This window comes from Scleropages formosus, chromosome 1 (assembly GCF_900964775.1).
Source record: "Scleropages formosus chromosome 1, fSclFor1.1, whole genome shotgun sequence".
Lineage (NCBI taxonomy): Eukaryota > Metazoa > Chordata > Actinopteri > Osteoglossiformes > Osteoglossidae > Scleropages > Scleropages formosus.
This window is the reverse complement of record NC_041806.1, coordinates 51,697,999-51,967,280: the sequence shown is the minus strand read 5'-3', so window position 1 is coordinate 51,967,280 and position 269,282 is coordinate 51,697,999. Positions and strand designations below refer to the sequence as shown.

At 44.7% G+C, this 269,282-nt stretch overlaps 10 protein-coding genes and 1 non-coding gene across 22 annotated transcripts; 7 read left to right on the top strand and 4 right to left on the bottom strand.

Annotated features, from left to right (window-relative positions):
- Nucleotides 1–39,375: 39,375 nt before the first annotated feature.
- On the top strand, nt 39,376–39,448 carry trnar-ucg (transfer RNA arginine (anticodon UCG)). The gene has a single exon. It is a non-coding gene; the product is annotated as a tRNA-Arg (tRNA).
- A 629-nt stretch (nt 39,449–40,077) lies between these two features.
- Nucleotides 40,078–124,082, bottom strand: fgfrl1a (fibroblast growth factor receptor like 1a). Of its 2 annotated transcripts, XM_029258695.1 has the most exons (7): nt 123,633–124,082; nt 122,417–122,511; nt 83,742–84,014; nt 47,210–47,296; nt 45,357–45,641; nt 43,215–43,568; nt 40,078–42,009 (listed from the first exon to the last, which is right to left on the bottom strand). In XM_029258695.1, exons 2-7 carry the CDS (start codon nt 122,478–122,480, stop codon nt 41,588–41,590), a joined length of 1,485 nt encoding a protein of 494 aa, XP_029114528.1. In that variant the 5' UTR covers nt 122,481–122,511; nt 123,633–124,082; the 3' UTR covers nt 40,078–41,587. The 2 variants fall into 2 exon arrangements, with proteins under 2 accessions (XP_029114528.1, XP_029114529.1); XM_029258696.1 differs by lacking the exon at nt 83,742–84,014.
- Nucleotides 124,083–128,387: 4,305 nt separating this feature from the next.
- Nucleotides 128,388–135,960, bottom strand: rnf4 (ring finger protein 4). 4 transcript variants are annotated; one of them, XM_018728842.2, is made up of 9 exons: nt 135,934–135,960; nt 135,235–135,437; nt 134,362–134,449; nt 131,617–131,755; nt 131,298–131,374; nt 130,865–130,877; nt 130,612–130,723; nt 130,399–130,450; nt 128,388–129,266 (listed from the first exon to the last, which is right to left on the bottom strand). In XM_018728842.2, the coding sequence occupies exons 3-9, from the start codon at nt 134,368–134,370 to the stop codon at nt 129,117–129,119; spliced, it is 552 nt and encodes a 183-aa protein (XP_018584358.1). In that variant the 5' UTR covers nt 134,371–134,449; nt 135,235–135,437; nt 135,934–135,960; the 3' UTR covers nt 128,388–129,116. The 4 variants fall into 4 exon arrangements, with proteins under 4 accessions (XP_018584358.1, XP_018584367.1, XP_018584375.1 ...); XM_018728851.2 differs by having other exon boundaries at nt 135,235–135,359; nt 135,934–135,951; XM_018728859.2 differs by lacking the exon at nt 135,934–135,960 and having other exon boundaries at nt 131,623–131,755; nt 135,235–135,581.
- Nucleotides 135,961–140,118: 4,158 nt separating this feature from the next.
- LOC108920847 (PACRG-like protein) lies at nt 140,119–144,853 on the top strand. 2 transcript variants are annotated; one of them, XM_018729901.2, is made up of 7 exons: nt 140,119–140,281; nt 140,420–140,487; nt 141,166–141,256; nt 141,973–142,107; nt 142,552–142,659; nt 143,746–143,826; nt 144,151–144,853. In XM_018729901.2, the coding sequence occupies exons 1-7, from the start codon at nt 140,156–140,158 to the stop codon at nt 144,205–144,207; spliced, it is 666 nt and encodes a 221-aa protein (XP_018585417.1). In that variant the 5' UTR covers nt 140,119–140,155; the 3' UTR covers nt 144,208–144,853. The 2 variants fall into 2 exon arrangements, with proteins under 2 accessions (XP_018585417.1, XP_018585426.1); XM_018729910.2 differs by lacking the exon at nt 142,552–142,659.
- Nucleotides 144,854–146,544: 1,691 nt separating this feature from the next.
- On the top strand, nt 146,545–149,091 carry LOC108920973 (uncharacterized). Its single transcript, XM_018730140.2, has 3 exons — nt 146,545–146,612; nt 147,359–147,508; nt 148,110–149,091. Exons 1-3 carry the CDS (start codon nt 146,568–146,570, stop codon nt 148,881–148,883), a joined length of 969 nt encoding a protein of 322 aa, XP_018585656.2. The 5' UTR covers nt 146,545–146,567; the 3' UTR covers nt 148,884–149,091.
- A 4,258-nt stretch (nt 149,092–153,349) lies between these two features.
- Nucleotides 153,350–187,950, top strand: LOC108921083 (uncharacterized). Of its 4 annotated transcripts, none has more exons than XM_029251405.1 (6): nt 153,350–153,837; nt 165,757–165,896; nt 168,925–169,534; nt 174,646–177,729; nt 182,013–182,163; nt 185,385–187,950. In XM_029251405.1, the coding sequence occupies exons 1-6, from the start codon at nt 153,443–153,445 to the stop codon at nt 185,634–185,636; spliced, it is 4,632 nt and encodes a 1,543-aa protein (XP_029107238.1). In that variant the 5' UTR covers nt 153,350–153,442; the 3' UTR covers nt 185,637–187,950. The 4 variants fall into 4 exon arrangements, with proteins under 4 accessions (XP_029107238.1, XP_029107234.1, XP_018585880.2 ...); XM_029251401.1 differs by having other exon boundaries at nt 165,757–166,262; XM_018730364.2 differs by lacking the exon at nt 153,350–153,837 and adding an exon at nt 160,574–160,620 and having other exon boundaries at nt 165,757–166,262.
- A 3,435-nt stretch (nt 187,951–191,385) lies between these two features.
- On the top strand, nt 191,386–204,051 carry sfxn5a (sideroflexin 5a). 3 transcript variants are annotated; one of them, XM_018728460.2, is made up of 14 exons: nt 191,386–191,534; nt 192,326–192,394; nt 194,168–194,245; nt 194,482–194,508; nt 195,558–195,612; nt 196,234–196,259; nt 196,566–196,619; nt 196,928–196,984; nt 197,186–197,251; nt 198,338–198,428; nt 199,341–199,456; nt 200,323–200,408; nt 202,716–202,833; nt 203,417–204,051. In XM_018728460.2, exons 1-14 carry the CDS (start codon nt 191,478–191,480, stop codon nt 203,492–203,494), a joined length of 978 nt encoding a protein of 325 aa, XP_018583976.1. In that variant the 5' UTR covers nt 191,386–191,477; the 3' UTR covers nt 203,495–204,051. The 3 variants fall into 3 exon arrangements, with proteins under 3 accessions (XP_018583976.1, XP_029113526.1, XP_029113528.1); XM_029257693.1 differs by having other exon boundaries at nt 196,928–197,251; XM_029257695.1 differs by lacking the exons at nt 191,386–191,534; nt 192,326–192,394 and adding an exon at nt 193,790–193,814 and having other exon boundaries at nt 196,928–197,251.
- Nucleotides 204,052–213,148: 9,097 nt separating this feature from the next.
- noto (notochord homeobox) lies at nt 213,149–214,809 on the bottom strand. The gene is made up of 3 exons (XM_029258462.1): nt 214,400–214,809; nt 213,849–214,030; nt 213,149–213,359 (listed from the first exon to the last, which is right to left on the bottom strand). Exons 1-3 carry the CDS (start codon nt 214,740–214,742, stop codon nt 213,165–213,167), a joined length of 720 nt encoding a protein of 239 aa, XP_029114295.1. The 5' UTR covers nt 214,743–214,809; the 3' UTR covers nt 213,149–213,164.
- A 7,906-nt stretch (nt 214,810–222,715) lies between these two features.
- smyd5 (SMYD family member 5) lies at nt 222,716–235,196 on the top strand. Of its 2 annotated transcripts, none has more exons than XM_018728812.1 (13): nt 222,716–222,813; nt 223,708–223,816; nt 224,681–224,820; nt 225,249–225,370; nt 226,017–226,086; nt 226,403–226,507; nt 228,088–228,150; nt 229,933–230,003; nt 230,090–230,196; nt 231,526–231,582; nt 231,767–231,861; nt 232,536–232,606; nt 233,367–235,196. In XM_018728812.1, the coding sequence occupies exons 1-13, from the start codon at nt 222,721–222,723 to the stop codon at nt 233,506–233,508; spliced, it is 1,245 nt and encodes a 414-aa protein (XP_018584328.1). In that variant the 5' UTR covers nt 222,716–222,720; the 3' UTR covers nt 233,509–235,196. The 2 variants fall into 2 exon arrangements, with proteins under 2 accessions (XP_018584328.1, XP_018584336.1); XM_018728820.2 differs by lacking the exon at nt 222,716–222,813 and adding an exon at nt 223,905–223,981 and having other exon boundaries at nt 223,747–223,816.
- Nucleotides 235,197–240,467: 5,271 nt separating this feature from the next.
- Nucleotides 240,468–251,700, bottom strand: LOC108920577 (5-hydroxytryptamine receptor 7-like). Its single transcript, XM_018729441.2, has 2 exons — nt 251,222–251,700; nt 240,468–241,675 (listed from the first exon to the last, which is right to left on the bottom strand). Exons 1-2 carry the CDS (start codon nt 251,698–251,700, stop codon nt 240,898–240,900), a joined length of 1,257 nt encoding a protein of 418 aa, XP_018584957.2. The 3' UTR covers nt 240,468–240,897.
- A 4,619-nt stretch (nt 251,701–256,319) lies between these two features.
- On the top strand, nt 256,320–265,073 carry LOC108920196 (M-phase inducer phosphatase 2-like). Its single transcript, XM_018728787.2, has 15 exons — nt 256,320–256,795; nt 257,660–257,760; nt 258,091–258,142; nt 259,311–259,349; nt 259,801–259,837; nt 259,997–260,092; nt 260,212–260,328; nt 260,500–260,631; nt 260,759–260,836; nt 261,375–261,545; nt 261,694–261,792; nt 262,388–262,450; nt 262,843–262,938; nt 263,413–263,658; nt 264,191–265,073. Exons 1-15 carry the CDS (start codon nt 256,614–256,616, stop codon nt 264,326–264,328), a joined length of 1,647 nt encoding a protein of 548 aa, XP_018584303.2. The 5' UTR covers nt 256,320–256,613; the 3' UTR covers nt 264,329–265,073.
- The last annotated feature ends 4,209 nt before the right edge of the window (nt 265,074–269,282 follow it).

Below are 269,282 nucleotides of genomic sequence, written 5' to 3'. Positions count from 1 at the left end.
CAAAAAAAAGTACAGTATAGTAAATACATAAACCAGTAACATAAGTGTTTATCATTATCAAGTATTCTGTACTGTACATAATTGTATGTGCTATACTCTTACCATACTACTCAGCGCAATAGGTCTGTTTACAGCAACACCACCACGAACACGTGAGTAACATGTTGCACTACGATGTTACGACGGCTACGACGTCGCTAAGAATTTTTCAGCTCCATTATAATGTTATGGGTCCACCATTGTATTTGTCAGTCGTTAAGCATCACTTGACTCTATACATTTAGCTGATGCTTTTCTCCATACCAGCTTACAGTGGTCATCTATGTACAGTTATTTACCCATTTGAACAGCTGGGTAATTTTTACTGCAGCATTTCTAGGGTGGTGGGATATGAATCCATGACCTTTGGGTCCGAACACAGCAGCTGTAAGCACTACACTACCAGGTGCCCCTTTTAGTGAAATTTTTATGTATGCTGTTCAAAATGTCAATCTGTTGTTCTTTCTTATTGTTTTTGTATTTTTGCCACATATGAGGTGTTTTTGGAGTTTTTGGCAGCAGCTTTATAAAACACTTCTCAGGTGAAGAAAAAGCTCAAGGTGTTTACTTAATGGAAAATGGAAGTTGCTGAAACATGACAGAAGTGACTGGCGCTTCCACAGAGACACGTCTGCGGTCTCCGAGATGTATGCGTGCAAACAGCCGTTCATATTCAGGGAAAGCACCACGCTGGAGCCTGTGAACACAGCGATGATAACGTGTTGACAGCGACAAGTGAAACAATTTGCCCCCATAATAATCCAAGAAAATGAGCAACTGGGGCGGAAGCAGCTGATGAACCGATGACAGAACGAAGTGGGTAAACGGCGGCCCTCCTGCACATGGACCGGGTCTGTTCCAGCTTCCTGACCGTGGTCACAAAGAGCCTTTCATGAAGCCAGGAGGTCTAAAGGAGCTGGGAACAGTGACACTGATGCTGGACGGAGGCCGTTTAAACTCTGAAGATGTAAATGCAGTTTGGGAATTTTTTCATTTGTATCACTTCACTCTAAGAAGTTAAGTCATAGCATAGTATATTTTGCACATTTTGTAAAATGTGGCGTTTGTTGCATGTAAACGTAAGGCTCATGGTATCGTTGAGCTATACAGCTTTACAGAGACTGATAGACAGCTTATATTACGTTTTTTAAGTTGATCCTCAAAGAGAAGGTATGTCACTGTCCCCGGTCAGCCCCCCATCTGCTTAATCCATGGACACTTGGAGACGTGTTTGTTTCATCAGTTACAGCCACTGTGTTGATTGCTGAAGAAATCAGTTTAGTCTGGAGCTCTTGGACAAACCTTCTGATCTCAGCTGGTAGGAGAACAACCTGCTGCTGGCATTTACTCTACATTTACGCGTTTTTTACTTCTTGACAGCAGCATTTACATTTCTGTACTTATCTAAACCTTTTCCTCCAAAGTGACATGCAGTGTTAAGCTACTTACTGTGAATTGCTGTCTTATAAAGCAGGGTGATTTTTTTACTACACCGTTTCAGTGTAAATACCATACTCAAAGGTACTACAATCAGATGGGACTCAAACCTATGTCGTTTAAGCAGATGGTGGCACCTCTAACCGCTCTGCCACCTGGTGGCTCGATGAGACAGTTAAAATTATCTGTGCTTTTTTTGAGACAGCACCCTGAAGGGTGGGTAGTGCACTAATGACCATTTCAGAAGCAGACGCATCATAAGCAATCATAAAAAAGGTTGTTTGTTGAGGTATTTTTACATTTATCGTTCCCCTTTTCCATCCATCCATCCATCCATCCATTTTCTTTCCTGCTTGTCCTACTAGGGTTGCGGTGGCAACAGGGAGAGCAGAGAGGGCCAGCTGCCCCTGTCCCCGGCAACTTCCTCCAGCTCAGCCCGGGGATCCTCAGCCATTCCCAGGCCAACCGGGTGATATAATCCCTCCAGCGGGTCCTGGCTCAACCTCAGGGTCTCGTCCCAATTGGCCGTGCCCGGTATACCTCCAAAGGGAGGCGCCCAAGGGGCATCCTTACCAGATGCTCAGACCACCTCAACTGACTCCTCTCAATGTGGAGGAGTAGCAGCTTTACTCCGAGTTCTTCCCTGATGTCTGAACTCCTCACCCTATCATGGAGAGTGAGTCCCAACACCCTGCGGAGAAAACTCATTTCAGCCACTTGTATCCGCGAGCTTATTCTTTCGGTCATCACCCAGAGTTGATGACCATAGGTGAGGGTAGGGACGTAGATCGACCGGTAAATGGAGAGCTTTGCCTTATGGCTCAACTCCCTCTTCACCACTACTGTTTGGTACAGCGACCACATTGCTGCTGCTGCTGCTGCTGCTCTCAGTCTACGGCCGATCTCACGCTCCCTTCTCCCGTCACTCGTGAACAAGACCCCAAGATACTTAAACTCCTCCACCTGGGGAAAATTCTTTCCCTTTACCTGGAGGGGGCATGCCATCCTTTTCTGTGAGAGAACCATGGACTCAGACTTTGAGGTGCTGATCCTCATCCCAACCGCTTCCCACTCGGCTGCAAACCGTTCCAGTGCGTGCTGGAGGCAACCATGCGACGGTGCCAAAAGGACATCATCGTCTGCAAAAAAGCAGACATCACCTTCCGGCCCCCGCACGGAATGCCTTCCTGACCTTGGCTGCGCCTTGATATCCTGTCCATGAAAACCACAAACAGAAGTGGGGACGAGGCACAACCTTGGCAGAGTCCAACACCCACATTGAACGGGCTCGACTTAATGCCGAGTATGCGGACGCAGCTCTTGCACCATATGTACGGAGACCGAATGGCCCGCGGTAGTGGTCCCGGTACCCCATACTCCCGAAGCACCTCCCACAGAATTTCTTGGGGAACACGGTTTTCTCCAAGTCCACAAAACACATGTAGACCGGATTAGCAAATTCCCGTGCCCCCTCAATTTTCTGCGAGAGGGTAAAAAGCTTGTCCACTGTTCCACGGCCAGGGCGGAATCCGCATTGTTCCTCCTCAATCTGAGGTTCAACTATCAGCCGGAGCCTGCTCTCCAGCACCCCGGCATAGACTTTCCCAGGGAGGCTGAGAAGTGCGATACCCCGATAGTTGGCACACACTCTCCGATCTCCTTTCTTAAAGATAGGGACCACCACCCCAGTTTGCCAATCCAAAGGCACTATCCCCGAGGTCCATGCAACATTGCAGAGGTGTGTCAGCCATGACAGCTCTACAACATCCAGGGCCTTAAGCAGTTCCGAGTGAATCTCATCCACCCCTGGTGCTTTGCCAACGTGGAGCTTACCAACTACCTCAGTGACTTCCAGCAGGGAAATGGACTCTGACATCCCGGAAGCCTCTGGCCCTGATTCCTGTAAGGGGGGCATATCTCTCGGGTTTAAGAATTCCTCAAAGTGCTCCTTCCACCTCCCGACAATGTCCTCATTAGAGGTCAGAGTTTCTCCACTCTTGCTGAGCACAACTTGAGCGAAGCTCTTCCCCTTTTCCATTCACAGAGTAAATGGCAGATATAGTTTTTTAAGCAGGGACAGCTGCTGCCTTTGGCTCCAAAGGTTGCAGGTTTGAATCCCACCTCCAGCTGTAGTACCCTTGAGCAAGGTACTTACAATAAATTGCTCCAGTAAAATTACCCAGCTGTATAAATGTGTAAATAATTGCAAGCGTGTGATAATTGGAACCTTAGTGTTGTAAGTTGCTTTGGAGAAACATATTGATTAAATGGGTGTGGTGGTGCAGTGGGTTGGACCGGGTCCTACTCTCCGGTGGGTCTGGGGTTCGAGTCCCGCTTGGGGTGCCTTGCGACGGACTGGAATCCTGTCCTGGGTGTGTCCCCTCCCCCTCCAGCCTTATTCCCTGAGTTGCCGGGTTAGGCTCCGGTTCCCTGTGACCCCGTATGGGACAAGCGCTTCAGAAAGTGTGTGTGTGTGTGTGTGTAAATCAACCTGGTTGATATGTGTTTGAGGATGATGAATAGACCGAAATGCTGGCTGAAAGACAGAGGCCTGTGTGGCCATTAGTATCAGTATGGTTGTCACCCCATTAACATCAGGGTTAGGGACCAAACCACTACTACCAATTGCACAATTGGGGAATGTGCCCTGTCCTACTACAGTTGATTGAGAAAGGGTTAAAGTTTACTGAAATAACACAATTCACATTAAAAATAAGCCCCAGAGTTGCAAAACAATTTAAAAAAACAAATTTTTAAAGATAATGTGCAAGATCATTCCTAGATATGAGCATTAATGCTTCCCCCTCTCACTCAAAACTGCTGAATCTCTGTCCACATTTAAAAAGAGTCTGGAAACCATCTCTTCCAGACTCACTTCGCCCATCATCTCTTAAGCTCATGTAAGGTGTAAATGTTCATGCACTATAACCTTAAGATGATGCCGGATAAACCTTTACACAGCTACTCCTGTAACGTAACCTAAATGTTTATATGTGTCTCCAAAAAAAAAATTACTAGGAAGGTGATCAGGAATCGTCTATATTCAGATAAATTTTTCTGCAGCTACTCGTGTGATGAACATTGGTTCATATGGTGGAAAGAAACAAACTAACTGCACTTCATCGCACGTCTGTAACTAAGTGTCTCTTTCCGCTCATGTAATGAACACATTGTATTTTCTATGAGACGTTCGTCGCTTTGGTGAATTTTGGAGACTTTGGAGTTGTTTTGCTAAATTAATACATGTAAATGTAAATGTAATACAGGACCTGCAGTGCTTCTGAGTGCGGTCACCGCAGTGAACATTAGCAAACACGGTCTGGTCGTTAAAGTGCATCAGCATTGATGGCGCATGATGTCAACCAGCCGGTGGCTGTATTCCCCGCTCTTTTTGCACATGAGCGTCACTTTCTTCCAGCCCAGAGTCCAACAAGAGCCTCATCTCCAGCACATGTTGAGCGCGTTTGCGGTCGGAAAGGCAGGCTGCTTTGATTCGGATGATGGCAGGAGGATGGATGGAGAGTAATTTTCAGGTGAAAGCTTGCAGATAACGAAGCGGCTCCGAGGCCCAGAGGTGTCTCTTTGAAGAGCACAACGAAATCTGCTTTCCATTTCGTCGCCTTCTGCCACAATCGCTGTCTCATCTGCATTTCATTCCTTACAGGAGACAGAGGTTAAGAGGATGGGATTAACCATGTGTTTACTTTTTTTTTTACACCATATTTCCCTCAACTTGCTGCTACAGGTGAACTGGCCAGAAGCGACCGCAATTTCGCTCGTGAAGCTGCTGGAGGTCCGAGTCAGGCTGGACGTGGATTTGCGTTGTGCTCCCTTCACCATGTATCGTTGTTGGAGGAAAAGTGTTTGAACGTTCGACAAATTGCCACTATTTTCTTGCAGAAATCTTGATTTATAGGGCAGAAATGAAAACATGAGCAATATACCCTACATTCTGCACTCCACCAAGGTAAAATAGTGTTGAAGTGAAGGATATCCTCACATCCATAAATAACATTGTTACTCAGTCATACTTACGTAGCTGTTAGAAACGGTACAGAAGACTGATGGTGTTCGTAGCTCAGGTTGTTGATCCAGATGATCAGGTGTTCGCCGCATTCAGACTGCAAACGTTTCATCACCAGTCGAGGTGACATCATCAGTGTGTGTAATGTACTTCGTATATTGCATGTTGTGAGGAGGGGGGCGGTACAACCCGGGGCAGGAGGCGGGAGCTGCTTGACTGACAGTTCTCAAAGACCCGCCCCCGCCCTCGTGGAATAATGATGACCAGCTGCCACCACTTAGGGACAGTAAAGGCAGCTGGCCTGAAGATTGCAGGGATGGTGTTTTAGAGGGCATGGACACAGTTTTTTTTTTTTTTTTTTTTTTACTTTTTTTGGGCTTTTGTTTGGTTTCTTGGGAGTGCGGTGGCGCAGCGGGTTGGCCCGAATCCTGCTTTACGGTGGGTCTAGGGTTCGAGTCCTGCTTGGGTGCCTTGCAATAGACTGGTGTCCCATCCTGGGTGTGTCCCCTCCCCCTCCAGTCTTGCGCCCTGTGTTGCCAGGTTTGGCTCTGGCTCCCTGCAACCCCGTATGGGAGGAGCAGTTTCAGATGAGGTGTGTGTGCGTGTGTGTGCGTGTGCGTGCGTGCGTGTGTGTGTATATCCATATTTACTGATGTATGATGAACTTAGTTGTCGGTGCTTCTAAAGATCTTACACTTAACATGCAGAGAAACAATACAGTTTGTACATTTCCTTATTACTACAGTATCATTAAACTGCAGCTCCAAAGCACTAGAGCCTCAAAACCTTTCCTTTCAAGCCATTACATTTTTATCAATATTAAAGTTAATATTATCAGTCAGATACATGCAGTCCCCAGATTACGAACAAGTTCCGTTCCTAAGTCTGTCTTTAAGTTGGATTTGTATTTAAGTTGGAAAAGTTCGGTAGGGTTTGTGTCCAACTCCAGTTAGTCAAATGTTTGTCTTAGTGTATAGTATATCGTGTACCTTTCTATGCAGAAAAAACATTAAAAAAACACTTCCAGATACACTAAAACATCTTTAACATAATAAAAATAATAATAATAATAATAAAAAATGTTACTACAGTATTTATAATAGAGAGAGAGAGAGAGGAGGAGGAGAGAGAAAATGTGTGTGTGTTTAAGTATGAAAAAAATTAAAGAAACTTTAATGTTTGCTTTTCCAGTGTTTGTTGGTATTTCACCTTTTTTCGATTGCTTTATTATTTCCAGTTTAGTTTCGATCACGATCATTTTCCTTTTCTTTGATGCTTCACCATCACTTGCATCACATTTGCACTTTGGTGCCATGGTTACGAGGGTAAAAACAAAAAAATTCAAGCCAAATACAGTAACACGCGAACAGCGCGGTCCGACTGAAAACACCGAAGTCTGTCCTACCTTGGGCCAAACCCCCATGAGCCAACGAACCACTGTAGATGCGCAATGTTCTGATGCGCGTCACAAAGTAGCACCGTTTCTTATTACGAACCATTGTATGTAACTTGATTTTTTAAAATATAACAGGCTTTACAGGGGATTGTTTGTAACTATGGGTTGTATGTAAGTCGAGCGTTCGTAACCCGGGTACTGCCTGTAATATTATTATCATTAATATTATACGTAATATTATTTTTTCATTGACTGCAAGAAGCTATATGTTTATTTGTAAAAAATGAACTTTTTTGTTTTATCGCGCACCGCTGGATTCGGTCGATTCGGCCGTCCTGCGTACCGCGGTAGACTCTGTCAGTGCTGTGGCTTCTGGGAACAGATATAGCCTGGCTTGCAGCTGCACACCTGGCATTGGCCAGGTGTTTCCATTACAGCCGTGTGCAAATACAACGCAGATGCTTCGTTAAGGATGTGTTCACTTTTATTGTGCCATAAAAGCGATATTTGGCAGGTAAAGTCATTGTTTTTATGATCTGTAAGAGCAGCAGTGCAGCTGTGTGTAATACCTGAAGTTCCAGCTCATAAAAGCTCGCAGGGAACACTGGGTGAATAATATGTGTGATGTTTTAATGGGCAGATGTGAACATTTTGCATGTTTAACGGGGCAGTACGCATTGCCTGACAGCTATATGCATGTCACGTTAGGATAATTACATAATCATTTCTGACTGCATTTTGATCCATTTTTCAGGGAATTGGTGACAATCAGTGTGAAGGTTGATGAATGAAAGCTGGGGTGGAAATAAATCTCCAGATGAAGAAGGGAACACATGAATAAGATTTGCCTTAGCGAGTCACATGTCGTGGTTAAGAGGTTTATGTTTGTTTTGCTACGGGACAATGAATTTTATAAATCAATGTAAGCAAATAAGCAGGGATTGATTTTTTTAAGTTACACTTTTATGGCCATTTCGTTTCGCAGAGTTACTTTCTGTGGTATTAGGAAGGTGCAGCTGGACCCTGGTGGTCAACGGTCACTTGGTTCCCAAAGCTTCGCTCTGCTCTTTGTGATCGACAGGAAAATTCCTGCCCAAAAATTTCTGAAAATATTAACTTGGGTAGACCGAACATTTTTGAGATTAGTTGTCCAGAGAAAGGCTTCTCCGTCCAGGACGTCACCTGGAGTCACAGAGAAGGAGACCGGTGACTTATTGATCACTAAATTTTATTTATTTATTGATTTTCTTATTTATCGAGAAGCAGCTGAATGTGTTAACCCTCAGTGTCCGTCGCATAGAATTCATACCAATAAAATGAGGGTCTTTGGCTTTTTTAGGGTTCGCACCAGGTACCATCACAGATGCCTCCACACCATGTTTCTGTGCTCCCGACTGTGTCTCGTCAAGTCGAACCCACAACACGAGCCGTCCGAGGTCTTCTGAACAGAGGTGCTTTCTTTCTAGAAATTTCCACGGCAGGCCGTCTCAGGTACCAAAGGAAACAAAAGGCAAACAAGGTATATTGGATTAAAAGACATAATAAAGACCGTATGGTAAATACAAAGAGTGATGAAAAAATAATGAAATGGGTCATAATAATACAGTAAGGAGTAAATAATAATGAAACTGTAAAGAACAAGTTCGCTCCAGCAACACGTGAGATGAACACAGCCCCAGGTTTGGAGGAGCCCTTTCCATCTTGCTGCTGACAAGATGAACTTGTAACACTCCCTGCAGGAGACTCAAAGTTCTCGAGGTCTTTCTTACAGCCCAGAGGGCCGTCGGTGCGGAAATCGGTCAACGACGAAGGTATGTACCGCATGGGGCCGGCTATGCCCCCCGGCCATTGTGTCGACCGAATGCGACCAGCATCACTCATGTGGCGACGGGGTTAAGGGTGCGGCCCAGGAGTCATCGCTGCGCTGCGACTGATCCGTCCACTGCGAGTTTAACATTTTACAGCTGCGTTAGTCAAAGTCGCCGCTAATAGGCCCCCCGGGTGCACCGCCGCGGTCCTTCCGCTAACCTCCGCATCACACAGCCGCTAAAATATTGCACTGCTGATGACCCGCTTGGTCAAATGTTGGGCTCTGGGGTTTTGGAACATCTGACTGGATGAAGATGTAGCCGAGGAGCGCCTGCTCCAGCGTTTATGGTGCATCCAATGCCGCGTTTTGTTTTAAAAAGCCTCCCTTTTTCCTCTCTCACGACTCCTATTAAATGATTCATCAGACGGGTGCTGAGGACCCGAAGGACCGAAAGTTAATGAAGCAAAAAACATGATCGCTCCAGAAAAGATTTACAATTTATTCCCCCCCAAAAATATTTCCCTTGAAACACTCGATATAAATTCTGGACATCTTTTCAACATTTGCTACAAACCCTCCAAATAAACCGAAATCGGTGTTATGTAGCAGGACAAATATCACAAATCAAATATCACATACGCTGATGAGCCAAAACATTAAAAGCACCTGCCTAACATTGTGTGGGCCCCCCTTGTGGCGCCAAAGCAGATCTGACCCGTCTAGGCCTGGACTCCACAAGACCTCTAAAGGTGTCCTGTGGTATCTGGCCTTCGCTCCCTGTGGTCATCAATGAGCCTTGGACGCCCATGGCCCTGTCGCCGGTTCACCGGTTGTCCTTCCTTGGACCCCTACGGGCAGGTACCGACCACTGCATACCTGGAAGACCCCACAAGACCTGTTGTTTTGGAGATGCTCTGACCCAGTCATCCAGACATCACAATTTGGTCCTTGTCAAAGTCACTCAGATCCTTACGCTTCCCAGTTTTTCCTGCTTCCAACACATCAGATTCAAGAAGTGATTGTTCACTTGCTGCCTAATATATCCCACCCGTTGACAGGTGCCTTCGTAACGAGAAAATCAACGTTATTCACTTCACCTGTCAGCGGTTTTAATGCTGTGGCTCATTGGTGTATATCCAGTGTTCATTATAATATCTGAAACGTGCTTGTAGGGTTATTGTTTAAAAGCTTCATTTTTATTTAATATTCACAGTCAGCATGTGGAATGACAACAAGTCACTTTTAACCTTCTTAAAACTTGACTTTTCTGAGCATCCGCAACATTAGTTGTGAGTCACCATGCAGCGCCGCTCTTGTAAAACGAGAAGTCGGGAAGCAAATAGCGCACGGGTAATGCTGGATGCGGTCAACGACGGCGCAGCTTAAGGACTCCAGCATGACCCACGGGCCATGTTCACTAATGCTCACTTTAGGGACATTTCCATTCATTTTACATTTGTTTAGCTGATGCTTTGCTCTAAAGCGACTTGCAATTATTTACCCATTTATACAGCTGGGTACATTTTTACTGGAGTATTGTAGGGTAAGTACCCTGTTCAAGGGTTCTACAGCTGGAGGAAGAATGAACCTACGACCCCAAAAGCAGCCGCTCAACCCGCTACTCTACCAGCTGTTTGTACCGTACCTTCATGGTAAAGTTGCAACACGTTTCAGCAGCGAAGGCAAGGCATCCGTAGGCATCCGGCGAGGGCCGTCGCTCGCTTTGCACACGTTCTCTTCCATGAAAGGCCGTTCTCCTGTAGCTCTGGTGCCGTTTCTCCACAGCTGGCCCTGGAGCCACTTTGGGTGATTTATCAGCACCTGAGGAGGGAGCTGTTATACGTTTCCTTCTCGGAAACCAGTGCCCTTGTAGGGCGTCCAAAGAGCTCGGTGTTTAGCTTGGACAGCATCTCCATCTTGCTTTGCGCAAACTCTTCTGAGTTCAGCCTCAGCTCAGCTCACACAGGGATTGTCTACCTGTCAGCGCGACTCTCTCTTCTGTATCGGCTTGCTTTTGTTTCCAGTCCTTGTGTTTCGCACAACGTTACATTCGTGCCGAGAAGTGACATGGATACAGGGCAACGTTTAAATAGAAACACACACACACACGGGTTTATTGGGAATGTGTGTGCACTGTATGTGTAAGAAAGGTGTGCGGCACACCTGAAAAGAGGAGCATGCAAATGGTGTGTAGTGGTGTGTATCGGTGTGTGTCGCTCCAAACCCACTGACACACAGGTGTGACGCGAATGAGAAGCACAAACTTACTGATTTACTTGCTTGCTATAAATTAAAATCCAGATTATTATTATAAAATAAATGATAATCTGGATTTTAATTTATAGTAAAATAAAATTAAATAGGAAAAATAATGTTTGTAGTTTGTAGTTGCAGAAATAATAATAATAATAATAATAATAAAAGTTGTAGTAGGGGGCAGAAGGGGGTGTAATGGTTAGGACTATTCCCTGCAGAGCTCAAGATCACGGGTTTGAACCCCACCTCCTGCTGTGATACTATTGCTCAAGGTACATACCCTGTGTGGATACTGTCGGGAATTTTCTGCTGGGTAAATCAGAGTAAACTGCTTTGAAGGTGAGTGTCTGAATAGATATGAATCCCTGGAAAAGCTCCTTTACTTTGTCCTCACCCTTCCTCAGGTCCCATCCCTCGGAGTCAGCGGTAACTTTACACTCTGCAAGTCGTTGTTCAAACTGTTCCTCATTTAATGGAGTCAGTTTGATGCTTTTCTTTTTTGCTGGATTTGTTTTAGAAGTTTCTGTGACTCATACCTGGTAAATGTAGTATTTCACTGCAGTGATTTAGTAATCAGGTGTAAGTGGAACAATTAGGCGAGGGAGTGTTGGGATGAAACCCAACATACACACTGTCCTCCATGCTGGAATACAGGAGCTGTGATCTTACTGTCGAACCAGCAATATCTGCACTTATAAAACCATCAGCCGTACATTAAAGCAAGAATTTTCTTCTTTGTGTTTTTTATTTGGCATTAAGTTAAAACCCACGTCTGTGGAGCTCTGCTGCTCTCCTCAGTACAGACATCTGTCTGACAGCACTTGTGGCGTTAAGCTACTTACACTGATTTACCATTTACACAGCAGGGTAATTTTTACTGTGTCAGTTCAGGGCGAAAACCTTGATCAAGGGCACTGCAACAGAGAAAATGTTCAAACCTGTGTTGATCAGCTGGAAGGGATTCAACCTGTGTTGGTCAGATTGAAAGGATTCAAGCCTCTGTTGAGTAGTTTGAAAGGATTCAAACCTGTGTTGGTCAGTTTGAAGGCATTCAAACCTCTGTTGATCAGCTGAAAGGGATTCAAGCCTGTGTTGAATAGTTGGAAGGGATTCAAGCCTGTGTTGGTCACCTGGAAAGGGTTCAAACCTGTGTTGAATAGTTGGAAGGGATTCAAGCCTGTGTTGGTCACCTGGAAAGGGTTCAAACCTGTGTTGAATAGTTGGAAAGGATTCAACCTGTGTTGATCAGTTGGAAGGGATTTAAACCTCTGTTGATCAGCTGGAAGGATTCAAACCTGTGTTGATCAGTTGGAAGGGATTTAAACCTTGTTGATCAGATGGAAGGGATTCAAACCTGTGTTGGTCAGACAAGGGATTCAAGCTTGTGTTGTTAAGTTTAGTTTTGCGCTTGGAGCCCCAGGGGTTTTTTCCCTTCCCTTGACTATCAGCTGGGACTTTTTTGCTCCTTTTCTCCGTGGCCAGTAGGGTTAGTTACACCTTTAATGGATAATGTTTTACTCTAGTATGTAACCATTTGTCTTATTTGTGTCCCTTTGTTCAGCGCTCTGTGTCACTGTGGGGGATGAGTGCGCTGTACAATAAATTGAAGGAAGCTTCTCTAACCACTGCGCCCCCTGCTGTCTGACTGATGAAGGATGTTAGACTCATTTGTGCTCATCGAGAGTTTACGTTATTTCCTACACAAAAGGCGCATTTCTTGATCATGAATATCGTTTCTATAGCTTTCAGAATAGAGCATTTTTATATATATTGTTCATACTTACACACACACACACACACACATTATCAGAACCGCTTGGCCCATACGGGGTTGCGGGGAACCGGAGCCTAACCCAGTAACACAGGGCGTAAAGCCGGAAGGGGAGGGGACACACCCAGGACGGGACACCAGTCCGCCACAAGGCACCCCAAGCGGGACTCGAACCCCAGACCCACCAGAGAGCAGGACTGCAGTCCAACCCACTGCGCCACCGATAATAGATTTTTTTAAAAGGAATTTCCAAACACCGCAAGTATGAGAGTTTGAAGGAACTTGATTTTAGCACGAACACCTTCCTAAGCACTTTTCCTCTATTTCTCGCCGCTTCTGCACGTGACCTGGGCAGCACGTAACTGGACCTGGGACCAGGGGTCCAAAGGCAGCAGCTCTAACCACTGCACCCCCTGCTGCTCCCCTACACATAACACCCACATTGAGCCCACTGTACTGCTCATAATGGCCTAAACTCTGCCTGACCTCCGAGTCATTCTATATGGGTCAATTTCTTCTCAAACTATTTTAATTGTGCATTTTAAAAAAGAGAGAGAAAGAAAAGGAGGAGAACCGCACAGGAGCGCGGCCCGCGATGTCCACCGCAGCGGACCGCAGCGGCACGACAGCTTCGTTCTCTTTTCCGTCCTTTCAGAGACAAGGTCAAAGATCCAGAGCGGCTCCATTAAAACAAAGGGGGCGACACAAAGTGCCTCTTCATGGCCACAATCGCCCGCTCTGTTGCATCACTCCAGGGGGGACAATGGCGCTTCCTGGGAGGTGAAAGGAAATCCGGGCGAGACGGAGCCGGAATGTGGACGGATTCACTTTCCTAATGGAGGAGATGCTGTTCTTCTGCTGGGAGCAGCGGAGCATCGCTTACAGGCCGGGCGCCTGCCTGCTGACAGCCGCTGCTTTATTCATGAGCTCTTCTGCTGATAGCATCGGAACCGGGCCCCACCTCCATCAGAGACACACACACACACGTGAACGCATACATGCACATCTTTTATTACCGATTTTCTACTTTTTTCCCCAGATGAACCAAATGGTCACCAACCGCTCGCGTGCTGATCATGTAGCGGCCAAATGGGACTGACACGCTGGCTCAGGAGTGCGAAGGGTAATAGCCACTGGCTTCCCCTTTCTGCCTGTATCAGGTTCAACACTCTGGTTTTGACCTACAAGACGTTCAAAGAATCTGCTCCCTGATACCTACAGGACCTGATTGCTCCCTACAGCCCAGCAAGAGCGCTAAGCTCCTCCACCTGTGGCAGCTTGGTGGTCCCACTCACAAGGGTCCAAAATCAAAAGGTGGTGGTGCAATGAGCTCTTCTGTCCCTCAGAGCTGCTGAATCCCTTTCAAAACTCCTTCGTTCCAGAGCCACTTCTTTCCCAACTGCCCCATAAGCTCACCTCACACCATATGTCACCATCACCTCTGTGTTTCCTATCACTTCTATCTGCAGCTACTCTGTATCATGGTATTGGACATATACTGCGGTACAACAATCACCTGTCTGTGTCTATAGCTCTTCATCTGTTGGCAAAACACGCTTTTTTCATTGAGCTGTATGTTGTGTCGGAGAAAAGCGACGTGATTCAATGCGAATGTAATTTAGTGTCGCCTCTTCCCCGAGGGGCTCGAAGAGGAAAACCTCTCGATGTTTCACGTTTCACTCATGTCTGATCCCAGAAAAAATAAGAGTCGCTCTGTAGCTGAAGAGCACTCAGCCTTTCCCACCAGGGAACATTTGCTTTGGCTTTTTGCTCCATCATGGTTACTGTTGCCGCAGTTTGTGCCGGAAAACAAGGTCCATTTAATGGCATTTTTACCCAGGGAGCAGTAAATGTGTATCGAACCTCGACCGTAAAAAATACAACTCTTCCCACTGGCAAAGTCTTGTGGGACCTTGAAAACAAGAAGAAAAAGCAAAGCTGGAGCTGGATTTACTGCCATGTCATGCAAAAGCAATTTGTTTACCTTTGCAGACACTTTTTGCCTCGAAAAAGAGAGTTATTTACCGCTATTTTGACTTATTTTAAGATCAGCACAACGTCATTATAGTGCCTCGCAGCGCCGGGGCTGTGGGTTCGATTCTCGCTTAATCTGTGAGAAGTTTGCTTGTTCTCCTTGAGTTCATGTGGGTTTATGAAGTTAATAAAACTCCAGATCGACTCCAGAACTGCCTCCAGACATCGAGGTTTAATAGGTTCTAGGTTCAATGAACCTAGAAGGGTAAGTGTGCGTTATTTTCCACAAACTATTTTAAGAATACTATTTTAGTTTAATGTTTAATTAGCATTTTTATTTATTTATATACAGTATATATATAAATTAACCTGTCAATGGATTAATTGATCTATTGATCAATCAGTGAATTTATTTATTATTTGAGTAAATATATAAATAACTAAAACTAATAAATAAAAAAAAAATGTTTTTTGTTACAGTAAAATATCAACTTTTTTTGCATATTAGAAATTTGTTTACTGCCCCACTATGTAACACTGTTGAGATGTTCACTCATCTATCTGTCTTATTTCTTTCTATAAAAATATGTATTACTATAATATTATTTTATTATTGTATTTACTATGTTTTCAGAACTTTTCGAAACATTAAGCAGTTGAAGAACGGAAACTTCATCAGTGTTCATACATTTCTTCGTGACTTTGTAAATCAGTTCTTCAGTAACTGGACATAAGTGACAAATTACTGTTAATCTGTACTTTTTTTTAAGAAAAGCAGAGTCTCGCAGCGCGACAGCGGAAGGGCCTCCGAGGGCACATGTCACAGTCACGCTGAGCTCTTTCCTTTCAAGGGTAAAAAAAAACACTGTTTTGTACGACACGGGTTTCATCTGCGATCCACTTATTGTGGAAAGGCACTCAAAGGGGCCCTTTCTGCGCAACGACAAAAAGCGTTTAGGTTTGATTTCGGTTCGGCACTTAGCAGCACTTCCTGTCCGCGAAGAGCCGCCGCTTTTGTCTCTTCATGTTGCACTTGGCGGGTAAAAGCACTCGGGGCCTGACGGGAAAAAAGAGCCTATAGAAAAACACGGTGCCCCTGTTGCGGTGATTAAAATCTCAGCTCCTTTCCTGCAGAAAGAAGGTAAAAAGGAGAGGAAAACAGAGGCGTCGCGTCGCGTCGCAGGCTCCCACACGGCCCGTTCTGCCTCCACAAAGTGTGACGCGCAATTTTCCTTTGAGCTCCCGTAGAGATGGGGCACGTCCGTTCGTTTCGCTTTATGTACGTCCAACTCTTGGGACAAACGCATTAATAAAGGAGCGACTTGTTTCACGCACACTTCCGCACCTGGAACGAGGAACGTGTCGAGGCGGCGAGAAAGAATGTGTGTTTGTACTGGCCGTCACCGGCAGCGTTTCGTTTCTGCTGACGTGACATCCTCAAGTAAACAGTCATTTTTCACCGACTAAACCCTTTAGTGAGATAATAAAAAAAAAAAACTGTACAAAATATACAAAGGTGATGTTTGTTGCCAATACAGCTGAGCAATTAGAATAAACCGGGAAGATTGAGAAGCAGAAACCTCTAGAACCAAAACGACCCCGTTGTTGAGGACCTGGGGCATTAAGAAACACCGAGTTGCACCCCTGCATTGACATCGAAACGTTAAAGCAATCATTTTCAATACAGTATAAGAGCATCAGCAAATAGTAAAGATTCCAAATTATGTATTTAATACATTGTGAGGGCATCTATTCTTTACAGATGTGCATTTCTAGACTTTTCTAAATTTCTGTTGTTATTGTGATGACAACTATGATGATGATGATTACAATTATGATTATGATTGATCGTGACTATTATTATTATTATTATTATTATTAATGATGATAATGATAATAATACAATGAATTGATTATGTTGTTCTGCTAATTAATATTAACAACAACAATAATAATAATAATAATAAGAAGAATAATAAATTGTTCTCCTGTTTCTTCATTTTGCCATTTCTATATCCTTGATTTCAATTTTTTAAAAGAAAACTCATTTACCAATGCAGTCAATCATAAACAGTTTGCGTGCCTTATTTCAATCTCTGTACGTACTGGAAATTTGTATTGAAATATTACATTAGTAAAACAAAAGCACAGAATTCCGTTTGTCACCGAATATTATAACGTAGCAATGCTGTAATTGTGATCGCGCAATGAACACTGGCTTTAGGCAGCTGTACGCCATATGACCCGTGCAAGCATCCAACTTTCCACATCCACTATAGTTTTAGTGCGCGCCATAAAAAGTAAAGAGATCCTTTATTTTCATAGGGACTATTTGCTGAGCCCTCAGAGCAGCAAGTGTTCCTCAAGAAAATATAGGGGAGGAAAAAGTTGGATCCGAAGTGCACTGAATGGAGAACCGTATTCATTTTTTGGAAAACAACTTTCAAACTGCTTAATTGAGCCACAGAGGGGAAATGTCCTCCCACCAAAATGTTACCCCTGGTATGATAATGAAATGAGGTATGGGGGCAAACTGGGAGGCACAATGGCGCAGCGAGAAAAAACTGCAGACGGGAAGCCAACCTCACTGCAGTTGTACAATACTTTTATTTATTTATCAGACGCTTTTCTCCAAAGCGACTTCCAATGAACTCTATGAAGTGTTATCAGTCCACACGCGTTATTCACTGCGGTGACTTACACTGCTAGATACACTACTTACGCTGGGTCACTCATCCATACATCAGTGGAACACATACACTATGGCTGAACCTGAACAGCATGTCTTTGGAGTGTGGGAGGAAACCAGAGCACCCGGAGGAAACCCACACAGGGAACATGCAAACTCCACACAGACTGAGCGGGGATCGAACCCATGTCCCCTCGCACCACCCAGGCGCTGTGAGACAGCAGCACTACTCAGCACTACTGACTACATGACAGTCATAAAGCCAAATAAATAAATAAATATGTGTACAATGTTGTTCAACACGAGAGGGGTACGGTGGCGCGGTGGCGCAGTGGGTTGGATCGGGTCCTGCTCTCCAGTGGGTCTGGGGTTCGAGTCCCGCTTGGGGTGCCTTGCGACGGACTGGCGTCCCGTCCTGGGTGTGTCCCCTTATGCCCTGAGTTGCCGGGTTAGGCTCCGAGACCCCGTATGGGACGAGCGGTTCAGAAAACGTGCGTGTGCGTGTGCGTGCGCGTGTTCTTCGACATGTCCTTTAAGGAGAACCCGGTCCTGCTCCTGGATACCCGGTGACTGTAAAAGTCCTCCAGTCAGAGCAGAGACAAGATCATGACACAAGAGCTGAATAATGTGAAACTGACAGTATTTACTGAGTGAAAAGCGACAGGAAACAACTTGCCCAAACACTGTAAATGAAGATAAATGCGACCGAACGCAAGAGGAGAACTTGTCAGCACCGGGGGCTGCTGGTCGGTTTACTCTACGAACGCAGCAATCCTTCTTCCTCTGATGTCAACTGTCTGCTTACTGTAATTTGCCAAAACATAAAGATTTACACTCAGTGTGAGCATTTTCCACATCTCAATGTGCTGGATGTTCAAAACAGTCGTTGCGCTCACTGTTCCCGAACGCTCATTCATTTTGCGGTTTTAGGGTCTGATACGAATTACAGCCACTGACTCAATAACAGGCTTTGCTAAAGGAATAAATCTGGAACGTTATGGTCTCTGGATTCATTCAGCACCGAGCTGCGTTTTTCAGTTCTCATGGGGAAAAAGTGTAATTGGTTCCTGGACAAAAAAGATTTCGCCTAAATTTAAAGATTAACCAAAATGACAACGACAATGATAACAACGTATGCTATAATATGTGCCACAAAAAAATATTGAATTCTGTCATTTGCTATCAGTTATTAAAGCCGGTACCATGGATTTTGCGGGACGCTTTTCGGACTATTTGTGCCACCTTCACTCCAACTCGTAAACAGAAGCACTTTTATTTATGGCAGTATATTGTATGATAGTGTATTTTATGATTGAGTATTCGTGAAAGCTCTTTATCTGAGAATAATTATATGAAATAAATGAGTAAATACATATTATAATAATGTGCAATGATAACATTTATAGTTCAGTTGTATCTAGGTGAACCTTAGTATTGTACCTGCATTTTTAGGTGAGTTATGTTTATCATAATCTGTGTTGTGATTGGTTCAGACTGTCCATGTGACAGGAAGTAGGCGGCAGCAAACAGGAAGTGAACGTTAGTTGGTTTTGTTATGGAAGAATCAGTGTCCGCTTGCTTTGCCGAGCGAAACACATGGTAGGCTGTGAATAAAATACCTGTTGTGGGCGTAAAATTACTGTCACTAGGAAAAAATGCAGTTTTTACTGAATTATACTGAATTGATTATATGAAAATTGTATCTATTTATCCTAAATCTACACTTTGACTTTTAACTCACTCTTCATGTTCAGTCCATGTTATTTTTATATCCTTTAGTAGCACCACCTTTCAAAAGAAGAAATTTTTCTTTCATTGACTTCTCTTAATCACCATGATTCATAACCATACAAGAATTACCATAACCGTACAGTACTAGTAGCTCACAGATGTTTCCACGATTCAACTTTCTCCTATCTTCGTTCCATCGACTGTTAACAATTGTATTTCTCATTACTACTTTTACAAATTATGTACAGTGCAGGTTCCTTTGTATTAATTTTTCTTCCAAATTTTTATTGCTATTATTGTTCAAAATTCCTACTATCCAAAGTAGGTATTCATACAAGCTGCTGTAATTATTAATGAAAGCACCCAATATGTCTGCAAAATTAAACTTGTTTATTAAAGCCAAAATTTAGGAATACTGAGCGGAGATTTTTATTGTTTCTCAATTTTAAATAAATATTTGTCACAAATACAGTATGAATATACATATATATATATAATTGGTATCGCAAGTTGAAGACGACATTCATGAAGCATTTAGTGGTCAAAGCACTTGTCTATTCTCACACGCAAGAGCATTTCACTTGGGGAGCATGTTCCCAGCATAGTGACAGATCTCACCTTCCACATGGGGTTAGTCAATGCAGTGTGTCTCGCTTCGCCGAACGCAGCTGTACAGTATAATCGTTGGGCTCGTCTCTCCTTTCAATCTATCATCCGGCCTTTTTTCTGCTTCTCCTACATGTCAATTGATACGAAAAGCAGCGTGACTCAGAAACAACTCGGGAGGAAGCAACACGCACCGCACACCCTTTCATCTCCTCCTTAAAGGTAAACCTTTCTCGTACGATCACTCTGCTTTCCGTCTGCCTCTCAAGAATGTGCCACGGACTCGCGAGAGGTCACCGCCAGACGGCCCGGCTTTGTTCGAACCCGCGCCGTTTGGGAGCAGACGCGGAGCCCTCTTAGCGTGCTGTCACTGCGACGGGCTCCTCAAAGCCCGCAGCCTCGCACCCTGCTCTCTGGTGTCCAGGGAGCTTTCAGCGCCCCATCAAGCTGCTCAAGGTGTCTCTCAACCATTCCCAAGGAACATGCACTCATGGGCCTGCCAACATGGAAAAGGTTACCGAGGTAGCTTCAAGCCTCAGGGGGCGTTCCGGTCAAATTTGGCCCATTTTCAGCTTTCATGTATGATAAATAAGGTTTCTTTCGTCTGACTGCCATAAGGCTTCATGACATCCTTGACATCCTTCACAGCAGAACTGCTGGGTGTATGTGTGTGTGTGTGTGTGTGTGTGTGTGTGTGTGTGTGTGTGTACGTGTGTGTGTGTATATGTGTCTCTGTGTATATATAAGGCAAAAATAGACCATTTCATATTGACTGTGAGACAAACTTGTAAATGTAATAATTTCATATAGAATTAGCATGACTCCATACACTCAGACTGTCTGCTGCCTCCAGTTTACAGCCCACATCCACGTCCTGTCCTGTGCATTTATTTACTGTCTTGTACTCTGTTCTGTGTCGCACCACCACGGTCTCCGGAGAAACGACATTTCGTTCCACTGTATACAAGCTATATAGAGGAATGACAATAAAAACAAAATGAACTTGAACTTGAATTATTCTCGCATAACTGATGTATAATTTTGCAGTGCATTCAGGCACTTTGTGACGGTGTCACATGTGGACTTAGCGTTAGAAAAATGACTCACGGGGGGACGGAGGCTCACAGATGTTAGTGAGTCAGACCTCCGGCACACGGCCTTACCTGCTTTTTTACATGTCTTTGATCGTCAGTAATTTAGTGATGAGCGTTTGGCTTAAGTGGAGTCAGCGCATTTATACTGTGGGAAACAGTTGTTTATGCCTTATAAGCTCATGAATTCAGCTGTAAGTGAACAAGATGAATCGCTGAAGTGTTCCAGACCCGGGCTGTGTTCAGCCAGCGTTTATTCGGGGCTTCCAGAGAGCATCGGAGACGTTTACACAGTATTTAACGGGTGTTTCCGCGGTTATACATGCGAGCTCCGTGTGAAAACGTACACAGTATAAACTGAACGCAGATTTTACACGTGCTATAAAGCGAGGTATTGCTACGCGTTAATAAAAGTCACAGGGCACGAAAGGTATATTCCTGTAGGTGCTATCATCCCACAGCCGGTGGACACCATATGAGGCCTTAAATGAAAGTTTCATCTGCGACTTTATTCTAGCGATCTGGTAATTTTCACCGTATCAGAGCAGGGTAAGTACCTTGATGAAGGCTACTACAGCAGGAGACGGGCTTGGCTTTGATTGTACAACCTCCCCTTACAGACGCTCCAAAGACCGGACGACCTGCTGCCCCCGTATCGACAACCACCTAAACAGGCAAAGCAAAAGTTCACAGTGAGGTAAAGGATCACACAGGTAACGGCCGACACCTTTTCCATTACGCTCCCTCCATTTGTTAGTCTTCGTGAATGGGCTGCTCATCGCAAAGTAAAACGGCAGCTTACGCTGTGCAGGCATGACATCATTATGTCACTCGAGTCTCCCGGTTACGATAATAATGCTCCTATAATAATGGCTTCACAGTGTGGTAATAATAGGAGGGTTTGAAAGGACAGCTGGTTCTGTGTGGCACGGAGGTGAGAGAGCCAGGTGAGGAAGGGCTGCATCAAAACGTGTCCGTCCCACAAATTCCTTCGGCGACCCCGCGTCCCCGCGCACGCTCCGCTGACGGCCCGTCTCGAAGCGGGAACCGTTTTTCTCGGCAGCTCACGGAATGAAAGGCTCAGAAACAACACCCAGTCTGAGCCGCTTTTGTCGCGGCTCCACGGCCGACTTGAAAGGTTTGGCTTCCGTCCCGCCGCCCAGATGTTTTCCCCTCCGCGGCTCCGTCGTCAGGGAGGTAAATACCCCCGGACAAACGGGACGAGCGCTTCGGCGTGTCGGGTCCCTGCCCGGTGCCCGCTTTTGAGCGCAGGCCCATTGTGACGGCCTCTATAGAGAGACGCAGAAGTGCAAACAGAGCGAACGGCGTCACGGTGGAACCGCCGAGCCCTCACAGGTGTACGGCTCAGGTGATGTTCTTTTAAGAGCGCGAGGCATTGAGCGTCGCCACCGGTGTAAACACATCCATCATTCGAGGAATAGACAATACATCACGGAATACGGTAAAGTCACCTTGAAAGGCCCGTTTCTTTGTCTCAAAACCCTTTTGAACTTCTGCTTCCACAGAAGTGCAGATTTGCACAGATATGTACACATACAGTCGCGATGAAGACATAATAATTTCCATATATGGGATAAGAGGATAAGAACATTTTTCCGCCTTGTATATTACGCAGCCATCATGCGATGCATCGCTGCACCGCTACTTTGAAATGCTACAGTTTTGCAGGTAATATTTTCCGTCAAAGCAGCTGTTGCTCTGCGCAGTAAATACTTCATGTCCATATGTTCCTTTAAGAAAGTTCAGCCTTGAAAATAAGTTTAGCTGTCAGTCAGTTTTCGGTTGTTAAAGTATAAATGTATCTTAAGTGTGTGTAAAATGTTCACACGTGTGTCATCATAATTACACTAAAAATGATATTTTAATTACAAATTCAAATGTAATTTTCCCTCGTTTGTGTTGTGTATGTACCTTTCTCTATAATAAAAATAATTTGTTATTATTTGTGGTCTTTAGGCTATACATTCAAAAGCAGAATCGAGGACTTGTGACGATGACAAGGCAGAAAGGTGGTTAAAAGCTGTCAGGCAACACTGAGTGATGAGTGATCTGTCTTTTATAATTGCTTTATGAACAATAATAACGTGCTGCCCAGTTCTGGATGGGGACGCCGAGAGCAGAAAGGTGTCTCACACACACACAGTGACTTTTTTGACAGAACCATCGTCTTCCGTTCCTTGCTTTCACTTCGACTTGCTCTGCCGGATTACTTGGAGCAGGAAAACAGGCCGTCATTAAGCGGGGTCCCAGGCGGCCCAAAATCCCTTCCAGATGAATCAAGTGTTCCAGCACCGTCCCCGAATATCTTTACCTGCCTTTCTGCATCAGATGGCTCTGTCATTAGCAGGGCAGCATCAACATGAAAACCCCAGAATTCGCGCATGTGACTGGGGACTCGGCCTTTTAACGCAACATATTCATCTCCTCCTTTCACATCCACTGTCTGCTTTTATGCTGACTGTAGTGTTTTGATTGTGTCTTTAGGCAAACCAAAAAGCACACACACACACACACACACACACACACACACACACACACGCGCCTCATTATGGTTTCTTGCAAAACAGTATAAGCTTACTGCACCTATGAATTCTGAGAACATTCTGGAAAGGACAGGTATCCTGTGCTCCAGACCACTACAATCCTGTACATGTATTCGTTTATGTGACACTTCTCTGACTTACAATTGTTTACCTGCTTATACACCTGGGTAATTTTAGAAAAGTATCACATTCAGGGGTCCTACAGCTGGAACTTGAACATGCAACCTTTGGGTCCAAAGGCAGCACTTTGAAGGAGCGCACTACCAGCTTCCCCTGGTGACGGACGGACGCCAGTCAAAGTCAGCACAATTTTGCTACATCGGATTTGGCAATCAGAAGGTAGTATCTTCCTTACTCCTGAAGCTCCTTCCTACCTTACAGCCCATCTGTCCACTTTCTTCCATTTTAGCCGCCTCTTACCCTTCCATCTCCTCAACCCGCTCTTTATTACCACCTCCTCTTGCACCTCTCTCTGCCGTGTCTGATCCTCTTCTATCTTCTCCACCCATTCCACCTCTACCTCCATGTTTCCATATCTCCTACCCACCATCACCACTTCATGTCATGCCCACTAAAACTGGAACATCTCCTGTCGCTCCTGTTGGCTCCTGAATGACAAGTGGTAGTATTTCTCATTCTGTGCTGTGTGTCTTTTCAATCAAATAAGATTTAGAAGATGTTAAGTCTTAAATAAATGACTAAGACAAGTATAGAATACAGGCCTGATGGGTTTTTAATGAGCAGACCTGCTGGTGCTGAGACTCGAATCCCTGTTTAGGATGCGAGCCAGAAACCAGAGTCCCACCAGGGTCGAGGCTTATGCATATTGCAGACGGCCACTTTGGCCTTAATATTTATTTCAGCTTTAATAGCAGAACCGCTTTGGAATTTAACTGTTAAAGTCATTGATGACCAGCGAGTGGTTTTCATGCTTTTGACCAGTTAATCCATTTTAAATCCCCAGTATAATTTGACGAAAATGCGCGAGTCTCAATACGCAGCAAGTGGGGTTTCCGCCTGCAATACACCTTGATATCCTTGCGCACTTAAAAATTAAAGTACGCTTATTAAATCGTGCTGCTCAGCTGGAATAGAAGGGGCCCTGTTTTCATACCATCCAGGACAGGTCTTGTGGTAAATCAGAAACTTGAGGTAAAAGTGCGTGCTCATTTATGATGTGACAAACACCATCCTTTTGATAACTGACTTTCTATCATATTGGTGATTCCACTCATTTTAGCATGTTAAACTTTATGTTATTTGTACATTATTGCATTACATTAATGCAACTTACAAACAAATCTGGCGACCCTTTACCGTCAATCTCTAAATTAATAAAGGTAAACAAACATACGTATGCAAAAAAAACATACGTGCACTGTACATATATACATATGTACAGTGTATATATACATACATAGTTATATATATCAAAAATACACACACACATTTTCCGAACCGCTTGTCCCATACAGGGAGCCAGAGCCTACCCAGCAACACAGGGCGTAAGGCCAGAGGGGGAGGGGACACACCCCAGACGGGACGCCAGTCCGCCGCAAGGCACCCCAAGCGGGACTCGAACCCCAGACCCACCGGAGAGCAGGACCCGGTCCAACCCCCTGCACCACCGCACCCCCTGCCATGGCAGCACCTTATATATATATTATATATACATTTACTATATATATGCTCATAAAAAATGTATACTTTAATGGTTGAAACTGACTGAAAACTATCGGAGTGGTGACGCGTTATTTGGTATCCACATAATGAATAAGTATGCAGGATCTACTTTCTAATAAAACAGTTTAATATCAACCAAGACTTTTTTTTTTAATAGAAAAATTTAATCCAGATTTCAGTTTATTTTTCAGTTTGAGTAACAAAATCTCAGTTTTTCATAATATGACATTGTATTACTCTGGATACACTATTCTTTTGTGGCAAATTATATGAATTTCCCTTTTCCAAATTATTACCTGGGATGTCAATACAATTACATGCAGGAGGATTTCAATGTATTTAAATATTCTTAAACTAAGATGAAAATCAGCTCAAAGCATTGGAAAGTTAAAAAGGCCTATTTTAACTTTACATCTTTCAGCTCTAATAATTCATTTGTAGCCTTACGCCCTGAGTTGCCGGGTTAGGCTCCGGTTCCCCGCGACCCCGTATGGGACAAGCGGTTCAGAAAGTGTGTGTGTGTGTGTGTGTGTGTGTGTGTGTGTGTGTGTGTGTGTGTGTGTGTGTGTGTGTGTGATTCATTCGTAGTATTTTATTGCCACGGTCTCTACCTGAGGTTCACTGGAAAAACTGTATAAATATCAGCCACGTAAAGAATTTTGCTTTTGCTTATAAAAGTTTGACCTTTATGGTTATTCATACTAACTGTGGACACCGTTTAGGTTAGTGGAGTTCATGGACAAGGACACCTGGTTACACTTTTGAAATGCCACAGTTTTTGTCCCTACTTTACACACGATGTTCTCATCATCTCTCATCTGTGATGCTCTTCTTCTTTCCACACTGATGTGACCCAGTTACCTTTGCCTATTAATAAAATGTAAAAAAAAAAAAAAAAAAAAAAGATCAGAAAACGCTGTTCTAGACAGTGGTGTAAGGTGCGGGGAAACGGCGTGCTCCTGGGATCCTGTATACGCACCTCAGTGCAGCTCCCTGCTTCCGTAACAGGAAAAAATCTCGGAACTTTTTGACTGGACATACTGCCATTCATTCACTAAGGCTGTCATGGAAAAATATGATATTTCCATAATGAACCTTTTATGCTGGAACACTTGTCATGAAGGATGAACCTGTGTGAGGCTGGTGGCGGGGGGGGTAGCCCCTCTTTTCGATGTGGCTGTGAAACCAATGGGCTCCAGTGCTCAGCGGTGCCCTTTGAAGTCGTACCGGGATCTGTTTGCAATTGACTCTGTTCATACGGAACACGGAACACACTCCCGCAGCCCTTGCTCTGTGTGTGTCTGTGTGTGCCTGGTCCTTGACTCACTCACTAACTAACTGTGAGCAAAAGAGGGATGTAAAGAACTGCGGTTCAAAGCCCACCTCTTGTTGCAGTACCCTTGATCACAGTACATACCCTGAAATGACATGGTAAAAATTACCCAGCTCTATCAATGGGTAAATCAGTGTAATATAAATGAACAGTCTCATAAATACATTAAAAATGTAACTGGACAGAGAGAGAGCTGACACCCCAGGGGGTCTTGCGTCTCTGACACCCTGAACGCTCACACAACACCCGGGGGGGGGGCCTGCTCTGCTCTGCTCCGCTCCGCTCCAGGCACACAACTGCTTTCATATGGCTGAGAAAAAAGGTTGTGTGTGTTTTCTGCTAGAAATGGCAGCTGAGTTCATTGTCGACGTTACTGATTTAGCCAAAGGGATTTTCTTTCTGTTAAATTATAGAATTTAAAGGACTATGTTAGAGAGTTATGTAAAAGAGTTATATTTATAGATGGAATTTTTGATTTAAAAAATAATAATAATAATAATAATAATAATAATAATAATAATAATAATAAATGTTTTGCATGGAAAGTGGATGTATGATAGGTCTTTGTCTGAAGTCATGGTTTAAAAAACCATATTTATTGCTGCCACAAAGATTAGTAGTCTCTTGTACTGTTACCATGTTACCCTGCTTGTGTTTACTGTGCGTGTACTGCGTGTTTGTAATGTGTGTCTGTATTTATGGAAGAGGTCGAAAAGAAAGACCTTTCTGGTATTATTGTTCATCATATGTCTTTTCATGTATAATAACTATAACAGCATCATATTAATAGGCCCGGATTCCTTGTTCGTCATTTTAACTATGTGACACCTGTTATAAATGGTCATAACTCATGAAACGATGTTGTTTACATATTTCGGTTGCCAAAACTAAAGTATAACACTTACATATTATAGAAATAAATTAAATAAAGGGAAATGAAGGGATGTAATTCAGCCGGGACTGATGGACCACAAGCACAGCACTGTGACTAATAATAATAATAATAATAATAATAATAATAATCTACTAACTAACTAAAATAAACAAATAAATGAATGAAGTGTTTCACTATTTCCCATAAATTAAAGTGTTTGTCGGCAGAGGAGACCAGTAATAAATCATATTAACAGGCCTTGATTGCAAACATGATAATTATCATCTTTGCATTGGATGAGTTAAGTTTCAGTGCTGTGTGAGTAAAAAGGATAAAGTAACAACAAAAAGAGTGTGTTTCCTAGGAAACACTCCGGTGCAGTGTTCTGTCGGGCTAAGCTTTACGGTCCATTTAAGGAGTCCGAAAAATGGCCAGTTGGCCTCCTGTTTCCCGCAGCTTTACCCGCATTCCTCCACTGTTTGCAGTCACAGATCACCGGCAGTTCAAAACCCCTGAGCTGCAAATCAGAGCAGTTTGGATAATTTTTTATGTTGCAAAAAAGGATGAAACATCTTCACACGGAATATCTGAACGGCAAACGCGCCGCTTGTGACTTTACCGCTCGGCAAGAAAGGGTTGAGAAAACACTGGCGGACGAGCGGCCAGAGGTTGAATAAATGACTCACTGAACACAACTTGTCGCGAGCCAATATATGCGAAAGGGAAAGAAAGGACCGTCACAACACAGCAACATACGGGATGTGCATCTTATAATATTATCTTATAATAACAATCATAGTAATGTGAAATTAGGAGTTTAAAATGCAGTTATTAAAGGAATGCTATGTTTGGCGCTGAATCACTGCAGTTATTTACAAAGTGCTGCAACATTTCTAACAGGTCTATTGAAACTGCATTTTGTTCATCTTAAAATGTGTTTTGTTTATTCTATTTAGGGGTTGGTGAAGTATAAAGGGTGGCACAAGCTGCTCACCAAAATGTCAGAATGGATGGATGGATGGATGAATGGATGGATGGATGGATGGATGGATGGATGATCTGCAGACTGACTGGATGTTCTAGAAACCTCTTGCTTCCACCACGCATACCTAGTGGAGAGACTCTTAAAACAGATGCACTTTTAACCTTTAACCTTAAGTACGCACTGCTGTGTGCTGAGACGTTTTCGCTCTCAGAAAAAGCTGGTGTCCAGGTACACACTAATATAACGAGGAGGAATTAAAGCCTCTATTAGATCATTTGTAAACCTTAATGAATCTCATATGTCCAGAGTGAGCACAGAGCTTTGGCTCGGCTCTCTGCTGGAATGTGTTCCCTAATAACACCAGTTCAGTAAAGCTGGATGGGAAATGAGAAGCTGTGTGTGTGTGTGTGTGTGTGTGTGTGTTTGGGGTTGCAGCACAAGGCCTGACACCATGAATGTCCCCATCATGCAGCTCTTTATCCAGCTTAAAGCACGCTAATGGCTCGCTCTGCAGGACATCTGGAAGGTATTTACTGTAAAATGCGCATCATGTGGGGCAGCAGCGAGGGGCCGCGCACAAGCCGAATCAGGGGAACGAACGGTAAAAGTACCAGTGTAAACCATATGAATTCTTCAAGAGAAAATGGCTCGTAATCAAGCTCTGCACATTTCTGATTGCCCATCTCTTCTGATGATCACATCACCCAAAAAGGATCACAAGAGCTTCATGGAGCCCTGGCAGAGTGTACAGTTTGTATGGAACCACGTGAAATGTTCTCAAAGTTCGATGCGATACTGACGCTGCTTAGACTTTCAATGTTAGCTGATGGTTGTCATGGTTGTCAAAGTGATGCATGTATCTGGCACTTCCCTCCAAAATGACTAACGGCATTAAGCCACACAAACACATTGACCGAAACTGCTTGTCCCAAGCAGGGTCAAAGCAAGCCAGAGCCTAACCCGGCAACACAGGGTATAAGGCTGGAGGGGACACACCCAGGACAGGGCGTCAGTCCGTCACAAGGCACCCCGAGCGGGACTTGAACCCCAGACCCAGCGGAGAGAAGGACCTGGCCAAGCCCACTGTACCACCATGCCGCCATACCCCTGCGCCACCCTTAAGCTACACATGCCTATTTACACAGCCAGGTAATTTTACTGTTTCAGTTCAGGGTAAGTACCTCGCTCAGGTGTACTACTGCAGGAGGGGAGACTTGAACCAGCAACCTTTAGATCCAAAGGAAGCAGTTCTGGCTGCATGAAGAAATAATAATAAAGATGAGTCCAGCGTATTAATTAATTTGTAGTAATTAAATAGGTAAAACAAGTTTCACCATGAAGTACTCAGCTTGATTCGTTCCAGCAAATCTCCGCCGAACACGAACCACACGTTCTGACCACTTATTTGTTTTCTCTTGGTTAATTTCCATTTTCAGCCCTTGCAGCCCATTGCACCCCATTCACGTACATGAGACCCCAGTGAGAAGCGTGCACTTGGTGACGCCCCTCGGAGCCCATGTACAACCATGTCGCGTGGGTCCGGTTTCACAATTCATCGCTGGAATAATATGACGTCGTTATGCTCAGGGATGTGTAACTGTACTTATTGTGCCTTTGCAGAATGAAGTAATCGTTTCTGTACGAAGTTTCAAGCCGAAATGAAAACATACGGAACGTGTTATATGCAGGTAAAGTAAACATACCTCAAGAATTTCGCAGCTGTCTGCTGGCAGTACCGGAGAATGTACGCCACATCCAAGCAGCACAGATGTGCTGTGTATTGGGTGTCACTATCGTTCTAGATTACGTTACATGCGATTCCCCCCGGCAACACCTCCTATTCCGCTGAGCTCGTTTTTACCATGGCACGCTGTAAAAGTAAGGGATATATTCAACATGACTGAAACGTCCTCAGGGTCATATTTTATCTGTTGGATGACATTCAAGTTTACGCTTTCTGTGGGCAGCTGGTAGCACAGTGGCTAGAGCTGCAGTCTTCGGGTTGGAATCCCACCGCCAGCTGTAGTTCCCTTGAGCAACGTACTTGTCCTAAATTACACCAGTAAGAATTACGCAGCTGTATAAATGGGGGAATAATTGTAAGTGCCCTCACGCTATAAGTTGCTATGGAAAAAAGTGTCCAATAAATGAGTGAATAAATAAAAAAAAAAAAAAAAAGTCATGGTCTTCAAAAACAAACCAAGAACCCTTTAAGTGACATGGTTGAGGAATGAAGAGTTGAAAAATTTGGGAAATGTGGCCACATTGCTGATGAGACACTGAATAACAGAACAGACACCACTTCATATATTTATAAATACATTTTTGTACACATAAATACCTCTATATGTAGCTGAATACACATACACTTTTTGTTGATATAAAACCACGGAAGTAAATGGATGATCCAGACCTAAATTGTTGAAGAAGGCGCGTTGAGGATGGAACAAAATTGAGACCCGATTCAGCCAATATATTTTATTTACAAATGCTCCTCGACTTAACGATGGTTCGACTTTCCAATGGTGAGCTGGCCATACACATTCAGTACAAACCGTACTTTGAATTTTGAATTTAGATTTTGTCCCGCCCAAGTGATATCTGGAGCGATACTCTCTCGCGACGCTGGGCAGCGGCGGCGATCCCGTATTGGCCATTGTACGTATTCTGGGCTATGATGTTCAGTAGGTTAGGTGTATTAAGTGCGTTTTTGACGTACGGTATTTTCAACTTACGATGGGTTTTGCGGAACGTAACCCCATCGTAAGTCGGGGTCCACCTGTATTTACTTTATGTAGTACATCGTTATTTTCCGTTATTTGTCATGCATTTAGAATCATGTCAATGCAAACGCCACCCCCCCCATGAACCACTGACTCACTCAGTCATTAATTTCTTTATTTAAGGGCGGTTCCGAGTCTCCAACTTGCAGAGTGGAGATGGATTCAAGTGTCCAACCAGGACTGGGACTGTCTCTTCACCATCTGGTGTGTGCGAGCCCTTCCAGAGGCCCCTTCGCCACTCGCTGCTCCACCATCGCCAGCTGTCAGATTTTATTACCTCCTTTCCTCACTCATGACAATTTATGCTCTTTGAGGATAAAACATGTAATCAGTCGTGAGCCTTGAGTTAATTCATTTCCGGATGTCCCAGGCAGCGCAATAAAGCAGAGACCGTTACTGTCAGAGGTTCTAGAAGGTTTCAAGGTTTCAAGTGCTTGAGCTGCGAAACCAGGGCAGCACAGTGAAGACTGACAAAAACGCATCTGACGCTTCCATCCAAAACGCTCATTGCATTTCCTTTCCTGCAAATGTGTATCGTTTATAATTTAATTCAGAGTGAGACTGCTTTCATTGTGTGACGTCAGCCAGGCGATGGACCTTCTCAACAGGATGCATAAGATCAACACCCTTGATGACGGCTGCGTTGCGTCAGCAGTTTGGATGTCCAGGGAGTGTTGGTATCACACTGCAGTGGCTTCCACTGGAGCGACACAAAGAGAACACTGATTAAACACTTCCCTAGCCTGACAATCCACGTGCTGTTTCATGGAGAAACATCTCTTCTGACCTCCAAAGAAAGCAGGCGAAGATCCTTATCAAGCGAGCGGTGCTCGAGCAGGACCTGCCAGTCAAGGTTCTGGATTCAAGCCTACAGGAGCCTACAGGAACGCGGCCAGAAGCCGCAGTCTCGTGTGAAGCCGAGTGGGAGCCCCGCGAGCTCCAGGATTAGTGGAACACATCACCTGCGTGTGTGAATACTCAACACGGGCATGGACACGTCCCAGGAGCAGAGAAAAAAGAAAAATCACTTTCAGTTTTTGTTTCCCCTCAAATTCAATCTGAATCCTGCCTTGAAAGTGAGCTGTGTTGTTTTGAGCCATGTTCCTTACTGTGGTCCTTCTCCACATGCTTGACTCTGAGGCTATTTATTTATTCTTTAGTTTGTGCGCATGTGTATATATGTATGTTATGTTATGTTATGTATGTACGGTGGCGCGGTGGGTTGGACCAGGTCCTGCTCTCCGGTGGGTCTGGGGTTCGAGTCCCGCTTGGGGTGCCTTGCGAGGGACTGGCGTCCCGTCCTGGATGTGTCCCCTCCCCTTCCGGCCTTACGCCCTCTGTTGCCGGGTAGGCTCCGCGACCCCGTATGGGACAAGCGGTTCCGAAAGTGTGTGTGTATTTCCTTTTATTACAAAAAGCTACAACAGTATAATATTTTTATTACCGTTAACTAAGAACCTTGTTAACAATTATTAATGGGGAGCCTGATAGTGCGTGAACCTGCCACTTGCACACTACCAGACTAATCAGATTAAATATTATTGGTGATATTGATAGTGATGATTATGGTAATAAAAACCCACAAAATATGATATTAATAAATCTAACAAGACTTGCATATTTCACCGCATGTGGCACAGTCCACAGCAGCTCCTTTCTGTTTGCAAATACAGATTCATAATAGCATGTTATGGCAATATTTATATAGTAATATGAATAATGAAATATAACAAACAAATCAAAGCAATTCCAGGCACAACAGGTTCTCGTGACAGCGCTGAATGAGTCCGCTAAGCGGCTCAGGTCATATCGCTTTGTTTCATTGTGTGGTGGTTTATGTATACATAATCCCCAGGCCCCTCCCTATCCTTAGATGTATCTAACATACCTGGAAAAAGACAAGTACGGGCACAACCTCTTGAAAGAGCTTATCACTGCTGCGGGTTCTGCCTCAGTCAAGGAGTTGGGGTTTTAACTTCTTCAGAATCAGTGCCATGGCATGTGGAGATGCAAAACAAGACCCCTCAACACTTGTGTAACATCTGCAGGCGTACCTCAAGGCTCCCTTCAGAGGCCTCAATTTTTACTCTTTACTCAGTTCTGTGGGTGGGACAGAGACCAAGGAGAGCAAGTTTTCACACAATATGGGGCTTTTATTATCAATACAAAGCTAAATGGGGACATGGCCCCTTTAAGGCATAACAGAAATGACAAAGACCAAAATCAGGCACAAAACCAAGAACAGAAGATAACCATCTCAGAGTGAAACCCAGGCCAACTACTGGGAGCTTTCCTACTGTCTCCTCAAGAGTCTCCCTCTCATTTTTGAAGACCGCTTGCATGAATGTCCCTGTTGACGGGTCCTCAATAGCCAGTACCTGGCTCTTATTACTACGGTAGGAAAGGGGCGGGCAGGAGAGAGCCGTCCATCAAGTTCACGCAATAGCGTCACCAATACTGACACATTTTATATGAAATGAGTGGATAAATAATAGAATGAGTGGATCAACCGTATTTAAGGTCTTAATATAAAACCGCTAGAAGAACGAACTGGTAAATACAAAAATGAATTCCGTCAGCCATTGCCGAATACCAATTAACCCATTGAGCAGGAAACATTTCCAAACAGAAATTTGAAAAATAATAAAAAAAATTGTCACTCATAAAAATTCATATGGCACTATGTTATTTTTTATCAATTCCAAATGAGAAAAGAGCTTACTTATTTAAAGGACCGGTTCTGTAAAAGTCTCAGATACAGCTATAATTAATAAAAAATACCTTAGACTTCTAATATTCTTATCAGATTTAAGCTCCATTAAAACTAAATAGGAAAACTTTAAAATGACTGGAAATGAATATAGGTTGTCTCCACAAACTCTTATTTAACACTTGATCGTAGACCAACGTGACTCATGAGCATCCCATCAACAACCGTCACCTCGTTCAACCAAAAACTTGTTTTACTCACTTCTACAGGCCGGTAATGCCACTGCAGGCCACATTTGCTCCACAATCCGTAACTTTATAAATTGAATGAGTTCAAAATGCCATTTGAAAAACTGGAAAATGTAAAAATGTAATGTAACTGAACCATTCATAACACCAGGAGCCAGTATAACAAATTGCAAAGGCAGGGTGAGGGGAACCTTCCCATTATCCCTTCCCATGGTGTTTTTTTTTTTTTTGTTATAATTATTAAAGCAGTTTTTTGTGTTTTTTGTGTTGATAGCTGTTCAGTTGCACGTCATCGTATGTGATTGTTGTAATTTAATATTTGAGCAGCCACTGCCAGACTGCTTCACGTCCCCCAGGGGTTCACGTCACATTTCATTTGCTCTTGCGTGATACATCCAGTTCGCGACGGACACTCTGTGTGAGCGTGTAACAAGAGCTCAGAGCTGGATTTTGTGTGGGATGGAAGGGTCCACAATGTGTTGAAGTTGCCTGCTTTATAACTCTGTCACTCTCCTAACAGTCACACTTGTTGCTCACATAGCAACCAATTTCCTCTGTGTGTGAGACGGGTCCAAGGAGTGGGCAGCTGGGATTTCAGCTCCATTTTTATTGCTTGCTTCTTCGTGCCGTTGATAGAAAAAGGAGCAGCGTTAAGGGGAATGATGAAATTCCGAAATGATATACAGGAGAGGCCATTCGGGCCAAACGGGGATGAAGTGCTGCTTCAAGCGACAAAACCATCTACAAATTGCTGGCTGGGGTTGAGGGGATGGGGGTTCTGCTTGGGGTTGGGGTGGGGGGGCAACGGTGCATTTCCTGGCCCCTGCGGAAAGAGGGAACTGAGACTGTCCAGGACTCTACGCTAGTGGGGTTGCATTCGCTTGGCTTCAGTCCAAACAAAACAGCACTCTTATTACCTGGAAGCGCGGTACCCCGCTGTCTATCACCACGGCCCCTGGAGGACGGAACTGGACCGAACCCGGGGGCCCATTTCATAGAGTTCTCCTTCGATAACTGAACCCAGCTGTGCCCTCACTTCGGTTCACTTGCAGCCCAGCAGGACACTTAGTGGTTCTGTGCACTTCTCCAGGACAAAGCAGAAGCAATAAAACAACAGCAGGGAAGTCAAGTGCAACCCTAACCCTAACCCTAACTGTAACCTTACCCCCTAACCCCTAACCCTTAATCACTAACCCTAACCCCTATCCCTATCCCTATCCCTAACCGTAACCGTAACCATACCCACTAACCTCTAATCACTAATCACTAATCCTAACCCCTAACCCTAATCGTAATCCAGGTCATATCAGAATAGTGAAAATCAGGGTCTACTGAAGATTTCTTCTTGCTCAAGATGTTTCTGCAATTTTCTCAGATTTTAATTTACTCCCAGTGCAATTTCATTGTTTCCAGCTTGGCAATTAATTGGACATTTATTGGCATTGACTTCATAAGACGCCAAAGGACTTAAACAATTTAGTCTCCTACGCCGCTGTAGCCCTAACTAGTTTCCCCTGGGATCAATAAAGTATCTGCATGCAAATATGAACCGCTGACTACAGCTTTTTAAAAGTACATTTTCTTATTTAACTGACATTTTTCTGCAACGTGGCTCACGCTGAATTTACGATATTCAGCTGGGTTGTTTTTACTGTATCAGTTCAGGGTAAGAACTTTACTTCTGAGGAAGATACTTACCTAAAGTTACCTCAGTATGAATACTCTGCTGTAAGAGTTGTAAAAAATACAAGATTATTATTAAACAAACCTGTATACAAAGGTATCATATATTATTAGTAATAATAATAATAATAATAATAACAGGCAATTTAATGGGAGTTTGTGCTAGGTTATATATTATATTTTCAGGGTTTTATAAACTACTGAGAAAGATAATTGAATAAGTTTACACAACATGGAAATATAGATGAAAATCTCGAGACGTTCATTCAGCAAACAGACATGAAAAACGTAAGTTCGTGCCATAGTCAAACAGCCGTAAAATTCTTTCTCTGAATGTAACGTCTACGACCACGGTATAATTACTCGTTTTGTTTGCTGGAAAGCGTGTGAAAGTAGCCTGTGAAACACACTGTCCGCCACGCAGTTTGTCTGGGAGAAACGGGAGGCGCCGGCGCAATTTCATCTCACCGGGTATCTCCGCACCGGCATGGGGGCTCTGCTCAGATAACGTGGCTGTGCTTTTCCCCTTGTGCTCCTTTATAGAGAAAGTACTGGAAAACAAGTTTTTTTTTTAACTTTGTTTTCAGAAACACAATATTTTGACTGTTTGTCCGATACGGAGTACAGTACAGTATGTGGGAAAGCCCACCAGGGACTCGGGGTACCAGACCATCCTGAGTTTGTTCCATTCATTGATTTGTCGGAGCTGTTTTTCAAACTTATCGGCCCTGCGGAACCGGCAGTGTTACACGAGGATACGTGTGCGTGCGTGCGTGTGTGTGTGTATCGCAGAGCGTCTGCTGTTGTGCAACAGGCCATCCCTTTCCAAACATTTACAGGAAACATCAAAACATCAGAACTGTTTAAAAAGCTTCAGGCATTTTGGATTTTTTAGAAAAAGCTCCTTCCTGAGTTCTTGCTCTTGGAGACGCTCAACGCTAAATGGTCCTTTAATTTAGTGCTGCTCTGCGCTCCCTCGGAGCCCTTGAGCGAGATACCACGGACGCCGTGTTTGCCTTCGCTCTGAGCTTCCGCAGCCATCCGCAGGCCGTGAGTGAAAAGCACATCGTGGATGAGGGATCATGCTGGGAAAGAGGTGCTCCGAAGTGCTGAAGGTGTTTCGTTTCAACTCCGAACTCCATTAAATCTCTTAAAGGAATTAAAAAAAATCACAATAAAAGCAATAAAATTTAAAAAAATCACAAGAAGAGAGAGGAAACCAGAGCTGATTTCTGCCTTTCGTCACACGATGATGACTCCTAAGGTGACAACATGATGAGATCCTAAGGTTGACCGCCATCCTTTGAAGAGGACAAAAAAGCGGTTGTCGGAGACCCTTGAGGACAAAGCGGTCGCCCCGCGTGCAGGTCAGCGCAGATTCATCAAGAGCGAGGGATGAAACGCATCTCCTGAGGATGTGTATGGAAATGCTATCGGGTCGTTTCAAAGCCCAAATGGGAGCGATTGTGGAAACAGGTCCGGCGAAAGGCCATCTGGCAGAAAGATCACGGCTGTGGAAGCAATTAAGGGCGAAAAGAGAAGGAGCTGCGGAACGCGTGGGCATTCGGAGCGGTAAACAGTCGGCCAAATAACTAACAGACGTCATTTGTCAAAGACGCCTTTGCTCCCCGATTTAAGGCGGCCGGAGGAACAGCCAGTCGGCAACACCGCGCTCAAACTGAAAAACGCGGTAAGACGGGCCTGCTGAGAATTCTCAGTGAGTGTCGACAAGAAGGTGCGTGTTTTTTTTGGAGAACCGAGGTAGAAAAGCGACGGCTCCTCTGCTGCTTTGAGGGCTCAGCTAAGAAAAAAGGGAACGGAAATTGAAGGAGAAGGTGTCGCTCTGGGCTCTTTGTGACAGTGAGGAGTCTGCCGACGTTCAGCGGCATTGGTGTCGCTGAGGGCTCATCCAACAACGGAGGAGGAAAGAAATTTCAGGATTCAAGAGTTTATTGTCATGTGTACAGTAAACAGTTCGTTACACCGTACAATGAGATTCTTACTCCGTGAATCCTCTCAGCAGCCTATGACATAAATTATAAGGCCGTAAGGAAAAAAAAACAAGAAAAACACAAGGCGTAAATCACAAATTTACAAAAAATACTATTAGTGCAAAGTCACAAGCTACAAAAATGACTAAATTTACTATTAGTGCAAAAATCCAAGAAACGAGGTTATATATGTATATAAAGTGCGCAATGTAAACATGGAAGTCGTACATGTGCAACGTCCAACGGAGGTAGATTTGGTCTATTCGCAGTTGGGGGGGGATTGTGTATTTGCGTACGCAACGTATGCGGAGGTAGTCTCCGGTCTCTGATGATATTGGCGTTGTGGATGTGCATGTGTGTCTAGGAGGGATGGGGGTAGTTGACACCTCTCAGGCTCAGAGGGTGAACTGTGTCTGGCAGCGGATGGGTGTCGTTCACAAGCCCGATGGCCTGTGGGTAAAAACTGTTTTTCAACCATGAGGTTCTGGCTCTAACACTCCTGGAGCATCTGCCTGATGGTAAGGGTGCGAAAAGACTGTGCTGGGGATGACTGTTGTCCTTCATGATGTTAGTGGCTCTCCTCACGGTTCTGGCCTGGTACAGGCTCTCCGGTGACGGTAAGGACGTTCCGGTGATGGTTCGAGCAGCTTTCGCCACTCGCCGTAGCGCCTTACGATCCTGTACCGTGCAGCTTCCAAACCACACCGTGACAGAGCCGGTGAGGACGCTCTCGATCGCGCGCCTATAGAAGCTTCTGAGGATTCGGCTCGGCGTGCCAAATTTCCTCAGCCTCCTCAAGAAATGCAGACGCTGATGTGATTTCTTCACCAGATGTGATGTGTTGTGAGACCAGGTGAGATCTTCCGAAATTCTGGTGTTTTCAGGTGTCGCCTTCAGCAATGTTGTGAAAACGTCAAGAGCTCAAGGAGGAACACTGGACACTCTTATCCTGACACTTCCAGCCTGTTGCGAAGGGTTCGAGCACATGAGACCATTCAGCAGACCGCTGGAAACTACTGGTCCTTCCTGCGGCGAAATCCCTTGTTTCCATAGCGACACTGGCGACTGTCAGCAGAGGCTCTTCACTTTGGTATTTTCGCTCAAATACATCAAAATGCAGATCTAGAAGAACAGGAGTCTTTCTTCATGGGTGAACCCTAAGATTTCTACTCCAGACTGGGAGAAGAGAACTGTGCTGAATGTCACATAAAACAGTAAATCACATAAGCTGTAGTGCCCTTGACCGACGTACTTATCCTGACCTGATAGAGTAACAATTACCATGCTGTATAAATGAGTAAGTCATTATTAATAACTCAACAGTATAAGTAACTTTGTAGTAAAGCCCCAGAAAAATGGATACAGTAAATAATGAATATGATAAACACACACACCCTCTGAACCGCTTGTCCCATACAGGGTTGCGGGGAACTGGAGCCTACCCGGTAACACAGGGCGTAAGGCCGGAGGGGGAGGGGACACACCCAGGACAGGATGCCAGTCCATTGCAAGGCACCCCAAGCAGGACTCGAACCCCAGACCCACCGGAAAGCATGACCGCAGTCCAACCCACTGCACCACCGCACCCCCTTTATATGGTAAATAAATAGCTGTTTTTCTCTTCCGTGAATCAACAGCATCCCTGGGAGCAAATAGTCCTTGGCAGTGGACACAGAGGACCCCCAACTCTGAGCAGCAACCACATGGCCTAATGGATAAGGCGTCTGACTTCGGATCAGAAGATTGAGGGTTCGAGTCCCTCTGTGGTTGTTACTCTTTGTCTACCATATTAATTAAGTCTGATTCATTGGGGTGGCACACTCCTGTCTCACAGCACCTGGGTGGTGCGTGAGGACATGGGCCCCTCAGTTTGTGTAGAGTTTGCCTGTTCTCCCTGGGTCTGTGTGGGTTTTCTCCAGGTGCTCTGGTTTCCTCCCACAGTCCAAAGACATGCTGTTCAGGTTCCCCGTAGTGTGTGAGTGACAAAGAGAGTGTGCGTTTGTGTGTTCCACTGATGTACGGATGAGTGACCCGGTGTAAGTAGTGTATCTAGCAGTGTAAGACACTGTGGTGCATAAGGTGTGTGGGCTGATAACACTACGTAGAGTTTGTTGGAAGTTGCTGTAGATGAAAGTATCCGATAAATATGTAAAATTAACGCTTGCTTAAGAAATGAGGCGTGAGACAGTGAAGACACCCAAAAGTGACCTTGGAGTGAGGGGGGGTTACTCAGTATCTTCAGAAGTGGAAATCCTGAAATACCCACCCACCCCCATTTCTTATCTAGCACCTTCCTTCTCATCCAACGCAACCCCACGTTCTGAAAAGGAAAGGAGTTACAGAGCAGCAGCATGATGAGACACACAATCCCATGACAAAAAGGACTCAGTTTTCTCCTTTTAATGACACTGATAGAAAGATTAAAATGTTTCTGAATGAATAACTTTACAATAACATTTCCATCATAGAAAGAGGGCAGACTGTACAAGATTGTCCATACAAAGATTGCTAATATTTTATGTACTTTGAAAACACTGAATAAAGATATATCTCAATGACAACGTACTTAATATGTGCTACATAGCTTACCTGGAAACTATACGAACAAAACGGCATCGACTGTTTATATTTCGGATCAAAGTATGTATAGAAATGCCTGATTTGATGAAAAAATATTACATTATTTCTTGCTTAACAAAATAAATTAAATATACATGACTTCTGTGTAAAATCTATATAGAATTATGAAAATTTAATATTTTGTGGTTAAATTTGACTAGTCCATACAGGCATTACCAAAGTCCATTATTGCCCCAACGATAAATTTTGCAGTTATTTAATAAGATTTTTCCCGCCATTTCAGCAAGACCCCCGATGTGTTTTTAAAGCACTGGGGGGGGTCAAACATTTCAGTCCATTTAGCTTAGACACGTATCTTCACATGTAAACACAGGAGAACCGATGCTGGATCTGTGAGGATTTTCCATGTCTGCAGACCAACGCGGCGGAGCGTTAACCGCCCCGCACCCGTCCATCGGTCCCCAAAGCCAGCAGTGGCTCGGCAGTGGCTCGGCAGTGGCTCGGCAGCGCCGCAGCAGTCGAAGGCGACATGTGCAGTTTCCAACCGGCATCAATAGTGGTCAGGGTTATTTACGTATCCAAAAAACGACACACCCACGCTCACGCACACGACACACACGCACACACGCGTACGCGCGCGGAAAGGCCGGGCCACCTGAGTACACGAGAGCAAAAACGTGCCCTTTTCGCGGTTTTTCGACGCCAGCAAGCCCTCGCGGAAGAACAAGGGGACAAACGTGAAAGAGGAAGAGGGAGCGCGGAGAAAAAGTCCAGCTGGGAATTGGCGAGCGCCGCTGAGCTGCAGACACGCACCGTGACCTCCTTCCCCGCCCGCGTGCTGTGCGCAGCCGTTGAAAGCGCGTACGCCGGCACAGTGAAGTTTACCGCCGCCCGCCCAAGCGAGACGTAATTCCGACTCGCAATTCCCGTTATTATTCACTTGACTTGTATGTTCGAGTCGATCTTCGTCACAAGAAGCGAGGAGGCTACAGAGAGCTGTCCTTAAATGACCCCGGTGGCAGCGCCTCGTCGATGGCGCGTCCGCGGTAAACTACGCTAAGTGCTGATTAATTAAATGTTATTTAGCGGCCGAGACTTTTCAAATTCTGCTGCGACTATTAACACTCGCAGAGAGTCAGGCCGCCGACCCTTGAACATTTGACTCGGGGAACTCGAGGATGGGCCCGGCGCAGACGTCAGGGAGCCGTCGAAGGACCGTCCTCCCGTCCGTCGCGTGCGGTCGCGCGCGGTCGTCCGCCGTGATCGCGACCGTCCGGATCTCTGCCCTTGGCTGCGTGGAGACGGCGGGAGGCCTGCTGGACCTGCTCGCTAACACTGGTAGTGGATGTGCTGGTGTTGGTGCACCTTGCCGTCCACGTGCGAGTGGGTGTGCGTGTGGATGTCCGTGTAGATCTTGGGGTACGCTTTGGGTGCCAGGGAGGAGCCGCCCTGGGCGAGAAGCAGCTGCTGTTGCTGGGCCAGGTACTCGTCGTAGTTGACGGAACCCGCGCAGTCTTTGTCGGCGGGGGCCGGGCAAGGCCTGTCGCGGCCTGGCTGGCGGTGCGAGGACGGCGCCGACCCCGACTGCACGGTCACCGCGCTGCCCGCCGAGCAGTGCTTCTTGGACTGGCAGAGCCACAGCAGAATAGTGCCAAAGATGAAGACCACCCCTGCGGGGATGCCGATGATGACCGGCCACGGAAGGTGGTGGCCTGGCGGGACGGGGAGGGGCAACGTGGGCGGCTTAGGGTCTGCAAAACAGCGGAGGGAAACGCAACGGGTGTCAGAGTCCAAATACGGCGCATGGTCTTTAAGGATGCGCTGCAGTCTGTGGATATCTATCGATGCGATGCAATATCAATATGACAGGATATGACTGAATTGTATTATTTATATTACTCCATGAGTACGGATTTATGTGGCAGAGGCAGCTCCTCAACAGTGTCACCCCTCCCTGGACCTCACAAAGGAAAATGTCCCATCTAACAGGATGCACTCGATCCTTTTCCCCCTTCTACTTCTGGATTTAATAATTATGAATTACTAAATCGTATAATTGAGCAATTATATGTGTTGCCGGGTAGGCTCCGGTTCCCCGTGACCCCGTAAGGGACAAGCGGTTCTGAAAGTGTGTGTGTGTGTGTGTATATATATATATATAATTACAAAATTACTATATACAATATTTATAATGATATATATATTAATAGTATATATTTATATAGATAGTATAAGTTAGTAATATATATATAAATTTTTATATTATATATATATACAAATTTCAGATATACATTTCTGTGAAATATAAGAGCCATGTGCACATGACCAAACCTTGGGTGAATACATACTGGAATGATCGCGCAATTCAGCGCATCACAATATTTTTATTTCAAATCATTTTCATGAATTAAAAAAAAGAATCATCAAAACTAAGCAGAAAAAATTCACTTGAAGTTGAGATTTGAAGCAATTTTCAAGCAACTGTCAACTCCTAATGTAAAAATATTTGTTTGGAAATGCAGAATCGGAAAGAGCTGTCAGTCTTTGTAGCCCCTTCCTCATTAAGACGGTAATTTTCCTCCCTACCGGTAGGACATTTGGCAAAACGTAACAATTTGTAAAAAAAAAAAAAATTAATCAACATTTCAGGTGAGTTAGAAAGAAGCAACTCAAAATACACTGAACATTCTTTTCACAAAGAACTGGTAAGGGACCGTCATACACCCTACGGGCGATACATTGACGGGTCGGTCGAGTGACCGGACACCCTCACCCGAGAGCCGAACCACGCGAGGGTAAATGATAATTACTGGTTGTGCGCAGGTTTCACTGAGATGGAGCCCAGATGAAGGTGATTTGGAACCTTAACGCTACCGTACGAAGGAAACTATCAATTATCGATTAATTACGGCGTATTCATCAGCAGTGCGACAGCAGGGTCGAGAGCGTGGCCCACCTGGCAGCACGGTGAGGAAGGCGCTTCGGAAGCTGTAGCCCATGGTGTTGGCGCCCAGGCAGATGTACATGCCTGCGTCTTCCTCCTTGGCGCGCGTGATGAGCAGCTTGTTGAGGTAGGAGCCGTCGGGCCGCGACCACACCTCCCCGGTAGGCAGCACCACGAAGCGATGGTCGCCCACCTCGATGGTGGAGTTATACTTGTTTTCATCCCCCGGCTCCACGCGCTTCAGCCACTGGATGACGGGCTTCACGTCGCTGCGCACTTTGCACTGGAAGGAGGTGGTCCCTCCGTAGTCCACCGTAGTGTTGAGCGGGTGGGTGCCCGTCAGGATGGGTTTGGAGTTCGTCCGTTCTGCAGCGCCACCCAAACATGAAGACGAGCGGTCAACGACACGACAGGTCTCTCTCCTATTTCAACATCAAACCGAGCTTTCTGAGGAGACACCAGTGCGGGGATTAGTAATGGTGAAAATCGTTTTCTGCTCATGGGTGTAATGGAATTTACGCGTCTACGTGGATGTGAACGGACGGTACCTAACAACTACCTATAGACTGGTTTATAAGGGGATATAAATACACTCATTGCCCCGTTAATGTCAAAGTTAGGGAGCAAACTGCTGCTGGTAACCACACCTGTCTGCTGACCTCCTGACCAGGGACATGTCGATTCCCATGACTTATGCGGTTGGAAAATGGGAGCATACTGCTATTTTAGCATAAACATATCCTGTAGAAGTGTGGCGGCACAGCGGGTTTGGCTGGTTCCCGCTGTGTGGGGGGTCTGGGGTTTGAGTCCTGCTTGGGGTGCCTTGCGATGGACTGGCGTGCTGTCCGGGGTGTTTTCCCTCAGCCTTGTGCCCTGTGTTTCTGTGGGACAAGCGGTTAGTATTTTCTGTATTTTATTGTAAATAAAATCCAGAGGTTCCCATGTCCTGCTGTAGTGGCCTTGATTGAAGTACCCTGAACTGTCCCAGTAAAAATTACCCTGCTGCAATAATTTTGTAAATCCCTTCGGAGGAAAGCGTCAGCTAAATAAATAAATGTTGACAACATATTGCATATTAAAAATGAATCAAAAAATCGTGAATGCATTCGGTCGTACGTGTAAGCATTAGCAAAAAGACTCTCGTGGTCCCTAAAGCGAGTTAGAGAACATAGTCCGAAAACGGCACATCCAGTGATGATGCATTTCACAGCCTGCTGTATAAATTAGGAAATTGCTACAAGTCGCCTTGGACAAAGGCACCAGCTAAGTACAGATGTTCCTCGACTAACGACGGGGTTACGTTCCCATAAACCCATCGTAAGCGGAAAAATCGTAAGTCGAAAAAGTACACAGTACCGCACCTACCGAACATCATAGCTTAGCCTACCTTAAAAATGCTCAGAACACTTACCATAGCCTACAGCTGGGCAAATTTAAGCAGAAGACACACATGGACGTTTAGTAGACATGATGGGATGCGAAAACACAAAATAAAAAACGCTTTCAACACAGTGTCGGTTGTTTACGCTCGTTGGTGCGGTCGCTATGGAAACTGCGAACGTGGTTGAGCGGACGCTGCGGCTCGCTGCCATCGCCCAGCATTGGGAGAGAATATCGTACTGCATATCGCAAGCGCGGGAACAGATCGAAATTCAAATCTGAAGTACAGATTCTACCGAATGCGTATCGCTATCATATCATGGTAACTTCGAAAAATGGTAAGTCGAACCATCGTAAGCAGAGGAGCATCCGTACTGGATTACGCAAAGACTTTCTTTGTGTTCGTATGTGGTCTTTGTGGACGTTCCGTAGTCTACGGATGAAAATGGATTTATGCGGCAGAAGCAGCTCTTCAGCAGTGGCATCGCTCCCTGAGGGGTCTGGACTCGATAGAGGAAAATGTCACATCTCACAGGATGTATTTGATCCATTTCCCCGTTTCTGCTTCTGGATTTAGTATCAACATGTGTTTTCAAACTCTATGCAGCTGCACAATAACCAGGAGCAGATGGTCGACGGGAGGGATGAAGACTTCTCGAAGGAAGGAACGGCGGCCGGCTCCAGCACACGGCCCACGCGATCCCCCTCGCAAGACCGGCCGAACCACCCGACGTGAGGCACCGGCGCTGCACCCCGAGCGGAGAGCGTACTTACGGATAACCTCCACTTTGTAGGTGGCGTTGATCTCTCCGGCGCGGTTCGACACTCGGCACGTGTACTTGCCGCTGTGCTCGGGCGTCAGGTTCTTCAGACTTAGGGTCCACTTCTTCTTGCGGCCCTCGCCCACCTCCTGAGAGCTCAGCGGCCTGCTGTCCTTCAGCCAGGTGATGTCCGGCCGGGGGTACCCGCTGGCGGCGCACTTGAGCCGCACGGAACTGCCCACGGGCCGCGCGATGACCCGCTTGCGCATTTTCGCTGGCTGGGTGAAGCGGGGCCGCACTGCGGAACCACAGGAGCAGCCGAGGGAGGGCGATTTACTATAGTAATACCGCCGCGTTGGCACTTCACACACATCGATGACACATTTTCTTGAGAGGCTACCGGAGCCATTCTGACCTTTAATATAAAGATTTATTTGTTCCTCTTTGGTCCACCCTACTACCTACATATTTGTGTAGCTGCTCTGACATATGGATTTGACTCAAGAGGTGAAAGAAAAGTGAAGACTATATCTGGGGCGTAATGGTCGGACTTTTTTGGGGGTTTTTCCCATATTCTCAGACCGGGCTGTATGACCACCTTACAGTAACTTTCCATTATGCCCTTGTATGTACTGGCATTTCCCAGTATATAGGTCATAATGTAATGACCTGCATTACTGTGTTTAGGTGGGAAAATTTGCTTAATGTAAATAGTTGCATTGTGGGTAACTTGTAAATAACGTGTGCAACCAGCGGGGGCACTTCTGGGGGAAATGATGGGGTGACTCTGTCTGTGAGGGGGGGGGGGCTAAGCAGGTTGGGTTGAGGTGTAGGTCCTGGAGAAAATGGGGGTGGGACCATTATTTCCCTATGTGCTGGTATTCAATAAAATGTTTGATATGATTGCTGTCTCTATATCCTTCTTTGTTCCATCCAAGCCCATGGTGCTGCATGCCACAACAATAATGCTCACCTCTTTTACCTCTATTGATAAAGTTCAACAGAAGGTTTAAAGTTTTTTAAGAAAATGTCTATTTATTTTACATGTCATGACTATTATTATTATTATTTATCTACTTTTCATGTTGCATTTTTTAATCGTTATTGTTTTCTTGAATTTTGAGTAATTTCTTGTTTATGAAAGATTCAGGCATCACTGTAAGGAAATAAACTTTTTTTTTTATCGGCAGTAGGGTTCTGATAAACATATGAAAGCATGTGTAGATCCACCGGAGTACTACACTTAGTAAACAAACGCCCGTCACGCCACCGTTGTGTCAGTAAACAGCACGTCGTCACGGTGACGTACGATTATGAGAAATGTATCTATATATAAATGTATATATTTGGATAAAGTATCTACTACTTGGAGATCGGAGCTTAAAAAAGGCACAAGAGACTACAACAAGGTGAATATCACTTGATGACATTTTTAGAGCCCTGCTGATCGGCCAGCGCTCTAAAACAAGGCCCCCATTTCTAGGTGTGAAAAATGTACCGAAATAGCGCTGCGTTTGGCACGAGAGACCTCACGCCCCCCAGCTAAAGGCCACGAGGCAAACTGGGACGACCGTTTCCACAAAACGCCGCATTCTACCGACTCATAAGCTATCTGCAGTCTTCTAACAGTTTCTTTACATGTATTTATTTTATTAAAATGTATTATTATTACTTATTTAAATTTAACGTGGTCCTGGAAGAGCCGCTGTTGCTCTGTGAACACCGTGCTGGAGTTTCTCATTTTTAGCGCGCTCCTCTATGTAAATTTACACCCTTACGGCTTTGCCTGGTTTTATTATTATCAGTTGTTACTATTGTTACTATTAGTAATAACAGACAACATGCAAGGAATCTGGACTCACTTACCTAGTTTCCCTGAAAGGTCACCAGTGGTGTATATTGCGTCGCCACCATCCAGGACCCCCGCTCCTTCCCTGCCTGAGCTCGAGTCGTCTGTTGAGAAAGAGTTAGTTAGGTGGTCAGTTTCGTCTACAGCTAGTAAGGGTCAGTAGAAGAACCCTGTGCCGCATTTTCAATTTAGTTATTTACCTTTATTCATTTAGCACTGATTAGAAACACAGATATGATGGAGACAGACGGTGTGATTCGAGTTCATGGGGCAGTTAGGAGATCAGGAGAGAAGGAGATGAGTTTGAGATCCAACCTGAGTGTTAAGAGGGATTCAGCAGCTCTGAGGGACAGAGGGAGCTCATTCCACCACACTGGAGCTTAAACCTTTGGAATTTCAATTCTGGACCTCTGCTGCATTGTTAAATCACTGGCCTAAAGTGATATAGATTTACATACGTAAAATAATTTATTATCACAACGTAAGCAAAAATGTCAGCAGACTGTCAGCAGGTACCACTAGCTGACCAGTGGTGTCGGGCTCACGGAATAAGTAGGACCGTGCAGTGACCGTGCAGACGAGGAGGCGATGACCACACATGACCATCACTCCACTGCGATAACCTTCGTGCATGAAGGGGTCGAAAGACCAAAGAGACGGATCTTGCATTTAGTTGTATTCCTTCGCACAGCTACATTGTGGGGTGGAAGAGCAGCAGTAGAACAGCTCCTTGGGTTCCTCTGCTGGCTCCTGCATACTGACCCTGTTTGTATAACTCCTGCTGCACTTTCCAGTTTAAACTGGGATTCGGGACCGTCGTGCTCCCCATAAGGTTTTGGAGACGCCACGTTAATAACCGACAGAAACACATGCAATGGTGTCCGATGAAGGATGACGGCTTGCTCTGTCCTCTGTATGGCCTTTATAAGTAACAGCCACGACCGTAATGCTGCACTCATACGTCATAATGTGGACCAGTCCTGCACTCAAGGGCCTGGATACCTATCTTACCTTCCACGGATTGTATCTCGGCCTTACAGACAGATGGGTCTTTGGTACCGGTTTATTCTTCTCCCCTTCCATGCACTGGGAGTTTTTTGTTTTCCTCTCCTCAATTGCCAGCTGCCTCAACCTAAAAGTGAACTGTAACCGGTTCTATTCTACTGTATACTGCATCTCTGTATTATGTCCTGAACTTTGCTCTGTGTCACTCTGGTGACAAGAGCACTTTGTAAAAACAAACTCAATTGAGTTGAATTTTAATAGTCTGATTGATCATTAATTAGTTATTAATTTATTCATTTACATACTATTTGCAAATATTTATTCCAAAACAATTGTTGTTATTTGTTTGCTGAGTTATTTTGTTAAAGAATGTGCATGTCGATTTCTAGATTTGTTTGGAATAATAACTGGCACAGAATTGAAGTTGTCCAGCGGAGGGTCACGGTGGTCCAGAGCCTATCCTGGAAGCACGAGGCTTGGATACCATTTGGCGGTGGATACAATTTAGCCGACCACACTCCCACCTTGGTCCTTTATACATGTGGAGGCACTTAGACCGAAATCCAAGCTGAAGCACAACGCGAAGAAAACACGTCCGACATAAATAAGCGTCTCTGGCGCTGTTACGCCGCACGGCACAATGGGTTTCGGCCATCGTCCCAGTTTGATTTACCGAACGCCATCGGAGCTCTCATGTAGGACCACCCTCCGCTCCCGCTGCTCCGCTCCGCTGCATTCATCGTCCGCTGTCTACAGACTTATGGGCTGCGTTCAGGGAGCAGATGCTCCGCCGTGGAGCACGAACCACACCGAAAATATGACGAGTTCATTACCTGTGCAACGTATTTATAGTGAGCGGCATAAAAAGCGGTGCCATTAATAAAGTATCTATCTATCTATCTATCGTACAAATGAAAGATATGTGTGAATAGTCGTGTTCTACAGTCACTCAAAGTTAAATACTCACCAATCCCACCAAACGATGAAATGAGGGAAAGAGTGTTCAAGGGACTTTTTTGGAGTAAAAACAATGACAGCAGCAGGTGGGAAAGTGGACACCCCCACCCCCACCCCCACCCCCAAAGGACCCAAACTGCACTCCTACTGTGGAACCCTTAGCCTGAACTGATAGAGTAAAAATTACACTGCTCTATAAAAGGGTAACTCACTGCATGATACTTTGAAGAAAAAAAGGAGCTAAATAACTGCTCAAGAAAGTGAAAGGTGAGATAAAGCTGTGCCTCCGTGAGAGGAAAGAGTGACGGCTCACGGCGTCCTAGTGAGATGCGTCCTAAACACGGCCACCTGCGAGGACGTCCTGCTTAGCTTCAGCCTCCCGGTCCCGAGGAGCAGAAACCCCCGGGGGGAACTGGGTTTCGGCAGCAGCGGCCGGGGGGTAGAAACGGGTTTGTTTGCTCAAGCTGCGGCCATCTGCTTTGTGCTCCGCGTCCTCGATCGTAATTGGGGGGAAGGCCTTGCGCCGCGGGTCTGCCGGACTCGCTGGGGGGTTGGGGGGGGACTGCTCCGAATGTTTCCGAGTACCTGCACTTCGTCTCCCACCTCGCGAAGGTAACGTGTCCCTGAAAAACCCTTCGGGAGGTGACTTCTCATAAGTCAAGGACATAATTACCATTAATTTGCACAGAAAAAGAGCCCAAACTGCGACACCCATTTATGTTCAAATTTGCTATCACCAAATCCCGTTAAGATGAACACAATTGCTTTAGTTGCCATAAAACAAAAATAAAAAGGCATTTCCCTTCATTAATTGCTCTGTAATTCTGTATGACTGCCTCCCTGCACCCATTCAGCTGTTTCGTACCGTACACTTAACGAAAGTTCACAAACAAAAATCATATCTATATATCATACTGTATACATTAATTTAGCCCCAAAGGAAAAAAAAAAAAACAGTAACGAGAACAATACTGATAGGAAAAATCAATGAACCAATGAAAACAATGCAAATGCAATTTTCTGGATGGTCCAAACAGGGGCCATGATCTACTGCTACAGCTACTACCACTAATAATAATGATGATAATAATAATAATATCACTAAAAATATATCAATACAAAAGTAAATACTGTATTGAATAGTATTTACTTTTGTATTAATATTTTTTATTTTATTAAAATGTATATTATTATTATTATTATTATTATTATTATTACACACTAATGTATCTGAATTTTCCATGCCAGTCCCAAATTCAAGCTGACTCTACTGATACAACCGGAGATCTGCACTAGCATATCCATATATGAACTACATACAGTATCTACACCATATAATGTACTGTTATTCTACTTTAATTACTGCTTCATTAATCATTCATACTCGACCAGAGAAATGAGCTGCAATATTGTTCTGTTTTAAGAACCTGACCCACCACCCTCATTTGGGAACAGGCAGGACCATGTGGCCAGTAGGGGGCACTCTAACCTGTTGTGGCCCACGTGCAGGTCTGGAGGCACACACCAGAAGACACGGTGGGATTTTTGCACTCAGCTGTCACTTCTGCAGCCCTCAGTGAACGTCCAGTGAAACGAGGAGCAGTGGACATTCTTCTTACACAGAAGGCAAAGGGCTGAGTGCTGAGTTTTGCCAGAATCTGAGGGCTGAATGATCTTCTCCTGATAAGATGAGACTTTTTATCATAGCTTCATAGCAACTACTTGCTTCCATGGTGTCATGTGAGTTTATGGAGCAGTTAGGAGATCAGGAGAGAAGTGGCTCTGAAAGAGATGGATTAGATTCCCTTCCTGAATGTTGAGAGGGATTCAGCAGCTCTGAGGGGCTAGGGGAGCCACAACTAAGAACCTAGGGACTTTCAGCTTTGGACCCATGATGAGTGGCGCCACGAAGCGGCCAGAGGCGTAAGACCACAGCAGACTGAGGATACAAGTTACCAACAAGAATGACACCCACGAATTACTAATTACAGAAAAGCAACCCTCTGAGCCATACCCAGCACCTTCCATTTCCAAAGACCCCTTTTATTCCGAACTGAAAAGGAACGTGCTGAATGAGACTCCACGAAAAACAGGCGAAAAGCCAATTATGGAAAAATTAAGCGAAAATAATCAGTAAACACGTTACAAAAGGTAAAACCTGCCCTGCTGCGGTGTAAATGTACCGCGCCTCTTGTTTCCCGAACGTGAGCAGATGTCCAGGTCTTGTTGCGTGGGAGAGCGGGGGGGCACAATGAAATGCCCCCTATCTCACAAACAGATTCATTTCCCTAAAAGCCTCCGAATGGTGCAGCAACAAGGCGCACTGCAGAAAGAGAGTATGCCGGGCCCCACGAGACCCCCACCGGGACCCAACCCCCCCCCCCCGTTTAACGCCACAGCTGTTTTAATGTAACTCTAGCAAACATCAAGGGGAGGACAGAGCTTCACCAAATTAACATATCTCACATAGTGACCGCTCGGCGGCGCCTTTGAAACGGACACCCCCCGCCCTGCACTTTGAACTCGCTCGGGTTCTGCCCCCTCGTACTTTAAAATATAAAAGCTCCATAAAAGGAGCAAGGTTTGGGGTTTCTGTTGTGGGCAACGGAAAACGGTTTCTAGCTGCCCCGCCGGCCCCGCCGGCCCCGCCTGGCACCGGCCACATGCGGAGGTATCCACGCACGCAGGGTGCACGAATATAATATCGCGGCAGCGCTACCAGGAATCTCTCCCACCCCCACTGGCATGCTGGACAGGTGCACGGCGGCCGCCTGCTGGGGGTCCTCTGGCTCGGAGCGCAACAATGGCTCCCATAGATGGGGAAGCGCGCTCCGAGGAGGCCGCCGCTCGGCCTCTCCTCTTAATAGATGTCCCCTGACGCAGATGCGGCGTGGGAGTTGCGTCAGAACGGCGGCGCTCCACGCCTCCCCTCACTATTACGAGAAACATCTTTTAGCAAGGCAGGTCTCTCGGGTCGCTGCGGGCCGCCAGTCCCGGCTCTTGGCACGGCTCGCTGTTGGATGAATCTCCAAATTTGTTCACCTGCTTTGGCATTTATTCATTTAGCAGATGTTTTTCTGCACAACGATGTACAACTCAGAGTAAACAACAGCGCAACAGCAACAGGTGAAGAGCTACGGACACAGACAGGTGATGGTTGTATCAAAACCACAGTGCAGAGTAGCTGTATACGGTATAAATTGATAGGAAACACAGAGCTGATGGTGACAGACAACATGTGACAGTTTATGGAGCAGTAAGGAGACCAGGAGAGAAGCGGGTCTGAAAGAGATGGGTTCTCCTGCACCCTTCTTGAGTGTTGACAAGGATTCAGCAGCTCTGAGGGACAGAGGGAGTTTGTTGTACCACCACCTGACTTTGGATTTTGGACCCTTGCGAGTGGGACCACCAAGCAGGCAGAGGTGGAGGAGCTCAGTGCTCTTGCTGGGCTGTAGGGAAGGGTTAGGTCAGGTTTTTGGGGTGTAGATCCTTTGACCGTCTTGTAGGCCGTGAGCAGAGTGTTAAACTCAATGCAGGTAGATATAGGGAGCTAATGTAGATAGAGGAGGAGCGGAGATACGTGGGAACGCTGTGGAAGGTCAAACGCAACTCATACTGAGGTCTTCTGGATCAAGTGAAGAGGTTTGGTGGTGGAGGGTGGAAGACCAGGAGGGAAGGAGCGGCAATAGTCCACGCTTGGATCAGACACTGCTGTCAGCGTGTTTCACCACAACACACTGATTAGCCATTCTTGGGGAGAAACTGTTCGTCTCAAGACGAGGAAATCCATCCAAACATGTGTGGGGTCAGCAAAAAAAAGGAGTGAACTTTGTGTCAGGTGGTGTTCCATACCAAAGGACGATTCCCTCGCGTTCTCAGAAAAATGACCGAGATGCCCAGTGTTGGGCTATTTGAACGAAAACCAGATCCACAACCCTAACATCAAATACGTATGCATCTTGTTTTGCATTTTCCATTTAAGGAGCGGCATACAGTATAAGCCTTAATTTTCTTCATGTTCTTCAACCATCACCTTCTCTTTCTTCCTTGTATTGATGATCCATTAACTGCTCAGTAGAAGACCACTTATGCAAAGTCACACCACAGCATTAAAGCAAACAGCGAGGGCAGGCAACCCTCTGGCTTGAGAACCGTTTCGACCCTTCTTGGAATGCCGTCATACAGGTCCTGAACTGTGAGTGCTGAGTATTAAACAAAAAACAAAAAATGCTGGGTCTTTGAGAGGTGTAGATATCTGCTCCACAAAGTGTTTAGATGTTCTGCCTGTTCTGCCAGCTTCATCCTGCTGTTCATGAATCACACACAAACACACACGCTGTCTGAAGCCGCTTGTCCCAAGCAGGATCGTGGCAAGCCAGAGTCTAACCTGGCAACACAGGACACAGGTCACGGGGCCAAGGGGAGAGGGGACACACCCAGGATGGGATGCCAGTCCATCCCAAGGCACCCCAAGCAGGGCTCGAACCCCAGACCCACCACAGAGCAGGCCCTGGTCAAAACTCGTTGCGTTCCCCCCCGCTGTTCGTGAATCCATTCAGGAAACCATTCAACAGTACACTATGTTTTCATGTATAAACATCTGAGTTTACAAACGTTACATTTTTCAGAGGTTCAAACGTTTTCCCTGAATTTATTATTTTTTGTGGTATTTTATTCACTTTTGCACATTCAAAAATTTACTTCCCAACAAAAGTCACCTGAATTTCCACATCCAACCGTTAGATGGGAGTAAAACGAACCCAAACACAGCAGGAATATGAACAACCCTCGATTCAGGTTCCGTCCACAATATGACGAACGCTACAAATAAATCAGACAATTGGTAATAAACAGGAAGATGCAAACGTAATGTACAGGGTCTTATTTTTCAATGATCGTACTTTAATTTCAAAGTTGGTAAAAAGTAAAAATGACAGAAATAAAGGTCTCACAGCCCATGTTTTTACTTATTACAGCTACATCCGGGACTTTTACAGAAGCAACCTAATGAATAAATCAAGGTGCGTGTATAAATAAGAAAGCAAACCGAAAGCGACGAGATGCTGACAAACGTTTCAAGTTGTTTCAAGTTAATGCAGGATAACAGACTAAAAGTCCTTCGACTTGCGCTGGACCGTCTGGTCGTTTCAATATACGGTCAGTCGGGGTCCCTTCAAGTACAACAATGAATTATGTAACTTGATAATCCAGTCACATCCACTACAATGGGGATATGAGCCACCATGTGTAGCAGTCTGACCAAGGGAGAGCATGTCTTTAATCTGCTGGCAGACTTGAAATCCCTGGGGTTCGAGGCTACAAAAACATTCCGATTGGTGAGGACTCCAGTTTGCTTTAAATGTATTTCACATATGATCCGGTGGGCCGGATCAGCGCGCTGGAAAAGCTGCCTTCCTCACTAAAACCCGGAGAGAAAAACGGGAAAAGAAACCCTTCCGCCCCGCTGATACCAACTATCATTTTCACATGTAGCACGGGACGACCAACCTTTGCCTGATACCACAGGCGCCACGAGGCATTTCAGTGTTTGTTCAGCCAATGACAGAGTTCAAACAAAGCCACACACGCGGTCGGAGGTAGGACACGACGGCAGCTTCATGACAAATTAGATCTGTTTAAAGAAAAATTAGTTAAAACACCATAAAAGGCTGTACAGTATGTGCACAATTCGAGTAAGAGAGTCTAATATACTGTAGGACGGTGACTTTTCCTCTTTCACCGCGGTGACTTACACTGCTAGATACACTACTTACAACGGGTCACTCATCCATACATCAGTGGAACACACACACTATGGGTGAACCAGAACAGCATGTCTTTGGACTGTGGGAGGAAACCAGAGCACCCGGAGGAAAGCCACGCAGACAACATGCAAACTCCACAAAGGCTGAACGGGGATCGAACCCGTGTCCTCTCGCACCACCCAGGCGCTGTGAGACAGCAGCGCTAAAATACACACCAGTGCACGTTGGGTAATGTAAAAAGCCGGCTTTGCGGTTCGGACGAACACATGTAACCCCACCCCGACAACAAACCCTAATCTCAAGTCGCATTCTTCACGCGATTACACAATTTACACAACAGTGTGTACGAACAGGGAAATAACAGAGTAATGGCTAACTTACAATGTTTGTACAAAGACCACTTAAAACACACAACTTCCTGCTCTACATGCCGCTCTAAAGAAAAATCACTGCAAGCGGTTTCCCCGGTTTCTTGTATAACAGTTTCCCCACTTCGTTAATGTAACCATTACTACCTTTATTCTGCTTGGCCAACAAGACACGTCTCAGTTGTCTTTGTGCTTCATCCATCAACATGTTCTAACCCAATATGAAGGCACGTTTATGATGAAGTAAGAATAATTTAGCGGCGGGAAAACAAAAGTCTCACGATTGATAGTTTTGTCTTTATATTGATCAAAGCTCCTGGGCTGCGGCACGACGTCTTGGTCCAGCGTCGGATGAAAAAACGCAACATTACCTAACAGTTTCCCGGGAACGAAGAATCGAACCAACGGGCAAGTTCTGCACAACTTCAAACGGGGCCATTTCAAGAAGGTTGCATTGTCTCCTCAGATATGTCCACGCTAATTGGTTTGCCCGTTCTCCTGACCCACCCCATCTCTCTCCCCCAGCCTGTTCTCTTTCCCTCCTTTGGAGCTTTCGCCATAAGAGGTCCACATAATGAACCAGCAGCCCCACAAAAGGCGACACGTAGAAGAGAGAGGGGGGGAAACCCTGTAATGAGAAAAGATTCGTCCACTTCGCAACCCGGTGGCCAAAGAGAAGCAGCCGAGGAGATCTTTACGGGGGGAAGGGAATGGAAAGAAGCCGGGTAGGCGCTGGTGTCCGCTACCTTCTCGGCCGACAATGGCGAACAAGCTTAATCCACCGCAGCACTTAATGAGCTACAAGATTTCTTTTCATGCAAACAAAAGTCCCCTCCCCTCTTACCCCTCTAATCCCAGTCAAATGCCCCTGCACCATTCAGGCTGCTAAAACCTCCATCGTGGGCCTCTGGCCGCTCCCGTCGCCACAGATCTCAAGAGTTCAGGGGTTCAGTTTGCTTAGGGGCCTTACGAAGCCTCTGCTCCCCTGCTGCTGCCAAACAGAATGTTGAACATTTACATTTTTACACTTATTCATTTTGCACATGTATACTGTTCAATGTACGCTGGTTCATATGGTGGAATGTGACAAACTGGCCGTAGTCAAGAATCACGTGTCTGAATCCAAATGTCCCTCTCTGCTGATGCGACACTCTTCGTATTGTTCTTGGAGATGTACGTCGCTTCGGAGAGAAGCGGCTGCTAAATGAATAAATACAAACGTAAATGCGGATGCAGATGCTTTTTTCAAACGTGGCATCATAAACGCATGAAGAGTTGTAGCTGACAGAGAGTTGACGGAGACACGTGATCGTTGAAGCACAGCCAGCGTGTCTGATACCGGTTTCTGCCGGCACGCATTACACAAGAAGCTGTACATACAACTGATAGGAAGAAAAGAGGTGACGCTGTGTGATGTGAGTTTATGGAGCAGTTAGGAAATCAGGAGAGAAGTTGAAGAGGAGATGTGTTCCGAGACTCTTCTCGAATATTGGAAGGGACTCAGCAGCTGTGAGGGACAGAGGGAGCTCATTGCACCACATTGGAAGCAAAACTGAGAACTGACAGACTTTTGATTTTGGACCCTTGTGAGTGAGACCACCAGGTGCCTGGAGGAGGAACTCGGTGCTCTTGCTGAGCCGGAGGAAGCGATCAGGTCCTATCGGTACCAGGGTACAGATCCTTTGACCGTTGTGTAGACCGTAACCAGAGTGTTGAAGCTGAACAGCTGTGCAGCTATTAAAGGGTCACCTGAGGAATTTTCACCTGTTCTCTCCGTACAAATTCTCCGCAAGGTCTCTCGGCAACGCACACTACCAATAATCTGCCAACTTGGGTTTCAAACCTCTGACACGATGGTACGTCAAAGCAAGAAGACACGATACGAGCGATTTCGTAAAACAGGCGTAGAAGGAGACAGGAGAAGACGAGACCACATCTGCTTGGCTGCCATCCAGATACAGACTAAGAGCTAAAAGCCACAAGCCATCCGTGAGGCAACATGCGGCCCATGGAAATCGGTGAGAGCGAAAACAGGTTCACACTGGCCACAAAACCTCGAGGAAGCGGCGGTAAGCCCTCGGCTTTACGGCTCTCAGTTCAGCGCCGTTTGCCGTCTGCTCGTTTCTTTCTGCACCCGCACAACAAATCTGCACTCACAGAAGCAGTTAGAGATTTTTTTCTAATGATCTCAGCTGCTTTGTCAAGTCCTCGCTGTCCCCGGATGCTAAGGCTCAACGGAGAATTGACGTCAACGGTAAATTGTCTTAAAGAGGACGTTTGTCGGTTGACCCAAGCAGGGGACCGAGACCATGGTAAACCACCTGGTGATGCACTTAAGAGTACAAATAGGTGCGACAAAGGTACTGAAGGCAGAGACACCAGGACCAAAGACAAAGCAATGAAACTCTATGGAAAAGACGGAACCCAACGTCCTGAAGGTGGAGGCGCGAATATAGGAAAAATGACCCGTAAATCTACAGCAATGAAACAGAACGGTTGAAACAGAAATTTACTGGAGTATAATACAAAATGTGCTTTAGCGCTGTCTTACATCTATTTATTTAGTCTCCAAAGTCACGTTTCTCCAAAGCGACTTACAACGTTACGGTCCCTGCAATTATTTACCCATTTATAGAGCTGGGTAATTTTCCTGGAGCAATTTAGGGTAAGCACCTTGCTCAAGGGGGTGTAGTGGTGCAGCGGGTTTGACCAGTGCCTTGCCGTTTGAGTCCTGCTTGGGGTCTGGGGGGGGGTCCGTGTGCCTCCCTGACATGCGGAAAAGGACCTGGCAACCCATTTCCGTTCCTCCCTTGCCTTGAGAACCACGCGGGGGGTCGCTATGGGTCAGGTGTCACTCGGTGGAAGTGATGACGAGCTTGCTTAGGAGTAAAAGAGCTGAAGGTGGGATTCAAACCAGCAACGCTTGGGTCAATTTTTCAACCAGCTCCCATACAGATGTGCAATAGCATGTTCGACATTGACTGTTATGTCAAACTGAAGATCTTGCTGTATAAAAGACACAGTAAGAGATCTATGAGGTTGGACTCACGGTGCTGCTCATGTTCCAGGCTCATAGCACTGATTTAACTGACTTGTTCAGGTGGTCCTCAAGATTTACAATATACCAGAGTGCTGTTGTCCAAAATGAAACGTCCTTGCTGGACACTGTAGAGTCTCTCATTCTGTCATCCAACGAGTTTGAAGGAATCCCTTCGAAGGTCGAATAAAACATTGAAAAAGTCAAATTCTGGGTTTTAACGTTAAGCACATATGTGGGCTCATCGACAGATAATTCGATATAGTTAATAATGACACAGGTAAAACGATACCGTCTTATTTCCGCACAGCCGTGTTTCTGAGGCTAAATATGACACCAGCCAACAGATTAAGTGCCTAAATTGACCTGGTCTTGTGGTTTTTACCCAGGAAACTTTAGAGCGGCTGAATCGGCGAAAGAATTACCTGCGTTTTCAGGAAGGAACAGCCTTTAAATATGATTAGAAGTGACACGATAAAACCGTGAATTAAAGGAGGGAAAAAGCCATTGGAAATGTCACTCCACTCAGAGTAACTCTGAGTCAATATTTCAACATCAGGAGGAATTTTACAGGGCGGCTCGGAAGCGTGTGAACTCTGCCGGGATGGTCATTATTCTTGTATAAAACATTAAAATAAACGTTTAAAACGTAAATCTTAGACCCTAAAATAAACTTATCAGTTGAATAAATGACAATGATTTACACATTTACATTTACATTTTCATTTATCAGACACTTTATCCAAAGCGACGAACATCTCGTAGAAAATACAAGGTGTTCGTTACATGAGCAGGAAGAGACACTTAGATGTGTGATTCTTAAGTGCAGTTAGTTTGTTTCTTTCCACCGTATGAACCAACGTTCATAACACGAGTCGCTGCATTAAAATTTATCCGAATATCAACGATTCCTGATCACCTTCCCAGTAATCTTTTTTTTTTTTTTTTTTGTGATACATATAAACATTTACGTTACATTATAGGAGCAGCTGTAAAGGTTTATCCGGCATCATCTTAAAGTTAAAGTGCATGAACATTTACACCTTACATGAACTTAAGAGATGATGGGTGAAGTGAGTCTGGAAGAGGTGGTTTCCAGACCCTTTTTAAATGTGGACAGAGATTCAGCAGTTCTGAGTGAGAGGGGGAGGTCGTTCCACCACAACGGAGCCAGAACAGAGAACCTTTGTGCTTTACTTTTTGTTACACCACTGATTCTACTTACCTGCTTGGTTTAACCAGTGTAACTTGGGTTCACCTGCACTACTTGTGTGTTTCTACTACGCGCACGATTTCCTCCATAGTAACATACGGAATTGGTCATTACACACCTATTCCGTCACATGATCGTGACTGCATCGCATCAAATAACCGTTTTGCGGTAAAACTAAGGGACACAAGGGTTCACATGCTTTCAAGCAGCACCATGAGTTCAACCTCACAGGTCTCTGATTGTGTCTTTTCTACAGCGAAATGTTCAGTTTGATATAATAGTCGATACTGAACACTGTATGCAAACGTTTTAATGAGTGGACAATATTGAAAATATCTGCAGGTCTATATGAAAGGGTCATACTTGTATGTAATGCTGCTCATTGCACTGTAAGTTCAAGAGTTTTCATAATTCATAACATTTTACTATTAGACTATTTTGAGGTCTATATGATGCCGTGAGGGCACGGTGGTGCAGTGGGTTGGACTGGGTCCCGCTCTCTGGTGGGTCTGGAGTTTGAGTCCCGCTTGGGGTGCCTTGCGACGGACTGGCATCCCGCCGTCCGGGGTGTCCCCCCCTCCCCCTCCAGCCTTTCGCCCTGTGTTGCCAGGTTAGGCTCCGGCTCCCCGCGACCCCCAATGGGACAAGCGGTTTTAGATGATATGTGATGTGATGATGACATGGTACTTTCATATGTCAAACATTCCCGCTCCTGCTTGGGTCGAGTCCTTGTTCTTCCTCCTGAAGGACACACCAGACAAACTCTGACAGAGTTGCTGGAAATATTGAACAGAAATAGAGCGAATGAATAATTCCCCGTGAATAAACCAATGTAAATGTGCGTCAAGATGGAGACACAACTGTTTTTGAGGGACTCGGTGGAATGTGGACTAGTCCAACCCAGCAGGCTGTTCGTCCCTTGTGTCTCCTGTCTGTCCTCCATTTGTCCTGATGCCCGCACCCGTCCGACGTCCAGCGTCCGGTCCGGCGTCCCACCCGTCCCACATCCCATCCCGTCCCGTCCCGTCCCGTCCCGCGGCACTTTCTCACAGGGCTCTTGACAGGCGCATCAACGGCCCGGCACAATGGACCTCAGCCGCCTTTGTCTCCCCTTTCTGCCCTCATTCCTCCTCCGGCCCGTTCAGAGTGTGAAGCGGAGCGGAACCGCCGCACAGCGTCCGAGACGCAACCCAGCCGCGCTCCTCGTCGCCGCTCTTTCGAGGACAGCCAAGCGTGTGATGTAATCCCAGGCCGGACCCGAACCTCGCAGCGCCGCCCGTTTCTTCTTTTTGTTTTAGTAACTGGTGGCGAAAGCCGTCGTCCCGACGGGTTTATTTAGATAGCGGCTCATTTATGGGTCCTCACTTCCCGACATTCGCATTTATTCACTCAGCAACCCTTGTCTCCACAGTGCCAAATGGGGACTGTTAACTATGGAAACCCCTCGACTTACGCAAATTGACAGTTCTTCAATCCCTTACGTAGGTCGAAAGTTACGTATGTCGGATTCCCCCTCCTCCACCACCATTCAGCATAATAACATTAATAATTGTTCCATCTCAGTTATTGCACCTTGACGTTTCTTCGTTATTATCGTTGTTTTCATGCTTGCTGTTCCTTTCACTGCTCCTTTATACGTTCAGCATCCTTCACCATCGTATTTATAGTCGATACGGCTAAACCTGATTCCCGCGCTATAGACCATAATCTTTGTCCACCTTCATACTTCCTTATTATTTTCAATTTCATCTCCAAATCGATTGCTGGACGCTCGCGAGACGCTTCTCGCTTTCCTTCAAGTGCACGTTTACCACCAGGCATCGTGAATCACGAAAAGGGTAAAAAATATAGGAAAAAAAGGAGTACGCTAACGCGAGGAGATGTGTTCGCAGCTCGAAACACGTGAGAACTGGCAAGATGGAGCTTCCAGCCTCGTCTGGTTACGCCGAGTTGCGTTTAACGTATTTCAGATGTTTTGCGTAAAAAAAAAAGCGCTGTCCGTAAATAATGTGTCTGCCGGGAATTTTTTATGTAAATCTGGATTTTACATAAGTTACCTAAGTAGAGGAGTGTCTCTACTATTTATGCGGCACCTTTATTCGGGGTGGACTACAGTGCTGGATACACAACAGTAAAGTAACTACAGCCATTGGCACATCTATCCAGCAGAGAGGTGCAACACACACACACACACAATATGATCAAGTTGGAGTCACCAGCTCGCCTGAAATCTCTTTGGACTGTGAGAGGGAACCAGAGCACAGGGACAAAACCCACATTAACACGGGGAGGACGTGCGAACTCCTCGCCGACCGAGCCGGATTCAAACCCGAGTCCAAATGCGCAGCCCAAGCGCGGTGAGGCGCCGGCACCATCGATCCCGCAGAGCAACCCCAGGCCTCACCTGGCAAAAGCGGCACCGTAAACTGCCTCAAAAGCGACTTACGGTGTTGGGCTACACTGATTTACCCATTTATACAACACGGTCATTTTTACTGCACCAATTCAGGGTAAGTACCATGATCGGAGGTACTACAGCAAGAAGCGGGCGTGCAAACCTGGGTACGTGACCACAGCTGTAACCGCTACGCCCCCTGCTGCTCCTGGGAATACTGACATTATTTACGTGACAGAGCGTGGTGTGTCAGTGCGACGTGCATGTTACACTGTCCGCGGTACGCAGCGAGGCAGGGGCTTATCGGAGGGGAAAACGGGACCGGATCGGACACGTCCCGCCCGGAAACGGCATCAAAGCGCCGCGCGGCCTGCCCTGCGTGTCGAGAGCCCGAGAGTTTACATAACGCAGCGACAGCGTATCCGGTTACAGAGCGCCGTCGCAGAAATTTGAGGCATTTTCTGCAGATACGCTTCCGTCACGCTCGGTGAGACGCCAATTCGAATGTTAAGATTTTCCGATAGCGAAACGTTTTCATCTAAGGCCGAACGTGAAATCGGGGTCGAAACCCACAGCAACGCGCCGACGGAAAAGTGACCGTCGAGCACAAACGCGAACGAGAATGTGTCACCGACTGTGGGAAAGACATTTGATTTCGTTGTGAAATTCTCCAACATTATAGTGTACGATGGAAATATCAGTGTTTCCCACTCTATCAAAACAAGGCTCTTAGTGTTCGTACATATTGCAAGATCCTGCGAGATGAGCAACACTGCATTTTACATGAACTAACAGCATTTTACCCTGTTTGGTCCCAACCTCACTCCTGGAAAAGGATTTAAGTGGGAAGTAGGGGAAAGCTGGGGGTGTAGTGATTAGAGCAGCTTTTTCCACATCCAAAGGTTGCAGGTTTGATCCCCACCTCTGGCTGTAGTAGCCTTGAGCAAGGTACTTACCCTGAATCGCTCCAGTAAAATTACCCAGCTGTATAAATGGGTAAATAACTGTAACCTTAACATTGTAAGTAGCTTTGGAGAAAAGCGTCAACTGAATATTAATTATGATTACAATTAAATAGTGATGTAAGTCAGGGGGTGCGGTGGTGCAGTGGGTTGGACCGCAGTCCTGCTTTCCGGTGGGTCTGGGGTTCGAGTCCCGCTTGGGGTGCCTTGTGACGGACTGGCATCCCGTCCTGGGTGCGTCCCCTTCCCCCTCTGGCCTTACGCCCTGTGTTGCCGGGTAGGCTCCGGTTCCCCGTAAGGGACGAGCGGTTCTGAAAATGTGTGTGTGTGTGTGTGTGTGTGTGTGTGTAAGTCCTAAATGAACTGGTTTAGACTATTCATGAACATTAATAGTTGTGAACCAAGAAAGCAACGAATTTGCATTAGTTTTACCAAATATTTTCAAGTTTATCAGTATTTTCCTCGATTCGCTCGCTCATTTCGCCGTCAGTTCTGTGAATGGAACTGAGTGATGGCGGCACTGATGTATCTGCATACTTTCTTATTTTCTTTCTATTATTCTCATTTCCTCGTATTTTGTGTCGATTGCTCCATTTGGGGTTATTAGTGGAACGCAGAATTACACATTTTCTGACAAATGAATGAAACGGAATTGAACTGAACCGAATCAATCTGAACTGAATTTGAAGTGAAACGAGGTGAATTGCACTGATTTACAATTTACAATCCACACTGATATGTGAAAATTGGAGTTGAGAAAAAAACCTTTGTAACAATTTTGGGAACTCGAACCTTTGAACATTCACAGACAAGGTGACGACCACCGTCACTCAGAATAACACTATCGGGGAGGAATCCTTAACCACTTTTACAGCTCGAGAGCGGGTGGGCTCACGTTTAGCCACACGGGCGCTCTCGAAGCCACTGTGGACTTTCCTCCTTGCTCTGGCTCCCATCCCGACGCGTGTAAACTCACTGAGATCTTCGAAGAAGTTCCACAGGAAGCCCGCGGTCGGGGCGCGCGAAGCACGGCGAGAAACGACTCGCGGCGGAGTTAACGAACGTGCACGTTTGGCGACACACGAGCCGTGTGGGTCGGGGGGCACGCGCTAAACCGGGGTATAAATAGACAGAGCGCTGGCAAACCTGTCGCAGGAGATTCGCTGGATGCCGAAGTGGCACATTTCCCGATAGCGCCTGTAACACATAGCTGGGACAGGAGCGTTTCGGGCCCTTAAAGAGCCCTTTCCAGGAGACAACACACCGCTTAGAGCTGCCAAGTTGGAATCCCCCTCCTGTAGTACCCTTGATCAAGGTACATACCCTGGAATAAGACAGTAAAAATGACACGGTGTGAAAATGGGTAAAACACCGAAAGTAGTTCGGTACCGTAAGCTACGTGCTGTGGAGAAAAGCCTCAGCGTGGTAAATAAATGCATGTAGGCTTTATTACCGTGCTACGAAATATTCCTAGGGAGAACTCACCACAATCTCATGTTGACACTTTACAATAATGATACAGACACACACATTTCCTGAACCGCTTGTCCCATTAAGGGCTGCAGGGAGCCAGAGCCTAACCTGCAACACAGGGTGTAAGGCTGGAGGGGGAGGGGACACACCCAGGACGGGACGCCAGTCCGTCGCAAGGCACCCCAAGCGGGACTCGAACCCCAGACCCACCGGAGAGCAGGACCCGGTCCAACCCACTGCGCCACCACACCCCCCTATACAATAATTATATTGAATGCAAATGTCCCCCTTGTTCTGTCTCTGCTCCCATGAAGCACCAGCGTTTTATTCTCCATCAGCTGTAGAGAACCCTTAAAGTTCTCATAACACAGGAAAGAGGCCAAAGCCTGCATGAACTAAAAATACAAAATATACCGGGCATAAATATAATACGCTGTCTGTCCACTTTATTAGGCACAGTTAGCTTGGACTTGGCTGGACTTTCCTTGACTTTCCTTCACCTCCAGAATAGCACGAATTCAGCAGCAAGGTGCTGCACCATGACGTGCATTTTGCTTACTCTGGATCGTGCAGAAAAGTGTGTGCTAAATAAATGCAAACTACATTTATTTAGCAGATGCTTTTCTCCAAAGCGACTTCCAATGAACTCTAAGTAGTGTTACCAGCCCACACACCTCATTCACCGCGGTGACTTACACTGCTAGATACACTACTTACAATGGGTCATTCATCCATACATCAGCGGAACACACACATTCTCTCTCTGTCACTCACACGCTACGGGGAACCTCAACGCCTGTCTTTCGACTGTGGGAAGAAACCAGAGCATCCGGAGGAAACCCGCAGAAACTGAGCGGGAATCGAGCCCACATCCTCTTGCACTACTCACTGCGCCACCATGTCTGTAAATGCCTGCCCAAAAGGGAATTAAAAACCAGCGCGGAAGGTAGCATCTTCAAAATGTTGGGCAGGTTGTAATAAAAGTGCTTTCGTGTTACAAAGCGGCACCATATCTGCTGAACTTCATCACTCATTGAACTACTTGGGCTTAACGGGAGCGGGGGGACAGTAATTTGAAGGTCTCCTCTCGCAGCATTTTAAATAGCGATACACAGAAAAACAAAAAGGTCCCGTGAACATCTGCACGCCGGAACGGTGAACGACGTTCAATGCAGGCTTTTTGAAAGCTTCTTCGAGGCGCGACTCAATGAGACCGAAGCGACCCTTTTCTTTCGCACCCGTTAAGATGGCCTTCGAAACAAAAAGAAAGATCGGCCGATTCGCGAGTCTCTGTCCTTCTCCTGGGTAACACCTCCTGCCCCCATTCGAAAAGCGCCGACCTCGGCGGTCCTCTTCGAGCTCCGCGCCGTCAGAACCCCGCCACCCCCGGCCGGCGCTGCGGGCCTGTGGACACGCTGCTATTGAGGGTCAGTGAAGTACAAGTAAAAACAAATTTACCAAGCTGCGCACCACAATGCCCTTGTTAGCACATGAAAGGCTCCCGCAGGGGGCGGCGCAGGGGGCTCACATCAAAGGAGGGCCTTTGACGCATTCCATCTCTCTCTATGCGCAACAGCCCTCGTGCGCGGCATCCTCCGCCCGCTTCAACGGAAGACCCTCAGAGGCTCCTCAAGGGGAGGGACTGCTGGACAGCACGAGAGACACCCCGCTGGGGGGCTTCCACCTCCACCTGCCACATCGCTAAAACCTGAGTCCAGTTCGAATCACTATCGCTGCTTCAATTGATCCGAATAACACAGTCGTGTTGTAATTATCATTTTCAGGCAGTGTCCCATGTCCACCTGTGAAATACACAGGATCGGAATTTGAATGGACATTATGGTACTGCTAACAATACTAGATCCTGCTGTTTCCATGGAAATACTCATACTACAGAGGGAGTGCGATGGTGCGGTGGCGCGGTGGCGTGGACCGGGTCCTGCTCTCCAGTAGGTCTGGGGTTCAAGTCCCACTTGGGGTGCCTTGCGATGGACTGGCGTCCCGTCCTGGGTGTGTCCCCTTCCCCCTCCAGCCTTACGTCCTGTGTTGCCGGGTAGGCTCCGGTTCCCTGTGACCCCGTATAGGACAAGCGGTTCAGATGATGTGTGTGTGTGTGTGTGTGTGTGTGTGTGTGTGTGTGTGTGTGTGTACTCATACTATACACTTACACTTGTGTGCAGCATTTCAATATTATTTATTTACATATCAGACACTTTTCATCAAGGCAGCTTCCAATGAACTCTATGCAGTGTTATCAGCCCATACACCTTATTCACCACGGTGACTTACACTGCTAGATACACTACTTACACTAGGCCACTCATCCATACATCAGTGGAACACACACACTATCTCTCTCACTTACACACTATGGGTAAACCTGAGTAGCATGTCTTTGGACTGTGGGAGGAAACCAGAGCACCCCAAGGAAACCCCAACAGACAACATGCAAACTCCACACAGATCAAACCCATGTCCTCTTACACCACCAGGGTGCTGCAATACAGCAGCGCTACTCGCTACCCCACCCTGCCACTCACTCATGGCACCTCCTTCGAAATTGTTTAACATATGGAGCCATCCCACTTCTGGCATCGCGCTGTATGTCGAATGTGTCCGAAGGATCATTCGCTATGTGAGACCCCGTGTGTGTAGATTTACTTAGCCATTGCAGTTATTTTGTCTTCTAAGCCATCCCAGCAGATGGTTGCCAGTCACGTGAGCTCCATCTTTTCTCTCCAACTGTTTCAAAACGTTCAACCATCGCTGCCGACGACACCTGCTGTTCACCGGCTTTTCATCCCTGCAGCTCCACGACGCCACCGGGCTATTTAACACCGAACTCTAAGGAGTTGGGCCTCAGAGCAAAGGTGCGTAGCCCCAATGCATTAATGTGCCCTACTTAAAAGCTTATGGTAGGCTCTTAGTTTCACTCGGCTGGACATCATCCATCACTATAGCAACCATCTCTCTGCGCCCTTCCAAGTTCTTCCAAGGGCTTCAGGTTAGTCGCCGTGATGGAAGCCTCATGGCTAAATATGAGCGAGGGAGCGGGAAGGGACAATGAGGTTGCCATCGAAAGGTGACCTGGGACTGACTGGCAGCAAAATAAAAACTCTTGGGGCTGCAGTAGGTGAATATTTATAGAAAATCTCTTAACGTATGTATAGTTGTAGTGCAGTCAAGCAGAGACTCTCTTTGAGATCCCTTTTTACCCCCACGGGCACGTGAGGTGACCGATTTTTCTCGAGTATTTTCTTTATTTCATGTATCTTCTATTTTCCAAAGCGACGTAAAAAATCGAACTCCGTCAGACGAGGACCGAACGCACAGCCCGAACCACTTGGGTTCCGTTGGATCCGCGGTAAACGCGGCTTGCGGCGCTTCCTCTCCCTAAAGGCTCGTACTCAGCGGTCCGCGGGACTTCGACTCCCATTAGAGCAACGTCGGGCTCAACCCACAGGAGGCCCAGGTAGAGGACCAGATGTGGCCAGTTGTGCTGGAGCAAAGCCATGATAACATTTGGCCCCTCTCCTCTCCAGTCACAAAAAGATCTTTGTAAATCCCTGCAGCACCGAGCCAAGCCATGATGTCAACGTTATTTCGGGGGGTCGCGGGCCAACAATAATAACCATTCCTTACAAAAAAGCCACCAGTGGAAGGAACGGTCTTCTGGAGTGTGCAGGGGTACACATTCCTCGCTGCTTCGATGCCTCCCAACCCAAACAGCTCCGCGATTCCTGGCATTTCTTCCCAAATCCCTTTGCACTTCGAGCTTCAGAAATACAGACGTACGGATGTCGAGACTTCTCTCTTGAGCGACTGCAGCTCAATTTAAATAAACGAAGTGTGACTCTGGAGAAGTTAGGCACGCACGCACGCACGCACGCACGCTCAGGCACCGGGCGGAGAAGAAGGCCGAGCAGCGCCGAAGAGTTACGCAACAGTGAACCACAACGCAACGTTTTTATAGCTGAGCCTTTTCGGGAACCTTGGCCACCTCAGTGGAACAAATAAAAGCCCCGGTGAAACCATTATTCTGTGCACCGAGGTCTGTCTGCCTCCAGTTTTTTTTTTAACTCCTCGTGAGTTTATAGGACCTGGGATGACTGGTTCACTCTAATGGCTTTCTAATCTATTAAAAATAACGACGAGCAGCAAATGAGTATGGAATACAGTTTTTACTGAGGAGCGATCCTGCTCAGAAATCCCCGTACCAATAAATCCCGTAGTGTCCTGTCGAGACCGGAGACGCCCCCTCCTCAAACTTACTGTAGCAGTTTCACGACCCGACATTTGGCTGTAACGTCTAACAACAAACTCTATGTACGACGTAATAACGTCGGCTGGCTGTGCTGCCGCGACGCACCATATTTCCGATTGGCTCGGTCCCGTGCGTCCGTCGGCGTTTGGGTTTTTTTGAAAACATTTCATATACATAATGTTTCGTTTGTGATTCCTTTCAAGTTACTTTCTTTATTCTAAAGCATGTAGCAAACAAAAACGCGACAATTCGTCCGGTGCAGAAAATAAAAAGTGAAAGAAAGTAAAAATGATAAAGCAGCATGAATATGTAACACTGTGTTTCTATTAGTATTCTATATTAGTATCATTGTAACAAGAATGAAGGGGGGTGCGGTGGCGCGGTGGGTTGCACCGGGTCCTGCTCTCCGGTGGGTCTGAGGTTCGAGTCCCGCTTGGGGTGCCTTGCGAGGGACTGGCATCCCGTCCTGGGTGTGTCCCCTCCGGCCTTACGCCCTGTGTTGCCGGTTAGGCTCCGTGACCCCGTATGGGAGAAGCAGTTCAGAAAATGTGTGTGTAACATGAATGATATGCAAAATTAGTTATGCAAGCATTTGTGCATGTTAATTGTTTAGTGTATCCTTTGGGTCAATTATAATACAAAATAAGGGAATTTGGGAGTTACGGCAAGGCCATTGGAATGGGACCCCACCGTAAGTCGAGGATCCCCAATTCTTCCACAAGTCAAACTCATTGAGTTTTAGGTCCAATCACTCACACACACACACAGTCTGAAACCGCTTGTGCTGAGCACGGTCGCAGCGAGCCGGAGCCTAACCCCCTAGGCCCAATCAGTGTCTCAAAATGCCACACGCACAATTTTTTCCCCGTTCTTCACTTCTCCACTGCTCTCGAATACTTCCAGTTTAGGAAAAAACTCAAGTGTTGAGAGGAGACAAAGTATTTTGTACAGCAGACACCTTTATTAACAAAAAGTAACGAGGAGGCGAGAAGCAATCATGAGATGGGAAAGTCCACGGGGAGGTGTAGATGGGATGGATGGGAAGTCTGGGTTCCCCAAGCACCTCATATAAGCGCCTCACATGCCTAGTGGTCCAACAGGTCTCAATTTTACACTAGTGGGTTAATATATTGAAAAACAATCACTAATCATTCAAGTGACTGCAGAAGAAAAAAGGCATAAAGAATGAAGGCAACGCAGAGGTCTGGAGTTCTGCTCTGCAACAACTTATTTTTAATGTTACTTTATGTGGACCATATACCCCAAATGCTCCTTTAACCAGACCCGTTTCCCGTGTTTTTCTCTTTGATCGCTGGAAACAGACCACTCTGTTTCTACATGATCACAGGCAACAGGCTCCTCCCCCTGTGTGCTTAGGCGTGTCTTGACATTACCGGTTCCACATGTGGGACGCAAGGTAACAGCCATGTAAATCACCACCTCTGCCTCCCGACGCCATTTTCATTCGTAAACTCCGGACCGATTCAAACCAGGTCAATAAAATAAAGGCTCACGTTCCTCCGTAGTAAATCGCTTTCGGTGTTGTTATAAGACTCAAGGATCATGCGTCTGCATCCAAATCTCTCGTAGTGTCGATGTAATTTTAAAATCGTTTTCCAAGATGCATGTCGCTTCGAATAAAAGCATCTGCTAAATGAAACAACATTAATGTAAAACAACAGGTTTCCTAGTGCCTGACTTTCTCCGAAGAGTTCAGAGATCAGAAATACTTGATGGCCCATTCGAACCATCATCGAGGGGGAGCTCGTTCCACCACAATGGAGCCAGAACCGAGAACAAAGTTCATACATATATCTCACTTCGACTGCTGCATTTTCAACTGCCAAAATGTTCCCGTGTTACACTCTGGTTATGGCCTACAACATGGCCAAAGGATCTGTACCCCAATACCTACAAAACCCACCACTGACTGCTTGCTGGTCTCACTCACAAGGGTCCAAAATCAAAAGTTCTTCAGTTCTCAGTTTTGACTTCAATGTGGTGCAATGAGCTCCCTCTGTCCCTCAGAGCTGCTGAATCCCTTCCAGCATTTAACCACCTTAAAACCTATCACTTCTCCCACTTCTCACCTGATCTCCTAACTGTTCCATGAAGTCACATAACACCATCTGTCACCATCCCCCTTGTGTTTCCAATCAGTTCTATATACAGCTAGTTTGTACTGTGGTATTGGACATACTGACTGCGGTATGACAATCCGTGTCTATAGCTCTTCATCTGTTGTTGATGCACTTTTGTTTACCCCGAGTTGTACGTTGCTTTGGAGGAAAGCGCCTGCTAAACGAGTAAATATAAGTGTGGTGCTATGAATAACTGCTGCAACTGCTGCTACTCTTGAGAGAGTGTGACACATGCATTTCTATGCGAGTTTTCCCTGCTGAACGCTGAGTTTCAGGGCTGCATGACAGCAGAACAGCACAGAGAAGGAGTGGACTGGGCAGTTGTCAGGACGTTGTCCCAGACGGAGTCCAAACAGCTGGCCGGGAAGGATTGACTAGGCGCCACGGCACAAGTGCATCGCATTCCGGGGATAACACGAGCGCGGATCCGCTGGCCGGCCGCTCGGGGCTCACCGAGAGGGCTCGCTGGCATCACCGGCTCTCATACAGAAGAGGCTCAGTAAACACCAGCACGGTGTACAGCGAACACAACCGGTGGGTGTCAGCAAGCTAAGAGGAAGCGACAGCCTCCATCCACCCTGCCGTTACCCAGCAGCCACCTCTCCCCGCTTCCGTTCCTTTCGAAGCTCTAAGCCGTCCTCACGATAATCTCATGAGGACATGAGAGAAATAGCACGGTCCGGGGCAACGAAAAACCTCCGCGACGGCTTATGAAAGCATGTACATTTGACCCTTGGACAACACGGCTTTGAACTGCGCGGGTCCACTTATACGCAGATTTTTTTCAATAAATCTATTGGAAAATTTTTCGGAGATTTGCGACAATTTGAAAAAACTTGTAGACGAACCACGTAGCCTAGAAATATCGAAAAAAATAAGAAGTTAGGTATGTCATGAATGCATAAAATATATGTAGATACTAGTCTATTTTATCATTTACTACCATAAAATATACATGTAATACGTACAACTTGTACAGTGTTTTGTGTCATATAAGACAATACTCATGTACTGTAGGTACTGACAGACAGACAACGTAAACTTATCGATAAATACAGTACAGTATATACTGTAAATGTATTTTCTCTTCCTTATGATTCTCTTAACATTTTCTTTTCTCTACTTACTTTATTGTATGAATACCGTATATAATACAAATACAAAACCTGTGTTAATTGACTGTTTATGTAATCGGTAAGGCTTCCGCTCAAAAGTAGGCTATTAGTAGTTAAGTTTCTGGGGACTCGAGTTATACGTGAATTTTCGACTGCGTAGGGGGTCGGTGCCGCTAATCCCCGCCTTGTTCAAGGGTCAACTGTACTCCTTTTTCATTCAATGGGCTCATTATCTGGTAAGACAGCATTTTTGCCCATTATGTGGTCACTTTAGATCCGCAACAGGTATTTTATCTTTTACAGTCGTTCTGGGGCAGAAATACACACTTGATGTTTCAATCCCAAAAGGTTTTTGTCTCTCGTTGGCGTCAGTCTGACCACTTCCTGTCTAAATCTAGTGTTCGAACCCCTACGTAACGCTGGAAACAAGGAGGGTTCGAGTGCTGCTGGTTGCCCTCCTCTTTTCAATGAAGGCACTGGATGGAGACCTATTTATTCAAGCTGTTTTATTACCACAGTCACACTTCTTCCTTAATAAAACAAAACTACCGTTTATACTTCCTGTCACATGACATTTTCAGCCAATCACAACTACCGATTAACATAGACATCAATTACTGAAATCAGTAGACACTTTTCTCCAAAGCCACTCATAATGTTGCTATTTATACTGATTTACCTTTTTATAAAGCAAGGTAATTCTTACTATATCAAGGGTAATACAGCAAGGGTGTAATGTGATTGAACCGTAACCCAAACCTGGCTGCTGGAAGCTCTATCCATCACAAATGGATGATTGAAAGTAGGATGTTAAGAGATTTTCTATGCGATGTACGTTGCTTTGGAGAAAAGCATCTGCCAAATGAATAAATGTAAAAGTAAAAGACAGAGGAGAGCTAATAATTTTCCTTAATAATGTCACTCACGTATAATAACGTACACTAAACGTGTCGGTGTTATCATGCATAAAAAAACGCCCTTTATTTTGTCATTTTAACCAGTTTTTAGGTGACATTTTCATCCGGATACATTTTTAATAATTTTTTTCAAGAAGAAATAATTGTAATTGGACCCTTCACAGTGGGAATTCTACAAACAAGTGATTTGATAGAAGAAATTAACCCTGTTACGGGAGGAATAGGTGCTCGCTGTATAACAGTTGCACTCCTGAGCCGTGAACGACGCTCGGTTAGTGCTCCGAGTGGAAACCCGAAGGTTTCTGTCAGGTAACGGCACCGGCGGTGAGAAACAGAAGAAAATCGGACCGCTCCAGGGCCTGTCATTGAAGCTTTTCATGCGGTTGCTTTCCACCGGCAGCGATGCCTTTGAAATCCCGGCACCCTCCTCCACTCACCTTGCAAACCCCAGCCGGCTGTTGAAACAGAAATACTCCATAAAACACTGGAAGAAAAAAAAAAAAAAAAAACAAACTTTGTGTTGCTGTTGCAGCAATCTGGTACAAATTCGACTGCTGACACGGCACGTCTCTTGGCATGTATCTCCTGCACCACCGTTTTTCCTCTGCGACTTCGCACCGAATCCGAGCTTTAAGTAAAACGGGACGATTTGGGAGTTCAAACCCTGTTCAACACATGTTCTCTTATCAAGGTCTCGGAAATGAAGACGTAACGAATCTCAAACAAAAGTCCACGTTTTAAGTCGAACGCGAACGAGCAAAAACTGGACGCTTTCTCATTTCTCGGAGCCATACAGTCTGGAAAAGTGATTTTCGGCACAGGGACCTTCAGCGCGTTCAGCCAGAGTCCCATATAAGAAATACCTGCCTGTGCATAAATCTGCCTGTACTGCAGAGCCTCTACAGATTCGCATCTTTTTCTATGAAATCATGATTTTTCCACAAAAAAATTCTCACTGCTTGATCATCTTTTCCTGTTCTTCAAAATCTCAATGCACGTGATTTATTACCGGGCATGACTTGAAAAATACGAAAAACCCAAATTAAAGCTCCTCGGGATTGAAGTCCTTGAGGCCCCCTGCCCCCCCCCCCAAAAAAAAAAATGACCACCCCTCCCACTGAGACAATTACACATGGAAACAAATGGCGGTTTTTATAGGCAATAAATATGGTTCAGTGGAGTAAGGAAACTCAGGAAACTGTCACCATGTCTCATCATGGGTTTGGATGGTAGCTGGAAAGGCAGAGAAGGTCACTGAAGGAGAAGGAAACTGGGACCACAGGGGGTCCAGCTCTTGTGACGCCCGGGCTAACGCTCTGAACCTAATGTTTTTACCAGCTGGGCAGCTCCTGGAATTTCATTTTTGGACTGCCTTCATTAGCATACACCCCCTCTTGCCCGGAGGATCCCTTGCTGCTCTCCACGCTTTGTTGCTCCCAGGCGTGGACACCAGAGACAAAGTGGTCCAAGCCATCCATCTGTCTGTCTATCTTGTCTGTCCACCCATCCATCAGTTGTGAGCGTTCTGGTGTGCTTCATGTCATATGTTCAACGAAACTATTGCACTGGCACAACAAACTGTACATTAAAATATCGTTTTAGAGTATAAGAAAGGGAAAATACAAGAAATGTTATTTGCTTCATTGATTAAAGGTACAGCACAATATATGGAGGGCTGGTATCACTGCTGTCCTTTGAACAAAACCTCCCGGGACGGTGCTTTGCCAGCTGGCAGTGTTATTTCTCCTAAAGGGTGCCGTGTGAGCGGCTGCAGTGTGTGAAGGAAGAAGCAAGCTTGGCAGCGAGTGTATTACATGAGAGCACACCCAGCTTTTCAGACAAGCACGCACAAGGAGGGTGCAGAAATCCTGGACATTTCGCCGGTGGAAAAAGAAGAACAAATTCTATTAAAATACAGACTGCAGTCAAAGTTTAATAGGACCTTCAATTAAGTGCAAGGCTTGCTGTGAATAAAAAATAAAAAAAAAAACATATTAGTCATAATACCAATCATGTCCAATAATAACTTTGAGAGGGTCCTTACAGACTGCTCTTCTTGTTGAAAAACAAAACTGAGTCCAAAGCCCCCATGCCTCGCCTGTTGTAGGGAAGACCATTTCGAAGAGCCCTGATGTTGCTGGAAGGGCTGAAACCGAGCGTGCCAAGAACACAAGCCTTGGAGAACAAGACTTGCTAAAGTAGAGTAGGTGATCTGTCACTAATTCTCATGCAACTGCCTCCTTCAGAGCACTGAAAGAGCCTTTATTCTCTCAAAATTTTCTTAGCAGGCTTCCAACCGATGCAGATTTCAGAATGGCGTGATGAATCGGACGAGTTACGAGAAACTCTTAACGTGTGTTTGTCCACAGTGCAGTTCATTTACAATGTAAAATAAACTCACCGGCCACTTTATTAGTTAGACCAAGCTAACACTGGGTGAGACCTTTTTATTTTGCATCCAAAGTATAAAGTATATGAAGTATAATTTCAGTAACAGGGTACTGGACACATTACACGCGGGTTTGGTCCATGCTAGCTTGAGAGCTTCATACCATTTCAGGAGATGTTTTTGGCAGCACATTCATTCTGCTGACTTTGCTTATCCCGTAGACGCTCTTCTGGTTAAGGTGATGGGGACTGTGCAGGCCACTGAAGTAAAGGGAGTGTAATGTCTGTGGAAGCATCCTGAGATGATATGTGCTATTTGACATGAGACGTTATCCTTCTTGAAGTATCAGTTTGAGGAAGGCTAGACCGGCCTTGAAGGAATGCACCTGGTCAGCAGCAGTGTTTTGGTACTTTGTGACATTCAAAGGAAGCTCAGCTGATAGAAAAAACCTAATGTGTGAAAATAAAATATTTCCCTCACCATTATATTATCACCACCAGGCTGCACCAATGGCACCTGACGGACCTGGTATAAAGTCACCCCTTTTACGTAAATTTTGACCTTGCCATTAATATGTTGAAATTGGGATTATATGGACCAGGCAACATGTTTCCACTCTTCAGTCATCTAGTTTTTGTGGCTCCACATCCACTGGAATCTCACCTTCTTGTTCCAAGCTCACATGAGACAGACCCCCCACCTGGCCCTCTGCTGCTGTAGCCCATCCACTTCAAGGTTCAAAATGCTGCGTGTTCTGAGATTCTCCATATCACTGGTGTACTGAGTGGTTACTTGCTTTCTTGAGTCATGCTGCCTTGCCATGGATTTTTCTTGGTCCATCTCACACACACACACACACACACACACACACACACACACACACAATGTCTACAACTGCTTGCCCCAAGGAGGGTCGCAGTGAGCCGGAGTCTAACCCGGCAACACAGGGCGCAGGGGGCACACCCTGGACAGGACACCAGTCCATCACAATGCACCCCAAGCAGGACTCAAACCCCAAACCCATCAGAGAACAGGACCCAGCCAAACCTGCTGCGCCAGCACGCCGCTGGTCCATCACACTCTCCTCTGTAATTCTTGACATAGTGGTGCGCAATAACCCTAAGAGGGCGGCCTTTTCCTGACACCCTGGAACCAGTACGTTTGGCACCTCCACAACGCATGCCACATTTACAGTCACTTAGATCACACTTTGCCCATTCTAATTTTCTTTCTAACAGCAACTGGACCTCCTAACCACGTCTGCATGCTTTATATACTGAGTCACAACCATGTGACTCACTAACTGTGGGGGACAAGCTGTGTGTAGAAATGGCCAGGTGTACCTAATAAAGTGGCTAGTAAATGTATGTGGCCTTAAGTGGGCCTGCTGATGCAGACTATTACACAAAAGTACAAAAGTGGTGCTAAAGCAGCGAAAAATCCGAATACATGATGGAACACCGTATAAGACATCAGACGCAGGGCTGACGAACACGTGAGCTACACTTCAATATTCACACGGCACACACACATACCATAACCTGCTACAGACGGAGTGTTTAGTGCCACCGTCGGCTCAATGCACAATTGTTCTCGGGGCGTCCGTACAGCTCCGCTGTTTGAACACTGCGCTAAGTGTGTTCCTGGTAAGAATGTACATGCTGGGATGGAGAAAGGCCAAAGAAATCTTTTCATTTCCCCCAAATTGCGAACAGGTGTTGTCGCTGCAGCCCGGCTTCTGTGCCGACTCTCACGTCACAGTAGGCCTTTTGTTTGATCACACATAATAGAGTGGAAAAGTGAAACTGCAAAAATATTTACCCAAATGAACTGTGGACTGAGATGGAGCCGTGGTGGTGTGTGTGCGTGTGTGTGTGTGTGTGTGTGTGTGTGTGTGTTTGGGGGGGGCTGTAATATGAAAACGGTGTCAACTTCTCGCTCTTTACAGAAGCAGCGCCGCTGACCCGACTGAGTGCTCGCTCGCTCCGGAGGCCAATTCCCACGCGAACGTATCAAAACATTTCTGGGCTGAGCAAAAGTCACCAAAAAGCCCCGATTAATTCTGCTCAGGGTTCGTTAGACGGAACTGTCAGAACTCCTTCTCGGCGCAGGATTGCGTGCTGGAGAAACGATTTTACCGTATCGTATGACCCGCACGGTCTGCAGACCATATTTCCACATGCAGTTCGCACAATAGCCATTCAGCCATGGCCGATACAACTCTAGTTAAAGTTAAGTATTTGCCTTTTAATCCCTTTCCCACATGGTTTCAGACAGTGAAAGCATTATATTTGCGTTTATTTATTTAGCAGACGCTTTTCTCCAATGTAGTGTTATGAGCCCACACATCTTATTCACCGCAGTGACTTACACTGCTAGATACACTACTTACACGGGGTCACTCATCCATACATCAGTGGAACACACACTCTCTCTCTGTCACTCACACATTGAACTTGAGAGTGTGTGTGTTCCACTGAACTTGAACAGCATGCCTTTGAAGTGTGGGAGGAAACCAGAGCAAACCCACAGGGAGAACATGCAAACTCTACACAGACTGAGCAGGGATCAAACCCACATTCTCGCACACCACCCGCAGGTTGTGAAACAGCAGCATTACCCACTGTGCCACCGTGCCGAAAGCACGCATCACGCACGGAATTGCACACTGTCTACATACTGTGTGTGGACATGTAACGTATGTACGGCAGAGAAATGCTATACGAAGCAGGTGGCATAGTGGTGACAACTGTCACTTTGCAGTCAAAGGACCCAGGTTTGAATATCCCCCTTGCTGTAGTACCTTTGGACACAGTGCTTACCCTGAATGGATACGGTAAAAATGACCCTGCTATACAAATGGGTAAATGAGTGTAAGTAGCTTAATCTTGTAAGTTGCTTTAGAGAAAAGCCTCAAAATAATAAAAACAACAATAAAGGCTCTAGCATACAGTGGTGTGATGAACACCTTCATTGTCAGCAGCAGAGGCAGAACTTCTGCACACTGACCCCTTCTAGATAAACGATCTCTATTCTAGTCAGGATGGGGTTACACACGAAGAGCTGAGCCAAAACCTAATTCAAAGCCTAGTGATGAAGAACCATCAGAGGTCTGTATGGGGTGGCATGGTGGGACAGCTGTCTCACAGTACGTGGGTGGTGTGAGAGGACATGGGTTCCATCCCTTCTCAGTCTGTATAGAAATTCTCATGTTCTCTGAGTGCTCTGGTTTCCTCCCACACTCCAAAGACATGCTGTTCTCGTTCACCCATAGTGTGTGTTCCACTGATGTATGGATGAGTGACCCAGTGTAAGTAGTGTATCTAGTAGTGTAAGTCACTGCAGCGAATAAGGTGTGTGGGCTCATAACACTACATAGAGTTTGTTGGAGGTTGCTTTGGAGAAAAGTGTCTGGTAAGTAAATGTATTTCTATATGGGAAGACTGGGGTGGCCTCTGCATTTATTACAAATTCCTGGGAGGACCACACAATCCGCCTTGACAATTTCATAATAGTTGCAGCACATGGGTAGGTATTGTGCTGGAGTTACTAATCACTGTATTGGATTTATCTGAATTTCCAGTGTGGTGCCGTCTACTGTATCAGCAACCCTGTTAAACCATACAAGGTAATACATCATCACATGCATTTCAGAGAAGATCTGCCATGTCAGCTGAAAGCAGTACATTTTCAAAAGACAGGTTTTAAAATTTAATTCTAGGCACTAAATCAATTCAGAGCTAATATTTCACAACTTTTGTACAATTTATAAAGGAATTCCTACAATAGGGTACAAAATAATGATGCTTTTTGTCTTGCATTTAAGTAGAACTTTACATCAGGCTCTGACTGACAGTCTTTTATGCTTTATAAAAAAAAAAAAAAAAAAAAAACATCTGCTGTAATTGAGAGAAAATGAGCCATGTTTCTTTGACAGCAGACAGGGGAAACTGGAAATAATAGCCAATCGAGGGGAGCACGTTCAGAAGAGGCTTTCAGAGCCTGCATGGCGATGTCTGTCCAGCGCCGAGGAGGACCGGTGCCGCTGCACAAAGTGCCCATTCACTAGCAGAGCTGCTTTCCGTCGCCTCAATTACATGGGTTGTCTGTGCCTTCGGAGTCAGACAGGGCCATCTGAGAGTGGAGTCAAAGACATCACCATAGTCGAGCTAATCTGAGTTTGGCACAGACACACACTTGTACGAGGGCTCCCGGAAGCTCTTTCTGGCCCTAGACGGAACCGGGGCTTGACCTGAGCGCTATGGAACTATGGAGCTCCCATAATGTATTTCCTCTTTGCTCGTCTTCTGTCATATGGACGCCAGGCTGCCCTTTGGAACGGGACGAAAACTCTTCCTTGTTGACAAAAGATGAATCGCTGCCTAATAGGTAGTCTGGAGCAGTGCCAGGTGAAGGAGAGCCCCGAGCGCGATTGTTGGTTTTACCCATTGTTGTTACTAACTGCCTTTGATTACCTCTTTTCATGAAACTTTTTTCATACGAACAAGCTTGGCACTATGTTGCTCCCTGACTCTTTGGGTTAGGCCCTTCCGTTGAAGAATCGAACACCATGACAATGTATCTGAGCAAGAGAGATGCTCTGTTCTGCCAAACACCGCCATCCTCTTTCCACTGGAACTATAAGCTCCTGGGCCATATTGTGACGACCGACCGCCCTCGCACCTCAACCAGCAGCTACAGTCAGAGCACTCGGCTATAAGAGACACTTCTCAACCTCTTCCCAGTTGCGGAATCTCACTTGAGACAACCGATCCCTCTGCGTTCTCAAACCTCCCTCGCTCTGCTCTTCCAAGTCCTGTCCCTCATCGTTCCCCAGCCCCGTTCCACGTCTCTTTGATATCGACCGCCCGCCTTGTCCCTTGACCACAGTTTTGGATCCTTGTCTCTGCTCAGTTCGCCAATCGACCGACCGACCAACCATTCGCCCGCCCCCGACTACGAGAACATGTCTAGTCCTTTGTTTCTGAATAAACGATCCTGCACTTGGGTCCAGCCTCCTCTGTGTCCTCTGTTCATCATGACACATATTTACTAAAAGGATAGTAGTGTTTCCCCATGATGAGACCCGAGGAGGCTGGTCGTGATACCAGCACACCATGTTGACGGAAGCTGATGACTGTACGCCATGCTGGACGTGACATGACTATGTGAACCAGGACGTCAGCTTATTAGTATTTAGTGACAATGTTATGAATAGCTGTAAATTGACTTAAAAGTCTTTTTTAGGACTAGCAGTTGGAGCCCTGAGGTTGCTGGACCCTACACACAATAAACATTATTTATTTGGTATTTGTCCTCGTAATTCTTTTTGAATTAATTAAAAACAGAAGAGAATTGGGTGACAGCAGCATAAAGACAGAAACAGTATACTGAGAAACTGCACATGCATACAGACATGTAATACAATACGGGAGCAAGGACTTGGACATTACAGTCATTTCTTAATGTTCATGTAGGTCCTTGCTGCGAAAGGGAGTCAGTATAGAGCCAGAGCAAAGGAGATCAGTGTGTTCAGCAAGAAATGTCACACACTAGATGTGCTGTGTACTTTGAAAAAGTTTAAGCGGGAGGAAGGAAGATGCAAGAAAGACCCATCAGAAGAGAATTACAGTAGTCGAGAAAGGAGACAATAAAGAACAAGGACCTGGTCCAAGAGTTGGGGAGCATAAACAGTGAGGCAGGGGCTTGAAAATGAGTTTCAAGTGATGGTCAGACATCCAAGAAGACATGCCTGAGAGCAGATCTGAAATCTTGTTTGAGACCCGAGAATTAAAGAAATAAAATGTGATGCGGATTTGGAAATCTTTGGTAGAAAGCTGAGACGAGAAGCTGTGTGAGATGATGACGTTTCCCACAGAGGGAATGCATAGGGAAAACACAATCGGTCCCAATACCAATCCCTGAAGTACACCTGTAGAGGTGACACAAGGAAAGGAGAATGATTTCTGCCAAGATACAGAAAAGGACCGGTTAGAAAGGTGTGATTTCAACCTTTCCAGCGCCATCCCAGAAGAATGAAGATGGGCAGTTCAACAATTTAACAAGTACAGTCATGTGCCACTTAACGTTTCGCTTAAAGACTGACCACATATACGACGGTGGTCCAATAACATTATAATGTTACAACGGCTACAACATTGCTAGTCGATTAGAATTTTTTTTTTCACATGCTCGTGGTGGTGCTGCTGTAAACAAACCTACTGCTGCGCCAGTCGTATACAAGTATAGCACATACAATTATGTACAGTACATAATACTTGATAACGATAAAAAACACCTGTTAAGATTCAAGATTCAAGAGTTTATCATCTCCTTCCGCTTGTTTATTATCATATGTACAGTAAACAGTTTGTTACACCATACAGCGAAATTCTTACTCTGTGAATCCTCCCAGCAGCCTAAGACATAAATTATAAGGACATAAAGAAAGAAAACACAAGACGTAAGTTACAAATTTACAAAATTACAATTAGTTACTGGTTTAGGTATTTACTATACTGTAGTTTTTCTCATTATTTTACAGGGTACTCTTTCTACTTATAAAAAAGTTTACTGTAAAACAATATGCTGCGTTACGCTGGCAGCAGTGTCATAAATTTTGTGTTTACCGTGTCTCTTCACTGCATCGAGGCTATACCATCTGGGTTTGTATAACTATACTCTATGATGGAGGCTACACCATCTAGGTTTATATAAATACACTCTATGATCGAGGCTATACCATCTAGATGTGTATAAGTACACTCTGTGATCGAGGCTATACCATCTAGGTTTGTATAAGTACACTCTATGATGTTCACACAACGAAACTGCCTAAAAACGCATTTCTCAGAACGTATCCCCGTCATTAAGCGACGTACGTCTGTATGACTAAGTCCATGACCGTGAGCAGCCTATAAATTTTTAAAATTCAATCACGTTCCTCAAAATTATATGCAGCTGGATGGTAGTAGAGCTCATTTAGTTCAAGATACTGGAATCACAGCTATGCCTAGTCCTAAATTTGAAGCCAACTTGTGCATGCTGGGTTCTTTGAAGAGCACCAAACATATGCCAAAAAGGAGAGCAATGCCTTACTAAAGTGCCACTGCATTTGTGTCCTTGGTGGAGCCCTGCAGTCTTGACACGGGCTGCCACTGGCTAAAGAAGAATGTAACTAAATCCTTTGCAGTTGTTGACTTAGGATACAGAGACAGAAGCTTAAGGGATGAAGAGATCACCTACAAGCCTTGTTCCATATTCTGGTCTTATATCTTTGGCATGGCTGTTCTCCTCTGACGTCATCCCAAGCTGAGAAAGTTGGCTCGTCTCGACGGAGAAAACTCTCTCCCTTCAAGAGATCACAGGAAGGCTTTGCCTCCTTTGCTTACAGTGTCACAATTCAAACTGAAATGAAAAGATAAAGCAGCTGAAATGGGAACTTTCAGCTATGCGTCTGACTGGACGACAAACCACTTTAAATATTGGTTCCGGAATATCAAGTGACCGGCCACAAAGATGCACGTAATAAGCATGTGGGAGGTGACAGCACACATCCATTAGCAGCAAACGACATGGGTGGAGTCTGAGTGACCTTTCCAGAACACGGTCTCCCACGGGCACCACTGCACAGATGCTTTGCTAGCAGATGGCTTTGGGTCATATGTAGGAGGCCATGGTGGATTGCTCAGAATATAACACTGTCTCAGAGGCAAAACCTTTGGTCCATTTAACCAGAATGCAACATCATCTCAGGGACAAAGGCAGAGGTCTGTCTGATCGCATGTCCACTTCAAGATCAAAGGCAAAGGGCGCTTATTATTCGGACAGAAAGTCAACTAGAGAGTCAGCTGGACAGATGAAAGTAAACTAGTCCGCTAGATAGATGTATAGCGCAGTGCAGTGTCAGAATGTATGATTTACCCAGAAAACACAACCGTTCAATGAAGTACGGAGCTTTTTTGGGTTCTCCTTTACTGCCAGCAGTTTTGGGATCCCTACCCAGCATGCAACACCGTGTCGCCAAAAACCTGGACTTTGGATCATTGAAATTCACTTATGACCGTTTACAGATCACCTAGACCCACAGGACAGGAGGAAAACACCTGTGGTTCACTACGTGCTGAAAAGAAGGCAGGCAATACTGTGGACACAGGTACCGTTTCCTTGTGAACGTCTGCGGTTCAGTTTTGTCCGCTTTCGACAGTGAAGCTGATTTGGGCAACGTGAAAAACTTTAATAGTTCCTTCTACAGTGGAACATGGGACATGAGAACTATAAATCAGAGCCACAATAAAAGCTATAAATTCTTCACATTTGCAGTAAAATAAACAAAGACAGCCCTTCTCAGGCCCGTTCTGAACGTTGTTCTCACACACACACACACACACACACACACACACACACACACACACACACACACACACACACACACACACAGCTCCTCCCATTCCTCAGAGCAGCCTGAGTGCACGAAGCAGATCATCACAGGCCGGAACCTACAGCCACACCCCCGCCGGTCTCAGCCACAGCGCTAGTCGGGACTCACTGATGACGATGAGCGTGTAGTTGATGTTGACGCTGCCAAAGCCGTTCGTGGCCTTGCAGATAAAGGTTCCTGCGTCGTCGGCCTCCACGTCCTTGATCTTTAAGCCCTGGCGTAGAACGCGGAAGCGTGTCCAACCGCTGTGGATGTTGCGACCGTCCTTGGTCCACATGATGAGCGGGGGAGGGTCGCTCTCCACCGGGCACGGCAGCTTCATGGTTCGGCCGATTCGCACCATCTGCCGGTGGAGGATCTTCTCGGACACTCGGGGAGGGCCTGGAAAGCAGACGACGAGCACGTCTTTCATTGCAATGACTTGCCAAACCTGCAAGTACGATTCTCCACGACCGAGATGTCAGAGCCAGGAAGGACTGGAGCAGGGGTGTCGAACTTGTTTCATACACCTTCAGCAGGGTACTTACCCTGAATTGATACTCAAAATGACCCTGCAGAGCGATTGGGTAAATCGCCGTGCTGCACCGCAAACGGAAGGGTCCGGAGACATGAGCCGAGCTACCGGATTCGGCGATCGCGGCGACGACTCGCGTTGAGGCGGATGCTCATGAACGAAATAGCCGAATACCAACTCGGTCTTTCGCTACATGTTCAGAGCAGGCGGCAGTAAGTAGGTCAGCACCGGATTCAGAAATACGCAGAACAATGAGGAATATAATTACCCTCCTTTCATTTCCTGTGCGGGGAGATCAAAGGAGCCCCCCCAGCCACCGCAGACGTGGCTCTTTGCTTTTAATTGGAAACTTTCGCATCCGTTTATCGTCTGGGCCCGGGCTTCCTGCCTCGCACCGAATCACGGACCCGAAAGGAGCCGCGTGACCGCAGACTTTCCACCCCCCCCCCAGGTATTCGCAACTTCACCTGCCCTCATTCGGCACGCGTACGTGGGCCCTCGTCCCGAAGTACGCAACGTCGCTCGGCGCTACGGTAAAACGCGGTACCAGAACGACGCTGAAGGACACTGGTCCTCGCGGCCTAAACCATAAAGCTTTAATCGGCAGTTGGTCCTCACGACTCATGGGGGAGGGGGTTCGATCATACGATTGACCGGTCACTCTACCGTGTCTAATTTGTGTTTCTTTGACATGAGAGCAGCCTGGTTGTATGGAAACAAAATACCCTCTTCTAACATAGCCGCTAGCATAGTGGTTAAGGTTACTGCCTTCGGATCCAGCGGTTGCAGGTTTGATCTGCACCTCTGGCTGTAATACCTTTGAGAACGGTACTTACCCTAAATTGCTCCAGTAAAAAAAAAAAAAAACGCAGCTGTATAAATGGGTAAATAATTCTAAGTTGCTTTGGAGAAAAGTGTCAGAAAAATGAGCAAATGTAACACATTTTAATAGAGCGCTTTAAATAAAGTTGCATTTTAACAGACTGTGATTTACTTCGTCCGATTTCTTACCACTGGAGAGGAAACGACCGATGATCTTAAAGAGAGGGAGGAGGCTGCTGCAGAGAACACGACAAAATCGTCCAATTGCGCATTTGCATTTACATTTATTCATTTAGCAGATGCTTTTTTCCAAAGCGAGCTACATCTCAACAAAAATACACTTTGTGCATTACATTAGGCGAAAGAGACATGGCTGCAGACATGTGACTCTTAAGTAAACCTAGTTTGTTTCTTTCCACTTGATGCACCGATGTTCATCGCTCGAGTAGGTGCATAAAATGCAGCATAGATGAATCCTGATGACCTCCTACAAAACTTTTTTTTTTGTCTCTTTAAATAATAAAGTACACAAACAAACAATCACATGCAATGCCGGAGTAGCGGCTGTATGAAGGCTTATCTGGTGTTGCTCGTGAAGTTACGGTGCATGAACATTTACACTGTACATGAGCTGGAAAGATCTTGGGCGAAGTGGGTTCAGGAAAGGTGAGTTTTCAGACCCTTCTTGAATGTAGACAGAGTTTCCGTAGTTCTGAGCGAGAGGGGGAGGTCGTTCCACCGCAACGGAGCCGGAACTGAGAACCTCTGAGCTTTACCGTTCATGCGCGGGACCACCAAGAGCACAGAAGTACAATTCTATCGTGTTTCTACAACTAACATCTAATTTCTAGTTACACTTGTGGTGCCTTGCGATGGACTGGCGTCCCGTCCTGGGTGTGTCCCCTCTCCCTCCAGCCTTGCGCCCTCTGTTGCCAGGTTAGGCTCCGGTTCGCTGCGACCCTGAGTGGGACAAGCGGTTTCACACTGTGTGTGTGTGTGTGTGTGTGTGTGTGTGTGTGTACACACACACTGTCTGGTCTTTCTAATAAATAATCACCCTAGGTGCGTTCATGCACAGGTGAACTATACTAGAATTTTACTTAAGCTCTAAGCGGGGCCTTGGCATTGATCTTGAACACAAAATAATGATTTTGACGCAAAATAAATGGAATGTTTTTTTTGATGGGTGGTTCGAAGGAAGAAAAAGGTTCAGCAGACAGCAAACGGGCCCAAAAGGGTACAAATACAAAATACAGCAAATAAAAGACAGCAGAAGGACTGGAACAACAGCTTAGTGGGCAACACTAGTGCCTCCTCGAAGGTGGGCTCCCCATTTGGACATGGGGTCAAATCCTGTTCACCCTGGTGAACACCCATGCCTGCACCTACTCAACTGGACACCATTCCACTCACTTTGCATTTATTATTATTTTGTAATATACTGCTTTTTTATTTTATATATTAAAATGTATCATTGTAACATAATATATTGTAATAAATTGTTGTTTTATGTAGCAACATGGTGCCGGAGGAACAATGTTTCATTTCACTGTATACTGTACCAGCTGTATATGGTTGAAACGACAGAAAAGCCACTTCGACTTTGGTGTGCTCTGGTTTCCTCCCACAGTGGAACAACATGTATTCCAGATGAACTGAGGAAACTAAGTACTAGCTAATAATCATTCTAAGCTGCTTCAAGAAGAAACGCATCTGCTAAATGATTAAGTGGAAATGTAAGGTGTCAGGAGACATGAACAAGAGGTTAAAGGAAGGAGAGGAGGGAATTCAGCAGGAACGGGAGATCTGGAAGAGTCCTAGGGGTACGGGAGGAAACAGGAGAGTTTCTGCCCCTGAAACCAATCTAGCGTCTAATCGTATACTTCCTTCGAGCTGATGAATAGCATCAGTGTGTCACTAACAGCAGGAGAACAGCAAGCCTTTATTTGCTGTTATATATGATTGTTCCTGGTTGCGCGTCGCACATATGGCCAACACACCGCTCACTGTACCAGAACCTTGAAGCCCTCTCCCCACATACACTTCAAAGAGAATTTTATTAACATGTTCAAAACAATCAGAAGGAGGAAATTCCAAAGAAAGGTCAAAAACGGCCCAGGCCATCTATTTGGAAACTTCCGGTATCTTTATACACCGTAAACTTTTCACAGATGTAAAACGCAGAAATACAAAGACCAGGATCCTACATCCTCACGACAGGAAACTCATCTTCTCTATTAAAACATGAATCCTGTAATACACTTCATTGCAGCCACTAGCTATTCATGCCCTGGCAGACATCAACCGGTCAGTGAAACCTAAATGGCTTCAAAATTCTTCTTCAAAATACACAGGGGGCCAGCAGGTGGCGCAGCGGTCAGAGCCGCCACCTCGTAAAGGACTCAGGTTTAAACCTCACCTCCTGCTGTAGTGCCACTGAGCTAATGCTGAATGGATACAGCAAAAATATATATACCCAGCTATAAAGGGGTAAAATTGGGTATAACTGGGTAAATCATTGTAAGTTGCCTTGAAGAAAAGCCTCACCCAAATAAAAAATAATAATTTTACATTTTTTATCAGACTCTTTTCTCCAAAGCGACTTCCAATGAACTCTATGTAGTGTTATGAGCCCACACACCTTATTCACCACGGTGACTTACACTGCTAGATACACTACTTACACTGGGTCACTCATCCATACATCAGTGGAACACACACACTCTCTCTGTCACTCACACATTGTGGGTGAACCTGAACGGCATGTCTTCGGAGTGTGGGAGGAAACCTGAGCACCCAGAGGAACCCCACCAGACACGGGGAGAACATGCAAACCCCAAACAAACTGAACGGGGATCAAACCCACGTCCTTTCGCACCACCCAGGCGCTGAGAGACAGCAGCGCTCCTTACTGTGGCGCCGTGCCGCCCTAATAATAATAGTAATAATAAGAATATAGAATTAAAAATGTCTGGCATGGCTTACCCCAAAAAAATAATGTATTCCAGATGATCCTGATCTTCTACATCTCGCGCTCAGCATAGTAAGGACACTTTATGATTTGTACCCTGGGCGAATTATTTAGTACTGTGTGTCAGGAGCAACCGTGTACAATATTGCTTTCGTTTTATCAACGTGAGCGACGATGTCCGATCTGTAGAGGAGAGGACGGCTGGGTGCAGAACATTGAACCTTTGCTGATAGCAGGGACAAGGCTGCTCGGTGCCGTCGGACGGCTGACCGCGTCCCCTTCCCCTCCCTCCCGCCCGCCCGCCCGCCCGCCGTGTCTCCAACGCCGCCTCCGCAGACAAAGGCTGGCAGGAAATTGTAAGTGTCATTGTTTATGTCTGTGGGGGAAAGTGCAACCGCAGCCCCTTGTCAGTCGGCCACGTCTCTCGGCTCGGCTGCCACTCAAACTTTTTACCGCCTCCGTCTTCTTCTACTTGGTTGGTGACTCTTCCAGCGCTAAAGAGGCAAGAGCCCGTAAACGTTCCCCCCCCTCGACGGCAAGGTACCCCAAGCGCGATTTTGAGTATTTAAAGGCTAACTGCACACTTGATCCCTTGAACCGTCTTCCAAGCCCTCCGATTTCATGCACATTAGGAGGGTTTACAGAGGTTCATGGGAGAAAAACAGATTCTCACCGCGAAAGACGCCGCGATGCGCAAAAACGTGAGCCGTGTTCATCAAACTGAAATTATGAATATAAGCGGCGGAACAAAAAGGACAGCATTAAGTCCTGGGGTGTAACGCTACCAGCAGTGACGTAAGACAGCTGGACCGTAGGGAAAACGTCTTTCGAAAAGCGCTTGCGACAGACAAGTCAAGAGTCTTAACCTGCTTTACGAGTAATTTATTCCTGGAAAACCAAGTGAATTGTCATCGATCTCATATGTAGTTACCCCTAGTTTCAATGGTAAAAAAAAAAAAAAAAAAACTGCACCTGAGCCCCAAAATGAACTCGTATTTCTACTGAGATACCACCGAATACCATAAAAACGGACACTTACTTCAACAGTTACGGTTAGTCACCATAAGAAAAGGTAACAATAATACCGTATAATACTGTAAAATACTGTATGGTGGGGTACATGTGCTTGTTCACTGCAAATTAATTCAATGAATGGAATTAGAAAACACGGGCTCACGGAGGCTGAGAAGTTAAAGCGGCACGAGCCAAACTATAACTGAGAAGGAAACCTCATGGTGGCTCTGGTTTCGCACCTATTACACCGAACAGCCATAACGCTCAGCTTAATGGGACCAGTAACAGAAGGAGGAACGGCTTCAATGGTCTGTGGTGTAAGGAGTGTTTGGTCTTGGCGAACAACTGGGAACAAGATGAATGAAAACGCGGCTTCGAGCCGAACAAAGGAAACACCCCGCCTGTCCGCAGCAGGGTTGTATCCCAAGGTTTGCTGGCGTCTTCAGAAATGTAAACTCCTCGATGTCATGCTGCTACTGGTGTACAGTTACTGGCCAACGTTCTGCCTACTGCAGACTGAAGGTGTGAAAAACAAATTAGTCACAAGCAGGAATGTGCTGGAGCTCTTCTGTGTGTATGCCTGGCCTTCACGCCAGGAAGGGAGTCAGATCTTCTTGCCAGACCTCCGCTCAGATTGAAATCTCAGGCTCCCGGTAAGAGCGGACAGATCTTTGCCAGTGATTTATGGGCTCTTCTCTCAAGCTTCAGTGGGCCCGTTTTTCGAAAGGCTACCGCTGCATCGTGCTGCCATCCACAAGATGATTTCTACCCCAGACCAAAATTGAAAGTCCATAAGTCCTCAGTCTGGAGGCCAACGTGGTGCAATGAGCTCCCCGTGTCACTCGGCGCTACTGAATCCCTCATGAAAGAAGTGTCTCAAACCCATCTTTTTCGGAGTCACTTCTCTCCTTATCTCCTAATTGCCCCATAAACTAACTCACATCACACCATCTGTCACCATGACCACTGTGTTTCTTGTCGATTCCATTTGCAGCTACTTATGTAACGTGTGCTGCCAAAAAGAGTCGTATTGGCCGCACGGGCTGACAAACCGACTGCAGATTACACATTATCCAATATACTCATGTTAAACAAACTTAAAAAGACTTCAGACAGCTTAAGAAGACTCAGAATATTGAGATGTCATGTTTGATCGGTCTTCTTCTATGAGTGTAATCATGGTCAACGGGAAAAGGTGATGAAAGAATATCCTCTTCTGAAAAGTGGCGATACTGAAAGATATTAACGATACCATGGACTGAAAAGTTAGGAAAGAGAAGGCAGTTAAAAGAACAAGTTTGCAAATCACCAACCTCATCAATGCAGAAAGACAGGAAAAGCAGGTACTGCAGAAACATTATGAGGATGTTAGAAAGTAAGTCCATTTTGACTGCGGTCTTTGCAAGGTGAGACAGAAGGGAAAGGAAGAAGGGATGAAAGGAAAAACCAAAACATGGACATCTCACTGCTCACAGATGAAATGCGGTCTATAACTTCGACTGCAGTCTAGAACTCGAATGTCGAAACCTGGCAGCTCGTGGGGATCTTCAAACCATGTGGTAAAAAAAAAAAAAAAAAAAAAAAAAAAGAGACGGACAGAAGTGTGATGGACTCATTCAGATGTTCATGGGACCTACAGGAGGTGAGTCTGCCCATAAATCACAGGAACAATGTTATGCTCGATACCTTTGTTGTACCCATGTGGTCTGTGCATGGTAGATGAAAGGCACTGTTAATGTACAGGTATCTGTGCCTCCCTGCTGGCCTGGCTCACTTGTATTATTACAATCAATCAATCAATCAATCAATCATTCAAATCATAAATCACAACAACTTTAAACTGACATAATCCATTTGCGGCTCATTCGCTCGTGATCGGACCTCTGATGTCCGGAAACTGGAACGAGCACACAGTCCAAGGCATCACAATATTAAATTTTTATATATTTTAAAGAATTTATGAGGGGAAAAAAATGTGAAAAAAGTGGTTGGTTTATCAGCAAAACGAAAACTGAACTGAAAATCGGAAATTTAAAAATATATCAGTGAACACATTGATTTTTTAAAAAAAAAAAAAAAAAAAAAAAAAAAAAAAACTTATTTCAGTGTTTAACGTGATTTACTCATGAAACCTGTAACAATAACATTAAAAATATTTTATTATAAATCTACATTCGGTGAGGACGCATCACAAATGCTGTATAGTCTTCCTACATTGCATTACAATAATAGTTTATTTTCCGAAGTGTTGGTTAATGGGCAACATGAAAGCCAAAGGTTTATTTATTTATTTATTTATTTATTTTAAAAAAAGAAAAAACAGTACTATATGAGTTTTAAAAAAAAAGAAAAAAAAACAGGTATATGATATGAATAAGCAATTGTTAACTCCATTAGTCTGGTCATGCTAGGATGAACGATGTACAGGCATTTTCCGGGTTACGAATGTCTGACTTACATACAACCTGTAGTTACGACCCCCCCCCCCCCCCAAAGCCTGTTATATTAAAAATTTGAGTTACATACAATGATTCATAATAACAAACAGGCGCTACTTTGCGATGCGCATCAAAACACTGCGGGTCTCCAGCAGCCAGCAGTTCATCAGCTTGTGGGGGGCTGCGTGAGCCCGAGGTAGGACAGACTTCCTTCTTTTCATTCGGACCACATTGCTGTCAACAGTGTCTCGTGTGTTACTGTATTTGGCTTTTTTTTTTTTTGTTTGTTTGTTTTGTTTTTACCCTCGTAACCATGTCATCAAAGTGTAAATGTGAGTACATTTCTATGAGATGTATGTTGATTTGGAGAAAAGCATCAGTTAAATTAATAAATGTAATGTAAATGTAAATGTGATGCAATGATAGTGATCCACCAAAGAAAATGATCTCGAATGAAACTAAAGTGGAAATAATAAAGCGATCGGTAAAAGGTGAAACACCAACGAACATCGGAAAAGCGTGAGGCTACAGCGGCTCAACGATCGGAACAATTTTAAAGGTCAAAGTGAAAATAGTGGAGCATGTAAAAGGCTCTGTCCCGATGTGCGTGTCTCTCTCTCTCTCTCTATTAAATACTGTAATAACATTTATTATTATCTCTTTCTATGTCTCTCTATATTATAAATACTGTAGTTACATTTATTACTATTATTATTATTACTGTATTACTATCCTAAAGGTGTTTTAGCGTATCTGGAAGTGGTAAATGTTTTTTATGCATAGAGAGGTACACGATATACGATATACTAAGACAAACATCTGACTGACATTAGATACCCAACGTACCGAACCGTTCCGACTTACGTACAAATCCGACTTGAAGACGGACTTGGGAACGGAACTCGCTCGTGATCCGGGGACCGCCTGCCTGTACTGCACACTTACTCAGTTGTCAGTTGTTCTGCATGCGGCCTGCCTGTCGCAGTCAGCGCGTTACCAAGTTGCGTTAAATGTACATTATATACGTTATGGAGCAACACGGGCACCCAGAAGACGACGCAAACCCGACCTTTCCAAAACAAGTCATCTGCGTCGCCCAAACCCAACGTGAGCCCGCTTCCTTTAAGGGAGGCTGGCCCAAGGTTGGAATGTCGGCCAGCAACGGGAGAGCTTCACAAAAACATTCCTAAATTCCAGTCTGGGCCAACTCAGCTAACATTCCTCACAACGCTGCTCTCCCTTCCCTTTGACCGCTAGCCGGGACGTCTAATGCTGCTCGCGAGGTCAAGCTGCTTCTACTCCCCGAGTGTTTCTTGGCTCCGAGTGTAAACTGGAAGAGCGGCTCCTCTCGCGGAGAACATCTTCGACGAGACCCAAATCAGATAGTGACCTTTGGCATTAAAATAGCTCAATGCACAACATTTGTATTGGCACATTTCGGGCCACAAAGGGCAGTTAAGAGCACTGGAATGCTTTTGATTATGAGCTCTTAAGTAGGGCTTAGCTACAGTGTGTGTTTGGTGCCAGCTTCTGGAGACCTGAAGGAGGAGGCCACAGCAGGGACTACGGGCCATTAAGTGCAGGTTTGGGCAGCGGGGGGAAATCGCAGAACACACGGTGTTCCGTGAGGTTGGAACGAGCGGCTCAACCGTACTTCTTTCACGTGCCGCTAATTATACTAATGGCAACAAAGCAGTATCAATGCATAGGCTTTAGGGTCAAGCGGGATCCAGAGGATTATAAAGCTAGAAGCCTGTGGTGCACAGAGGAGCATGGCCATGGCATTCGACCGTCCTGCAGCTGCAGACCTCGACTCTCAACCGGGACCCCAAGAAATAAGACAACTACGACAGCAAGGGCCTAAATCATTGCACTTGCTCCACCGATGGTGTCAAACACACATTCCTGCATCTACAACGAAAACAACCGAGACGGTGCCTCGGATTTAGTCTTATCAAAGGTGAAGGAAGGCGGTTGGTAAATACGCCACGCTAGAAGAATGTCGATGGAGTAGGAGATTTGCTCCTTCCGTCCGATAAGAGTTGAAGAGGCACCGAAATCAGACCCAAGGTCACGTGACCAAAAAGTGCTTTTGAGGCCCCCCCTCTTCACCGCACAGCATCCAGGCCTCTTTTCAAAGATTAGTTTTCCGACCTTGAATCGGCTCTGCTGCAAAGCGGCTGCAGCTCTCCAGCAGGAGGAGAGGGTGAGTTGAACTTCGCCGGTGAGCCGCCTGTTAGATGTATAGCAGCTTCTGGGATTCATCTTCGGCTCCTTAAAGACTCACTAGTTGACCAAAGCGAAAAAAGAAAACAGAGAACTGAAAGAAACTCAAAGGACTTGTTTTCGCTGCTTGTAGAAGTGATCCAGTAGGATACACAGCGACCTTCTTTCATCTCAGCCCATGAACTGAATAATTAGCAAAGAGTCTGAATAATTTCTCTCTCAGTCAGTCAGTTCCCTTCCTGCTTGACCTAAAGAGGCTCACGATGACAGCAGGTTTGAGCAACAAGCCCAACATTTTCTTTCTCCAGCCACCGTCTCCAGCTCCTCCTGGGGGGTCCCCAGGTGATCCCAGGTCAGCCAAGACATATAAAGTCTCTGACATGTCCTGAGTCTATCCTGGGGTCTCCTCCCAATGGGACATGTCCAGTATAACTCGAGGAAAAGCCAACCAAGGGCCATCCTTACAACATGCCTGAACCACCTCAACTGACTCCTCTCGATCTGGAGGGGCTATGACTCCACTCCGAGGTTCTCCTGGATTGCCAAACTCCTTGCCCTGCCATAAAGACAGAACCCTGCAAACCTGTGAGAAAACTCATTTTGACCGCTTGTATCCACCACTTCTTTCTTTCAGCCATTACCCAAAATTCATGACCACATCTGATGATGAGGATGTGGACTGAACTGTAAACCAAGAGCTTAGCCAAAAGCTCAGCTCCTTCTTCATCACCACAGATCAGGACAGTGCCCACAGAACTGCTAATGTTGCACCAATCCGCCTTTCAATCTCCCGTTCCATCACTTGTAAAGAAGACCCAAGGTGCTTGAAATCCTCCACTGGGACAGTTACCCCCCGAAGAGGACAATGATCAGAGTTAGAGGTGCTGATTCTCATAGCAGCAACCATTAGTTTCCCCAACAGGACACCCTCCGATCCTCAGCTGCGCTGATATCCTGTCCACGAAGACCACCAACAGGAGCGAAGTCAGAACAGAACCTTGGTAGAACCCAACAGCCCAACTAAAAGGGCTCCAGCGAATGCTAATAATGTTGGACACAGCTCACCTTGCACTCATACGGCGATCGGACAGAGATCGGCACCGGTACTCCACGGTGCTGCGATGCCTCCCGTAGCACGTGCCAAGGGACGTGATCCTACACCTTCTCCAAGCCCACAAAACTCAAAGTAACCTGGAATAACATATTCCCGTAAACGCCTCAAGCAACTGTGCCAAGCAGAATAGCTGGTCCACTGCTCCACATCCAGGACAAAATCCACACTGAATAAGTACTAATAAGTCACTATCAAATACACAGTAGTTTTGCCATAATAGAGTCTCCAGGCGTTTAGACAAGCATGGAAAACCCTTGGTTGAATGTGTGGGCTAGGAAGCTGGAAAAGCCAGGCTGCTCCAGTGACTATGTCCCCCACCGCTTTCCCCGAGCAATGTCAAGCGCACTGTGATTTGCCAAAAATACACTCGCACTCTAAACACTGGCAGGAGCACGACATTCTATGGAAAGTGGGCACTGTTTAAATAAGCCGGTCGGACTCAGAAAGCAGTTAAAACAATGTTTGTGTAATTTATAGATTCCTTGGCTCAAGGCTGCAGGCCCCAAATAGTTTAAACAGTTTATTCTAATGTCCAAAAAGAACAGCGAATCCCAGCATTAGTGGGAAACAGCAGAGCCACCTACAAATTTTCAGGCTTGTGAAGGGACTCCCTCGGGGCAAGGGGTCAAAGAAGTGGCTGATGGGGGTTCCCACTGTAACGCCACAGAAACCAAGAGCCAACATCAACAATCATGGTCCATGACAGACCTTCAGGGTCCCTCTTTTGACAGACCACCGCAGTATCTAGTCTTTTTCGAGAACTTTTCCCTCCGACTGCTGCAATTTCAGGGTCTCTCTATAAAAGATTGCTAATACATTACACCTAGATTTACGCACACACAGAGGACTCGGTAGAAGGACAGGTCCTTTCCGCTTTCTCGGACACACTCCAGCAGGTAGGTAGCCCTCATTGCCACTGTCAATAGGTCAATTGCCTGCCATTAGTAGAGCATGACAGCTGTAGCTGTCCTCCCCGAGCCCAGCCCAGCCCAGCCCAGCCCCCGGGGCACGGCTGCCGACACCGGAAATCACCGGAGAAAATCTCTCACACACACCACATCCACCAAGGATCTCCAGCTCACTACAGCAGCTCCATCTCCTGCTCAAAGAACTACACCAGTCCTTCAGTTCATATCATGACCCTTTATTGGGTGACACTTACATTTATTTATTAAGCAGACTCTTTTCTCCAGAGCAACTTCCAACAAACTATGTAGTGTTATCAGCCCACACACCTTATTCACCAGGGTAACTTACACTGCCAGATACACTACTTACACTGGGTCACTCATCCATACATCAGTGGAACACACACACTCTCTCTCTGTCACTCACACACTATGGGAGAACCTAAGTAGCATGTCTTTGGACTGTGGGCGGAAACAAGAGCACCCAGAGGAAACAATAGGTGTGAGGGTTAGAACATGCAAACTCCACACAGACCGAGCAGGGATCAAACCCATGTCCTCTCGCACCACCTAGACGCTGTGAGACAGCGGTGCCACTCGCTGTGCCACCGTGCCGCACGGACTTCCTTCTAGCTCTCCTGACCTGAGGGCACAGGAGTCCTCCGGAGAGGCCCCTCACACTGAGATGTTTCTGGGCCACCGGTGAGGCCCGTATGGCCCCGCGGGTCTGCCGACAAACTCCCAGGAGTCCCTGAAAGCCCTCCCTTGTTGCTCTTGAGGGGCCAGGTATTCGAGGTGCATGTGCATGACTGCGGAGCTCAACGAAACAAAGCCTGCCCAGCGTTCCTGCCCTCTTTTTGAAGAAACACCTGTGAAGAATCTCAATGCAATGATGAATAGGAGAACTTTCACACAGGACCGACTTGGCCCTGCGATTCAGCGCAAATACATGAATAAAGACGCGCTTCACCACTGACAGACGCCCGAACAGCGAACACCTGGAGCTCGCCAGGTTTTGCGGCAGACAGAAGGCAGGATATGCTGAGACAACAAACCACAGCACTTTCCTGTCTTTTTTGTCTTCGTGCTTTTCAACGAACGCTGGTCCACCAGGCCGTGGAGACGGTCTACCCCGTCTCCCTTTTGTTGCTTGGAACTCTTGGACAGTGACTCATCTTGCCATTATTCTGCTTCATTCATTCATCTGACTGAGCCCAAGAGGAATGCACCTCCAAGACACGCCTGCCAGGTTGGGGGAAATGAGTGAGGGGCGACCGCATGCAGCGTTACAGCCTACAGGACATTCAACCAAGAAGTCTCTCCCTAAACCCTAGCAAGAGTCCTGTGCCCCTCCACCACTGGATGCACGGTGGTCCCGCTCACAAGATGTCCAAAATCAAAAGCCTGAAAGTTCTTGGCTTTGGCTCCAATGTGGTGAAATGAGCTCCCACTGTCCCTCAGAGCTGCTGAATCCCTCTCAACATTGAAAAAGAGTATCAAAACATCTCTTTCTGACCCGGTTCTCTTGATTTCCTGTCTGCTCCATTATTTCCCCTACATTACCTTTACATACTTGGATCTGTACTCTGTCCTTACTACCTGCCAATAGGTAGGTGTCAGAGGGTAAACACTATTGTCATTGCTTCTCTGGAAAGAATGGCTGTTTTATCGATGCAAAAGGGGGCTGTGTCTGGGAGGGTCAAAAGAACCTTTTTATGAGAGCACAGGAACCCAAGGAAAGCGCAAGATCTTGGGCTCAAAAAGACTATCAGGTAACACGGGTCCAATGATGAGGACTTGATTGCATACTGGACCCTGTGAAGCATGAACTCAAAGCTAGTGTGCTCTAGTGTGTGAGGTAACATGAGGGAGTTTACGGCAGGTGCTGAGAAGGACTATAGGTCATTCAATACAAACAATCTCGTGCATTTATCCCAACCAGTGGTGTGCGTGCACTCTGAAGTCTTTCTGCTGCGGTTAACCGGGAACAATTAAGGACATTGTTGGCAGTGTTCAAGCCTCTACAGCACCGTTCTGGTTTCATTTAGGCTTTTGTAAAGCACAGGAAGGAGCCAGCGAAGGTAACAAAGCTGGTCAAGCTGGGAACGGTGCTTGAGAGTCACCACAATTCCCACACATTCAAGCATTTCAAAGATTTAGACAACAGCCTGGAGAGCTTTGTTACCTTCGCCGGTCTTCCGGCCGCCGCTACGAAGCCTCTACTGCTCATCCAGAATGAAGCGGCACGAATTCTGTTTGACCTGACACAGTTTTCCCGTGTATCTCCCCTCTTCAACTCGCGCCAAATTGAACACTCCTGGTACGACCTCTAGGATCTGCACCTGAATACCTACAGGACCAGCTCAGTCCCTACAGCCCATCGAGAGCGCTGTGTTCCTCCACGTTTGGCCGCTACCAGTCCCACTTGCAAGGTTTCAAAATCCAAAGTCTGCAGGCTCTCCGTTTTGTCCCCAGTGTGGTGCAATGAGCTCCCTCTGTCCTTCGGAGCTGCTGAATCCCCTCTCGACACTCAAGAAAGCTGAACTTTGCCAGTGACACGGATTGAAATCTCAGGCTCCCAGAAAGAGCGGACAGATCTCTGCCAGTGATTTATGGACTCTTCTCTCGGTCTTCAGTGGGCCCGTTTTTCAAAAGGCTACCGCTGCAGCGTACTGCCATCCATAAGATGATTTCTGCCCCAAACCAAAACTGGAAGTTCATAAGTTCTCAGTCTGGACCCCAGTGTGCTGCAATGAGCTCCCTCTTTCCCTCAGCGCTACTGAATCCCTCGTAACACTCAAGAAGAGTCTTAAACCATCTCTTTCAGAGCCACTTCTCTCCTGCTCTCCTAAGTGCTCCATAAACTCACATCACACCGTCTGTCACCATCACCTCTGTGTTTCCTATCAGTTGTACATACAGCTACTCTGTATCATGGTATTGGATACACTGACTGCCCCAACAATTACATGTCTGCTTCTTTAGCTCTTCATCTACATTTACATTGACACATTCAGCAGACGCCTTCCTCCAGTTGGGAGCGGCACAGCCGTTTACTCCGAGCTGCGTGTCACTTTGGAGAAAAGCGTCTGCTAAACAAATAGATGGAGGTGCAAACGCAGTAGGCCACATTCGCTCTCCGCACCGGAGGTCAGTGCAGGGTTTACACCTCCCTGCAGGGTGAGCGGAGCCGCGCTGTCGGGACCGGTCCGGCCCAACGCAGACCCTAATAAACACAGCTGGCGCAAGTTCAAAGAGCTGGTGGAAGGAGATTTCTGCGCTTGTTATGAGGAACCCGGGTCGATCCGCACGCTTTGTTCCTCCTAATTGCCCCTCGGTACAGGGCCCCCGCCGGCTCCTTTAAAACAAAACCGAGATACAAAAAAAACAGAAGAGACGAGAGAAGCGCGTGCAGCTGGCAGTAAACACGGGTCCAAGAAAAGCCCTGCTATCTGTGCGTAAGGGACGACTTCCGGGATTACAGATGGTAGAACGCTTGGCCCGAAGGCCTCGGTTCTGCTCGAGTCCGTTCGCCGAGACCGTCAAAATGATCGTTTACAGATATTTCGTATAGTTCTGAAACAGCGGGTCACAGTTTCTTCACTATAATTCGGTCCTATAGTAAACAACCTGTGTGATACGTGCGATGAGATATTCGTATTACAGTTCGTCCACGTACGACCGGGCCTCGCATGACCAAGCGAACAATGCAGTGCATTAGGATGTTTTTAAAATATATTCTCAAGAATTTCGCCAAAAATAAGAGATCTGAAAAAGTGGTTTGTTGATCAGCAAAACAAAACAAAAATTGTAACAAAAAAAAAAAAAAAAAAAAAAATCCACCAGTCTATCAGGTTACAAAATGAAACACACAGGTGGGTTATAAAATTAAACACTTGTTAAAAAACAACTCTTTTTTTTTCCAGTACTTAAAGTGATTTGCAAGCAGACAACTTGAATAACACAAAACAAAAATATTAAAAGTGTTCAGGTAAAATTTTGCATATGGCAAGATTAGTATGACGTAAAGATGACTTCCGTAAAAATATCACACACGATACGGTGAGATGACCAGACCCCCCCACCGGTCAGTCCGGTCATGTGAGGATGAACTGTAGTTACAATTAAGAACAGACACAGTAACCGTACTTGTAACTAGTAACAGTACTAACTGTACACACGCTGTATATATGTATTTATGTGTGAATACCCACACGCAACGGGGGGTGCGGTGGCGCAGTGGGTTGGACCACAGTCCTGCTCTCCGGTGGGTCTGGGGTTCGAGTCCCGCTTGGGGTGCCTTGCGACGGTCTGGCGTCCCGTCCCGGGTGCGTCCCCTCCCCCTCCGGCCTTACGCCCTGTGTTGCCGGGTTAGGCTCCGGTTCCCCGTGACCCCGTATGGGACAGGCGGTTCAGAAAGACGGGGAAAGACTGAAACCACCTTCAACAGTGTCGTGACTCACTGCACAGCTCTGCAACACAAAACAATGTTTTGAAAGGCACCCCCCCCACACACAGAGTCACTTTTACATGGACACGTACGCCCGTGACCAGAGACGACGTCGGCACGTCTGTGTATGACGCAGCAGCACAGATGCAGGGTGATGGAGCATGAGTCCCAGTGGGGAAATTATCCCAGCAGCGCTGAAGCATGAAAGTGAGAGGCGCTCAGCTAAGGTAGCAGGGACCCTCGACGCACCGAACGGAGCAGGAGGGACGGAGGGGGGGGGAGGACGCAGTAAAACAAAATAAACAGCAGGAAATACTTCAATACCCCAAGGATCAGTTGTGGGGTTTCCTGGTGCGTTGTGCAGCACCGCAAAGGATCGACCCTGAGTGGAAGCGTCACGAGTGGCTCCAAAAGGCCAAGAACACAAGGCACCGGGCTCCGTTCGAAGAGCGGCCGAGCTCTGCTGGACGATCGCGCTGGAAAAGCACTTCCACCCTGCTCTCTTCTCATCCCGTTACTCACAAACGCCCCGAAACATACCGCATCCACCCCGAAACAGGAACACACACCAAAGCGCTTTGCGATTTTCCCGGCCGATTCTCGATTCCGAAATCTGGATTCCTGCCCCAAAGGGGGGGCAACATAACACAAGGGATGTGAGCTGAAAGGTGCTCATTCGGGTTCATTTGACCAATAATAACAGACTTTACAGATATCAGATAATGTTCTAGCAATACAGTAAATATAAAGTGACAAAGTCGGAAGCTCGTATAATACGTACCACAGTATATACCATAGTATAGAATAGCAGAATTGCTTGAGCTGGAGCAACCAACACAATCTTAATTCTCTGGTTCCGTTCTGGTCAATTTTACAACTTTGATCCTATCGTCACGAATATGGATTCTTTCATCCAGTTGCCAAAGAGCTTCGTGACATCCTTCGCACTCAGCATCTCGACACACAAAATTAATAATCGCCAGTTTCATCGAATTCTCAGTGTTCTGTTCCCATTTCGTTCATCTGCGGTGTCGGCGATCACATCCGGACGCCCATGAGAAATGAACGGGTGGGAATATAATAAACAGCAAAGAGCATCAAATACAGAATTTCGGAGCTCGTGCTTTCTCTCTCACTCACTCACTCACTCAAGCTGACATCAATTCAGGTAAATGTGGCTTATTAACCATAAATCCCAAGAAGAAGTGTAGAACTTGCAAGATTGACTAGAAATGAGGTTGGTTACAAGGTATAACACAAGACGAGGGGATCATCCATGTTTCATAACTGCTTTACGAACACCAACAATATGAAGTTGCCTCACACAACAAAAGGGTTCATTTACACCGAGAAGCGACATGTATTATAACGTGCACTTGAGAGGTTCATGAAGGACAAACCTATATTTGTGATTTGATGCCTTTTTCCAAAGTGACTGACATATATATATACTCTATATATAGCTCTATAAATGGGTAAATAATTATGATATACAGTTTACACATTATATACATAGCTGTATAGGCTGAGTGATTTTCACTGTATCAATAAGCATCTTGATCAAAGGCACTGCAGAAGGACGTGGGATTCGAACCCACATCCTACCCCACAACCCTTTTCACAGAGCGCATACCGTCAGCCTCCTTTTTCGTGGCGCGACATCGTACGTACCGCCAAACACGGACCCAAATGCACATCGTTCCCTCCAGCTCCTGTTCCGTGTCCCTACAGCACGCAGAGCCTGGAACACGGACTCCGTTGCAACACGCTCTCCTCATTCAGCAGCGGGCCTCGATTCAGAGATCAAGTGTTTTCACACTTGCCCCACCTCGGGGCATCAACAGGCACCCATCGCTCGCCTGTTTGCTTTTGCGGATTTACTCTGAACTGGCACAGCTGGGTTGGATTCAAAGCATCAAGCGGCTCCCCGGTACAAGTTCTTGTCAAAAACCGACCGTTTCATCTTTTGAGGAATAAATCACACAATGCGTGACTTAATAAACTAAGGCGGTTAGTAATTTCACAAACGCAGTTCAAAGTATTTATTTTCTCCCTTTATAATGTGGCAGTAAATGAGGACCTGGATCATTTCACATCACTAGTGGGAAAATCAATCTGTAAGAAAGGCAAGAGAAAAAAAAAAAAGACGCTCAACATTTCCAGGATCTTTAGGATTTGAAACAACTTTTAAAACCTTTTAAAACAGCAGGGAAAAAAATGTGCTGCATTTTCATCAGCTTTGATACTCCAACATCACTGCTGATGACATACTATATGTTCAGATAAAATACATTATTATTATTTTTTTCAACTATAATTATGAAAGGATGTCTGGGGGGGGTGGGATTTTACGGTCAGAGTATTTTCATTAGCGTTTATCAAAAGTATTGAATTTAGGACGTTTTTCTGACACATAACAGTGGAGGGAAGGATAACCCTGCACTGGAGAACATCAATATAGGATGAGGAGCACGTCAAAGATGAAGTGCGATCAAATCCAAATCAGCCAACAGTGCTCTTATTGGTTCGAGTAGGACCAGATGAACTTCTGTCTCAGCAGCTCCCTCCCTCTTGTCTGGTCTTCTGCTGTCTTCTATCAAGCGTCTCCAAGTGATCCAGGATACCACAGTATGAGCTGCGTCTGAGTGTTTCCATGAATCTCCCATCCTCTTCTCTTTCCATTGTCTTCTTGTAGCAGCCTGTAAATCCAACCCTCAGGATATGGTCTACAAGAGGGTCAAAGGACCTAAATTCCAATAACTGCAAGACCCGAACATTCCCTGCACCTGCTGTGCTCCACCACCTCCGGCCGATTGGTGGTCCTACTTACAACAGGTCCAAAATCGATAGCCTGCAGATTCTGTTTTGACTTCAGTGTGCTGGAATGCGCTCCCTCTGTCCCTCAGAGCTGCTGAATCCCTTTCAGCATTCAAGAAGGGTGTCAAAGCATATCCCTTTTAGACCCACTTCTGTTCAGATCCTGATCTTCTCACAGCTCCATAAACTCACTTCCCGCTGTCACCTCACACGTCTGTAACCGACCAATTCTATATGCAGCAACTCTAACGCGTAGCAGCAAAAACTGCGGTATGAAACAAACCAAATCCACTGTGTTTCAACAGTTGTGTTTGTGTCTGGAACACTTTCATTGAAAAAGCCACTTTTATTTAGTTTTCATTTAAACTTTTAAAACTTCTATTCATTGAGCTGCATGTTGCTTTAGAGAAAAGCATCTACCAAATGAATAAATGTACGTAAATGAATGTGAAAGATGGAAGGACGAGGGTCGTAAAACTTCTCTCGCTACAATTTTTTTCATGCTACTCTAGATGGGCTGGATGGATAAGGTGGGGAGAAAACGCACAGGACTACGGCACCACCTTCTAGCCACGTCGATGTGTAAAGTTAATGTGTAACTGCAGCTGCCAAAAGCACCCTGATAAAGCTGCTCCGGCCTTCCTCTTATCAGACCCTACTTGAGGTAGCACCCCCTACCCTCACGATTCTCCGAACCCATGGCCCTAATCGCCGGTAAATATTTGACGACGAGAATTTGCGCAGTTGTCCGGACTGCTGGAGATCAAACACAAAGGACTGTTAAAGGGAAATGTTGTACCCGTGGCAACTCCAACCACAGCCGAAAGCACAAGCGAGTAATATAACAAGGGCAGCGCTCGGGTTTCGATGTGTGCATAAACCTGCCCAGGCCACAATAAATAAAACCTTAATAATATATACATCCCTCAGTTTATTCATGACTCGGGTTCTGTAAAAACCTCAGTTAAAGCTATAGCACATTAATTTTAATTTATTTCATTAACGTGAAACAACGCGTGCTACATTCGCTGGAATGTAACCATTTTCAAAGTGAACAGCGGATACGTACCTTGATTTATTTGCAGGGTAGGTTTTGTAAAAGTTTTGTCTATGGCCATAACAAATAAAATGTGGACATTTAAAATATCTGGGATACATAAAAATTATAGCTGCTTTAGAATGATGGAAAAAAATACATTATGTGCACAAATTCCTGTTTAATACCAATGATTAATTGTGTTCTCATAAAAATCTGCAGCATTTGCCACCTTGTTTTTGCTGAACAACGCTCAAAAAGACCAGGAACGGAATGTACACACATTTGAATTCGTCCACATACCTACACTTTGAGTGCATTTTACTGCCAACTAATGGCTGGATACAGAAATGCAGGTGACATTTGTTCCGGAACACACACACACACACACACACACTTTCAGAACCGCTTGTCCCATATGGGGTCACGGGGAACCGGAGCCTAACCCGGCAACACAGGGCGTAAGGCCGGAGGGGGAGGGGACACACCCAGGACAGGACGCCAGTCCGCCGCAAGGCACCCCAAGCGGGATTTGAACCCCAGACCCACTGGAGAGTAGGACTGTGGTCCAACCCACTGCGCCACCGCACCCCCCCTCTGTTCCGGAACAATTTTCCGAAAATAGACAAATGAAGAAAATACACTTAAAAATAAAGAAAAAAATGCATATTTGAAATGAAAGCTTCAAAAAAAGCGTCATTTTGAAACGAAATATTTCCAAATTTGGAGCTTAACCAGTTGTAACACTATGACCCCACGTACACAGTCGTAGTGCAGAGAAGGGGCTTGGATTCACTTGCCGTTTCTGCCCTATGTGAACCGCAGCGCCCCTTCTTTCCCGAGCGCTCCCCAGCGCTCCCCTGGCCCCCAGTGTCCAGAATTCCAGGCTGCCGCATGGGTCTCCGCGTTCCCCTCCCTCCCTCCCTCCCTCCCCCCACATTCCCGACTTCATTTCAGCCGTGACTAACGCAATTTGTTCTGTGCACGTCCCCGTCACAACAGTTTTCATCTGAAAGCTCTGTAGTCAATTGATTAGGCCTAGTAAGCCCTGAAACTGCGCAGTGAATTCCCACCGCAGAACAAACACACCGAAAGTAAACACCTGCCATAAAGCAGCGTATGGAGGCTGCGGCAGTCAGCGCCATTAGGGCCCGTCCATCACCGTGCTTCCGGCCCGGGAGGGGTGCGCGAGCGCAGGCGGAGGCCCGCCGGAGGTCCGCCGGAGGTCCGCGTCTCGACCGAACTCCCGAGCTTGAGAACGGCAGCAGCTGCGGCTACAGAGCCGTGCCCCCGACGCCAGGGGTTCGAAGCCCGCGCACAGAGCTGATGGAGATCCGGTTGAAACCTTCACCGAGAGCTAATGGAGCGCTGGCTGAGCGCTGAGGAGAACCAGATGGAGATGCGATGAAGAGAGAGCAGAGCACCGACGGACCGCTGCAGCTCAAAGCATCTGCTGCAGCCCTCAGTTTGCTGCTGTTGCACTCGACAGATATGAGTGGAATATGGGAAATTATAATACATATCAGCAGTAATGTATAACAATTTACAGTAGAAAAAACTAACATTATCCAACATCTTTATTGTCAAAATGACACGTGTGTGTGTGTGAGAGAATCAAATTAGCAGTCAGCGGCATGACTGGACCCCCCCCATGCAAGAATGAGCTGTATCTTCTTATTCACCTTAAATTATTAATTACAGTATGTGTATCGTGTAAAACTGATCTGAACTAAAAGGTTTTCACAAAACCCAGCACAATATGATGTAATAATATAATAAATAAGATTTTAATAATACACACACACACACACACACTATTTAATTAGAGAATATTAGAAGATGGTGCAACGTTCACAACCAAAACTGCATTTTTCATAAGATGTTATTGTTACACTTACTACAGTTAACTACTTTTACAAATTAAATGTTAATGTTATTATGTTATTAAAAGATTCAGGCAATAGTGAAACAGTGATTTTATTTTTTGAAACAATCCGTGTCCCACTTTACCCCCCCCCCCCAAATTCTGGAAAGTACGCAACACTGTGATGCTCTGGACTGTCTTGTCATTCCAATATCCTGTCACCCGAGGTCCGGTCAGGCACAGATTAATTGCAGGAACAAATGTTTTGCTAAACATCACGGTTCATTCATGACTCAATGCGCCGAGCTCGAGTCGAGCGCTGTTGCCCTGTTACCCTTAGAATGGCCTCGCTATTCTGGCTCCATCAACCATAATAACAACAAGGAGTGTTTGTATAGTGTCTGAGCACTGCGCTCACTCATAATGGCTTTTTGGACAGTGCTGGCAGGTTGGGATGTGGGGCATCAACTGAGGTGCAGGACCGGGAGCAGCACCGCGTCCCCAAATGGCCGGGAGCTGCTTCCGCAGAGGGTTCCGGAGCGGCCAAGGAACAATTTGTCCACAGCTTTACATTCACTTTTATTTATTTATCAGACGCTTTTCTCCAAAGCGACTTCCAATGAACTCTGTGTAGTGTTATCAGCCCACACACCTTATTCACCGCGGTGATTTACACTGCTAGATACACTACTTACACTGGGTCACTCATCCATACATTAGTAGAACACACACACACACACACACACACACACACACACACACACTTTCTGAACCTCTTGTCCCATACAGGGTCGCAGGGAACCGGAGCCTACCCGGCAACACAGGGCGTAAGGCCAGAGGGGGAGGGGACACACCCAGGACAGGACGCCAGTCCGCCGCAGGGTCACAGTATTATTTTTTAAAATAAATTTTCTATAATTTTCCTAACAATAGTGGTTGGTTAATCTGCGTAAAGAAACCCAATTTTTTTCAAAATCGTATTTTTAAAAAAATTGGAAGTGATTTTCAGACCTAAAATTTGAAACACGGGGGTAATCTTTGGCAACGCAGAATTGGCCGGAATTGTGTTCTTTGCACAAGACTCCTCCCTCATCAAGATCACTGATTATTTTCCTCCTTAGCGGTGGGATATTGGATGATATGAAAGACGGCTGGATTAAAAAAAAAAGTTTTAATATCTTGTGATTAACAAGAACGCAGCTCTAAAGAAACAAGGCAGTAAATGTTTGAACAAAATTAGCAACATGTTAAAATGTTTTATTTACATATAAGAGGATTAGTGTCGCATCAAAATGATTTTTTGAAAATCACATGGATGATACATTGGTGTGAGCGCTCAGCTGCATGACCCCCCCCCATATTAATTCAGTCATGTGATGATGAACTGCAATACATGTAAAGATTATATTTACAGATGCATCTGTAAAAGTTGACTAATAAATCTCCCTGATTTCTTGCACAGCAGAGCCCTCCCCCCCCACACACACACACACACACACACACACACTCCCCCTGCATCCAAGCATAAGGAAATGCAATCAGTTTCAGTGCATGTGGGCCTGTGACCGGCGGTCCTCCTAAGTCTTTCCTTCCCCTGCTTCTCCGTTTGCACCAAAACCAGACCGTCTCCGATTCGCTCCAAGAAACTTTTTCCAAGACCGATCGCTTCACCAAATCGGAAGCGTCCACCTATTTCACACGCGGTCGGGATTTCTAATTGCACAAAAGAAAGACCTTTTCTTCTCCTTAAAGGACTTTTGCACCGTCCTCCACCCCGGTTTTTAGTTAGACGCACGCAAAATACACGCGGCTCACTTGCACGACTCGTTCCTTGTAGAGACTGATGTGAAATGCAGAGGAATATGTCTTGCTTTGGAAAAGGGAACAAAGAAAAGCACAGCAGGCGAACTGCACTTGGCTACATCACGTCCAAGTGCTGCTGCTCACTTTTTGCTCTCTTGTTTTAGTTTAACAGCAAAAAAAAAAAAAAATGCCTCCATAGATTAAAAAATACAACATTCAGAATATCAGTTATGTTATATATAACGTTATATATTATTGTCTATATGAAGACAAGAAATAGTCAAAAATATTCCAGTGCAGGTTCTAAGCCTTTCGTCCTGTTTAAATTAAGAAATTTTAAGAAAATGGAGCTTTTTTCTGTTCACGCTCATTGATGTAAAAGTTAACGGCGAGAACCGAACGCAAAGCAGCGTTTAGCACACAGCCCAAAAGTTTACACCCGTTGACACTGGGAGCTGCAGAAACGTGGTTTTATACTTTGTATGTTGTGACTCCTTGCATGACTGGACCGGTGGCATCAAAAACCTGATTTCTGTAAAATCATTTGAAAAGATTTTACTGTTATTATACCGTAACAAAACATTTCAAGGTAGCAAAACACATCATAATGTGACAAAAAAAGTAAAATAGGCCAAAATAGATAACGCTGTGTTGAAGATGGCGCAGCACTTATGGAACTTCCTTACCAATTTGACATTTATAATAAGATTTTTTTTTTTTTTTTATCTTAAAAGTCTTATGCAAAGTACAGCACTTTAAATATTGAGATTAAACAAGTCTCCTTTTTTGTCTTGTACATTAAAAAAGATTTAAAAAAAAAAAAAAAAATTCCAGCATCTGGTCACCTGAGGTGTGGTCATGCGAAGATGAACTGTTGTTCCCCCCCCACCCACCCACCCAAATCTGAAGATTTAAGTTTGGTCTGAAATGATAATATTACTCATCACAGTACTTGCATAAGGTGATGTAATTCAGCATATTAATACATCGGCGTAACAAAGTGTGTTGCAGCCCATTTGTCTTTAAGGCTCGGGAGTTTGGAATGCGCCTGTTTTACGCTTCTCGGGTTTCGCCTGCGCTGCTCCTGCAAGCCTGAGTGGGTGCGATTCAAACACAAAAGGTGGACAAAAACACTCAACGGCCCACTTGGCTCACGCGCTGCGGCGACTCGGCGTAGCCATCGGTTTCAGCGAAGGAAACGGAATAATCGGTCGATCCTCCCAATAAGGGAGGCACTCGGACACGTGGGGACTTTGGATGGACAAGCCGAGTCGCTGAAGAAAATCAATCTTAAAATGAGCCACAGGTTGCTGTTCCATAATAGAGTTGAACTGATCTGTGAGATTCAATCGTTCAAATTCGTTCATATTAATACAACAACTGCGTCCCATAGCTGCCCAGATCAAACATAAGACCCAGGCCAGAGGGGGAAGGGACGCACCCAGGATGGGACGCCAAACTGTCACAAAGCACCCCAAGCAGGACTCGAACCCCAGACCCACCAGAGGGTAGGGTCTGGCCAAACCCACTGCAGTCCCAACGAAACAGTGTTTTCAAATAATTATGGAACAGCCAGTTTGCCAACAAATATTTCGCAAAATCAGAAGTCTGTGCTGCTTCGCTTTATTTTGTCGATCCTAATTTTTATTTTTAGACCTATATTAGGCTTACAGCGAATTATCGCCACCTGCTGTAGCGTATTGTTGAATCGGTGATGCAAAACGTTTATGAAATAAAATAGTGAAAGTTTTACTGTCACTCAGCACCATGCAATGCTGTTTCCGCAGGTCAGGATGGCAAAGTAACAGAGAACTTCCACTAATCTGGCGCTGGTGGAGAACAGGAGTTATAAGAGTCGTTTAGTGTTTTCAGATCAAACACTCACTGTGTGACACCGATTTCTGCTGCCAAAAGACACTGAAAGCTCCACTATAAACTTCAAAAAAGAAATCCTCACTTTCTTGCAAAGAACCACAGAAAATCAGAATTTCTCTCCAGAACTTCCACGGAGCCCCACTGATCAGCAGTCATAACTAACTGGACTAACCAAGGTTCTGTAAGACAATGTAATTCGGTGATTCACTGCGGTAAACGGAGTGATTCTAAGGGGTTGTAAGTAATCACCTCAAAGTGATCAAGAAGACATATCATGTGGAGCTTCCAGCTTAAATTAAATGAAAGTATGATGGTTTAGTGAAGACATCTTGTAGAAAGAACTTATACCACCAAGCTGTGATCACATGTGGGTTTCAGCATTCATACACAATCTAAAACCTTTCAGAACGGTAGAACTGACAATTCTGTTTCTGTCACGAGGACACTAAAGCACTTCATCTGCAGAGAATAATTTTAAAAGGTGCGACTGTATGCTGTGCTTCAACAGCTGTGTAGCACAGCAAGCAGAGAATGAAAGGGAGTCGGCAACCACGCCGTACAGAGGCCGCTCTGCTGGCAGCAAGCCCACTGTCCTCCACACTGGAAACACTGGAAATACCATCTCACTGGAAATACTATTTGTGACTCACCTCCTACAAATTCCTCTGTCACATCCTTGCCCAGAACACCAGCCAGTTTGGTGCTTTTGCAGTTCCTCCCAGCTCCCTCCTTTCCTGTGGACTGGGCTTTTATGAATGACTAACCCCTGAAATCTCTTAATTCCACTTGATTAAACAACTGACTGAAATGTCACTGTATTATAAAAGCCAACATCGCACTAACATAAGAAGCTGGTACGTATAGCACTGCATACCGACACCATATCCTTGTCCCCAGCTGTGGAGCATGGTGGTGGAAGTATAATGTTGTGGGGCTGCTTTACTGCTTCAGGACCTGGACAGCTTGCAGTCAGTGAAAGACAAATTAATTCTAGGAAATTCCACAGCAGTTTATCAAGGGGCCGGGCTGTGATCTAGAACTCAGTTGGATCCTGCAACACGACAACGATCCAGAACACAGGAGTAAATCAACAACCGAGTAGCTCCAACAGAAGAAACTGTTTTAGAACAGCCAAATCAGAGTCCTGACCTCAGTAACAATGAAACGCTGTGGTGTGATCTGAAGAAGCCCATTCAAGCAGGACGTCCCAAAAACGCATGAACAAAAACAGCTTCGGACAGAGGAACGAACCAAAATACCTCCTAACCATGGTTCAGGTCTGATCAGCAGCTACAGAAAGTGTTTGGTTGATGTTATTTGCCAAAAAGGGGGGTTGTTCTTTCACCAACACCAAGAACTTTGAGTATGGAGCTCAAGACCACAGTCTTTCCAACATTAACATTTACATAAGAAAATTACAGAATACATTAGTACCTTGACCAAGGGAAGTACAGCAGGAAGTTTAATTTGAACCTGGGTCCTTTGAGCAGAAGGCTACATCTGTAATCACTACGCCACCTACTGCCAAAAGTGCTACACAGTGGTACCTCATACACATGTGAGCCTTAAACACTAACTCTGCTGTCCCATGATAAGGGCCATCAAGATGACAGATGGGGACTTCTGCAGCCTCACTGAAGAGTTCATCTATCACCCACCAGCATGCCCCCATCCCCCAGCTCTCACACACCTCGACATTCCCACTGCAGCGAGCACTGCACTGCGACAGCTGGCCTAATAAAGACAGCGTGTCTCTTCCCACTTGGCTTTCCATGAGGCTGCTGTCAGCACTGCTTGGGCCAGTAGCTCCCAGTGGAACCAGTCCACGTCAGAGAGGCCTTGCTCCGACACCACGTCTTGGAATGACAGCATGAAACACATAAAAAGATTCTCAAACCCTGGCACCTTAGCCAATATTAAAACACTACACCAGATGTGCTGTGCTAAACCCAATACTCAACATCTTCATTATACTCGCAATAATAAACCCCACTCAACAAGTACACCATATTCACAGTAATAAACTCAACAACAAACCACTAAACCAGATCCACTATTTATAAATAAATAAAAAAAAAAAAAAAAAGCTTCTTCAATCAGTAGGAGCAGCAGGTGTCGTAGTGGATACAGTTGCTGCCATCGGACTTGAAGGACCTGGGTTCAAACCCTCCCTTTTGCTGTAGAACTCTTGATCGGGGTACTTTGAACATACAGAGTAAAAATTACCCAGCCACATAAATGGGTAAATCACAGTAAGTTGGGAGGGAGAAAAGCAGCAGCTAAATTAGGACATGTCAATATACATAAAACAACCAAAGTGAGGATATACCCCAGAAATGGAAGTTGTTCAGTTGGAAAGGGGCACCGGACAAAGACAAAGGCAAGGGTACCCCAGACACAATCATTCTGCCCAGTAAACCATGAAATAGAGCAATTTGCCTTCTGGCGGCGACACGACGACCAACGGTTGGTGCTAGAAGAGTCTTCCATGGGGTGACTAATGTAGTGTATCATTATTTCCAGCGACGTACATGTTGACTGTACATGTTGACGATACCCTTCAGCTATTCAACCTATAAACACATGGTATCCATTGAAATGCCACTAGACCAACTGACAAACTTCACAATGATATGAGTGCAGATGTTACTTGATGCTCCATATCCAAGTCTTATACGAAGATCCTGCTGCTTTATGCTTCAACAATTACAAAAAAAATGTAGCTGCAGAGAATAAAATTGGTTTCCAAGCAACTTACCACTTACAATAAGTACTCCCGTCATTTTAGCTCTATTATCTCACTAATCTTATTTTACTACTAGTGCAACTGGAGGCAACTTGAAACTATCAAGCACAGTAATGGTTATGCATTGCTGCCAACTTCTGCAGCAAAAAGCACAAAGCTGACTTACAGGAAATAGTTGCCATGGAAATAAAGAAGTGAATTACAATAGATGGGAAGTTTTGAATACTTACGCTGAATACTCAGACCCATGGCAGACCCAAATAACCACAAATATGAGATTATTCTCAAATTCTCTATGTGTATCCCGACAATCACAGCTGTTGAATGAAACAGAACCTTGCAAAAATGCATCACATGAACTTCAGCTAGATACAACATACAATGCAAATATTCTTCAGGCAGCAAATGCTTTCATTAATTTGTATTTAATACCCGGCTTCAAATTTTCACCATTCATAGATATAATTAGTGTAAAAGATGCAAAATGGCTAACAGTTTTACTCAAGTACCAGGAACAAGCCTCATTCAGTGCTGTGAATGCCCCCTCTTGGCTTCCTTTCCGCAATCCCACTGTCGCCACCATCACTTTCAATTGATCTTTCACTGGGGAACAAAACTGGCGACAAAGTCAAAACCGCTGATGATCCATCACAAATGCCCCCAAGCGGAGGCAACGGCTGCAAGAACCGCGCAGGACTGCTGGCCCTCAGCGGAGCCAGGCCCTCTGATGTAATTGCCGTTGCAGCACCAATCGGCATGTCTACGGAAGCCCGGGAACTCCTCCAGGACAACAGCGAACCGGGAGCAAGGGAGGTCGCCCACGAACAGCAATATCGAGCAAACTGATCTCACCAAAGGGAATGAAGAGCCACCTGCAGCACCCCCCAAGACGGAAAACAGCAGTGAATAGACGTATTTTCAGGGACATCATTAGCATATGCTGCACAGCCATTGCATAAGACTTGAGAAAAAGGCCAGTGTCAAAAGTGCCCCGGGGAAAGGAAGAGATCTATAAAAAGAAGGCCTATGCATTTTCTGTCTTCACTGTCCAGGCTCTGCTGGACGTCAGCAGCTGGCACACTGGGGCCAGCTTCTACCCAACCGCTAGGTCATTTGTTCGGTACATTTATTTATTTAGCTGACACTTCTCCGCAGCAACTTACAAGTTGTTAAGCTACTTAAATTTTTTACCCGTTTATGCAGCAGGGTCATTTTTACTGCATCAAATCACGATAAGCACCTTGATCGGAGTACTACGGCAGACGGTGGGATTCAAACGCGGGTTCTTTGAGCGCAAGGCTGCAGCTCAAACCACTACGCCACCTGCTGTCCCTACACCCGATGACAGCTCTGCCTAAAAAGTTTATGGCCTCCACCCACACATCCACCATCTATCACTTCCCATTCCTGCTACTCGTTTGCATATTGTTCGAGCATAACTAGCCGCACATCCAATGTCACGCCTTTTCGCGTGGTTAACGTTTTTGTTGTCCTTTCCTTGCCGAAAGGCACGTGGGTTGGTCTTTCCCCGGTCCCGCTTAAGCACTTCTGGACCCTGATGCTTTGCCTCACTCAGAAACAGCACAGCTGGCCGGTCTCCAGGGGCAACATTCGACAGGAAGCGCCTAGAGGACCGGAGGCCTTCGCGAGGCGCGCAGGACAGAGATGCCACACAGATGCTGTGACCAGTTCCATCATTGTTTTCTCTGAAAACAAGTCAGCCCAGCCCACCCTGGGAGGTGATCCATCCAGGCTGCGTGGGAAACACAAGCCACACCCACAGACGCAGTGAGACGCAGTGCTTCAGGGTATAACGGCACACAACTGTAAGCCCGAGACCATATATGACAGGATACACAGACGAGGAATTTGACTTGGCGGCACTCATTCAGTCGTAGTCATACATTTATCTGACGCTTTTCTTCAAAGTAGCTCGCAATTATTTACCCATTCATACAATTTCACTGCAGTAATTGAGGCTAAGTACCTTGCTCGAGGCTACTGCAAGTGGAGGGGGGAAGCAAATCCGTGAGCTTTGGATCCAAAGAGAAAAGCTCTAACCGCTGCACGACCAGCTGTCCCCGGATATTACAGATTACCATCCGAGTAAGAAAGTGTAGAGAGGCAGCTGGTAGCGTAGCGGGTAGAGCTGCTGTGTTCGGACCCAAAGGATGCATGTTTGAATCCCACCCCAAGTTGCAGTACCCTTGAGCAAGGTTGTTACCGTAAAACTACTCCAGTAAAATCACCCAGCTGCGTAAATGAGTAAATAACTGTAAGTTGCTTTGGAGGAATGTGCCAGAAAAATGTGACGTGGCAGCTGTTTTAGAGAATACTACAAAAATGTGTACAATGCAATTTTGTAAAATATGTAAACTATGACAGTACAGCTGCTGGAGCCGATCCAAACGGTACAACCCGTCGACCCTTCGACAGCGGATACGAATTATAACGGGCACCTCAAGGGTTCACGAGAGACAACAGGGTCTGCGACGACCTTGTCTACACGCTTCCTGGTCCTGGAAGCGTAGATGGCTTGGGAGTTCAGCAGCTATCTGCCGAGGGTCCGCTCCGCTGATGGGACCGGCGCTACAAGCCAGGGTAGCGCAGCTGGACTGGAAGTCATTCACACAAAAGCGCAGAATTCGGAGCTTGGACGTGAGCCTGGAGGCCGCCAGCAGTGGGACGATTTTGACTTAAACCCTCTTCCAACAGTTTACATGAGGTATGAGATTCCATGCAAGCCAAGAGCCTCCTCCTACAAGCCATGTGTGAAGCATTGTTTACCAAACAGGGCTCCGGGGACCACAGCTGGGACCTTCGCATCCAGCACGGATATTCCACCGACCTAAAATTCAGTCCCTTGTGCCGATTTCACATTTGGTTCAGTTATGGTTTCAAATTCGCTCTTCCTTAAAAAACACACGAGAAGCACCATCCACAATGACCGCCGTCTTTCGGAGACCTGCGGGAAAAAGGGGGGTCTCCTCAAGAAGGCCACTCGGAGCCATTCTAGCGCAGCATGGCAAATTATACGAGATCGAAACGTGTCCTCGCGCGCAGGGCACAAAGAACGCTGCTCCGCTAGGGCTGCACGTGACACACGTCATCGTTCGTTACTGAAATATCACCCATCAGTTGCACCACATCGACCAACAGAGCCAATAGCAACCAGTCTACTGTCTCATCATGTCTGTGTTGATTCAGTACTTCCCTCCAAAGTGACTTAAAACTAGAAAACAATTACACCGATTTACCCACTTACACAGGGGGGCCATATTTACTGTACCAGTTCATGGTAAATACCTTGATCAAGGGTACAACAGCAGGAGGTGGGATTCGAACCCGAGTCTTTCGGGTTCAGCAGGGGCAGCTCTTACCACCTACTCCTAATAAACCTTTATTTAGCTCATGCTCACATGATACATGTTTTATACGATTATGAAGTTATGTCAAAAAGTACCTGCAATAAGTTAAAATGTCACATTTATCTGACACTTTTCTCTAAAGTAACTTACATTTATTTGCTCATTTATATAGCGGGGTAATTTTCCTGGAGTGATTTAAAGTACCTTGCTGAAGGGCACCACGGGAGGTGGGATTCAAACCTGCATCCAAAAGCAGCAGCTCTAACAACTACATTACCAGCTGTCCCACTGTACACACACACACACACACACACACACACACACACACACACACACAGCTGCAGTGGACTTTGCTTTCCGTGTGTGCAGTTTTAAAAAAGGCACAGCAGCTCATTGTTCTCGGGTCGAGCGCCGCGCCGGCCCAGGGGTCGGAGGGGGGTCCGGCGAGGGGGCCGAAGGTCGCGTCAGCGGCGCTGCCCGGCCGAACCCGCACCGAGGGCTACGATAACATAGGAGCTGCGTCCGACAGGGGGGTGTTGTTCCTGGCCCGTGTGTCCACCCTCCTCCCGCTGCGCTCACCACAGCTGCTCTCCTGGTCACGTTACAGACGAGATGTTGAAAACTCCCCCGACCGAAGACGGCCGCTCTTGTTTTCCTTGAGATTTGTTTCGTCGGTTTGTTTTGGGGCGGCGCCGCCTGCCAGCCGTGTGCTCGTCACGTGTCCGAGGAGCCCGGTCCGTGTCCCCGTCCCCCTGCCTGGCTTCCCCAAGGGGCGGAGGGACGGCGGAGGGACGCAGCACCCAATGACCGTAGAGCGAACGCTAATAACAGCTGCCTCCCTGTAATCTGTAGCACAGCACCTCGTACCTCTCGCTGCGGGCGGACGGACGGACAGACAAAGTGTGGCGATGAGGGCATCGTACGAGAGGAAGTGTGCTGGGATTTGGCCTTTTTCACTTTTTCTCAATTTAGGCTCTTTGTTACTGTAAAAAGAATTTTCAAACAAAACTACCGTCAACACTACAAAGACAATGTAATTTATTGTCCCGGTCAGTTGGACAATCACCGGTGTCGAACCTTGGACACGGAGCAGAGATCGGTGTTTTCAAAACTCCTCCTACAGGCTGTTGACAAGGCGGGGCCTTTAAATGCGTTAACCGCCACGTGAAACGCGGGAAGGGCTGAGCGCTATCATGAGTTTATTCTTCGCTCTAAATGGACCCAGACTGTGTGAAGAGCCCATTACTGGGCACCTGAAGGTGACGTGGGGGCTGGGGGCGGTGGAGTTGGCGGGGGGGGTTCGGTAATCACGGCCCATTTTGACGACGGTGAATTAGCTTAATACACTTCCTCTGGCGGAATGCCGGCAATAAACCCAGGGAACGGGGGGAAAGGGGGGAAGGGGGCAATTACAGAAACCATGTGCAGCAGAGACCAAATTCGTCTCTCGCCCTCGATGGAAAGCGTGGAGCACAGGGGTCCCGGGGGCCACCTCCTGCTGCTAAGCATGCTGGGCCCAGCAGGGGCCCACAGGGCCTGGTGCCCGACCTCAGTCTCCGCTGGGTCTCGCGAAACGATGCGAAATCGACCAAAACGGCTTAATATTGGGGTGATTTTCCTTAACTTTCGACAAATTTGTGCGATTTGTAGAGAGAAAATGGTCCTGAAATGATACAGAAGACACTCGGGGGTGGGGGGTGTCCCGGAAACAGCACAACAGGTGGTCTCCGCTCACACACGCCAAAATAAACACCCACTGTGTACTCGGCACCGTGCTCTACCACTGTAACACCAGATATGTCTTACACCGTATATATTAACCAATTCTTGATTATAGATTATTGATTATATTAATATCATTAATAACTCATTACTGATATATCAATTATATTCACACAGTTGACTGTTTTGTCCAGACTGGCTGAGAATGTTACAGTGATTTACTCATTTATACATTACTCTTACATTACCATTTGTACTATCGTACCTTTTTTTGTGACTTTGAAAAAATGGGCTCATAAGTTGGGAACAGTGAGGTGATGCAGACGACCACCACCCCAGTATAAATTGCGGGGGGGGGGGGGGGGGGGCAACTCCATCTCCACTCCAGCCAAAAACTGCCTGCAGACCCTTCAGTCGGGAGGAATACGGGCGAGAGGATTTTCTCGTTGCTGAGCACTGACTGCACAACACCTGGTTGTGGAACATGAGCCTTCAGCAGATAAAGGTCATTTAGGTCCAGTTCGATCCTGCAGATGTTCACAAAGCAAACAGGCCTTCAGAACTATTAATATTAATGTTAAATGTACGGCTCTCTTTCGATCCAGGCCGAAAGAGCTGCACAAAGTCAGTGTCGGGCGTGAAACGGTTAAGGGCCGGCGATCGGGTTGTCGGGGCCCCCGGACAGGAACCGGTCCGGTACCCCTTAGTCTTCTGTCTCTCAGCTAATAAAGATGAACATATGTTTACACAACAAGAAATTATTTTCATTTTAGATACAGACACATACAGATGAAGAAGAAGGGAAAAGAACATTTTCATTTGTAAGCTGTTGTCTATATAATTATTTTCATTTGTATGAAGCGCAAATTTATACTTAAAACGGATTGAAAACTGAACTTACTTTCGAGACAGAAGTTGGTTAAGAGAACAAATGGATGTAAACAGATTGTTTGTTTTGTTTGCTTGTTGCACAGAAAATGTTACCTGCAAAGTTGCGACATTTCAGACGCGGGGCGTCGATGCCTCTTACCATGTTTACACCATACACTGTCTAAGGGTGTCGAACATTCTTAAGTGTTCTAAAATACGTTTCCTTATTGTTAAGCAAGATGTTTGGTTTTTAAATCCCCCCCCCGCCCCCAAAGTTACAATTTATTTTTTGATTTTACGAGAAAAATGTTGCTCCCGAAGTTTCGACGCCCCGGGTTCCGCCTCATTATAAAAGAAGCCCTCGGCGGCTATACGTATTTAAAACACCCAACACAATAAGGCACTGACCCCGGGGCTGTCTGTACTGCGGTAGAAGGTGTAAATCACCCTGTTTGCCCCCCCACAGCTCTGTTCACCCAACCGAACCACAATAAGCAGCACTTCGAGAAGATCAGAACCACAAGTCCTGGTTGGGAATGCAGCCCAGCCTGATACACGCTGCGGTTCCTCTGGATCGCAACCCCAGTGCAGGACGCAACGTCAGCAGTGCATATGGCCTACGTTCACATTGCATGTGCTCCACTTTATTTTTCACTGTGTTTTTACCCCTCCCACAGTCCGTCATGTTTTACATTTTGAAGCCAGTGCCTTTCAGAGTAGCAGCGTAAAGCACCTAGTATTGAGCTTCTGTCTTTGGGGCCTAAATGTTGCAGGTTTGAATCCCACCTCCAGCTGTAGTACCCTTGAGCAAGGTACTTACCCTCACCTGCTCCAGTAAAATTACCCAGCTGTATAAATGGGTAAATCATTGTAAGTTGGGTGGGAAAAAAAGCATCAGATAAAAGAACTGATGTAAATATATGAGAAATAAATTCACGTTTCCAGTAGATTTTAGAGCTTGAGCAGCTCCTGTCTCCAGCTGGGAAAGAGGCTTTAACTGAAGGAAACGTGAAACGCTTATGAGCTCAGGGTTCTGGAAGTAGAACTCCCAGAATTCCACAGGTGGACTTAACAAGGGTGGGGAGAAAGGAGGCAGGCGATGTAGTCGTGGGAGCTGCTGTCTTCGGACCCAGTGGTCACAGGTTCAAATCCCCCCTTAAGTAAGGTACTTACCCTGAATTGCTCCAGTAAAATTAGGCAGCTGTATAAATGGGTAAATGAACAGTAAGCAGCTTAACGCTGTAAGTCGCTTTCTGCGGAAAAGTGTCAGATAAACGTGAACGACAGCAGAGTGCAGCTCATCTTATGTCTCCAGCTGCTTCTGCTCTTGCCTGGAGCTCCAATTCACTGCAAAAGCTGCTGCTGCTTCTTTCTGCTTATGAGCAGCTGAGTGAAATTCTGTTGCAACAAGTGTTGGAAAATATTTGCCATATGACATCACCTTGAGCGCATGCCAAGATCACGCAGACTGATCCCCCCCAGCGGATCGGGCCCTGGGTCAAGGATCTGGACTTTGACTGGACTGACCGGGCCGGGCAGCCGTCTGCCCGGGTGCAACGCGGGCGTCTTCCCTCGGTTATTTGCTCATCTGTCTGACGCTTTCCTACAAAGCAGCTTGCAGACTTGAGCTACTCAAGTGATTTACCCATTTATACAGCAGGGTAATTTTTACTGTTTCAAGTCAGGGTAGGGACCTTGATCAAGGGTACTACAGCAGGAGATGGGATTCAAACCTGTGGTCTCAAGAGGAAGGTGGCAGCTTTAACCACTACGTCACCTGCTGTCAATTCATCATCCTTCACATCACAAAGCCATTAACCCTAACCCTCGTGGTAAATTCAGTGTGAAACGTTTGTAAATCATGCAATTATAATGATCTTTTTAAGCACAGAACACACATTTTTATTTTTTTTTAAATGCCAAGTGCTTCAAAATAGCATCAGCAGTTGAGCTGTGAGGTTCGGCGCTACGGAAAGAGTGTAAACGAGGTATTTGGGGTGAGAAAAGGAGCACAAAACGCAGTACGCTGGCTTCTCGTATTACGAACGGCAGAGTTAGGAATTTTCGAAGATACGAATGCTCGCCTCCTTACTTATTTCTAATTTACATTTTACCCGTTTTCTAACACTAGTGTTGGAAGCGGAGCGAAGACGACGAGCTGACGGATGCTGGTACAAAGCGCCCACAACAGAGTGTGGGGAGGGGAGGGGGGGTCACTGTAATTCAACTCACTTCCACAGTGTTTACACCTTGTGCCCCGTGCTCATGAGCCTCCGTGGTCGAGGCTGCACACGTTAACGGGATGAATCTGGTAACAAACACGACTGAACACGAGTTTGGCGAGTGAGACGACACTTTTAGTCCCAGTGACCTGAGCTTCGGATTCAACGTAGCTCCAAGTTCATAAAAACTAAATCACAAAGTATTTTTCAAATTATTTTAACTGTACCTGAGATTTTTACACACCCCAACCAGCGAGTAAGTCATGGGGTATTATACAATATGAGTAGCTGATAGCGTAGTGCTTAGAGTGGCTGCCTTTAGACCCAAAGGTCGTAGGTTCAAATCCCACCTCCAGCTATAGTACCCTTGATAAACATACATACTCTGAACTGCTCCAGTATAATTACCCAAACTCAGCTGTATAAACAGGTAAATAGTTGTAAGTAACTCGATATTGTAAATTGCTTTGGAGAAGAGCATCTGCTAAATGAATAAATGTAACTATATATTGTCAGCATTATAAAACTTTTATCGATTGTGACTTTGGAGTTACAAACTTCCAGTCTGCCTTCCGAATTTAAGCCGGGCACCCTGCCATACGTGTGCCCAACAATATGACCTTCCTTCTTCCCTCGCTCGCTTCGAGTTCTCGGCAGCACATCTGTGGCACCGAACAAAAAAGAAAAAAACAAACATAACGGAGAATTTAATCAAATTAAGGTTTTCCATTCCGTGTACTTTTGCTTAAGCTGCTCCGCGGAGGGCTCTCAATGCGCCATTGTTAAAGCCTTGCAGATGCAATGTGCTCGCGCCCCTCCGCCACCCCCCCAGCTCAACCTCACACGCAGTCCAGCCCCAATGTCCAGCCCCACCCCCACACGCCGTGGAGACAGATGCACACCATAAAGCAAGAGGGCAGCAAGAACCACTAACACCTACTAACTGCCTTCGCACTGCAGGGCCCTCTCTTTTCAACACACTGTTACATTTTCCACTCTTTTTCTGCAATATTTCATTTTAATAGAAAGAAATAAGTAAAACGTCAACTCCAGTTTTCCCCACTGTTAAAGATGAAATTTCCACGCGGACAATATTTAATTTCCGGTATTTAAATTTAGCATTCGGAAGCGCCATCCAGTTTCCTGCAGTTTTCTCCATTATTTTCTAGTGGTACACAGCAGCAGGGAGGTTGCGGGTCCGAGTCTCTGAAGTTCCCCCCTCGTGTAAAGTACTCAACCCAGTTTATTCCAAAGGCAGACAAAAGGATAAACTCGTAAAGCTGCATTTGGATGATGATAACGGAGGCAAACGCACAGGGCCGTGCGCTTCGGCGCCACATTATTGCACAGATTACGCTGAACGCCACCAGCGAAAAGCCGCAGCTGAAGTCGAAAACCATCATTTCAAGTGGGCCTCTGTGGTTATCGCTTATAGAGAGCGGGACAAAACTGACACTCAAATATAGTAGAGAAACACGGGAATAGAGGATAGCCTTTTGGCCAGGAAGTAGAGCGGAACATCCACACAGGGGGGCATGGAAGCTACCGGGGGGCTGTTTGTGTGTTTATGCTGCTCGGCAGGGAACCTGATGGGCTTGTTTGTTTAGCCTTGCTGTGGGGAATGTGTGATGCCGGCACTCAGAGCACAACAACGCGCAGTTAAGGGCCGGGGGGGTAATGGAGTAATCCAGGAACGGCACTCTTTGGCTCACCAGGTTCGGCGGTTTGTTTTGCTTTTAAGGTCGATTTTCCAAACCCCACCCCCCCCACTTGTCAGCACCAAGAGCTGGAAGCTACCTGAGAATCTTGACAGATCAACACAAAGCCCCCTGGACTCAAAGAAGAGCTCTGACCCCAAAAAAGGTCTTACTTTTGTCCGAAACGCAAGCAGCGTCAAGGGAAAAACGGCTGACAACATGTGGAAAACACCAGTAGGGCGTTTGGTCATGACATACGGTATAAAATCAGGTCTGGTAGTGGAGAAGGTGCAGCACATTACTCACCTCTGGCACAGTCCACCAACAGAATAATCTCGAAAAAGAAGAGAACAATCTGGAAAAGTCTCATGTTAACAGCTGAAGGCCTGCAGTTTTCAACTCTGGAGCAAAAGAAAAAAAAGATAAAAAAAAGTTTCAGTGATCACAGCAAAACGGGGAAAATCTCCTAAAAGCTGCAGAAATTTCAGCACAGAAAAATACCTTTAGCACTAAAATTAAAACTCAGCACAACATATATTCTGATTTATTAACACACATTTGAAGCAGGAAAAAAACTGGGAGGAAAGTACACTTCATAGAAAAAAAAAAAAGTAAAACATATTAAGTGAGCATCAGATATGCAACCAGAACAAAGTTACAATGATAAAGGTAAAGAAAGGTTTTACTCCCCCGACAGTGTTGTAAATAAATAAGTTTTATATGGAGCCACGTGAAGAAAGGAAGATGCTGTTATGTGTTCATTACTCAAGTACAGGTAACACCACACGCTCAGGTGTAACTGCACACACAACCAGACACAGACAGTGGCCTCACTTTGACACTTTAAATCCAGCTGCAAATTTCCCAGAATTTAACTTTATAACAAACTTTAAAGATATAACAGCAAACCTATATCATTTTTAAATATAATGGAAAAAGGTACTAACTGTAGAAATTTCACTAGGTACACCATCGCACCAGTACTTCTGGGTCCACGAGTGTCAGTGAAAGAGCAGAAGTTTTCTCCTCTAAGTTTTTGGGCTCATCGCTGTTCACTGGTACAATACAGTACGATACTATAGTGCAGTACTACACTGCGATAGAGTACAGTACACTACTATTTGCACTTTGTTTTACCGCGTACAAATTATATGAAACGCCCTGAAATTCCCTTCAAATAAATCCCGTTACAAGGTAAAACACCAGGGTAAACCTACTAAGGCACATTGACATGATTCGCGCTGAGAACGGAACGTTATCATCAGCCGCCGTTATTCACACGGATACAAAGTAACCGCTTTTCCCTCTGATCAGTGATTGCGCGCAGGTCGACGAGCGCTGATACGGAGAGAGGCGCGCGCGCGGACGGCTCGTGGCACAGCGCCGCGGTCGTTCATACCGCCGTGAAGCACCGCTGGACCGCAGCTGCTCGCGCGCCGCCCCGCGTTTCCCCGTTTCCCACTTTAACGCGCCGCGCTTTCCGTCGCACCGCACGTCGTGAGGCGGTTTCCTCCTTGTTCACCTGTAATTTACTGGCGCTTCTCCGAAAGGGACGCATCGTCGGCGGGGTTCGTTCACGCGGTGAGAGGCGCTCCGGTGTCCGGTCCCCGGTGTCCGCTGCGCCGCTCCATGCGTCTCCGGCAGCCGCAGCGGCTCCTGCACTCGGACCCCAGGCAGCACCGAGCACCGAGCGACACTTGACAGACAGAGACCGCCGTCGCCGCCGCCGTCGCCCTCCTCGCGGACTCCGTTAGAAGCGCGGATCCGCCGTGAAGCAGTAATCCGACCGGACGAAGCTCTTCCCCGAGGCGGGATTTTACACTCCGAACCGCTGGCAGGGAAAAACAAACAAAAACAAAAACAAAAAAAGAAAACACCGGATGCGGCCAAACTCCTTCCAAAAGTGATTTCTGTAAACAAATCGATGTTAAAGCTCGCGCGGACCGGAACGGCGCGGGTTTCGGACCCAGCAGTACTGAGGCAAGACGGAGATGAGTGTGGCTCCGCCCCCCTCGGAACTTCTGACCAATGGGAAGGGAGGGTTGAGCGAATCACGGGATTTAACTCGTTCGGATTATTCGGCAGAGTCGGGAGGTTTGGAGCCTCGAACGCTTAGCTTTTACGTGCGCGCGCGCCACTCGGGCTTCACAAGCGCGTTGAACAGGTTTCCTTTCATAACTTTTCCTCAACCATTCAAGTTATTTCAGTTTATTCCCATTCATATTTCCAGTATATTGCAGACGCTCTTGTGAAATAGAAGCGCAAACCCGACGGAATGACCAACAATGTGCACTTATGAGTAATAATTTAATGGGCTTCCAGGAGAGCAAATGATTAGGGCAGCTGCAGGTGGGGCCCCTGCCACACGGGTGTGTTTCATATACAGTATTTATCCGTATTTCCCACATAAAAAAAAAAGGAGGATAAGAATCGGAGGCCGAGCCGGTAACATCATGAACTCTGCTCAAATAAAGCTGGGCGATGAACTCCAGTAAACTAGTGTGTGTCTCTGTCTTTTCACTACAAACGGCTGAAAAGTCAAAAGTCCTCAGTAGGATCTTCGCGGACATGAGTTCGGAAAAATCATCCGAACTTCCCGCACTGAGGGAGAAACTCGCGCTTTTTCTGCTCCTCTTACTTGTCATTAATATTGAATTCGGCCAAATTAAGTCCCAGATTGATTGACGGACAGCGGTATGGAAACTGGTTTCAAAGCTTTCAGACGATATTCAAACGCACAAGCGCAAAACCGAGACGGGAGCGCGTGCGCTGTGCCACGTGCGTCGTGCCACGTGCGTCACTCTATCGAAGCCCTTACCCTTTACACATCCATGGTGCCACATGGTCAGGTGTGGTGGGACTGCGTGAGAGAGGGAAGCCAAAGGGGGTCGAAGCCCACTTTTCGTACAGCCAGGGAGCTGTTACGGTACAGCGCGGTACAGCACGGTAAAATGTATTCATATATAGCGCTCTGCTCTATTTTCTCCACTCGCTTTTTAGAAGCTTACAGACAAAAGCAGATGACAAATAATAAAACGTGTGTTTAGAAGAGTTGTTATATCTTAACGTAAAAATCAAACAGTTAAGTAAATACTTTAAATACATTAAAAACAGAGAAATCAAACGACACTTTTACGTCATTCTTCCTCAAGATATAAGTAAGAAAACGTTTTGATATTAAACGTCTAATCAGAGTTCAGACGAAGGGGACCCACTCACTGCAGGTATTTTACTCTGCTTTACCCCAAAGCTGCGCTCAGACTGTCAGTGATAAAGTACAATAAACTATATCCTGCGGGGTATATATTCAAATAAAATATCAGATATAACGTTCATATCCGACAGAAATGGGCATTGACCAGAGCAAAGTGGACAAAAAGTCAGTTTGTTGCTATTGAAGTTCGTTTAAAAAAAAGTAACATTTAAAATCTTAGCGATTCTTTATTGCCTTTTGCTGTTTTGAATACATTATATTATAAATGAAATAAAATGTTTCTTTTTTTATAATTCACATTGCGCAGGTTTTCTGTTGCGGCATCCGAAATATCTTTATATTTTAAAGTGTTTTTTTATGGATTCTTGACGTCGCTTAGATTGATTTAACTGAAAATGTAAAAATAAAAAAATCTCACGAAATTTAACTGCATACTGTGCCACCCAGCTTCATTTACTCACCGATAAAATTTATTTCATTAATCGGTTTGGGATCCAATTTTGCTAATCAGTCAATGAAAACCATTACGTAAAATTGCGAAAGTTAATTTTCACACAGTTCGCGCTGGATTTGTAATTATTATTATATAAGAGAGCATTTCAGCTGATTTTTCTCACGAAAGGTGCTGAACATGTGTATGGAACAGTTAAGTCTATAATTTTTTTTTCATAGAAAACAGTAAGTCTACAGCGGACAGTATTTCACCGTCTGTGAAGTTACTGGAAACGATCCTCACTGCTTATTTGCTGCTTCTAAGAATTGATGCCCTCAATTATTATCTAAATATTTCACTATGATCCTCAGTATAGGGGGTACACTTATTTTATATAACAAAATATGAGTTATTAAATGTGTAGGAGTATATCTAAATGGGATAAAACAGACAATTAATAAATGGCCATCTTTTGTTCGTACGATGACATTATCACTTCAAAGCAGTTTGCAATGGACACTATTTAAATTGAGGCGCAATATTAGGCAATATTAGCCGTAACATGTTGGCCTGCAGTGCCATCTGGTGGCCAAAGCGATTTAGTGCCATTTTTGCAGCTTTCAAATAGACTTTAAGACAAGTAAATGATCTCGTTTCCATATGAGATTTAACACGGGTGCAGTCACGTCTTACGCATATTTGACTAACGCGGCCTCAGCTTCAGAAGGATGACCTCCGATTATAAAAATACATTTTCAAAAATGTTAATTTCCAGCTTTTCACTTGAATGTAACGAGGTACCAGTTTTTTTTTAAATAATCTAAAAAATAGCAGGACGCGCATTTCTATGCATGGGCAACATTTCTTACAACACCTCTCCTCAGCTGACACCTAGTGAGCTGTATTAAATGCCCCCCCCCCACGTCGCGTGACTCAACATCCCTACACTTTAAGTGTTTATTCAAAATCTAAAATAACAGCCTCTAGATTACAGCAGTTTCCCCAACTCTATCACCTATTCCAATTCATCCCATAATAAACAGGTACATCGTTCACCGGTGTTCACCCATCGAAATCTTATTGATCTCTGCCTTCAAAGCGCCATTGATACTGTAACTTTAAACTGTAAAAGTGAGTTTTGCTGCCATCTAACGTCAGCAAGTGGAAACGCACGGAAAGTGATACAATGTAACTGGAAAAGGGCAATAATTTATTGCAACTTTTATCTACATGCGCAACACTAAACTGGTGTCACTGCAAAGGAAAACTGACTGAAAGCACGTTATGGTAACAGCAATATTTTCATAGTAATGGTGACTTGATCAGCTACACAGCAAGTTAAATCTGAAAAATTTAATAGTGATGACGGAACTGTACGTTTCTCATGTTCAAAGTAATGATGCTAAAAGCAACTGTAAAATGTATAATTTGTCCAAAAATTTACTAAAGTACAAGTCATGGAGTAAATGTACCTTGTTGTGACAACCTTCTGCAGAATACGCCATTTTTTTAAATCTCATTTCTTTCAAATCGTTTGCTCCAATTCGCAAATCATTAAACATCGTATGAGCAACGAAGCTCCCAGTTTATACTTACCAACAAACCCCTTATTCAGCAAATGGGCAGTGAGCAGCAGCACATCTCTGTGCATCGTAACGTTTCAGAGACACTGGAAATTATCGGAAGCCTGGCTGACAGGAAGTGCTGAAGATGCTCGAAGGGTGGCAGAAGCTAGTTGGCCATGTGGAATTCTGAAGGTAGTCAAAGAGTTTAAAATGTGACCAAAACCAACATGCGAGGATTGTCACCAGTTATACCTTGCTACGCAAAAGATGAAACACAAATGTAGCACAACACACACGTGGCTCTGGTGACCACAAGGCCACCAAGGAGGGCGAAGGACTAATTTTCTCTCACCAAGGTTGTCACACTTACATAGCAGAAACATATATGGCAGTGATACAATAGAGTACAAATTAGAACATAAAACATTCCATTAATGTTAGCATACATTTTTTATCAAAATGAAACATTACACTGTAATTTTGAATCATGGTACAGAACATTTTTCCCAGCCTTGATAACGTAAGCATATGCTAAGGCAGTTCACCCCATTGCATAAACTTACCTTCAGTGGGTAATTTTACCTTATGCTTTGTGTGTGAATAAAACATTCAGTGGAATTTTATACCGACAGTTTTTGTTAATGGTCAAGTTAAAAATGGCAGGTTACAGGGTTTCGACCTGCTTAAAACGAGAATGACCTTTCAACTTCAATTACATCGAGTACCACCAAATACTGTAGTAATTTTTCCATCTTTATACGATTCAGTGATAATTCAGCAAATCATTATATTGTGTCAACTAGAATTAAATGCTGTCAACTAACTTCCTCTCACTAACTACTGATAACCACTTTTCCCAAGTCAAGATCACAGCAGTCAAGTGCTCATAGCACAAGTAACCAGTGCACCTACATTGAGAACCTGAGGTTGAAACTTTCAAGAGTCGTATCTCCTGCAGTTTTACACCACAGCAAAAGAAGGAATGCAACTTCATCATGTACTCCCATCTTCAGCACGTCCTCAAACCTATTTACTCCGGTAACAAAAGGACCAGCACGCAGCCACTGTAGCCAAAGGCAGGATTTATGATCAGACATCCAACAAACCGACAGATGAGTCCAAGGGGATCAGAAGTAGTGTGTCATTAAATGAAGACTGAATGTCCATTGCATATTGTGTTCCTCTGAGGCACGAAAGATGCTCAGACATATTATGAATTCACTCACAACAAACCCCTTGGACTGAAAACAAAAAAAAAAAAAAAAAAAAAAAATTTTTTTTACACAATTCTTGGTACTTAAATTAGTCTTAACCATTATGTACAAAATGAACACACTTATTTACAATGCTAAGTCTATCATGCCAGCAGCGCAGCGCAGCCCACCCACCAGAGGATGCCGTGCCACACGCCACCGGGACTCAGCTTCAGTACAATCCTCAATCGGCAGCCTCCAGCGTGTCTTCCTGAGCAGTGGGGACAAACTGACAGGTTCTGGTGACAAACCTAAACAACCTGTGTACAATGTGTTGAGAGAAATATTCAGCGTGACTAGACGCGGCACGTAGTTAACGCACTGCAGAGGCCAAATCGTAGTGGGAAAATTGGAGGGAGGTTATGGCTCCTGGGGGGGGGCAGATGACCCTTTGGGACACGGTCCGAGAGGCGCTGGCCACTCAGAGAGATCACGTCTCCAGGGAGAAGATGAGAGCAGAGACTACGGAGACCATGGCTGTGGTATTCCTTTGTGCACTGCGAGGCAGCATCCTTCCCTGGGCTGCCGGTGAAGCTGCAGTTCAGATGTATATGGGGTGGTACTGCTTATGCGTCAGCCTCTTCCGGCAGGTGGGGCAGGTGTGACTCTCAGACAAGGAGTCCCGCAGGCACTGGCTGCAGAAAAGGTGGCCGCACTTGGTGGAGACCACCAGCCTCCCACTGTCGACGATCTACAACAAAGAGGACAGCGCTCAGCACTCCGTGCTCGTCGCCAAACACATCGTTCAATTAAAAACATGGTGTGAGATATGTTTGGTCTGCACAGCTACAGGTGGTCCTCAGCTTACGGAGTCCCATTCCAAAGAGCGCATCCTATGTAAGTTGCTAATCCCCTTATTAGCATATTATATGAATGATAAGGACACACAGTGCTGCTTTAAAGTATGTGAAACCTTGTGTTCCTTAGTTTTATCACAAAACAGTTATTTAAAGCGATGCAGTCATGATCATGTGTTGTAATGGGTGTGCAATGACCATTTCATATGTTACTATGGAGGAAATCGTGCATGTAGTAGAAACACACAATTAGTGCAGGTGAACCCAAGTTACACTGGTTAAACCAAGTAGGTAAGTAGAATGAGTGGTGTAAATCACAGTTATTCATAAGTTTAAAATTTACTTAGTTTCTGGAAGTTCACTTTAATATTTTATACAATGGCCATCCCTGCAAGGTTCACATACTTTCAAACAGCACTGTATAAATAATTAACATGCATAACTGCTATGTTGTACTATACAGTTTTGTTATATTTTTCACTTGTTTAACAAATTATCCATGTTAAAATATTAATACTCTACCATATTTATATTATGCTGTATTACAATTATATTTTCATTCAGTATGATTCCCATCACTTTCAATTCTATATTGGTTTTCTTTCATTTTCCATTTCTGCACCACCAGAACACTTACATTTTTCCTCGTTAGTCATTGTTTTTAAAAAATAAAAAAACGAATTACAAATAAAATGTTCTGTAAATAAAGGGTTTCTGAAAACAGTACACAGTCGCTAACACTGACTGAGTCAAGCAGAACTATGGCTGTGTTGGGGCAGCGCACACGGAGGGGTCGGAGTTTACACAACGTGACCAAACGTCAGGACTTGACGATAACACTGATGAGACGACTATCACAAGTCCCGGTCATCCTTATTCACGTCTTAAGTCGAGGACCACCTGTACACCGGCTGATGCATGACAAATCTGTGCAATGCTGTCACAGAGAAGTAAAAAGGAATGGGGGCACATCTCCCTGTGTGTGCAAAAGCGCTTGGAGACCCTACTGCTGTGAACGGCTCTCACCTCCCCATAGCTGTCCAGGCAAATGGGGCAACTGATGGTTCCTGGGGTGGACCTAGAGATTTCAAACCATATTTAATAATTCAGCTGAATGAATGCTCTGCATGAACAGCTAGGTGAGGAATAGTCTTTACAGAAATTCAGCAGCCATTAGATGATGAAGGGGTATGTTACATTTAGGCACATTTACCTCCTCACCTTTGTTGGGATACACACCTGGCTGTGCTGTTCGCTTCCAGGGCAGAGAGGAACACTGCTCTGCTGCGGAGAGTCGCTTCTTCCTCTTCATCGCTGCTCAGCACGTAGCTCTCACTGCCTGCTCCACGGACTGATGGACAAGCACACAGGGTACACTGGCCGAGTCAGCTGGGGGGGCTTTGTGCGCACAATATACATCAGTATGTCTGCTGTGTGTTGTGGGTGTGTCGCACGATCATGATGTGTGACTGGGGATTAGAAAGGAACTTACTTTCATCAACAACCTGAGTCGCAGGCCGCAATCACAGACAAAAAAAAAAATGGTCGAAATGCATAGGACAAAAAAAAAAAAAAGCACATCACCAGAGTGAGAATTCAATTCAGCAATTTGCATTTCATTTCAGCATTACTGAATAAATTCACTCATCTAATTCTGCAAGAGATAACCATATTCCTGCATTAATGTCACATCACATTTTACCATTTTAAGTCCTCAGACAAATGAATATACGATTACATCACATCAGCCACACATAATTAGGTTTAACAGAATCAGATAACCAAACACTTGAAAATTTTTTTCTGAAAACACACGACTCTTACAAGGTCCAATAACACTTAAGATTGGGTTGTTACAGTTTAAGGAGACCTCTTGAACTTTACGGCAAGATGCAACCGGCGAGTACAGAACGCAATACACTCACCACTACAGAGTCATTGTTGGTCAGGTCTACCACAGGAGGTTCTGCAGCCTCACAGGTCAGATCCACAACATCCTCACCTGTCCAAAAAGTAAGCCATGGGGACCCAAATCTTCAAGAAAGCTAATCCCAAAATCCTTCAAGACAGAAGGCTCAAACCAACTGCAGCTTCATTTTAATGGCTGAAAGACTAGTTTAACTGAAAGTCCAAAAGTGACTCCACGTGCAGAACATCCAACAACATTCAAAACCATACCCACTCTGTTGAGTTCACGTCATTCTGAACTGAATGGTGGTGGTCCAAGAGTTATCATCTACTCACACTCACGTCTGTTGTTCTCTTGAAGCCCACTGGGCTCAGCAGCAGCAGCAGCAGCCTGGGACGGTGTGGTGGTGCCTCTTCTCCTTTTGGTGAGGCGCCTTAAGGTGGAAGTGTTTCCAGTACGCCTCTTTCTTGGGACCTAGCACAAATTGGGGTGGGGGGTCCCTACTCATCACCAGCAAGAAACCATATTTTCCAGCAGCAGAACATATGAGCTTCATAAGAAATGACACTAAACAAAAAAGACTGAGCTGAGCACTGATAAAAGAAGTACATTGGGATTATACATTTTTGTATAGCCTACAGTAATATGCACTCAAACCGGAGTGAAAGATTTAATTAATTCAACTCAGTTCCGCAGTGGTTACACCTTGTGTCAAGTGCCCATATCAGTGATCAACAAGATGACAGACCATGTTGCACATGTCCATAGGATGAATCGGTCAAGTTAACATTGCATAGGAGTTTGTGGAGATGAGGTACACCAATTCCTAACACATTTAACCTGTGACGTCAAGGAGAGGGGTCACTTCATGACAGAACACAGCATCAACCTGAGCATTCACACCTCAGCACTCAATCTTCTCCTGTTGTCAGTACACTGAGAGAACAGTCAAAAGTAGAACAAGTTTAATCATTTCAACTATCTATAGACCGGGTGTACCAATGCTGTTTCATTACACTTCCATGTGTGCAAACACCACATCTCTTTCATTCGTCAACAAGGTGTATGGTGCGAGGAAGAAAAACAATATTGTAGCATCCACAAATGATTCATTACTCCACAGAGATATTTTCACTCATTTGGCTTTCCTTAACATATCAAAGCACATAAAACATTTTATAGTTCTGCACATGAATATCAAGTTATAATTTTGATGCAAGTGTTTTATTACCTCTTCAAAGACTGGGCATCTTCAAAAAAAAAACAAACAAAAAAAAAAAAATTAGTTGCAGCGGTTTAAGACCAAATGAAATCACACAACCAACTCAACACTGTCTCAGTAGCTCAGCTGACATTTCATTCCCACCAAGTGGTACATAGCAGGGTCAAGGGCTCCAGGTTTGGGGTTCTAGTCTGCTCTTTGACTGGGGACATAGGAATCTGAACATTACATTTACATGTATTTATTTATTTAGCATGATACCCAGCTCTTCTTCTCCTTTCCACCTGGAGCATCAGACAATTTCCACATGACACACACTGCTGCCTGCCTGTTGGACATTTCTGCATAGATGTCTGATCACCACCTCCAACTCGACCTCTCCAAAACAGAGATTCTTCACCTCCCAGCTGGCCTGTCCTCCTCTCACAATCTATCGATCAAACTGGACAACTCACTCATTTTGTCTACCTCCTCGGCTAAGAGTCTGAGAGTGACGATTGACTCAAGCGTGTCCTTCTCTCAGCACATTCAAGCCACAACCCAGTCCTGCAGATACATCCCGCATAATATCTGTAGGATCCATCCTTACCTCACAACTGACTCTGCCCAACTACTTGTCCAGGCCATGGTGACATCTCATCTGGACTACTGCAACTCTCTCCTGTGTGGCCTTTCTGCTACTGCAGTCAATCCTCTGCAGCTGATACAGAATGCTGCTACTGCTGCACGAGTTGTGTTTGATTTGTCAAAGCGTTCCCATGTATCTCCTGTACTCATTTCTCTGCACTGGCTTCCTATAACTGCCCAAATCAAATTCAAGACCCTTGTTACTGTCTACAAATGCATCAAGAGAACTGCTCCCAGCTATTTACAAGACTTGATCAACCGCTACACCCCAACCAGATCCCTTCGCTCCTCTACTTCCGCTTGCTTGGTGGTCCTGCGCACGAAAAGTAAAGTGCGGACGTTCTCGGTTCTGGCTCCGTTGTGGTGGAATGACGACCCCCCCCACTCAGAACTGCAGAAACTCTGTCTACATTCAAGACGGGTCTAAAAATTCACCTTTCCCAGACTTACTTTGCCCAAGATCTCTCAAGCTCATGTATGGTGTAAATGTTCATGCACCATAAGTTTACGATCGTACCCAGACAAGCCTTTACACAGCCGCTACTCCTACATTGTATGTAAATGTTTTTGTATCTCATATATACGTATCTAAAAAAAAATTGAAGGAAGGTTATCAGAATTCATCTATCCTGCGTTTCGTGCACCTACTCGAGCAATGAACATCGGTGCATCAAGTGGAAAGTAACAAACTAGGTTAACTTGAGAATCACATGTCTGCAGCCATGTCTCTTTCTCTTAATGTAATGCACAAATTGATTTTTGCTGTGATGTGCGTCGCTTCGAAGAAAAGTGTGTTCTGAACAAAATGTACGTGAATGTAAATATAGTAGACACTTTTCTCCAAAGCAGCTTCCAATGAACTCTTATGTAGTGTTATTAGCCCACACACCTTTTTCACCGCGGTGACTTACGCTGCTAGATACACTACTTACAACGGGTCACTCATTCATACATCAGTGGAACACACACACACACACACACACACTCTGTCACTCACACACTATGGGTGAACCTGAACAGCATCTCTTTGGACTGTGGGAGGAAACCAGAGCACTCGGAGGAAACCTACAGACATGGACAGAAGATGCAAACTCCACATAGACCGAATGGGGAATCGAGCCCATGTCCTCCCGCACCACCCACGCGCTGTGAGACAGCAGCGCTACTCGCTGCGCCACCGTGACGCCCACATAAAATATAAAACCCACACCAAGATGCAGAAGCAACTTACTGTGCTCATGTTGTCCGGAGGCCGAGAACTGAGTCACGCACACAGATGTGGAGCGTGACAAAAAGTCTACAACCCCGATTCCTGTGGACTGAGACAGAAGCAGGAAATAAAAAGCACATGAACAGAAGAGATGTCAGGGACTGCATTACTCTGTGGGGGTCAGCTGTCAGCTGTCCTCCTCCAGCAGATCTTGACTTAAATGGGAAAACAAATTTCCTAAATGTCACAGCTTGCAAAAATATACAAGAAATTTGGTGTCATCATGTCTGACTGGCAGCCGCGGGATTCACCGGAACACCATTTTTCGTTTACTCCGAGCAAGCAAATCAATCATATTTTTACGTCGGCGGGGCCGAAAGAAATGGAGTCACAAATCTTACTCTAGTTTTACCGCACTCGCATTTCCGCCTGCTTTCGTGGGCCCCCCTGCAGCGCACGTGACGCGGCCGAGTCACTTGAACGAGGATCGGAATGAAATTTCTGTACGGGATTGAGCCCACAATACGCCGCGTACGTGAGGCGCGAGCGAAATTAATATTAAAGTTCCGCTGCTGCTGCTTCCGTGTCGTAGTCTAGTGAAGCACAACCAGCTTCCCGTGAGAGACGGAAGGCGGCGCCGAGGACTCCGCTTGCTAAGACACCGATATTCTCAAGTACGGAAAAAAAAGGTGTCGGTGCCTCACTCGCTGTGACACTGACTGACTCTGACTGTGTCTGTCTGTCTGTCTGTGCTAACTGAAACTGCCGCGCGCGCGCGCTGCCTGGCAGCCGGCCGACGCAACGGATATACGAAGACAACAACGCGGCAATTACGTGTGGTTTCAAACAAAATAACAAGAACAACATAAACACACCGCTCACGTATGAACATACCTCATGTGAGAGATTTTCCTACGACAACCTCACTCGGGAGTTAGAAGATACTCGCCGCTTCCCGTCCGTCGCGCGGAGCACAGGAAACCGGGCCGCGTTCCTGACTGTACTTCCGCCACAGCCGGCTTTTCAAAATAAGAGCGGCGACACTGTGTCACTACATTAATGCAGCACTAAATATCTACGTTTTTCCTTCTCCGGCACTGGAAGACACACACACACACACAGCTAAGTCGATAAACAGATATTCAAATCATGGAACGCTGTAATCCAAGCAAAGTACGTTTACAAATGTGATTAATACGTTTACGTCATATTTCTAGGTTTTACTTTCACTGCCTACGAAATTCGACGGGAAAAGAATGAAGGTAGCATATATATTTAAAAATGCACCACTTCTTCCCTAGAAACACTAATTCTACAATACGTCCTCATTAAAAGATATATACTACATGTTGTTTATACAAAACGAAACTTATGTTAATACTAATAACACACGTGAATGCCTCGTTAAGAATCGTACGGTACGATGGCATAATTTCAATCCATTTCCAGTTTCAGTAAGATCAGTTTTGCCATTTTACTCCTGTACATTTACATGTGCCTGTAAAAAAAAAAAAAAAAAAAAACGAAAAATGCTTCCTTTCTTTCAGCAATGCAACTGTAACAACGACCAATGAAGAGCAGAACACATATTACCAGTCTCAACAAGTCTCTTTCTTGTTAGACTTTTAATTTTGCTAAAGAAGTCGGAAACCGGAAGAGAATTCCGGAAATCCAAAACCAGAATTCTGATTGGTCCTTCAATTGGTTGTCATTTTTCATTGCGACACTGACGCAAATTTTCTCTTATCGCGGTGTAATTTTGGAATTAGTTTATGTTCTTGGGGTTTTAAGGCCCTTCATGTATAAGATCCGACACAGATATTTCTTTAGCACCGCTTTATTGCGTGGGCGCCGCCATGTTAGTTTTTTTTTTCCACTGCCTAAACTTATTCATAAATGACATGTTTTTCTCGTCAGTATTTAAATAAAGTTTACATTTACAGTTATTCGTTTAGCAGACGCTTACATCTCCGAAAAAAATACAAAAAGTGCATTTACCTGAGCCACCTGAGCCTGTTGGAGCGATTTGGATGCAGACGTGATTCTTCTTGTCTTGAGTACAGTCGTGTCTCTAAATGTATAAGCCAGAGTTACACAAGCTGCAGATAGCATTTTAAATTATTCAAATTATTAAAAATTATTAAACGGATAAAAGAATACGTACACATGTTTATCGAGCACTTAGAGATAAGGGGAGAAGTGAGTCTGAACAAGGTGAGTTCTGAGATCCTTAATGTAGAGAGATTCAGCAGTTCTGAGTGGTGCGGGGGTGGAGGAGTGTGGTAGTCAGGTTGAGGTGTAGCGAGTGATCATGTGTTGTAGATATTGGGAAGCAGATCTGTTGATGATTTTGTGAGCTGTAAGCAGAGCCTTGAATTTGATGTGGGAAGCTATTGGAAACGAGGTTGTTGTTTTGATATATTGAGACAGACAGACTTGAGTCGATCGTTACTCCCAGGCTCTTGGCCTGTGAAGTAGGTGGAATGAACGAGGTGTCCAGTTTGATAGAGTTCTCAACAGGAGGCTGGACCAGCCGGGAGGTGAAGGATTTCAATTTTAGCGAAGTTGAGTTGTAGGTGGTGATCAGACATTCAAGCAGAGATGAAAGTAACTCCTCAGTGACGTTTTCTCCTGAAATTTGACAGGCGGTGATGCGAGGAAATGTCTGTAACTCCAGGGGGAAAGGAGAGGAAGAGCTGGGTATCATTAACATAGCAGTGGTAGGAGAATCAACAGGAGGCTGTGACAGGGCCAAGGAAAGAGGTGTAGTCTGCTTGGCTTTCCCTGCGGCACAGTAGTTCTGCCTGCTGGATCTCAAATCCACGGCAGGACCAAACCTTCGTGTTTTTCGCTGAGCCCACTTTACCTCCAAAAAGGGATTTGTGTCACTGGCAGAAAAAGGTGCAACCTGGGGGAAGTCTGTGAACAGAACACCTAATGTGAATATGTAAAAAGCATTACCATACCTCCTGTTAATGGCAAGCCAGCTGTCAACCCTTCCGGTACGGTGTCTCAAGTCCTCCTGGAATTGTGTTTATCTTGTTTGTGATGTGGGGGCATGGTGGCACGGTGGGCTTGGCCGGGTCCCGCGGTCTGTTGGGGCTTGGGTTTGAGTTCTGCTTGGGGTGTCTTGCGACGGACTGGCATCCTGTCCTGGGTGTGTCCCCTCTCCCTCCAGCCTTGTACCCTGTGTTGCCGGGTTAGGCTCCGGTTCGCCGCGACCCCGCTGGGGACAAGCGATTTCAGACAGTGTCAGTGGGTGTGTTTGTAATGCAAAGTTTAATTGTGGAAGAAAAATAATTAGTTAATTAGGTAAAATACTTTACTTTTTTAGCCAAAACACGGAGCAGAATACTGACAGCAGTAGGAAGTCACAAGGTGCTTTGGGAGTGGCCCTGACTAAGACAGGTATTTATGTCAAAAAGGACCACATGTTTATTGCATGCTCTGAGCTTAGTAGCCAATCAAATTTAGGACAGAAATAAATGGTCAGATAGGGTTTAAAAACAAGACTATGGCATGCCTCTACTTAGGCCAGTCATACATTTCATACATAAACAGTAATGATAAGGTAACATGGGAGTCAAGAACTGGTGTGGAATCAAAAGAGCTAAGCATGCAACAGGGTCAACTAAAGCAGACTCAGCCTTCACCACAAAGGAATTTTCCATTGCCCCCTACAGAGGGTCAAGGTTGTGGCTGCTCGCATTAAACGATGCAAGGATTCAAAGCTCGAGAAAGTGACGATTAAGAGTTTGAAGGCAATGAGAAATCATCCTGGAATAAATCCCTTAACTCTCACGTTATTAAAAAGAACCTGCTAATTGCATGATCTAAGCATACTCACCAATCAAATTTAGGACAGAAATAAACAGTCCATCCATCCATCCATCCATTTTCTGGGCCTCTTAGTCATTCTAGGGTCGTGGTGGCAATAGGGAGAGCAGAGAAGCCCAGATATCCCTCTCCCTTGCAACTTCCTCCAGCTCAATACGGGGGATCCCCAGCCGTTCCCAGGCCAACTGGGAGATATAATCTCTCCAGCGGGTCCTGGCCCAACCTCAAGGTCTCGTCCCAGTTGGCCGTGCCCGGTATACCTCCAAAGGGAAGCGCCCAGGGGGCATCCTTACCAGATGCTCAGACCACCTCAACTGGCTCCTTTCAACGTGGAGGAGTAGCGGCTCTACTCTGAGTTCCTCTCGAATGTCCGAACTCCTCATCCTGTCATGGAGAGTGAGTCCCACCACCTGCGGAGAAAACTCATTTCAGCCACTTGTATCCACCATCTTATTCTTTCGGTCATTACCCGGAGTTCATGACCATAGGTGAGGGTAGGGACATAGATCGACCGGTAAATAGAGAGCTTTGCCTTATGGCTCAGCTCCCCCTTCGACACTACAGTTCGGCTGCTCCCAATCTGCAGCATATCTCACGCTCCCTTCTCCCCTCACTTGTGAATAAGACCCCAAGATACTTTATATTTACATTTATTTATTTAGCAGACGCTTTTCTCCAAAGCAACTTCCAACAGGTTCTATGTAGTGTTATCAGCCCACACACCTTATTCACCCAAGATGACTTACACTGCTAGATACACTACTTACAATGGGTCACTCATCCCATACTTAAACTCGTCCACCTGGGGCAAAATAAATGGTCCAGTATGGTTTAAAAACTAGTCCATAGCTTACCTCTGCTTAGGCTAGTCATAGATTTCCTACATTAAAAAAACTCTTAACGATAAGGTAACATATGAGTTAAGAATGCAACGTCCATCAGGTCCTGTATATCACCTCAAAACCCTTGGACAACCATCGTGCTCAGGGACAGAGAAATACGTCTAGAGCAATGGTTGTTGAAAGAGTAAAGGACACTGGATTTTGGAGCCCGATGAACAAAACATGGCAACACAAAGCAAAAGAATGAACTTTAATAGTGTAAAAGGACTGCCGTAACAATGGATGATGTCGTGCCCAGCATTGGACTAAATGAGCTATCCCAAGTCGTCATTGCATGAAATCGCCATAATATGCAAACAAGAACTGATCACAAAACAGTCAGATAGTACCCCAACGCAGATAAGCTCTCAACCTGGCATACCTGACATAATATCGACTTTGTCCAAACCCAAGCAGAAGACTAAAAGACAGCAGTGGACAACAAGAGCGATAAAGGGATCTGATGTGGTCCTATCACTTTGCCCAAGAGAAAAACTTGTAGGTGGGAACTTGGTGAGAACACGGGGAAATTAGAAAGGAGTTCTGTAACAACTTGGAGATGCTCCCAGGCCAACCAAATACCTGAAGCTCAGAAGTTCAGAAGATTGCACTGATGGGAACCATGCATATCCTGTGCAAAGTGTTTGGATGAGTTAGTTTGGTCAATGGTTGAGATCTGAATTCATCAGTAGCCAGCTGAAATACCTGGCTGAGAGAAATGAATAATAAAAACGACGATGATGAGGATGATGATGTTCATCAACTGCTTGGAAGTGAGGGAGTTCAAGCCATGCTTGTTACGCAAGAATCCCCAACTCATGTATGTTAAGATTTTCATTCTGCCTGATCAACAGAGCATCGGCATCTCATTTTTATTTCTGTTATTGAGGGAGACCGGTTTTAAAACATGGCGGGAAAATGGTCGAATCCACCGAAAAGCGTACGTTCAAAGCGTTTGTTACGTCAGTTCCTCTACGCTAGGTTTGTCCCTCTTGGGAGGCCATAGAGCAGAAAATCTCTTAGCAACCAGTTGTTTACATTGTATGCCGGAGCTGCGCCGCGCCGCGCCGGGCCGCGTTGCGCTGTACGAGCCCGAGATGTGCGCCGCGTCCCGCGTCTCCTCCGTCCCCAAAACGCGCCCTGTCCGTCGGAAGGTTCCAGACGCGCCCGACAAGACCGTGTCAAAGATCAGCGACCAGCTGAACCCGCGGACCGTGGACCCGGTGGGTCCGTTTGATGCGAAGCAAGGAGCGCGCGCGGCGCACTCGCGCTTAAGTCGGTGAATAATAATTGTCACATGCACACCTCAAAATCATGTGTGCGTCAATTGTAATGACTTCATGTTTCTCATTCTGAGGCAGTTCGGCAAGTCGGGAAAGACTCAGTCAGCTTTTGCGGCTGTGTATTCAAAAGGAGACATACCCTGCAGGTGCCTTTTTGCTTTGCTTCTCTCTGTGTGTGTCTCTTTGTTTTTTTCTTTTTTTGCTGTTTATTTCAATATTTGTCTGCGTCTTCTGGTTTTCTTGCGCACTTCTGGCCTGTGGGCCGTGCCAGCCTGTGTTGGATGAGTTACATGATCATGATCATCATGATGGTCCATTGACAATTGAAGAGCTTGAGCTCCTTTGCTGCAGAACTCGCTGTAATTTGAAATCCATTAGTCTTAGTATACTAATCATGCCTTGCAATCGTGTCAAGTTTCTGAGAGTCTTCCATACAGGAAGAGTTCAGTTCATTTTTATAGAGAGCTCTTCTCAGCAGAGTGCTGAACAGTTTGGCCCAAGATTCGCAAAAGCGGTAAAAGAAAAGCAGAAGGTAAAGATAACGATTTGCCCGACACGACTCGGTAAAACACCGAGCAGCTGAGGAGACGAAAATAAAAACTAGGCGGAAGAAGGGGAGAAAAAACCTTCCCGCCCTTCCAGAGCACATAATAAAGTGTGCAACACGCTGTGCGGAATGAACTGTCCTGCCGATTACTGAATATTTAAGTATTTATTGTAAAACTTTTGCGTTACATTTCCTCATTCGCTCGACCCTTTTGATGTGTACAGTTGTTCTTTGCGACTGTCCTTTTATTTCTCTTTTCTCTTGTTCCGTCGTCGAGGCTCATGCACGGGTCCGTGAAGCACAAGTTACAGTGGCAGACTCCGCCAGAAGAAATAGATTTTAATCCTCTTCTTGTGATTCTTGCTGAGGTAAAACATTCTGAATGTGTTCACAGGGATTTTACTCTTATTACGCCACTGCAAATTATGTCTGTTCAGTCCAAGCTCTACGTCTTTCAAAAATTGCCCCCGTCCCCCCATTTAAATGTGAAGTTGTTACATGGACCAAAGTCAAAATTTAACCCGTCTCCAATTAGCTTAATATTTCCAGTCTTAGATCCAGAGGGCAACAGTAAAGTGATCTAGAATGTTCTACATGCTGCACTGATTTCCATAATACTGAGGCATTATAGTACACAGTCCTCATAGAGCACGATGCCATACGGTGAAAAGTCATTACAGTGGTTTATAAAAATAGATGCACATCATCTTTCTCAATACAATATACCCTATTTTTCATTCACTGTTCAAGAGTCTCAGACCCATCTCTTTCAGACCCTCTTCTCCATCTCCTTGCTGCTCCATAAACTTGCAATTAGTGAAGTTGTTTGTACACACAGTGGATATGTTTTGAAAAAAACATGGGTCAAAAAAAGGAGAACTTCTCCTTTAATGTGTAAAGAAAATTTTGGTTTCCAGTTTCTGTTTTACTACTTTTTTCTGTTATATTTTGCTTTATTGCTAAAGTAGGGACAGTAGGTGGCATAGTGATTAAAGCGGTCGCCTTGTACTCGAAGCACCCAGATTTAAAGATTTATATACTGTATTATACTTGCTTCATAGCTCATGTATGTTTGCTTTTTCAGGGCTTGAGGGAAACCAAACACCCCCACACTTTCGTGTCCAGCGAAGGCTTCAGAGAGTTACTGCTGGTAGAGGGCGCGACAGAGAAAGCCACGCCTCTCCTTCCTAAGGTGGTACCTGCCCTCAGAGCATCTCTGGTAAGACATTCTCAGCTTCACCTCGATGATGCTGTGATTAAAAAAATGATCTCAGCTGAGTTAAACGGAAGAAAAAATAGTTGTAATTACTACATCTTCTAGCCTTTAACATGAGGTATATACAATATACAACATATTGCACACATTCATACATTCATTGAAGACGCAGAGATAGATCAGTACATTAGTGAGCACAGGTGGCCCCCGACTTACATTGGAGTTACATAGTCTGTCGATTGAACAGCAGGTGGCGCAGTGGTTACAGCTGCCGTCTTCCACTCGAATCCCACATCCTGGTTCATAGCCCACCATATATAGCATACTGACATGCTAATAATTTACATTTGTTCATGTAGCAGATGCTTTTCTCCAAAAACAATGTAAAGTGTATTCAAGTTTAAGTGCGCCTTTTGAATTTTGAACTGAATAACGTTTCACCCCAAGGCACATTCGGACACAGAGGTCTTTGTCAGGGGCCTAAATGGGCTCATTCAGCTGAGCGCCACTGTTGGTCCTGCCTTGAATGGCCATCTGAAGCAGCTACTCACCTGTGTAAGTCGTCTAATGCTTGGATTCGGTGGAAGACACACAGCGCAATGAATGAATGAATGAAATTTATTTATCCCAGAAGGAAAATCTGTTTGGTTGCAGCAACATACAGTATACAACATATGTGCACACATTCATACATTCATTGAAGACACGGCGACAGATCAGTACATGTAATAGCAAGTACAGGTGGTCCCTGACTTAGGATGGGGTTACATTCCGCGAAACCAATCATAAGTCGAAAATATCGTATCGTAATACACCTAAGACAGAGCTCTGCGTGGCAGAATGGGAGATGCGGATAGATGCCGCTGCCGAGCATCGCGAGACAGTATCGCACCGCATATCGCTTGCCCAGGAAAAAATCAAAATTCAAAATTCGAAGTACGGTTTCTACTGAATGTCTATCGCCAGCTCACCATCATAAAGTCGGAAAAATTGTAAGTCGAACCATCGTAAGTCGGGGATCATCTGTAATGTAAACTAATAACTTGTAGACAAGTAAGCAAGTGCATTTAAGAAAAGTGAAGTGACGTGGGCCAAGAAAGTGGGTCATTTGTCTCAGAACTGGGCAAAGGAGCTGCAAAATAACTGTTTTCACACAGCTGGGACTTTTATTTGTAAGACTGAGAAACAACGAGGATGAGGCCCCTTTCAGGCGGAATACAGATAGATCGATCAATGGATCAATCATATCTTATTTAAATACAGTCCGTGTATATATTTAGATTATTAACATTTTCACAACTTGATTTAGCATTTTGTTTCCTTGTGGTTCAGCATTAATTCAAAATACTTGCGTTTCCATTATTTCCACAGTATGAATGGTGTAAAAATACCACCTAACGGCTGGCATGGGGTGTCACTCCTATCGCAGTGAAACTGCACAATTGCTGTAGGCCCTGTGCTCTAAGCAATACTGAATCCGTATCATGGATTTTACATTAATAATTCTAAAGTTAAAAAAATTGACCTTTTTAACGATGCATGAAAGGGTGTGTGGACCACGGGCATCAGTTGTCAGCATTTTGGAAACTTTGGTCGAGGTTAAATTTCAATTTTGTTCATTATGTGTTTTTCAACATTGAGCTGTCAAAGAGACAGATGGACAAGAAGCATAAGGAACGGGTAACAGCCGCCCTGCAAACCCTGGAGGAAAACGGAGGGAAGGTGTGTATGGCCACACACTGTAAGGATCAAAGCAGTAATTTTGTGAAATTGTCACTAAACTGGGTTATAGTGGATCTGTTGAAATTAGAGCCCAAATATCTGCTTTCCTGTTACTGTACACTGTAGCTCCACATGTTATTTATTCATGGCTAATGAAAACACTTGTTAGTGAAATTAGTTTGATTTGTACGTTTTTCTGACTGCTGTGTTTTGCATATTTTCTAGTAATGTTCTCCATATGTTGTTATCTATAAGTTCTGGGTTCAGCTGGTTTCTGAAATGTGTAACCTGCATTTCTGTTAATTTTGTTCTTTTCTTCCCCAGGAGTGTCTCGCGATTATAAAATCTCGAGTCCCGACGTACAGTCCTGCTTTTTTCTGAAGATTTTCTGTATTTTTAAATTAAGTATATTTAGAGTATTTATCAGTGTTGGAAAGCACCAGTGTAGCACTCATCACACCTGACTATTTGGGCAACATATTAGTGGTTTGATCATTTATTCTTATGTGTAATTATGTGATTTTTGTTATATTCACATTCATTATGTGCACAGAATATTCTATGAATATAGACTGAAACTGTAAAAAAAGAGATTTTGAATGCTCTATTGCAGCTGATTCAGTCTTTACACTGTATGTTAGCTTTGTTCTGTTTTTTTATACATCACATATCATAATTTCCTTCCATTGCATATGATTTTGTACATTAATAGCACAAATGTGCAGAGCATTCCCATTTCACCAGCAGTGTCTATGGGAGTCAGTGGTTCTGCATCTGAACTGCAGCCTTATAGTGTGCTGTATTTTACAATGAATGAGGTGATAAGTTAGGATTTTGTTGAAATTTTTTAATGATGAAAATGAAAAAGATTTTATTAGGTGACCCTTGTAATTTATACCATCAGAATATATTGTATGTAATTTTTTAATTTCAATCCATTAAGAACTACTTGGGCAACAGGTGGCGGGGTTGGAATCACAGGACCCAGGTTTGAATCCCTCCTCCTGCTGTAGTACCCTAGAGCAAGGTACTTACCCTGAACTGATAACAGTAAAAATTACCCTGCTGCATAAATGGGTAAATTGTAGTAAGCTGCTCTGGAGGAAAGCATTGGCTGACTGAATAAATGGAGATAAATTTAAACAAGCTACTGAATAAGTCCTTTTTACAGTTTTGTCTGAAATATAACTTTGTATCTTACACATCAAACTACATATACTATGTATAACTTAAACAACAAAATTGGAATGGGTGACTCTATTGGGCAGGTGGTCTGGGCTCTAAATCCAGACTGTTGAGTTTGGGCAGCCTGCCAGGGCCACCAATACACTGAGCCCCACAGGAAGAGAGGTGTCAGCCCTGGATGGATGGGGGACTGTGAGGGAAATGTCCAGGAGCTCATCTGAATGACAAGACACCACAAGTAATGAAATGCGGGGAAGCAACGTCCAATATGTCGTCCTCATGTTGAGAAGGATGCATAGCGTAATGGGGGTGAAGAGGTGTGGGTGCTCATGTCTGGTCAGATCCCTTGGGAGCAAGCGAGGGCATCATGAAAATCAGTGAATCTCAACTAGATAAGACCTCCTTTTCTCCAGTCCTCAATTATCCCACAAGAGCTCCCTACTAATCTTCAGCCAGACCTCTACATTCTCCAGCACCCCTGCATCTTCCAGCTTGTAGAAAATATAAGATGCTCCCTGTGGAACATGTTCTGTGCTTGGTAGGGATGGTTTTAAGCATCTTGCAGTCTTTGCCTGGACAGATTCGAAGGACAGTTTAGACTTAAACCAAGATATCCTACCAAATTAAAGTGCCACTGAACTTTGGTGGACAAGTATCTACTGCTCAGGTTTTGCGCAGCAATTCCAGGTCTTCCAGAAAGCGATGGAGTGGATTGGGTGCAGTAGGAGAAGAGTGGGAGCTGTAACACAGGTTTTCTTCACCTTCATGAGACTGGAGCTACACACTTGGCTCTAGCTGGACCCGTGTCTTGCTCTATGCCCACACAATTGTTTGACAATAGAGGTAGGATTTTGGGCCTAAAGACCTAGGGTCCTCCAGCAGGGTTGAATCTGGGTGGAATCAACACTGAGTTGATAAATCAAGGTTGGAAATGCAGTACATCAGTGAGGAGAAACAGGCTCACATGAAGGTTGGGGGACTAGTCTGAGAGCCTTGTGAGTTGCAGGCCTGGTGGTGCCATTGAGGCTAAAGAATGCAGTAAAGTCAGGGTACTCTGATCTTCACCTTCACATCTCAAGCTTCACACTCAAGTTCATCCATGCTTCACTCTGCTGGTCATATGGGGCACGTTCTCAGGCCAGCAATCCAATGAGCTTATGAGCTTCTTATCTTTGCTGGTCTCATGTAGGTTCATGGAGTTCATGGACTGGGAATAACATACCCAAGATCACATAAGCAGGACATGTCTACTTCACCTTTTCATCTTATCCAGATAAATTATTGATATGTGCACTTGAATATTTAGAATAATGAGACCTCTGTGTGGAGAGAATTGTAAATAGACCAGAATATGTTGGTATCGCTGTGAAGTTCTCTGATAATGTCACTGCTATTGTCTTATGCTTATTTAATTGTTGCAACTGACTTTTTCACAGTACTGCAGTACATATAGGTAGCATCTGGAATTTGATGTTCCTCTTTCCATGCACATATAACTGAAGTTCCCCCTTAAATAACACACAGTCTGATCTCATCAGAACTTCGCTTGTTGAGCAATGGAGGATACCATACTCTTTTTTGTGATCTGCTTTCACGTACATGTATGTATTTCTAGTATCTATATTTGCCAAGCATTTGGAAGAATATGTTAGATTTTAGTTTGTTAGTTTGGAGTGTGATAAATACTTTGAAAATTTTTCCATGAACTTGTCAGTGAAAACTCGGATTTATTCATGTAAGTGAATAGAATGATGTTCGGGCACATCTAGCGTGCGCTTCACTTTAAAACTGAATTGCCAAATTTATCCCATTTAGTTAACAAAATAGTGATTTCAGACATTTTTTGTCTTAGCTAAGATCTAGTGAAGGAAACAGCTTTATAAGGTCAAGACAAATGAATATATTTATAACAGAGGATCAATAATGGCTTTTATTTTGCAAAAAAATAAAAAAGATATGGAAAAGCAGACCAAAGAACATACAGCACTTTATTTGATTGCTCAGTGGGAAGTAGTGCAAATAACAATAAACACTGGTCAAAATAATAAACTTTAGCAAAGGCTGACTGAAAGAAAACAGCAAGAGTTCTTCTATAAAGAAAAAAAGTGATAATCATGAATATCATAAAAAATAAGCTTAACTAATGTCAAATACAATAACTGTTATACAGATTAGTCTGTTGCCTCTCTCACACACACACTTCGCTTGATTTGCTTGAACTTGAATTTTCAGCTTGTTATACATTAGAAATCTGACATTACACTATGACTATAAAAACCACTGATCCCATCAGTTAATACTTTTCTGGATTTTTTTTAAAATTACCCATCATGTTCTGTTATTCCAGGAACAAGTTCACAGTCAGTCATCAAACCAGTCCTCCCAGGGGGTAACATCTGTGTTTGAGGTATCGCTCCTCGCTCTGACTGTGGCCAACGTCCTACTCTGCATCACCACAACCACAGTAGTGTGTCTCCTGCACAGACATGTCAGAAAGGTAGGTGTTATACACTAAGAACTTTGTTAATTTTGCTTAACTTTAACGAAAAAATAATTTTCAAAGGTTTTAGAGATGAATGCACTTGGGTTTTAGTAGAGCCATGAAACCTGAATTTAGGAGCAGTGCAGAGCTGCTGGTACTTGAACCCCCTAGGATTATTTTTCTATCTTTGAATTGATTGGGAGTTTTTTGTTTTCCTCTCCTCAGCTGCCAAACAGCTTTCTTAGCTACTGTTTGAAAACCATTATATTTGTCTTTTTGTTTTTTTTCCATCACTTTCTGTGTCACCTCTGCTAAATTGTTCAGTGCTCATTTCTGAGATTTGGAAAATGTACTTTGAAAACCAGGGGGTGCGGTGGCGCAGTGGGTTGGACCACAGTCCTGCTCTCCGGTGGGTCTGGGGTTCGAGTCCCGCTTGGGGTGCCTTGCGGCGGACTGGCGTCCCGTCCTGGGTGTGTCCCCTTCCCCCTCCGGCCTTACGCCCTGTGTTGCCGGGTAGGCTCCGGTTCCCCGTGACCCCGTAAGGGACAAGCGGTTCTGAAAGTGTGTGTGTGTGTGTGTGTGTGTACTTTGAAAACCTTATTTTTTTTTACTATAGATTTGGATTAAACTTTCACAAAAAGATACTCTCCTTGAAGACCATATTACAGAAAATGTGTCTGTTGCATCTGACTCTTGGAAGCCAGAGGACAACAGCCAAACACTAACAGCATCTTCCTCTGTTGAGTTCCCTGCTGGTGAGAAACAGGGATCCTTCCGGTTGTCAGTGATATCCCCCAGCTCCCAGGCCTCAACGCCCAGACTGTTCACGCGGTGCTCTCCACCTCTTTGCGAAAACACGATGATCCAAAAAGCCAGACAAAGCTCTGGCCCTGAGAGATCTTCCAAAAAGCACCAGTTCACTGTGGTTGACCTGACCCTTGATGAGGATGACAGTGGTTACATGGATATGAGATCCTGCTATCTTAGTGGTCCGGTCCTCAGCACAGCCAACGAAAGCATCTACGACATCCCCCGTTACGCCTCGGTCGGCCACCTCTACTCGATGCGAGGAACGCAGAGCCAGGAGTTCCTCAAACGACCCAAGCACTCCAGAAACCACTCTGACCCCAGCAGCTACCCACGGTCCTTAGCTAAACCCAGCCTTGGAGGAGAAGCCACTTATGCAGCCAGTGTCCCCCGAGGGGTGGACACTGAGCAGAGCTCAACCAGGAGTCTCCAGGCTGAGGGGCCTGAACGTACATTTGTAGAGGAAACCAGCAAACGTGAAGCACACGACACCACCAGCCTGAGAGCCACCAGAGGAGCAGCTTCTCCAAAACAGAAATCCAAATCTTCGGTAAGGGGTCAGAAACAACCCATTGACATTTAATTAAGTCCAAGAGTGGAGCTGCTTGACAGCTGTAAGGTCTTCAGCGTTAACATACGAGTGTTTCGCTACTCAATATTTGGGATCATACCACAACTGCATTTTTTCCAAAATGCCACATTAATCCGCACTTCATTAATATTATGAGTAAAAAGTACAACACATGAGCAGTCAAATACACAGTGAAGTTGTATTTTTAATTCTGTCTAGCTGCTTACTGTACATTTTTTTTTAATTACCATAGTGCTACTATATCTTTTCGCTTGGATTGTCCAACCCGTTACACCTCATACACAATCTACATGTGTGTGACTAGTGTGTAACACTTTACATGGAACTTCTTTCTTTCCCATTCTTGTTTGCTTCTTTGTTTTTTTTGGCTTCTGTAATCGTGCAGCCGCCGCATACTAACATTAAAATTGGAGGAAAAAATAATGTCCTCTTTCGCTTATGATCCATTTCATGGCTGCTTGATTCTTGAAGTACCTTGTGTGTGAATTTGAATTTAGGGATAAAACAAGGCATGAAGAGGAAGCGGTTTGTTCTGCTTTTAACAGCCATGGCAACGCACGTGACCTGTTCCAGTAACAGAGTCACCCAGAATCCTACTGTATATAATGCACTTGGGTAACTGAGTCAAATCTGTTTCAGAGAATGTTGGTCATGGAATTTAAAGCAGCCTATTTTTTTCTGAACCAGAATCCTGTTTTGAATGATCTCTTTCTCCTGGAAACAAAGAGGAGTCGAGAGCATTGAGCAAAGTACAGCGAAATCGCTGTACCAGATGTGTTTTATACTTTGATTTTATGAGCGTTCCCGAGAAAACAGTTATGACCTCGTTAATTATGATCCGTAAGGCTGTAATATACTTTGATTATAAAATTTAATGGTACAGTATCTGCTTTGTGTGAGATATGTCAAACTGAGATATATCGACAGCATGGATCCTGTCCTGGCAGGGAGGGACAGCAGGCAGCGCTGTTGACTCAGCTCTGGTGTTGCGGGTTCTAATCCAACCCCTGCTCTTTGTTCTCCTTGTTCTTCTGAGACAAAGTTGATTTCATCACCAACAGGCAATTCCCCATCCACGCAAAGCCTCGTTCCCTCTGCTTCCTGTCTCTTCCCTCCTCGCCTCCCTTCTTTCTGCAGCTGGTGGCTCTCGAACTGCATCAGGTGTAACGCTTTGGTTAAAGACCACAAGATGGTCAAGGAATCTGTTCCTTGATACCCACAGGACCTGATCACTCCCTACAGCCCAGCAAGGGTGCTGAGCTCCTCCACCTCTGGACAGGTGGTGGTTCCACTCACAAGAGCCCAAAATCAAAAGTGCATAATTTCTCAGTTTTGGCTCCAGTGTGGTGCAATGAGCTCCCTCTTGGGGAAGGATCTCAAACCCATCTCTTTCAGAGCCACTTCTCTCCTGATCTTCTAACTGCTCCATAAACTCACATCACACCATCACCTCTGTGTTTCCTATCGCTTCTATGTACAGCTACTCTGTACTGTGGTATTGGACACGTTGTACTGCGGCACAACAATCAGCTGTCTGCGCCTACAACTTTTGTCTCCGATGAGATGTACTGTATCTTTGTCCACCCCGAGCTCTACGCCTCTTTGGAAAGAAGCATCCGCTAAATGAATAAATGTAAATGTGGCAGTAATTTTAAAAAATGTAGGAAACATAATGAATAATCTTAATTGATATGCTGGTTAAAATGAAAATTGAATGTGTAAACTAAAAAAGTACGATGATTAGCAATTGTAGATATATTTATAATTTTTTTTATAAATATATTTTTTGGAGGTCAGTTATTTGGTTTTGGTGAATCATATATTCCAATGTAATCAAAATGCTGCTTCCTGGTACAGTTATAATTCAGCATTAATCCTTTGAATTCATTTCTCACTTACTTGCTCGCTTTCATTAAACTTGTCCTGGCCAGGGCTGCAGCAGTCCAGAACCTATCCTGTAAGATAAGTTCTGTGTGATTCAATTTACTAAAAAGATGTTTATTCAAAAGTGTATTAAGTCTGCTCTCGTTGCCAACCTGAATCGAAGTAACTTGAGATCTGTCCTTTTTTTTCTCCTGTCCTTTTTTCTGTTCTTTTACACAAGTAAATTTCTGCATGAGTACCTTGACTTTATTGTTTTAAATAACAGTACTTTTACTTAAATACTGACTACTTGGGTACTGTGTTTGTCTGTTCAAGTGCAGTCTGCTGAAGAGCAATACAGCAATCTTCAAAGCTGAAAAGAGCTTAGTTTGGATCACATGACCTTATGAATCCATGAATATCCAGCAATGCTGCAGGTATCACATGATTGATTTTTGGCAACAACATTCCAATTGTTGAGAGGCAGGAATTTAGCTCATATGTTGCCCCACTAGAAACTTGATCTTTGTACCCGTAAAGTTTTGGCTCCTCTGGCAACAAGTACTGCCTATTTACATGCTTTTCTGGGCAAAGAGCCACATGCGAAAAAAATGTGGCTAAAAAAATGTATTTGTTGGGCATAAAAAGCATCTAAAAAAGGTTTCAAAAGGGTCCACTGATGTAATGTAGTCTGTAGAAATAATTTAAATGTTTTAAATAATTCATATCTGAAGCACTTTCCCCTCCTGTCATTTGTGTCATTTCACGACATCTCACTGTAGTTTAAACAAAGACATAAATTTCAGCAGAAAAATTAACAGTTAAAGTATGATAACTTACACGAATGCCGGATACTTGTTTGGACAGGGCACGTTTCACCCCTGCAAGTGTTCATCTTTGTTATGTCTGTGAATGTATTCATAACACATTGCTGTTTCTAACATGTGGATGAATAATATAAAATATTAAATACTAAACAGGTCCACTTATGGAGACCCTTCCTGCAGCACAGTTATAGTTATAAAGAAACGCAAATGAGAAAAATGAGAAACTTCTGAAGAGTTCAGATACTGGTATATGTCTATATATGTATATGACCTGGACCTGTGATAGACCCCTCTCACCACGGCCACAGCTTTTTTGAACCTCTCCCATCCGTCAAGCGCTGCAGATCACTGTGCGTCAAAACAATCAGATATGAAAAGTTTTTTTCCCCACGCTGTTTTGTCCATGAACAGCTCGTTGTTAGTCTGTCCAATACTTTGTCCCTCTTATTCCCTCCCTCATTATTTATTCCACCCCTCCATCCCTTGTTATTTCCCATCACTGCACTTGATGTGTTTATGTATGTTTACAGGTGTGTATATCTATGTTGTGTGTTGTTTTTTTCTTTTTTGTCTACACCATGAGCCATTGGGAAGCGAAGCGTGTGTGCACACTTCACTTGGCCAAACGAGTCGGATTCGGATTCTGAAATTAAGATCTTTAAAGTTGCAGGGCAGGTCAGTTAGTGCTGGAAGAGTAAATGGTAAAGGACAAGGCCGATGGATGGTCTCCGAGGGTGAGGGACAGTGATGGACCCGAGGAGAAGATTCACGGGTCCGAGTGTGAATGAGCGCTGGTGCTCCATAGTCGCCTTTTGAGCTTTAGTCGTGGATGTCCGTTATTCCCCATAACGCATTAGATATATATATATATATATTATATAGGCACATACTGTATTATATGGCAACAGCGAGTGGCGATTGTCAGCAATATAGAAGTAGTGTAAGAGGAGTGGAAGTGTATGATTTATTATAGATAAAGAGCTGAAGGGAGAAGCGTGTCAGTGAGGGCTCTCTCTCTCTCTCTCTCTCTCTCCCTCACCCCCCCCTCTGTGTGTGTGCGCGCGCGGCCCCACCCATGCGGGCGAACGAACCGCTCCGGCTGAACTTGCACTTCCAGCGTCCCGCGATCGGCCGCCCCGAGCGCGTCCCTGGGAAAACGGCCGCGAGGCGCGTTCCTTCAGCGCTACGCGCCCGGCTGCGCGCATCCGCATCGACGCGAGCGTTTCTGTGACCTCGCGGCGCCGGCGGCCGCGGTCACTTCGGTGTTTTTGCGACAGTTGAACGCCGGGCATCTCCGCATCTGCAATGTTATGTCATCCCGGCCGCTCCGCAGTCGCAGTGCTGCTCGCCCAGGAGCTCGGGATCGAGCGGCCGAACTCGTCGGAGATGATGATGAAAGTGCGAGAAGAGCTTCCGGGAGCTTCTCCGAAATAGAGCGATCAGGGGGACGGAGGGAAAAAGCAGAGTTAAGGAGCAAGTTTTAAGGTCGCTAAGAAGTTCCTGGAAGCTGCTGGTCACGGTGGTGTGTGTGGTGACAAGTCACAGTGGGGTCGGACGCGCGCCCGGGCCGGGGCGGGGGCGTGCCTTGCTGGAGGGCTGGGGTCTGCAGCGGCTCTCTTCGGGAATAAAGGAAAACAATTAGTGAGGAAGGGGCTGTGCGCGAGCGCCTGTGTGAGCGGGCGCGCTAGGCTAAAGGGAAGGCGCGCGCCACGAACTCACTCGCCGCCCGTAATGCGCAGTTTGCAGTCAGAAGCCGCAGCCGCCGCAGCCGCCGCAGCCGCTCCTCCGTCGTAACTCCGCCGCCCGCTGCGCCTCGTTGTTCTCGTCCCGCTTGCGGCGGCCGCGCGCCACTCGCTGACCATGTCTGCGACGGACGCGGAGCCGGCGGAGGGCGGCCAGCGGTGGGTGCCCACGCACGTGCAGGTGACGGTGCTGCGGGCCAGGGGACTGCGGGCCAAGGGCAAGCACGGCACGAGCGACGCCTACACCGTGATCCAGGTGGGCAAGGAGCGCTTCAGCACGGCCGTGGTGGAGAAGAGCACGTCTCCCGAGTGGCGCGAGGAGTGCCTCTTCGAGCTCGTGCCCGGCGCCCTGGAGGAGGCGGCGGCGGCGGGGCGCGGCGCGTGTCCGCCGGGCAGCGGCGAGCTGCTGCTCACGGTGATGCACCGCGCGCTCCTCGGACCCGACGTGTTCCTGGGTCAGGCGCTCATCCCTCTGGACAAACTCTTCCAGAAGAGGCTGTATCCCAAAAACGAGTACGTGCAACTTTGTCTTGTCTTGCCTCACCCCCCCCCCCCCACCCCGCATGTCTCATTGCGCGCACGTGTGGCCAGTGTGTTCTGACAGCAACTCCAGAAAATGCGCATTGCGTGCGCAGCCTGCTCCTGCACGAGCCGCCCCCCCCCCCCCACACACACACACACACACACACACACACACACACACTCACTCACTCACTCCCTGTACTTACACTACTATGGCTGCATTCGTCTCGATCGGTGTACAACTTGTGTGTGTTTGTGCGCATCCGACCCAGTTCCCGTCGGACGAGCGGCTACTGGAAAGACCGCGCGCTCCAGTGCATCAAAATTACTTTTCAATATATATTTCAGGAAAGGAGAAATCGGAAAAAGGTGCTTGGATGCGGTAAAGCCAAACTGGTTGAAACAAAGTGATTTTCAAGCATGCGCCTCTAATACAGTCACAGTGTAATACAAAAATGTTTTTCGGAAAAGGAAAATTAGAAGGAATTCTATTTCTCACACCAGCCTCCTCCCTGTAGCTAAGATTCAGAATTGTTAAAAATTATTTGCATACAGCAAGGTTACTTTCATGTCAAAATGATGTACAAATCATGTGTACCATATTATCAGTCAGTCACTTGACTGGACACCCCCATTAGTCCGGAGGATGAACTCAGAACTCAAGTTAAATTGGAAAAACATGCGAATGATTCAGTTTGTCCAGCAGCAGGCAACACTGCAGTTAAGGTCAGTGCTGTACAGCTGTGTGTCCCACGTTCAAATGCCATTTCCAGCTGTGGTACCCTTAAGCGAGGTAAATACCAGGCTAAATTGCTTAAAAAAAATAGCCGTGCTAAACTGGATACATAAATGTAATTACTATAGTGTCCATGCTTTACAGTTCCAACCATCCCTTTTCCGAAACCATGTATCTAATTCAGGGGGGCTGCAATTTTTTGGAACCTATCCTGGGAAGCACAGGGTGCGAGATGGACTGATGCCTCATCCAGGGTGTGTCCCATCGCAGGATGCTCTCATACCGATTATAATTTATTATATAAGGATGTACTGTTTACTTTCTAAAAAGTGTGGCGCAGTGGGTTGGACCACCGTCCTGCTGTCCGGTGGGTCTGGGGTTCGAGTCCCGCTTGGGGTACCTTGCGACGGACTGGCGTCCCGTCCTGGGTGTGTCCCCTTCCCCCTCAGGCCCTACGCCCTGTGTTGCTGGGTAGGCTCCGGTTCCCCGCGACCCCGTACGGGACAAGCGGTTCTGAAAATGTGTGTGTATGTGTGTGTTTTCATTTTCATACTTCATTATGAAGTCTTGCAGTCTGATTCTTGGCTGTTTTATGTTGAGAAGATTCTTTTCCCAATTTCTGCCTTCAGTGGAATTTTGTGACAAGTCTGTCCTTCAGTTTTAGTCACGTCACTGATGTTAGCAGATCCTGGCTGTGATGGAGAGCCAGCAGGGAGACTGGAGTAGAGCAGTGGTGTGTGTGTGTGTGTGTGTGTGTGTGTGTGTGTGTGTGTGTATACACACGATGGAGAACATGATATGCCAAATGAGCAGCAGCAATTTGGATTAGTTGAAGAGATTAGATTCAGGAAGACCAGTCAAAAAGAAACAGCAGTCATTGAGAGAATTGAAAAGAACTAGGTTTGGACAAAGAACTGGTAGTGTAGTTGAGGAAGGCATGGATTATGCATAATCATTACGTAGAAGATCCTGAGGATGGAAAAAAAACGTGTCAACCAGTGAAGAAATATGCTCATTTACATTTATTCATTTAGCAGACGCTTTTCTCCAGAGCGACATAAATCTCACAGAAAATACTATGTAGCTGAGAGTCATCCAACATCATACCAATATCTTTCACCTGAGAGGGTGATGTTATCAAGAGAGCAGGAAGTCTGTAGAAGAAGTGAAAGGATGGCAGAGCATGTCAGATTGAGAGAATAAGTTTCAAATCATGGTCAGCCATCCAAAAGGAGATGTTTGACAGAACATTTTATATCTCATTTGAGATGTGAAAGTTGAAAGAAGGAAAGGAGATGTAATTTGGACATCTGCATGTACGTGATAGGAAAAGCTGTGAGAAGTAATGAGTACCCAGTGAGTAAATGTATAGTGAGAACAGGAGTGGTCCTAGCACTGATCCCTGAGGTATACCTGTTGAGAGCATCCTAGGAGAGGAGTTATATGACACAGCGAAGAACCCTTTCAGAAGGTGTGGCTAGCTAGTTCAGCACCATGTCAGAGATGGCAAGATCCTTAGCTGTCATGATAAGGCAGTGGTTAACCATGTCTAAGGCTGTTGATAGACCAAGAAGGTTAAGAACAGATGAGAGATGCAGCATCTAAACAAAGTATTTCAGTGTTAGAAAAACATCTTGTAAGAAGTGTTGTTGCAGCTGTTGTGCTGGTTTGATGCTAGACAGGATGCCAAGACCAAGTGCTGCGATACAAAGCTTTCTGGTGGCTTAGACTGTCGTGCGTGCGTCTACGACTCCCTCAGCTACGGATTTCACAGATTCCAACACTATAAAAAGATGAAGGATTTGTTATATCAGGTTAAAGATACGGCCTTAGTGCTGTGGTGGCCAGCAGGGTGCAAAGGTCAGGTCAGGTTGAGGTTCTTCTAACTTTAGAACAAACACAAGCATTGGGGCTCTTGGGGAAAAATCCTGATGACTGATCATTGATAATGATCCATAGTTTGGCTTTCACTTTATGCTTCAGACATAGGTGGTTAAAACTGAAAATATTTATAACAAGCAAAATCCTGGAACCATAATCCTGTGTTGATAATTTCATTTCACATATGGAAGTTTACAGGCAGCTGTAGAATTTCTGAACTTCACCTGTATTACCATTGAATGAATGATCTTACTTTTCTAGATATTTATTGCATCGTTTAATGGAAGATTGGATTATCTACCCAGATTCAGAGAGAGTAATACTGTGTGGGTCACCTGGCATGTTTAATGGGATTATGCATGACTAAAATTAATCGCCCAACAGTTGAGCCTTTCGTCCACTGTGTGGGTCTGAAAACTAAAGAATGGAGAGATTGGACTTGAGCTTTGCCTTACAAAAATATTAGCAGGCTGAGAGAATGTTCCAGAAGGAATGCTAATCTTGTAGGAAATTTGTTGAGCATTGCGAAAATCCTGAGGAAAGCTCAGTCTGGAGGAGTTACATCTTAGTACTGTGTTATTGCTGTAGCCAGTTTTCATCTTGTACTATGATAATGATCAGCACTGATCATATTTCACTCGATCCCATGTCTTTCTCAAATTGGGTGCCTGAAATTCAGCCAGTTGACATGTTGAGACTGTAGTAAGTAATCTGCAAAGTGACTGACAAAGGCTTTTGAAATTATATGGTAGAGGATGCACTGAATTACTATTGTTCTTATTTGAATCTCAGCTTGAATTTTGCCAAGTGTCCTTTATGTGCTTGAATATGAATGTGAGTATGAATTTCAGTAGCTAGGGTTCGGCTATAATGGCTGTTATACTACGTGCAGACCAGTTTCACATTATTCACATCGATTTGGTTGATCGGGCTCTTTGGAAAACATCTTTTTTGGAAAGGTCTTTTCACAGCAATAAGAAAAAAAAATCAGTTATACCACAAATATCTCTAAACTGTGACATGATGTATTTCCTTGAAACCGAGCACTGTCAGCCAACACTTGTGGAAATGAGTTATACAAAACCTACATTTAGTATTACATACGGAACTTGTTTCTCAGATGATTATCATCTTCTGCTCGGTTAATTTACCATGTTTTAAAAGGGTTGTGAGTGCTGATGTTAGTGTTCAAGACATTCCTACTGCATGCTCAGTGTCTACAGCAGTATGTCGCTCATGGCCTGAAATGAAAGGATCAACAGAGCATTATATCTACAGGACTTTGCTCATTTATAGTTACAAGCAGTAAAATACCTTAAATGTCCGTAAACTAATACATGCTAACTTACCTTGTGCCAAGCGTTTAAGTATTTCACATTACAGTTCGTCCTTGCACGTCTGGATGAACAGGGATGGGTCATTCCAACGTATCGGATACATCTGTTTTTTTAATCACATTTTGATGAAAATGTGAACGTAATCTTGATACGTGTAATTTCTTAATTTTCAAAAAATTTTTGGCGTTTTGTTTTTACAGTTGCATGCTTGATTTTGAACCTGCATATTTGATAATGACTTTCTGAGTTCACTTCATATGTCATCATTTCAACACTTAATCGGTACACCTGTTTCATGTTTCCTTTATCTGCAGCACTGAGGTCTTACCGATTCCATGTGGCCTATCTTACAGTTTCAGTTAACTGCCCGTTTGGTTAATATTTCACGTTAAGTAATTCTCAGGTGAGTTTTGTGTTACTAGTAATTTAAATATTTAAATTCCCTTTAAAGTCAGCTATACGAACGTTTGATGAGCTCTTATAAATGGACCTTGTGAGCAGGCTGCAGTATCTTTTGAACACATCATAACCAAATATTTACAGCTGCTCATCCACATTCACAGACCTCAGTCAAGTCCTTTGCTACAGGCTGGACAGCCTTGATCATCCTAAAATAAACAAATTAGTTTTTTTTATTTTTTCTTTTGCTCTGGGACACGTTAACAGGATTTCCGCAGTATGTCTCCTGGGAGAGTCCCGCCCAGAGTGCACTGCTGGCATCTTGGACATGATGGGAGACAAGGCTGCTAGTTAACAGTCAACAACAGTATTTTTTCAGTTACAAGAAATATGTAAAACCTGTAAGTTGTAGTTTTTGTGGCTGCTTCTGTGTTACGCACCCATCAGGATTTTTCAGATTCGGGCCTGGCAGAAACCCCAGTGATCTGTTAGGTGTCCTTATATACTGCCTGTTTCGGTGGTGCACGTGCTCAGTTGGAGCTGAACGGGAAAGCTGATTGCTGGGGGTGTTTTCGGTGAGTTGCTTTGGATTAACCGGTGTTGAAATTATGGTGGGCTTCACCATAGGATAAATGCCATTCGTGGAAAAACATACTCAAATATCTTGATGTATAACATATCACATTGAGATTAATGTTTACTTGGTTCAGATCTGGATTGCTGTGACACCCCTATTGGGTAAAATGGTTCAATCCTTCCCAAAGACATAAAGGAGGCAGCTCACAGGGATCATTTTCTTTTTTCTTTGCTCAGCAGATACCTACTTATGATATGGTTGTGGATGGCACATGCGGAGTATGAAATACCTTTACAACTATTGTACAATAACTGCTGTGTATAGTGTCTGTCCCCCCCCCACACTTATTCTCACCCCTCACCAAGACAGGTATAACATCTGGGAACATTGCTGTGAATGTCCTGAAGTCTGAACAGCTGCCTGTCTCGCTGTAAATGGATAATAGATTAGAAATGAACTGGGTGGCCCATCGTCCTTCCTGTTTGGGAGATGGGAAATCTGACGCAAGCTGTGGAATTCGCCGACTTTCCCGGGGGCCGCTGGAGAACCTGAAGCACTTCAGGGATTTCACTTGGTCAGTTAGTGAGTTTTCTACACATAGACACAAACATTTGGCATTTCTTTGTTTTCTATGCCTTTTCACAACAATGAAGGAGTCAAATCACTTTTTACAGAGGTTGACAGAGAGGTGGGCTGATATTTTATTGATCCATGAGGGAATTAGCATGAGGCTACAGCAGGAAGCATGCAAAAATTATTAATTAAATATACATGTATTCACGGAAAGGCACGGCAGTGACTCAGGAATGTATGAATGAGTCAGTAGATAGACATTAAGGAGTGCAAAAAAATTATAGTAAAGCAAAACATTAAGTAAAGGGGTCAAAAGTAGCATCGCCAGCTCAATACCATTCCAGCAATAAAAGGTCACTCAGTGTCAGTGCATTTTTTTAATAAACGACAGCTGATGACAATACAGAGTCGTATATGGAGAAAGACCTGATAAAAATATCTGTAGTCTTGTTTTCTGACCTGAGAAAACAGATAATTGTTGAATTCTCTCAGACCTGGCAATCACATAAATTGTTGTCACAGAGCTTGTAATTGGATGGTGTGTCTGGGACTAACAGTCAACTAACTGGTATTTTGCATTAATTGATAGGGCCGCAATGAATTTTGTAAATCTGCGTATGAAAGGGAACGCTTCTTTTTGTATATGTTTTCAGAGGTTAATACAACACTGCTAGAAAGATTGTGTTGTAGTTCATTTTCATACAGTATCTTGTGAGTAGAACCCAGATTTATTAAGTGCGCAATTAATTATCCTTCATTCATGCATTGATTAAATGCGTTTTGTGGACAATGTTAACCCTAGTTCATTATCTGAATATTCACCTTGTTCTGAAAGCATTTGCTCCTCCTCTGTGTGATGGTAGTGTTACTAGGGGTGTTGTCAGTGAGATGTGTCACTAACCCTAATCCGAAAAAATTTCAATTTAATTACATTACCAACTCGGATTGTACGCTGTAATGAAAAAGATCGTGCTGCCTTTTGTGACAGGTGGCTGTGCATTAAGGGGGGATGGACCGGCAAACAGAGCCGATCCCCAGGCCGCAGCACTGGCTCGGGGTAGGAAAGCAACACCCCACATCTGGCTTTCATTCTCCACCCACTGCTCTCCCCACAGGCCCGAGGCAGGCCAAAAGCACAGAGAAACACAAAGAAGGCATTTCACTTGGCTGCAGATCTCCGCATTCAGGATGGCTATGACTTTCAGAAAGGTCAAAGGAAACAAAGGGTGTCTGATGTGCTCTTGTCAGATAACCACGTCACTGGAGCCCAGGTCTGTAGTGGCTTTGTAAGGAGTCCTTAAGGCACCCTACACCCACGGCTTTTTGTTGTAAAACTGAACACATAGTGCACGGCTCAAACTTTACTTGCAGCTGGTGATTAAAGAATGTGGCCGAGACAAATTCTGACTAAAATATCCTCTTTTCTTGCTTCTTGTTTTTACTGCATGGTTACAGCTTTCATTTGAGACTTTCTGCCTCAGTGGCGGAAAAGTAAATACGGTAGTTTGTGTTACGAACAATCCGGTTAAACATTTTCGAAGGCACAAACATTCCCCAGAATTCTTTATTTTTAATTGCCTTTTTTCCCAATGTTCTAAACTTTCTGTTTTCTAAAATTTTTGCCTGCTATTGTGTGCAAATTACCTGCATTTCCAGGTCCTGCCATTAGTTGGCAGCAAAATTCACCCAAGGAATAGAATTTAATAAAAATGTTAGTCTTACAATGTATTTTTATTCACTGTGGCAATATCCAGTACATCAAATGTACTGTATATAGCAAGATTAAATAAAAAACATTTAAATAAATAATAATAGTAAGTAATGTATCTAGCAGTGTAAGTCACCTTGGTGAATAAGGTGTGTGGGCTCATAACACTACATAGTATCCATTGGAAGTCACTTTGGAGAAAAGCGTCTGCTAAATAAATAAATGTAAATGTAAATAGCCTTATCCTTCCATAAACCGAGTAACGTTTATTTTATTACGGTTTTTATTAGGCTAACAAATATTGTATGAGTTTATGTAATGAATCGGTCAATGGCATTGAATGGGGGTTTGGGAGACACATTTTTTGTCTTTAGTAATGTACTTTTAATTAGTTTAATTTTTTGGGATTTGAAGTTTAATTTTAAAAGCTATAAAATAAAAGTGTTGCGCTGTGGCATTGCAGTATGGCATCCAAGGTTTCCCCTGCTTTGTACCCTGTTTCTGGGGTCCCGGTGACCACCAACAGCTACTTGATAAAGAATGAATGGAAGTGTTACTGTGTATTGTTTGTTTACATTTACATTTATTCTTTTAGCAGACGCTTTTGTCCAAAGTGATGTACATTTCAGCAAAAGTACAATTTATGCATTACATTGCGTAGGAGACATAGCTGCAGACATGAAAGTCTCAAGCAAACCTAGTTTGTTCCCTACCGCTTGCTGCACCGAGGTTCATCGTTTGAGTAGCTGCATAAGACACGGGATAGACAAATACGATACCCTCCCACCAATTTTTTTTTTTTTTTTTCAAATATTATAAGATACACAAATGAGCAAGTACAATGCCAGAGTAATGGCTGAATAAAGGTTGTTTATTAGAGCTTTAGCTGGCATTTTACAGAACCTAAAATGTTTACAATTGGCATGTATCTATTATTCCGCTTTTATTGGTTGCAACTTAGTAGTAAAAGTGATTTTAGAACATATGGAGTTGGCCGTCCAGTCCATTTTGTGTTCGTAAACTAAAGAGCCAGTATGTTCCTATTTGCTCCTGAAAAGACATCTAGACTGTAGTCAGGACATCCGATTATTGAAATGAGTTTATGGTTTATTTAACCCATTAGCTCCCAGCATCCCACTTATAGGGGAATTTTTTTTCCCCAAAAGTACAGTTTCTTTTGCAATATTTCTACTATATAGGTATATCTAATTTAAAAACACAAAAAAGATTGTAATTATTTAATGGGGCAGCTGGTGGGGTAGTGGTTAGAGGTGCTGCCTTTGGAGCCAAAGGTTGCAGCTTTGAGTCACACCTGCAGCTGTAGTACTCTTGAGTAAGGCAGTATTTAACTGCTCCAGTAAAAAATACCCTGGTGTGTAAATGGGTAAACAGTAGTAAATACCTTAATGTTATAAGTTGCTTTGGAGAAAAGTGGACGCTAAATGAATATAATGAAAAATTGGGCATTAAAGGGTTTGGGAGTGTCAAAGTACTCTTGTTGCTCCCTACATTCTGTTCTCACGCTGGTGCTGTAATTATTGTGGCCACACTTCACACACATTAATATCGCCGTGTGTTGTTGTTTCTCTAGTCGGTTCAGGACACGGTGAAACTGTACAGACAATGTGTCCGAGTGCGGAAACACCCGACAGCTCCTTCCTGCGGTGCAGAGCTTCAGCGAAGAAGGTGAAAGGTTGCGTCCCGCGCTGGGAGCCGCACCACAGCCACGTTGCGTTTAGTGACATCACTCATATGTATTTGGTGGGAAATTGGGCAGGCTTTCATAATCCTCCCTTTACAGCTCGGCAAGATTTTTTCTAGTAAATAATTGCGCTACAGCTGCACTCGTACGGAATAAATAAAAGCTTTTCTAAGTGCTTTCGTTTATTTTGTGTGTTCTTGATGAGTTCTGCACTATTTCTAACGATGCTTCGCTGGCCTTTGTGTCTTTTCAGCTTGTTCGTTGCTGACCACCCTGGAAGTAGGTACTTCTGGAGCGATTCAGTTTTGCTTCGAAGCAGCCTGGGAGCTGGAACAGGCCCTATGCTTGAAAAACGGGCATAACTGTGATTTACATCAGTGGTTACCGTTCCACACAGAAGTATGCATTTCGAGCCGTCATAAATCATACAGTGATTGCCTTTGTGATAAAATAGATTATTACTATTACAATGTGAGCAAAGGGGATAAAACTGGGAATGAAAGAGTCACTCACTACAAGCAGTGAAACAACAGTGTCAATGGGAGGAAACCCAAAACCATGTGAACCTTTGAGAAGTGATGTAAAGTGACACAGATCATAAACCACTGAACAGCATATTAGCTAAGCATCGATTAATCACATACTGCCTTGATTATATGAAAAATATTAGCTTTTTAGAAGTAGGTCATATCTGCAGTCAATACTGAAGCTGTACAGATAATGCTAATAATGTTCTATATTAATAAGAACGGGGGGTGCGGTGGCACAGCAGGTTTGGCCAGAGCCTGCTCTCCGGTGGGTTGGGGGTTCGAGTCCCGCTTGGGGTGCCTTGCGACGGACTGGCGTCCTATCCTGGGTGTGTTCCCTCTCCCTCCAGGCTCGCGCCCTGTGTTGCTGGCTTAGACTCCGGCTTTCCGCAACCCCGCTTGGGACAAGCGGCCTCAGACAATGCGTGTGTGTATTAATAATGCATAATTCCCAAACAAAGGATTTCTCTCCAGAGTAAAACTAAATTATTCAAGATGGGATCAACTTAACAGACAAATCAATTCACCTTTATTGTCATTATACAAGTTGAATTAAATTCAGTTTCTGCAACTTCCAAAGCATGATGCAACATACAAGTACAGAATAAATGGTATTTATCATAATAGTTTAACTGAAATAAAGATGTACAATTTCTGATAGGGAAAGAAAATTAACATTCTGTCTTTGCTCGTTGCATTTTGAATTTTTTGTTATTTTTTACGCAGACAGGGCCCACCTGACTTTCCTGAAAACTGCTTACTCAGCATATTTTCTCCCTCAGCCTCAAGAGGAGGACCAAGTGCGGCCTCCTGTTCTAGGCCTCATGTTCTACACATATCTCACATTCCGCAAAGGTCTGTCAGAATTCCTCATTTAAATGACATCCATGTGAGAAAATGAAACAGGGAAGCCAAAAGCACAGTGCTGGAAATCAAGTGAACATAAAATAAAGAGCACGGTTCATTGAACATAATGGGAGCAGGAGGCAGTACAGGTTTCATGTGATGGTTCTCCGTACTTTTCCCGTTATACGGAATATCGGCACGTATGGAAACGGCACGAAACATTGTTTGTATATTTTATTAGAATTTTTCTTCATTTTGTTTTTCACTTTTGAGACCTTTGAATGGGGAGGGATTCAGCAGCTTTGAGGGGCAGAGGGAGCTCATTCCATCACATTGGAGCCAGAACTGAGAACCTACAGACTTTTCTTGTTGGACCCCTTGTGAGTGGGACAAGCAGAGGTGCAAGAGTTCAGCGCTCTTCCTGGGCTGTAGGGAGTGAACAGGTCCTTTGACCATCTTGTCAATGCTGGCAGCCACAGGAAGCCAATGGAGAGAGATGGGGGGGGGGGGGGGGGGGGGTACATGGGAATGGCTTTAGCAGGTCAGTGGGTGTGTGTCAAAACGTTGTGGAAAGCCTGTTGGTTGGACTTGGTGATATTGTAGCTTTCAGGAACTCTTTATAGATGGACTCTTGTTTCTTTCTACACCCAGACGGCTGCAGTTCTGCTGGCCCTGAACCGCCGGGTTCCAAAAATCCTCTTTAGCAAATTGAATTTCCTTTCCACGTTGTGAGGGCTGAGCGGGAATCCCTGCTAGACCGCTGTAAATCGCTTATGTTCAAGTCATGTACCGTACTGAGCGGCATCACGTTGGACATCTTTGGTTTTTCCCTCCTTTGGTTTCCATCTTTTGGTTTGAACCTCAGCTGTAGTTTGTAATGAACATTTAATGCCATTTAACACAACGGTGTGTAAGAGTAAACATGGGGAGTATGGTAAACATGGGAAATAACAGTATGTGGGGTGTTGATCTTTTTTTAACTGTGTTTCTGTTTGTGTAGCTCTCTGTGTACTGTGTGTTCCTCAAAGGTTAGGAACAAGTTGTTTGCTTTTGGTTTTTTTTTTAGCTTATGCTTTTGTCCAAGGCATCCTGTGTTTGTGGGATAGGTTCCAGTCCACCGCAGGCCCGTACTAGACGAGTGATGATGGATGGATGGATGGATGAACGGATGCATGCATGCATGCATGTATGGACGGATGGATGGACGGATGGACGGATGGACGGATGGATTTAACTGAGAAATGCAGGCTTGTTTTAAAAATAACCCTCTACTTCTCAGTGTGTTGTCTCTACCTGCATGTTTCTTTGAGCCCGTGCTCTTCATAAAAGCAATTAAAAGACCGTGTTGCGACCGCGTTGACAACTGCCGGGTCGTTCCAATGTCCAGTCTCCATGTGCGGATCAACTGTAACCAAGTTTCAGTGCAATCTTTTCTTTCACTTCATTTATGGACATTTTTTGAGGAGCGGGCTGATTGTTTCAGGGTTCTGCGGTCCAGACAAGGTTAAGGAGCTCTGCGTTACAGATTCAGGTCATGTAAACTCGGGTGTCCTTCTGAACAAAGGCTCCTGTTCTGAGGAGCTGTACAGGAAACGCTTGTTGACTGCATCCTCTGTGTGCCCAGGTGGTACAAGCTGCACTCCAAGTCAGGGAAGCGGGAGAAGGAGCGGGGGGAGCTGCAGGTGACCATCCAGTTCACCCGTAACAACCTGACCGCCAGCATGTACGACCTCTCCGTGAAGGACAAGCCGCGCTCCACCCTGGGTAAGCTGAAGGACCGCGTCAAGGGCAAGAAGCGGGGGGACGCGGAGTCGACCTCGGCCATTGTGCCCAGGGGCTACGCGGCCCTGTCCGGCTCAGGGCGCTTCTGCGACGAGGGGGGAGGGGACGAGGACGTGGATGACGAGGAGGGAGGAGTGGCCAGGAGGAGCAAGGTGAAGAGCTTCTTCCTGAAAGGGAAGCTTCGCAAGACTTTGGACACGCGGTCCAGCACGTCGCTGGCCTCAGACGGCAGCGTGCCGTCCTCGCCGGGCGGCAGCCTGAGCCCCACGGCGGGCATCAGCATGGTGGTGTCGGACCTCTCCAACTCCCCCAGCAACAGCAGCAACCTGACCGCCGACAGCAGCCCCGGTGAGAAGCGCAGTGCTGCCGAGGTCCTGTGCCAGCGGTCGTGCCGCTCCCAGTGGAGAAACATGGTACACTCATCCCCCGTTGTTCGGTCTCTCGACTTCTGATCTTTCACGCATCCGGCCCACACTTATTGATTCCGCTTCTCGTTAATTAGTGCGGATTTTCATTTATCCGGCCTGCGACATCGGGTCCAACCCGCCACAAGTTCGCCAAGAGGCTCCTTTGATTTTCTTATTATGGGAAACCTTCAATTGAACGACCCGATTTAGCAGATTTTGGATTTAACAAACAGAACTGTACAGTTTGTATGCCAGTACTTATTTTCCATTTGAGTCATCAGTATGTCAGTATTTTCCTGGAATAATCTGCCTGAGGTGTTGGTATGTATGTACTTTGTGAGTCGTACCGTGAACGTAATGTAGCCAGTACATGGATCGTTCTACATACCGACTAGCTATTTTAGGGATGCGCTGATTTAACGGACATTTGGCAGTACTGGACCCTCCACCCCCACCCTCCGATTCGTTCGTTGAATTGAGGAAATACGATATGCATTTATTTGAATGTAACGTGAAGGCTATGTTTTCCTCAAGCCAGTTTATACACACTATCAAAATAAGTGCACCTTATGAAATCATTCTGTTTTAAAGTCATGATACACAATCATGACCCTTCATGAAATTTCCGTGAATAGCTGACATTACTCTGTGGGCCCAGTAATGTTTAAAAAGGCAACTGTAAAATAATAAATTGTTTAATTAATTTCTGTATTTATTTATTTATAATGTAGAGTAGAAGAAAAAAGTTTAATGTAAAAAATAATTAAACAAAATTTCATTCTTCTTTCCTTTATTCCAGTTGTAGACTTAAGGCTTTGTGGGCACAATGGAAATATATTAAAAAATATTAGTGTCATTGTTATTCATTCTGTTAAAAATGTGTTAAACGACTTTTTGCTGATGATTTTTGGCATCACTTAGGTTCATTTTGGTGTGAGCTCTGGGTGTGCTTGGTACAAATTGGAATTTTTCCCCATAAGATATAACGGAATAAATAACGCCGTTGTCCGTTTTTTTGATTTTTCGTCGGATTTTAGCAGCACATTTAGACCAGTTAACGGGGGATAAGTGTATGCCTTTAATTCTCTGTTGCTGTAACTGTAACATGCATTCAAGAGATGCCAAAAATGTGCACTCTTCGAATTCTCTCCTGCCACTGGAGTGGAACGGCTGCGTGTGGTTTTCTCGATGCTCAGGGCGTCTCTGGGAGCCGTGCTGGGTGTGTCCTGCATATAAGGCGTATGCTCTGTATATTACTGTGTATATAATCTATTTATGGCTATAAAAACATTTCATCTCCAGGTTTGCACAGAACTTTGTGCTTTGTAATTAGCAGTATTGTTGCGTGGATCTCTTGGGTAGTGTTGTGTTTAGAGCTGCCGCCTTTGGATGCAAAGGTCATAGGTCTGACTCCCACCTCCAGCTGTAGTACCCTTGAGCAAGGTGCTTACCCCGAATTGCTCCAGTAAAGCTACCGTGCTGTATACATGGGTAAGTAATTGTACGCTGCTTCGGAGGGAAGCATCAGCTAAATAAAAAAATGTACATAATGTGTTAAATACCGTGTGCCAGTGTGAATGCTACATGAGGGGTATTTGCCAATGGGAATTCTTGACATCTAGCTGCTCCTAATTAGAAACCTGTTGAAAATTTATTTTAAAAGGTAATGCCAATACTTAATAAAGTGCAGTCCATCCGCGCTTGACCTGAACGCTGGGGGGGGGGGTCATGTCCAGTCACGTGACTGACGGGTCAGGCCGACGTTCTGAACGAGATGAGGCAAGCTAGTGTAAAGAATATAATTCCCTCCAATTTTGACGTATATATATTTTTTTTAATGTTGGGGACATATGCTTAAAGATCATTTTAATTACTTAAATTAAGTGATTTTTTTTTTTTTTTTTTAAACAGTTTGGGTTTCGTACTGCCCGATATCACTCCTCAGGAGAAAAATGTGTAAGTGATCGCGACGCTGCGCCAGAGGATCGTGCAATAATGCCGATACGTTACAATTCTGCGTTTTTATTCAGATATTTTTTATGTTACATTTCAAGAGTAACCACTTTAAATATTTAAATTAAGTGATTTTTCAAAAAACAATTTTTAGAAGAGAAGAATTACTAGTGCTCATGATGCCATGTTGGAAGAAGGCGCAGTGTATGCCACGCTTCCTTACCGAGTCTCTATTTATAATTAAGTACCGTTTGTTATTATTTAAAGTTGTACGCAAGGAAATTAATTCAAATATTTAGTTCAGTTTAAATTTCAAGATTTTTTTTAACAATTTGGTTCCACCTTGCCATTTCTCCATTTCTGTAGTTATGGAAAATATACAAAAAAATAATATTGTGGTACACTAGTCTGTCCGGTCATTCCGGTATCTGGTCACCTGAAGTTCGGTCATGTGCCGATGGACAGTGTGTCATATATAAGAAAGGCCAAGACCCTTGAGACTAGTTCTGTGCACCTGGCCCAGCTACAAACAGCACAAATTTAAAAAAAAAATCATTGTTCTGTGCTTTTGGTGAACAATGTTTGTGAGAGTGACATATTTTGTACTCCTGAGCACTACTTGCTTCTGCCTCCGTGTCCACTCCCGCCAGTTCCCACAACCCAGCCGTCCCCCGTGCTGATGACCCACAAGCGAGCCTTCAGCGATGAGGCCAGCAAAGTGACGACCTTCCTGCCCTGGCCTCGCGCCATCGAGAACCTGAAGGCCCAGAGCAGGGCGCTCTCTCGCTCCTCCCTCTGCATCAACGGCATCCATGTGTACGGCGGCGAGCCCGCGGTCCCTCGGAGCGTGAGCGTCCTGCAGACTCGCCTGGGGCTTCTGGACAAATGTTCGCCCCTGTCCCGCTCGCTGCAGAACCTGACACGCCGCGGCGAGGACCACGCCAGAGCCGTAGGAGGCGGCCGACGCTGGTCCTTCGACAGGTCCGGCAAGGAGGAGAAGGCTCCCTTGTCGCCCTGTCCGGGCCGGGTGGAGGTTAGCCCGGAGGAGCGCCCCCTGGTGCCCCCCGTGGCTCCTGCGGCCAAGCCCGAGCCGGCAGACGAGGTAAAGAAGCCCAGGAAGAACTTGTTCTCCCAGGGTAGGAGCGAGTCCGCTGGGAAGGGTGCGGGCGCTGCGAGGGGCCAGCACGGCCAGGGTCCAGCCTGTGCCGAGGAGAGACACAGGGGCTGGTTTGGAGCCAAGGACCCCCAAAACAAACCAAGGTGGGTGTTCCTGCTTTCACCCTGAGCAGCCGTGTGCCTTTAACATCGTTTCCTCCACAGGATTCAGGACGCAGCTACTCACGGTTGACGCCTTGCGTCTTGGTGATGGGTGGACGGGCTTCCTCCAGGGTAGTTTTTAATCGTTAGTAAGTTGCGACATCTTTTTGAATGGTGCTTATTGTAGAAGCCAAAATAAGTGAGGAAGAAGACAGCACACAATATATACAATATGTTACAGTGTGAATACAGTGCAATATTACATTTTTACTATATATTGCAATAGATTACTGTATATTACTATATACTATATTACAATATAATATTATGTGTTATTACACTATTTACACACACACATTGTCTGAAGCCGCTTGTCCCGAGTGGGGTCGCGGCGAACCGGAGCCGAATCCGACAACACAGGGTTCAGGACTAGAGGGAGAGGGGACGCACCCAGGACGGGATGCCAGTCTTCTGCAAGGCACCCCAAGCAGGACTCGAACCCCAGACCCGCCAGAGAGCAGGACCCGGCTGTGCCTGCTGTGCCACCATGCCCCCCCATTACGCTATTTGTTATAATATAATACAGATACTATATAGAATATTTACAGAAGTACACTATACTTGACATGCAATGAAAACTCACACCATCAGTAGGCATCAGCTCCACCCTCCTGCAAAAGAGCAGATGAACCCTTTCAATCACCTAACATCTGTCTTTAGGAAGGACTGAACCATTTTACGCCGAAAGTGGTACCACAATCATGCAGATGTGAGTCAAGTAAGCATTAACCTACATTTATTCATTTAGCTGATGCTTTTTTGCAGAGCAACTTGCAACGTTAATCTACCTGCAACTCTTTACCTACTGGGTAATTTTACGGAAACAATTTAGGGTAAGTATTTTGCTCAGGGGTACTACAGCTGGAGGTGAGATGCAAACCTGCAGCCTTTGGGTCTAAAGGCAGCTGTTTTAACCATTAAGCTACCAGCTGTCCCAACCTCAGTGTAACTTATACATCAACACATTCCATCTGTTTATACACAGCTGTGTGACAATCCACTGTCACTATAAAGTAAAATTACTCAAAACCAAGTTACTACAGAATTCCTTGACGAAAGGAAGACTTTCTGTTGTAGGATGAAAAAAATTAACATGGTAGTATCATATCCATACCCAGCAGTAGTTTTTCAGTGAAAACATGGCACCAAATTGGACATTGGTTTGTAGCACATGTTAAGTATTGTCTGGTACAGATACCCTTCGACTTACGCAAATAGACTGTTCTTCAATCCCTTACGTAGGTCGAAAGTTACCTATGTCGGATTCCCCCTCCTCCATCACCATTCAGCATAATAACATTAATAATTGTTCCATCTCAGTTATTGCACCTTGACGTTTCTTCGTTGTTGTTTTCATGCTTGCTGTTCCTTTCACTGCTCCTTTCTACGTGTAGCTACCTTCACCATCGTATTTATAGTCGATACGGCTAAACCTGGTTCCCGCGCTATAGACCATAATATTTGTCCACCTTCATACTTCCTTATTATTTTTATTTTCATCTCCAAATCGATTGCTGTACGCTTGCGAGATGCTTCTCGCTTTCCTTCAAGTGCACATTTACCACCAGGCGTTGGGAATAATGAAAAGGGTTAAAAAAAAATGGGAAAAAAGGCAGTGCACTGACGAGAGGAGATGTGCTCACAGCTCAAAACACGTTAAGAACTGGGAAGATGGAGCTTCCTGCCTTGTCTGGTTACACAGACTTGTGCTTAACGTATTTCGGATGTTTTGCAGAAAATAAAAGCGCTGTCCGTAAATAATGCGTATGCCGGGAATTTTTAACGAAAATCTGGATTTACCTGTCAAATTTACGTAAGTAGAGGAGTGTCTGTATTCAGAAACATTACTGCTGTTCACCAAGGCTTGATGGGATTGATGAGATGGGTTGAGATTTCCATCCGTCCGTCCATCCGTCCAGTAAAGGCAGCCGACTCTTCATCGCTAAGGTCATCACCTGTTGCGGTGTTGCTTTTCGCAGCCTGTCATCGTTTTGAAATGTTAGCCCTACCATTTAGCGTAAAAATGTAAAAAAGGATGACAGCGTGAAGCATCTTAACGTGAACCTGCGTTTGATTCTGAAGAATATATTGTGGAAAGAATTAGCTTTTATTCGGTCCAGTTAAAAGGTATCCAATGAGCTGCCACAGAGATTATATATGATTATAGTACATTTCCTGAGCTGCGGGGTTTAAGGCTGTAATTCTGTCTTGTATGTGAAGTATTAATATCCGACAGAGTGTTTTTCTCAGAAATTCTAGCAAAACAACAAATTGTGGTTCTAATTGTGTTTTCAACCTTTTGCTGTGCAAAAACCTGACATTTTGAATTCCTCTTTTTCACTTATTTGCATAATGCATCATTTCAAATAGCTGCTTTATTGCTCTGTGTATATAGTCCAAATGGTGCCATATATAGTCTGTTGCTCTTGTCAGTGATGGGCGGTATTTGTCATATTTCTGTTTGCTACAAGGTGTTTTAGATGTTTTTCACGCTTTGTAAGTCGTGATTCATTTTCAATTTTTTTTTTTACCAAAATGCTTTTCGGCTCCAGCCATCCTTAAAATGTTAGTCATCATTCACTCGTCACGCCTCCTTCCTGAGATCTTTCATGATACCTGAGATGTGTCTGTTTTGTCAGATTTATTGCAGTGATTGAGGTAAGGGTGATGCTGGCACCTGGAATGAAGACTGCAGTTGAGAACGAATTATTTAACTTTTTAAAACCGTATTATATCTTCTTCATTCAAATACTGTAAAGCTACAAGAGTAACTTTATCATAGTATTAGCCCATCATTAGTGCAATATTTTACATAACATTGCTACCCACGATGTGGTCTAATACATCTGTGTTTTACTCTCTGTCTCTGGTTATTTGTATACAAGCACTGAACACTTTGGTTGTCATTGAGAGAAAGAACTGCGTGACAGTTGACTATAAAGGTGTGTCTTAAATGCTCGCAGTAATAGTGCTTTTATTTCACGGTGGTGCTTTCAGCCTATATCTTGGCAATGAACTGCCGCCTCATCTGCTAGATGTGTGTTCACAGCAAGGTCGCTTGCGTGGTGATGTCATGGGGGCAGGGGGTGCACCACTATTAACAACCTGCATTGTTTTTATATTGTGACAGATTATATACTTCCTCAGGGATGTGATTTTGTATTTTCAGGAAATGAAATTGCGCTTTGATACATGTTCGTACCAGTATTTTTTATTGAAATGTATTTATCTTTAGGGTATTTTAAAATTTTATACGGATGCACAATTTATTCTTAGTGGCAGTCCTGAGCCTGGCCGCACACACACACACACTGCTGAGGTTCACATTGTCGTGGTTCAGTGGAGAACGAGCACCAGGCGCGGCTAATTGGAGCAACTAGACGGTGTATGAAAAGAGGCCTGTAAAGCTGCAGAAGGAAGATGTTGGGGAGTTAAATATAGGTTTGAGAAAAGCTGTTTGAGACAGCATTATGTGCTTTGACACATTGTGTCTCTGAGTGAATGCATATCATACATTTAACTTGGGGTGTTTAGTGTAGGAAATGATTTCCCTTTAATTTTACAATAATGTTTCTTCATTTAGCTGATGAGTTTGTTCAAAATGACTTACAATGTTAGTGATACACTAACGCAACCGTTTATACAGCCGGGTAATTTCGACCGGAGTAATTAAAGGTAAATACTTCGATCAAGACTATGGGGGCGCGGTGGCGCGGTGGCGCAGTGGGTTGGACCGGGTCCTGCTCTCTGGTGGATCTGGGGTTCGAGTCCCACTTGGGGTGCCTTGCGATGGACTGGCGTCCCGTCCTGGGTGTGTCCCCTCTCCCTCCGGCCTTATGCCCTGTGTTGCCGGGTAGGCTCCGGTTCCCCGCGACCCCGTATGGGACGAGCGGTTCAGAAAATGTTTGTATGTACTTCGATCAAGGGCACTACAGCAGTAGGTGGGATTCAAACCTGTAGCCAAGCTGCTTTGTAGAAAAGTGTCAGCTTTAATTTTATTAAGCTTATTTATTGTTTTGTGTTTGCTGGATAATTGATAGTTAGTCTTTTTTTTTTTTGTAATTAGAGCCAAAATGCCCATCTTGTTTCTTACTCTATTATTACAGACTGAAACATAACACAATATCAGTGGAGAGATCTTCCAAATACATAATCTTGAAATCACAACAGAGGGAGAAAAAAATCAAAATTGAGTTTCTAGCCTGAACTTCAGTGGCCTTCTTTCTTTTCAAGCCACATGATTTTTTTGCAGGTTTTAAGTAGGATGTAATTTGGCTTTTTTTAGGAACAGCGTCTTTCTTGCCACTCTTCCGCAGACACTATGTTTGTACAATACCAGAGCTTTTCCTTCCATCTCAGCAAGCTAAAGGATGCCCAACAAGTTGCCTTTGGATTAGTATTTTCTTAGCACTCCTGGTAAATGTCCTTCTCGTGTGGTCTGTTGTTGTTTTGAGTTGGGAGGCTGCTATGACCTTTCTGCTTTTTAACGAACGACCAAACTGCTCTCCTAGAGACACTCCATGCCTTTGTGGTCTGTTTTTATATCCCTTCCTTCATGTGCACTTATCGGGATGTTATCCCACAGTTGTTCTTAAAATTACTCGATCCTTAAAATTGTGTCCAGCTGTGGGACTCTAGAGATTTTTTTTTAGAATCTGAAATAATACAAACTTGCTTGAATTCACATAAATGGATTCCATTAGTTTCTGAAGGTCATTAATCACACCTCAGTTTCTGCAGGACTGCTATAGCAAAAGGGGTAACAACCACTGTAATGCAGACTTAAGTTTCTTCTTGTAATTGGCTTATCCTTGTTTTTCCTTATTGGAAGTATTGAGTTGTTTGTGTAGAGCAAAGCAAGTCCCGTTTAAATAGATTTAAATTGTTAAATACATTAAGAAATGTTCTGGGGGCTGATTTGCCTGCTTTTTATTTGAGGATACATTATTTATAATTGACTATAATCCAGGCTTACTCTAGCCCCCTTATAAGCTAGTTGGCTTGTCGTTGGCACTGAACTAACCAAGAGGACTATTTGTGCCTTCCCTCCACAGCCCGGAAGTGTCTCCTAAGGTACAAACCAGCTCAGATGCGTCCTCTCACCTCTCACCTCACCCACCTGATCACTTTTTCTCCTCTCCTAGTCCTGCTTCTGCTCCCAGTGTGGATGCCCCTGGCAGCCCATGTCACACTAACCCATTCACCCCAGCAGCAGCCACCCCACCCATGTCTCCTTCCAACCCTTTCTTTACCCGTCTGCAGTGCAACCCTTTCTTTGAGGAGCTCATAGCTGACCAGACTCTAAAGTTTGCCCCCTGCCATTCTAGTTCTCCCCCTTGGCATTCTATAGCATCTCCGTCCTGCCCCAGCACTGCCAGTCCCTTCCTCAAGAACACATTGAAAGAAGGCGTCGTCTCCAACATGGAGCGCCCCGTTGGCATTGTCAGACAGAACTCCCTCCCTGAACAACTACCAATGGCTCCAGGCTCCGCCATGATCAGATCCTCCAGCATATTGTCCACACGCTCCATGTCTGAGAACTATGCAGAGTGGGATGACTCATTTGAAGCATTTGCAGCAAGCCGGCTGAAATTGCCAAAAGAACCTGTATCTGGACAATTGTCCGGAGTGTCCTCTGGAAACAGGACAAACGCTACCCCTCAAGATAGGCCGACAGGGCAAATTGTGGAGGAGACAGCTGTGGAAGTTGTGCAAAGTGGGAATGCGCCACCTCTGCCTCCACGTAGGCCTTCAAGAGTGCCAGTCAAAGATCTACAGCAAGACAGTTGGCTTGACTGGGCTCAGGAGCTGGCAGTAAAGAAAGAGGCATGCCTGTTGTCCCAGACAGATGCAGCCTCGTTACAGCACCAGAGGGAGCAGGATCCCAAGAGAACAGGGACCCATCTCTTTCAGAGATCATCCTCGGAGACTGAGCCTATCAGTACGAGGGATGGAAACAGCTGGGGATCTGGCTGTAGTCCATCTTTTCCATCTTTATTCCAGAAGCAGACCACAGAGACCCCCATTGCACAGTGCAACTGTAGCCCACAGCCAACCAGTAATGAAGCTAGCAGTGGAGACAGGAGCTCATCAGAAACAAGATGCTACTCTGCTATGTCGACAAGCAGTGAAGATGCGACTACTATCAGTACTGCCAATGACAACGCCGTCAACGAGGTACAACCTCTCAAGAATGTTGTTGATAATAGTACTGTGACTTCGAGAGAAGATGCGGCCGAGATCAAACCTTCGGTTTTTGACCTTCCTTCCATTTTACCTGAAACAAACACTAATGCACTGGACAGTTTGCTTGCTGAAGCTCCTAAGGCCAGGCTAGATCCCACGCGATGTATCCAGACTCACAAAATATTTGAAGCTACCTTTGGAGAGTTAAATTGGACTGATAATGTGTCTGTCAACACCTCTAAAATTGCTGTAATCAAACCAGCTGCCAACTTGAGTATCAATTCAGTTTATCCTGCCAACCAAGACTCTGGTGAAAATTTTGACGGTTTAGAACTCTCAAGTACAACTTTTACAAAGCGGCCATGTGCAGCAATTACTGGAAAAGTAGAAGTTAATAATAACCTTGACATAAGTAATTTAGCTTCTAACGACATGCTTTCCAAAAGATCTTCATCCTCTTTTGCTGATCCTGTTGAATCTGCTGAATTCAGTTTAATGTCTAATAATTCTAGAAATGCTGCTAAAACTTCTCTCGAGTCAGGTCCACCTGTTTCTACCACAGCCTTGGAGCTCAAGGATTACTCTTCACTTTTCCAGTTGTTGCCATCAAGACACCAGGACAAAAACTTTGTGTCCAATACCACTGATGAGCACCAGCTAGTAAGGGTGTCTGAAGAGCAACAGATCTTTGCAAGGAGGCCCAGTTTCACTTTCAGTACACAAGTGAGTTCAGAAAACAATCTTCAACGATCCACCTTCACATCCGACGATCCGTCCAGCAGGAAGAATATGAAAGACTCAGCTTCGCTACATATACACCCCGATAATATAGAGAAAGGACAGTCATACGTGATACAATCGTGTGGAAATGATTTGAAAGAGACTATTACCTTAACATCTCACAGTTTAGATGTGAACCAGCTCAGTCCTCTGAGGTCAGATTTATGTGGACTCGGCCTTTATGCTGCTGATGGGAATGCGTTCTCTGCCTTAGAATTGGGTGCACAACCTCCATGGCCTTCAGAAGGGAAAAATGGAAATTCCTTGGTGCCTTCTGAGGCTGACGCTAACGGTTCCCCAACAGGCCTTTCCCCCTGTATAATAACACCTTCAAGGGACGGGACCCAGGTTTTGAGGGCACCCTTCAGGGAATGTGCGCGGAAGGAACAAGAACAGATCCACCCACCATCCTCACCCCCTCAGCTTTCCGATGAAGTCTTACCAGAGGGTCATCATGTAGACAAAAGTCTCGTGGTGGAATTTGAGGATGTATTTCAAGGGAAACCATTGTATGACAAAGGGGCACCTTCTTGTGGTCTAATCCTTTGTTCAGGCATGGATCAAGCTCAGCTTTACAAGAATTGTCATTCCTCCGAATGTGCTGATAAGCCTTTGGGTAAGGAAGGTAAAGAAGAGACGGACAGCTGGACAAAGGAGCTCGGCGAGGCCCTTGGAGAGATCCACTTTCAGTCTCAAGGACTTGCAGAACAACAGATGGAAGCCAAGTCTCCCACACAGTCCATTTGCAGCAACCCCTTAACTGTCACCGCAGACATAAAAATTAGCCTTAACAGTGCACTGCTGAAATACGATCAGCAGGAATGTGCATCACTGGGGCCTTCCCTCTCCGAGAGCATGAAGGAGATAAGCTTTAAGGACATCCACGTCAGCTTGGCCCCAGACTGCAGAAGCCACCGCCAAACTGACCAAACATCTGAGCTCCATCTGTCCTCTCGGGCTTCCTCTGCCTCCTCTCCTGCAGCTGACACTAATTCCCAGTCTGCCCTTTCCCCTTCTCCCAACCTGCCCCTCTTGAGCGTGAGGCCATCAGCAGGGACCACCCAAGCCGCCGCCCCCTCCTCCACTGTTCAGCCGTTGATTGGCGCCACGCACATGGTTTTGCCCGAGGAGACACAGCTGGCCTCCAGCTTCCTGTCCCATCATGAGAGCAGGTGAGACAAACATCTAGCTGAGGTGGCCATCCTTGGTGGAGAGGTGTAAAATTGTTTCATACCTTGAGCTGAATTCTTCGGTAAGAAGTTCCTCTTAAGAAGTTTTCGAGTGTTCTTTGTATCTATGAATGGTTTGTCTTGATGATTTAAATCAGTACTTTGAAAAACTTTACATGTGTAACGTTTGCATAGTTGACTATTGAATTGTTTAACAAATTATGCTTCTAAGCTTTTAGTCTATGTCAGGCTAAGTTTCTTCTTGTAATTGGCTTATCCTTGAAAAAAATTATCTGATACCTTTGGGAAGGTTGTTTTGCTTTCATTATAACTATCAAACTGGAGTTGACAGTATTCATTTTTTTTTTATTGTTTATACTTTTGACTATAACTTTCGACAGACGCTGACAGGACTAGCAGTGGTTCCTTTTAAAGATGTCACAGTGTATAGGGGTGTACATATGTGAATCATATGCATGTGTAGCAGGGCTGAAGAGGATGGCTGATCTAAGCTGCATGTTTACATTGGAGGGTCTGATTATATCTAACATGAGGACAAAAAAAATAAAATCCAGCATCCGATCTACTAGTTGGTGGTTGAGAGAGGTTCTCTTCACGCTACAGGATTTCACCATGCTGGTCCTGACTGCTCTGAATATACAGTATCTAAGTCTTCAGTACAATAGCCTTCCGCTGCATTTCTGATGCTCCAAGGTTGCAAGGTTTCATTATTTTACACATTCAGCAAATCTTGTGGGCAATATTAAGACCCCCTGTAGCCATACATCCCCAGTGAAGGTCGGATCTGCCCACATAATTACAGAGTTAATCCACATTGCTGACACAGCTGATGATTAGATGTGATGCACACATTTGCATAAGAAAGTATAAGATTTCTTTCCAGTAAATATTTTGATATTTCTCATTTGTTTAGTCCCTAAAGGCCCAGTATCTGGGGTAAAATGTCTCTGACTTTGTTAAATGCATGAACTGCTGGCTCAGATTGGAAACTCATCCAAGCGGACATAGGAACCGTTACGGCTCCTGGGTGAGAAATGAATTGCCGTGATGTGTTCGCCCTTATTTTTACCGAAGGATATAGAGAAAAACAAACTTGTGAAAGTAAATCTTTCCATACAACGTGGTGAAGAACTAAGTTGTATTTACTTATTTTATACTATAGCCAAAGGGGGTGCGGTGGCGCAGTGGGTTGGACCACAGTCCTGCTCTTTGGTGGGTCTGGGGTTCGAGTCCCGCTTGGGGTGCCTTGCGACGGACTGGCGTCCCGTCCTGGGTGTGTCCCCTCCCGGGTGTGTCCCCTCCCCCTCTAGCCTTACGCCCTAAGTTGCCGGGTAGGCTGCGACCCTGTATGGGACAAGCGGTTCTGACAGCGTGTGTACTATAGCCAAAACCCTCACTGTGTCCATAGTTTGCGCTTCCCTTTCCTACTTTGATATTACATTTAAATTATGTCTGCTACATGTCCTTAAACAGCTGATAAATAAAAAGTAAAAAAATTAGTCTTGCATTACTGTATCTGCCTCACCATAAAAATTGTCAGGAAACACGTTGTGAGAGGAGGGATCGTCTTTATAATAGAATAAAAAAAAGAATTCTAAACTCAATAATGTTATTAATTCTTTTGTGTGTTTTGGTTTCGTTTTAATAGACTTTGTGTAATCTATAAAAGGATTATACAGTGTATTTGTCCTTAAGGTATAATCAAAATAACATCTTCAGTATCCGGACTACTGCCCAGCAGTAGGAGATTGTGAGAAAAACATTTGATTTTTTTTTTTTTTTAACCAGAGGATGGGTGTACCTAGAATTATCGGAGCACTATCCTCTCCGGATTGGAGCACTCTCCTCTAATGAAAGTGTGAGTCATGAAGGAAAGAGCGAAACAGCAAGGGTAATACATGGATATTATTGTGAACCCCGGGAGCCGCAGCTCTCAAAATCAACAGAAATCCATCTCGGACTGACACTTCCCTACACGCTGCTCCACGGGGAAAGAAAAGGCGAGTGAGAGGGTCACCGCAGAATCATGTATTGTGTCGCCCATCTAATCAGACTGACAGAATCCTACTTTGTCTCCATATATTGTGAGAGATTCTAGACCCCAGTCTTGTTTGTGTTGATCCAGTGTTGGTGTTCTCACTGTAAATAAACTCTGCACTAGGATCTACCACAATCACACATTCCTGTGTTTACATACGTATACAGTTGTATTCATATTTATGCATTCGTTAGAAGCCTTTCTCCAAAGTGACACACGCCTCAGAGTATACAAAGGTATGTTTCAACAGCAGATGAAGAGCTTTTCATAAAAACACATGGTTGTCAAAGTTTACCTGTTACAGCTTGTCTGTTCCACTGACTGCCAATTTGGTAGCGCTCCTTACTCGGGTAGCTCCTCGTGAAAGTGACACATTGCAAATTGCAAATACATAGATAATCTTAGTAGATGGTGTTGGAATAATTAATAAAGCTATTAGGGGCTAGAAATGGGCTTGATAGAGATGACTTTTGAGACCATTCTTGAATGTCGGTAGGGATTCAGCAGTTCTGAAGGACAGAAGGAGTTTTTTTTTTCCTTCAAACTAGGATCAGAACTGAGAACCAGTAGGTTTTCAGTTTTGGATCCTTCGTTAGTTGGACGAGTAAGCGGTGAGTGGTGCAAGTGCGCAGGATTCTTGAGTGATCAGGTTGGTAAGTGTCGTCGACTGTAGGCTTTACTGTGGCCTTGGGCTTGATGTGAGTAGGCACATTGAAACAAGGAGGAGCGACACATATGGCATTTTGAACACAACTTTGGGTGCAGCTGTTTGGATCTTTTGTGGAAGCTTGATCGGAGAGGCCAGAGGGCCAGACGTGAGGGAGCTGCAAATGTCCAGGTAAGGTATCACTATTTCCTGGACCAGAAGCTGGGTAGAGTGTGACATGAGGTTTGAGGAGATTCTGCAAGTGTTGTAGAGATTTGAATTTTTGTGTGGTCAAAGAACTGGTCATTTGCAGCAGATAAGATGAGTGAGTTTGATGCGTGGAAGGACCCCTAGAGAGATGGAGGATTTCAGTCGTTGAAAGGCTGAGCTGTATATGGGAACTGGTCACTGAAGCAGCATAGATGGAAAAGAGCTTGAGGCCTTGCACTGAGCCCTGTGGAACACCTATGAATAGAGGCTGAGGGCCAGTGAGAGGGTTGCACCAAATCATGTGGCAATATTTACCTAATGCATGAGATTCAAGCCACTTTCAAAGATGACCCTATGATTCCGAGGTGTTGTAATGTGTCAAGGAGAATTCAGTAGTTAACCATGTCAGAAGCAGTAGAGGTTGAGGAGAATGAGAACTGATGAAAGGGAGGCAGCTCTAACAGAACGGAAAGCTTCTGACACTGTGAGGATGTCACTTGGCGAAACGGCTGATCTGAAATCCAAACCCATATGCATCAAGAAGATCATTTTGGGCAAGGAATGTGGATAACTGAAGAGTGTGCTCAAGGGTTTCCAAGAAGAAAGAAAAGAGGGAGATGGCATCAGTTTTGACTCTGAAGAACGAGCCAGAACTTTCAGCAATGGGGTTGGAGAAATGTTTCCTGAGGCTGCTGGGTGGGACCATAACTGAACTCTTCAGTGTTCTGTGTCCACTTCAGGATTTCAAAGTGTTCAGTAGAAACATTACTATGTGTAGAAACCCGTCCTCAGGAATGTATCGCGTTCTAACGGTATTTGATGGTGTGAAGCTGGGCATCTGCACATGGATTAAGGTGGCCCAACACCTTTGTCATAATGGGAAATATAGCCTCCTATATTGGTGACGTTGTAATGTCTGTTTATTTATTTATTTACCTTTTTTTCGTGTGGCTTGCCAACTGCTGTCTCTTAGAAAAAAGTACATTCGCATTAGAAAACTCATGTGTGACCGCCCTCCTTCTTCGCTTGTCGTTGACAGCATGCTGCTCTCCGAATCACCGGGTCGATGCAAGCTGGGCAGCCAGTACCACTGATCACTGATTGCATTTATTCTGTATTAAGTACTGGAGTTTTAATACCAACTTACCAAGCAGTTCACCTCTTGATTTAATCTTATTCTGTTCCTGATAGCTAATCCTGTCTCTTTGTACAGCAGCTGATGTACGGTGATTGCTCACACCAAATTGTGCTGGACTATAAATATCATAAAGCTCTTACTTCTGTGTAAGATTTGCTTGGCGCTCATGTCCATTGTCATTTGTTTCACGTGTCTTCTGTGACACCGCCCTCACCCGCGTGTCCCCCTTACAGCCCACATCCAGTGAAGCCACTGACTACCGCAGCCATCCAGGGTGAGAAGAAGGCGGAGGGCCGCTCCGTCTTAGCAAGTGGCTTGGAAAAGCTGAAGTCCACCATTCACCCTGGCAGAACTTCTGTTCAGAGTGAGTCTGAGGGGAGCAAGGTAGGTACAGACCCAGAAATACCTTGCTCTAGTGCAGAAATGCTTGCAGCATATGCTTTATCCCATCATACGAACAAAACTGGGACCTGGAGTCTGTCTTTTACTCATATTGTTCAGAAGTCCAAACACTACATTAAACTGGGCAGCACGGTGGCACAGCGAGTAGCGCTGTTGTCTCACAGCGCCTGGGTGATGCGAGACAACGGGGGTTCGATCCCTGCTCAGTTTGTGTGGAGTTTGCATGTTCTCCCCATATCTGCATGGGTTTCCTCTGGATGCTCTGGTTTCCTCCCACACCCCAAAGGCATGCTGTTCAGGTTCCTCCACAGTGTGTAAGTTACACAAAGAGTGTGTTTGTTCCACTGATGTATGGATGAGTGACCCAGTGTAAGTAGTGTATCTAGCAGTGTAAGTTACCACAGTGAATAAGGTGTGTGGGCTCATAACACCACATAGAGTTCATTGGAAGTTGCTTTGGAGAAAAGTGTCTGTTAAGTGAATAAATGTAGATGTAAACTCAAGAATACTTCATAATACAGCCTAATACTTCAATTTATTATATTTATATAGATAATGTTAAAAACATTAGATAAAACTATAGTATAGTTTTAGTATTTTATATATATAGTATGGGGGGTGCGGTGGGGCAGCGGGTTGGACAGCAGTCCTGCTCTCCGGTGGGTCTGGGGTTCGAGTCCCGCTTGGGGTGCCTTGCGACGGACTGTCGTCCCGTCCTGGGTGTGTCCCCTCCCCCTCCGGCCTTACGCCCTGTGTTGCCGGGTAGGCTCCGGTTCCCCGTGACCCCGTAAGGGACAAGCGGTTCAGAAAATGTGTGTGTGTGTATATATAGTATAGTTTTATATACAAACTATACTATAGTTTTATCTAATGTCCTGTGTCTGTAATTTAATATAAAATGTAAATACTAAATAATAAATATTGTAGTTTTATATATATAGTATAGTTTTATAACTATAAGTATTGTCGTAAGACAAGTATACTTACTAAAAGGTGAGGAGGTAACTGAGCGTCATCAAACATCCTATGTGCAAACTATGAATGTGGTACGGCCCATACACCTTGTGTTGCAAACATCCAAATTGTGCATTTTCAAAGATGGAAACATTGCCCTTTATTTATTTATTTATTTATTTATTTTTAAGAGCATTTTCTTTGGTGGGTGCAGTGGTGCAGCGGGTTTGGCTGGGTCCCGCTCTCTGGCGGGTCTGGGGCTCAAGTCGTGCTCGAGGTGCCTTGCGATCCACTGGCGTTCCGTCCCATTTCTGTCCCCTCCCCCTCCAGCCTTGCACCCTGTGTTGCCGGGTTAGGCTCCGGTTTGCCGCAGCCCTGCTCGGGACAAGTGGTTTCAGACAGTGTGCGTGTGTATGCATTTTCTTCACTGTTTTTTTTTCTGAAATTTCCCTGATGCAGTGAAAAATTGCCTGCATTTCTTCTATTAGTGGGCAGCAAAATGCACTCGGCTAGAATAAACACTCAAGTGGCGCTGAGGCTTTCATTCAGCATATTTTTTTATTTTATTATTGCATTATCTGAGGTGGATTTCAGTTATTAAACTTTTTGATTCACAATTGATAGTGACCATTTGCTACCCAGCATATTTATGAGAGGGATCAGTCACTTCCTCGTAGTTGGCGTGACTCGGTGGGAAGGTCCAGGAGGAACACGCCATTGATTTGTGTTTATATCGGAAAACACTGAATTGGAGGTTGGGAGATGACATTTTATTTTAAATTATTTTAAAGTAAACTTAATTTTAATGTAGCTTCATGTTAGCAAGCACTTGGGAAATTTACACAATATTGGGGAGAACATGAAAGTTCCACACACAGAGTGAGCTAAATTTAAACCCATATTCAAACCCATCATAAGCTACGGGGCACCTCGTGTACCAAGAAAACGGAATTAAACACCACGACAAAAAGAAAATATAGAGGTAAGATAAATTGTGATCAGCTGAGTAAATTTTTGCTATTTTGAACATGTGGGTCTTAAGCCTGGATTTAAAGATGTCCATTTCTCCCATTTAAATTACTTATTTAGAAGAGTTCTTTTATAATTTTTTTTACAAATTAATTGATTGATTTTGGGGGGTGCAGTGGCGCAGTGGGTTGGACCACAGTCCTGCTCTGCGGTGGGTCTGGGGTTCGAGTCCCGCTTGGGGTGCCTAGCGACGGACTGGCGTCCCGTCCTGGGTGTGTCCCCTTCCCCCCTCTGGCCTTACGCCCTGTGTTACCGGGTAGGCTCCGGTTCCCCGTGACCCCCTATGGGACAAGCGGTTCTGAAAATGTGTGTGTGTGTGTGTGTGATTGATTTTGAAAAATTTTAATTTTTTATAATTTTTTTGTAAAAACTTCTCTTCACGAGCTGACTTCAGGACTTGCGCTCGTTATGCAACAGAAGCCGCTACTGAACCGCTGTTAGATCGTAAGAGACTGAAAGTGATGATAAGACAACGATGACGACATGAGCTGAGGTTCGTAGTTTGGGAAAGATTTTATGTATCAGTTAGTTTATCATGGCTGGAGGAACCATGAAAGGAGGAGTGTATTTACATTTGGGTGCTGGAAACTTCTTTGAGATTGAATGTGGAGCACAATCTTTGGGTTACAGTCTGTGGCAATTTGGAATTGTCATTCCTTATGTATTTATACACACACACACACACACACACACACACACACACACACACACAGTCTGAAACTGCTTGTCCCAAGTAGGGTCACTGCGAACCTGAGCCTAACCCAGCAACACAGGGCGCAAGGCTGGAGGGGGAGGGGACACACCCAGGACGGGACTCGAACCCCAGACCCACCAGAGAGTGGGACCTGGCCAAACCCACCGCACCACCGCACCCCTTCTTTTACATTTACATTTGCATTTATTTACTGTTCTGATGCTTTTGTCCACGATTTGCAATGTTAAGCTACATTTAGCCACTTATACATCTGGGTGATGTTTTTTACTATATCAATTCAGGGTAAGTGCCTTGATCAAGGGTACTGCAACAGAGGGTGGCATTTGAACCAACTTGAACCGATAAGTCATCTGCTATTGTACTGCTAGAAGTTGTAGTGTCAGAGACATGATTAAATGAAAGGATTTGTTGACTAACTCTGAGATGTTTGTTTCACCTTCAAACTCATGTCTGTCACGCATCGTCCTGCCCTCCCACCCTGCCGTGCACATCGAACCCGACACAGACCGACAGCTCGGCCCAGTACCAGCACTTGTCCCGCGGGGAGCTCGTCGCCCTGCTGCAGCAGAAGGAGGCCGAGCTGGAGAAGCAGAAGGGGGAGTTTGAGAAGCGGGCTCTGCTGCTCGAGAAGCGGGAGGTGGAGCTCAAGAAGTTGAAGATGCAGGTTCGAGACCTTGAGGACTACATCGACCGGCTGCTGGTGCGCATTATGGAGCAGACGCCCACGCTGCTGCAGGTGCGCTCCAGGTTCAAGTGAGACCTGCGACAGCGTGTGGGACAGCGGGGGGGGGGAGGTTCACAGCCCAACCTGCACCCCCCAAAATCACAGGTACAACGACTCAACTCCATGTTTCTTCAAGGCTCTACTGCCACTTCATATAGATCAAGTGCGGAAAAGGCAGGTTTGCATGCTGTGCTGCCCGGCGAGGGGAGGTGCCCTATTATCAAAGGATTCGGCTTGAGCGCACGGACGGCTCTGGTTCCACCGGAGTGGCTTGGACTTCAGGAAGAGGGTGCGCTTGGACCTAAAGCCCTGGACGAGTAAGATGCATAGAGTGTTTGGTGCTGCTGGAGTTGGACTCCTGAAGAACGAGGACCGTAGTTTGAGTCTTCACAATTCACGCCGAAGGAGTGAGAACGTCTGTGTGGATTCATCTTCGCGCTTCATCGACTTGCTCTTTCTTCCACAGTATGGTGTTTTTCAGCTTCTGATCTTCTCGCCACTGTACAATTGGACTATATTAAAGACTGGAGAAGTTCGGTAGCTGTGGTGGCGTGTGGACGGTGAGCACAAGGGCAGAATGTGCCACGACTGGACTGTATGTTAGAAGGTCCATGTGCAGGACTGTAACTCTGTATCTCCTAGTGAGGATAAGCCATCGCTGCTCTTGCAGATACGAGCTTGGACGTCCCGCTTTATTTGTCGCAAAGAGTGCCGATAATTTGCATCTGCTTGTCTCCACTCTCCTTCCTCCTCTCCGGAGAACTCTCAGTTCCTCAATTCCCACCACAATTTGCCGAGGGATGCAGAGATGCGGAGATGCTGAGCGCCACCGCTTTATGGGGCCCTAGTTTGCTGGTTTTTTTTTCCATCCTTACATAAGTCCAGCCACGTTTTCATAACAAAATTAAAAATAGAAGCCATCATTCTTAATATAACGACAAAGTTGCAAAGTGATACCTGTGAAAATGGCAACGGTTCAGTAAAGACAAAATGAGCTTCAGTTCTTCAGTCATGTTGTTCATCTTTACCTTTTTTCCAAGCTTAGTGGTTATTTATTCCTTGTCTGTGTCTCCCAGTTGTCTGTTCTGACCTGTTTTTTTTTTTTTTTTTTTATATATATTTTTATACAGTATTATTGCTGTGATTTAGCACTGTGACATGTTGGCGTCTTTCCATCCCGACTGCAAAGTGTCAAAGCGAATGTGATTTACCTCTTGCTGTCATGTATTATATATATTTCATAATAATGTCAGTTCCGTGTTCCTCATCTGCATACAAGACCACTAACCTCTGTAACGTTGTTTTTCGCTCTACGCATCTCAAATTATTCGGTCAGTTTGTTTTTTTGGCCTAAAGAATGTACGTGTAGCAGTGCACAAGAGGGCAAGTTTACAATTGTTCATATACTTGTCACCTTCTTTTTATATTTAATAACGGCAACTTGTTTGCTGTACGTCAGCGTATCACCTTTCGCTTTCCCGACGCTGTATGAAAACGCGCACCTAGCAAATCAAGTATGGAAATAAAGCGTTGTTTTAGTCACGGCTGCCGTGAACGCAGTTCTCCGCGTTTCGGACACTGCGGAACGCGTTCGTTTTCGCCGTTTGGCACACGATCACGTGGAGGAGAAGCCTTACGGCACTTGGACGTGGAAGACAAAAGGTCCCTGTGTCTGCGCTCCTGCTGTGGGCTCAACGCTCTCCTGCTTCCTGTGTGTTCGAACCCGAGCTCGACGTGTCAGTATTCAGACTATAAGCGCTGGATAAGTTCGTCGTTTTCCCTTCGCTGACATTTACCGGTGTAAAGGTGCAAGATTCTGAGTCATGGGTCTTAACTGGGGGGAATTGTGTCAGTTATTAAAATTGTAATAAATGTGTGGCTCATCTGCCCACGACCGGACATATTATTGTGCTCATTTTTACTGACCGATTTATGCGACGCTCGTTTTTATGAGCAGCGCTGGGTCAAAACGATATACAGGCAGGAAGAGTGGAGTGAAAAATTGCAAATACTTTTATATGTACAGAACAAGGGCAGAAGGTCAAGAGGTTACAGTATTTCATAGGCGTGATCACGTCGCGCTGCCTAATAGGTTCCAGAAGGGCGACCGTACGCTCCATAATGCATCATGTCGGTCGTTGTGCACATCAAATGATAATGTTTCAAGTGGGAAAAATTAAACACTTTGGTGATCACTGTATTTGTGGGGGGAATAACAGTAAAATGCATCCATCTCCTTGCCAAGTATATAAGAGTGATCGGAGTTCGTCAAAACAGAATTTGACTCGTGGTTTAACAAGAAAACAGAGGGGGACCTTATTATTTTTTACACGGATGTTTATGAATTTTCAAAATAAAGGAAATAGTTGGTTAATGGGGGTGCAGTGGCGCAGTGGGTTGGACCGCAGTCCTGCTCTCCGGTGGGTCTGGGGTTCGAGTCCCGCTTGGGGTGCCTTGCGATGGACTGGCGTCCCGTCCTGGGTGTGTCCCCTCCCCCTCCGGCCTTACGCCCTTGTTGCTGGGTAGGCTCCGGCTCCCCGTGACCCCGTATGGGACAAGCGGTTCTGAAAATGTGTGTGTGTGTAGTTGGTTAATCAGTTAAATGACACCCCCCCCCCCGAAAAAAAAGAGCAAGTTGAATATTGAACATGATGTTTAAGCGTATGACTCTCAGTACATAACAAAAATAAGTGTTCAAAAAGGAGTTTCCATATTCTTCGCAGCAGCCCCCTCCCTCTCGGCAAGGTCCCCAGTGGCGGTGGATTGAGGTGGAAAAAAACCGTTTGCTTAAAAGAAAAAAAAAAAAAAACTAATTTCAGTATTGAAAGTGATTTTCAGGCATGCAACTCTGTACATTTTATTACAATTTGTTTAAAGAGTTTGTTAAAATAAAACACTTATTTGCGTATAACAAGGTCACTGTTGTCAAAATGTCCGGTCATGCGGGGATGAACCGCGGTGTGAAATATTATTTAATTAATTAACGGTACCTGCTTTGCCTTGGGGGGAGGGGGGACTGGGAAAATGATGATGGTTTAAAATATGAGCTGCATTTTGCACTAGTCTTAGGGTGTCCCGCACAGCCGCTCACCTTATTCTCTTTAACTCTTGCCGAAGAAGTTGCTCTTTGTGTCTCGAACCCTCATCTCAGAGCTGTGCAGGGTTCCCAGCGAGGAGCTGATGTACGCAGCCGCGTTGGACTTTGGCACTGTGTCTTGTAAAATAAAATAAAGCGCTGCTCCTTCACCACACGTGTGTCTGTTTCTGTGATTCTTCATGTGAAGACAACGTTGAACGTTCCTAAACACGCTCGCTGCCCGTAGACGCTTGTCCGAGGCAGGGTCACGGTGGTCTGGGGCCTATCCCAGAAGAAAGGGTAGGAGGAGTACGTCATGGGCTGAACACCAGTCTATCGCAGGGCAATCTCACACACACACACACACACACACACACACACACACACACACACACACACACACACAGTCTACCTAAAACGCATGTCTTTGGACTGTGGGGGGAAACCAGAGCACCTGGAGGAAACCCACACAAACACAAGATCAACATGCAAACTCCACATAAACTGAGTGGGAATCGAACCCACGTCCGAACCTACAGCCCAGGAGATTTGAAGCCCCTCCCCTATTTAATAACTCATGTGTACCTAATTTCCCTTTTCACTCTCCCATTGAACATGTACAGCTTATACACTGATTTACCCATTTATCCAGAAGGGTAACTTCTATAGTGTATTTCAGGGTAAACACCTTGATCAAGGGTTCAGAACAGTGGTGGGGTTCGAACCTGGGTTGTTGAAGTGCAAGGGCTCAGCTATAACCACTACTGTACTTCAAAATAAAATACAGTTAAAATATGGTTAATATACACCAGTTCCTCAACCACTGCCCTCACTCACCATGATTGCAAACTAAATATCATTTATACACAGTGTTTCCGGCAGAGGGCAATATTTACAATGATGAGTAATTTTGTCACATATTTAGGATACTGTACCTCAAACACTGGATCAGATTACCGGTTTAAATGTAATAGTATACTATGGTAATAGTGCTACACTTCCCCTTTTATTTTAAGAGTATAACACTTTAAAAGTTTATAAGGTTTTGCTCTAATAACTAGCAACAAAGTGCAAACACACCTGTTCAGTTCCTGTGTAATTCTCCTCTACATCCACTTATCCACAATGACAGTGGGTGAATATTGTGTTGAGTGAAAAAAAAAATATTATATATAAATTAAAAATATATATATATTGTAACGGGGGAGCGCAGTGGGTTGGACCGGGTCCTGCTCTCTGGTAGGTCTGGGGTTCGAGCCCCACTTGGGGTGCCTTGCGATGGACTGGCGTCCTATCCTGGCTGTGTCCCCCCCCTCCGGCCTTTCGCCCTGAGTTGCCGCATTAGGCCGTAATGATAGATGTCGCCATCCCAAGCGATGGCAACATCAGAAAGAAAGAACATGAGAAGCTTGAGAAATACCAAGGACTGAGAGAGGAGCTAGAAAAGACGTGGAAGGTGAAGGCGACAGTGGTCCCTGTGGTAGTCGAAACACTTGGGGCCGTGACCCCTAAGCTGGGAGAGTGGCTCCGGCAGATCCCGGGAACAACATCCGAGATCTCTGTCCAGAAGAGTGCCGTCCTAGGAACAGCTAAGATACTGCGCAGAACCCTCAAGCTCCCAGGCCTCTGGTAGACGACCCAAGCTTGAAGGAGTAATACCGCCCACAAAAGGGCGAGTGGGGGAAAAAAAAAAAAAAATATATATATATATATATATATATATATCTGATTCCCATTCAATGCTTCACATCAAATAAACCCACAGCCAGGTAATTCTAAATTCCAAAACTGAAATATATTAAAAGAAGAGTTACTGTTTAATGTCCTTTATACACACATACATTGTCTGAAATCGCTTGTCCCAGGTGAGGTCGCAGGGAGCTGGAGCCTAATCCGGCAACACAGGGTGCAAGGAACACACCACTCTGACGCAGGGCACCTCAAACAGGCCTCGAACCCCAGACCCCCCTGAGAGCAGGACCAGGTCAAACCCACTGTGCCACCGCAACCCCCCTTTGATGCCCTTTATAAGAGAACAATTGTATGTTTACACACACACTTTCTGTGTTTACAAATATTTAAAATGCATAGAACATGCTACTAAGGAAGTTATATTTATGATATTCATATATTTGTGGCCCTTAGGCCTACTGGCAGACACTTTATAATACTAATGTCTCACGACTGTATCTATTCCCTTGTGTTGCTCATTCATGTGTTTATGAAAGGAGGTATAGTTGGTTTAGGTTAATTATTAACCATGTCATTGGTTTCAGTATATGCTTATCTGGAAAGATTATATATAAAGGTTTACTAGAAAACTTTTTTGATATACATTATCATGTACATATGTTATAATTTAATTAAGCATTTTTAAATCTTATATAAAAGGCAAATCAAGCCCACAGCAGCTCTTTTAAGCAGAATTTTGGGAAGTTTTAAATCCTACTGGAGGAAAAAAAATTGCAAAGTTTAAAGAAATGACTCTGGGTGCAACTTCAGTTGAACATGCACAAGTTCCTGTTATCTTTAACTAGGTCAGTGGCATTAAACTACATATCCCAGAAGGCCAACACAAAAGTTACTTTTTTCTTTTCATGGGATTTGAAGTCATGTTCTCCGACAAAAGCCTTCAGTTCTGCGAAGATTTTCTGCAGAAAAAAACTTCATTTCCCATGAACCCCTTCAACTCGTTTACTCCACTAGTTTTGCGCGAAGTGGGGTGACTTCGCTCGCTGTGAACGTTTGTTTTATTATTTTTTTTATACTTCATTAATAAGTAATAGCTCTTCGGTGTCATGGCGGAACCTGCAGCCTGTCCCGCATTCCAGCTGGGAAAATCGCAGTACAACCAGGTAAATTAGCTTTTTTGGTGATTTTTGATGATGCAAGCCAAATCGATCGTGGTGTCTCCAGCTACGGGGTTTGCAACACTTATATTTGCGTGCATAACAAACGCGAATATTATTATACAGTGTATTATTTAACGCAGATGTCGCGTGACCTGATTTGCATTCAGTTGCGTATGAATTCGTACCCTTGTTTTTTTCCATGTCAGCGGAACTGTCATGTTGGTCTGGAATCTGTGTGTGTGTGTGTGTGTGCGCGTGTGTGTGTGCGTGTGTGTGCGCGCGTGTGTGCGCGCGCGGTTCGACGATCGGGCTCCAGGTCCGACTCAATCGTCTCCGTCGATCCGCACGAGACCAACCGGACTGTTTCTGGGACATTTATTTTTATCACGTTACCACGTGCAGTGGTGGCAAATTTTCCTAGAAAAAATGTAAAAATACATTGTAACAATAAAAAACACCTTCTCTCGGTATACGGTATGGTTTCATTGTGAAGTTGAGGACGCCGCCCTAAACATGTTACAATGTATCGCCGCTCATATCTTAGATGTTCCGCCTTTGTAGCTAGGTGAACGACTGTTTGTTACATGGAAGTTTGTGTTTTCCCTTGATCTGTATGTATCGGTATCTGAAATAAAAAGATATTTTTTGTGTATGTATGTGTACTTTCATTAATTTAGAGACAAATGTAGGGAGTGCCTGCAAATTGAGCCCTCCCTCTGTGTGTGTGTGTGTGTGTGTGTGTGTGTGCGCGATGTGAACACAGCAGTCTGAAAGTGTCCTTTTTTTACTTCCAGAGCACGTTTTTTGGAAGATTGAGACACTTTCTCAATGTGATCGATCCCAGGACTCTGTTCGTCTCAGAGGTACCCCACAACTCAACATTTCCAACCACCACTATTTACCAGCACACTTATCTTCCGTTAACTGGTCCTAATTCATTCTGGAAAACTGACCAAATTTCAGAAAACCTTCATCAAGGGTGTTAGAACAGGAGGTGACATTCAGACCTGCGACCTTTGGATTAGAAAGAATCTGGAATCACTATGCTTCCCATTCCCCCACATTTGGGGGCTTTTGGGTGCCCTGTCATAAATCTCAGCTGTCGCACTTCTGGACTCTCAGCTCCAGTCATTCCAATGTGTCTGCACTGTCCTCGGAGCAGCGCTGCACACACTTCCTGTGCCCCATGAATACCATAGTGCTGCTCAATTGGAGCTGAAATAAGTTGTTTACTGTGTGTTGAGTCAGAAATCTGCTCTTGCTGAAGGTGAAACCAAGCAGGATATTCTCTGTAGTGTGATTATGAACGACCATCTTCACAAATGACTCTTTGCCGTTACGACCGTATACAACTATATTTACATTTGTTTGCTAGCTTCTGTTATATCATCATCAAACCAAAACTTTTTGATTTAATAAGATAGGTTATGTAAAGTTATTATTGAAAATAATATAATGAAGTATCTGCATTCATAGGTTGCTGTTAAATTTGTATCGATTTTACTTGAAATACATGAAAAAATCCTTGCTATCAAAATGATGGCTAATTTGATATTACTGAACTGTTCCATTGATATAAATGAACAGGTCGCAGTAGTTTGTAATGGAAATTTATGATTTATCAATTATCATACAGCTCATACACATAGTGTGATTCATTACAGTGCTGTGATGTTGCTCCCTTTGTTACCCCCAATGTTCTCCATTCTTACAGCTTTTGCACATTAAATTACACATTAATTGTGCTTTAGAATCACGTTTCTGCATCCAAGTCTCTCCTTCTATTGATGTAATGCACTCATTGTACTTCACTTTGGAGACAAGCATCTGCTAAATGAATAAATATGAATATAAATATGAACATATCTTTTTGACAGTTCTAGTAGTATATGACTGGAGCCTGACCGAGGAAAAAGTGACGGTAATGTTGTTTTTGTCATTCCTTATTGTGGGGGATGATGAAATGTGCAGTCATACGTGTGGAAAAAGTAATTCGCGTTCAGCGACTGCCTGAATCACCTTTAGCTGCTACGACTGCAACTATGCCAGGGTCACACATCACTCTGGAGCGACCAAGGCCAACTCCTTGATGCATAACTGCTTTACCGCTACAGCATGTGCAGGTTTTTGAGCACCAACAGCCCCTTTTCCTGTCTTTGACTAGGCTATTCCATAACTTTAATTTTGAGTACTTTGGTCTAATTTTCACATAAATAATACAGGTCTCCGAAATAAATTCCTACAGATCCGTCGTTATCCCCTGTGTTTCAAGTATCGCTCTCTGTAAGTTTCCAGTTTTTTCATTAACCAATAACTGCAGGGCTAAGAGAGTCTGAATGAGCATTTTTACAATGTTAATTAGTTAAAACAGATGCTTAAGTGCCTTAATGGAAAGAAAACGTGCAGCTTGCAGCTGCCTGGGATAAGGGATGAAAAGGTCCTTACTGTGTCAGTGCACCACTGATCATAAATTAATTATGAGAATCGAGAGGAGGGAATTTGCAATGAATGAATGAATGAATGAATGAGACCCAGAGGATGAGCAGTTGTGATACGAACAGAAACACACAGCCACATGGGGTTGGTAGAAGTTATTCTCTTGCACGTGTCTCAAAGTGTCTTCGTTTGTCCTTCAGAGTCGTCTGACAGAGAGCATAAGACTGCTGGACGACTTTAAACATGGGACTCTTCCCCCTGGAGTGTCCGACACGCAGGTGAGGACGGCTTTGCTGGAAAAAGCAACAGCAAACTGTCTACACGTTTATTTAGTTTACATTAGTTTATTACACCAAGCTGTTGCGTTTTGTGTTCTTTGTTTCGGAGGTAACGGAGATGAATATGTGTATTATTTTCAGACCTTTCTGCTTTTATTCTTACGTGTGAATTGTTTCACTGATTTTGTTTTAGTGCAACTGCTGTGTGTAATGAACTGTCTTTTGCTGCTCCTCAGCTTTGGGAAGCTCAGAAAATCAAACAGGTAAGAGTTGTACAGTGTACGAGAAGCAAATGAAAGTTGAAATCCAGTCTTTAAACATAAATCAAAAACTGAAATGTTTCATAAATACTATTATAAAAAAAATGCTTGGAAGCTATAAAAGGCTCCAGAAATAAATACGAAAAATAGTCTGCTTTAATGAAACATACATTCCTATTAGCATGCAAGACAGCAATACTGATAGTAATGCGTGTGACTGTCTTGAGTTAAACGTTCGTTTTATGAATCTGCCGTTGAACTGCAGGTGTCCGTCGTAGCTTCGTTTGCTAAATAAATACAGATGGTCCTCAGCTTACAACATATGTGACTTAGACGACATATTTCGACAGTTCCCTCAACATTATTATTTTTGAGTCCCGACGTTGTCGAAATATCCAATGATGACCGTTCCATCTGCTCTACGACATCAATATTTCTCAATCGCTCAGTCAGTGTGGCTATCAGTCACTGCATTTTGTTTCAAAACGTTTCGTTTGCGATTCCCTGATAGTTAATTTTAATTTACAATATACAGCTAGCAAAAAACCAAGAGTTCTGGTAGTGCGAAACGACTAAAGGAATCAGCTTTAGAAATGAAAGTGACAATTATAGCACAGCATGAAAATATAATTATAATGTGTGTATGTTATTATTCTGTATTGGTATTGCATTCTGCACAACATAACATTCATGCGTGTGAATTGTTTATATGTCCTTACGGTTCGTAAAGTTCGGTTTTGGGGGTTTGCGAGTTACAACAGGGTGATCGGAGCGGAACTGTCGTAACTCGAAGACCACGTGTAAATGTAAGAGTATATTTGTGTTTTTTCCGCTACCTCTAAGTTCTTCTCTAACACTAAACCCTGAGAAGAGCGGGCGCTCCGTGGACAGGAGTGGCGGTAATGTGAGGTCTGAAATGCCAACACTGAGCCTCTGAGGTTCTCACAGTTCTGTTCGTGGAGGCGAGACCCCCGGAGGTCCAGTTCACACTTGAGCGGTGCCTCCAGCCTGCTGATGCATTGTGGTGCTCTCATTATCCCCTCTCGCTGCAGGCCATCATCCACCCTGACACTGGCGAGAAGATCTTCATGCCCTTTCGCATGTCAGGTATGGCATCTGCTCACCTGCCTTGTGAAGAAGGGCCATGTTGGACTCATAAGTAACGGCATCTGGGTCCATAAAATTTAGTGTCTGATCTTACATCCGGGGCTTTTCTCTTGTAATTACTTCATTATTTTAAATAACTTATAAGAGTGACCAGGTAGCATAGTGGTTAGTGCTGCTGCCTGTTGACTTGGAGGTTTTGAGTTTGGAACCCCACCTTGTGCTGTACTGGCCTTCATCAAGGTACTTATCCTGAATTCATACAGTAAAAATTACCCAGCAGTATAAAAGGGTAAATCAGTCAAAGTAGTGAATGCTATAAGTTGCTCTGGAGAAAAATGAATAAATATAAATGTAATTTCATATGACAAAATAAGAGAATAGTGTCACGTGAGAAATGAAATTGCTCCATGAATTTATGGGAAATATTAAATGCCACATCATCCAGAAACATTGCTGCTGGCTTTTTTTTTATTTTTTATTTTATTTTTTTCTTTCATTGTAGGTTTAAGGTCTAAGAGATGAAGTATAATTGTTATGTATATTCACCAACATTGTTTTTATTGAAATTCTAAATCACTGAACTCATTTTCTCATTTCATGATTTTTTTTTGGACTTCACAGGTTATGTGCCTTTTGGAACACCAATAGTAAGCTTCATTTGCATTATCGCAATACCAGAAATGAAATTATTGGCTAATAAAAGTCGGCTAATAGAAATCAGCAATGATCAGTATGCAGATCAGTGAGCTTTGCTAACAGTGTTGTCTTACTGCTGGAAATAATGGTTAACTGCACCTCGAGAAGCTTTAAAAAAGATATCTGAATCTTACTGCTTCCTGAAAAAAATATCTGCTTAAATGTGTTTGTCGTGTGATTGTGTGTATCCGCGTGTTACCATGCGACCGTGGGGCCTCCCTTTCTGCTTCACGCCCCTCCTTGTTGGATTCTTACAGGTGGTGGGGCTCCTCCTGCCAAACCAGACACTGGGATCCACAGTCTTTTGGCAGGTAGGTGTTCTGTCCCCATTCCCATACCCTGCTGTTGGCCACAGTCCAAATTAATCTAAATCCCATTACTATACGTCATCCAAAGAGCATTGCAAGTGTGTTGTAATTACGATCTGAGTCATACCTACATTCTCGTTAGTTCTTTTCTTAAATATGTCCTATTCGTAAAAGACGTGAAATGGAGTGGCTAAAGTAGATGTCAAAACCAGACACACTTGGTAGTGTAGGGTGGCCCGTGTCATTAACGTGGAGCTCTGCCCGAGTGGTGTTTTTGTGTTGACCCAGATGCCTGCTCTGTCTTCTCGCAGTGGTTGAACCAGAGTCATAATGCCTGTGTTAACTACTGTAACCGGAATGCCAGTAAGGTATGGAACGCAACTTCGGCATCAGGTAATGTCATCGGTCACCATGGTAACCATGTAGTCAGCATCCTTCAATGGAGAACTTCTAAGATGCTCACAGTCATACAGAAGAGCCTCTTCTCCACATTCTGTCACACTGCAGTCTCTACTCATTCCAGCTGCCTTGCGGTTGTAACCTCTAATGTTCTCTGTCGTCCTCCTAAGCCCACACCAACCTCCAAGTTCCTGCAAGGATATGTAGGTGCCGTAACCAGTGCCGTGTCAATTGCGGTGAGTTGAGCCAATCAGCTAAGGTTTCACTACACTGGAAAGAGGGATTCAAAGGAAACTAGATTTTGGCTTCAGAGCCAAGATGTCAGCACTAGGTCATTCAAATGAGGATCTTTATGTTTGCTTAGAAGAATTGACAAAATGTGGTTAAAATAAAGTAGGGTCCACCAAAGTTGAACATCTGCAGTGAAGGAATGCTGCCATAATCATCCCTCTGGTGTGAATATCAAACAATGTGTGATTTTAATTCCATATATTTAGAACCAGCAACTCTTTGTAAAGGTTGACCAGCTGCCCACAGTCTATCGTCGTCACCTCTCGGGAGTTTGTCCTAGCTGTCCCACAGATTCCCACTGGCGTCAGTGCTGTAAAAGGTCTATAATTCGTAGGTGATCCGGTGATGGTCAAGTTTGGAGTTGTATAGCATAACTGATGTTTCATTGGTCACTCAGTGGCTGAGTCTGCCTAGAGAAAGTTGGACATTCTGGCACAGGATGTTGGGACAGCTGTGGTGTTGTAAAAAAACAAAAGTGCTGCAGAATTCTTATTGGGTAGCTATTCACGGTTATACTTGTTCAATATGAGTACATCAATACCTTCAGAACCGATATGGCAGAATAGTGAAAACAGAGCCAGAAAGGACAAAACTGTAAATTCCGGGGAGGAAACCTGCTCATTTTCCACCAGACTTGTTACAGAGATGATGTTATTGTTGACTGCTGGCAAAGTGGGCCTCATTTCTCATTGTGTTAGTTGTCATAGCAACAGCTTCTGCCTTGGGGTTTGTCTCCATGGGTTCTGTGGATCTCAGGAACCAACTGGAGAACTGCCCGTCCCTTTGGCGAAGCGTTGAGAGTTTGCTCAGTCCGCCGGTTTACCAGACCGTAGCCATCGGCGACATGTCCCTCCAGAGGTTCAGAAGATATTTCTGTGGTTCTCTTTGTTCTTCATGCAGGGCTCAGTGGGAACATCTGCTGGAAGTGCCGGCTTGATTCAGAACGAAATGTCCAAACTTATTGGGCAAAGAACTTACCAGGCAGCTTGTAGCAAAGTTGTTTAATTTGAAGTGTGTGTGTGTCTTTCTAGGTGGGACTGAATGTGTTGATTGAGAAGGCCAGCAGGTTCAACCCAGCCACCCGAATGATGGTCCAGCGCCTGGTGCCCTTCCCCGCCGTGGGTTCGTATTCACGCACGCACAGCCAGTTACACCAGCTCAGGTCTTGGACAGAGAGAAGCATTGTGTGATAGGCCTTCGTCCTTACAGCTCTGCGATGTTGGGATCAATATGTCGGTGACGTTTTTCACTGGAATTAAACGTTAATTTTTCACGGTTTAAAGATGACGCTATCAAGAAATGCCTTTGTCAGTGACAGCAATTGAGAGAAAAGCTCGAACTTTGCTCAGTTAGGGAATAAAGACAATAAAACCTTTAACCAGATGGTCCATGTAGTCCTTTTTTTCTTTACATTTATTAATTTTGTTGACGCTTTTCTGTAAAGCAACTTACAATGTTAGTTTACCTGCAATCATTTACCCATCTATATAGCTGAGTAATGTTACTGGAGCAATTTTATGCTAAGTACCCTGCTTAGGGGTACTGCAGCCGGGGGTGGGGGTCAAACCTGCGACTTTTGGATCCAAAGGAAGTAGCTCTAACCACTATGCTACCAGCTGTCTCCACCCTCATTTCCTAATCTCACTTAGGAAGACCTTTAGAAAGGGATTTGTTTTGGCATCCGTGTTTCCGATGTTCCGGAACGTTCCGATTCCGTGTTCTGTTCACACGGGTCCTACATTTGTGAACAGACAGCCTCGTGTGGTCCAACATTTGTGGTTACCCCCCCCCCCCCCCCCAGTCTTTCACACCCATGTTTGTTTCCCCCAAAACCTCCACAGCCATGCGTCTTTTGCCACCAGGTTCTTCGCAGCCATGTTTCTGTCCCTTTCTGTCCTCAGCAGTCATGTTTCCAGCACCGTCGTTGCACCACAGCCATATTTCCATTCCGCTAAACCCAGATAGCCACGTTTCCATGAACCTGCCCCACCCCAAGACCTTCACACATTCACATGTCCCTCCAATCTTCCACAGCCAGTGCCAATATCTGCAACGTGGGGCTCATGAGGCACAGTGAGTTGGAGGAGGGCATCGATGTGCTGGATACCAATGGAAATGTGGTGGGCACCTCCAGAATTGCAGCTAAGCATGTGAGTGCTCACCGGGCCCTACGGCGTTTCCACGTCTCACGATGAACTTCCGATGTGCTGTCGCCGATCAGAAATCGGTCACCATATCAAATCTCTTCCATTAATTAAAAAATGAAAAACACTCATAATCCAATTGAAAAAGTGTTTATACCCCTTGAGACTGACAGCTTAGATGTGCAGAGGTGCTGTACGTTACCTGAAAAGCAACACAGGTTGTCGACTGATTCCAGCTCTTAAAACATTGGCAGATCACGTCTTTTATCGGGGTTTTTTTTTTTGTAAATATAGATGCTTTTCTCCGTGACATCCGACAACAAATGTTGAAGAGATAACGACTTTTACATGTGGTCTTCGCCTTACAACGGGCTTCTGTTCCATCATCAGTCAAAAATCCCATTACACTGTATTTTATGGAGCATAAAGATATTTAAACAACATGCATGAGCTATATTGTAAAAAGGCTTTGTGATGTTTTTTTCACTAATTTCACACATAGCAATGTTAAAATAATACTAATATACAACAATATAAATGCAATACATTAATTACATTTTTGTGCTTCACTGCTACTTTCACTTTCATTTCTAAATCTATTGTCTTGTACTTTTTCTTTTCTGCACCATTAAAATACTCAGTTTTTCACTTTCCAAACATTTTAAATGAAGAGCATGTATTTCAGGCTGTTATACACTGTGTTTCTCCATCGTTTTAGTTTTGGCTGCAGCCCTAGTTACATGCTCCTTGAAACAGTGTTGCCCTGGTATGTTTGCATTTCATAACTATATGTAAAAAAAAAAAAAAAAGCAGATATGAGTTGCTGGTGTGTAATTGAAGTGGTTTGATCACTTTGCAACGTTTTTTTTCAGGCGCTCATGGAAACGGCCCTGACAAGAGTGGTCCTTCCCATGCCAATACTCCTCTTCCCACCGATCATAATGGCCTTCTTGGAGAAGTATGTCTGGCTCAAAGTCTCCTCCTGCTTCTCGTCCATGGAGGACAAACATGTCTGTTCTCAAGTGCAGTAGATGAAGTTGTTACCATCTTTGATCACTAAGCAGTTCCCATCTTCTGTTCTGCAGCGAACTGTAAAGAGTCTGTAGTAGCTGTTGGTGCACAAGACACAGTTTTAGTTACTGAGAATGAATTTAAAGGCTGAACGAAGGATAACACTGTTTAACAGCAGAACTCCCTGCTTTTGAGTTTGTATTTACATTTACTCATTTAGCTGATGCTTTTCTTCAAAGTGACTTACACTGTTAATGTAGCTACAGCTATTTACTCATTTGTACTGTGTTGCACTTTTACTGGAGCAATTTAAGGTAAGTACCTTGCTCAGGGGTACTACAGCTGGAGGTTTGGGTCCAAAGGTAGCAGCTCTATCCACTATGCTACCAGTACCCTGGTTGGATGAGTTGATTGATTGATTGATTCATTCATTCATTCATTCATTCATGGTTAGTTGGTTCATTGGTTGGTTAATTTATGGATGAATTAATTGGTTGATTGAGTTGATTTGTTGGATTAGTTGATGGGCTGATTGGATGGATTGATGGATTAGGTTAGTCTGGATGCAGGTGAAACCTGAAAGGCGTCTGCAGGCATTGTCTCATATGCTGCTGGCTGCAAACATGTTAAAGAGGTGACTAATCACTGCTTTCAAATGGGCATGTAGGCTCGTGATAAGGAAACTTGACTCTGACTGAAGGTTGTAGGTTCCAGTTGCTGCAGGATTCCTAATGCTGAACCCTGCTTGTGTAATTTGAGAAAAAAAGCATTGCCTTGAAAGCTGTGCAAGATGCATCGGGTAAAATGAGCTGCTGTGAGCATTTGCTAAAATGCTGACATAGAGCAGCCTGCACTCCTTGTCTTGAGGAAAGTGTTGTGTTCCTCCATAGTCCTGTTGTAGAAAATCATTCTGTTGCGGGTTCACCCACATCACCCATAGCCAGAAGAGCGTCTTGTGCCCAGTACACCTTTTATTCAAATTGCAGTAAACCACCCCATGACAGTGTAATACCGTCACATTATACCCATCTACAATTTTACTGAGAGGATACTTGTCTCCAAAATGCTCAACCCGGTTAACAAAAGTGAAGAAATTGGGATTTACCCAGGACCACAACAGGGAAAAATCTCTTATGTCTGTTACATTTACTCATTTTCTTTTAGCTGATGCAAAACAACTGAAAGAGGCCTTTATTCTAAGTGAAAATTATTTTCTCTTTTATACGGAACAGTACTTTTAGTGAAGCAGTGAAGGGTAAGTGACTGTGTGACCACATCTCCTGTATCCCAGTCCTCAGATTAGATTTGATTTGATTTTTTTGTGTGTTTCATTTTCACATCAGACCCGTCTGCTATGCGAAAGTTGGTGTTGATCCAGTGTTCCGCCCCCAGATCAGTTTAGCATGTCTATCTGAACCATGCTGTCAAAAAGTATTTTCTGTTTTTGTTAAATGAGATACATTTATCAGTTCTTACAGCATATGAATGAAACCTGCAGGAGAAAAAAAGTCTCTCCAGTTCTGTTGTTATATCATTTCTTTGGTTTGGAAGATGTGCAATCATATGTGTGGAACTGATCCTTCACATTCACTGTTTGTCACCTTTAGCTGCAATGACTGCAACTAAACACTTTCTATTGCTCTTGACCAGAGTCTCACATTACTGTGTGAAAGTACTGAACCCCTTTTTAGTGTTATCTTTGCAGCTTTTTGACATTAGTTCTCATCAGATCTTTCCGCCAGTTCCAGTAGGAAATAAATGGAAATAAATTATGGTTTTTATTTCCTTAGTGTGATCCGCTTAATTAAGGGGGTATTTGGAGTCAGTTCCTTGAATAAAATCAGGCCTAAAACGGGCAAAACCTGAATAATATCAATTTCAGTTAAATTTTATTTTTATATATTTAAAAAAAAACTTTTGACTACTTCAGCCCTTACCAGGATAAGTCCGGTTGGCAAAGCAGAGATTCATAGATCATGCTGTGTTCCGAGTTAATTCCTGAAAACTTCTGGAGAAAAGTTGCTCAAGCCCCTTAACGCGCAACGGGTTGCACGAGCATTTCTAGGTCCTTCACGTACTTTTTCCAGCAGTGTATGTGGCTAGATCTCCTGTACCCTGGTTTTCGCGCTCCAGACCAGGCAGTACCACAGTACGTGTGACAGTGTGTCCCTAAATGTCCATTGACCGTGTGATCGAGCCCTGGTCGGGATGAACTTCTATACCGTACCTCTCCGTGTGTTTCCGTGTTTTCCAGACTTCCTCTCCTGCAAACCCACCGCCGGCTGGTGCTGCCCGTCCACAGCCTGGTGTGTCTGGCTGCCTTCGGCTTCGCCCTGCCGCTGGCGATCAGCCTCTTCCCACAGATGTCCCAGGTACTGCTGTTCCACATATGATGTGTGTGTGTTTTAAAATTAACCCTGGTTTAGGAGAAATGCTCACTATGTATATCCTTCAGTACAAGATGTGAACTTTTTATATCCTTTGGATTCGAGGAGTATGTGCACGTACAGGAGGGTACAGAAGGCATGTAGTGCAGTTTGTCCAGTATAGAAAGTGTTCTTTTAACGTTTTATTCATTTGCAACAGGTGCCTTGTGTGAGAAATGTTGAATTTATAGATATATAGATTTATGCATATTGATGTGGCTGTTCAAAACACGCCAATGGATCATCTATCACACCCTGAGTCACCCGTCTCCCAGAAGCGCACATTAATGATTGAGGGGCTTCTGTGTTTCTGAGCTGCTGTTAACATTGAAGGAACATGATCACAGGTGCCTTCTGTCAGAGATTGTCGTCCTTGCCATGAAACACACCTGTGTGGATGCTTGCAGGCCGTTCCCAGACAGCAAGAATATCATTCGTATAGTGTATGTGAAATATCTCAAGGTGGAGTGGAGGTGTTCTGTATTCTCTGATGGGTTGATCTTACTCCTCTTACCCCCTCTTGTCAAAGATTGAGGTGTCCAAGCTGGAGCCGGAGATTGCCATGGCAACAGACTGCAAGGTGGTCACCTACAACAAGGGGCTGTAGGCACTGGGGCGAAATGGCGCCAACTGAAGGATGGGATATGAACCTATTCTGTTGCTCCGGTATTCGGTCTCCACTCAGTTTAAATACTTAAATAAGTCACACTAACAATATTAGTGGTGCTTTAGTCCCCAGCACCAGCAGTTTACACTGATCAGGAAGGCTAGACCCAACTTCTGCGGTACGTTTACGTCCCCATGTTCCAGTAGCACTGTACCAAGTTTAGGGTGACACTGGGGAAAGGTAGAGAGGAAAAGCAGTAAAACCCTGTAGGAAAGAGTACCGTGGTGAGGGACTAGGCTCAGCTCCTCAGCTCAGGCTAACAATGTACTCAAGCAATACTACTTCAGATAATCTGTCGCTCTACACGCAGGTTTTCCACATCACCCTGTAGCCTGAGATGACTAGAGCAACATGTTCTGCACTGCTTACTGTAATTTAACATGTCAAAACCTGAGTGGTTCTGAGGGATAAAGGGGACAGAAATTATCCATGTTTGAATAAATCAAACCAATTTAACTTGCTGGTAAATTTTTTTTTTTTTTTTTTTTTTTTTTTTTGAAAGCAAAGCGATTACAGGAATTTGAAATATTGTTCCCATTTCTTATAATAGTGCAGCACGTTTTCATGGCTGGTTTTGGTCCTGCTGAGCCCTAAAAAAAACTCACACACAGTCACGAAAGGTGTTGCTTTGTTAGTCCAAATGGGAAAATTGAACCTGTCATCTTTCGTACTCGTAGTTCGTTACCCGCGGTGTCTCCTCCATGCACGTTTATACCGTCTCATCCTCCTTCTACATCATTTCATAGACTGATGCACTTTACAGATGGCTTCCTGTCCCTAAATACATGTCTCCTGTAGTCCTCTATTCTCTCAGTATTGGCACTTTCCACATATATGGGTAGTCCTTGACTTACGAGGACCCGGACTTACGAGGGTCGTCCCATGAAGCTCCTATTATTTTCCGGTCCCTGATGTTTGCTCATAATGTGTAAGGACAAGCACTCCGCCTGCTGGCAGTGTTTGTGTTTTCTTTACAAAACTTTTAATTTGTGTTTCGCTTCTAGCAATGTTTTATTTAACATGTCTAGCAAGTGAAACGTTGAATGTTGTCGTGGTTCAGAATAGTAAAAGGAAAAGACAGTGGGATATGATTTGGAAATGAAAGTGAAAATAATAGTGTAGCATGAAAATAGTTACAATACTTTGAAATACAGGTGGTCCCCGATTTACGGGGACTTTGGTTTTTCGAGTTTCCAGTGGTGAGCTGGCAATAGACATTCAATAGAAGCCATACTTCGAATTTAGAATTTTGATTTTTTTTTTTTTTTCCCCCCCCTCCCCAGGCAAGCGATATGCGGTGCGATCCTCTCTCGCAATGCTGGGCAGCGCCAGCGATCCGCATCCCCTAGTCTGTCACGCAAAGGTGTGTGTTAGGTGTATTAAATGCATTTTCGACTTACGATATTTTTGACTTCCGATGGGTTTCGCGGAACATAAACCCATCGTAAATCAGGGACCACCCGTATTATTCTCGTAGTATCATTTTAACCCGAATGTGTGAAATTTGTGAAAAATATCAGAGCCGTATTTTACAACATAGTGTTCACGCAGGTTCATTATATATCCTTATGCTTCCTGTAATACAGCGTAAAGGGATTTGCCACTTATGACAAAGTCATTGGAATGGACCCTCGTAAGTCGAGGACTACCTGCACGGGTACTGTACCGTAGTGTAATGTAGCAGGGAAGTAAAAGCAGATTCATCATTGCCTAACAGGTCTTCCTGTAGCCATTTTGCCTTCAGTCTGCCAGTACTATGAACCTCATGGAAATAGTGATGTGTGTTCAGTTATAAATACATAGAGTAATTGCCATGTACAGTATGTCACTGCCAATAACTCCTCCTGCTGGACCAACATTTCCAAGTTAAAATCAAGTATTTTTTCCAGCGATTTCACACTGTTAATGGATCTTTCTTTGAGGGAATTCTTGTAATTGTAACATTATTAATTCTTGTCTCCATTTCTAATGGCTGGTAAATGCTCTCTAGTCGCCACCTTGTCGGTGTTGTTTACACTTTGTTGAATTTGCTCATCTGGTAGAGGGGCAGCAGGAGTGAATGTCAGCAATATTAATGTGACGAATTGTCTTTTTATATGTCTCCGTGGACTTAATCTATGATCCGCAAACAAATGGAATGTGTGGATGAAAAATAACACGTTTTTTCAAAGCTGTTTTTATATCTTAATATTTGCATGTCTTTCACTAGTGCCAAACTTCCACTACTGCTAGTCGTAAATTGCAAGAGCAATCGTTAGCTTTACTGCATATGCTTTGCGTTAATGAACAATGAATCATCTCACGTTCCACTTTTGAAGAATCGCTTGATGGAAAAAATAACGGGTTGCATTTAAATCTGTGTTTGTGCTCAAGTTGCATGTCTTTTCCTAGTGCCATATTGCCAGTCTTACACAGCGCTCCTTGTAGAAATCTTTCAATGCATAAACTTTTTATGGATGAACAATTAATCTTTTAATATTGTATTACTCTTCTACTTAAATTGAGAACTGTCCTAACTTTGCACTGACCAATGTACTTTTCCAATACAAATGGAAATTATCTTAGAACACCTGTCTTAAAACGTATGCATTAAAACAGAAGCAATATATTTGTACGCTGCTTTTTTGTCTCCAGTCTTTATTAACCTTTCACTGGTTAACAGCTCCTCTGAACATCTGATCTTCAAACATTAAATGCAGGACTTGTAGTTAATTTATGTAAGAATCATGGTATTTTCAGTTCAGTTAGGATATCAGCTAATGTATTAAAGATTCTTTCTTGCAGAAATAACACAACATTTTGAGTGTCTTTATTAATACAGATATGATTTGTTGACAGGCTAGCTACCTCGATCGTTCACTTGCAGAAGTAGTAATGACTACAGTAATAATATGGTTGTGATAATAGTGAGAGTAATAGTCTCGTGCACTTGGCCCTTGTGTTGGGAACATAAAAACCTTTTTGTAAAAACCAGTAAGTCAAGATAATTAAATTATCTGTTTTGAAATTTTTTTTTTTTTTTTTTTGGAGGGAGGTCAACCTGCATTTCCTGAAATAGTCATTAGTTGGTGACAAAATGCACAATAACTTTACAGGACTGTGAGGCTGGATTGAATATCCACCCCAAATCCAACTGAAATGCACGATAAACAGGTTAATGTTTCTGTACTTTGGCCACATCGTTATTCACCCATGTTTGAGCAACATGTTCTCATTAGTTGGGTCTTTGTTCACTTTTAGCAATACAATCTTTTTATAATGTGGGTAATGGGTGGCACAGTGAGTAGCGTTGCCATCTCACAGGGCCTGAGCGGTACGAGAGGACGTGGGTTCGATCCCCGCTCAATGTGTGTGGAGTTTGTGTGTTCTCACCGTGTCTCTGTGGGTTTCTTCCCACACTCCAAAGACATGCTGTTCAGGTTCACCCACTGTGTGTGTGTGTGTGTGTGTGTGTGTGTGTGTGTGTGTGTGTGTGTGTGAGAGAGAGAGAGAGAGAGAGAGAGAGAGAGAGAGTGTTCCACTAATGTATGGATGAGTGACCCAGTGTATCTAGCAGTGTAAGTCACCACGGTGAATATAAGGTGTGTGGGATGATAACACTAACATAGAGTTCATTGGAAATCGCTTTGCAGAAAAAGCGTCTGCTAAATAAATAAATGTAAATATACATAGTCCATGATATATGTATAGTAGAAGTGAGAATTTGCACGCTTTGGTGCGATTCATAAATAAACTAATTGGCTAATTTGTTTCTTGTGAATTAAACGTGTTCAACTTGTCTCATCGCTCAAGCAGCCGACAGTTTTCACTCCGTTAAGAAGAGATGATGGATGTTGCGCTTCCCCGTTTTCCGCGGGGGGTCTCAGCGCCTTCTTCTAAAGCACCTTTTTTTGCTTTTTTTCGCTTTTCACATCGGATTCGCTGCGCGTTCACTTCAGTGCCAATAAGTGCTCATTCCCGATACGAGATTTTTTTATTGAATATATTGAGAAATTATACAAGTAAAATCAGTATATTTGTTATATAATATAGATATTTGTAGATGCAACTCCAAATAAATACAATATAAATAAATTTAAATTGCATTTCTCAAATATAATCGAAAGAATCACATCATTTCATATGAAAAACGACTCATAGAAACAATAATAATTTGCTGCAGTTGCGAAAACAAACTCCCGGGCGGGGGGTGTAAAACACTTTTAATCTCTGAGTTAAAATAAGTGTCCCTCCAATTAGACGCGCAGAGCCGCTAACTGTGAATAAAGTGAATTTTGGGAAGAAGCGCCGGCGACCGGAGGCGTTTATGGGACGAGCCGTACCATGTTTTGTAGCGGCAAGCGCAGTAAAAGCTGCGGGTCGCCTGCACATCCTCTGTTTGAAGACGCTTCTCAAAGGACTTGTTTGCGGGTAAAATTGGGGTAACAGCGAGGCTCCCTCGGAGGAAGCACGGGAACCGCCCCATTTCCTGAGAGGCGCATTAAAAAGAGTAGCTGGAGCCCCCCCCCATCGGCTCATCTCCCTCCATTGTAGCTCATTGTATTTCATATTAAAGCTCCTTCTCCACGAGACAAAGGGCGGCAGCGCTTCAAACGCCTCTAATGGACCTTAATGCCCGTTAGATGAGGTGAGCGAGTGTGTGAAACACAAAGTACACCGGGCCGCTCCGACAAAGGGCCACCCTAAAAAGGCGCCCATCCCTCGGACGACCCGCTTTCCCGCGCTTTCCCGCGGCACATTCCCCAGGAGGGCGCGCGGGACCCCACGCAGCGCGGGAACTTGTTAGCTCCACGCGAATTGCCGCACCTCGGACCCGGGATCCCATTTTGATACGGACACGAGTCGCGCGAGTTCAACGGAAATGTCTTCTTTTTCACCCTTTTTCTCCGAGTTAATATCCCGGCTTCGTCCCTGGGGGGCCCCAGCGCGCGGACACCGGCGCTCCTCGTGCACATGTCCCTTCCCTCCATTTTTCTGCGGGGAAGATGAAGTCGAGCGGCGGAACGTTCTAGAAAGACCTGTGCGCGGTCATCAATGGCCGTGTGCGTAATGATATAATAATATTATATTTTATTTCATTGTATTTTATTTTATTTTATTTCACTTCATTCATTCATTCAAAGATCTACTGCTTGGTTTTCATGACATCCATAGGAAGAGAGAAAAATGTCATTATTTGATTCCTTTCCTTATTCTGGGCGGAATCAATCATGTTCACAAGGTTACTGTAAAGGGAAAAGAGCTCTGTTTACTGCGTTTCATGGTGATGTGCAGCACTTTCCCTGCACCATCCTGACCTCCAGTACCCACAAAGCTTTAAAGACCGGTCAAGTGTGTGTGTGTGTGTGTGTGTGTGTGTGCGTGTGCGCGCGCACATATATAGGCCTACTACGTACACTATATGTAGAAACATACAGAATTAATTTCACCAAACGTTTCCTTTCTACTGATCTTTTGTATTACAGTAAATATTAAAAAGTCAATAAAAAGGAAGTGAATAAAGGTACAACAGGGTAAATAGTAATATAAGGCCGTATGATTCCAGTCCTTTCTGGCCAAAAAGGACATTGACAGACAACGCAGATGGTTTCTGAATGAAATTGGTGTTATTAGTTATTATAAATGCTGTGTCTGTATTGCTGCGCTCTGGCAGTGACACCGAAAGGGGCTCTGAACATTAACCGTGAATTTCCCGCTTCCTTTGGAAACACACGCTCTGGGATGGATTCGAACTCTGGATTTTGTTGGATTACAGGTTTTTTCTGTTCTATGTTCAGATGTGACTGGAGTTTCAGGCTGCGGAGGACAGGTGAAAGTTTTATGCCCAGGAAACTCCCTCTGTGTTGGTTTGTGGTCCTTTCACATTTCTGGCATAATATTTCAGAAATGTTTTCACATAATCATCATCATTAACATGTAATGCTGTGCAGGTTTCGCAAAATGAAATGTAAATTCCCCAAATTTAACATACTATGTTATAGGCCTGTTGAAAAGTTTATTATCATAATAAAAGCAACAAAAAGTGCAGTAATGATGAGGAGGGCAGTAAGAAAGCAGAATGAAGTCCAGGCAGGTTATTAAGGACAGAAATGGATCTGTGGAGGAAGAATATTTTTTTATGGACGCATTTATTTATTGTAGCTCATGGCAGGTGTGCAGTAAGAGGGGGTGTCACCCCCCCAGACCAATCCTCTCTCACCCCCAAATTTTTTTGTGCACTACTCCCATAATGTAATATTTCTAATATTTTCCCTCATAACTGCCAAGTTATGACACTGCTGCTTTCAAATGAATTATTCATAAAAATATGCTTGAATAACGAGGGATAAACTCATCTTCTATGTCCCATATTCTGAGTGAACCTCATTCAAGGGCCCAACAGCAAGCTCTCTGGCACGAGAGAGATGCGATTTGAGATGGGATATGATTGATAAACTGGCTGACATTTGGTGCGTCACAACGATGACAATTTGTCATATGCAGTGTCTGGGAAGTGGATATTTAAATGATATCTGTCTAAACATGTCATAAATTATTATGCTCTCATAGCTTTTTTGTTATTGGTCGGTCAACAGTTCTCCGCGATAAACTGCAACATTTGCTTTTAAACCGTGCCAGCCATGGGAATATTTGCTATATAACTCATCCTGGTGCTGCGGTCCAGCCGCTGCCGTGGTCCGCCGCTCTTCCCCATGTATGAGAAGATTGCACAAGGCTCCGTGAGTGCAGGTGATCAAAGGCAGACATTCTTCCAACAAGAGCAGCAAATGAAGATTTAACGGAGCCCAAATGTGATTATGACGCTGCCTAATACAACAGACACGGCTTAGCTGATGGAGTTTCAGTATCTCTTTTCCCCTCTGCTAATTGGGGCGGCCCCCCGCCTTCCCAGCCTCTTCCCATGGGTCCACAGGGCACATGGCTCCGCTCCACAATGGGATTAGGCCTGGCTGGCGGAAAACCGCTCTGATCACATCAGAGTGGCCCGGCGGAGGGGTCTTGATCCACCTCAAACTAAACCCAAAGCCTCCGCGAGAGTTTTAATTACAAATCTGAAGAAAAGTGGAGACAGAAGTTCGGCAGCTTCCCTCTTTCAGTAAACGGATTACGGTGCTTTAAATACTGTTACACTGTCCGTTTTTCTCCGTTACATCATCCACTTGTACTCCAAACACTGGTAAACCTTGCAGAGCCCCCTGTGAAAAGAATTACCTGAAGAGAAATGTGGAAAACCTAGCGGTGCAGAGTCCGGTGTCTGTCTTTACACCCCTTCGGGGGTAATATGTCCCTTCCGATCCCAGTCTGAGAGAGCATGAGAATAGCGGTAAATCTGCACATTTTACTGTCATAAGCTTTGATTTGGCCCTTAATGATGCTGATGGCGATAGTGCTGTGCTTGTACACGCGGCCCCGTTTCGAGCAGGACTTTTAAGAGATTTCGACAAATTCCACTGGGGCAAAACCGTCTGCTGGTATGAAACGGTCTTTCCTGCCTCTTAATTTGAAGGGTTGTCCCACGGTACTGGCAACGCTCCTCTACACTTTCTCCTTCTGGATGGTGCCAGAGAAGATGAAGCCGGTGGTGTGTCCCACATCCTTAAGCTGCTCATCCCAGTCTGCCAGCCCAGCGGGGGGCACATTGTTGCTGGAAAAGGACATTAGCTTTTAATATGTCTGCGCAGGGATCACGGCGGCATTCGCCCCAAACGGGTCGTCCCTGGACTCACAGCGAGGGGAGACACGCTGCTGGCCGCTGCAACCAGATTACGCGCCAGGGCTCGGCCGGGCATCTTCGGCCAGAGGTCCTCGCTAATCCACGGTAGCCTGGAGCAGCGCTGCTGCCAGAGGTCTGAGCTCCAGGCTTTTGGGTGGGGGGTGGGGGGTGGGGGCAGATTTCACATGCTGTTTGACTAACAATCATCCATTTATATCAAATACAACAAACGCAGGTCACAGTTCTTGACATCTCACTCTCAGAGCCTCAGGCAACCAGAGAGAAACCAGATTTACATGTCATCCGTTTTTACCACGGGCTCTTTTTCCTGAAAGGAGGACAAACACCATGGTGCAGGAACATGTGTTCCTTTTCTTTGCTTTGCCATTGATAATTATTTCGTCCATGAGGGATTCTCTCTATCCATGTGCATAGAAATGTCCCAGTCAAGAAATGCGTACGTCAATGTCCCCGTTGAGCTTATATACAGTACGTATGCAAATATATACTTGTTGTGACATTTCTAATACTTGGACAATATCTGGGGTTGATTATACAGATCTAATTATGCATTGGGTTCTTTACTGTCATGTACAGCTGTGAGAAACACTTTCTGGATTTCTGCATGAATGGCTCCTAAAATGTTTTCTGATCTTTCAGTCATAATATATAAAGAGTCTTATTTAGCAAACTAGAAAAATCTTGATTGGACAAATGGTTTAAATACTGAAGATCACTGATGGGAAAAGTATGTGAACTCTTACATTTAGTCACTTTGGAACCTCCTTTATTAGGAATAACTTCAACCAAACACTTTCCGAAGATGCAGGCGAGTGAGACTTGGGCCGTGTTTAGGAGATATTTTGGCCTGTTCCTCTATCCAAAGCTGTTTCAGTAGTTCCTGTTTGGCACATTCTGCTTGAACGGTCTTCTTCAGATGATGCCACAACGCATTTCAGGGGGACTGAGGTCAGGACTCCGACTTGACCATTCGACAATATTGAGTTTCTTCCGTCGGAGCCACTCTGTCGACTTATTCCTGCGTTCTGGATCATTGTCATGTTGCAGGACCCAGCGGAGCTCTAGATCACAGATGAACCCCTTGACAATCTGCTGTGGAATTTCCACGTAGTCAGCAGTAAAATGATCAGAATTAACCCTGTTTTCATCTGGGCATATTAATTACACACCAGATGAGATCTTGTATTCAGCTGACACCTTGGATCGAAGTTATGTAAACAACTTCCTACAATTTACTCATTTATATAGGAGGGTATTCTTACTGGAGTTGTTCAGGGAACCCTCACCGCTATGCTGAACTGAAAACTGTGCCCTTGTACCATGCTTTGTTCATGAAAATACCCTTTACCCCTTAAATCATATAAATGATAAATAAATAAATGTAAATATAAATGAATAAATGTAAATCAAAGCAGTTTTAATCATGGGACAAACTGAGGTAAGCAAGTACTCATTTGGTAAGGGAATCTTGAAATATAAAGAAGGAATTTTTAAGTAGTTTATTGGCAGTGCTGTAAGATTTGTATACATTTTTACACGTTAGGAGACTAACGTTGTAATTTAGTAGGTACCATGGTAATTTTTTAAAAATATTATACACTGGTGGTGATTCAGGTAAAGGTACATGTCTGGGGCAACTGAAGAATACATATTTACCAGGACAGCTTTTCTTATAACTACACCACTGGACTTGAAAAGATTTAAAAGATAAATGCACAACTTTATGACAGCAAAATATTTATTGAAAACCACAATATGCAAAGAGCGCATGGTAGTCTTTTAAAAATATACATTTCTTTTTAAATACCAATAAAAATAGATAGGGTTTTTGTACAGACAGTGTATATACAGTTCGGGGGGGCTTTGGGGGGTGTCTCACTGCTCAGACCTCTCGATGTCCACTTCGGACTCCGCCGACGACGTGCGGTACTCGTCCTCGCGCGCCTCGCGCGCCTCCCGCTCCTCGCCCCCCTGCGCGTCCCCGACGCCCAGCTTGGCCAGCTTCGCGTGCTGCTGGTCCAGACTCTGTTTCCGGAATTTGATGCGTCTGTTCTGGAACCAGACTTTTACCTGGCGGAAGAAGCAAAAACTTTCACTTGGATATTTGCCCGAGAAGCTGAACTCGCCCGTTAACGGAATAATTGGTGCGGCACGGTGGCGCAGCGGGCAGCGCCGGTGCCTCAGCGCTTGAGCTGCGCGTGCGGATGTAGGTTCGGCTCATGCTCACTCGGTGTGTCCTTTACATGTGTTCACGTGGTCTCCCCTCACAGTCCAAACACATATGGTTCACATGAACTGAAGACTTTAAAATTACCATGGTATGCGTGTGTATCACATCGCCCAGCTGTGTGAATGGGTGAATCCAGTGTAAATAGCACCGTAAAGAGCCTTAGATGAAGATGTGAGCTCCATGCTCGTAATAACGAGTAGCAGAAATCGCTGAATGGTCCTTGGAAGAGCGTCGGCTCAGCTAGGTGAAGGAGTGTAAAAATGAGCGGTTGGTGGCGCGATGGCGGGCACTGTGGGTGGAGCGCCAGGTGTTCCGAAGGCGGTGCTCACCTGAGCCTCGGTGAGCTGCAGCGAGGTGGCCAGGACGAAGCGCTCGGAGCCCACCATGTACTGCTGGCGGGAGAACTCCTTCTCCAGGCGGGAGAGCTGCTCGTTGGTGAAGCTGGTGCGCATCCGCTTGGACTTCCCAGCCCTGTGTTTGTAGGACTGCAGAGCACCCTTGGAGGGGCCTTCTGTGGAGCAACGGGAGTCATCATCAGCATCATCATACACAACTCAAGTCTGAGAAAACATTCCATGAGACAAAAAAGCGCAATAACAGTTCATCACCCGCACGCAACAACCCAAGTGTCAAACTATATGAAGGGAAACATTTGTACAAACGGTGTTAAAAGAAAACGTAAGGACATAAGAAACTTTTCACATGACTCAAAACTGGACAAGAGGAACACAAAGAATATTAAAAAAAAAGAAAACGCCAAGAATACATAATTAAGAAATAATCTATATAAAGAAAAAAGCCAAGTTTTAAAAAAATTAAACCCTTCACATAAGCCTGCATAACAAAGTGCGCATTTGGAAGCTCGGCCCATGATCAATACCTGGAGGGTAACAGGGCACGCGGAACGGCTGGTAGGAGAAGGGCGCGCAATACGCAGGACAGGTCGGCTGCGGGTGCGTAAAGTTGGGCATGTACAGGTAATGCGGCATCGCCGAGCACATCTGTCCGTGGGGAGCCGCCGGAGAAGCAACGGGGTGGTGTCCCCTGCGCTCCGGACTCGTCTCATCTTCGGCCCCACCGCCCCCCAGCAGGGCTTCGATGGTGAAGGATTTCCCGCTGTTGGGTTTAGCGGCCGCGGCGCTCGGTCTGCCGGCGCACAGAGTCCCGTAAGGGCGCCAGACGCATGCGTAAGATCCAAAGGAGCCCGCTGGGAAGTCCATCATGTCTTCTGCTGCCCCAAGAGACCAACTCCTGCTCCAAGGAGGTGTGCGAAGTACTGGCTCGGGCCAAGTTGAGAGCTCCTCTTATAGCCCCCTCCTCCGCTGAGGTGTCAGCGGCCCCCCGCGGGGTCTTTGTCTTGGCCCGCAGCAGATGACAAAAACCACGGGTCCCGCGTGAGATCCCCTTAATTGATTGAGCAGGGTGGACACGCTGCGCCCGTGAATGTCTTAATGGCCCCTTCCATAACAAGATAAAGATATTGTAGGAAGCTCAGACGTGTAAGGGCAATAGAGGCCGGACAGAGGTTTGCGCGAATTCTTGAAAGGATTTCGTCCCCGAAAGCAAACCGGTCCAGCTGCGAACACCTTGATGTCCCGTCATTATCTTATTCCGTGGCCCAAATCTCAAACTAGCTCAACAAACATGTTATTCAGCAGTGAGTTCGATATCCATTAATGTCATTAGACTTCAAGTGACATGTTTTAAATTTAAGCATAATCTATTTTACACGGGACAGAATCATTGGATCTGACAAAAACATGTATTCAATGCAGTGTTTCCGAAAACAATGCAGTAAATTAGGTTTTTTACGCAAGTTTTTTTTTTTAACTTTATTACTTTATTTATTTTCGCCGCGCTCCTATAGGGCTCGAGGGATTTTGCGCAAAGTCAACAGACGCGTCTCCTGCTCCTCCTCTCTCCGCTGGCTTTGAAAGTCTCACCCCGCCGGCAGCGTTTCTTCCAACATCTGCTGTGCTTCCAGACAACGAGAAGCTGTAGACCCCAGAACGCCTGGCGCTTCAGTGGCCTCTCTGGCCTCTCGCTGCCCACCTCTGCTCTGTCCTGGGAGACCCGATCCCAACCTGTTCTCATCCTCCTGTCACCCTGATTTCAGCCTCATCCGAACGTCCAACCTCAATCTGATCTCCACCTGATCCCAAGCAGCGCTCTCGTTACGCGGTTAAAAAGGCACCTTTTACGCGCCGTGTTTTCTCCTCTCCAGTTGACGAATACATGTGATAGTGCAGTAAAACAATATGCAAAATGTATAACAACTCGACACGTGTGACTGTCAATATTTGTTTTTTTTTTTGCTGCATCATATTGCAGAACAAGTCACAACAAGAGACACCGCGTCACCGGTCTCGTGCGTTCATTTCATTCTCCCCCGGTCAGTGCCGCACTCCACACTTTGTGGAGTTGAAGTACAAAAAGCCCTCGATTCCCTGCTAAGGAAAGGCACGTGGAACTCCACTGTGGTGTTTTTTTCCGTTATTTACTCTTAATTAGAGTGTTGAGGCAGAACGGATGAGACGCGACGCGTAATGTTTGCGCGCTCGCGGTGCGTTAAAACAAGGCAGCCGCTCTTTTTTAACCCGGATTAAGTCCAGCTCTGCAAACTCTGCCCACCTCATTTCCACCATTGCGAAGTAGTGTAAAACTGCCCGCCAGAGAACTGTTAACACACCTGCAAGCAGCCGCGGGAACAGCTATTCTCTTTGACTCCCGAACTTTCTCATTAGGGACTTTGGTGACACCACGACGCGTAATGGACAAGGCAAACAGGGCGGGGCTGCGCGTCTCGGCCAAGGCTGGATGTTGGACTCCCAGCACCCCGATCCCCCTCCTCAAGTTTGCGAGCGGATTTCTCACAACTGGACTGAAAACGAAAGGAGGCTCTTTCTTTGAAACACGATGCTCCTCCTCCTGCTCTCGATGCCTCAACATCTGCTGCTGACCTCCGTTCCCTGTTCACAAGGACCCCGTAATTTCACCATGCCTCGTAGCTTTAACAAATATTTACATGATGCAATTTTCCTCCTGCAATGATTAGCCTGCATTCCTGTTTTTATGCGCCACTTTCTCTCCAGTTGCCGAAATCTCACACCAAGAGACATTAGACATTCTCGAAACCTGGTTTCTTCATTCTTTCTTCGCGCCCTTGGGTTTTGAGTGGCTTTTGGAGTTAAGAAGGGTGTGGAGCATTCCAAAGCTAAAGCAATTCAGATGGGTTACTAATGAAGGAGGGGACAAAAGAATTGAGCTGCTGACATCAAGGAGAAACATCTATTGTGAGGAAAAGGCCTGTCTGTCTCCAATACCCAAAAATGTCCAATGGTGCCGGTCACTGCTTGACATTTGCGAAACACTTGTTCACTAATCTATTTCAGTCTATGGCATAACTTCTACCAGTTCAGTAACGTATTCCTGTGACAGATTTGCGTTTGACTCATTTTGCTGCTCCTGTATTGTTACTGCTGGCTGCTCACAAATAAACCCACTTAGCAAACTGATTAAACATAGGGGGGCAATGGTGTGCTGACCAAAACTCTCCGTACAGCTCCTGGAACTGAGTGGCAATGTAAATCAAACACATTTCAATGATCATGGCCAGCGTTTTACTCATTCAGCCAACACCTTTCTCTAAAGAAATTTATACTGATTTACCCATTTTTACAGCTGTGAATTTGTCCCAGAGCAGTCCAGGGTAAGTACCATGCTCCAGAGCACCACAGCAGGAGGTGGGATTCAAACCTGGGTCTTTCAGGTTCAAAGGCAGCAGCTCCAAGCGCTACACCACCTGCTGTTCCCGGGAGAGTTCAGTTTCTTCTGAAAACGTGGTCCACCCATCAAATCCTGGTATGGACTCCGTAAACTCCTTTCCATCGAAGCAATTTCCTGGTGCGAACTGGATGCGCACAACTCTGGTAAACTTCTCCCGCAGCAGTAAGTGGGTGAAAAAAAACCTTGAGGAAACCTCACCAGTCCACCGAGTCCCTTCCTGGCCCATTGTCTCGTCTTCCTCGGACTATTGTCTGCACGATCCAAAGCGTACTCAACTCATTACCATCAAACTTACGCAAATGCCACCAGTCGTTTCTTTTGAACCAATCCGAATATTTTATTACCTGCAATCCCTCCGCCATGTGTCGCTACAGTTGACTCTTTTGTGTTTTCTCGAACGCTTTAAATTAAGAACTAAGTGGGATTTGTTCAGTCGAAACGAATTCGAAATGGATCAAATACTGTACCAAAAATGTCAACTAAGGAGCACATTAATAATAATAAACACTGGTGCTTATGTTATGGTGGTACCTGATAGTTACAACCTGCAGGAACAGGGCTATCTTCACCCGGCTGATAGTTGCATCAGGCTTTTCATTGTTTTCGGTTGCTCTTGATAGCCTCACATAGCTAATTAACACATAATCTCAGAGCCTCCAATGGGCCACCCGTCGAGGGCTGTGGATTCTTTGGGTTTGTTTCATTACCTCATCACCGCAGCATCTTTCACAGAGCAACAATGACCCAATTGAAAACCAAATAGCCCTTCCTGCCACCTTGACTATGCAATAAAGCCGCTGAAAGCACGTGTGTTTACAGTCTGTTGCAAATACACTTGTGAGTCTTTAGCTTGTGGAAATTGCCTCGAAAGCACTGCGGGTTTTCGCGACGGATCTGAATTGGATTCGTCGCTAACGGCTGGACAAATTTGCCGCTACTCTCTCATGTCTCTGCTTCCTCAAACACATCGGTGATTTATGAAAGGAAAACGGGTGATCTGATCATTCACTGATTACCTCTGAGTGACTCGCAGATTCGTCTATTCATACAGAGTGAATCCAGAGGAAAACCAAGTTAGTGTCTTTTGCGGGTACAGAGACACACAAGTCAACTTGGATAACTAATCAAAGGAGCCGTCATAGAGGTCATTAGAGCAGAACAGCTCCTTTAAGAAGGTGATGATTGACCCATTATTGGCAAATTAATTTGAATATAACCAATTAGCATTGAGTCATGCCAACAAATTATGAAGGATAGTGTAAATATGATGAATTAGTTGGGGATCATGGAGGTGTTGGATGGGGGTCCTGCCCTTGTGGGCCTGATGTGAAGCTGTGAATGGCTACTGTTTGAGGTGTGTGTGAAACAATAGGTCAATAGGGGGCTTGGACCACAGTGAAGCTCGGTCATTACCAATTTAATGAGGGATTACGCTCTGCCTGAGAGCAGCGCTGGCGGAAGAGCTTCTCTGGTTTCTCTGCTTCCAGCCCACAGCTCGTAGACTGACCAGGAGAAGCTCTGGTTCGCTAGGATGATCTCACCTCCACGACTCTTTGGACTGCAGGGCAGCAGAAATTGACTCGTTTCATTATTAATAACAGCGATGAAAAAAGTGAATATGTAAAAAAGACAAAAAATCTGTTGAGGGTAGTATCTATTTTTAAAACAAACAAAAAAAAGGGTAGCTTTTAAATTAATTTTAGATTCTGGTTCAGGTGCTGTGCTATAAATTACTGTCTTGTCTTGATCATCCGGGAAGTAAAAAAATATGAAGCACGCTGACCTCCGCTAGAAATTCTTTGAAAATGCTGAAAAAGTTTTTAAAAAAGGTTAAAAATGTTTAAAGAATTGCTCAAAAATCTGAAGCAGGAGGCACGATGACCTCTCGCCACACAGGTGGTCAAACAGTGCGCTTCGACACCCTCTTTAATGGACGCGAAAAGGGGCAGGCTGGACTCTGTCGCTCGGGCCTCTATTTGCTCTTCTCAGCGGTGACTCTGGCGGTCAGTTAAACCCAATATCACAAAGTGTGAAACAATTAGCGTCCCACGGGAGAGGTGAGAGCGCCGAAACCAGCGGCCGCCTTCCTCCAGGGAGCCAGTTATCGCTTCAACTTTCCTCTGCGCTCAGATTGTCAGTCGGGCTCATTTCGTTCATTCGCCAACCCGCTGCACCACCATGCATTTCTATACCAATGAAAGTGATACGAGCTCAGATTGAGCTGCTGTCTCCTAATTCTACTGAGCGGTGGGATTTTTTCACCCCACGAGAGCAAGGCTGCTCCACTTTCGGATCTCCGGTAAACAGGAAATGGAATTTAAACGGTTTATTTTTCGCTTCCTGTTTGCTGGATTCCATCCCTGCGGAACTGTTTGCAGATTCACTGGAAATACTTGCTGAGCTCATTCGTACCATAATTAACACATATTTGCCACGAGGCCGTTTCCCTGAATCTCTGAGGGGAGATGCAGTCAGACCTTTGGTCAAGACGCCATACATTGTAATTAATAACTACAGACCAGTAAATAAGGGTTTATTTTATTAGCAATTAACTTGTCCGGTGTATACCGAACCATTAGAAAACCAGCTACCAATCTGATCATAATTGTTGACCATGTTTTATTTAATGTGATCTTCTTGTATATATTTCCTGCAGTTTAGTTTTCTTGACTGCTGAATATTCTGAAAAAAATATATATGTGTCTGTATATATATGTATGTATGTATATATAAATTTATAACATTTTTCAAAATTCCCGTGTAGTATTTCCAAAAACATCACCTACCTCATTTTCAATCCCAGCACGGTTTTTTTTTTTTTTTTTTTTTCCGGAAACAGTTTTCATCCATCCTGTTTGAAATGTGGACTGCTCATTACAATTCTGTACACAAAGTAATTTGGTCATATTAATAAACTGGTGTATTTTCAGCATAGAATTGAAAGTGAACCCCCTAATGAGACGCCCTAATAGCAGAACTCAATAAAATTAATCTGTTCAGATACATAACAGCATTTGTCTGCAGCTCAACTTTTGCAACACACACACACACACACACACACACACACACACTCATTTTCTACTGCTGCAACATCACAAGGGATTCAGAATTATGCTGCAACAATTATTACCTGTGAAACAAAGTAGAACTACATTGTGCCAGTTGATACACCAAGGCTGTGGTGTAATTTATTCTCTCTGTATTTGGCTTTTGCAACAGCTACTTTGCCATTTTACCATGATTTACAATTATATTGTGCTTTGTAGTTAATTTATTCTTATCTTCTTAGTTTGCAGTTGTCTGCTATGGAAAAACGATAATACCACCATGCCTACGTACGTAGTAAATACATGCATTTAGCCTGTCACTAAAATATATTATAATACAGTAAGTGCACAATATATAATCATAGTAACATAATTAAGTGTAAGACATGGTCTAAGGTGGGAAATAGTTCTCAGTGTCCTGTATAGATATCATAGAGCTGAACTGCATATTCTACAGCCCATACCTTTAAAGAGCCCCTTATTTAAAATCATAATCACAGCTCTGCAGTTTTATTCTGGTATCTTGTGTCAGAAATAAGGTGTGAAGCCTTATTAAGTGAATCTCCGGAATTGCACACATTGTGTGACTCGGGGCTACAGGAGGCCTGTCCTGCGCCTACGTTCTTTTGTCATTTTGTGTCCATACTTACAGAAGGGGATGACATTTATCAACACCTGGAAAGGCTATATGGACCTACTTGTGTAATGTAAGCTGGTTTATACTGCGGTATGTGACAAATTTACTGTGCTGTACTCACAAATCACGTGTCTGCATCCAAATCTCTCCTTCTGTTGATGCGATGCACTTTTTGCACCGTTGTCGCTTTGAAGAAAACAGTCAGTGAAATGAATCGATGTGAACGTAACTGTAAAGGGAATGTTAAAAAACACCTAGTACGCTGCAGCTAATTTTGGAGTACATGTCCTTTTCATGTCTACTTAGGTGTTGTCAGGCGGTAAAGCCGATCCCTGTGTGGTATTCCTTTCGTAAACGACTTCCAAGCGAATTACTTAAACAACACCTAATAGGGGTTTGACTCCAAGGGGGAAAAGTTAGTACGTCCGAGGAGGCTTTGTAGGGTACGAAGTGGACAATGTGGCCCAGCAAGGCCCAGGACCCCAGGGAGGTGGGCAGTGGTGGGATCAAAGGGGTCTCCATAGCAACAGGCCAAACAAAGACAACAAGCTGTAAAGGGCGACACTGTAAAGGAGGGAGGGTCCTGCGACAAGCCTGCATCTGCACACCACACAGCTTTTAGTGCTCATTAAACAGAGCGTTACTGCTCTTCCTCTCGCGTCGTTACGGAGGTAAACAAGAACTTGTGTTAATTTGTCGTCGTTCATTTCACTTTTTACATTCTCCCTGTGGACGGCGGAGGGCACCCAGTGGTCACAAAGGCTGACGATGGAAAACTGCAGAGCGATAATGACTTTAATTAATTGAAGCACAGTAACCGCAGATTAATAAATTCTAAAGGTGGAAAAACTATGCAAAAGAAATCCCTTTGGCACATACACGGAATATTCCATAACCCTGGAAATTTACCAACGCTGCTCTCTCATTTTTCCGGCCACTTGCATACCAGGCTTTCTTATTTCAGCATTAAGGATTCATCGATTTTGTCGAGCAGTTTTGTCACTTCACACACATCTGCTACTGTTCAAAATGCCACATTATTACTGATAATACATTACACAATACATTATACATACATCATACATTATAATAATGGTATATACTGTATTTATAAACCATTTAAATATAGTAGTCATATGTAGCCTATTCTATCTCCAGAACCAGGAGCATTTTTTAATTGATTTGTACAAAATACCCAGTAAATATCAACAAATTACCATGCAAAATTATTGGATTATAAAATAGGTTGCAAAATGAAATGAACAGAATTAATCAATGAGAGAGATCCATTTCATTATGTATGTACTGTATAAATATATGTGTGTGTCTATATATAAACTCTTTAAATGAGTTCCACTCCACTGCTGTTAACCCCTGAAGCCTCATAGAAAAGAGTGTAATATAAATGTATGTAAAATGTATGTAAATGTATCGGCCTACAACACCCATGATATATATTTTTTCATCATGACATCAGTCTGTTCTCGTAAGCAACGCTAAATCTTGCTAATAACAGTTTTCATTCCATGTTTCCACCATGGGTTCTGCTAAGAAAAGGGTACTTTATGAGTACTTCATAAAAATGTCCAGTATAACAGCAATTAGCGTCGAACCTTAACATTTGGACGAATTCCAAATCGCGGTTCAGTCAGTGCGCATGTGCAGAATTTATGTGCCGTCTCATTGGTTGAACTGTAGCGTCACGGGGTCAAAGGTGAAACAATTTTCAACATGGCCACTCCCGTAAATGACATGTTTTCTTTCTGCACCGAACCTTCCAAAGTTTGCAGTTATGTGGAGATTCGATCAATCGACAAAATTAAGGTGAGAGAAGACGAGGCAGACAGAACTTGTGTCATTGGTGTGTGGCGGGTAAGCTGTCCGCCAGCACCCTCCTTGATGACTAGCCGGCGCGGCTGCCGGTTCGGTTGTGCGCTGCTCTCTGCCGCGGCGTGGTCCGACACAGACAAACGGCGGGAGTCGCGCGCTGCCGCACCAGTCTCCCCGTCGGCTTCTCGTGCCTCCCGCGAGCTCCGCGTTCTGTCAAATCGCGGCTTTCGCTACGCCGGTGTCGTGAATCCGCAGGACTCACTAGCAAATCCGCGGCCAGTCAGTTTTTTTGCGCGTTTGGTGCGGCCTTTTAGTGTTTGTTTATTGTCGTTAATAATTAATAAACATTTCTCCTGTCATTCGTAGAGATTTTCATTTTGGAAAGGAGGGATAAGTCGCGCTTTATGACTCGGTTACGGGTTAACGAGAGCGCGGCTTCAGCTGCTCAGTCAGTGTGTGAGAAAACGCGCAGTGAGTGGAGTCACACACACACACACTCGGCTTTTCAAACTATAATAATATATGAAAAGTATTAATTGAACTAATTTTGAAATTGAAGGTCTCAGTGGCATAAGAGCAAGTCGATTGACTGGAACGCTCTGATTAAGTCCCAGCTTAGTTTATTATTATTCAATAATTTATTGTAAACAGAACTAGTAGTGATTAATCATGTTCAATATTTACTGGTAGACAAGCAGCAGAGAGTCCAGCTATTAATTTTTCTTCTCATGCAGTATGAAGAATCAGACGGTGGTTCAATCAATGTGTCACCAGCGACCTTGAGGATGATCAGTGCTTGTCTTGATGCTTGCACCCCGGTGCGGATCATTTTACACCTTTACTATGGTAATACCAGAAGGATGAGTCGCAGTAACTGCTGCTTTGCAGGGAAAAGGGCTGTTTGCCCGAAAAGGTATCCGCAAAGGGGAGACCATATTCGTAGAGCGGCCCGTGGTGTGCGCGCAGTTCCTGTGGAATTCCCTCTACAAGTACAGAGGTGAGTTGTGCTTCGTGGGGAAACGATACGGGGTAGAAATAAATACCACACTGACTGAAATATTTACCTGACTGATGCTTCTCTCCAGTTCACTTGCAGCGTTAAGCTATCTACACCGATTTACCCGTTTAAAGTGCTCGGTAATATTTACTGCATCCTTTCAAGGTAAGTACCTTGCTCGAGAGCACTGAGAGCAGGAGGTGGGATTCGAACCGACAACCTTCGGGTGCAAGGGCAGCAGCGCTGATAGCTTTGCTACCAGCGGCCCCTAAAATGAGTGTAAATGTCAGTGAATGAATAAATGAATGAATATAAATGAACATGCATTTGATTTTTAGACTACGTTAATTGTGCGCGCAAATGGGTTCGGCTTCTGTTGCTCAAAGCAAAAAGTGCAGCACGGTGAAGGAAATCGGCAGGTGGTTTGGTGGTTAGTGCAGCAGCCTTCCGACTTGAAGGATGTAGGTTCGAATCCCGCTTCCTGCCGTGGTTGCCTTCGTCGGGTTACTTGCTCTAAGCCGACATTCTAAAAATGGAAGTTTAAATGGGTAAATCAGCGTAAGTTGCTTTGGAGAGAAGTGTCAGCTCAATTAATAAATGTGAATGTAGGAGGAAATACTTTTTTTTTTTAAATATACCAGAGAGAAGCATTTAATATTTTAATGTGGAATCTTTGCCTTAATGTACATGTCAGCACATTTTGAATGTGGATGAGTTGTTAAAGATTTAATCCAAGCAACCGGAGAAAAGCTGGAGATGGGCTCAACTGAATGGCGACTCTAAGCTGCGTGGGTTGTTTCCCTGGTCCCACGTCCTTCCCTTCTAACCCATGTTCCCCACTCCGTGGCGCCCCCTTCTGACCAGCCTGCGACCACTGCATGCGGTCGCTGGAAACCGCGGAGGAGAACGCCAGGCGCCTCAGTGGCCTCTCTGGCCTCTCGCTGCCCTACCCAGATCAGTGCCAAGTGCGTCCTGAGCTGCACCAGTGCTGCCCACAGTGTCAGGTGGGTCACTGGACACATGCTTGTGCAGCCCGTCATGCAAAGCTTGTTGTCTAAACACACACGCAGAGTAGGTCTGTTACATACACTTCAGCCGTGTATTTCAGGAGGGTGTGGGGATACGGCATAGAAGAAGTGGGCAGGAAATGAAACCCTTTACTATGGGGGAGATATCCGAGGGGTAAAAATACACCGTGTCGTTCCACGGCCTTGTCGTGGCATCAGACTGAGATGTGGTGAAAACCGCAAGCTTCCTTGGGCAAAGACTTCCTGATCTGTGCATACATGAATAATTAAGTAATTGCTCACAGTGCTAGCTGAAGCAGGAGGCCCTCATTGTTGGATCTCCACGAAGGTGATGACGCTGTCCTGGTAAATTACGTTGGTCTCCAGTTTGGCTTATGGCCTGACTTACCGCCCCCTTTCTCAAGGTGATGTACTGTAGTGCCGAGTGCCGGCAAGCCGCTCTGGACCAGTACCATCGAGTTTTGTGCCTGGGTCCTTCCCGAGATGACCTGGAGCACCCCATCAATAAACTGCAGGAAGCATGGAGGTGGGTGTGGTAATGTGGAGCAAATGACATCATCAGAGGTGGAAATATTACTCTGCTGTTACTGTTAGTCCTGTCAGCTCCAGGAAAATAGAGTAGGGTAGCGAGGTTAAATGTTATTTTTGGTACCTCAAGGGTAGTGTAGCAGTTAAGGCTGTTCCAGTTGCACTCATGCTGCAGTACCGTGGAGTGCGCTGAGCACCCTATATAACAAATGTAATGTGCTTAAGTGGTACTTAAAATCAAATTAGAAATCTAATGAGAGGAATGGCAGTTCCATTGAGCCCTGCTGCTAGCTGGGTGTGCCTAATAAAGTGGGCAGAATGTAATAATTGTAAGTACATATAATATGTAAAAATATATTATTTACTGTATAACTAATATTGTTTAAAATTCTATTAAGCATGGTTGTCAGTGGTACAAATGTTATACAGTCTCAGTTGAGAAATAAAAATTACAGATTGTTCCAGTTGTGGGTGTATTATTGCATTATTGGTGGAAAAATGCTACTGTACTGAATAATAAGCCCGGTGTCTGGAAAAATGGTTTGTATTTTTACATCGATAGCTGTTGTATCGCTGTTCTGCGGAAGTGGGTGTAGATCAGAGGACTTCTTGTGTCCAACTTGCACCCGCTCTTTGCCTTTCAGGAACATGCATTACCCCCCAGAGACGTCCAGCATCATGCTGATGGCCAGGATGGTGGCCAGTGTGAAACAGGTGCCCCATCAAGCCGCCCTCCCCACTCATCCAGTTCATTTCATCCACGTTTCACAGTTTTCCATCTACAATATGCTCCTCACTCCATTCCCTCCTTGTTCCTTCACACATCTGTCTCGTTCATGTTGTCTCTCCTCTCCTTCCTTCGTGCTCGGTGGTGTGTGCAGGTTTTGGGAACATGTAGAGTGGATGCAACACTTAACTCTGTGTTGAATTCCAGGTCAGGAACTTTCCACTCGTTCGGATGTTTTGTCTCTTTCATCGAAGTGGTCAGTGATCTCTTTTGTCACGGGTCTTTATCTCGTTTTCTCTGTAGGCGAGAGACAGGAGCCACTGGCTGAATCTCTTCTCTCACTTCTGCAGCCGCACGGCCAACGAACAGGAGGAAATGGCGCACAAGCTGCTGGGGGAGAAGTTCCAGGTGAGCTTGTGCTGGTGGGGTCGGGTTTGTGCCATATCTCAGCCCTCGTAGTCACACTCTGCAGTGTGAAAACAGCTAAAATCCTAACAGGGATCAGATCTGGCAATCCAGGACGTATTGTATGAACCAGTCCCTCCCCTAAAGGGGTTAATTTGTTGCATGAAATCACAGTTATTCAAATTTCCCTTATCTGGGGACATCATTTTACCCTCAGTTCTCATACGGAAAAAAATTATCAGTAAATATTTCACCTAACTGGTTTATTATGTGTAACAATGATACACCGACATATTTTGTAATATCAAGTTTTTTATTGTCATAAGTACAGGTTCTGTGTACAAGTATCATGAAATTCTTCTTAAATACTTTTCCACAGACTATGAACAAAACCAACAGAAATACTGCATAAAATAACAATGATAATAATTAATGCTAATTAACAATAAATAATGGTAACAATAATAACAGAAGGCAGCCAGAGAACTCAGAACATGAGAATGCTTAAAGTGACAGTGATGATGTATGATATTGCGCATACACACACACAGTCTGAAACTGCTTGTCCTGAGCGGGGTCGTGGCAAACCAGAGCCTAACCCAGCAATGCAGGGCGCAGGGCTGGGAGGGGAGGGGGGCAGGGGCACGGGGGCACACCCAGGACGTGATGCCAGTCCGTTGCAAGGCACCCCAAGCGGGACTCGAACCCCAGGCCCGCCAGAGAGCTCGACCAGGCCAAACCCGCTTCGCCATCCCCTCCTTTGATACATATCACTTATTATCAAAATGATTTCAATGGGTTCTGTGAATTGTGCACAATGGTGAATAATTCTTGTACTGTCAGTGTCACCTTCGGGCTCTGACTCCTAAACCACAAGAGAAACGCTTACAGTAGATGTAAGGGTGTTCATGTTCTACAAGCTCTCTGTACGATTTATATAATAGTAAATATTCAGATGGTTATACACTTATCTAGAAAAGTTAGTGTTGAAATTGCAGTTTCAATTTTGTGTTAGATTTACTGTAATCGATGCTGTGATTGTTGGAGAAGGCAGTGAATAAAATAGTCACAAACGTTGTTAAAAAAAAAAAAAAAAAAAAATTACTGTGTTGCCTGAGGGGGAAAATGCCTTTGTACTGAATAAGGAGCCCGTTGTAAGGAAAAACTGTAAATATTTCCAGAAGAACGTACAGGGGACTCTTCCTTGTACGGGACCCTGTTATATGGGCAGCTGGTAGCCTAGCGGTTAGAGTTGCTGCCTTTGGACCCGAAGGTTGCAGTTCTGAATCCACCTCTGGCTCTTGTACCATTAAGAAAGATACTTGCCATAAGTTACTCCAGTAAAATGACCCCACCGTATAAGTGGGTAAATAACTGTAATGCCTTAAGTCGCTTTGGCGAAAAGGTTCAGCCAAATGTATAAATGTAAATACGAGGGAAGGGTGTAACTGGTTACCGAGATTTCTCTCGTTGCCAAACGTCCTGGGTTCGACTTTGCTTTTGTCTGCCCCCGGAACTTGTTTGGTGCTTTGCTCTGGCCTTTCACCCCGTATCGACTTGAACCCTTTGTTGTGGCCCTGCAGGGGCAGTTGGCGTTGTTGCGGAGCCTGTTCAGCTCGGCGCTCTACGACGACCATCTCAGCCAGGTGAGCGAGAGCCTCTGCACACTGACAGCCCTGTACAGTGGAGCTCAGACGTGCTTTTGTCTCAACTTAATCGAATAATTTCAGCTGCCTACTCATCACTGTTATTCTCCTTCATGTTATTGTCTCATGACAGTATTTTAATATTCATCATCCCCCGTTTTTGATTATTTTTAAAAACATTGTGCTCCTAAAGGAGAGTAAGGACCCATCCCTGGTGTTTTGGGGGAAGTCGTGACTCTTGCTATCGGCGCTCAATCGTACAGAACAGGTGTTCACGAGTACCCTCCTCTTCCTAGACACTTAGTGATAACTTTTCCAAGTACCATTTCATCAGTCGAACCCTGAACCTGAGCAGGGTGGAGAGGCCTCTGAAACGCTCGGAAAGTGTTCCGTTGCGGATGTAATAAGGATAATGATGGAAAATCAGCCGTTCTTCGTTGATTCTGTGGGTACTGCCGATGAACCAGTGGAGCGCTCACTTTGTTGCCAGTTTCCCCAAACGTCCATATGAACGCAGATCATTCCGAAGAGAGGAGTTAAACCCTCTTTGTTTGGTCCTGGGAAGCATCCTTTGAAAGTCAGCTTCCACGGAGACGTTGTTTCGGAGGCGGACCTAAGGACAGTGGCATCGCGTTTATACGCACGCGCTAGGGGTTGCAGGACTTGATTTTTTAAAGTCGACAGTTATGTGATGAAAGTCGATTCGACGTGGACTAATCGCTGATGACATCATGAATAAAAACATATGAGAAGGGAATGCTTTGCAACAACTGACAATCTGTATTCTCAAAGTGAATGCATATGCTGACAAGACATCTCATACCTAGGCTATATATTTTTTCGTTTTAAAAATGAAAAACAAATTATGAATTAACTATGTTTCAAAACCATTTTTTGCTCAAAATTTAAAATATGCCTCATTTGTAGTTTCTTGCCATCCTGTTTTTTGACTTAGCGTTGTTTCGTTTTGCAGTTTTCTTGAACAACCTGCATGTGAACTAATGGAAACGGCGCATAATCCATCAGTGGGTTCATCGAACATGCTGCCTTCGCTCAGAGTTGTTGATCATAAGTTAATATGAATCACTATGTGCTGTTCAAAAGCAGCAAGAGGGTGTCCTCTTCTTACAATGTTTGGCCTCGCACAAAATCTTCCGACACTCATTGTAGAACAGCCCTGTGAAGCACCATGTTGTAATAGATTGTCTGCGATCTCAGAATATGTTGCTCTAGGTTCTATCATTATTTATCATTTGCACAAATGGCTCCAGAGTGGACATTTTTTCCGAAGAAAAGACCACCAATGAAGCTCACTTTTACGTCCAGGTTAGGCTACTTGTTAGACGTTTTTTTTTTTTTTTTTTACCAGTTGCTTTTCTCCAAAACGACTTCCAATGATCTCTACCCTATTCACCATGGTAACTTACACTGCTAGATACAGTACTTACACTGAGTCACTCATCCATACATCAGTGGAACACACACACTCTCTCTGTCACTCACACACTACGGGGGAACCTGAACAGCATGTCTTTGGCGTGTGGGAGGAAACCCCCGCAGACACAGGGCAAACATGCAAAGTCCACACAGGCCCACTTTCACACACATTTGCACACCTGCTTTGGTGTTTTTTCAGAGTACCAATTTAAGTATGCTATATTTCCAGCTGGAAAAAATTTAATTACATCCGGTCCCCTGCTTGATCGAAACGGACCGAATCCACATCGGAAGCGCAGTATTTTGTTGTGTATATTTAATATTTAAGATGTGTTTCATTTGCAGTGGTTCAGTCCAGACGGATTCCGATCTCTCTTCGCTCTGGTGGGGACCAACGGACAGGGCATCGGCACCAGGTACGTCTCAGAAGTGCGCCCCAAGTGAATATCCTTTCTCCGCCGGAGCTGCGCCCCTGTTGACACGTTCACGTTTTCCTTCGCAGCTCCCTCAGTCAGTGGGTCCACGCCTGCGATGCACTGGAGCTGCCCGGCCAGCAGAGGGAGCAGCTGGACGCTTTCATTGACCAGCTGTACAAGGACATCGAGAAAGGTCACATATGCAAATAAGACATGCATATTCATCAAGAGGCATCTAGGGCGCTATCGCTTTTTTTTTTTTGTGCACGTGGACGGTTGTGTGAATTCACTCCCTCACGCACACGTTCCATCCTGCTGCGATCCTCCTCTCTCACACTCCACCAGCCATACTTCTCACACACTGGACAGTGTAAAATTGCACACAGGCCCTGCGTCACACACCCCTAGTCTTCCTTGTTTCATCTCGGTGATTAAAGTGTGCGTTCGCAGTTGAGTGCTCTATCAAGGCTTAGGATTCGGAAAATGTTTATTTAGCGCTCTAGTTATCAGTCAAGTTAAACACAGAGAAGCATTTTGGAGGCTTCTGGTTATGTAATTTGACTATTTCTGCATTATTTATAGAAGCCTGAGGTTATTCCTGGACTATCCCGCCCCCACACGTCGGCAGAGCTCTTCCTTTATTTATGCATCGCGTGGCTAATACGGTGAAATATTAAAGAGGAGTTCCTCCCAAAAACATTACACTGATTTTGATCATCACTCTGCGTTTCCAACGTGTTGGAAATATGGTGTATTAATTGCACGTATCAAGCAGCACTTTGTTTAAAAAAAAAAAAAATGGCAGCAACATTTGACATTAAAACATTTTTTAATTTATTTTAAATGTCGAGAGTCTGTAGAATTTGCGCTCTCTGTAAATGGTTTCTAATGTCTGTTTCACTGTCTGCCTAACATTTCTGCCTTTTATGAGTCGGTATTTACAGGGCATGTCCTGAGGGCTATTAAGGTACTGACTGTGAGAACCACACCGAGAATTAAAATAAAATATTTATTGCTCATGATATACTAGGCAGAGATTTATATGACAGTAAAATCTGAGAAACCACATAAGGAGTGTTTGAATTCTGTATGATTTTTAGTTCCCGTTGTTTACTTGTGATGTCTTTGCCTGTTATATCGTCTCCAGAGTTGTGCGTGGAAAGGCAGCAGGTGGCGTAGTGGTTAGGGCTGCTGCCTTTGGACTCAAAGCATCCAGGTTTAAATCCCACCTCCTGCTCTAGTACCCTTAGCAAGGTACTCGCTCCAAAAATTCTCCAGTAAAACCTTCCAGCCTGACTAAATAGGTGAACAAGCATAAGTTACATTAGAGCAGCTGAATGGAAAAAAAAAATGTGATTCTAACAATTTTCTTTTAAAACTCGATTCACCTGCTGGGCTGCAGATGGGCTGTGACCATTAGATGTGCCCCAGTGCTCATTAGTGGTCAGCCTTCAACTGTTGCCCTGCTCCAGTGTGCCTTGAATACAGTGATGATGATGGTTGTTGTTTTTTCCTGCCTCAGAGACGGGGGACTTCCTGAATTGTGAGGGCTCCGGTCTCTTCCTCCTCCAGAGTTCCTGTGAGTATGGAGGCGTACAGCTCCGGTCCACAAAAGCGTGGTCGGGGATGCGCTCTCACGAAATCGCGTGCCGATGTTTGTCTTTATTGATATTTCAATGGTCCGATGTGGTTCTCCTGCGGTCATGTGTTTTTTTTTTTTTTTTTTTTTTCTTCTCTCGTTGGCCTTTGCGACGTGTGTTCAGGCAACCACAGCTGTGTTCCCAACGCCGAGGCTTCCTTTCCTGAGAACAACTTCCTGCTCCATCTCACGGCACTCTCTGACATCAGCCCTGGCGAGGTAAAAACAGGCCTTCTGCGTTTGCCACGGAAGCAGCCGACACTGTGTGCGTGTGCCCGTTGATGTAGTCCTTCTTTCCTTTCCCCTGTAGTTACATGTGCAATATTTATAATAGATCCAGGATTAATGTTAAGACTATGACCCAACTTGGTCCTTTTTCCAAGTAGGGAAATGGCTGTTTTTACCACCACCCCAAAGAGATCAATTTAATGGATGTTTTGAGTTTTTAAAGGTTCAGATGTTTTAAGTAAAGTCTAACGATGAGGGTTCTGTTCCAACAACTCCATCCCAAAGTTGACTTAGCTGATAGTTGTAAATCCCCTCAAACAGAGTTATGTAAATCGTAAGGATATATAAACAGTAAGTATGAATATTTTGTCCTGATTCAGTTATCAATTTACATTTACTTTATTAATTTAGTGGGCGCTTTTCTCCGATGTAATTTACAGTGTTACGCTACTTATGATTATTTACCCATTTTTATTTAGTAGCCAGAGATTTAGTGTAAATCCTCAAGCTTATGTTACTATTGGGAAAATGTAAAACAAGGTAGCTAATCTAGGAAAGATACTTTGCTAGTGTTTTGAACGCTGATGGAGCTAGTTAATGGGATGAGAAGGGATGGGGTGTGCTCACTGACATACGGTTGCTCTGGTGCTGTGTCTCCTGCCCAGGAGATCTGCATTAGCTACCTGGACTGCTGTCAGCGGGACCGCAGTCGGCACAGTCGTCTCAAAATCCTAAGGTACGCTCTCCAGCAATGCGCACCAGCTTATTAAAGCTCTTGACAATTCAGGTTTTGCAAAATAATGTGAATGAAGTTGGGTGAAGCTGGACATTTAAATTTGAATATGGGTTTAGTTGCTGTCTGACTCTAGCACACCTCCTCAGCTTTCACCAGACTGGTGTGCTGCATGTTTTATTTACTAATTTCTGTTTATTTAGAAATCATATAGAATTATAATTTTCATATATATTATTACATATTCTATTTGCAACCTATGTTTGAAATTATAACATTAAATACAAAATTAAGATTTTATAAATTTTATATGAAATTATTTCATATAATTTAGAAAATATTGATTTTTAAAAAATAAATTTGTATTTTATAGTAGCTCTATGTGTGTGTGTATGTGTGTATATATAAAAATGCACAAGCACATAAGTCAAAGTATCCGCAATAATGTTTTAGCTTATAAATATGTTATGGATACTTTTTGACTTGCACACCTGTGTGTGTAAATGAATAAATGTGACATGCAGTTATAGATCTTAAGTGTGAGGACACTACTACTTCGACGATGATTAATTCCGCAGTCAAGAGTGTTCAGTGAGCTATGACTGTTGCGTTTCTCAAATCTCATTCTCTACTAGACAATAGAGAATTTTGATGCATGTCATCGTTATCCGGAGGAGAATTCCTCCTCCTTGCTGTGGCCTCTGAGGACACTTTACCGCCTGCACGCTGCTCGTGCAATGGAGTCTCGTACCCTCCTCTGCAGGGAGAACTACCTGTTTGTCTGCTCGTGCCCGAAGTGCATCTCGCAAGCTGATGAGCTGGACGTGACCTCGGAGGAAGAGGATGATGAAGGTGAGGGCGAAGCGGAGGGAGATGAGCTGGAGGACGAGATGACCGATGTGTAACGGAACGGGACCCTGTCCTCTACTGAGCCCCCCACTGCTGCTGGGATGCCACCTGGGCTTCCATCCTTCCCCACCACAGGGGGTACTACCCCTCAATCCCGGTAGTATCTCATCAGAACCTGTCTACAGTACCCATCCCTGCTCCCCCCCAGGGGCCATCCACCACACACGGTTACCTAGTGCAGCAGAGCTCGTCTTTGCTCCAGGCCAGCATGTGTATGTGCACTGGTGTCTCCTGATCTCTCCCACCCATTTCAGAGCACAGGTGCTTTAATTGTCCTCAGGATATAATTCCTCTTTCCCAGTATAGCTTGGCCTCCTCTGGTGAAAATTTTGTTTCCTTATCCAGTTAATATCCTCCATTTCCTGTTAACTTTGTGCTGCTCCTCTCCTACGACGCTCTGCGACCCCTAACGTGCTGCTCGGTGTCCACATCGCCCGCTTCCTTCTCCTCTCTTCGGCTTCCTTTATTCTCACACGGGCTTCTCCAGTGCTGAATCACACGTGGACCCAGAACAAGGACACAGCATGCAGCCTCGCAGTAGGAGAGCTGTACCGTAGTAAAATAGCACTAATGCTTTGGCACTGCTAGAACAGCACCGCTCAGCACCCATCGCCCTCTGGAATGCAGCTGTTCCAAAGTGCCGAGCTGCCCTTCTAAAGGCATGTTCTACTTTGGCCTGGGAAAAACATCTCAAGACTTGTCTGCAAATAAAGACATTTTCAACTAGCATTTCAAGGTGAGCTCACATTTTTACTTTTATCCAAATGATATTTTTATTACGCTACAGGCGAAGATTATCAGAAAAGTTCTTTATTTACACTGGGGGGATCATTGACTGTATCAAAGCCCACTTTACAGTGAAGCAATGCATAGAAACTTTTGACATAACAGCTCTAGGCTTCTGTCTGTTATATTCAAGCTTATGCAAATTCTATGAAGCTAAAAGAACTGCAGAAGTGGCTGAGTAAAGCAAGTTCTTGGTTGATGTCTTATGAGAGATAAAGAGCTGTCACTGAGCTACAGGCAGCTCACCCTGACTCAGCTTTGGAGACATGACTGTTCCTTTATGTAACATGAGCACATGTTGTTTATACACGGCAGTAGCGCACTCTTGGCGTTCCTGGAAGAAACAAACGGAGTAGCACTAGGTGGCGCTGTGGCCGAGGAAAGGTGTTCATATTCTGTCAACAGTCACTGCAGCACTTTTGGGTTCTTAGAGAAGGTTTTGGGCTCTGCAGTAATTACACTGTTACACTTCCACATACATTGCTGGTAGCAACTTCTGAAATAAGTACAGTATCCTTGGGATACTTTCCAGTGTAAAACCTCTTTCATAAAGGTTTGTGATCAAAGAAGTGTGGCCTGTTATTTATTTAACTAACCAACCGTTTCCAAAATTAAATGCAGGAACATCGGGTTCTGTTAATCTGTAAATTGTATTTTTCATACAAGTACACAGTCCTTTGATAAGGTCATTCAGCCCTTTTCTTGCATCCATTTGAAGGCAGTAATATTCCATGGATCCGTTCTCCGATTGGTTCGATCTTGGGGCAAAACTGCTAATTGAGAGCAATAGTACTACAGCTAACAGCATTAATTTGTACAAAAGTTTGACATTAACAGGTTTAAACCTTAGCCAAAGTGCATTTTACCCTGTAAATGGCTTAATCCTTGCAAATTTGACCGACCATCTAGAGCAGTTTCTTTTTTTACTCCTCCAATGTATGAATAATTTACCACTGTGAAAATAAAGTTCCTTTTTTTTTTTTTTTTTTTTTTTTTTTTAAATTTCGTAAACCTAAATTTATTCTTACACCTCAGTCTTACCTTGAAGTTGATCTGGTCTGATGACCTGGTGGAAAATGTAGAGCTTTGTTTGCAGTGCTGTTTTCATTGCAGAGTTTATGTTGTATAAATCTAATTGACTGAAGGTAAGGGATGCTGCGTGCTGATAGGCTAGAGTGAGTTTGCGTAGCCTGGTGCGAGACGCACTAAGTTGTTCCTGCCCTCAGGAAACTCCAGGACCACATGGGGCAGCTGGGTCTACAGGACACTAAGATGACGTAAGACGCTAAATGACGTTAGTGAAATCAATCGATTGCAACGGAGGGCAAACGTGCTGGAAGGATGTTAGCTGGGGGTCCACTGTATATTCGGGATCAACTCTTTGAAAGTCCTGACTGTAGAGTGAACAGTTCACTTCTGTGCCCTAATTTCCAGCTGCTGCCTCTTGAAAATCATGAAGACGTTGCGACCCAACTTAGTGATAAGTTTGTATATTAAGCTACCTGCTGCCCTAAGCTTTGCACTGTCCCTCATCAATTGAAAGTATATTCCATTTGTTACAAAATATTCGCTTTAAAGATAAAATTATTGCCTTATAACAATGAGGCTGGTCCTAATTTAAAAAGAAATTTAAGACACATAATGCTTAAATTACCACAATGTTTTTAGGGCTTGAAAAATGTAAATGTCTTTTAACCTCCTCATATCCAATATATCTGTAGGGTGTAGGGGTAGCAAACAGGGCAGCTGGTAGCGTAGTGGGTAGAGTGACTGCCTTTGGACCCAAAGGTTGCAGATTTGAGTCTCACCTCTGGCTGTAGTACCCTTGAGCGAGGTACTTACCCTGAATGGCTCCGGTAAGATTACCTAGCCCTATAAAGGGGTAAATAATTGTAACCTTAATATTGTAAGTTGCTTCGGAGAAAAGCGTCAGCTAAATGAATACTGTGAATGTAAAAGCAAAAAATATATTTTTTTAAAATAATTAGGTATAATTCAAGCACGGAATTGATCAGTCATCAAGGATTCCTACCTCTATCACTCACAATTTTCTGTAGGGATGAAATAATTTGCAAAAAGAGGTTCCATATCAAAGACAATCCAAGGCCAAAACTGTCCATTGTGATATTTTATTATTGTAGCATCCTTCTCTAAATCCCTTTCTCTAAAGGAATGAAGAGTAGATTTAAAATGGGGTTCGAAGAAAAATGTTTTCCGTCTCAAGTGTATCCTTTAGAAGAATGATCGGAGAGATTTCCTAAATTGAAGTAATTGTGAGCAAAGAGTCATTCTGCGAAGAGATGAAACGCGACATTGAAAGGCAGTGTGGAAAAAAGGCAGTAATGGAGGGGGACCGTTACTGCAAACGGACAGTGCAGCTGCTGAGCTGTGACCGCTGCGACGTACAGCTGGCTTTAAAAATAATCTGGAGTCACTGATTTATGAGTATTTATGCGATTTCCAGTTTTAATAGCCAATACACTCTTGCTGGAGAATTGCCAGGCAGATTAACACAACCCTGTCTGGAAACTTGGAAGGACTAATGTCTGTGTACAGTGCCTTGCAAAAGTGTTCATCCCCCTTTGCCTACAAATTTTGTAAAGAAAATATAACTGAAACGTTCCGTTTAAGTATTCAAACCCCTGAGCTCAGGAAACTCCCAAGTTTACACGGGTATTAAAAAAAAAAAAAATTACTTTGCAACAAGGACACAATTGTCTCTTAACAGAACATAATTGGTCTTTACCTGTGAGCCATTAAAGTCAAGACCATATTTTCAAGAATAAAGAATAAAAAAAAAAAAAAAAAATTTGGTGAAAGGATCATTGTTTGGATCAAATGCCTTCATCAGCTTCAGAAGTACACCATGGAGCAGGAAAAACTAAAAATAGTTTGTTCATTTGTTCTTTTGGTCAAGTCTCATATCCTGTCCCATCAGGCCTCTGCCATGTCATTTGTCCACATTTCGTCAGGAGCGTGCAAGTGGGGTCGGGTCAATGAGGCGAAGAGGCACCTGGTGTCCTCTCCTCTCTTCTCCTCGGTGCCTGAAGCTTGCGAAGGAGACAAGAAGCGAGATTGGATGGAAGAAGTCGAAGCTTTTGGTGGAACGTGTCTTGTTGCAGAGCGTTTGGGTCATCGTCTTGACGTCTTTGTGGGTAACGGAACGTTACCGTCATTTTGAATCATCTTCCGGCTGCTGACAGAATGGGAGGAGTGACTCCTAGTGAAAATGATGAGGAGTACACCATGGTACCAAGGGTGAGAATGTACCTGCCGCCAGGAAGTGGGTTTTTACTGGATGCCCTATTGACAATGATTTTGATTTAGGGTGATGAGGTGAACAAAAAAAAAATACGATTATGGGTAATAACTCTCGAGGTTTCTGTTTGTGAACTTCAGTCAGAAATCACTTCAACGTCAACATCATCAAAATCTATGAAAATATACAAAAGTTTTAATTCAAATTTTGTAGCTGAACATCCCAGGGAGATTTCCGCCTGTGTTGTGTCGCTCAGGTAACTTGCGTAAATCAAAACGAGATCAAATATTTATTTTTCCACCATGTTTTACCTGGAAATTACTAAGGAATTCAGTCAAGGGTTTAGGGAGTTTTTTGCACCGTAGCAGGGAATCATATTGAAATATTGTCATCGTACCGCCCGGCGAATCACATGCTGTACAGTGCGATGTGTACCAGCAGGGCTGTCGGTGGCACCGAGGCGTAGCGGCCAAATAGTGGAGCTGGTGACCTTACGGAGGCTGTTGACATTTTACTGTGTTTGTGGGTTGGCTTTGTAGAGAACGGGGTTGGTGTGTGTCTTCCACCTCCTGGGCACATGCATCATATCAGAGGCTGTTTTTTTTTTTTTTTATTATTAATTAACAACAGTTGGGTCACAGCAGCATAGAGACAAACGTAACAGAAACTGCAAATACAGACGGACTCATGATACAAGGGTAATGGTTTACAATAGTGAGTACACACTGCTAATAAGTTCCAGAAGGTGACGAGATATTCCAGAATGTATTAGAATTATCATGCATTACAAATGTTACCTTTTCTAGTGGAAAAAAGTTGAGATACTTGTATCAACTACTGTACATATGTGGAGATGGAACTTTAGGTGTGGACTTCAGAAATATATTAAATACAGTTCCGTGACAAATGTGTAACAGCAGTCGATCCACGTTATAACTTTCTCATAGGGAGGGGGTGCAAATCTGACTTTTTGTTCGTTGAGTGGTTGAATGAACTCTGTTCCACTGAACTCGTATTCCACTGCAATCCCATAATAGACGTGTACAATTGCTGGGAGTGGTCTGACATTTAAAACACAGCTAAGGAGACCTCAGAATGTCTAGAGAACCATTAATTGTCACTGAAACACAACTGAAGGTTATGCTCCTTCATCCATCTCAAGAACAGGTATCAAGACTTGTTAAAACAGTATACAGTGTAGTATATAGTGTAGAGACTGGGTTAGGGGTTATGGATTACAGTTAGATTTAGGGTTACTGTTAATAACAGTGATTGCACCCCTGCAGCTGCCTACTGAGATTTTCTCTTTTTACACTTCAGTGATCATGGACCAGTGTTCTTAGAAGTTCATCTCTAGATAGCATTTCCTTGACAAAACAACAAATATTTTTGAATAATTATCTATTATTTATGGATATTTGAGGAAAATTATGTCTACTGGAAGGTAAATCAACATTCGCTTGTTTCAGCTGCTAAAGATAAAAGAAATCAGAATTAAAGTGAAGCGCTCAGAACGTTAATGGCCATTGGAACCTGCAACCTTCCGATTTAAAAGTGGCAACTCTAATGAATACGCCCCCTGCTGCTCTTAGGTATAAGTTTCCAGAAGCTCTTTCAGTGGTTTTTCGTTTTACGGGAGCCCTGTTACATAAGGGCTGAGGGTATTTTGAGGGTGGTACCATGGTGCAGCGGGCAGGTGCGGTGCCTCATATCCAGACCTGTGGGTTTGGATCTAATTAATCCTTAGATTTTTTTTTTTTTTTTTTTTTTTTTTAATTACAAAAGAAAGAAAACAAAACAAGTCATAAATAACATGAGGATTGTCCTCAAAAATAAACATGTATGAATAGTTTTTGATTCCAAAGACAATGTCGCGCATGTTGGTGTCAATCTTACACTTCCATCACTTTGATGGAACTCGGCTGAACAGAGACACCAACCAATAATCATTTAATACACATTTACCAGGAAGAACACATTTGCTGTACAGATATTTAAAAAATAAGCACTGTATGTACACAAATAAATGCATAAATGAATAAAGAGATGTAAGGCAACGCTGTCTTGCACTGATGGCAAGTGCACAACATGTTTTGGTTTTAACACTGGTGACCATAGAATAGAAGTGAAAAAACAGTCTTTATATCTGAAGTTGGAGATCAGTAAAAAGATGAAGAACGTTCCACGTGTTCGTGGCAGGAATCGCTCAATAATCTGAATAAACCCTTAACCCTAACCCTAAGGTACAGCGGCATCCAACATGATTGTTCCCTTTGTAAAGGTAAACAAAAACACACATAAACGGCTGTGTATTATTACCAAAAAATCTTTGCAGTTTCTCTCTTTAATGATGAGTGGGTGTTAGTAGTCAGAAAGTGATTTTTACTTACATTTACTCATTTATCTAACACTTTTCTCCAAGGCAAGTTCCAGTGTTAATCTTCCTACCATTATTTATCCATTTTTACACCTGGGTAATTTTACTGGAGCATTTAGGGTAAGTACCTTGCCCAAGGGTACTGCAGAAATAGGTTAAAATCGAACCAGTGCATAAAAAATGTGCAATGTGAAAATACGCACCCTGTTTTACACCGGGTGATTAATACACCTGTGTCATCTCATCAGAGTGGATGTAATTCTAAATGACAGTCTGTCTCGCAGATTTAGACATGCAGTATGTGCTCCATCTGTTGGCTCTGTAAACTGTATAAAACCCTGCACCTCACATGTGCTTCACCAGTATCTATGTATTTTCACTGAGCTGCCAGCAAATGCAGTGTTAATTGAAAGTATGTGAACCCTGTATATTGATGGTCATTATTCTTGTATAAAATATTAAAACATCTAAATGTTACATCTTACAATAAACTTATAAAATGAGTAAATGACTATGATTTACATACCCGACTCTTCTTATCTACTGGGTTTAACTAATACAACTTGGATTCACTTATTTTTATACCTGCACTACTCGCGTATATCTCCTGCACACCTTATTTCCTCTAAAGTATCATTATGGAATTGGTCATTACACACCTATTATTATTTAAGAACTATTTTGTGGTAAGACTTAGGGACACAAGGGTTCACATACTTTCAAGCAGCATCTGTGCAGCATCCCAGTAACGCCACAGAAACCCTTTTTCTATTACTGTTAAACAGTAATTTCACTGATTTTAACTGTAATTACAAACAAGCAGATATTTATTTAAAAAAAAATCACTTTGTAACATCATAGTGAGATCTGTCAATCAGTTCAATGTTAAGAACTTTTGTAGGTACACGGTCAAAGTGTAAAGAGAAGTGGCGCGAGGCGTTTCGTACTGAATGATGGCAACCGTTACAGGATGTGGTCGAGTCGCTCCTTGGCCTTGAGGGCCTCATGCATGCCCGCGGCAGACAGTCTGCGGTTGATGTTGCGGTAGCGGCACCGAAGCAGGTTCCAGAATGTAGTCCTCAGGTCGCGGTTGAAGAAGGCGTAGATGAGTGGGTTGAGCAGCGAGTTGGTGTATCCGAGCCAGAGCAACGTGCGCTCCAAGCGTAGGGGCATGCAGCTGCACGTAACCCCGCAGATGAAGGGCCGGGCAGCCGACAGCACAAAGAAGGGCAGCCAGCAGAAGGTGAAGGCTCCCACGATCATGCCCAGGGTGCGAGCCGCCTTCTGCTCCTGCTTGAACACGGAGATGTTCCGACGGTCAGGCCGCAGCTTGCGGGAGAGGGTGGCCAGCTCCTCCATGATGCGGTCTCGACGTGACGGCCGGCGTTCGGGCCATTGCTCCGGTTGCCCGTCGCCATAGACCCCCAACTGGGCCGATTGCCGGGGGAAGCTCATGTTCTTGTGGCGAGCGGCGCTCACCTGGGCGGCCCGGTAGATGCGGTAGTACATGATGAGCATGACGGCCGTGGGAATGTAGAAGGCCACGGCGGTGGAGTAGACGGTGTAGCCCAGATCCTGGCTGATGAGACACACCCTGTCCACGGTAACGTTGGTGGCCCAGCCGAAGAGTGGCGGCAGCGTGATTGAGGCTGAAAGCAGCCACACGGTGAAGACCATTTGGGCCATGAGTTTGCCGTTTTGCCGAACCGGATAGGTCAGGGGCCGTGTGATGCCCAGGTACCTACAAGAGGAAGGATTACAGAACACAAGGGATGAGGGAAATGTTGAAAACAACCTGTTTGTGGCTGTAGACGTCAGTACCTTTCTATTCAGTGAGCAACCACAATGAACTTAAGGCTCTGGTTGAGCTCAACACTCACACAGAGAGAATCAGACCTTTGTAGTGAAACCTTTTTAATCTCTCCTGGACTAACAGCTGGTCTTATGATCAGGAGAACCTAGGCAGTCGTCTAGGGGCGCCAAAATTCTCAGTTAAAATAAATTGCAAGCTTGAAAAAAATATATTTCCGGCAAATTTTAGAAACTGGGCATGAGTGAGTGTTTGGCTGCCGTGAGTCCTGGAACAGTGTGGTCTGCAACATAACACGAGTACCTGACTGTTGGCGGCAGGAGCTCATTTCATCACAGCAGGGCGGTAATGAAAAGTCGGTCGAGAGCAGCTCTAATGGGCCCCGATGAAACAGAAAATATTGATTTCTTTTTCCTAGAACTGTCCTTTCTGTTCACTCTGAATTCTCCCTTAAGTACCTGTCTCAACGGCAACAGTAGGTCACATTCTGTGACTTTTTGGCCTGTAAGGCAGTAAATGGCATTGCTTCAGTTTATCTTAGTGAGATTATTGATTTTATGTTCCAGAAAGTTGTCTTCCTTCATTGGATGCGGGTTACCTTAAAGTATCTGTGATCCATAAGATCTCAGTAGGAGGTAATGCCTTTAGCTATAGATGACCTAAACTTTGGAATAGTCTGCTATGTACAAATCGTTATTGTCTGGAATGCTCTGTTTGTCTCAGCCTTTAAATCCAGGCTTAAGACTTGAATGTTCTCTCTTGTGTATCCATGACTGTTGTAATTCCTGTTTGCTGTCTTATGTTTTTTCAGTATAAAACTCTAATGTCGTTATGTAGTCTGTTATTAACCCTTTCTTTCTTTCTTTCTTGAGCATTGTTACCCCATAATGAGACCCTAGGTGACCAACCATGGTACCAGCATTCCATGTTGATGGAAGCTGACGACTATGCCATGGTGGACATGACATGACTATGTGAACCGGGGACATCAACTTATTAGCATTTAGTGACAATGTTATAAATACCTGTAAATTGACTTAAAAGTTTTTTTTTTTAAAGAAAGACGCAGGAGGGCTGGGCTGCCCTTGGATCCCCAGAGGTTTTTTTTCTCTCTTGCCTTTCGATTTGAAGTTTTTTGTTCCTTTCTTCTGTAGTCAGTTGGCTTACTTACAGCTTTAATAATGGCATTGTTATGGTGGTAATTTAATGTATAGCCAAACTTTTATTTACATTATCCCTCTGATCCTTTGTTCAGTGCATTGTGTCACTGTGTGAGAAGAGAAAATAAATTGCACCGACACTGAATTTAACTTAAGCCAGCAATCTTCTTGAACTATACTGAAGCCCTTGACCCTAAACACTAGGTATAATCACTGCGAACCACATTACAATATTATAAGTAGATACTATGGATCCAGACTGGAGAAATTCAGCTCAAAGAAAACAATCATAGGTTAGGAGATGCTGACAGCGCTGAATGTGAAGGATGCTGACAGCAGCAGGGGGCACTTACATAACATGGAGGACCTGGAACGGATTAGGACTGTTTTTTTTTCTCCTGTCCTCCATAACAAGGAGACGCCACAGCATTTGAGGAGAGCGGGGCAGCTTGTCAGACCGTTCAATTCAAAACAGCCCAAAGAGTAACCAGGCAGGCCAGGTCCTCACAGGGGACACTCACTCCCTGCTCGTACCCTAATTGACGTCATTACTGCTGGGAGACTGCTCTTCTGTGCAGCTCAGCGTCCACCTCTGCAGTCGGTATGACCTTGATGGCCTGTTATGAAAAGGGAGCCGTGGGCAAGCATCATTAAATTGCCTTTACATGCTTTATTCACTGTATACTCTACTTATCTCTACAACGAGACGTTCAAGAATACAACAGCAGGTCTCCGTTCAAAAAACCAAACTGCCGAGTATCGGAACTACAGTGTAAAATCTTTTCTGCTGAGCAGAGATTGTTTTTTTCCCTCTCACCGTGATAATTGTACTATATGTTTCCTGACAATTTGAGATGTGTTTGTCCTTTGCGTTGACTCTGATTTAATTACAGAGATGGAATCTAGTGACCCGGACTTGGCATTCCAGCAGCGCGCCAAGACTGATACCGACCATTTGGACAAATTGATTCTGAACTTGTTTACCCAGTAACACAACAGTCAACATGGCCTCTAATTGCATTTAGCCCGGTTAATCGAGGAAAAAGTATCTCAGTCGTACTTTCTCCGGTTCCACCTCCTGGATTTAACGTACACTGACAAAAGTGTTTATAGAGCAGCTATTGATAGGTGTTTATGAAGAAAATATTTTACAGGTGAGGAAGGAGTGAACAAGGCCTGGAAGTACAGTACTGTCCCTGTGCCTCCTGCCATCGCCAGCCGTACACATACAGACTGGGATGTTTAATTTTTGTGCGCTGTGTAGTAGCTACAGTACCGATGAAAATTTTCACCCCCCCTTGGACTTTCATGTTTTATTCTTTTGCAGTATTGAATAGCAGTGGATTTCATTAGGCTTTTTTGACACCGATCAAGAGAAAGATATCTTTAATACCAACGTAAAAACATATTTCTACAAATCAACTTACAATTTTTGATTGAATGTTATAAAAGCGTAAACATGGAAAAAAATCCAAGGGAGTGAATACTTTTTACAGGTATATTAATTTCTGTACGCTAATCAAAACACTGAAAGGGTGAAGTGAGAGTTTGGCCAGTTCACAATTGTACTCTACACACAAATTCTTCGTTTACTGTACAATTAATTCTTTGCACCTGATGAAGAACCTCAGAGTTATTCTCCGTCCTGTGAAAAGGGAATTTCACGATGTCACAGCAGATCTTTCTGTCCTGTGTCCACATGTTCTTGGCGCTGAGCCCCCCTTCGTTTCCTAGAGCTCCGCTTACCTTAGGGTGTGTGTGAGCAACAGTTCTGTCATTGTGTTTCTGCCCCATGAGTGATGCAGCATGATATTTTTTGAGGACAGAATGAGTCAGGGGTGCGTAAGGCAATTAGTTATTCAGATGGAAAAGATGTGACGTCCGGTGTGGAAACTAGGAGACGGAGCCGAGCGGGAAGAATGGTCTCTGCCGACCGACACCTTATGCAGAGATGTGCAAGAGGCACACAAACACACAACCGCTAGAATTCGGCGGCAAATTTCAAGGGAGAGTCAGAAAGTCTCTGCAATAATTAGCATTTTTCATTTTTAATGTTGCAGATACTTTTTTGACGCTCCCTCGTAAATAGTTTATCTGCTCACAAAGTTGGAGAGTGGCGTCCCATGCTTTTTTTTTTTTTTTTTACTAATGAAATGACCCCAAATTTTCACCTAGCCGTTCAATTATTGATCACAAGGGATCTGAGAGGAAGGCAACGTGCAGATTGTGCAGACTGGTTGGCACGTTTGTTCAGTTTTAAAGAACCGATTTCTCAGCTTCTGGTGATTATATTGTGGTCACAGATGACATGTTTCAAGGATCTCTGACGCCCCGCAACACTATGTGACAAACCTTTTGAGAATCATATTCGATTATTACTTTTCCATCAGCAAATGTTACTTTCGCTTCCCAATCATGGAAGTATTTTGGACACAGTGACAACGTAGAGTTGAACACGCAAAGCAGAAAAGCGAGCAAAAAATTGTTTTGTGTAGAATTTGTAAGGATTTGATATTTACGCAAATTAATTTGCAAAGCGAAGAAATCGTTCAATACTTGTCTTATCAAATTAGAAAATTTTAATGTGGGATTCATTCCTTCATTCATTCATTATGCATAATGCCATTGCTTTAAGGCACACTGCAGATGTGACACAGAATTGTGATTTGTCCCTTCGCTGGTGTGACCTTTACGGCTGCTCATTGCTCTGATTTTGCTTACATCTACGACTTTTTGTACTTCAAAGTTTAGCCCTCAGATGAGCTACATGTTCAGCGGGGTGGGGGGGGGGGTTGCGTGTGGAGCGTAAGCAGCAATGTGATCTGTGAAGCGGCAGAAGTTGACGCAGCCTGCAGATGGGCTCCTCCAGGCACTTCGGAGAAGTGCATTAACACTCCACACTCTGCTCCACAGCTGCTCCTCGCTGACCCCATACCAACTATCTACCCTCGGTCAGTGTCTCTGAGCTCCTCGCCCTCGGGGTGTGTTCGAGACAGCTCTCTTCTTTTGGAATTCCCATGCAACATCAGGCTGCTAATTATAATTACTTTTAAAGCAGTAGTTACCTTTATTTTTTTAGCAGATGCTTTTCTCCAGAGCAACTTCCAATGAACTCTATGCAGTATCATCAGCCCACACACCTTCTTCACTGTGGTGACTTACACTGCTAGATACACTACTTGCAGTGGGTCACTCATCCATACATCAGTGGACGACACACACTCTCTCTGTCACTCACACACTATGGGGGACCTGAACAGCATGTCTTTGGAGTGTGGGAGGAAACCAGAGCACCCACAGAACATGCAAACTCCACGCAGACTGAGCAGGGATCAAACCCATGTCCTCTTGCACCACCGAGGCACTGCGAAACAGCAGCACAACTCGCTGTGCCATCGTGCCGACTCATGTAATAAAACATAGAAGATCAACCCATGTTACACCTTTTAATCAACTTCATTTGTAATCAATACCACAAGTTCTACTCTTATTCAGGAATTTATGGTCTATAAAATCTCAGTTGCCCATTCATTTCCTTTGACTTTGTGTGGATGATACATTGATTCTGACTTCAAATCCCAACTGTTCCAAGATTTTGAGACCTTTCATCTACATCTTCAGACACACAATGAAGATCTCTCTCTCTCACACACACACACACACACACACACACACACACACCGTTTGAAACCACTTGTCCCAAGCGGGTCGCGGCGAGCTGGAGCCTAACCCGGCAGCAGGAGGTGCAGGACTGGAGGGGGAGGGGACACACCCAGGGCAGGATGCCAGTCCATCACAAGGCACCCCAAGCAGGACTCGAACCCCAGACCCACCACACAACGGGACCCGGCCAAGCCTGCTGTGCCACCACGCCCCCCATCCCCCCAACAAAGATGTTAAATATTAATTATACACACACACACACACACACATTTTCTGAACCGTTTGTCCCCTACGGGGTTGCGGGGAACCAGAGCCTAACCCAGCAACTCAGGGCATAAGGATGGAGGGGGAGGGGACACACCCAGGACGGGACGCCAGTACGTTGCAAGGCAACCCAAGAGGGACTCGAACCCCAGACCCACCGGAAAGCAGGACCCAATCCAACCCACTGTGCCACCATGCCCCCCATATTAATTATATGTAATTTATAATTATTAACATCCACCAGTAGAACAGTGGTACAAGAAAGATGCGCATTTTGACTGCATCTCTCAAAATGTGTTTTTGTATCCTTGGAAATAGAAGTGTTTCCATAATTAATCAATGGCAATATAACTGTATGATGCATTACTTTCAAACTGCAGGCCAAACTATAGCACGAGCTGTCTTTTTCTCTTTTTTTAACAATTTTCTGGAATAATGTATTGTAAATACATGAAGTATCTTTGAAATACTCAGATAAGATACTTTATTGTCACTGTATGCAGTACGATGAAATTCCGTGTAGCAACCGCCCAGAAGAGCAGCAGCAGAAAGAACACTTGAGACAAACAACCAAACAAACAAGTAAGTAAATAAATAAATATTAGACAGAACTTTGGGGTCCTCAGTCCTTAGCATCCATTGGTGGTGGATGTGGGGGAGAAAAGGAGGTGGCCTTGGGCAGGGAGGGTGTGATGGAGGCCACAGCTCTGGGAAAGAAGCTGTTCCTCAGTCTGTTGGTGCAGGATTTTATTGTCCTGAACGGTTTGCCAGACGGCGGAGGTTCGAACAAGGAGTGGGCAGGGTGTTTTTTCGTTGTGGTTAACGCTCAGCTCTGCTGAAACACCGTAGGAACACTTTCCTCCCAGCTGGTAAGTAACAGCGTACATCAGCTCTCACACCGTTCCCCTTGACATTCTGAACCACTGAGCAGCGTCGGAGACGAGGGCACCTTCCGCTCAGACCCTGACTTGTGGCCCCTTTCAGACTCTACTAGCCGCTTTGTGTTATTTTTATATCCCGGAGACGACGCCTCGCCGCCCCGCGGCCTGCCGAGCACGTGACAGTCGTTCCCGCGTGCAGCAGCCTGATAAGGTCTTTGCGCTCAGTTCAGGTCTCGGACGTTATTTCACACAGAGGCGAACCTGAAACAGGAGGATCCGCGATTCTAGGCGGACGGTTTGGCACGAGGAGGGCGCCGCTCACCTGATGCCAGTTTCTTTGCTCTCGGGGGGGAAAAGGGGGGTGTGATGTCAAAGCTGAGACAGAACCAACATTTCAATTTACTGCTTTTCACAGTGGAAAATATCCACTCTGACTGAACTTTACCACGTTGTACTTTCCATAACCTGGGATCACATGTAATTTACATTCATTCATTCAACTGACACTTTTCTCCAAAGCAATTTACAACGTTAAGCTCCTTTTTACAACTATTTACTTACTTAGAGTAAGTACTTTGCTCAAAGATACTACAGCTAGAGGTGAGATTGAAACCTGCGACCTTTTTAGGTCTAAAGGCAGCAGTTCTGACCACTAACCTACCAGTTGTCCCTATATGTTACTAGGACATGTAATATACGTCCTAGTAACATATCAGCAAAGTGTGTGTGTAGAATTTTAGAAATTTAACTGCAGAAATTAGACTTCTTATTGCTTATTACAAGAGCTCACACTTAATACACATGTCATTTCTACAGAAATGTCCAGTTACTATCATACAAAACATATGATGTAGTTTATTTCTTTTTATCTCAACCATCCATGAGCTGAATTATCAAAATGTTTCCACCCAAGGTGATACCCTGCATCACGCCCTACGCTTCCCGGATAGATTGAACCTCTGTAGCCCTGCATTGGACAAGCAGTTATTGATAAGGAATGAATGAAAAAAAATAACATTAAAAGATAAGGGATAAATAATATTTTTGTTACAAAGTTTATCGTGTCGGTGTTGTCATTGCTATGCATTAAAATGCCCGTTTTAGTATTTAGGTAGCAGCGTTTATTCGGGAACCAATTATTTCTTTTTCCATTTGAGATAATGGTAATTTGACCAACTGGAATTGCCCGAATTGGGGTGATTTCACAGAATATTACCCCGTTGTGCGTGGAATCGGCGTACTTTCAAATTATTCACCACATCCTATATACAGTGCTGCTTGAAAGTATGTGAATCCCTTGTGTCCTTTAGTTTTACCACGAAATGGGTATTTAATGAGAATCAGTGTTTCTCACATGACATAACGGGTGTGTAATGACCAGTTCCGTGTGTTACTGTGGAGGAAATCGTGTGTGTAGTAGAAACACACAAGTAGTGCAGGTGTAAAAATAAGTGAACCCAAGTCGTACCGGTAAAACCAAGTAAGTAAGTAGAATCAGGGGTGTAAATCATACTCATTTATTTATTTTACAATTTAATATTTAGATTTTCTTTTTATTTCAATATTTTACACAAGAGTAATGTCCATCCCTACAGGGTTGACACACTTTCAAGCGGCACTGTATAACGCATGTGTATTTATCATCTTCGCTAAATAATTTTAAATTTCAGCTGACACTGACACCGGCTACAGCGTCCAAAGAGACAGCGAGTGTTGTAAAACCATGACGGTGCCAACGGTGAGCTGTAATGGACACAAAGAGGAGAGAGGGGCCTACAAACCACCGCAGAATAAACACGGAGCGTTTTAAGACGCTTTGTCCTCTCTCCGAAGCCGGTTTGCCTCGACCTGCTTCTCCGTAAAAGACCATTAACATCAGAAGTGGCCGCGATCCATGCGAAAGGGTGCATTCTCGGCCTTGACTGATGTCTGAGACACTCCATATGGAGCAGACGCCGGCCCCAGGGGCTCTGCCGTCTCCCTTAGGTCACATCTGTCTCCTCATAACTGCCTTTGACATTTCCACGAGTCTCTCAGCATGTTCCTTCCCGGGAAGCTCCTCGCTGTTCGCAGCCTCGGCTCACAAACGTTCAGAGAGCGCATCCTGCGCGAACGTCCCACGCGATATCTGCGCGTCTCCTGTCCCGCAAATTACCTGTGTTTACCGTCTCTTCGCAAGCGCGGGATCATCTCGTTGCGCGGGACACTGAGCCTGTAGTGAGCAGCATTGCTGACAGCGGCTGCATTAATGCGTCCTGACCGCACAGAACGGGCTCTAAGAATAACCCACTGGTTATCACACTAAGCTGATGATTTAAACCAGCTGGGCAGGCAGATATTTTCCTTGCCGCTTGTCTTGAGCTCAGCGTCTATCTGTGTGACAGTAAAAATTGAACTTTAGGTACCGCTGCAGAGGCCTCAAAACTTGCACAAGACCATAAAATGGTTTTTTTCCTCTTTAAATTCCTTTCGAGCATCATTAATATTGAAGAGGAGGTTTATAAATAAAATGTGACAGGAGGAAAAGGTAGAGATGTACAAGACCATGTCCAGGGGTGGTTCCATCCTCTGCGACAGGTCCACGACCCGACGAAAAGATTACTCTGGCAGAAGTAGACGCATGAATATTCTACGTGTCTGCAGGGTTTTAGGCTGTAGCCAAGTGCTGTTGCGGTCAAGTCCCAGCTGCGACATATTGCTGAGAGGCATCTTCCAAAAAGCCCTCGCTTCGTCTGACGTGAACACTTGGAAAGAAATGCTTTCGTAATAAATACGTACCTGAATGCAAATGACTTTAAAGTAAATAAATGAAAATCCATGTTATAACAAATATTAATCTCTGTAAATAACATCACCCTGCTGTAAAGACATAATGTGGGAAATGAATGCCCTGGCTTACATGTACAGTACAAGACAATACTATTTATTCTTATATAGCTCTCTATTCTGAAGACACCCAGGGAGCTGCACAAGCGTAGAGATGAAATAAAAAAAGACATAAGTGAATAAGCAGTTCAGTAAACAGTGTCCAACCATGGACATTCACAATGATAGAGGGATTATGAAGTGACGATCACATGAAGATCAGATTAACAGCCACGAACATCGCAACCCTTTGCCTAGTTTTAAGATCATGTATTTGCATTTTCTCTCTCTGTTTTGACTCTGGTCTCTATACCGTTGACAACAATGAGAACAATAAGAATAATAATAATTATTATATTATTATTTAGAAAAGTGTCTACTTTATGGGTTGATCATGTGTTTACTGTCCATGTAAATGTGCACCAGGCAGCGTAAAGGACCTGCAGGAAACAGGTCTGAATCCCACATCCTGCTATAGTACCCTTGAGCAAGGTACTTACCGTGATACTGATACAGTAAAAATGACCCTGCTGTGTAAAATGGTAAATCAGTGTAAGTCACTCTGGACAGAAGAGCTGGCTGATGCACCGGTTTGCGTGACTTTTTACGCACGTTTACGCATGCCATGGTCCTGCGAGCCTCACCTGTCCACGCTGATGAGACAGAGGTTCATGATCGATGCCGTGCAGCACATCACGTCCATGGCGATGAAGACGTTGCAGAAGACCTTGCCGAAGAGCCACTCGCCCCCCACGAGGTCCGTGATGATGACGAAGGGCATCACGGCCAGGGCCACCGAGAGGTCGGCCGCCGCCAGCGACACCACCAGGTAGTTGGAAGGCTGCCGGAGCTTCTTGACGATGCACACGGAGATGATGACCAGAGAGTTCCCTCCGATCGTGGTCAGCGTTATTACAGACAGAACGATGCCGATGATGACCTTCTCCACGTCGCCGTACAGGAGGATGTCCTCCCCGCAGTCGGTGGAATTGGTCCCGTTTCCGAGGAGCCTCTCCGGGGTCGGAGGCTCCCGAGCGCTGGCGGCGGACGGCACCAGAGCCGGCCACGTGTCCGAACGCAGTGCCTGGTTGTTGAGCCGCACTTCTGGGTCGCTGTGGATCATCATTATGAGCAGCGGCGCGGACGAGCGCGGCGATGCGCAATTACGCGCTCGCCGTCAGCCGCAGACGCGCACCCATCATGGGTCCCATGTCGAGCGTTTGGCCGCGAAGGGTGGTGGGAACGCACGGGGTTAGACGGCTGACAGGTAATCGATAATAATCGGTGCAAACGAGTTCCAGTGACGAATTCTGAGATTCCCAAGGCAGCAGGTGCATTGAACGACACACATGATGATTCGGAGAGATCATTGGTTCAGGTGTGCAGCACTTAGCCCGGCCCGTTCAGCGCCAGTCTCAACGCGCTCATCCTTAATAACCGGAGCCAACGATTGAAACATTGGTATAGATCGGATCGGGTAAAGCAATATTTCCCACTAGACACGTCGTCAAACTATTTCTGCGAACTACTAAATAATCACGCCGCGCCGTATTACAGGTATAATCGATGATCATCGGTGCAAACAAGTTACGTTGAGAAAGTGAGCAACCAGTCCAGTGAGTGAAAAGTATTTATATTCTATGATCATGTGTTCTACATGATTCTAGTATATTCTATATATTCTATAGTATATTGTGAGAGCGGTGTTCGCGACTCACCGTTCGACGACGCCTCTCTAAACGCCCTCCTTGTTACCGATTAGAATCATCATGAAGGATTAGAATGAAGAAGAAAAAAAATAATTCCTTTGCGCACAATAATTCCCCGCTGAACGGGTCCAGCCGTTGCTGGGAAATAAGTGCCCCCTCGCGCCACACGTGCAAACACGAGTCGGGGAGGAAAACCGTCACTGAGAAACGTCCCGATACGCGTCGAGTCCTGGAGCCTCCTGATTCCTCGGAGCTCCGGCCCCAGATCATGCCATGGTGGATGCTTCAGCCAGGTCGGTCTTTCCTCCGAGCTTCACGCGCACCAGGCACGCATCGTCACGCCATCGTGGGCTGGATTCGGTGCGGACTGGCTTGTTCCCCGCGTCCTGCTCCCACTCGAGAGGTGGGGAAAAGATGAAGCTTTTTCTCACAACCAAGTGGTCGCGCGTCTCCACATTCCTCCCCCTCATCCTCAGCAGAGAATTATTTTGTCCTGTTGAGCTGAAAAGCCAGTTAAAAAAAAAAAAACAATTTCAAGGCAAAATGAGACAAAAAAAAAAACATACGAATATTGAAGGAAATATTATCTGCAGTCGAATTTACCCTTATTTTCGAATATTCTCCCTGAAGTCACAGTTTAAGTTCCAAGTGGCCTCAACCGGTTCCTTAGTTATTTTTCTTTAATATTTTCCCACGTTCCTCTACGTAGAAGCTTTGAAATGTTTTTGTAGTTAATTTCTTTACGAACCAAATAAGACCTGAGTTCATAGATATTCATTGTTCATGTGTATTTTTGGTAACAAAGATGGGGAAGTTTTCATCATTTATTATTCCGACGTAAAATTGCAGTAGATGTATCTGAGATCTCTTCCCAGACAAGTAAACTGCTTACTGTTTAAAGGTATTTTGCAGTTTTTCTATAAAATACCACATTATAAACAAGTTTTTAATGGATTTTTACTGAACTGCGTGAACTTATATATAATGCCCGTCCTCATACATGAGTTTAACTAAGAGATCAGTTAATAGGAATCTTGAATGAAATTTTACTTGGAGTTCCTATGTTTGGAAATCAATAATCAATAAGTTGTCCTGCAGTAAAATTTACTGCAATTGGATTAAGTCATAAAAAGCCAAATATCCAAGTTACAAAATCAAGTTTAACACAAAACTCAGTCCATATCATGTAAGGGATGTGTCCTGCACCTAATTCACGTGCTAAATACATGTAGGGTACCATGATTTACTCATTTATGCATTGTCTTTTTTTTCTGAATAGGCTCAGGTTAAGCATCTGGGTGTTACAGCAGGAGGTGGGATTTGAACGTCCTCTGTCCTTCAGGGCCTCAGGTGGTGGCTCTAATCACTCTACCCCATCAGATAACAGCGAGGTAGTAACACCCAACACTTTACACGGGTTTTTTACATGTTTTTTTTTACATTACTCTGCTCTTCGGTATTAAACCAACAGTGATATTGCATTTCCATATTTCATTTTAATATGTTGTTGGAATTGTGCCTCCGTATGTAAACTCTGCTCCGCACTTTAGTTCTGAGTTGGCTTTACCACGTATCCAGGTTTCAAAGAAGGTAAGTAAATGTCTTGAGGTCACTATGGGGGCAGGGGGTGTGGGGGCACAGCGCTCTCCATGGTGCTGGCCAGTGAACGTGGGACAGCTGAGCACTGGGGACACTGGGCATGCCGACATGGATGTGACAGAGGCCAAGGAGAAGAGCTTCTCCATTGTTCCATGACCAGCACAAAGTCCACAGAGTTCCTCCTTCAGCAGGCGACGTCTCCTCCAACACTAGCATGAGCAATACAAGGGAGGATGAGGAGTGTGATCCACCTGTGGTTGGAACACAGTTAAAATATGGGAAGCACCACCTCAGTTTAGCAGCACTGAGGTATCTTACCTCCCTTCCATGGAGCACTGAAGAGGTGTACGAGTGACGCTACTCCTACACTGTTTTTAACATCATCCGCATCCCATCCATCCCCTGCGGTCCAGCCTATCTAAGTCCATGCTGCTCATTCCTACCACTCAGCTGGTACTGCACCCAACCCCCACTCGACACCTTGCGGGTGATGACCTGACTAATCCGGACTGATTTTTCATACAGGATGACCCATGAACTCAGGACTGTTGAACATTATCTGAAAGAACATGCACTTTGATCGTGATTCAGGAAAAGGCAGCATGAGGTGTGGTTCAGACTCAAAGCTCCAGAACCTTGAAGGTCTTATCACTCTCTCCTCTCTCCATGTCAGTCGCCTTCTCGTACTCAAGTGGGGGGTTTTAGAAGTGAGAGTCATGGCAACCAGGTGTTTGTTTACAGTAACTAGGTATACGTGTTCGAGAGCCATAGTAACTTGTTAGATTGGAGGTGTTGGTGTGTGCTATAGTTCCCTGTTGTATGCCATATACACTCACATTTTTAGGTGTGCTCATAGAGGGTTTTATGGATCACCTCTTGTGTAGATTTGCTCCTCAATTCAATGAGACACAGAAACCCCACCACCATGTCAAGGTTGATGGTCCATTGCTAAAGTCCAACACTGTTCTTATACATTAATGTAGCAGATACTTTTCTCCAAAGCCAGTTGCAGTGATAAACCATAACATGAGCATTCAGATGGCACCAGAAATTCATAGTTATAGACTTAAATTTTAAATCTTCACTGGGGTTTCACTATTATGTTGATGTCCAAGTTATGCAAAACTCATATTCTACTGTGTCCTGAGTCTGTCCTTAAGTTTTACATGGAAGAAAAAGTGTTTTACCACATTAGCATCCTGATGCTCAGCTGTGAAAAAATTAAGTTCCTGTGCATGGCAAACATGAAAACTAACAAAACTTGGTAAAAATAACCGTGACAGTAACCCATAACCACCACAACCCTAATGGTTGCTTTGTGGTCCTTTGGTCCACCCAGAATTTTATAAGAACCTACTTTTTCTAAGTAAAATTACATTTCCCATCTTTTCCGTGTCATCTTTATATTGTCTCTTATTATTTTAGTTTCATTGCTATTTTTTGCTGACCTTTAGTGTACTTTTCTGTATAATTTTTGTATTTATGTAACAATAAATAATTTTTTTTTTATAGTGGGTGCTGTAAGAAACCACTTTTTTAAGTGGTTATATTACTATTATGATAAATATCACTCTGTTTGATAGATATGTTAGCGATTCCCAACACGAGTGTACTGTGATCATTTTCTCAGCTCAGTAAAGGTCTTTTCAAAATCATTTTTCTATGCCTTGTTGTAACTAAATTCAATTATGATTTGTCAGCAGCGCAGCCCTCAATCCAATCTATAGAAAAATATAAGCAAAGCATAGAATACTTCTTGAAAGATTTCAAAACATTTTCCTCGACTCAGTACAAGTATCCTTTATTATATTATAATAAGAATAACACTTGATATCGACGTCACGGCCGCGCTGCTTTCGGATGGCTGTTGTTACCATTTAAAACTCCCTCTTCTTTCTGGACTTTCAACTATGACTGAATTATGGGGGGAGGGTAAAACTAGAGCTCGGATTTAAACTTTTAAAAATGCAATTAAAAATACGAGGCTCTACATACTTAATTAGAACTTTATTTGTCAGAACTGAAATGCGTTGTTATTATATAAAATGCACTATTTCATGACACAATTGAGCCGTGGATCGAAAGTGCCCCCGTCGTGTGGTACATTCCAATTCGTTCCGCCGCTCGATTTGGTTTGGTTGTTTTGAGGGGCGTGTTCCGCGGTTAAACTGCTCCGCGGGAAAACAAGTAATTTCACTCCCACGGAATTCTTAAATTCTAAACGTGCCATTGGTCAAAATTACAGAGCCATGCGGTGGAATGTGCGTTTTCATTGGTCCGCAGACAAATCCGTTGCCAGGCAGAACCGCCCCTCCCAATGAGACATTTGCGATTGGCTGGGAGGATGACGACGGCTCGTAACGCTCTCGCTAATTGGCTAACAGAGACTGCCGCGAGTGTGCCTTTTCTTTTTGAAGATAAATAGAAGAGAAAAAGCACTTGCTCAGCAGTAGCCGGGAAGGATGGGGAAGTTCGCCGTGTGAGGGGGTTTGAATTTGGGCTCGCAAACGCGTCATGGTTGCTTGTGTTTGTTTTTGCCGCAATATTTCAGCGCCAGGTTGCAGTCTACCTCCAGTTCGCGCTAGTTATCCCCGCGCGATGAGCCACGAAGACGAACGAGTCGTTTTTGTTTGAAACGCGACGCGACGGCGGCGCCTCAGCAAGAGAGCATTCGCTTCGCTTCAGCCGCGTTTCCCCGCCCGCCGCGCGTCGGGCCGCCGAATTCAAAATGGACTTGGCTCGAGTGCGCGCGACCGGCGGCGGCAGTCCCGGCGGCCACAAGCGCCGTTTGCTGGGCCTAGTCTCCTCCTCGCCCTGCGTGCTGGACGTCCGCCGTGAGGGGTCCCCGCTGTCCCCCGTCACCGACCTGGCGCTCAACATGACTCACCTAGCGGGCCTCGGCAGCAACAGGTAGTAGTACTCCCGCGCCCGCGCGCCTCCGTCACGCCCGCGTGCGTCCTTCCTTTGCACTTAACTCCCTCTTCATTGAGGGCCTGTAGGGGGCGTGGTGGTTAGAGCTGCCTAACGACGAGGGGATTCGAGGCAGGTTCGAAACCAAACCCTCCTCCTGCTCTGTGGAACCCCGAGCCACTTGGGCCTGTCGTTTTGATAGTAAGAATGACTCCGCTGTGGCCCGGGTAAATCAGTGTAAGTAAAGCCATTCACGTCGCTGCTGAGTGAGTGTTTAATTCCAAAAATAAATAATTTTAATAAAATCATGCGACGCATGCGTGCGTTCCCGTGTGCAGCTGTGCTCTTATTTTTAAGTATATACAGTATGGAAAGCCGAAAGGGGCAGTGCTGCTGGGCTACAGAAAGATGAAGGCCGGAGCGATACAATGAAATAGCTATACGCGTTGGATGTTTTTCTGATTCTGCAAAGTGACTTTAAGAGAAGAATGTCCTTGCGTGATTTGTTTACCAGAAATACAGCTTAACTTTTACATTATAAATCATCAACTCAGGCAAGTGATCATGCAGATCAATGTAACTTCTCCAGGAGAACAAAGATGAAAACTTGGAGTCATCTGTATGTTAGAATGTTCATCTTAATTAGAACGAGCTTTGTTACCATAAACTAAAAACAATTTTAGTTGTGATTTTTTTTGAAGAATGTAGAGCAAATTGTAAACTTTTTTTTTTTTTGCTAAAATAGTTCTGAGCTTTCCTCCGGAGAGCTTGTTAGACATCTTCCCAGAGTGTCGAAGAACTGGAGTAGCTGCAGATTTAAAAAAAAAAAAAAAAAAAAAAAATCTGTGTTGTGCTTTGTTTAAGGGTACATTCCCATGGCAGCCAGTGTGATACCCCTAAAAGAACAAGGCCGGCATATCTCCAAAAGGTTCCCTCCTTTGCCTCGGACACATCATCTGATGCAGGTATGCTGAAGTGTCTTACTGCGGAGTAAGACGTGAAGAGCTTCTCTCCTGTTGAGCTTGAAATTGACTTCTCATTTTATTGAAAGGCAAGAATTGGCTACAAATTTCTGGATTATTTGTACAGTCTGTGCAAAGGGGCAGCGCCTGCTGATTCATCTCATAGCTAGGTGATGAAATCTACTTGAGCAACGGGTGACTCGTTTACAGCGATGAAGGACACTTGGCATGAGAGATGGTACTTTGAAGCTGTGTTCTTGTCTTGGTGCCTGGGGAGGGGTTGGGGTGCCTTTGATCCATAACCTGCTTATTCACTGAATATCTGTTTTGCAGGGCTTGGAATGGACTCCCCCAGCCCCCTGGACCTGGTGGACATGGAGAACATGTATGTCGTATACTTTACCACTGAACTCCAGTGCTTGATGGCTCCCTTATTGTAGCAGTGCTCCTTGTTTCAGGGTGTAAATACTGAGGGCTGAACCTCTGCAGTGCCTGTGGGGAGGGGTTGGTTGTAGCCCAAAGATAATCAGAGGTTTGAGCTTTAATTATTTTAAACATGTGAAGTAGCAGTTGTGTAAACACTGGAGTTTGTAAGTCATGGTGCTTCCTGTGCTTGTAGTGACTTGCTGTACATTTGGACTTGGTACCATCAGACCTTTATTTGTACTTCTCTCATTTTATTTGGGATCAGTTAACACTCTGTACATATTGTCCTTGGAGTGGCGTGTGTGCTTCTGTCCCCCAGCGCATGTATCTCTACAGTAATGTTTTAATATAGACTTGCAGATACTTTAAGTACCCTCATATATACTATTTTCATCCCACTAGCTTTTTACCACAGTGATGCAGAAATTCTACACTAATTTGTAGAACTGTATTTCCAATTTGACATGAAATGGTAGTTCTCTTCACCAGTGTCAGGAAAAAGCCATTATTGTAGAGTAATAAAGCACAACAGTGTAAGAGGAGTGTCTACACAGAAGTAGATGCTATGTAAGATGCTCATGTCTGCAGGGCTTCTTAAAACAACCTAAAAGCATCTTCCGTGAAGTTCTGTTCTTAGATCTGTTTCCTGGGATGCACTTTTCCACCTCTCTGCAGTGTGTGAGGCTGCTTGTGTGAAGAGCTAGAGTTGTTAATTTTTCAAATGGGACTTTGTGGTGGTGTTACAGTGGTTGTTCTGATCTCTGTATTCCTCCTGGGTGGCTGAAGCCTTAATCCCCCCTTTTGGAGGAAATACAAAAGGCCATCTGCCTGTGGGGAGGCATTTCCAATGCCCTGGTGGTTTATGGAAATTAATGACACCCCCCGTTTGTTGGCGGTTAAGATGAGAAATGTGAAACCGAGAAGTTACTAAGCCAAATGCTAATTGGGGTATTACCAGTGTATTCTACTGCTTCACTTTGGTATTTTGGTTGTACTCTGCTCTGAGTCCTCTTGACCACTTGTTTCCCCATTGTTCACTTTACACTGTGACCAAATCTGTCTATAGATTCTTCAGTATTCTTTCATCTGAAATCTCTTTACTGATACCTTTTTATTTTCCCCCACAGCTTTGAAAAGTCACTTGTGGAAGACAGTGTTCTGGTGGAGTAAGTATTGGAATTCAAATACTTGAGTAATGTGTTCTTCATATTAGTACAGTGGCTTCTCAACTAGCAGATGCAATTAAGACCAGAGTCTGAATTTTTTTGGGGGGTAAATCCAAAATCACAATTCTCAGCTGCAGCTTTTTAAATTGCATCCTCAGAAATTCAGAGCTTGAATGTTTGTGGGAACTAGTGTACTGAAGTCCCAGTTGGTTTTTTTTTTTTAGCTTTTTCCTATTTGACTATAAAGAACAACCAGGTTCATGTGCCTTATATTTTATCCTTAAGATATGGAACTTAAGAAGAGCGAAGGAACTTCTCTTCTTGGGAGAGTAGCTCCTTGGACCCCAGCAGTGTGGGACTAGTGACCTTGTTGGCTTTACTGCACAGTTATGAGATTACAGTATATTCCTGGTTGTTATGTGACTGACCTCCGTTTTCTTTTTGACTTCAGCAACAAGATGCCAATCCGAAGAATCAGCTCACTTCCAGTAATTTGATACTATTTCTACAACAAAAATTCACCAGAGTATTTAGTTGGTGGAAGCGTTTGACTTGTTTGAGGAGACTCTATTTGTCAGCAGTACATCAGCTTGATAGTTCAGTCATTTGATCTGAATTGCTTCCTTTTTCCCTCAATCTCTTTATAGCTGTTACCCATGAGCCCTACCTCAAAAGGAAGAGATCTTGAGCCCTGCAACTACGAGTTGACAACAGGACAAAGCAACAAGGAGAATGTGCCTGATGTCAGTGGCTTTTTTGTTTTTTTTTTTTTTTTTTGTTTACTTCTGCCACTATACACATGCTGTGGATTGGATGGCTCATCATCCCTGATGCTTGTTTCTCACTTGCTGTGCTTTTCCAGGATGTGTTTGAGTTCAAGAAGCCAACGCGGCCTGTGTCCCGGTGCAACTCGAGGACAACCCACGGGAAAGAGGGCAGGGAGGTGTTGGCTCGTCGGCCCAACTCCGCCCCAGAGCTCGTAGGTCACCAGGTTTCTAGCAGGGTCTGGGAGTATTGCTGATTAATGGTGTCAATCTCATGTTCTTGGCTGGGAAACTGCATTCTTGTTCCCACCATAGCTGCAGACATACTTTAATGTCTTATCTATGATGACTTCATGTTTTGAGTTAGATGTTCACTTCCTGTCTAGCTGTCTCCAGACCCTGTAATCCGGCAGCACCTGCTGGGTGACGGCAGCCCTGTGACTCTGCGACGTTCCTCCTTGACTTCTTCGAATGAAGATGACGATGGCTTCCTTGACATCTTGGATAGTGATGTGGAGGTCAGTCCCCCCCCCCCCTTTTTTTTTTTTTTGGGCCCCATGCTCAACATGTGTGGTAGTGGTTGCTTACTGCTTGTTGTGATCTGGTGGGACATGATCATGGATCATTTGTTCTGTTCCTGTGCAGAGTGACACCTACATGCCTTCAGGAATGGCGAGTCTCCTGACTGCTCCGCTTGTGGCCGAGGTGGAGTCCACAGCCTCGGTGAGACCATACTATTCATCTGAGTAGTGTAACGTGAATGTCTGTCACTTAAGATGTCAGGACATTCCAGTACTTCTTTGAATTATCATGCAAATAAACTTAATTTTCTAGCAGAGGAAAGCAGCGCATTGTTCTATTTACAAAGGGAGATTAGTCACCATCTGAATCAGTTTACTTTCCAGAACTTTTTTTTTTTTTTTAAAACCTCTTCTAGTTAGTATTTCAGCAATAGTGTCAAGACATTTACTGAGTACTAGTCATTGGAGTTCTACACAAATTAGGCTTATTTGTGTCTGGGATGAATTTACCCCTCCCAAGGTGGTGTGAAACATGATTTTTCTGGCTAAATTTGAAATCCAGTCCCTTATATTTTGATGTAGAAGTTTAAATCCTCCTTGGTAGTCAAAGATGATGATAAAGTGACATGTTTCCGAAGTGGGATGTCTCCTCGCTCAATGTTTGAGGACTCCTTTATCTCAAAAGAAATTGCCATGATGTGATTTTATAAGATTTTCCTCGACTGTCGCCGTATTTCCAGCCCATTATCTGCCGTCCACGGGGCCTCTTCCGTTCCCCCTCACTGCCCATGGGGACCCGCCCTGCCATGAAGAGATTGAATCGCCCCCGGGATGAGGCCACCCCTGTGCAGGTCAAGAGGAGGCGCAGTGTGGCAGGGACTCCCTCTGCTCCTGAGGATGGGGAGCATCAGGTTAGACTGCAGTAACACCTCACTTTACCTTTTACATGGGAGGTTTACCTGCTCACAAAGGTTTCAAGAACATGTCCTTGATCATCTAGCAAACTTGTACTCTCGCATTGTGGCAGGTCAGCCCTCAGTGATGTCCTTTCCTTCGCAGGCTTGCAGGGTTATTCAGCGGTCCCAGTCTCTCAGTCAGGCTGAGATCGAGAAGCTGCTGGATGGCGATGCCAAGGAGTTAATCGGAGATTTCAGCAAGGTGTGTTAGTGGGTGCTGAAGCTCACTGGTACCTTTTCCACAGGTGCATCATAGCTCTTGCATGGTTGTCACGTATAAGCAGGTAGTGCACTGGACAAGTGGCTGGTGCTTGTGGGCATTAAGACAATCACTGCCTCAAACCCCATTAATGATTACACTTTTCCAAAGTTCTAGGTTTTTGCGTTGATTATGATTAGTGTACCGACTAGGAAAAAAATGCTAGTTCTTCTGGAGGGTCAGTTTTAGTTTGCTACTTTACAGCCATTGGAAGATTCTAGAAGGCACCAGAACACTAATATTGTAGAAAGCCTTAGATCCTAGAAGGTACTGCAGTATTGGAAGGAGGTGCCAAAATTTTGCTAGAATTTGCTAATTTCAAGAATGGGGAATATCTTTTTTGAAAAGATGGTAATGTCAGAAGTATGATTTGATATAACTCTTATTTTCTATTCAATTTGTTACGTTGTGGTAGTAAGTCGTTATAACTGTGTGTGTGTGTGTGTTTTTTTTTTTTTTTTTTCCTTCCCCTCCTCTTCAGCAGAATCTCATGTTTCCTTGCATTGTGTGGTTTTTCTCACTAATCGTGTGCCCGCAGCCATTTGTCCTGCCAACTGTGGATGGGAAGCACCAAGACCTCAAGTACATCACTGCAGAGATGGTGAGACATGTTACTTTTCGGACCATGTTTGCATTTAGTCGCTAGTCAGAACCCTTCCTCTCCAAAATGAGGTACACGAACTAGTGGAAACGACCAGGAAGTGGAACTTGTAGGAACACATTTCTTTTTCTCAAATGCATCTGGGGAAATCATGTGTTTTTTGACTGTACTATGGTACAGTGCAGTATTGAAGTGCCTTGTTGGCCATCTGCTGAACGCTGTAGTAGAGTCACCATCTACATTTAGATTCCAAGTTCACATCCTGTTACCTAAGCAAGTTGTCCAACCAGCCTTGCAGCACTTGGCTTCCTATCCTTTTTAAAGTCATTGTGTGGGAGTTGTTTGGGTCGTGCTGTCTGTCCCCCTTGGTGTTTAATAATCTCCTTCCTCAGATGGTGGCAGCGCTGAACGGCCAGTTTGACGACGTTGAGCGAATCGTTGTCATCGACTGCCGCTACCCCTATGAGTTCGAAGGGGGTCACATCAAGGTAGCCTACGATCATGTTCCCTTTTGGGAACTGATAGCGGAGCTGATTAGCCTCACACATGGACAAAACTTGACTTGAGTAACTTGTTAATTTTACTAGATAGCTAATGTAAATGTCCTGGTAAACCCTTACAGGCCAATGTGGGGGATGATTTCTAGTGTAATTTAAGGCTTCGTAACTAAACCGGTGCTTCTAGGTTTCTGTTCACTGGTGTTGCTGCCTTTCATGTGGTCATGTGACTAAACTCACACTTCCTGTCAGCTGTCTTTGAGAAGGTTGTCATCTGCTGCATTATCTGGGAGATGGTACAGATGGGATAAATGTTTGTAATTAACACCTGGAGCTGAAATTCTGTGGGCTGAGAAATTAACCCTGTGTTGACTGGCTGATTCTTACTTTAACCCTTGAGGGCTGATTTAATTGAAGCTCTGACTTCAGTCCTCCTTCCTGAGCTGCCGTGCTCTTGCGTCACAGGGGGCTGTGAACCTCCACCAGGAGGATGAGGTGGAGGAGTACCTCCTGAAGCGGCCCATTGCCCCATCCTCCCCCGACAAGCGAGTGCTGCTGATCTTCCACTGTGAGTTTTCGTCAGAGCGCGGGCCGCGCATGTGCCGCTTTGTGCGCGAGAGAGACCGTGAGCTGAACGAGTATCCCAGCTTGCACTACCCAGAGCTCTATGTGCTGAAAGGAGGCTACAAGGAGTTCTTTCCCCTCTTCCAGGTGAGCATCACCCATGTTGTGATGATGCCCAAACACCCAGCACAGCTCTTTCAATTCTTTACCACAATGGGTTCATCTAGAGTCTTGCCAGTCACTGACTGTTTTGGCTCCTGCAGCAGGAAGTTCCCAGACCCCTGCAGGGATACTAAAGCACGAGCTTGGATTCAAACATCTAGTCTCTAAATCCCAGAACTGGACCCCAATTCCTATACCACCTGCTGTCAGTCGTCATTGTTGCACAAAGGCTTATTTACTATACTTTTAATTGATAAGGGGTGCAGTGACAAATGGGACACCCTTTAGATTTAGAATTCTTATTTTGAAATATGCGTGTTCTCATGCATGAGACGAAGTAATGTGACATTCAGATTCCCCAGATGGAAGAGCTGAGTGTGAGGGGACATGATGCTGGAGTCCTGTCCCACCTGCTTTGGGAGACACAACAGGAGTTGAGCACATAAATAATGCTGTTGAGGTCCAAGCTTGGACCTCTCGACCTGTTCCTCAGTATGGTCTCTGGTCCCATCCACAGACCCAGTGCGAGCCCCAGGATTACCGGCCCATGACCCATGAAGACTTCAAGGAGGATCTGCGCAGGTTCCGCCTGAAGAGCCGCAGCTGGGCTGGCGAGCGCAGCAAGAGGGACCATTACACCCGTCTGAAGCTGTGAGGAAGGGTGGTGGTGGTCCAGACCTAATCTCACTGACTCGGTTACTCTGGGCTCGGACCGGACCCTCTTTCACAGGCGGCTGACCCACACTCGGTCTATTGGCTCACCTCTGCAGAGGTCTGCTTACCATGGTAAATGGGACGCTGCCATTTTGGAGAAAATGTACCTTATTTTGTACCTGTTAACAATTTTCCAGCTGAGGTGAGTCTCAGCACTAATACAAGTGAAGTGCAGTTCCTTCTTACCTGCAGCACTTACCTTCTGAAGAGAAGGTGCAGCATCAAACTGTTTCCTGAACTTTTTGATAAGTTTTAATTTTAGAAATGTTTTTTAAATCAAAGTTGAGTGTGCATTTAATTGGTGTTAAGTGTGCAAACTTGGTGCTCTGCCTTAAATCATGGGGTTGTTTTATAAGTTTCCAGAAGGACCCATTGCTCATCTAGAGGTCCTTCAACTGCACAGTGGCAGAAGTTTCTGGGAATTGACATGTTGAATGGTGACACACATTTGGGCTGGGGGCGGGGGGGAGTCTGACTGGTCTGGGTTTTACTTAAAAGGATGTGTGTGTGTTACACCAGAGATGAACCATCCAGCGACTGGAGACGCCTCCTTCAGATGCCCGAGGTTCAGTCTTAGGACAATCGCACAGCCGTCCTTTACCGTTCTTGGGTTTTAATTTCCTGCTCTGGTTTCACTGTTGTATTAATGTGTGCAATTTGTAATCATAAATCTCGGTTTTCTTGAAGCCTTTCTTGTGACTTATTCTGTGTGCGCACGCAGCCTGTGGTTCATAATGCTGTAATAGCACTATCACGCCATACTTAGTGTTAGGGGTAGAACAGCTTATTGGGCAGCTGTATCAATTTAAAACTGTCACATAGTTTTACCCCATTCATACAGTGTAGGTCATAATGGAGTAAGGGAAATTAATCCTTTAGTGTAAGTGGTAAAGTAAAATTTGTAGTCTTTTCAGGGTGGGTTCCCCTTTTAATATAATATATTTGCAAAAGGTTTCCCATGTTCTAATTGCAATTAAGCAGTGGTATCAAGTGGGGGGGGGGGGGGATATGCTGAATCTTGTTCTACATAGAACTGAAGGTACTTTACATAAATGGGTTGTCATAATCACACTATTTATTTATAGGGGGATCCTTCTGCTTTTTCTTCAAAGGGGTGTCCATTAGCTATTTCAAGTGAGATAGTGGGGTAATTTCACTGGACCTACTTACCCTAAGTACCTAGCTTAAGAGTACTACAGTGGGGTGTGAGATTCAAACCTATGACTCCTGGATCCAAAGGCAGCAGCTTTTATTAATTGGTAGGGCTGCACATAGTGATGCCACATTCTGACATAAACACTCTTGTGAGAACACACACTGCCATTGCAGCAGTTGCGCCCTTCCCGGTCTGCAGGCGTCCCCCATAAGCTGTATTTTTTCCAAACGGCTGGTGTGTGTGTGTGTGTGTGTTGCAGTACCCCTCCTCCTTGGTGGAGCAGAGGCCCTGCCCACTCAGCTTGTGCACGTGAAGCGGCCACGTGAGCTCTTCGTGGCACAGGGCCACCCTGGCCTTCAGCCAGCTAACGTTCGCACGCAGCTCTCATTTGAAACGCGTTTTCCTCAAACGTTGGGGTGTTTCCCACTTTCATATATTTATTAATTTAGCAGATGCTTTTTCTCAAGTGCTGTAAAGCAATTGACTAGTGTGTATGGCACCTTTAATGGGGGATAGAATACAGTAAATTACCTACAGCCCTTCACACATTGCACAGCATATCAGTGTAACACACACACAAAGGATGTTAGTTACCAGTTCATCTAAAATGCATCTTTGGATTGTGGAAAGAAAGCAGAGCACCTGGAGGAAACTAACAAGAACATGCAAACTCCACACAGATGGAGCTGAATTCAAACCCATGTCACTACAGCGTCTCATTCGGACAGCAGGCTCGAGGCCTTCAGGCTGAAGTCTTTGCCAAAGCACATTTAGCAGGTGGAGAGTTGATGTAAAAGAAAAGCTGGACTTGTAAGGAAACGTGACAAAAAGCGATTGAACTGCTGAGGACGACAGTTCCGCTCAGCCGGCGTGTCACAGATGGGTGCTTAAAAAAGGGGGAAAAGTGACCTCTGATCCAAACTGCTGCTGAACATTTTTCTTGCAGATACATAATTGGAAGGAATTGTATTATTTGCAGCGCCGTCGTCCTTCATCAAGATCGTTGGTCCTCTTTCTCCCCAGTGGTGCAAAATTTGGCGAAATTAAAGTTTTTTTTTTTTTTACAATAACTATTTCAAAATTTCTACTGATCTGCAGTTGTATGAATCTAAATACACAATGCACAATGTTTTCATAAAATTGTTTAAAAATGTAAATGTTATGTACATGTAGCAAGATTACTATTGTGTATCATTGAAATAAATCACATCTTTATGATACACTGGAGTAACACTTGTAAAATGATAATACTACACTAACAGTTTAAAAATCTGAGATTATAAATGACAATTTGCTCTTATGTTGACTGCTGAAAATGACATTTTTCTAACTGGAAATCATAACCTGTCATATAACATATATTCATGCGTTGCAACTAATGTAATTGTGAATTTGCTTTATAAGTGAGGAAAAGCAGGTGAGCAAAAGTGAAACTGCTGTGTGAAGTGAGTGGAGGGTCGAACCCAAGTTCACGGCCTGAACGCCTCTCTCGCTCAGTGGGTGTGACCAGGTAAAGTGCACAAACAAACTTTTTTTTGTGCATTTAATGGACATAAAACAACTTACACCAATTTACCCTTATATAGAGCAGGGTAATTTTTACTGTGTCGGTTCAGGGTAAGGACCTTGATCGAAGGTACTACAGCAGGAGGTGGGGTTTGTATCCGGGTCCGAGAGTCCAAGAGCAGCAGCTCTAATCTGCTACAGAGATTATAGTAAAATATTTCTGTTTTTTTTTTGTTTTGTTTTTTAGCAGTTATGTTGCTGCAAATCACTAAAAATTCTTGGTTTCATTTTGCAGAATAACATTTCATCATAAATATATTCTGGGGAAAAAAGCTGAATGAACAAAACTGAACAAAAATTAATAATGTGATAGACTGAACTTTCTGGTCATCACAATATCCTGTCACCTTAGCTCAGCTCATGATTTTTATTCATTTAATTATATACAGTATATATAGTTTTGCAGGGGGTGCGGTGGCGCAGTGGGTTGGACCACAGTCCTGCTCTCCGGTGGGTCTGGGGTTCGAGTCCTGCTTGGGGTGCCTTGCGACGGACCGGCGTCCCGTCCTGGGTGTGTCCCCTCCCCCTCCAGCCTTACGCCCTGAGTTGCCGGGTTAGGCTCCGGTTCCCCGTGACCCCGTATGGGACAAGCGGTTCTGAAAATGTGTGTGTGTGTGTGTGTATATAGTTTTGCAAAATATATTCATGGGGAATAAAACTGAAAAATATATTTAGAAATAACGTGACAGACTCGACTTTCTGGTCATTCCAATGTCCTCACTTCTGGTCATGGCTTTTTTTTTTATAATTTAATTTTTTGTCTTTTGTACGACCGATCGGCTCGTGTCGCCGTTTCCTCCCACGGCTGATTCAGTCGTCAGAGCCGCTGAGCCCCGCTGAGCCCCGCTGAGCCCCGCTGTCATCCTGCAGCTGCTTCTGTGTGTCGTCTTCTGGAGCAGCTGAGGAAGCAAAGCCCTGAAAGCTGTTGTTAACCATGAGCGAGCGTTTCGTGTCCGTTCCTTCGGCGCAGCTGTTCCTCCCTCCTCATGTTAACACTTTACATTTATTTACATTGACACTTATTCGTTCAGCGGTGCATCTCTCCAAAGCCACGTGCGCCTCCGAGTAAACAAACGTAAACAGCGCATGAAGATTCTCAAAGCAGGCAGCAGTGAGGAGATCAGGGGAGAAGTGGCTCTGAAGGACATGGGATTGAGACCCTTCTTGAGTCTTGAGAGGGATTCAGCAGCTGTGAGGGACAGAGGGAGCTCGTTCCGCCGCACTGGGGCCAGAACTGAGAACCTAAGGGCTTTTGATTTTGAATCTCTTGTGAATGAACATCCCTTTCAGAGCCTGATCTCCTAACTGCTCCGTAACGTCACATCACACCACCTGTCCCCATCGCCTCTGTGTTTCCCACCGCTTCCATATACGACGTCTGTGTACCGTGGTATTGGACACATTGTGCTGTGTCCGTGTCTACGGCTCTTCATCTGCTGTTGATGCACTTCCGTTCAGCCTGAGTTGTTCACCTGCTAAGTGAATAAAAGTAGATATAAAAGCCCCCCAGGATGGTCATTTCACCTGATGGGTCCTTTTCGCCTGAGCCACGTGTTCACCTTGGTTTCCTGCACCGCCACGTTCTGCCCTTGTTTTTCTTCAGCCGCTGCTCTTCCGGTTTATTCTATTCTTACTCGGCCAGTTTTTTTTTCCTGCTCTAGAGAGGCTGCGAATTGTACGGTGCTGCAATGGAGAGACATTTGAAGGTACATCAGTGGTTTCCACTTTAGTCATTCGGACTCCGTAGCAGCTTCCTGTTTGGTGTGTCGGCAAGAAAAATGTGCACGCTGAAAAAAATCTTTGTCTTTCCGTTGTTACATTGTTCTATTGTTAGATTTAAATGTCTAAAAAGAAAAGTTTTACAAATTTGCAAACAAAAGAATCTGTTATGTTTCAAATATTGTACAGTACTTGATAAGTGTTTCATATTCTATGATACATTATTATTATTACTATAAATAAACTAATTCCAACTGTTAAAAGTGAAGAACAATATCATTGTCATTTAGATTTATGAAAATCTCATTTTGAACATGTTATAGTTTTATCAGATACGTAGTTCTTAAAATCATCGGGTGTTTAAAAAATCTTAGGATTGTTTAAGAAGGAGACACAAAGTGTCTCTGTCTTTCAGAGAAAACCAAAGTGTAATATGAGTGTTTGTTATCCAGGG

What these genes read in the sequence shown, in the direction of transcription:
- noto (XM_029258462.1), bottom strand. Translation starts at nt 214,742, where the DNA reads ATGATGGACTTCCCAGCGGGCTCCTTTGGATCTTACGCATGCGTCTGG. An exon ending in CGTGCCCTGTTACCCTCCAG is followed by an intron (nt 214,031 to 214,399) that starts GTATTGATCATG and finishes GTTGCTCCACAG; the next exon opens with AAGGCCCCTCCAAGGGTGCT. An exon ending in TGCAGCTCACCGAGGCTCAG is followed by an intron (nt 213,360 to 213,848) that starts GTGAGCACCGCC and finishes TTCTTCCGCCAG; the next exon opens with GTAAAAGTCTGGTTCCAGAA.
- rnf4 (XM_018728842.2), bottom strand. An exon ending in AGAGAACAACAGACGTGAGT is followed by an intron (nt 131,375 to 131,616) that starts GTGAGTAGATGA and finishes CTTTTTGGACAG; the next exon opens with GTGAGGATGTTGTGGATCTG. An exon ending in GCCTGGACAGCTATGGGGAG is followed by an intron (nt 129,267 to 130,398) that starts GTGAGAGCCGTT and finishes TCTTTGTTGTAG; the next exon opens with ATCGTCGACAGTGGGAGGCT.
- LOC108920577 (XM_018729441.2), bottom strand. Translation starts at nt 251,700, where the DNA reads ATGATCCACAGCGACCCAGAAGTGCGGCTCAACAACCAGGCACTGCGT. An exon ending in TGTCTCATCAGCGTGGACAG is followed by an intron (nt 241,676 to 251,221) that starts GTGAGGCTCGCA and finishes TTCCTCTTGTAG; the next exon opens with GTACCTGGGCATCACACGGC.
- smyd5 (XM_018728812.1), top strand. Translation starts at nt 222,721, where the DNA reads ATGGCCACTCCCGTAAATGACATGTTTTCTTTCTGCACCGAACCTTCC. An exon ending in ACGACGACCATCTCAGCCAG is followed by an intron (nt 228,151 to 229,932) that starts GTGAGCGAGAGC and finishes TTTCATTTGCAG; the next exon opens with TGGTTCAGTCCAGACGGATT. An exon ending in GGACAGGGCATCGGCACCAG is followed by an intron (nt 230,004 to 230,089) that starts GTACGTCTCAGA and finishes TTTCCTTCGCAG; the next exon opens with CTCCCTCAGTCAGTGGGTCC.
- sfxn5a (XM_029257693.1), top strand. Translation starts at nt 191,478, where the DNA reads ATGGCGGAACCTGCAGCCTGTCCCGCATTCCAGCTGGGAAAATCGCAG. An exon ending in ATAATGGCCTTCTTGGAGAA is followed by an intron (nt 200,409 to 202,715) that starts GTATGTCTGGCT and finishes CGTGTTTTCCAG; the next exon opens with ACTTCCTCTCCTGCAAACCC. An exon ending in TCTTCCCACAGATGTCCCAG is followed by an intron (nt 202,834 to 203,416) that starts GTACTGCTGTTC and finishes CTCTTGTCAAAG; the next exon opens with ATTGAGGTGTCCAAGCTGGA.
- LOC108920847 (XM_018729901.2), top strand. Translation starts at nt 140,156, where the DNA reads ATGTGCGCCGCGTCCCGCGTCTCCTCCGTCCCCAAAACGCGCCCTGTC. An exon ending in TGAAGCAGCTACTCACCTGT is followed by an intron (nt 142,660 to 143,745) that starts GTAAGTCGTCTA and finishes TTCAACATTGAG; the next exon opens with CTGTCAAAGAGACAGATGGA. An exon ending in TGGAGGAAAACGGAGGGAAG is followed by an intron (nt 143,827 to 144,150) that starts GTGTGTATGGCC and finishes TTTCTTCCCCAG; the next exon opens with GAGTGTCTCGCGATTATAAA.
- fgfrl1a (XM_029258695.1), bottom strand. Translation starts at nt 122,480, where the DNA reads ATGAGACTTTTCCAGATTGTTCTCTTCTTTTTCGAGATTATTCTGTTG. An exon ending in GTTGGTGGACTGTGCCAGAG is followed by an intron (nt 84,015 to 122,416) that starts GTGAGTAATGTG and finishes TCTGCTTTCCAG; the next exon opens with GCCCTCCCCGAGTGTCCGAG. An exon ending in CTTCCTCACCGTGCTGCCAG is followed by an intron (nt 42,010 to 43,214) that starts GTGGGCCACGCT and finishes GCTGTTTTGCAG; the next exon opens with ACCCTAAGCCGCCCACGTTG.
- LOC108920973 (XM_018730140.2), top strand. Translation starts at nt 146,568, where the DNA reads ATGGAGGATACCATACTCTTTTTTGTGATCTGCTTTCACGTACAT. An exon ending in TGATCTGCTTTCACGTACAT is followed by an intron (nt 146,613 to 147,358) that starts GTATGTATTTCT and finishes CTGTTATTCCAG; the next exon opens with GAACAAGTTCACAGTCAGTC. An exon ending in TGCACAGACATGTCAGAAAG is followed by an intron (nt 147,509 to 148,109) that starts GTAGGTGTTATA and finishes TTTTTACTATAG; the next exon opens with ATTTGGATTAAACTTTCACA.
- LOC108920196 (XM_018728787.2), top strand. Translation starts at nt 256,614, where the DNA reads ATGGACTTGGCTCGAGTGCGCGCGACCGGCGGCGGCAGTCCCGGCGGC. An exon ending in GAAGACAGTGTTCTGGTGGA is followed by an intron (nt 259,350 to 259,800) that starts GTAAGTATTGGA and finishes TTTTGACTTCAG; the next exon opens with CAACAAGATGCCAATCCGAA. An exon ending in TAATCGGAGATTTCAGCAAG is followed by an intron (nt 261,793 to 262,387) that starts GTGTGTTAGTGG and finishes GTGTGCCCGCAG; the next exon opens with CCATTTGTCCTGCCAACTGT.
- LOC108921083 (XM_029251401.1), top strand. Translation starts at nt 153,443, where the DNA reads ATGTCTGCGACGGACGCGGAGCCGGCGGAGGGCGGCCAGCGGTGGGTG. An exon ending in AGGCTGTATCCCAAAAACGA is followed by an intron (nt 153,838 to 165,756) that starts GTACGTGCAACT and finishes CTGTGTGCCCAG; the next exon opens with GTGGTACAAGCTGCACTCCA. An exon ending in GACCGCCGACAGCAGCCCCG is followed by an intron (nt 166,263 to 168,924) that starts GTGAGAAGCGCA and finishes CACTCCCGCCAG; the next exon opens with TTCCCACAACCCAGCCGTCC.